The sequence below is a fragment of the Phyllostomus hastatus genome, unplaced genomic scaffold (genome assembly GCF_019186645.2).
Source record: "Phyllostomus hastatus isolate PE091 unplaced genomic scaffold, TTU_PhHast_1.1 phas_contig_58, whole genome shotgun sequence".
NCBI lineage: Eukaryota > Metazoa > Chordata > Mammalia > Chiroptera > Phyllostomidae > Phyllostomus > Phyllostomus hastatus.
The window spans coordinates 56,028,429-56,272,221 of NW_025333916.1; the positions used below are offsets into that span (position 1 = coordinate 56,028,429).

At 34.7% G+C, this 243,793-nt stretch overlaps 1 protein-coding gene and 2 pseudogenes across 3 annotated transcripts; 2 read left to right on the forward strand and 1 right to left on the reverse strand.

Moving 5' to 3' along the window:
• The first annotated feature begins 53,388 nt into the window (after positions 1-53,388).
• Positions 53,389-240,631, forward strand: NIPBL (NIPBL cohesin loading factor). Of its 3 annotated transcripts, none has more exons than XM_045848349.1 (47): positions 53,389-53,694; positions 132,342-132,484; positions 134,392-134,557; positions 136,557-136,684; positions 139,562-139,661; positions 140,223-140,374; positions 146,062-146,222; positions 147,164-147,260; positions 150,304-150,930; positions 156,773-158,398; positions 172,161-172,343; positions 176,634-176,831; positions 177,077-177,148; positions 177,251-177,340; positions 179,922-180,025; positions 183,014-183,100; positions 185,588-185,819; positions 186,601-186,752; positions 187,390-187,470; positions 188,223-188,323; positions 189,685-189,823; positions 194,658-194,740; positions 195,315-195,447; positions 196,331-196,474; positions 198,887-198,976; positions 200,290-200,504; positions 200,610-200,712; positions 200,980-201,078; positions 201,174-201,320; positions 203,486-203,620; positions 204,448-204,546; positions 205,658-205,711; positions 215,926-216,034; positions 217,516-217,652; positions 222,920-223,060; positions 223,178-223,271; positions 223,665-223,819; positions 224,329-224,419; positions 226,732-226,905; positions 227,327-227,517; positions 229,442-229,549; positions 230,172-230,372; positions 233,393-233,539; positions 235,245-235,519; positions 236,831-237,005; positions 238,912-239,141; positions 239,654-239,796. In XM_045848349.1, exons 2-47 carry the CDS (start codon positions 132,421-132,423, stop codon positions 239,658-239,660), a joined length of 8,097 nt encoding a protein of 2,698 aa, XP_045704305.1. In that variant the 5' UTR covers positions 53,389-53,694; positions 132,342-132,420; the 3' UTR covers positions 239,661-239,796. The 3 variants fall into 3 exon arrangements, with proteins under 3 accessions (XP_045704305.1, XP_045704304.1, XP_045704306.1); XM_045848348.1 differs by having other exon boundaries at positions 53,390-53,694; positions 238,912-239,100; positions 239,654-240,631; XM_045848350.1 differs by lacking the exon at positions 156,773-158,398 and having other exon boundaries at positions 53,391-53,694; positions 238,912-239,100; positions 239,654-240,631.
• LOC123824579 lies at positions 117,169-117,441 on the reverse strand (annotated as a pseudogene).
• On the forward strand, positions 187,044-187,131 carry LOC123825059 (annotated as a pseudogene).
• Positions 240,632-243,793: the final 3,162 nt, after the last annotated feature.

Here is a 243,793-nt window from a genome sequence, read left to right on the forward strand (position 1 = left end):
GGAAGAAAAGGAAGGGCAAATAGCAAAAGGCACATGGTAGTTAATTCTGAGCTCTGTTAGAGAGTTGTAGCAAATGATCCACCCAGGAACTTCTACTGCTATATCTCCTGGACCAGGTTGCTGAGGCAGGGCCACCCACGGTTGCAAGGGAACTACAGCAGGGGGCGGGGGGGGAGCAGTTTTTTGTCTCCCACTTATGTTAGTTTGCTAGGGCTGCCGTAGCAAAGTACCACAATCTGGAGGCTTAAACAACCAGACTCGACTTTCTCCCAGTTCTTGAGGCCAGAAGTCTGAGATCAAGGAGTCAGCAAGATTGGTTTCTTCTGAGGTCTCTGCTCAGTTTGTGGATAGCTGTCTTCTCTCTGCGCCTGTGGGTGGTCTTTCATTTGTGTGTATCTGTATCAGAATTTCCTCTCAGAAGGACACTGGTCATGTTGCATTAGGGCCCACTCAAGTGACCTCATTTAACCTTGATTGCCTCTTTAATTATTCTATCTCCAAGCAAAGTGACATTAAGAGGCATTGGGCATTGGGACTTTAAAATTTTAAAGGGACACAATTCAGCCTATAACACCCCTCCAAACATAATTAGGGTGCCCTTTGGAAGAAAAAAGAAGGACATTGTTTATAAAGGGTAGGCACTGCCATACCTGCCAAACTTATGATATTACTTGATTTTTTTAAACAAACAAAAATCTTGAAAATTGCCTCAAATCAGTTTAGATATTAATAAGCATGATACATGATGAGGACTACCGAGATAGAGCAAAAGACCTGCTTGTTTATTTAAGACATTTCATTTTTCTTATAATGAAAGACTTTGTCTCCAGTCGCCATGAACTACTTCAGTAACGCTCTGGAAGACACCAGCAGGTTCCATTAGGTTGAATAGCAACTACCACAAATAAAGGAGAATCTACTTTTTTGAGGATCGCCATGCCCAATGTTTGCCGAGGTCTTTATGATTTAAATTATAATTTAGCAGGACCAAGTCTTTCTCCCTAGTGTTTTAGTGTCAGAAGACTTTTCTCTCTCAGTCATTAAATGAATTAAGTACAAATCCTTGATTTTGTTGGTATTTTTCCTTTTATTTTTTGTAAGATTACCCATCATATCAATTAACTAAATGAGAACAATCTACCTGTAATGTTACTACTTATGCCAGTGCTTTAATGCCTTGGAGAATTGCTGCATCTTATGAAAAGTTTAAGAGATAACTTGTTAGGCAGAACTCTTTTGATATTTTGCACATATATATATATACTATTGAAAGATAATTTCGAAAAGCATTCTTTGGAAGCATAGACTCAGTGGTGTTTAGTATATTCAGAGTTGTGCACCATGACCACTGTCTAATTCCAGAACATGTCTATCCATCACCATGAAAGAAGCTCCATTCCCACTGGTGATCACCCCCTGTTCCCCTCCTCCAGCCTTGGTGACCACTAGTCTACTTTCTGTCCCTGCCTGTTCTGGAAATCTCACATGGATGGAATCATACATTATGTGGTCTTTTGTGTCTAGATTTTTGCACTTAACATAGTGCTTTAAGTTCCACCCATCTTGTCACATATATCAGTGCTTGATTCCTTTTTCACTATTTACGTCGACAGTTTTCATCTAGCCTGCCTGGCTCTTTCTACATTTTCTACGCTGCAACCAAGGTGATATTTCTCAAATGCATTTCTTTTTCTTCTTCCACTGTTTTTTTTTCTTTAACCTTTAAATGTATTTCATCCATTTGTCTTACCCCTGACCTTCTACCTCTGGCAACCACCAATCTGTTCTCTGTATTTACGATCTTGGTTTTTAAAAAAATTTTGTTTAGTTTTTAGATTCCATACACAAGAGAGATCATACAGTATCTGTCTTTCTCCATTTGATTTATTTCACTTAACATAATGCCCTCGAGGTCCATCCATGTTGATCCAAATGGCAAGGTTTCATTCTTTTTTGTATATATACTACAATTTTTTTACCCATTCATTCATCAATGGACACTTAGGCTGTTTTCATATCTTGGCTAATGTAAATAATGCTGTAATGAACACAGAGGTGCATATATCTAAGTTAGTGTTTTTGTTTTCTTTGGATAGAACATTCCTTTTTATGTCTGAATAATATTCCATTGTACAAATCTTACTTTGACTTTAAGATTTTGTTACCTTTAATGATTTTGTATTACATCTCTCATTCCCTGAACAGGCAAAGAAATCCATCTTGGAATTCTCACCCCAGCTCTGTTGAGTCCTTATGGACCTCAGTGGTACCATTCACAAAATGAAATCTTTTTCCCTACAGCCTTAAAAGGACCCTGCTTCTGAGAGTCTCCTTTGAGCCCTATGATTATTTTTTCCTGCATTAAAAGGAAATCTGCAGACATGTGCTTCAATTTTACTTAAACTTGATTTTTTACCCTACAAGATGTAGAAATTTTATTGAATGTTCTCTTATTTTTCCATTGTTTTCAAAGAGCTAAGCTTTCAGAAGCATTTAAATTCACATATGGACAGATTTGTAAATAACCAGGCTTGGAAACAAAGACATAAAACCAGAAGAGCTGTGAAAAATTTGAGTTCCCCTGGAAATTATCCATTGAGGGATAAATACTCACATTACCTAGTTGTGCCTGTCAAATGAAAAAAGAGGATACTGCTTTGATATTCCAATCCTCAGCTTTTAATGAGGGAGGAATTTATTCATGTAAACATCCACGTAGCAATGCGAGCCCCTTCTACTTGTGAGCACATCTGGCTCGGAAACAGAAGAACCTAGTAGTCAGAACCACCTGCAAATTCCCCAGTCTATACAAAAAAAGACAAACCACACCCATCATGCCTCATAACAAATTCTTTTTTGCATCTGGTTTAACAGAGCTTGAAAAGGGATGCTTGTTATCATATTGTGCGTTCTCATTCCAAAATATCTCCCTTTCATTCAACTCACAGGGGAGTCTGTGGGTGGGAGTGGAGAATGTGAATGTCAGACTTCGTGAAGCCACCATTGTGTATTTTATAGTGAGCAAAAAATGAGGAGCAGCTGGGTGAGAAGTAAATAAGTGTGGAACATATGTGCATACATAAATGAAAAGAAAGGGGCTTGAAAGAATATAGAACAAATGGTTAATAGGTCTGGAATGCTTTAGTAAGACACACATGTGGCAGATAAATTCAGGGACGTGCTACTTCAATGAAGTTTCTGGGAGTCCGGTAGATGGAACATATCAGAATATCTCCTGAAAAAAAGCAAAAGGAAAGGTGCTGGACTTTGGAGCGTTTTCCACCAAGAAATGCCTAATGGACTTCGGGTCATGCAGAGATATAATATAGCCCACACTGAACTTCATGGGTTCCCATCCCTTGACTCAGTGACCCTCAAGGAGCAGAGAGGAAGAGGAGCTCCCCCGCTGCTCTGGGCTAACACGTGTTCCTTACAAGAATACATTCAATGAAGTCTGAAATGTTTATGGCAGATATGAAGAGCCACGCTTGAAAAGTCACTGCCCAGTCTCCTAGGGTTCCAAAGGAAAGCCATGCCCTCCTTGAAAATAATGACTCTCCTGCTGAGAAAGAGCTTTGGCTTGCTGGTCTACCTACTGGAGACTTAATACATACCTGTACTAGTTACCACTGTAACAAAGCACTAGAAATTTAGGAGCTGTAGTAGGTTGACCATTGGCTACCTCCCCCAAGATATCAAGTCCAAATTCAGGAACCTGTAAATGTTACCTTAGAAAGAAAAAGGGTCTTCGTAGATGTGACCAAGTTAAAGATTTTAAGATGGTTCAATTATCCTGGGTTATCCGGTGCCCTAAATGCAATGACAAATGTCCTCATCAGAGGAGACAGAGGGAGATTTGACAGGAGAGGAGACACACAGAGAAGGCAAGGTGAAGACAAAAACCGAGATCAGAGCGATTCAGCCACAGATGTAAGGAAGGCCAGCAGCCACCAGAAGTTGGAAGAGGCAAGATCCTCCTGGATCCTCCCTGGATCCTCCAGAGGGCAGGCAGCCCTACCAACACCTTGATGTAGCACAGTAATGACACTGTGAGACCTCTAGCCTCCAGAATAAATGTCTGCTGCTTCAAGCCATCAAGTTTGTGCTAGTTTGTTATAGTAAAGCCACAGTGGCTTAAAACAATGCAAATTAATTCTCTTACAGTTCTGGAGGTCAGAAGTCTGAAATCAATTTCACTGATTTAAAGTCAGGGTGTTGGCAGGAGTGGTTGCAGCTCACACATTAAATATGCATGTTGATTTCTTCAAAAAATGTACAGGCCTACTATGTGCCAATCACTGTGCTAGGTGATGGGGCAGAAAGGAAAATAAGAAGGTAAGACTGAACCCCTCACTGCAAAGGAATTTACAAGCATACAAGGGGAAAAACAAGGGAGGAAGAAAGCATGGTGGGATAGGGTAGGGGGTTTGCATTGTCCTCTCTGTTGCTCTTTAAATATATTTTTTTATTCAAAAACACATATTTGATTTTTCAAACAAGTAGTTCTACAAGGCTTTCTCCATCTTCTTTCGCTTTCCATTTAATGAAAGCAAATGTTGTTCTTCCAGAAGGCTCATGAAAGAGGCAGCACAGATTTCGAACAGGAGGCTGGTAAGAAAAGAGATGGGGTGTTTACAGACGTCCTAAAGAGGAGAGCTTGCTTGGGAATCACCATCTGGTCTAGATTTCACTAATAGGAAAAAAAAACACATTAATTCACACAATACCAAATAGTAGAATCTTTTCTTGTTTTCTGCACATCATCTGGAAGGCACTGATAATCAAACATGCAGAAAATCCCAGTGTGGATCATCAAGAATAAGCTGCAAATGTATCAACATGTTTCCTACAGATGACTGTGATTTCTCCTGATTCTCCCAGCTCACCTACAAAGATCATAATTTAGGAAATAAATTAGGCATCCATCTTTAGTTAATGGCCTAACAAGCGTGACACTTGTTCGGAATGTTTGAACTGATAATGTGCCCTTTTCAGTAATAAAAGTATTAGTGTTTTTAAGCACTAGAAATATGGACATATCTTGAGGTGATTTATAAGCGATGCATTTCACATTTTATGTTAGATATAAAGATGCTACTATAATTATTCTATTATTTTAGTTTTCTAACTTTATTGGGAACCATTCTGAATGATTGGTATGGTGCTTCTCCGTCGCCTCTGCCCTCATCTGGTGAATCACTGAAGCTTTAGTACAGAAAACTAAACCTGTCTAATTTTTTCATTTTTAAATTATTTGTAATTGTGGTAAACTACACGTAACATAAAATTTACCATCTTAATCTATTCTAAGTGTACAGTTTAGCGGTAGTAAGTACTTTTGCATTGTCATTTAACCACCACCACCACCACCACGCCCAGAACTCTTTTCATTCTGCAGAACTGAAACTCTGTACCCATTAAACAGTGATTCTCCATCCTCCCTCTCTCCAGTCCCTGGCAAACACCATTCTACTTTCTGCCTGTGTGAATTTCATTACTCTAGGTACCTGCATAAATCATATAATAACAACTATTTACTTTGTTCAGGACCTTGTGCTTGGCTGACCGTGGCTGACATGGGCCACTCAGCTGAGGCCACTGCTCCATGTGTCTCCCAGCCACCCCCTGGGGCCAGCAGGACTGTGGAGCACATTCAGCTCTTGGTGATGTTAGAAGAGGGAGTGAAACAGAAACAAAAAAAGTGACAGATCTTGACAACAAGGCAATGCAAAGCAATAAATACCAGTACACAGCACCTCTTATGGTTAAAGGGTCCAGCAGGACCGATTTAAAAACATATTTTGTTTTATTTTAAAGCATTTAACTATAAGAAGCATACAATGCCTGCATTTTTAAGAAAGATTTTCTGGTACTAATTTTACATTGTATTATTTAAGCACTCAATAGAAAGCTAAATTATTAATACATTAATTTATCAAAATCAGGTTTCATAAGAGTTGTTTCTATAAATGACCCTTTGTAGAAGTATGAGTCTATAAAAGGGACAAAGAATCAGGTCAAGAAATTTTCTAATAATAACTAATGGTTTCTGCTAACATAAAAGATAACATTCTGTATCTTAATTTGAATATTTGATTTTAGAACAGCAGTAAAACATGCATAACATATAAATGATTATTAGCATCATTAATATCGTCTAACGTTTGGAGTGGGGAGAAACTCCTGTGCTTTCTCATGTGGGCTATGTGATCTCTAAGGTCAATGCCAGCTCAAATTGTATGGTTGAAGATGCTTAGATGTATGACTGTCTGTGACCAACAAGTTGCCCTTCAACAGCCAATGGATTTACATAATCAGCTAAAACCCACCGTAGCACATACAAAAATTGTGTCCAGAAAATATACTTTGTATTGAAAGCAACAACTTCTAGCCAAATTCCAGCTATTAGTGAAGTTGATCAAAATCTTTGAAAACTTTGTAAGGGGGACTTTCCTCTGGCAGCACATTTCACATCTCCATCCAAGTCCCTTCTTGGCTATATTCCACATTAAATTCTTTTTAAAAAGCACAGATTCCAGTCTAGTTTAGTTGTAACCAATTGGTCAACACAGGAATGGTGTCCATCTCAGCAGCAAGATTCTTCTGGGCAGGAAACAAATACCAAGCGCCTAATAGCAAGACAAACCAACACAGAAAAATTGTGTTATATCTGGTAGTTAAGATCTATGAGGCCGGGCTCTGAGTTTCAAAAACACATCTTCTGGAAATTGTTACAAATAGGATAATATCCGGAGAGAGCCCTCCTTTACTGTTTACCGTAACTTCTTCCCAGCCCGATTTTACAGGAACCCGGTGACATCACCTTCAGAGCATGGAGGACACGTGTTGCTTGTCATTCTAGTTTTTAATACATTTTAACATAAAGATCCCTGCTGCTCTGTTTTGAATGTTATAATTATGCTATTTTAAAGTAGGCTTCAGAGAACACCAGCATTATTAACTAATTGCATCGAGTAAAAGCTATAAAATTCCAACTGTGTTTAACTTAAAAACAGTTTCACCTGAGACATCTTGATAAGCTCTAGGTTAGTTAAAACAAGCAGAAGAGCCGAAGAGATCAGTCTCATATTTCTCATCGGCAAACTTTTGCTCATACCGTGTATCCTAAACAGAATTCCATATAATTGTCTCCTTTCCCAATCACAAGCTAAACATTTTTAAAAGCAGCTCAAAGTCGGAAGAAATGTGTATGGGTCCTGCACTGGCCATTGGCCTGGCTCTCCTCACGTGGGAACTTGATGTCTTAGCTGGGGCTGACATAACAAAATGCCATAAACCAGGCCACTTAAACAACTTCTGGAGGCTAGGAAGTCCAAGATCAAGGTGCCAGCGTGGAAAGGATTCTCTTTCGGGCTTGTAAAAAGCTGCCTTTTTGCCGAGTCCTCGCACTGGGTACAAAGAGAGATCTCTCTTCTTCTTATAAGGCCACAGTGGACTAGGGCCTTATGAGTTTATGAACTCCTCCTCCTTATGAATTTATTTAACCTGAATTGCCTCCTAAAGACCCTCTGTCTAGATACAGTCTTCTTGGAGGGTGAGGAGCTTCAAGATTTAATGAATGGTGGGACACCATTCAGTCCACAGCCCTGGGAAATGCAGCGGCTTGTCATCCCCACTCAGCTGTGCAACAGAAAGGGCAGGACATGGATCTGAGGGCAACAGGACAAGGACAGGCACCCTCTCCACAATGCCACAACGCAGGTGTCATTGTCCTTACGTTACAAATTAAAAGGCAGAGGCCAGTTAAATAAACTTGTTCACCATCCAGTGGTGAAGGACAGCACCAGGCTCTACTCTAATCCAGGGCCTCTCATTTCAGACCCAGCTGACAGTGACTTCCACCGAGCCTCCACCATGTTCAGCTGCCCCGGCTCGCCTTTCTCTGAATTTCCATGCCATTTTTATTCTTCACATGGCAATCTGCCAATGATTACTATCATGTGTCATTTCCACCATTCTTGTGAGAAATATTCCATTATTTGACATCTCTCTAAATGAACCAAAAGTGTTATACCTTAAGGTCAGGAATTACATAGCTCTTCAATTGGCACCATTCCATTGCCTAGGTACACAGTAGGTGCTGAGTAATTATTAATTGATTAATTTTCACCCGCAGCATTTGCGACAGTATGAGAGGAAGGCTCTATTATTTTATGGTAATAAAGCCCTTCATCCACTTTCCAAAATGTCATAGTTCTCTAGTCACCAAGAAAAATGATCTGTGACTCAAGAAAATCATCTATATAAATAGTTTATTATTTTAGATGTAATCCCTTAGAATGGCCTATTGGTATAACTCAAGATCTTTAAATACTTTTCAGTTTCCCTTTTAACCGAGTTATCTGTCAAGGTTATCTTTTATCTTCTTCGTTTTTCATCCTTATTGTGAAACTGCCATCGTCTTCTGTCATAACTGCCCTGCAAATATCCAGCGTGGTCACCATGGATCAGGAAGATGCCATAGCATCTTTTGCAGATAAAAGTTATAGAAAAATCCAAAATTCCTTTGCAGAAGTTCCCGAGGGAAAATTATAAAGATTTCTTTCATCATCACCATCTATGTTTTGAAATATGCCATGTATTTTGAAATCACTGAGAATATTATAAGCATAATGAGACATAAAACAAGACCAAATCTTACAGTACTCACATTAAAATATTAAAATCATGCTACCTTTTACTTTACCCTACCGCAGCCACCAGTTCCTGGACTCAGTCATAATGAGCACATCTTTTCTCCAAGAACCTAACTCCCTGGTGACCAGCAATTACTCCTCCACATCATTCTTCTGGCCCCACCGCATAAACTCCTCACCTCCCACCCTCCAGGGCAGTGGCCCGCCATTTCCGCCCACCCTTGGCCACATGCCCCACTCCCTGCTCTCTTTACTGCCCTCCTTGCCCCAAAAGTTCTTTTTCTGCATCCTTTTTCAAGCTGCTGGACTTTCTTCGAGGAAATAACATACTCAGGCTAAATGATTTCTGTGCTTTTGTCTTTTTCCAGAGGCAGGAGGTTGCTTTGTCTTTTTTTTTAATTTTATTTATTTATTTTTAGAGAGGGAAGGGAGGGAGAGAGAGAGAGAGAGAGAGAAACATCAATGTGCGGTTGCTGGGGGCCGTGGCCTGCAACCCAGGCATGTATCCTGACTGGGAATCGAACCTGTGAGACTTTGGTTCGCAGCCCACACTCAATCCACTGAGCTACGCCAGCCAGGGCTGCTTTGTCTTCTATTGAATTCTTTTTTTTGAGGGGCATGAAGGCTGCAGCTTCTCCTAAGCTTTGGGGGAGATCGATGGGTCCTGTTAGACCCAAACTATTCTTAGTCTTTTAAAAATTTTACACACTCGTAGTTTAAAAATTCAAGCAACAGAAAAGGTATAGGGGGCCAAATAAGTCTCCTCCGACCCCTGACCCTTGGCCCCCAGGCTGCCCTCTCCAGGAGCAACTACCTTTTTCGTTTTCTCGTCTCCTTCATGGAATTATGTTATACTAGTCAAGATAGGCTGGGTTATGCTGAGGTAGCAAAGGAAACCCCAAATCTAAGTGGCTAAATACAGCAAGGGTTTTGTTTCTGCATCGGACTGCCTGTTGAAGCTGCATCCGCCTGAGCAGCTGCCACCGCAGCATGTGGCTTCCAGGGAAGAGAGAGCTGGAAGGCGGACAGGGGCTTTTCTCTCCTACTGGGTCTCTCACTAGCCAGAGCTAACACCATGGTCCCCCTACCCGCAAAGAGCAATCTGCGCATGCCTGGAAAGCAGAGGGGAACCAGCGACGGGGAAGCACATGCTCCTCGTCTCCATGGCATCCGTGCTTACCCACGCAGCGTCCACCAATGGGAGCATACTAACACACTTTTCTCCATTTTGCTTTGCTTTTCCCACTTTACAATGTACGTGGCATATGATAGTTCCTTGTGTATGGCCATGGTATAAGTTCTTTATCTAGTATTTAATTAGTGGCTATTTAGGTTGTGTCTCATCTTTTGTCACTACAAACAGTAGCTTTAATGTATGTCCTTGAAAGAGCAATATTAATAACCGACAAACATTGAGACCTAACCATGTGCAAGGCACTGTTCAAAGCCAAACGCGTGTTTGAACTCACGTAATACACTGTGTGAGGCACGACTTCCTTTGCAGGTGTCTCTTTTATGGTGGCAGAGCCTTGTCTTACACCCAGGCAGGTGGCCCCAGAGCCTATCAAATTCACGTAGATATTTGGACCTAGAAGAACAAATATCTGCAGTAGAAATTCCTGTAAGGAAATTTGTGGTTTGCAAAGTGTTTACATTTTAAATTCTGCCAGATATTTTCAGAAGTACTAGATACCTTTCATGGACCCTTTCTATCCCACTCTGCTCTGTCTTCTACAAGCTTCAGGCATGTATGCAACCCCACAGCACCTGCTCGTGGCATTCCTAGGACTCACGCATGGAAAACACAACACCGGCAAGTTTAACATCCGTGGCTCCACCCTTGGTCAATAGGAGTCAAATAATAAGTCTTTCCTTCTTTTTTCCCCAGGAGGAAACTTCTGTGGTACATTTCCTAAGACTTCTCAGAAGAGCTCACAGAAGCAAGCATCAGTCTTCCAAAGCAACCACCCACTGCAGAGCCCATTTTTGTACCGGCTTTGCTTCCTCCTTTTCCAGGGTCCTCTCCCTACTCTTGCTCCCTGGGATCACTTCCCACGCTGAGTATCTGCAGCACAGGATTTGTCTCGACTCTGCTTTCTCTTCAAATGTAGTAAATAGCGTGGTGTGCCATCCGGATCCCCGCTTCAGGCCCATAGCACCAACCTGTGTCCTCTGCCACTGGGACTGCTGCCTGCCCCTGGTTCACTGCTGAGTTCCTCTCAGGATGTCACCCTGGCAAAGGGAGCTGTTTCACCCAGGCTGACAGCCCCTCCCACAGCCTACCCCAATGACTAATAAATTGGTGGGGGTAAAGTATGGTGTAGTCTTGCCTCAATTTGAGACCCCTCTGAAGGGCAAGAGATTTCCGTGGGATCCGCCAAACCGCTTGTTGCAGCTGCACCACAGTTCAACTCCTCCCTCTGCTCCATCCTGCTTTCCTCACTCCCTGATGGGTGTTGTTTTCTAAAACGCCCCCAGCAAACTTCCTGCATGCAAATATCCATCTCAGAGTACATTTCCTACAAAACGTAACCTGAGACGCTACACCAAGACAACTGGTACCAGGAGTAGCCCTTAGAAATGGTCCTTTTGGTTGAAATTTTGGAACCAGATTACTCATAAATAATAAGAAGACCCTGTTCAATTCCTTTGACTCTGTTGGGAGAGACTGAGATAAGTTGCAGGTGGAAAATGAAGTTCTGGGATAGGCGGTAGCTATGGTACTAAATGGTTGTGATGTTAACTCTAGTAACTGTAGTAGAGCCTGAAGTGGTTTTTATTTGAAAGGTTTCATAGGGACTCAACAGGCAAAATTCACAGGGATCTGAAGGGGATCTATACCCCTGAATTCTTTAAGTATAGATGGAGGCACTCGCTAGTCACTTACTGCGTTTTCTCTGGGTTGCAGTATTTCTGACTACCTTGGCTGGAAACAAGGGGATAGATTCAGAGACTTATAGAATGACTGGTCTATTGGCACAGCAACCAACACATTACCTCTAACGAGGGAACACATTTTATGGCAAAGGTTTATGTCAGTGTGCAGAGGAGCACCAAATAAACTAGTTTTGTGTTTTTTTTTTCACATACCTCTTTACTCCGAAGCATCTAGCTCATTAGATGATTAAATGACCTTTTATAGGCTCAGATAACTCTCCCACTCAAGGATACCATTCCGGAGGGGTAGGGAAGAACACAGTCCCAAGATTGTAATGAAAGCTTTAATCAGTGACTTATGGTGCTATGCACCCAATGGTTGCAACATACATATTCAGAAAACAGGAAGTAGAAGTGAGATTCATCCTTTTCACCATAATTACCAGATACATATTTTCAGATTTGGTACTTCCCATCTCTGAAACTTTAGTTTTTGTCAGATTAGATTTTTATTCTCAAGAGAACACAATAAGAATTTTGCTGAACTTGAAGCTACGACTACTGCCTGGTCACTTGGGGTGTCTCATGCCAGTAGTCAAAGAGGTTAATTTACTGTTAGAGAAAATAGCCCCTGATTGTCATGGGAAGCTAGGCAGGACTACATCTACAACTCAGGATTCTCGAGAGCGCCTCTTGGTGTTCCCATGCCTAGTGATAATTATGAGCAGGTGGTGGCAGCAGCCACAGTCCACCGTGGCCTGATGATGGCTCAGACCCCTCAGAGTGAAGACCTGAGCGACCTCCATCCCCCAACCCACTCAAGCAAACTGGACTGCCTGCAGATGCACAAGTGGCCAATAACCACACCAAAACATGTTCAGCATCACTAATCATTAGGCCACTAATCAAAGCCATAATGAGATACCATTCACACCCATTAAGAGGGCTATTATTTTAAAGATTTTATTTGCTTATTTTTAGAGAGAGGGGAAAGGAGGGAGAAAGACAGGGAGAGAACCATCAGTGTGTGGTTGCTTCTCACATGCCCCCAAGAAAGGACCTGGCCCACATCCCAGGCATGTGGCCAGACAGGGAATCCAATCAGTAACCCCCTGGTTCACAGGCCAGCACTCAATCTATTGAGCCACACCAGCCAGGGCAAGAGGACTATTATTTCAAAAAGTAGAAAACAGTAAGTGTTGGCGAGAGTGCGGAGAAATTGGAACAGTGTGTTGTTGGTGGGAATGTAAAGTGGTACAGCCACTTTACAAGGTATATAAAGAAAAGAATTGAAAGGAGGGACTCAAACAGATACTGGTATACTAATGTTGTTCACAGTAGTAGTATTCACAATAGTGAATAGGTGAAAAGAACCCAAATGTTCATCAACAGATGAATGAAAAAACAAAAATTTGCATATCTCTACATAAATATATACAATCTAGAAAAGATTATGCCAAGTGAAATAAGCCAGACACAAAAGGACAAATAGTGTATGATTTCATTTAAAAGAGGTATTTAAAATAGGCAAGTTCATAGAGACAGAAAGTATAATAGAGGTTACCAGGGACTACGTGTGGGGGAAATTGGGAGTTTTTGCTTTAATGTATATAACATGTCTGTTTGGGAAGATGGAAAAGTTCTGAAAATGGATAGCAGACTTGGTTGACCACACCTTGCATATTCCAAACGCCACTGAATTGTGCACTTCAAAATAGTTAAAACAGTGACTTTTGTGTTATCTATATTTTACCACAAAAAACGTGCAAAAAAGTAAATACAGTAACACATCTAGATGAAAATTCCACTATACTCAAGCTTAATCTCCTTGTTATTGGGGATACAATCAGATAGAAAATTAGGCAAAACATGAAGACAATTTACTAAAGTTTTTTTTCATTTTTGTTCAATTTTTGAGTGGTGTAGTCTTTTAGATATCAGTTAAAATATACATAAAATTACTCTGCTTACCTTGCTTTATCTCTGCATGAGGATATGCTCCATGCCATCAGAATAAGTACAGTTGATCCTTGAATAAAATGGGGGTTAGGGACATTGACCCCCTGAGGTTTATGTACAATTTTTGACTCCCCCAAAACTCAGTCATCCCTTGGTATCCATTGGGAATTGGTTTAAGGGCCCCCACTGATTCCCAAATCCATGGATGCTGAAGTCCCTCATACAAAATGGCACAGAACAAGGCATATGGTCAACCCTTCAAATCTTGAATTCAGACAACCAGAGATCATTTCAATTTTCGATTCATAAAATCCACAGTTGCAAAACCTGGGGATAGGGAGGGCCAACTATATGATTACTGAAGAAAACAACCCACGTATAAGTGGACCTGCACAGTTCAAACCCATGTTGTTCAAGGGTCAACTGTAATTGTACAATTCAGGTAAAAAGTGATAGCTGCATGATTCACTGAACCACTGTATACTTTCTTACTCACTAATCCAGCTACGGAAATCATACAAGCAGCTAAATATGTATTTTACCATTTTTGCACCTTTTCGGGCATAGGCAGTCTTCCAAGAAATTTCCACGAGTAGTCAGCTCCCTTCTGCAATCATATGCAATACAGCAGATTCCTAGGCTAAGTGCATCATTATATTTCCTGAGAATCCCCTCAGAGAATGATAAAAATGATAAATGAGCTGTTGATGCGAAAACCATTGTTTTTGTTTTCTGTAATTTCACAGGAAATTTCAAAGCTAAGACGCTGCCATGTACATTGGAATCGTTGAAAATATCCAGATACAGACATAAGTTGGTGCGGAGGATGCTGCAATTAGTACTTGACCGAAATATTCACAGGGAACACAGTCCGTGCTCCTGCCACACAGGCAAGCTACTGTTCCCGTATGCAGAATTAGCAACCTAGGGCCTCAAATACGGATTACTATTTCCCCTGAGGTCATATAAACCATTTTAACGTGCTGGTGTGGTTAATATTTCAGTAACGTGATACTTGTTGCTTTCACAATTATAACTCAAATAACTCTTTTCAGCACGTTGCGTTGTCATCTTACTCGGTGCAATTTTCCTTTAAAATTACTGCCATACTTTTTTCTGTGATTACACTATGTTTTCTTTTTACTTTCCCTTTTTACATAAAATACATAGAGTATAAAATTAAAGTGTTTCACATGAATTCTGTAGAAGTAAAACATCCTGACTGAGGCCCACAAGGCTCTGAGAGCTCAAGGCTAGAAAACTTGGGAACTTCTGTTTTCACATTTGAATTTTACGCTAATCAAGATTCAGTTTCTATCCCCAAGTCTGCAGATGCCAGTTTTACTAGTTATTAGGATTATATAAGTTGATTAAATATTACATAAAATTAGAAATATGAGTGAAAATAAATTAGGATTTTATTCTGTGAAAACTAAGTCAAATGCTCACAAATGCTTGAAAGGTGAGTTGCAAAAAAAAAAATCAAATTACATGCAGGTGAGGCAATTGTAAAAAAATAGTTTAATTGTAAAAACCTGTAAAGATTCTGCACTCAGCCTGCTCTGCAATGTCTTTATATTCTCTTTTCACACTAATGAAACGGAAACCATAAAAGTGAAGATGATATAAATGAGAGTGTGATTTATGCCAAAATTTTTTTTTCAAAAATTTAATCAGGAGCCAAAACTCAAAGGAGAGAACTTGGCACCACTGAAGATTTGGTGAATGAATGTGCAATATACAAGCTTTAATTTTAAAAGGTTATATAGTTTTTATTATCTCCCCCGGTCAACCCGCTTTTTAAAACTGAAATATATTTGACGTATAACATATAACATTGTATAAATGTAAGGTATACAACATGTTAATTAGGTACATTTACACATTTATAACAATTGTCATTGTAGTGATAATTAGCACCTCTACACATCACATAATTACCATTTCTCTTTAGTGGTTGAAATAATTAAAACCTAGTCTCTTAGCAAGTTCAATGTACTTGATTATAAGTGTATGAAAACATGCTTAGTAAAAAAAATCAAAACAGGGTCATAAGGTGAGGCCCTTAAGTGCTCAGTGAGAGAGAAAAAGGAGTGAGGCAATATGTTAGCTTCTTCTAGGAATACTTCTAGGAGTACTAGGAGTACTCCTAGGAGTACTAGGAGAAATAAGTATCCTCTTATTTGTACGCTCCCTCGAAGCATGTGACAAATTATTTCACTTCTGTCATTGCCTGTTTCCTGTTATCTTTCCTCAAAAACGGAATGAGCATTTGCTAATAGTAGGTGCCCAACCTAGACAAAAAAGGACATTTATCAGCCTGTGTAACTTGGAAGTTCAAAGAGTGAACTTTAGGCATAAGCAAATCTAAGAACTCAAGATGATATTGTTACCATTTTTCCTCTCCCCCTTTTTGAGTTCTACTTTCCCCCATGTTGAATTCATTTCCCGCAACCTCGGGAGACAGAGCATACCATTTTCTAAGAGCAACAAAAGTCCCAAGTAACATTCTCAGATGTTCAGATTGGCCCATGTTGGCTCATGGAGTCACCCCAATAACTCAGCATAGAACAGTGATTTCCAGCCCATGTGCCACAAGAATTTTTAAAACATGCAATCCCTGACGACTAAGTCGGGGGCCCTGACCTCTTTTCCCTTAGACTGTCAAATTGAAGATGACAGCAGCCAGCAGTCATCTGGTGTGAATGAATCAAAAGTACACCTATTTTTTTTTTTGTCAGATTGGCAAAAGATGCAGTTTTGGTATGTCACAGAATTTTAGTAATTATCCTATATGTGCCATGAGATGAAAAAGGTTGAAAATCGCTGGCATAGGAAAGTGCAACACTCTGTGTCAGCCCCCAGTGTAAGCGACCGCACATGGATCAAAATCAAGGTAATGTTACCAAAAGAAGGAGAACAAAATTCCGGGCAGCCCACAATTGTAAATGTCCGCTATTAAATTTCTTTTTTCCCATTACTCCTTTTTTTCTCTTCAGTCACTTTTTTTTTCTGGGAAGGGACTTGAACCAAGTCCTCCTTGAGCTTTTTCAAGTGGCTCGCTGTTAACTCGATAGTAATAAATAAAAAAGCAAGCTCTGTATTGTTATGGGTTGAAGTGTGTCCCCTCAAAATTCATGTGTTAAGTCCCAGCCTCCGGCACCACGGAATATGACTTTATTTGGAGATAGTCCTTATAGGTGATCATGTTAAAATGGGGTCACTAGAGTGGGCCCTAATCCAGTGAGACTGATGTCCTTATAAAAAGAAATTTGGAGATGCACCCGTTCAAGGAGAAGGCAATGATATATACATGAGGGAAGGGGACAGGCAGCGAGATGGGAAGGATGTATAGGTAGATGTACATTATGGATAGTGTTTTGGTTCTTGGCTTGGATGGGTATTCACCATACCTTTTTTCTGGGGGGTGGTAAATAAAAATAAATTTTAAAAATAAAGAGTAAAAGGATCATTTGTGGACCAATGATGATAATCTATTATGATCAATTCAAGTCTGTTTACCTGTGATCCAAATAAAGTATATTATGTAGACAAAAATCAGTAAAAAAATAGGATCAGTAACTTCCAAACTACCAGAATAAAAAAAGATAAGAAAGTAAAAGTTAAGAGGAAAAGGGATAAAGCACCCCCCAAAATTCATTACTTTTTTGTTTCTGTTTTTTAGTATACTTTCTTCATTGCGGACTAAAGACAATTTCTTCATACACCAGTTACTGGAAACCTGTGACCTAGACTGAGCCCCCCAGTGTCCCCAGGGGGTTAGTCTCACCACCCAACTTCACATACTGTCTTTGGAATTGGGGCAAAGGGCTCTTATGTGTCTTGTCTGAGTCTGTATTCTTGAAAGTAAACATCTCACTGACCATAAGTATTGATGCTATTGCACCTTAGAAACACATGGCTTAAGATGTATGTTAGCAGAAACCAGTCTGACGATGTCACTCAGCAAAAACATTTCCAGAAGCTTAGCACTTAATTGGCCTTATTAGCACCATCTGCTCATCAGTCTTCCTTGTGGAAAAGTGTTTTCGCTGGAGAGCAACAAGTTGAAAACAAGGCAGATCACCACACTTTCTTTTGAATTGGGCACCACGTTTTGCCTGCCTCTTATCACAGTTTTAAATCATCAAATTAAATAAGGTAGCTGAATCATAGCACTCGCATGACACGTTAGACCCTGGTTTTCTCTGATCCCTCGGGCACGTGCTTATGTCCAGAAGTCTGTTTCGGCCCAGACCCGCCCCGTCAGATTACTTAGCCAGACATTTGGAGAAATTTTCTTTTACTGGTAATATTTGAGCAAATTTGTTCAGACACTCAGTTTTTTTATTCTACAAGTCTGGTAGTTCTAACACATTAGGTGTAAAGGATCACGCAGAAATTAAAATCAGATGCTGGGTGAAGATCTGAATTAAGTATCACTCTGATTATAAACGCATTTGACAGCTAAGCACTAAGAATATGTGAGTTTACTGCATGCGCTTCTTCCCTTCACTGTTTACTTTAATTCTGTGAATTTAACCATGTTTATTTGGAAGATATTTATAAAATAAACCAAAGAAATATTATTGTTAATCATGACATTCATTTCAGAATTTGAGTTAACATTTATGTTAAAACTGTTGCCACTCCTTTACGCTCATACATCACTTTCTACAATGAAAAATCTAACAAAAAAAATGGTAATGTGCCAAAGCAGCAGTGTAGCCAAAGCAAACATAACACTTATCAAGAAAGAGAATGTAAACAGCAGCTTTCTTTTTTAGCCATCTTGGCTGTGGGTATAACTGTTTATATTACACCAAATTAATACTTTTTATTGAAAAAATAAATAAAATTATAAACAAGAAAAATAAGACTATGTTCAGAGCTCTATGTAGAACATAAAAGTCTCTCCCAGGAGAAAACAGCAAAAAAGTAGATTTACAAAAATGTAAATTTAAGTTAATTCTTCTGTTTTTTTTTTTTCATTGGAAAAGCGCACACATACATACAAGCCTTGAGTTTAGTTAGAATACACTACAGCAACAACCATGGCTATGAAATACAGTGTTTAAATTTTTTGAAATTTTAATTTATTTTAACCCTAACCCTAAAAAATACAGCAATTTTGTAGACTGATAAAACCAAAGAGATTCAGTATAATGGCTAAAACCTACTTTGTTCTCAATCTAAAAGAATGTTAACGATTATAATCCCCTCTTAAGCTTGCTTTGCTAATGACAGGAGATAGAGGCAGATATTCAGACAAGAGCAACCATTTGTATCGTAAAGCATGCGTTAAAATTTGTACATACCTGGCTGGCATAGCTCAGTGGATTGAGCACGGGCTGTGAACCAGGCATCACAGGTTCGATGCCCAGTCAGGGCACATGCCTAGGTTGCAGGCCATGGCCCCCAGCAACCGCACATTGATGTCTCTCTCTCTCTCTCTCTCTCTCTCTCTCTCTCTCTCTCTCTCTCTCCCCCTTCCCTCTCTAAAAATAAATAAATAAAATCTTAAAAAAAAAAAAACTATGGTAATTGCCCTGGCTGGCATAGCTCAGTGGATTGAGCACGGGCTGGGAACCAAAGTGTCCCAGGTTCAATTCCCAGCCAGGGTACATTCCTGGGTTGCAGGCCATAACCCCCAGCAACCACACATTGATGTTTCTCTCTCTCTCTTTCTATCTATCTATCTCTATCTCTCTATCTCCCTCCCTTCCCTCTCTAAAATAAATAAATAAATAAATAAAATATTTTTAAAAATTGTACATAAACATTGTGGAGCAGAGTTGTGCTATTTCAGGTTTTCTCTTTACCTGTTTCTATAACTAACAATTTGGCATTTCTCACCAAATGTCTTGTTAGCTTTATTCCGCTTGGTAGCAAACACTTATGAAGACAACACAAAAATAATATAGTGTGGTTATAAGTCTTACACAAAAATACATATTTTAAAATTTAAAGTACATAGTTAAATACTTTTAACTATGTACTTTATGGTACATAGTTAAAGTACATAGTAATTTAAAGTACATAGTTAAATACTTTTAACTATGTACTTTATGGTTTTAAAATATGTATTTTAAATACATATTTAAAAGTATTTTAAATATGTATTTTAAACCAAAAAATACATATTTTACACATTTTACATATGTGTAAATATATTCACACATTTTAGGTTGCATCATTCTTAATTTTAACATTCTGTGGCCATACATACGAACTCTCACAGGGGAAAGACCATGTGAAGATATGGGGAGAAGATAAATCTTTGGCCAACTCCAAGCCAAAGAAGAACGGCCTTCAGTGAAATCATCCCTGCCCACACCTTGATCTTGGACTTCTGGTCCTCAGGATTGTGACCAAACTTCTGTTGTTTAACTACCACCCCCCCAAACAAAAGAAAGGAAAATATGAACTCTGCTAATTCTCCAAGGATTTCTTTTTTATGACCATTAGAACAGAACAACATTTTACCTCATATAGCTGCTTTGGGCAAAATTGAATTATCAGCAAAGAAAACAAGTATTTAAAATGTACATGTAAATACCAAAGTGAACATAGTTATGGTAATACATTTATTAAGAAAATCTAATCTGGCCCTGGCTGGCGTAGCTCAGTGGATTGAGCTTGGGCTGCGAACAGGGCATCTCAGTTTCGATTCCCAGTCAGGGCGCATGCCTGGGTTGTAGGCCACGGCCCCCAGCAACCTCACATTGATGTTCCCCTCTCTTTCTTTCTCCTTCCCTTCCCTTCCCTTTCTAAAAATAAATAAATAAAATCTTAAAACAAAAGAAAAAGAAAAAGAAAATCTAATCTGTGTTAAAATTAATCCTAACATCATTTATGTGGTAAAATATTCAATGTGAGTCTAATCGTGGGAGAAAAATATTATAGTAATCCAAACTGAGGGTCAGTCTATCAACTGACCTAGATGCTTCTATGAGATCAATGGTAGGAGGGGCAAAAAAGGCTGGGGAAGTTCTAGATTAGGTTCTGGATTAATCTAGAAAGGTTCTAGATTAAAGGAGACCAAAGAGACTTGACCGCTACATGCAAGGCAGGGTCTGGGACTGGGTTCTAAAGCAGCGTTTAACGTGATTTACATTGGATACTGTTAGAGCAATTGAGGTCATTTGAAAGTAGACTGCATATTAGATAATGGTGAATTAATGTTAAATTTGTTAAGTGTAATCATTGAATTGTTATTATGTAGAATGTCCTTGTTCTCAAGAGATACATGCTTAGCCATCAGGACATGTGCAACTATTAAAATGAAGAAAAAATACATAAATCTATAGAGAGATGCAAATATGGTAAAATGTTAACAATTTCGAACCTACATGAATAGTATGTGATTGCTCATTGTTCTATTTTTTCAACTTTTCTCTAGGATAAAAAAATTTTTAATACAAAATTGGGAGTTAAAAAAGCCAAACTACCTATTGTGAAAAGTCCACTGTAGCTAACAAAAAGTGGGTGCTCCCTCCTCCTTTCCCACCCATCCCCTCCCACCTCATGTCCTCTAACGGTACCATCTGTCTGTTGGCTAAACTGCCCTGTCGTTGCCCAGGAGCCCTGGGGTCGTGCAGAAACCACTCACACAATGTACCCACCGCAGCCATTGACCTGTCCTCTTCCACGATGCTGCTCACTCTCGTGCGCACACACACAGTTTATTCAGTTCAGATCCTCTGCGTGCATACTTTGTCTTTGACTAGTCAAGCAAGAATTTGTATGTTATCCTAATTAAAATGGAAATGTCATGGAACTCATAGGGAGGGCCTTTATGAAAAATAAAAAATTCTATCTTTCTCAGTTCTCTATCAGTAAGTTGAGGGAACACTACCTGCCTCATAGGATGGCTGTGAGCATTATGTGAACAAATGTACGAAAACCCTCAGCCGGGAGTCTGGCGTTTGGTAAATGTGTCCAAATTAAACACATCATAGCAACTGTTTTAACCCTAACTTTAATTTAGGTAGCAGGGTGTTATCTGCTGTTTGTAAGGAAAATAGGCTGGTCTATGCATGAGAATTCACAATTACATTTAAGTGTATCATTTCTGGTGACAGAGAGTGAGGAAAGCCTCATCAAATATTTCACCCAAATGACCCGCCCTATAGATGGATGTTACCTCGTCAAGAGAAAGACGGTGTTACGGAAATTCATAGGTAATATTAAAGGACTGTGACTCGTTACACCTATGGTCTTTAATTCTAAAGTTTTTCACAGGAAAGCTCTGCCTCTTTGCTGTAGAATAGTGTTCAATGGTTCTTGTTCCTTTTCATGCCTAGCACTAGTAGATGCAAATAATAGGTGTTCGATAAATGTTTCCAGGTAGAAGTAAAGATGAGAGAACAAAACAGAATGTGTGCTAACGGAAATGTCCACGGTGAGAGGGAAGACTGCTGGGCACGTACTTTAATAGACCAGAGAAGATGAGATTGGTCTTCAAAAGAAGCACATTCTGTTCAACAAAATGTAACACTTCACTGGAATCTGGGTATGGGAGGAGACAATCACGTTAGATCATGAATTTCCCAGACCTTTGTTCCCTTTCCAAAATATAACTTCTTATAAAATACTTATCTTTCACTACTATGACTAAGAAAAATGATAAATACGTTGCACATAAAGTAAATTTTCAAAGAAAACAAGTATTTTTTATTTTAAGTAATAATTGACTCTCAACGGTCACTGCCTAATTTAACCTTCATTTGCTCAAACTTGGCTAGAATGCTCCTTTTTAAAGATTTTATTTATTTATTTTTAGAAAGAGGGGAAGGGAGGGAGAAAGAGAGGGAGAGAAACATCAATGTGCAAGAGAAAGATGCATCAATTGATTGCCTCTCGCATACCTCCAACTGGGGACCTGGCCCGCAACCCAGGCAAGTGCCCTGACTGGTAATCGAACTGGTGACCCTTTGGTTTGCAGGCCAGCACTCAATCCACTGAGACACACTAGCCAGGGCAGAATGTTACGTTTTAACTTGGCCTCTGTAGGTTAAATTTTTTATGCTACTTGATCTATGTGCTTTGGTTTGCAAATCATTAGCCTAATCATTTTAAAACTCTTGAATAAATGAGAATTAATCTGATAAGTATTTTAATGAATTCACCTTTTAGTTCTTCAAAATTATGTTTTAAATAATTATGGATATTTTGTTCACTCACACATAAATTAATACACATATACGTATACACATACACAGATCACACACACACAAATTTATACACATGTACATACACACATACATATATCATTGGCAAAAAAACCCTATAATTTTGGTTGAGCCTGTTTTCTATTACAAAGTCTACTATGAATAATTTTATATTCTAACTATTTCAGCTTAAGGTTAAAATTTTAAAGCCATTAACACAGATATAATTTTTTTTTGTTTCTGAGAGGAAAGGAGATTAAAATATTTACTATTGTTTAGCTGGAAAAAAAATCCAAGCGAATTCCTATTATTGGGCCATTTTCCAGGATTTATTTTCCAAAGGTAAGGCTTTAGTTTGAAAAGACAATATTTCACCATTGTCTGTTTCTTTCATATGTCTAGAAAGGATGACATTTTTAAAACAGGTATTTTGAAGCAACAGCAATTTCGATTTACTTAAATAAAATTAAACTTCCTCATAAAATGTTAACATGCATCTGTTAGAATATTACAATGTCAGATGAATCAATGCCTATTTCTTCAATAATGTTAAAAGGCTCATATCAATAGATCCCTTAAATGTTTAAAATGACATATAGTTATGAGGCATAAACCCTACTTCTGATATAGAAATCCAAATTTTATAAATTAAAATTTTAAATAACCATTAAGTGTACCGACATGTACATTCATGTTCAAGCCCATTGTTCTGGAATCATGTTATAAAAGAAACAAATTCCTTTCTTTGAAACAAAGCCTTCCCAATTACAATAATTTAGATTTTAATTTTGAAATGATAATACTCAAAAGTCTAACATTAGTCTCAGAAGAGATTGAGTTCATTGTTCATCATTTTGTATCACACAAAACTGAACAACGGTCACTGTCCTACTCAGGTATTGGGCTGGCATTTCCATTTATTATTATCTGTATGTATTAAGTGCATTCTTTCAAGCCACTTCAACTATTTTTGGAACAAAGAGAAGCATAAAATAAACAAATGAATTACATATATGGCTGACATTTCTCCTTCTGACATGTCTAAATATGTCGTGTGATCTCCAAAGTTGAAGATAAAAGCAAACACTATAGTGTACTATTCACCAAAGTCTTTCATGTAAGTTGTAAGAAGATGAAAGAATACTTCATTTTCTGTTAAGTAACAGGTGGTAAGATACTAAATTAGGTTCTGGAAATAACCAAAGGTTATTAGCTTACAGAAGGTGTTACAAGCTGATTGTCGCTTTTATTTTATTATTCCTTGTGGCAAGCCTTCCAAACACTTACGCCAAGGCATCCTCAACTCAGGCATGGCTAACCAAAATATCCAAAAAGAAAGCCAACTGTTTCTCCAGTTCATCTCCCACAAACCTGCTCCCACCCCTCTCCACTCCCATCCCTAGAAGCAATTCTAACCATAGCCTCTCCTTTCCACCCCACTCACAATGCGTTTCCAGGATTCTACAACCACTAAGATCCAAAGGATAGTATCAAAATCAGGGCGGATACAACTGGTTCCCTATCTGTCGCCACTTCCCCAATTTAGTATAGTTTATACATCAGTGTAAAGGGCCTTCAGTGTTCTCCAGCGGCAGCACTTTCAGAGAAGGTGGCTCCTCCTTCCCTGACACAATTAGGGTATCAACCAAGACTGTCATCTCGTTCTCCTCTGTTGATGTTCGATGTGACCCAGTTTTGGCTACTTCTGGTCAATCGGATATGAGGGGAGTTTCCTGGGTGCACTTTTGAGAAGGATTTTGCTCACAGTCAGACGATCCTTTCATTTCTCCTCAAATGTCTGAGGATGCAGTCACCCTGGGACCGGGAGGTGCAGGCCTGGGACAACAGGCCGGCATTCTGAGGGCGGCGGCAGCGAAGGATGAGCCTGGCTCACTGAGCTCCATACCTGCAGCCCCTATCTTCAGCCTTCTTGTTCGAGGAGATGCTTTAATGTCTTTACGGAGTATGTAATTAATGGTTGGGTGATCTGTTACTTGCAGCAAAAGTCTTTGTAGCTGATTTTCTGAAAATTAAAAGATGATACCTTGCCTGTCCCACCTAACTTCAAGCACTACTTTAAAGCCTTTTAATGACACCTCTTTTGAAGAGAAGTGTTTCATCTTCTATTTTTCTCGCTTATGCTGTGTACCTATTCTTATTTTGGACAAGAGTGTATGACTAGAAAGTAAGCTTTATGAAATTATAAAGAATTAAGCTATCTGTCCCCATTTCAAGTACCGTTTCCCTCGCATTGTGATGTGCCAACTTTTAAAGCATTCGCTCCCTTCCCAAACCCCACCATCAACGTGAGACAGTTTCCGGGAAAGTCTATTAAATAGTTCTATACTTCGTATAATTTTAAAATCAAGATGAAAGAGGCCCTTGTGCAGTGACTTTTCCAGTGTGTAGACACAGATCACCTGCATCAGAGTTACCTGGAGGGTTCGTAAAAAGGCAGACTCCTCAGCCCCATCCCAGAGCTGGTGAAACTGAAGTCTTGAAAGGTCAGATCCAGGAATGTACATTGTAACAAACTCCCCCATGAAAGACTGAGCGCCAAAGGCTTTAGGGAACTTATTTTGGTTTAGAGGTAAAGGACATTTTGAGACAGGATGCTTGACCCTCTTAAGTAATCCTGAAGAAATGGGCCACCTGGGAGCTTTCTCGGCCATTTGCCACATCGCAATGCTGCCTTGCCAGTGGACATGTGAACTTCTGAACTTTCATCAGGAGAGCACAACCCAAGAAGGCTTCCCCCTTCTATTGAAATTATTTACATAAACCTAACAAGGAAATAACCTAGTCCACGGGCTGCTAGTTTCTTTTGGCTTACACTGAGCCATCTCTGAGAGACAAATCTCAGATAGAAGCTCCTTTTCAATGCTCCACATCAGAAAGCAAAATTATGCACTGAAGGCGCTCAGGAAGGAAGCCACAGCCAGTTGTGGGTATAGTGTTCCACGGAACAAATCTCTCTTCTCTCTGCCTCCCCTAGGCAACACGGTTGGGGCAGGAAAGGGAGAACAGGGTCTCTAATTCCTGTTTGCGCCCTTGAAGGAGCTCAGTCATTAAGGAAAGAGACTTCACCACCAGAGGGCTGAGTAACTGGTATAAGTAATATTGCATTATTTATTAACATTACTTTGACGACACAATGAAGAGACTTTGCTGAAGAATAATTCTGACTGAAACCTGAAACTTTCACACACCGGTTTATAGAACGACCTATTATTGCCACGGAGCTAACAAGAAAAAAAGGAAATTTCCCCAGATCATTGGCCAAAAAGTCCCCTAAAACACACGGCAATCGCAGAATTTGGTCGGGATGCCCCTGAGATTTACAGGTACACAAATGACTTATCCGGCTTTTCTCTGTTGTTCCACCCCACCTAAATCTTCAGAAGATGCAGGAGCTAAACAGGAGGACTCTCAAGAACAAGAGACAGCCTGGGCCCTGGAGGATAGTGGGAGACAAAGGGCGGAGAAGTATGATGAGAGATGAGGTTGCTATCTCATCTCAAGGGCTCCAGATGAGGACAGATACATCAATTACAGGAAAGAAATGGACTGGGGGTAACTGACCCTGTCAAAACAGAAGGCGCGTAGACCCTCTAAAATGTGGCCCAGACAAAGGTACCACGTGGAAGCATCGCTGAAGGTGGACGAGTCTTCCAGTTTTTCAGAGGAAGCTAGAAAACTGAATGTTTACACGGAAGTTCCTAATTTCTAAATGTTGGCTCAAAACAATTTTTAAACACTGTGTGAGCCAATAAAAACACCTCTTTAGGGCTGAATTTGACTTGTGAGCCTACCTACGTGGCAACCACAGAGTCTGGCCTTCAAAGGTGAAATAGGAGAGTAAAATACAATTGAGATTCCCAAATAAACCGGGAAGGGGAGGGTTAGGTATCTTTTCAAAATTATTAATGTGCTTCCCCCGCCCCGCCTTTCGGAGCACATGACATTGGCCCCAATCTACTTGAAACATTGAATCATCCCTTGGCTTGGAGCAAAGATTAGGAATTTTTCACAGGAAAAAACAAATTGAAAGAGGCCCTAGGTGAAAGAGCTGAAGGGTTATGTTCACAACTGTTAAGCTTCTAGAGTGATGCTTCTTGGAAACATCTTGGAGCATTGTGCCTGGCTCAGCTCAGGTGTTTTAAATGAGCTCACCAAACCCGTGATTCAACAGTTACCCATAATCTGTTCAGACACTAGCAGTCACATAGGAGATATGTTTTAGAAAGTCCTGGAGTTCAGACTCCACAGGCCTTGCTCAGTTGTCATGTTTATTCATATTTGCCCAAATCCTGGGGTGGAGGGCAGGAGGAGGAGCACACAGATTGAGAGGTTTTCTCACTGCCGGCCTAATACAGTCATGAACCAGCTAAAAGCTCTGTCTCTGGAGGTGATCTCAATGACATTCTCGGTTCTTTTTCTTCCTGGCTGGTTGACCCTTGGTCTAGGTGCTTAACCTCTCCGAAGCTTAATTTCCTTCCCTGTGTAGTGGAGAAAATGGTAACAATTATCTCATGGGTTTTAAGGAGTGAGATAGTACATGTAAAGCATTTAATTTAGTACATGGCATATTCTAAGTACAGGGAGCATAGCAGTCACTGTGGTCGTCTCATCAATTCCCCATTGTGATCAGCCCTTGACTAGTTTCTCTTTCTGGTGACGACAGCTCATTTTAGGGCTCTGCCATCTCCTGAGCGAATCTAGGGCCCAATGCCCTTGCCTCTCCAGCCCTGGTTGCAGCTCAGACGTGTGAGGTGAAGAAAATGTCACACTTGTGGTTGGCCGGCATGCCTGAGTTGCCGCTCTCTTCTGTTTAGTTATGTTACAGGAGGTGGCAAAGTGTAGCTGTTTAAGATCTCAGGATTTGTTTCTGCTGCTATGTAACCTCTTTTTTCTTCAGTTTCCTCATCTGTAAAATGGTAGCAATTAGAGGACTTACCACATTACTACCAGTCTTAGTTTGGGAGGGTTCAGTGACTAATTCAGAAAACATCCTTAGGACAGCGCTGGGTACGTAGAACACTCAATAAATGATAGGTACTGCTATTATTTTCCATTTCAATGAACAACCTGAGATTCAGAATTACATACCTGGTAGGTGTGAGGGCTGTGATTTGAATCAAAGTCAGTATAATGCTCAAGTCTATGCTCCTCACCATTACTAGCCATACCCACCGAGAGAGGTAAACAATATATTTACTTATTATTTAACAAATGCATAACAATAAAAAGTTTATAAATAAATACATTCACGAACAATATTGTATATACATATTTGCATTATGCTCATTTTAAACAGCACTTTTCCCGAAATAAATCTCATGGAATTCCAATAACATAAAGCAGATGAGAAGTTATGTGGTCAGAGGGACCAGTTCTGCAAGCAGGAAATGGGAAGGTCATGGGTGGGCCTGTGGCCTTCCCCAGCCTTCTCCATTGTGATTGGGTAGGCACCTTGTCCAATCCTTGGGCTGCATTATTTGTTTTCTGTTGCTGCTGTAACAAGTTACCACACATGTAGTGACAACACAAATTGTCACCTTACAGTGCTGAAGGTCAGAAGTGTGGTACCCGTCTCACTGGGTCAAAATCAAGGAGGCAGAACCGCCTCCCTTTCTGCAGGTTCTAGGGGAGAGTCTGTTTCCTTTCAGCTTCCAGCTTCTAGAGGCCTTCTGCATTCCTCAGCTCACAGCTCCCTTATTCCATTTTGAAAGCCAGCACCAGTGGGTCCAGTCCTTCTCACATCATGTCTCTTTGACCCTTCTTCTGGTGTGGACTCTCTCTGATCACAGCCAGTAAGTAAAGGTTCCCTGATTTTAAGGCCTCATGGGATGAGCCAGGGCCTGTCAGCATAACCCAGGGCGATCTCTTCATCTCGAATTCACACTGTCACTCATTTCTTCAAAGTCTGGGGTTAGGGCGTGAACATCTTTGGGAGGGTACGGGCAGTGTTTACCACAGCTACACAGGACATATTTTTTTAAACCATTATTTCAGGGTAAACATTGATCCATTTTTTTCTCGTTAGTGAAAGTTGGGGACATTTTAATGAAATACAGAAAAATACCCACGCCGAATTTTTTCACATCAAAACAGTTTTAGAAAGATGTCACACAGTAAAAAGGAAACAAAAATAGGAATGCAGTGAAGTCCAGGTTATTGAGCTAAAATACAAAAATGTTTATTTTGACTTGCTAATTACAAAGGTTATGAAGCCAATTGCAAGTTACATTTAGTATAATTTTATTTATAGTTACTTACACCCTACCTCATCCTACAAATATCTAAGGCAGAAATGGGATTTAGGTTTTAAAAGTTTACCATTTGGCTATGCACAACAAATTTAGCCCAGAGGAGAGAAAACTGTAATATTTATGAATTGGTATTTCTACAGATAAAAGAAGACATTTATGCTTGCTTGCTTTCACTAAAAAAGCAGGGCACAAATAATTATTCAGAAAACATTAAACTACTGACTACTTAGCATTTCTCATCAACAGAACAAAAACAAGGGGGAAAAAAGCATGGCTCTCTTTCAGGTTAGCTCAAAAGAAATTTACTTCTCTGCATTTTACAGATACGAAACACACGCCCTTAGGAAGGTTACGCCTACGTGGCAATTGTCTCCTTCAAATAGTCCCGTGAAGGCACCGTCTCATACTTTCAAGAGCTCCAGAGCAGGGGGGCTGCAGAGCTGACCACCCCTGTGCACTCCTCAAAGACGGTCTGTTGCCGCCACGCCCCCAGCTGCTTCTCACCGCTGCGGCCCTTTCTAGCCCCGCCACTTCTGCGCGTACTCCCTTCACGCTCCCCTCTCCCCTCTCCTTTATTCTTCGGTTATTTCTTCCTTTAATTCTCCATGAATCCCCTGCCTCATGACTTTAACAAACAAAAGTTAGCAAGATGGCTTTTATGAGAAGACTAATCAACCAAAGTGCTCTGGTGGTTTTTTTTCTTTTCTTTTCTTTTTTTGTTTTGATTTGTTTGTCGTCGGTTGGTGCGGTCAAGCCGACCATCGTGGTGAAGAAGGCGTAAGCCTTGCTTTGACACTTTTCTTTGCGATGTTTATTTTGTTTAATTATGGGTTCAGAGTTGTTTCTGAAGGTCCAGAGTTGCTGAAGGGTGGCTGTCGGACAGGCAAAGATTTACAGTAATTACGTCACAATAGCAAAATAATTCCAGATTAACTATTGTACTAAAAAGAAAGAATGGTAGAAGTCCTAATGAAAAGTTAGTGATTTGAACATTTCCATCGATGTTAATTGGCCCTAAAATATAAAAATAGGGCACAAAGTTTCAATCAGAAGCATGACAGGCATATATTATAAGCCTAAATTCATCTTTTTCTCCCTGAGTCAATGTCAGAAAACAATCCTTCTCTTATTAGTGCAGACTACCAACAAGAATAAAGAGCACTGCCTTGGCTGGTGTGGCTCAGTGGATTGAATGCTGGCCTGCAAACCAAAGGTCATTGGTTCAATTCCCAGTCAGGGCACACGCCTGGGTTGCAGGCCACGTCCCCAGATAGAGGCATCGAGAGGCAACCAATTAATGTATCTCTCTCTTGCACAAGATGTTTCTCTCCCTCTCTTTCTCTCTCCCTTCTCCTCTCTCTAAAATTAAATAAATAAAATCTTTTTTTTAAAGAATAATGGGCAGTTTAGTTTTCTAAGTCAATTCACTAAAAAACATAGGTTAACTTATCTCTGTAATTTGATAAAATAAACTAAAATTTAACTTGAGCTTATAATGACAGTTAGCTAGGTGGCACTAACAGAAGCATTCACTGCAGTACCATACAATTCTTAGAAAAAGATACAGTAATGATAGTCCAGACACAATAAAAAGAATGAAAGTGAGGAAATATTTTTTTAAAAACACTATAACATGCTCTTAAAGAGATAGAGTTCTAAAAGGTAGTGTAACATTCACTGGATAAATTAAGAATATTTCCAAAATGGTCAGATAACAATTCTGGCTACATATTAAAATAAAAATTATATAGCAATAGATTCTTTCATATATTTCTGTCTGGTCACTGAAGAAGAAATCAAAATCATGCAACATTAACTTGAATCAAAGATACACAAAAACTTTACCTCATGGTTCATTATTACCTTGCATGAATTTTAATTCAAACTCCATTCCAAGAAAATTAAAACCATTTACAAATAAAGGTTATAACAACTAAGTCAGTCTATAAGGAAGTTCTATTTCCCTATCAGCTTTATTATAGGAAACATTTTAATTTTTTTAAAGTACATTGTGATATTATAGAACACGATGTCATAGGCACTAGCATCAATATTAATGTCTGAGTACCTACCTAAAAATCATAATTTTGAAGATGAAATATGATTCCAAATAAGTAACTTGCCCTGGCTGGTGTGGCTCAGTGGATTGAACGCCAGCCTATGAACCCAAGTGTTGCCAGCTTGATTCCTAGTCAAGGCACATGCGTGGGTTGTGGGCCAGGTGCCCAGTAGGGGGCACACAAGAGGCAACCTGTCCATGTACCTCTTGCACATCGATGTTTCTCTTCCTCTCTTTCTCCTTCCCTTCCCCTCTTTAAAAATAAACAAACAAATAAACAAATAAGTAAATAAAATATTTTTTAAAAAACAAACAGATCAGTTACTTATTGACCATGTTTACTCAATGCCCACTACAATGCCAAGCTCAACAATTTATTGCCAAGCAGTTTAGCTATGAGTGTTACCCTATGGCCAGGTGCTAAATAAAAGCCAAAATAAGAGAATTCTTTTTTGCATTTCAATTAAACCTTCACATTTAAAATTACTTAGTTGAATGGATTCATCAGATTGAGATTAGTGTTCGTAACATCTTTGAATAGTTAAAATGTAAGCATTTCAAACTGTATTTACATTTATAAATACATAATTCTGCCTGGATTTTTGCAAGTGCTATCATCCAGTGGTAATTATCTTCTTGCACCTATAGCTAACACATTTTTAAAACCTGTCAGCTTTCAAAAATACATCCTGTCGCCCCACCTCCACCAACCCAAACTCCTCAGGCTCTCACCTAACTGTCCAAATAACTTCCTAACTGGTCTGTCTTCCTACTTCCACCCTTGTCTCCTAAACACAGCAAACAGCGATTCTTATAAAGTGTGTCACAGCATGTACTCCTCTGCTCATACCTGTCCACCGGCACCCCGCCTCGCTGAGAGTGACACTAAAGCTCACAAGCCCCAAACAGTTCTGCCTGCTGCTGGCTGTGAATCCAACCTCAGCTCCTACCACTTTCCTCCTTGCAAACTTCTCCACACTCTCTAAGCATCTTTTTGCTTTACTCTAAGCATCTCGGGGCCTCGGCAAGTACTCTTCTCCTGCCTGGATCATTCTTCCTGAAGATCTGTGTGGTTCCCTCCCTGTCCCCACTGACACTTCTGCTCAAAAGGTGTCCCTCTGAGGAGACTTCTGTCACCACTCTGTCTAAAGCAGCCCTTGTTTCTTTCTCTGGCCCTTTCTCCAGGTCTGCTTTCTTACCACCGACCCACATGTGCTTACGCGATGGTTTATTCATTTTGTTTGTCTCTCTCCCCACGGTATGATGTAAGTTCCAGGAGAACGGGGATTTGTCATTTGGCTCACTCTCTCAGAAACTCCACTCTTCCAGAAACAAAATATCCTTCTCGCTCTCTTGGAACATGCCAAGCTCTTACTCATCTTGCACATCGTACTGTTCTTTACTCTTGTTTTGTTTCGGCTTAGAAAACTGTTCCCCAGACACTCACTCACGTGGCTTACCTCTCATTTCATTCACGTCTCTTGCACGTGGTCTCCACAGAGAGGCCTCGCTCCAGCCTTCTACCACCATTCTCCATCCTCTTTATTTTCCTTAGCAGTGCTTATCACACTAGCATAGTCAATATTTATTTGTTCTTTTCCTCGTTGACTGTTTTCACCCCCTGGAATACAAACTCCTTCTTGATCATCACTGCATCCCTAGCGTTTAAAATGGCTCCTCAGTAAATATTGGGTAGGCATTCAATAAATATTTATTAAATGAGTGAATGAGTAACTATAAGAGATACTTTGAATGACAAGAAATTTGTCCTACCATGGGGACAAGATAACTCTCTTCATATCTAATCATTTAACTACTTTTATTGGAGGATGGCACAGGCTCATCAAAATAAGTGTTTTTAAATGTAACTAACGGCCTTAAGGAAAAATGTATTGATTCAAGCCGAATGTACTGGTGTGGCCAAATTGTGTGCAGTATAGATTGGCTAGCACCCCCTATAGAGTGGTCCGTAAATTAAATGAACAAATGACTAGGTTTGTCAACCTAGGTGAAATTTGTCAACTTATTGAGACTCAACCTTTATTGTTGCTGTAATCATAAAAAGAAAAATATCAAGAAAAGTAATAACCATTAGGTTTTGCTTTAAATTTCACTTTGTCTCCAAATATGTTATCTCTTCAGATCCTCAGGACCCTGAAATAGAGGTAAGGCAAGGGATTATGCCCAGAGGGTGGATATACTGTGAAAGGTAAATTTCAGGACCCCTCATTTGCATGATGCATCTAAGGATAGGCCCTAGCTACACACGTTTGTATTGTTTTTCTTAATATGATCTCCACGTGTTGTTTTTTAGAGAGATTTTTTTTGATCACCTACACCCAATGACACGATGTTCCAAGAGCACCCTGAAGAATGAAAATATGTTGGGTACAGAGCATGCAGGAGCTTAGCTCCTGGGAAGAAGGAACTGTGTACTGGGGACTAAGGACAAGCGATTTCCTGAACTAACCAAGTGAGGGTCGCATGCTGAGACGGAAAGTATGGATGGAGGTCAGATCATGGAGGGGCTGGAAAGCAATGTTTAGGATTTCGGACTTTTATTGAAGTGATTTTAGGCTTGTATTTTTAAAAGAATGTTCTAGCTGCAGTGTGGAAAATAGTACATTTTTATGGCCAACTCCAAATTTGATTACACCTGTGAAATGACTTTAAAGAGTGAGAGAAAGCGAATCCAGGCACTGAGAATAGAATGTGTTGTTTTGTATTTTTATTTTTCTTCTCAAAAAGGTACATTTTCTTTACAATTTTTAAAAGAAACTCAATGATTCCAGTTTTTCCTATCTATTTTAAACCTCTAGAGAAATAGAGCAAATTTTATCATGATTATGAAAAATTAACACAAAAGAAACACAAAGAAAATGAAAGCATAAGGCATGTGGTAAAAGCAAATAAATATAAACCAAAACTAAAATACATTTCTCTTTTATGCTTAGTAAACTAACAAAGATTATTAATAACACTAAAAACTATTAAAGCTGAAATGGAATGAAAACACAAACAGTTTTACTGGTATTCTCCATTTGGAGAAAAATATAGTGCTAGGTAACAAGTGTTATATAAATGTTTATACCATTTGATCTAATAATCCCAATTTGGGATTTTTTCCCCCAAAGGTGACTTAAGGAAAAAGCTTTCCATAAAATAATGTCCATGGAGGCTTTAGCTAAAAACAATGGCAGTTAATAGTGACTTATGTCCTAAGGCAATGAGACACAGACCTGGTGATGTTTACCAGAGTATAAAAGTTTGAGAGATTAAAGCTGGGTACACTTTTCTGATGCTGGAGGCTTCAAAGTGGGATGCTTTCCATGGGCAGATTAGAGTCTGTGTGAAGACTAGATCTGGAAAAGATGATGAGATGGTGTGCCAAAGATGAGATGGTGTGCAAAAGAATTGTCCCTGAGTTTAGGGTGATTTTCTGGTTACAGTATTGTTAGGCTGTGACATTCTAGTGAAACTTTTATGGGCAGACTTTTGTAAAACTACTTTTGGGAGGGCAGAGGATAAATCACTCAAATGAAGCAACATCACATACCTCAGAAATTGGTGAAGCTGACAACCTGAGAAAAGGTATCAACTCCATACAAAGGTATCTTTGAATTTTTACACTTCATAACACAATTCTATAACCAAGTAGTGATGTACAGATTTAATAATTTTAAATAAATATGTGTCTAAAATATATTTTGGGTAAAATTACAAGGCAAATAATTCAGAAAAACATGTTTGTTTTTGTTAATATAAACAAAAAATTAATATAATATGAAAGAGTTGTTGCAAATAATTAAAGCAAATGGCTGCTGCCATAGAAAAATGTGTAAATGACATAAAAATGCCAGAAGATAAAATGCAAATAGACAATAAACAGCTTAATTAATAATAAACATGCAAAAAAAAAGAAAAACTTTCTGGATAGTCAAAATTTAAAAAGATTTATAATAATATGCCCTGGCTGGTGTGGCTCAGTGGATTGAGTGCCAGCCTACAAACCAAAGGGTCGCTGGTTCAATTCCCAGTCAGGGCACATGCCTGGATTGTGGGCCAGATCCCCAGTAGGGGGCGCATGAGAGGCAACCACACATTGATGTTTCACTTGCTCTTTCTCCCTCTCTTACCCTCTCTAAAAGTAAATAAATAAAATCTTTTTAAAAAAGATTTATAATAGTGATGTTGAGAGTGTTGAGAAAAGAAATTCTCTCATACTTGATGGGATTATAAATTGATTCCATATTTTTGGAAGGCAGTTTGAAAATATATACCAAACTTTTAAACAGGTATAATTTTTGCTCCTGCAATACTGCTTCTAGAAATGTATCCTAAGGAGATAACCCAGCAAATACTCAAAGATTATATAATAAGGATATTTTTCTCTAGTATTATTTATGTTATTAAAAAATTGAAAACACTTTAATTGTCCTTGAGTAAGAGTTGGTTGATCAAACAGCTTATCATTCAACCATACACCCAGTCACATGGAGTCATGGCATAGAAAGTTGTACACAGCATAATGTTTCATCAGATTGCACTATACAAAGTAGTGTGCATATAGATCGAGTTGTGTAAAATCATAGGTAAATGTGTACATATGTGTGCCTGTGGGTGGCTGTGTACTATAAGATGGCTAAGAAATTGTTTAACAAAATTTTAGTGGTGCTTGTCTCTGAATGGTGAGATTTCAGGTGATTTTACTCTTTTCACTCATGCCTTTGTGTATTGTTTTGATTTTTTAAAATTTTATCATTTTTTAAAGATTTTATTTATTCATTTTTAGGGGGGAGGGAGAGAGAAGGAGAGGGAGAGAAACATCAATGTGTGATGGTGTCTCTCCTGGCCCCCACTGGGGACCTGGCCTGCAACTCAGGCATGTGCCCTGACTGGGAATCGAACCAGTGACCCTTAGGTTCACAGGCGACGCTCAGTCCTCTGAGCCACACCAGCCAGGGCTGTTGTGACTTTTTAAACTGTAATCATGCATTACCATGAAAGTCAGAGACACATAAAACTCTTCTCATTTGAAAAAAAAAAAACACACTGCACGTTTTATTTCTCACTTTAAACTCCCCAGTGAGCGCTTTTTATTTAGAAAATTATTCATGGAAATCCACTTAATTCAAATCATTGTCAATTCTGTAAAAAGTGAAAGTAAAATTGGTTCATTGCAGTTTGAGCATCATAATGTCACTACGATTTCCTTTTTCAATATTTTCTCTTTTTTCCCCTTCTTTAAAGAAAATCTATTTGGACGAGCCAACTCTTTAAAGGAGAAAATTGTTTCCGTTTTACTATGATTTACAGCCCCTGCCCCCCTTCTCCGCGGCGCGCACACACGCACACACACGCGCACACACGCGCACACACAGACCCCCACGCAGCCGCACGCAAGGCCAGGAGCCCAGCGCAGCGCCGCTCGCGGAGCCGAGCGCGGACCGCAGGGACTTCCAGTGGACGCTTCCATTTTTCAGAGCGGCGGGGGGGGGGCTTCCTTAGAAATATAACTTACTTAGCCCACTCATTCATAAAAGAACTTCACGACCACCAATGAAACACATAAGACAAATTACAGTAAACCAGGGTGTGCCATCAAACGGCTGCCTCTGAGGTGAAAACTTGACGTTGAGGGTCCTCCGGCTCTCTCCTAGGGGAACTCGCCAGCAGGGATGGTTTAACCCGAGGCTTCCCGCTCAGGTGAGAGGCTCCGCAGTTTTCTCCTGCTCGTCCCGAGTCGGGCGGTTCTCCGTTAGCCCCGCGACCCCGTTAGTGTGTCCCCTTCCAGAAGTACAAGCACCCGCCCTGCCCTCCTCACGAACTCCCCCCAAAGTTAAACAGCCGGTAGAGGTGCTTCGTCCTGGACCTCGTCCCTCAGGTGTGCAGGAGGTCGGGGCTGGGCGGGCACGTGGGACGGGCTCGAGAACTAGAAGTAGAATCTGCCTTTGAACTTGAACGCGAAAGAGTGTGGACTCCTGAGACGGTGGCTGTGGGCGGGAGGAGGAGGAGGAGGGAAACCAAACGTCTCGGGTTTCCCAGGGCAGCCCTGGTTTCGTGTAAATGTGATTTTCAACTAAGGTGATTCCTGACATGTAAGTTTTGTTCTGCCTTCTAACGTGTCCAACACATAGAAAACTGCCCGCGTGCCCAGATGTCTGGTTCCTCGCCGAAGCCTGGCCGAGGAAAGAAGCCGAGGCTCCCCCAGAAACGAGAGCCGTGGAGGTGCGGGGAGGGGGTGCTACCTTGCACTCAGCGCCGCCCGTGCGCTCCCCTGGGACTGGGCGCGCGGGATCTCGCGGACTCCCCACCGGAGAAAAAATAAAAATAAAATTTGGTTTTCACCTGGGGCAGGTGGTTTGCTGGAAGGCACAGACCGAGTGGACTCAGAGTGTTAAGAGCAGGGTCCAGGCCGCACTCCCACTCCCGCGCTGGCCCCACCGCAGACAGAGGCCGCGCGCGGGGGGCGGGGCGGGGGGGGCAGGCCCTGCGGCTGCGCGGGACGCCCTGGCCGCGCGCCCCCCGGAGGCGGCTCGTGCAGCCGGAGCGCCGACGCGGGGTCCCGGGCCCGGGGTCCGCTGCTCCCCCAGCCCCGCGGTGCGCGCGGGCCCCACCGGGGGTCCTCTGCTTTGAACCAAAGCAGAATGGAACATGCGAAAAGGACTTTTTAAAAATTTTTTAAATCCTTTCTATAAAATGAACTAAAATCTTAGGGACGTTGGTGACGTATTCGCAGCCTGTTCTCTCGAGCATGGGATAAGCAGCAGCCAGTGATGCTGCAGCGCGCTCGCGGCTCCCGGGGTGGCCTGGGTGTCCGCCGCGGCGTGTGGCCCGGGCTTTTACTTTATGTGACAGTGAGCTTAGATATAAAAGAGGGCGCAGCTTGGTTTTGCCTTCTCCATAAATTCTCTTTGCCCGAGCCAATCATTTTCGAATAGGTTATTCTTTAGTGAAATTGGTACAATCTTGTATTACCTGAGCCACAGCACATTCATTTCTTAATAAAGCAGATGATGTTTCTCGGTTTGTAAGTTTGGTAACATGGGAAGTTCCATAGAAATCTGTGAAAATTTAACTGGTAGTTTTTATTTTGAGGAGGAGGAGAGAAATTAAAGAGGGAAAGCACTTTTTTAAAAATCTAAAGTGGAATCTAAGGATTTTTAAAAAAATACTTTTAGGGCCCTGGCTGGAGTAGCTCCGTGGATTGAGCGCGGGCTGCGAACCAAAGTGTCGCAGGTTGGATTCCCAGTCAGGGCACATGCCTGGGTTGCAGGCCATAACCCGCAGCAACTGCACATTGATGTTTCTCTCTTTCTCCCTCCCTTTGCTCTCTAAAAATAAATAAAATCTTTAAAAATATATTTTTAATTGCAAAATATTTGTATCAGTACCATGAGCTAGATATTTTAAAAGTACAAACTGCATAATTTCCCTGATATCAGAGTTAGAATTAAAACTTGAGCTAGTCCAAAAATCACAAACATTTATTAATTATGTGCCAGACATTGTGCTAAAACTTTAATTGTATTATTGCCTCTAATTTTGACCCTTAGCTGTAAGAGTTAGCCACAACCATAATTTCTAATTTATAAATGAGGGGACGGGTTTAGAGAGTTAAGTGACATTTATAAAAATTAAGTGATTATCCTAAGTTCTAGCAATTACTTACTTGAATCTAATTTTTTAGAAGATTTTATTTATTTACTTTTAGAGGAAAGAAAGGAAGAAAGGGAGAGAAACATCTGCATGCAAGAGATACATGATCGGTTGCCTCTTGTACACCCCCAACTGGGGCCCTGGTAGGCAACCCAGGCATGTGCTCTGACTGGGAATTGAACCGGTGACCTTTCTGTTTGCAGGCCAGCACTCAATCCACTGAGCCACACCAGCCAGGGCCACTTAAATCTAAATTTTTAAGGTGTGTGCTTGATGAAATTCTCTATTTCACATAGAAATAAAATTTCAAATTAATAACAGCAAAGATTAGAAAAAACTATAACATTTTAGGGTATAACATTTGCTTTTAGTTTATGAAAATAGGCTAAAAATTGACCCATTCTTGCAATATTGTATTTTCTTTCATGTAAATACTAACACTTCAAATTTTTAAACATTTTTATTGATTTTACCTGAACTAATGACTTGTATCTGCACAAGCTTCTTTTCAAACTTAAAATTTAAATTATTAAAAGTATTGAAAAGACAAATGTGAATGTTACATGTGTTGACTTATATGGCAAACTTATTTATAAAACAAAAACCCATTAGCTTTAAAGGTATCTAACAGGAATGGGCCTGTTTTAACTATGTGGGCCTATTTGGTGTAGTTAGAAAAAAAATCTTGAACAATGTCTATTCACAGCATGCTGAAAACATTTGCACACTTAATATAACATTCAACTTGGAATTAGGTAATGTGGTTTCCTACAGAAAATGTCTGTTTTCATCTATTCCATATGAATTTTAGAATAATTTTTCAAGTTCTACAAGAAGAATACCTATAAATTAGGGGACAATTCTCTTCTTCTAGATTTTTCTATTGCTCTCAGTAAAAAGTGCTATACATTTTTATATAGACTCTACACACTTCTCATTAGGATTATCTGAAGTTTTTTGTTATTGTCATTGTGCTATTTATTCTAAATCAATTTAGTTTATTTTAATGCAGTAAAATGGCTAGATTGTGGCAACTTGTCAAAGAGTTACACTGATGCTACTTTAGATCTAAAACTTGGTAATTAAAGAGATGCAACTTTGATCCTGTCTTGGCCATCTTGGGCTGCGATAACAAAATACCATAGACTGAGGGGATTAAAAAACAGACATTTATTTCTCACACTTCTGAGGCTGAGAAAGCCAAGATGGGGTGCTAGCAGATTTGGTTCTTGGTAAATGCTCTGTCTGTCTTGCAGATGGCTACCTTCCTGCTGTATGGCCATGTGGTGGAGAGAGGAAGCTCTAGTGCCTCTTCCTCTTCCTATAAGGGTACTAACCCCTTCGCAGGGGCACTATCCACATGACCTCGTCTAAACCTAGTTAAGTCTCAGAGCCCCTATCTCCTAATGTCATCACAATGGTGGGTTAGGGCCTCAACATATGAATTTGGGGAGAGGAACCAATATTCAGTCCGTAACAAAGCCCAGAAAGCTAACATGACTGTATTTCATGTTTGGTGTTGCAAGCAAGATACCTGAATACACTGAACTTGAAACTGCTGAGGAAGAAAAAAAAATAAAGAACTGATGAGTTGGTGAAAGAACTATAGTTATTAATGTTCAAATCAGAACATGGGGAGTAAATGTTACTTGGAGTGTCACTCATGTCCCTTTATCAGACTGCCTTGTGCTAAATAGAAGCACAGAATCTGAGGAGCTGCTGAGCTATTTGGCAGAAATAAAATCAGGATTTCTAAAGAAATTTACATTAGCTGAATAATGCTTTTAAGTTTCTACAGCTGACTTTAGAGTGATATATTTGAATTTTTTAAGCACATGCCTTGTCAACATGGCTTTACCTCAAGAGGAACCGACTGAAGTGAAAGCTGACTATGTCCACCGAGAATCAATAGTATCCCTAGGATATTGAGGATGATTATATACATCACACATTACTATTCTGAAATTTCTGGCTCTGTGGTCAAATTCTTGCAATATAGGAGTCTTCCAACTCTTGTTAATTTGTATTATATTCTTTGCTGAAACAGTGGAAGTTAAATCTGAGAGCCACTTTCAGTAATGTAAACCTGAGGTGGACACTGAGATGTTCCCTGTCTATATACGTATGGTCTTTGTTTATTTAACAGATTTATTGAGACAGAATTCACATACCATAGAATTCTCCCATTTAAAGTATACAATTAAGTGGTTTTTAGTATATTCACAGATATGTTCAACCATCATCACAGTTAATTTTAGAACATTTTTATCACTGCAGAAAAGAACCCCTGTACCCTTTAGGTATCATCCCTTTCATCCACTCACTATGCTCCCTGCCGCCCCTCCCCTCTCCCCCTCTGCTCTCCCGGCCCAGCAGCTTTAAGCAACTGCTAGTTTACTTAACCTATTGATTTCTCTATTCTGGATTTTCATGTGAATAGAATCATATAGCATACGGGCTTTTGTGACCGACATAACAATTTCAGTATTTATTCATCTACAGCATGTATGTCTACTTCATTCCTTCTTAAGACCAGGTAATACAGGGTGGAGCAAAAGTAGGTTTACAATTATGAGTGTGAGTTTCTTCTTGTATTATTTGTTGCATTATTTTTTGCCCCACCCTGTATATCCCAAAATGGATATACTGCATTTCATTTATACATTTTTCAGTTGATGGACATTTAGGTTGGCTCCGCCTTTGGTAGATTCTGAATAATGTTATTATAAACATTTGTGTATATATTTCTGTGTGGACATGTTATCATTTCTCTTGGGTATATCATAGGAGTAAAACTGCTGGGTCAGTAGTAACAAAATGTTTAATCACTTGAGGAACTGCTCGCTTCCCAAAGTGACTGCACTACTTTGCATTCCCACCGCAGCGTATGATGAGGGTTCTGATATTTCCACATCTTTGCGAACACTTGTTGTTATCTGACTTTTTTATTTTTACCATCCTAGCTGGATGGAGTGTTAACTCATTGTGATTTGGATTTGTTTTGCCCTGATGACTAATGATGATGAGTACCTTTTCATGTGCTTAGTGATAATTCGCATTTCTTCTTAAGAGAAATATCTGTTCAGATCTTTTATGCATTTTTAATTGGGCTATTGTTATTATTGAATTGTAAGAGTTTATATATTCTAGATGCAGATTCTTTATCAGATGAGATTGGCAAACATTTTTCCCATTCTGTGTGCTTTTTTTTTTCCATTTTCTTGTGTTCTTTCAAGCAGTTTTTAATTTTGGATTCCAATATATCTTTTTTGTTGTTGTTGCACATGCTTTTGTTGTCCTATCTAATAATCCTCTGCCAAATCCAAGGAAATAAAGATTTCCCTTATGTTTCCCTCCAATAGTTTTATAGTTTTTGCCCTTACATTTAGGTCATTGATCCAGTTTGAGTTAATATTTGCATATAGTATGAAGGATCCAATTTCATTCTTTTGCAGTTGTCCCAGTAACATTTGTTAAACAGCCCTTGGTTTTTGAGCAAAATTTGGTTTGTTAACAATATTCTCACTGATTTATCAAAATTTATTGAAGACTAGTACTTGGCCAATAATCATGCCCTTTCCTTTGAATAAAGCTGATTAGACTATTTGAACAGTATATACTAAATATTTTTGAAGTTAATAGACTACAGTTATATTATTATGACTTAAAATGTATGTGACCCATAGACATATGGATTTGATTGTGGGTTACTAGTGAAAAACATCTCTGGAATATATGTTTTGCATAATCTTCACTTCTACCGTTATGCTATTTTGTCCTATTACTAGATGACTGGAACAATGAAGACTGTGATATTACCTTTGACTTGAAAGAATCAAAATATGTGGGGACAGTAGAAACCAGTGACTGGATAGATGTGAGAGGGATAGTAGTAAGAGAAACAAGGATTAAGAAGGAATGATTTAAATGAAACAGTCAGAATAGTCAGAAATGTGTACTGGATTGGAGTGGCATCTTAGGGCCAGTACAGTCAGAAACTACTTAGAAAGTTTGGAGCTATAACTAAACTTTCTAGATCTGAGATATAAGTATTATATAATGTTAAGAATTTGCTGCTTAAAAATAAAATGTCATTAAACTTTTCTATTCTTTTCAGAAACCAACCCCTGTTCTCCTATTCTCGCATTTCAAGTAAAATGTAAGAGAAAGACGCAGTAATTGAATAACTTCCAGGATTAGTTAGTATAAGATGTTATAGGTTATTGATTTAGAATCAATAATCTATTATAATATTTAGCTAAATGTCATAAGTAAAAAGGGTTCTTTTCAAAGTATTGGATTATAAAACCATAGCAATCTTTGGTAGCTTGCTTTTTCATTAACAGTCCTTGTAATTGTTTGGCTTTCTCATTTTATAAATTCTCCCTAGGTTCAACTCTGTGGCTTCAACCATCACTTTTATAATTATGTTCCTCATGCCTTTAGCTTTGTCTCCTGAGTAGCCACACATATTTCCAACTGTCCACTAGATATTTCTAAGTGGAAGTCTAATAGGCAACTCAATTTTAATTCACCCCAAATTTATTCTTACTCCTCTCTGCTCTCAGCCTACACGTTCTCCTACATGTCTGTCTCGTTTAATGACACTGGAATCCACCTAAAGAACTAAACCTAAATTGTCAGTAATGCTTGAGTTCTCCCCTTTTTCATACTTTATATGTTCATTGGCGAGAGTTCTCAACTCTACTTTCTTTTAAATCTACCTCCTCCTCTCTAGCCCTGTTCCCATAGCCAAGCCCTCATGTCTCATCTGAGATTAGCTTTCTTACTGATTCACATTTTTCTAGCCTCTCTCACATTCTACCTTCTTCATTCAGTTGCCTAAACTGCTGTTTTAATCGAAATAACAAAGGTAATATGGCCTCACCAAGAGTCCAGATGAGAAAGTACTATTTTAAAGAGTATGAATACTCAGCTGGGCACATATTTCTAAATTGTATGAAACTTCTAGGTTCCCCCAAATTTCACTATTTTCTAATGCAATATGTACTATTTAATGTTAATTTGCAGTTATTCTAACATGCAAATTTCATCATATTATGTTGGGTGTAAAATCCAAACACTTTGTACTGGAGTAGCAGGTCTCAGTCTCCTTACACCAAAGCAATTTTCAGATCATGAAATACAAGGAACTTTCTCATGCTCATACACACACACACACACACACACACACACACACACACACAATGTATACTAAGTAATATATACAATATATATGTATTTTTTCATCTCCCTCTTTTGATTGATTTCCTCCCTTCCTTTCTCTGCCTGGAAAATTATCTTTCACTAATGTTCAGATTTGACCTCACCTATGAAGCTTTCCCAAAACCTCCAGGTATCTTTGGTACTTTCATAACACTTTTGATGCAGTTCACTGTGTCATTTATCTCACTTTTATATTTGATCTATTCTTCTGCTGTGCTTTGTGTTACATGAGGAAAAGGACAAAGGTTATTCATTCGTATTTACTGATTCTAGCACATAGGTGCTGGGCACAGGCTTATGGAATGAAGAATCTATAATAAAAATGTGCATTCACAAGAACAATTTATCCCCCACCTTTGGATGTACAAATTCAAAATTTCTTTAAGAAGCATGCTCTCTTCTGATACTCTTAGAATATAACAACATTCCTAAAAATTTAGAAAATAGGAGACTGATTTATTCAGAGGTCATATTTAACTCATAACATATGGGATATGATAGTTATATTCTAGTCAGAATAGTTGCAAACCAGTTTTGGGGTATTTTTAAAGAGCCAGTTTTCACAGCTACGATGTTTTTACAGCAATACCATAGTAGAATTAAAGTTAAAAATGTTTAATGTAAGCACAAGATTAAACATTAAATCATGATCAATTCTAAGTTCTTAGTTCAAAATAGATACTAAAAAATCTTTACAGAAGGCCTGTAAGACATGCACTAAGTTCTTCAAATTAAAAATACTTTAGCATACATGAAGTATTGTCAAGGACTATTCATAATGTAAGCTATTTTTCCATACATCAAGCAAAAGTTACATAGTTTGCCTGGTTTGGCTCACAAGGAATCATCTATATATATTGGAGAAAGCTAATGGATGTTGATGGTAGAATTAGGAAGATACTGAAAAAGCTACATCAGATAGGTGTTTTAGAAAAGGTACAGAAATCAACAATGTAACAGAAAAAAGCTGAAAAATTATAAACATGACTACAAAAGCAGTTTGTGTTTTGGTGCTGTTTTTTTAAAAAGGAAAATACTAAACACCTGAAGAACAGTGTTAAAAACAGTATTTATGTGTGGGTGTAAATTCCTAACTAAAATTTTGTACTTAATTTTTTTAGCGAGAGCAAAATTCATTATTCAGACCTCCTGATTTTGTTCACTGGAAGTCACATCCTTGGTGCTTTTCCTAATGTCATCATTCCCTACTCAGAAGTAAGGTATGAGCTATTTTCTTTCCTCCCTTTGTTTGGTTTTGGGTTCATCATACTGTCTTAGGTGTAAGTTTCTTTACCTGTTGAGTATGAGGTAAAACCCAAACACTCTGTACTGGAATAGCAGGTCAAACTTAAGAGTATTAAATACAAATTAGATAAAACAAAAAACTTTTATAACATATTTACTAGGATCTTAAAATTTTGATTTTGGTTACAAATTTAATGGTTTTTATAGGACTTTTATATGAGTTAACCTATTATTATGCTTATCAATAAATAAATGGTTCATGGCAAAGCTATTGCTACCTTATTAACGGAATTTTAAAAAGATTATATTTTTGAATGGGTGGAAACATTAACAAAATTTAAAATATAATTAAAAATGTCAGACTGTTTATACAATTCTAATAGCCCACATCAATCACAAATTGTGTGTAAAAGCAGCACATTAATCGCAGTAATACAGGTTGAACTGCTTTTTTTGGCACAAAAATGTTTCTAGGACTAATATCGGATCAATTTTACTTCTTAGATATCATTGTAGTGATAAACTAACTTGACACCAAATGCCAATATACTGTCCAATAGATAATAACAACAGTATAAAGTTAGCATTATAAAAGAATGGAGCTACACAGTTTACAATCTACCTTTTATCATTCAGTATTGAATGATTTGCTTCTAAGTATCACCTACTTGGATTCAGTGAGTTGCATATCAAATTTCTATGACTGTTCACAAAGTATTAATAAAATTAAGTCATTCAATGAGATTTAATAATTTTGTCTAGTTTATAACAAATAACAAAGATATGCTCTGAGTCCTATGGAGATGTTAAGTGTTCAAAAGTACATTTTTGGAATGAATAAACACATAAGCAAATGCACCTGTAGCTAAAACTCGCCTGAATCCATTGTCCTTCTATGCTTTGGACAGTATATTTTCACAAATGGCATGAGTAAGTGGCTAGACTAGCAGAACTGAATTTATTTGTTGAACTAAAATTGTTTGGGCCTTTAAACATTTATTTTGATGCAGTTAGCTAAATCCCAGCTGTTACGATTTTACTTCAAATAATAATTTTAGCAGGCATTTTGATGTTCTTGGAATATACTAAATAAGCTGCCAGTACAGTTATCATTTAGTCACTATATTCCTCCAAACATGTCACAAAATAGGTATGACTTTTTGTTGTGTTAATAAAGGGTAGTGAAAACAATTCCACTTTCTACTTTTAAAGTGAAAAATCTCACATTATTTTACCATAATCATTCCTATTAAAATTTATCCCTTGTTTCTTAGGTTGTTAGAGTGCATATAAATTTAATGAAAGGTCAATCTACTTATTTGTGTAAACTTTGTAATTTTAAAATGTGCCTATTTAGAGTCTAATTTCACTTTAAATAAAAATGGGATTAAGAAATGGTTCGCTGTTGTATCTAGCTAGTAATTCTTCATGGCTCTCAGGTATTGTTTAGTATGGTTTTCCATCTTAGGCTATAATACTGAAATATTTCTACTTGTATATTTCTCCTTGAATTTCCTTTGCTTAATGGTTGATAGCTTATCACTGTTTTGCTCTGACCCACCTAAGTTTTAGTACTTGTAGTAGAAAGGAAATCAATATAACGGCATATTTTCATTCCATTTTTAACATCTGGTTTTAAAGAATTCTTTTATGCCAAATATTCTATCTCTAGACTGTCCTTAACAGAAGTGTTTCCTTTCAGTTTGCTTCCTGCAAGGATTTTGACAGTTAAAATTGTCACCCTATCTACATCTGATACATTTTTAGCCTTTCTATACTTTAGTTGGCTTTTTGGTAAACTAAACTTAAGAACAGCTGCCAAAACAGTCAAACTCAAAACAGGAAGTCATGTGGTCTTCCTTTGTACCCTACCTTTCAGGACTGACTGGGCTCCCTCTGCTGGTTAGTAATATAATTTCTTTAATTCAACAGGGTATGTATTATGTTGGTAGAATATTTGGGAATAATTGACTAGAAGATTCTTATTTTAGTTTTCTAGAAAATTTTGTGTTTCACTAAGATTTTAATTAAACCAGGTGTTAAATATCTATAACTGAAAGGGAGCTAGCATCATATGTGAAAGATTTGAATGTTCTTAAATAGATGTGCACCACATTACAATACTAAAATCCATTCTGAAAAAATGAAATGTTTTAAATCTTATTAAAACATTTCAGTATAACATATTCCCTACCTTATTTTCTGTGTGATATTTTTCACCACTTACACAGTACATTGCCTTCCTCTCAAATTCTGTAATTTTCTTTTTCATTTAAAAAATTCTGTACAAAATTTTAAGTACTTAATTAAATATATGAGTTGGATGGCAAATGAAAGTTAACTATTTACTTTAAGAAGTGATTATTTACTTCGACTAGAGAGAAAACTCGTACTGAAAATTTGTTAACTTTTTGGAGGAAGAAAAAGTTTCAATTGTTTTCAGGGAATAAATTCTTACTCTGTGAATGGAAGATGGGAAGAAGTACAAACAGATTTTTTTTGCCTTATATTTATTATTTTGCTGTATTGGGCATTTGAAATTAGATGTGCTACAACAAATCAATAAGAAAAGTCATAAATCTAAACACAAGTTTAGCTCCACAAGGGAAATAATTCCTCACAAATTCAATACTTGACATTTCTACATAGTTTACCTACTTTTTACCTTAAAATCATCTTTTTGAAACCAATTATCAAATCTCCTAATGCCTCCTCTAAAATTTCTATTTCACAGGCAATCAGAACTTCCTAGTGTTTTTTTTCAATTTTCTAATGGAGGAAGTAAATGAAAAACTAAACTGCAGATTTAAAAAAACAGACACCAATTTTTTCAGCCTATAATCCATAGTACAAAATATACAGGGATGGGCAAAAGTAGGTTTTTGGTTATATGGAAAGAAATGCAGGTTGTGATTATTACAATGGTTTTATTAATTCAAAAGAATGTCACAATGGCACTGTGAACCTACGTTTGCCTACCCCTGTATGTTACAAAATAATCTAACACATGCACACCCGTAAATGAAATGTTCATGTAAAAGTAATAGACTTTACCATCTGCAATGTACTTCGGTTTTCTATTCTATTCTATATTTTAAAAGAAATATACTACTCACAACCCACTAAATTTATTTCATGACTCATAATGGCACATGACCCAGTTTTAAACCAATGGTCTAGAGAAGAAACTCAGAAATGAGTATCATAACTACTCCCTTCCTACCTATTTTAGATGTTTTTAATCGATTTTGTATTCTTCCTTCATAGATAAAAACATTTTAAAATCAATGTTGTTCCAGATTACTTTAGTTGTATAGTTTAATTCTCTGGTTCACATTCAGCATATGTGTAGGCTCCATTAAGATTACACGTTTGTAGCCCTGGCTGGCGTAGATCAGTGGATTGAGCGCGGGCTGCGAACCAAAGTGTCACAGGTTCAATTCCCAGCCAGGGTACATTCCTGGGTTGCAGGACATAACCCCCAGCAACCGCACATTGATGTTTCTCTCTCTCTCTCTATCTCCCTCCCTTCCCTCTCTAAAAATAAGTAAATAAAATCTTTAAAAAAAAAGATTACACGTTTGTGAAGATTTAATGACTAAATAATTTTATACTGAAATTATATTTCAGAAATGCATTTTTTGAGTATCCTACCCTAGACAATGCACAATGAAGCTTGTAATGTAGTGTAACATATAACTGGTCACTTTGATTTAGGAACATAAAGCACATACATGCAAAAATATAAACAATAATATAGGAAGTCATGAGACGGTAAATGGATGGCATGGATAATAAAATCTATGAATTTAGAGGGGAGAAGGATTAAAGAAAGGACAAAGCTTGTTCTTCAAGGACAAGAAAGTCATCCAGGGAAAAATTATTCATTTCTACCATCCTAACATAAAATATGTTGAATAACCTTCATAGATACTATCACAAATATGATTAAGTTGGCTTAATCAGATGAAGGGGAGGAAGGGGTATTTACTTTAAAAACTTGAAGTAGGAACTTATTTACAGACCATTAAATAGTTTGATATTTTTGTAGCCCACCCTCAAATCAACATCTATAATCAACTCTTCATCAAAGTTTCTTAAGATAAAAATCACCCCCAAAGTAACTTAATTATCCTAAATATGAAATAACTTTGAAATAATGTATAGAACATACAAACACTATACGCCTTTACTTTTTTAGTATATTTCAAAAAATCTGTTCCTGTGAGAGTTAATTTTGCCCTGGCTGGTGTGGCTCAGTAGACTGAGTGTCTGCCTGTGGACCGAAAGGTTGCCTGTTTGATTCCCAGTCAGGGCATGTGCCTGGGTTGTGGGCCAGGTCCCCATTTGGGGGTGTGCGAGAGGTAGCTGGTGGATGTTTCTCTCCTGTCTCCTCCCCTTCTCTAAAAATAAATAAATAAAACATTTCTTTAAAAAAGAGTTAATTTTATCACTAACAAAGTATAGAACTGTGGGCATGAAATATTAAGAAAATGATTTTCTAAAATTTTTCATTGCTATCATTTTATGACAAATTGTATTTCTCTTAAAGATAAGTATTATCAGTAAAAATAATTCATAATCTGTCAATTGCACCAATTCCTCCTGATGAATCAATAGTTAATATTTAAAATCCACTTAGAATATTTTATTAAATCTCCAATTTATTGATCAACTATAAATCAACTCATATTTGACAAAGTCTCAAAAATGGAAGAGCAAAACAAATGGATAATGTTGAGAAAAATAATTATTAGGCAAAACCCCCCAAAAACAAAATAAGAAATGAGACAATAAAATCAAGAAAACACTGATATTAAATTAATAGCTTCTATACAAGATCTCAACTTGGATACTTAAATTTAGGCAAATGAAACACATTTACTTAATAGAGAGATATTCTAATATGCACTGAAGCAATTTCTTTAACTCTATGATCTAGCAGAAGTTGATATAAACTATATATAAGTTAAAACCTTAAAGGCAGAGACCTTGTCTGTTTTCATTCACTAATATACAGGAAGTATCTATCATAAAGCTAATGAGCACTTAGTAAGTCTCTAATAAGTAAGTCAGAGAAGAAACTGAAAAATAAAATATACAATATTTGAAAATAAATGCTACAATAATGCCAAGACTTCAGTTACCCAGACATCCAAAATTATAGTTTATCAGGAACATTTTAAGTATAGATATATAGGAAGATAATTATGTTTCCTTGAGTGAATTGAAATTTTAAGTATTTTGAAACAGTGAAAAACATATTCCAACCCTCTGTATAACACTAAAGCTGTTCTTAAAGATTAATGGATAAATTTATACTTAACAGACTGCTGGGTTTATTAAACAATGGCTAATTAATTGTTAATGGTTATAAAATAACTATCAAGACTGTCTTTTCTTGTCTAAAAATTCCATAAATGAAATGATTATTTATATCATAGCCAAAGCTTTACTGCAGTTTCTAGTTTGCAGGTATACTTACTTATTTTAAAAGGTGTTTTTCGATTGAGCGCGGGCTGAGAACCAAAGCATCGCAGGTTCGATTCCCAGTCAGGGTAGGTACATGCCAGAGTTGCAGATCGCGCCCCCCAGCAACCGCACACTGATGTTTCTCTCTCTCTTTCTCCCTCCCTTCCCTCTCTAAAAAATAAATAAATAAAATCTTTAAAAAAAAAGTGTTTTTCCAGCCACCAGGAAATAAAAATTCTCAATTTTTTTATAGTTTTAAAAATTAATTTATTGACATACCTAGAGCTATTATAAAGTAAATGTATCTAAATGAACAGCAAGCTAAAAGGTGAAGTAAAATCTCCATACTAATCCTGCCCTAAGCTTCACTGAACCTTTTCTTCTGAAGGAAACTAAAAATAAATCTCACTAGCATTTGCTTTTGCCTAACAGCATAATTGAGTAGTAACCAGAGTAGCCAGATGTGCTCCTTTACATATGGCCTCAGAAACACGCACCTTTTGAATCACTGACTGGCACACCTTTTGTGCCCAGTAAATACTTGGTGAACGAACTTTTCCAGTAGCGCTGCATTTGGGGTAGGCCAACCAATTCTTAACTTTAATTCAGTGAAAATAGCATGTATTTTGCAAGAAAAAGGGCAGTGGGGTGAACAAGTCGGTTTGTAATTCAGGAACAGAGCAAAACTAATGGGCCCAGTACCAGCATGATCACGTGATAGATCCACTGTCCGATAGCAAGCCCATTTATGGAAACCTAAAAAAAAATTATCATCACTAGTTTGTGGCCTTCTGGTACTGTGGAAGGTTTTATCAAATATCTAGAATGTGCCTTTTTCTAGAACTCTGTAATAAATTCACACTTTTTCCCTTAGGTTTTTACCCCCCGTTTTCCCATCTCTTTCATAAAGTTATCTGTCGCATATGTAAGTATAAATGAAGGAACAGAGTTCAGGAATTGGTGTGTGTGCAGGGAAGTAATGGGGTTATGGCTCTCATTCACTCATTAACCAAATACTACGCATCCACTCCGTGTCAGCCATCATTCTCCACATATTTCCTCCGAACACCAACGGAGGAAAACAAACCCCCTTGGCCTCCTGGAATTTGTTTCACTGAGTTAAGACAGATAATACATACATACGTATGATATGTAGAATGCCTGAGTGATAAAATGGAAAAGAGAACTTGCAGTTTAAAGAGTGGCCACCGGAGCCCCGAGGTGGCATTTGAGCAAACACTTGAAGGCGAGGGCACAATCCTTATGGTTACCTGGGGAAAGAGCCTGACAGAGGGAAGAGGGGGGGCAGAGGTGCCGTTTGCTAGGACGCCAGCGCAGCTTCTCCCCTCCCAGCGTGCCAGGCCTTCACACTGCCAGCACGGCTTTGGCTTGTACCCTCAGCTAGATGCAAAGCCATTGGAGGGTCAGAGTAAAGGAGTGACAAGATCTGACTTAGTCCCTCCAGTGATTTTTTTTTTTTTTGAGACAAAAGGAATAACCTGTAGGCAGAAATTCCCATTTATAATTAATATTTAACCAAATTCATGAAAATATAACACAAATATCGTCCCGTTTACTAAAATTCGCTTACCTACTGCATTTTTTAACCTACAGAATAGTGCCCCTTTAATTTACACAAGTAAACTTAATAAAGAACCCTAGAAGGATAGTTATTTCACGTGTTACAATAAGACTACAAGAAGCATGGTACTCTACGCGTAATCACATTTGCGCCCAGAATCTCACTGTTTCAAATATATCAAGGAAAGGGATGTCTGAAATCGGCCCACCCGTGTCCCGCGGTCCCCAGTGGCCGGGGTCGCGCGGGCACCTCTCCAGCGCGCTCGGCTCCACCCACACTGAAGGGGGACGCCACCCGCGCGCTCCGGACCGCCGCGGGCCAGCCACTCGCTCCAACAGCGTCGCCTACAGGCCTTTATTCCGACAGTTAGGGAACAGCCAGACCCACCACCAACAAAAAGGAGGTTCAGAAAAGACCACTTATTTCCAGAAATAAATGCATCACAAACACGATTCCAGTTCGATTCAGCTGGCAATCTTCTTCACCTCCCGGGGCTGCGTTCTTACCCCGCAGAAATAATGCAGAGACAGGCGTAAAGTCCGGCCTCTCAAAAGGAGAGAAGGTGTACGATACATCCACCAGGCTGCAGGGATACCATTTAAAAAATGCACCTTCGCCGTCGAATCTCGGGCATCCTGTACGTGTGCGCCCGGCGCTCCGCTCCGGCTCCCTAAAGCTAATGACGACCCGCTGGGGCAGCGGGCGCGGCCTGCGAGCCGGGCCGGGCCGGGCCAGAGGGCCCCCCACGCACTCCACCTCCACCGAAGGCGGACAGCCATCCGGTCGGCCTCCACCAAAATAAAGACCCGAGGGGGCCGGCCCGCCCGCGCCGCAGCGAAAACGCCGCTCCGCAGGATCAGTAAAAAGCAACATCCACAGCCGCCCTGAGGAGGAGAAGGGCGCGGAGCAAGCCGCCGCCGCCCCGCCGCCGACCCCGGCCAGGCCTCGGAGGCCGAGCGGAACGAAGCGGCTCGGCCGAGGACGCGAGCCGAAGTGGCGGCGGCGGCGGCGGTGGCGGAAGTGGAGTGGGGAAGAGGGGGTGGTTGTTAGTGTTTGGCGCCGGTGGAGGGAGTCATTCCTGCAGCTGCACTTCCGGTCGGCATTTTGTTCTGAGAGGGAGAGACGGAACGAGAGAGAGAGACACACAGGGCTCCTTCCCCCCCCGCCCTCCCCCCCCTCCCTCCGTCGGTACCGACTCACCCGACACCACCAAGCCGCAGGGAGGGACGCCCCCGCCGACAGGAGGATTGGTTCCCGGGCCGGCGGCGATGCCCCCCCGGTAGCTCGGGCCCCTGGCCGGGTGTTTGTGAGTGTTTCTATGTGGGAGAAGGAGGAGGAGGAGGAAGAAGAAGCAGCGATTTGTCTTCTCGGCTGGTCTCCCCCCGGCTCTACATGTTCCCCGCACTGAGGAGACGGAAGAGGAGCCGTAGCCACCCCCCCTCCCGGCCCGGATTATAGTCTCTCGCCACCGCGGCCTCGGCCTCCCCTCGGATTCAGACGCCGATTCGCCCAGGTAAATTCCTGCTCTTTATTTCGGCGGCGGCGGCGGCGGCGGCGGCGCCAGGTCCTAAGCGTCTCTCCTCCTCGCTCCCCTCCCCGCCGCTTCCTCGGCGGCCCCAGGTCTCCTCCGCGGGCGAGTCTGGAGTTCGCTCCTCTCTGGTGGCAGCCGCCCTGGTCGGCGGGCTTTCGTACCCTCTCCCGGCCGCCTCCGCCGGCGGGCACGGCTCCTGCCGGGCGGCCGGGGAGGCGTAGGCCCGGCGGAGAGTGCAGGCCGCGGGCCAGCGGAATCTACTTGAGCTCGGGGATTAGGAGAGCTCCGGGCTGAGCGGGGCTGCGGCTGGTCGGTGACAGGCCTCGCCCGGGAGAGGAGCCGCGGCTGGCGAGGAGGCGGAAACAATACAACTACCAGCGAGTGTGCCCTGCTCGTCCCCATATTTACAACTTTCCTGGTCCGGGAGTGGGGAACGTCCCGGTGAAACAAACAACCCCCCTTCTTCCCCCTGTGACCCCATGAAGGGAGGAAGTAGTTTCAGTTAGTGAGAGAAATGTAAATACTCCGCCACGGATCCCGTGGTAATTCTCTCCCCGGGTGAAACTTGTTTGGACGTCGGAAAGTTCATAAAGACTCATTTTCTTTTTTTGAAGAATTAAGTCGCTCGCATGAATATTTAATGCAGAAAACCATAGTATTGTAGACACCGCATTATGTCCCCCCTCCACGCCACAAAAAAGAGCTTTTATGTTGTTGTTTGACAGTGTTTGTTGCACATGGACATTTTATTCAAAGACAAGTATAAAGTACTTGACAGGTTTGCCCTGCCACTTTACATTTCTGTGTGTTATGTAAGGACAGTTTTAAAGGACTACATAAAATACTCAGGTACTTCCTGCTTTAGCCGTGTAGAAGCATATAAAAAGAATTTTAAACGTTTTGAGAATAGTGCTGAGATACAGGTAAAACCAATTTTCTTTAAAAGTATACAAAATAAGTTTTGCTTAAAATCCCTGGAAGGTTAAAAAAATGTAGAAGGTGCCATCCTTTCATGTCAGGGCAGATCATCTTGAGGTCCCAGGATTGTCATTGGCTGTTTGTGCCCATGATGTTTGACTGTGTAATGAGAGAGGTGTCATTTTAATAGGTCAAATTATCTGTAAATGCTGGAGAAAAACATAAGTCTTATCTTAAATTCTAGTTGAAGTGTGAGTTAAAGTGTTTTGAGCTTGTTTATGGAGGCATAGATGGGTAGAAAGGAAAACAGCCAATTTAAAAGTTTTCAGCGATACGAATTGCATAGCAAAATAAATGTACCTGCGTTGGACTGTTTTGATACTTTGTATCATATTCAGTGTAGGGAAGCTTTTATTGGTTAAAATGAAGCAACACTGATCAACAAAGTCCCTTGTTTTACAAACTGGTGGTGGTACATTGGTTAGAATTTTTTTGTCTGGTAAAATTGTCACTGTAGACTAGAGTAACTTTTCTGAAGGTTATTTTTGAGTTTAGTATTGTGCTTAAAATAAATTGTACCACATTTACTGTAAACGTATGGGAAAATGTTAAAAAGACTGAAGTTAATATAGCTGTCACGTACTAGGTATGTTTTTAATGCCATAAATCCGTGTAGTAGTCAGTAGCGTGTCCGTGATTTGTATTGGTCAGGGAGCAGTTTGAATTTTAAAAAGCCTGAAGCTCCTGCTGAGCCCCAATCCCGGCCTCCCTCCCTCCCACTAATCTCCCATTCCTGTCTTTGTGCTGCCTGCTCCTGTTAGACACTGTTTGCGGCTGGGCCTCAGGCCTACCCTGTTGGGGGGCATGCGAATGGGGGCCTGCTGGGGGGCGAGAATATGGAAGGAAGAAACACTTAACATCTTGAGCAGAGGGTTTGGTGTTTGGGGAGGCAGATAAGGGCCTCAGTATAAATGTTTAAAAGGCCCTTACATGGACCTGTAATTGTCATTACTACTTAAAATACAGAGACATGTCAAGGGCTGAACCTATTTCTGTTAAAGGTAATGGGAAGAAGTTCCGCTTGCTTAGCTTTCACCAACAGAAGGAACTTTCAGAATTTTTACTTAAAGACAGCTTGCTTACATAGATGTTTAAATCTGTGTGTTAGGTATCAGTTTATGTGACTGATTTTTTTTTCTCTAGTGACTTTGGAATTAAATGAAAGTGAATTAGTTATTATCAGATCTTATTTCCCCAATTGTATATAGTTAGCAATCTCAAAGTAATAGATTTTGTAATGCCTTTTATTAAATGTTTAACAGCATAAACACTTCTTTAAAGTAGATTGAAAATATTTTTATTTAATCAACTAATTAAATAGGTTATTTTTAAAGGAGAAAACATTATAAAACTCGAGTAAAACCTAAACTTGAACTTGAAATTTTTGATAATTTAGTTGGAATGAATAATTTGTATTTCCCTAGGGATTATGAATAGCCTGCTTTACCTCCCCTGAGTTGGTTGGAATAGTCACTAGTGGTTAATCTTGTATTCCCATTATTAGTTTGTTAATTCAGTGAATGGAGACAGCTGTAGTGTTTCAGTACTCTTACATTGCTAGTTACTATATTATTTGGAGAAATATTTCCTAATATGCCTAAAGGAAATTTCAACATTATGGTTTACTGTTTCTCTTTAGTCCGCAGACTAAAAGACCATTCAACATTTGTTTACTAGTTATTTAAAAGCATTTTGAACCTATGCTAGGGGTCATGATGATACTGTCTATCTTTAGAGAAGAAAAAAAACTGTCTTTGAAAGAAAGACAGACTTTGAGAGTCTCTTTGGGGAGGAAAAGTGAAAGTTTTCAGTATGGTAGTAAATGTACTTGGGTTTTCTGCATAGTGATCATTATTAAATTTCAAAAATATTATTAGCAAAGCTATACCCATTCAAACATGAAATTTTCTTTATTTGGAGCTGGTCTACCCAGCTCAAATATGGATTTTTTTAAGGCTCCCTAAACTAACTTTGTATTTAATTTTTTTTAGTACCAATCCATCATCAAACTGCTATGCTAGAAACATTTGAACTTGTCTGTATTATATTTTGACATACTGTAATGTGGTATTTTTACCTTGTCAAAATAAGATTTAAAAATTAGTAATACAGGAGTAAATAAAAACTAAAGAATGAGTTTTATATAATTTCATTTAACTTTCCCTACCCCATTGCTTATTAGGAAAACCATAATTTTTAAGTAATTCTGAAATTTAAAAAAAAAAAGATTTCAGCTCCATATGAAGTGAATGGGAAGACTGAAGTATTGTAAGTAAAAATTCCTTTTGAAGAAATGTCACTTCATTTCTGTTATCACTCTTATTTGCCATAAAATGACTAGGAAATTACTAACCAGGAACTTCATAGAAGTCTGGTAATTAACTGTTTTGGTTCAAGGTATTTATTTTAATATTTTGAACATACTAAGTTGGCTTTGGTGGTAATTTGTAGTTTTATATAGCTTTTCAAAATCATTTAATCCATACTCCAGGATATATTTATTTTAGAGAGAGAGAGAATATCGAATGGTTGTATGTGCTCTGATTGGGATTGAACCCACAAGCTAGGTGTGTGCCCTGACCAGGGATTGAACATGCAACCTTTTGGTGCATGGGATGATGCTCCAACCAAGTGAGGCACGAGGCTTTAAAATGTACTTTCTAAGTAGAGGTTTCTCTGTTTTTAGTAGTCATTCATTATTACTCTTTGTAGTTTTTTGTTTTTTTTTAAGATTTTATTTATTTTTAGAGAGTGGGAGGGAGGGAGAGAGAGACAGAAACATCAGATTCTTGCATGCCCCAACTAGGGGCCTGGCTTGCAACCCAGGCATGTGCCCTGACTGGGAATTGAACTGGAAACCTTTCAGTTTGCAGGCCATCACTCAATACACTGAGCCACACCAGCCAGGGCCTTTTGTAGTTTTAAATTGGTCCTTTTTCAAGGTGATCTGAGTTCCTTTAAAAGTATTCTCATTTCCCTGTGGAACAAGGGACCAGTATGATTGCCATTTTTTGATGAAAAACTTGAGATCAGAGGCCACACATGATTGGTATAGATTCAAGTAGTGAGTCAGTGGGAGAATAAGGGATTCCCTGACTCTTAATAGTTTTTTATTAGATTATGTTGCTTTAAGAAATAGCTGAGGTCTGGTCATGCTGCTATGCATTGCTCAGTGTTGACACTGATACTGTTTGTAACTTTTTCAGTTATCTGAGTCCAAGGTGCTTTTCCTTCTTTTAGAGAGATTTGTTCTCTCTCTCAGTTACATTTTCCTGGTATGAGAATAGTACTTTTACATTAGAAATTACATTAGAGTGGACTTTTAGTGTTTCTAGTTGATTTAAAAAGTTTTAAACACAAGGTCTTTTAATTTAAGGGCATAATTATAATTTTAAAGAGTATTTTATGTGGTCAGAATTTTTTGTCCGCGTAAGTAAAGTAATAAAATGATTTTAGATATTTATTTTATATATCATTGTGTTTGGTGTAAATCTGGAGTCAGTGTTGATGAATTGAGTTATTTCATTATGTCTTAAGGCATATTCCTTTCTATTCCCAAAGTGGTATTATTAGGAGAGGTTATTTTTGTTTTATCCAGCATTGCCAGCTAGTTAATATTTTAAGGGCTTATTATTTGTCAGGAGTTGTGTTAAATATTTCCCCACAATATTATCTCATTTAATTCCTCTAAACAGCTCATGAATTAGAGACAGTTAACCATGCACAATTTACAGATGAAGAAAATGAGGGTGGAAAGGTTAGAAAATTGCTGGTTGTCTTATAGTTTTATTAATAGTAAATGATCAACTGGGCGTGTGGGGTACAAGGGGACTAAATGGTAATGGAAAAAATACAATAAAGATTAAATAAAAATAAATAATTAAAAATAGTAAATTATCTGATTTATCAACATATGTGTTGCTAAGGATTTAGGATTCCACATTTCTAGTTTTAGTAAAATGTTAATATTATCCTTTGGTTGCTCATTTGATTAAATACCTGCAAGTAATGTAGTCAAGGAAATTGTTTACTTTAGGCAAAGAACTATAAGTAGAATTCAGGCTATATGTCATATATATGTATATATAATGTTTTTGAAATTTGCAAATCTTTGCTATCTTATATTTTAAATTTAGTTGTTAAACAATCCGTGATATTTTTAATTGTAGTTTTTTTTTTTTATATTAACTTGAAGTGGTCAAAGTATCTACATTCAGAAAGGGAAAATTCATCTTTAGGCAGAGATTTCATTCGTAGAAATCACTGTCCAGACCAGTTATCATATAGTAGATAATGAATCTATAAAGTAATACGACTGATCATTTTTTAAAGTTCCAATATTTATATAACCAAAGAATTTGATCCTTTGAAAGTCATTCCCTTGAAAAGTTGTACACTTATTCCAGAGCTGTTGCTGTTGTATACAGCCTTATGGGGATTCCCTTAGCTAATACCTTTAGAACCTTTGAGATAGTCTTTTTTCTTATCCTTACTGGTAAATTTTCATTTTTCGGAGGTGAATTTGAATTTTTGAGAAAGTAAAAAATAATTTAGAACCTAGTTTAAGAAAACTAAGATTTAATAAGATCTTTTTGTGTGTGGCAGGCTCTGTATTAAGTGCTTTACATTTGTAATATGTAATATTATTGAGTGATTTTCGTGTGCCAGAAACTGTGCCAAGGGCTTTATATGGATTTTCTCAATTCTTTAAGGTATAGTGTGAGTTTGGTTGTATTTATTACCCTAAGATATGTGAGAAAATTGAGGTATAGAATGATGAAGCAACTAACCCAACTGTGGAAGTGGAGCAAGGACTCCAGAGTTAATGCTTCACCCATCAACCTTAACCAATAACTGTATATTGTAATTTGAACCACCCAGCCACCCAGTGAGGTTAGTGATTGTGTTCTTATTTTACAGACAAGGAAATTGAGGTTCATCATGTTTAAGAAACTTGTCCAGGGTGGCAAAGACAGCAAGTAATAGAAAGGAGATTCCAACCTAAATATTTCTAATTTGAAACTTCTTTCCATTTTGCCACACAGGGTAGGCTTGATTATAGAGATGTGAGACTGTTATTCTTGTGTAGCTTATAAAGAGATCCTGAAGATAATTTAAAAACAGGAATTCTGACATGTTTTGGTCAGTTATCACCAATACATCATTGGGTTACAGTCTTAAAAAAATGTTATTTTACACCACATATAATGTACAAAATGTATGTATAATATGCATTTAAATAGGACATTATTTTTAAATACAGGGTGGGGCAAAAGTAGGTCTATAGTTCATATGGAAAATAATACCATAATTAATAAATAATATGAGAATAAACTGTTTTGCATACTCAAAACTGTAAACCTACTTTTGTCCCACCCTATATGTATGCATGCTTTATCTGTGGAATAGATAGCTTTTGCAAATATAGAAAAGCCAATTTATTTTCATAATATGATTCTTGAATTATTTTTAATAAAATTGTTGAACATTAAAAAATATTCCCCCAAATACATTAAATTATCAACATAAGTTATGTAGGTAAATTGTTTTGCCATTTTACATCTGTGTAACATATCATTTAACACAAATATGCCAAACTTAAAGTTTTCTGTGGTATGTATTTGCCCATGGGCAGAAAGGAAAAATTTTTTCAGTATGCAGAAACATGGAATTAGCAACATTAATTAATTAATTTATTAAAATAATTTCTTATGCTTTTACATCTGAGAAATTCAGGAACTTTGACATTATTTTTAAATAGTGGATTTCTTTTTGTTAGAATTAATGTATTTGGGTCACTTACACTTCTCAGTCCTTTAGTCTTGTGCTGATAAAATGCAAACTTGTTTTTGATATGAGTACTGTTTTTTAAAAGTAATTATTCTAGATACCTTAAAAACTAACAGTGTTTGAAACACTAATGAATTATTAAAACTCAAACATAATTTACTCTACAAATATTAATCTTTATGGCCATATATTTAATTTTTTATTTGCAAAACAAAAATGTCTTTGACATTAATCCTAGCAAGGTAAATGCATCACTGAGTTTTCTCAGCACTGCTCCTTGACAACCCTTTGAGAATTTAAAATCACTTTTACTTATCTTTATCTAATAGGATTGTGGGTTGCCAATTTTCATCTAAAGAAATTGATCATCTAAACATAGGCTATATGTAATTTAGTTTTTCCTTGGTAATGACCAAGTGGAAAAATGTAATGGCCTAAGAGCTACTGTTACCATTCTTTCCATTTTGAGACAAGAATTAGGAATACAGTATTTATGCGGTAACCTGCCTTCAGGTTACCTTCAAAGACATATTGACATATATTTTTATTTAACTCTTCTAATCTTTGTACCCTTTTTTCTTCCCCTTTTTCACATGTGTGTCTTCCTTTCTCTGTCAGTGACCATACAATCTTTATCTCCTCCTAAGCAAATTTTTACATAGCGTGGTAATTTGTATGGTCCTGTAATGTATTGTTGATCTTGAACAACACAGTTTTGAACTGAGTGGATTCACTTATACAGTACATAATGTTTTCAATAAATACACTTTTCTTGATGAAACCTAGAATAGTTTGAATCTCAAATTCTGAGATCTTCCTAAGTTCAAAATGTTGCTGGTGAAAAAACATTGACATAATTTGTATAGCATTTCTACTTTCTTCTATAATCCTGTGTTACATCTCAAAATATCAAGTCAAGGACCAGAAATTTTTTTTTTAAGAGAAAGAGAAAGCATGGCCTTTTTTGTGAAAGTTTTTCTGGTCATTTCATTTTGTAGTATTTGTCAGTGTATTACTTGTATCTCTTGATAAAATAAATTATTCCTATGTCTATCAGCCATACTAAATCACCAGTGCTGTAGGAGTGCTTGTCCTGGGTTGTAGTTATTCAGTACATTTTTGCTGAATTGATTAATTGGAATTGAGCTATATATCTTAAGGATATATTTCTAAATCTATGATTCGTGAGGGGCAATTATATTTTTGTGTTAATTTCAGAATACAATTTTTGGGGGTATAGATTATGACCTTGAGGCTTATTTTTGGGTGAGAACATTTTATTTGAGTACATCCTTAACAGTATATACATAATATAACTTGTGTATCAAAATAAATCAAAGTAAAGTTTAAAACAGAGTTCCTTTAGCTGTTGGTAAGGATTGTATTCTTTTGGTCCCTTGGGCAATAGAATTGGAACTAAGATATTGGGGTTTTTTTGCAAGAGGGAAGTTATCTACTTTCTTGTTTTTAGCTTGAGATTGATTTATTACAGTTTTTAAAATGATTTTATTTATTATAAAGGGAAAGAGAAAGAGGGAGGGGAATACAGTGTGTGGTTGCCTTTTGTGCGCCCGTTACTGGGAACCTGACCTGCAACCCAGGCTTGTGCCCTGACTGGGAATCCAACTGGCAACCCTTTGGTTCATAGGCCGGCCAGCACTCAGTCCACTGAACCATACCAGCCAGGTGACTTATTATAGTTTTTATTTTCTTTGCTAATTTAAGTAGTATGTATAATACTGTAGATAAGCTAGCTGTAGTGAGAAACAAATTATAGCACATTAAAAATGCTGTTCAGCCCTGGCTAGTGTGGCTCAGTGGATTGAGTGCTGGCCTGCAAAGCAGGGGGTCACTGGTTGGATTCCTGATTGGGGCTTATGCCTGGATTTGCTGGCCAGGTCCCCAGGGGCAGGCATGTGAGAGGCAACCACACACAAGTGTTTCTCTGCCTCTTTTCCTCCCTCCCTTCCCCTCTAAAAATAAATAAAATCTTTTAAAAAAATGCTGTTCAACTAAAATAGTGATATAATGTCTTAATTTTGTTTTTAATTTAAGTAAGGCTTATTGAGGTGTAATTTACACAGTAAAATTCACTGTTTTAGGTTTACAGTTTGATGAGTTTTGACAAACATACAGTCTTGCAACCACCACCACCACAGTCAAGACATAGAATATTTCCATCACCCACAAAAGGTCCCTTATATTCTTTTGTAATCAGTGTCCTATACCTATCCCAGCCCCTGGCAACCAAATCTAATTTCTGTACTAGCAGTTTTGTCTTCTCTAGACTGTCATATAAATGGAATCATATAGTATGTAGGCTTCTGTGTCAGATTTGATGCACTTAGAGTACGGGTTTTTGAGATTTATCCACGTTGTTACATGTATTAGTAGTTTATTGGTGACAGTTTTGAAATGAATGTACTCTTGAACTTTGATATTACTGTTTGTCAAAAATACTTTCAACAGCTTTAGATATTTCTCTGTGGCTCCTTTATTTGTGGACATAATTTTACTTACTCATTTTACCCTTCATTCCAATAATCCTATAATTGACATTATATGGCATTAATTTGTATTAGTTAATTCTGTTGGGTTAGATGCTCTACAAAGCAGGTAAAACAGACATTTCCCTCTTTTCCATCATAATTAAAGCAGGTAGCATCATATATTTGGAACATATAGCACATAGAAACTGGAGTAAGAAATGAGGGACAGTACAATAATAACTTACCAAAAATTGTATTTACATTTTGCTTTAAGTTTAATGTTTGTTTTTTATACTAAAAATAGAACATGGGTTATTTTGAATAACAGTTACTGCCTCTCTTCTCATGCTTCAAGTTAGAGAAGCAGTGCTCTCTAAAGGATGGGGCAGATAACAAGAAAGGGGCCATTTTCTGGTCAGTTTATTTGACTTCCCAGCCCCCATGCCACCCCTTAACACCCTTTTGAAACAGCTTTCTGTCTTAAATTCAGGGATATATCAATCTCTTGTTCTTCCTCTATGTATTTGGCCTCATTTGTAGACTCTTGCCATTATTCCCTTTGCCTGCCCTTAAATATTGGTATTCCTGAGGTGGTTTTTCAACCTTTGTTCTTTTCTCTCTTCCTGTTGATTTCATCTATTCACATGGCTTTTTACTTGCTTACCACCTGTGTGCTAATGACTCACAAATTTATGTCCAGAGTATATTTTCTCTTTTGAGACAGATCCAACAGTCTACCAGGCACCTCCTGATGCTCCATAAATACTATAAATTTGAAAATATGTAAATCTGAACTCATCCTTCACTTCTTCCCTACTCTTAACCCCTCTCCACACCAAAAGAAAGAAGACTATTGTAAGAACTATGTGAAGTAGGTTAATGATTCCATTATCATCAGCTGAGTTGCCTAAGCTAGAAACTTGGTGATAATGCTTGACCCTTCTCCTATACTATACCGCCAATCCAGTTGTTCACCAGTTCTGACATTCGTAACAGCTCTCTGAAAATCCAGGGAGGACTTGAATCCAGTCCTTGTCTACTGTTTGATTCTGAGAGTGGGCATGTACATAAAATTTGTCAGATGAAATTATTCCTGGCATTTTAAGAAAGATGTAGAGGTAATTGTAAAAAATGTATTTACTGGTAGGATACTTTTTGCTCATGTACTTGGGCTCTGGTATTTAAAATTAAAGTATAATCTTCTGTAACATTAATCTAAATGTGATGGACTGTCTTCTGTACTCATCTTCATTATTTCTAAAATCTGGGGCTTCTGACTTACTGCCTAGTATATCAACTAGAACAGTTTGAACTCAGACTTTATCTTTCCATACCTTACTTTTAGAGTACTACATTTCATGGATGTGTACATTCATTTCAATATTGTGTGCTTATATGTTCAGGAACAGAGTCTGAGTTGAGAAGAAAATGGGAATGTGGAGGGGATAAGGGATAGGAAGAGCCTTTAAATTGACTTTCCTATTCTGTGAAAACAAGTTCACTTCAGTAACATTTTCACTTTTCTTGCAGGTAACAAAAAGCTAAAGGAACAAATGCCGTGGAATATGATACCATTAAGTTGCTAGGAATGCATATTCTTTTAATGGCAAGAGCCAGATATGTTGTAACTGTATTACTTGTTTGTGAATTTGGAAGTTGTTAGTTATGGCTTTGTATAACCTTACAGTGCTTCTTCCTTAGCGTAAGTAGTTATTCTCTTTATTCCCCAGTTCGAACAAAAGTCTACTGGTGTAAATAACCTGAATATCTCTTGTGCATAGGGCATCTTAAAATGTGATGCTATCTTGAAAAACAAAGTAAATATTTTCTTCACTGTATCTAGAGTTCATAACTAAAGAAATAATAGGTGCTATATTTTGCTCTGGTGCTAATTACCGTGTTTTTGAGAAAATGACATCAATGGAAAGGCGTTTTTCAAAGGCCGATGGAAGAATCCTGCCTGGTTATTGAGTCTCTATGATGACTTGCACATAAGTAGGCACTGAACAAGCAATTGTTGAATACATAAATTTGTATTTCAGTTTTGGCATATAGGGCTAATTGGAGTGACAGAAAATGGGTGGGGCTTGCAAAATATGGAGCAACTTACAGAAGAAGGAAAACATGAAGCTTAGAAAAGGTAAGATAATACAGCATTTTAAGCCAAGAATTGGTGTAATTTAGTTAATTACTTGTATCTGGACAAGTAGATGAGCTTAGGTGGATAAGAGAAAGATCTATCTATACACTCTTTTATTCCCACTCCAGCTTTGTTGGGCTTCCATTCACTGCTAAGGGACAAATTTGTAGGATCAAGGCTAATGTGACCTGCACAATCCAGAAATGGGAGGAGCTGATGAGAAAGGGGGAGAGGTATTACAGTTCCTTGATCTTTTCCAGTTATTCATGGTTTGTAGTGTATGTCATAGTGCTATTGCATGTCCTCATGGTTCAGATGAGGGAGCCTAAAAACTAGAATTTAAAGTGACTTATAATTTATAAGTTGGTGACTGTTTTATTTAGCATGAACTGTTTGAGTCTGTAATGTTTTACCTAGCTGTTGAGCCATGTTGCCACCTACACTAATTATTGTGGTTTTATTGATTCTGATGTTTTCAACTAGAAGACAGCCACAAAAATTTTAGTGTTTTTAATAAAATTTTATAGTTCAGCAACTCCATTCCCATAGTTTTCTTGAAAACTACTTATAGTTTTCTGGAATGTTAAGTAAAGCTAAATTGTATAATTTAGAACTTAAAATTTTTAAGAACCTCAAAGTTAAATACTTTTTTTTCAATTATAAAATGTGAAGAAAAACTGCATGCTTTTTGGAAAAGAAAAAAAAATCAGATAAATGAAAGAAGGAAGTAGTTCCTAGTGATACAGTTGTAGTTAAGGGATCATCGGTCTGCAGGGAAGAAAAAGCGATAGGTAGATTCTAGATTGGGACATACTAAAAAGAAACATCAATTTTTACATAGATGCTATTACTCAATCTTAATATTTGAAATATGAAACATCTAGCTGGATATGGACATGGCTGTGATCTCATATTCAGTCTCTCATTCATCAGACATTGAATGCTCTCTACATGTTGGGACCTGTAAGACATTAGAAGTGGCAAAATAAAAGACTTCAATCATGCTTTCAAGGCTCTTATAGCCTAATGTAGACAAATAAACAAAGATAGTATTACATTATCCAGATTAACAGAGTACAGTAGCAGTACTGGGGGCAGGGAACACCTAATTTAGAGTAGAGATAGTATGTAAACTAAGTGTTTTAATTCATTAGTTAGACTTAGGAACTTGGGGCAATAGTTCAGTATTGGAAACTGCAGATACTTAGATTATTGGAGCACAGGGCTGGAAAAGGAGTGTACTAAAAGATTTGAAACCACAGAGAGGGACAGAGTTCAAATTATGAAGGAATGTATATGCTTTTAAGCAGTCTGCATTTTATTTTAACAGCATTGGGGAACCAAGAAATGAGTTGTTTAGTAATGAAGTACATTTTGAATTTGAGAAATATTTTTTGGCAGCAAAATAGACATTAGAGACTAGGCAGAAAGAAAGGAGACTAGGGAGGCCATTTAAGGAATTGATGAGGTCCTCGATTAAGACAATGTGAATGTGGAGGAGAAGCTCATAACATATTAAGGAACTAGCCTGGATGCAGTTTGGTGTTTATATGTAGGTAGGTTGGGTAATGGAGATGAAAAGAGTCAAGGATGCTTCCTTGATTCTCAAGTTTCATACCTCTGGGACTTGGAGTATGGAAGTTCCATTCTTTAAGATAGAGGAGGAGAAGGTTATAAGAATTGGACAGCAGGGATGTGGAAGGAGGGAGGGAAGTTACAGTACAGTTTTAGGCATGTTGAGTTTAAGCAAACTATGGGACATTGAGGTGTACGGTGAACACGGGATTTAAATACTTTAGGTTTTCAGAGCTCAGAAGACATTAGGCTTTTCTTTGGCAACACATATAATTATGAAATGACTTATTAGAGGATTATTTTCATGAGAAGATGTTTATAAATCTATGTTAACTTTTTAAAAGGCTATATAGCCCTGGCTGGTGTGGCTCAGTGGATTGAGTGCCAGCCTGTGAACCAAAGGGTCACGGGTTCAATTCCCAGTCAGGGCACATGTCTGGGTTGCGGGCCAGGTCCTCAGTGGGGGCCACGTGAAAGGCAGCCATACATTGGTGTTTCTCTCCCTCTCTTTCTCCCTCCCTTCCCCTCTTCTCTAAAAATAAAGAAATAAAATCTTATAAAAATAAATAAAAATAAAAGGCTATATAAAGTTTAACTTTAAAACCATGTTGAAATCCCAGGATTCCCTTATTACCTCAACTAAGAAAGTCCAAGATAATATTCTACTTATTATTATTGTTCTGGTATATAGATACATGAATTAGAATTAGCACATAGCTTTTAAAGCCAAAATAAGTAAAATTAATTTGTCTACAAACAAGAATACAACCTATCAAAAACTATCACTGCACATTTTGGATAGACTGGATATTGAATATTTAGTGGCTCAGTGAAACAGTTGTAAATAACTAGTGGTTATTTGAAAATTACTTTCAAGTCTGACTTAGAAGTTCTCTTCAAATAGTCTTAAATCAGGGTTAAAAATGGTGTGATAGATACTGTGTGTTTAAAAAAATCTCACGATTTAAATTTTAACAGAAGATAACAATACCAATATTCCCCCCTTGAGGCTTTGTTTTCCAGTATATTGGCTATAGTGGTGTGAATTTAGAATAACAAAATGAATGTTCTTGTACGGCTATTTTCTATTGTGTATTGCTTTTCCTAAAGTCTTCCTAGTGTATCTGTTTATCTAGCTTAATCTGAAGACTACCTTTTTAGTTAGTTTTATGTGAAATTCATAAACATAATACAGTCTTTAGTGAGAATTATGTTACTTTGCTCATGAAGGATTATCTACAAATATAATTAAAGGTCTTTTAACTTTTAAAGATTTTTAAAATTTTATTTTTTTATTTATAGTTTTACATTGAATATTTTGTGTTAGTTTCAGATATACAGCATAGTGGTTAGACAGGTCATATACTTTACAAAGTGATCCCTCGGGTAGTTCAAGTTCCCACCTGGCACCATATATAATTACTACAATATTATTGACTGTATATATTTTCTGTACTGTACTTTACTTCCCTGTGACTGTTTTGTAGTTACCAATTGGTACTTCTCAATTCCTTCACATTTTTCAGTCAGTCTCCCAAACCCACTCTCTTCTGGCAACCATCAGTCTGTTCTCTGTATCTATGAGTCTGTTTCTATTTTGTTTGTTTATATTGTTCTTTAGATCTCACATATAAGTGAAATCATATGGTATTTATGGCTCTGACTTATTTCACTTTGTGTAATACCCTCTAGGTCTATGCATGTTGTCACAAGTAGTAAGATTTCATTCTTTTTTATGGCTGAGTAATATTCCATTGTGTGTGTGTGTGTGTGTGTGTGTGTGTGTGTGTGTCTTAGTCTCACTGCTTTTTTATCCATTCATTGATGGGCACTTGGGTTGCTTCCATATCTTGGCTATTATAAATAATGCTGCAGTGAACATAGGGGTACATGTATTCTTTCAAATTAGTATTTTAGGGGTTTTTGTATATATGTACACAGAAGTGGAATTGCTGGGTCCTAAGGCAGTTTCATTTTTAATTTGTTGAGGAACCTCCCTACTGTTTTTCATAGTGGCTGCACCAGTCTGCATTCCCACCACCAGGGTTCTCTTTTTTCCATGTCCCCATCAACACTTGTTTGTTGATTTATTGATAACAGCCATTCTGACAGGTGTGTGGTGATGTCTCATGGTTTTAATTTGTATTTATCAGATGATTAGTGATGTTGAGCATTTTTTCATATGTGTGTTGGATATCTGTAAGTCTTCTTTGGAGAAATGTCTATTCTGGTCCTTTGGCCACTTTTTAATTGAATGTTTTGTTTTTTGGGTGTTGAATTGTATGAGTTCTTTAAGTTTTGGATTTTGACCCATTATCAGATGTATCATTGGCAAATATATTCTTCCATTCAGTGAGCTGTCTTTTTGTTTCGTTGATAGTCTCTTTTGCTGTCTAATAACTTTTTTGTTTGAAATAGTCACACTTATTTTTTGTTTCCGTTCACTGAGGAGATAAGTCAGAAAAAAATATTGCTAAGAGAAATATCAGAGATTTCACTACCCATACTTCTAGGATTTTTATGGTTTTGAGTCTTACATTTAAGTCTTTAATATATTTTGAGTTTATTTTTGTATATGGTATAAGAAGGTGGTCTGGTTTTATTTTTTTGCATGTATCTAATCAATTCTCCCAATGCCATGTATTGAATAGACTGTCTTTACCCCATTGTATGTTTTTGCCTCCTTTGTCATATATTAATTGACCATATAGGTGTGGGTTTATTTCTGGGCTCTCTATTCCGTTCCACTGATCTCTGTATCTGTTTTTATGCCAGTACCACACTGTTTTGATTACTATAGCCTTATAGTATAGTTTGATATTAAATTGTGTAATACAAGGTTTACTTTTAGAATAATTAAAATTAAAATGGCAATAGTTTTTCAAAAGCTGCTATGCCTAAGATTATAAAGGAATCAAAATAATTTATCAAAAATAATTGATCAGATGTCAGTGTCAAAATGAAAATTCATGCTTTCCTAGGATCTATGTACATCTAAGCAAATGTACTTTTTTTTTTTTTTTTTTTGGTTTTTTTTCTGTTTGAGAGCTGGCACATTGTAATTACCTATGGAATTGTTTCTAGCTGTAATCCTTTTCTGGAGATGTAAGGTTAGTTTATAAGTTTCTGTTGTGGCCAGTTTCTTGGACTTTTTAATCATTCTACAAGAGTTACATGCTGCCTAAAAAATTCCTCTATTTTTTTTTCTATTCCATAGAGATGTCATCTGTGAGAAATAAAGGAGCAAGGAAGCACTGTGAGTGGAGTTACTAGTGTACTGGAGTTAAAAATAGAGAGAATGGAGAGATGTGTTGAGTTCTGAAGAATGGAGGGTAGTTGCTGGATACTGGAGAGGACCTAGTAGATTTGAGGAAAGAAGTTAGAGTAGCAGATACCATAAATTTAACAAAGAATTGGTAAAAAAAAAAATTGAAGTAAAAATAAGCAAATACCAATTTGCACAGTACTTAGAATAAAATAAAAAATTAGGAAATGACCAGTCTGTTCCTAAGGATGGTTTATGTTTAAAAAGTCGAATTGAATTACCTTGTGTATTTTGAATACACACTGCTTAAAAGTAACATGTAAAATGCTTGGAAGTATGCTATACACTTAGAGTAAGTCCTCAGCAAATATTTGTTATTTTTATTAGTTGACAGTTACCTTTCTAATTGTGATTTGATGATAAAGATACCCTTTAACTTCTAAATTAAAATCTAGTTTGTGACATTTATATTGAATTATTACAAAAATACAAAAGAAAAAGTAATCAAGTCAGTTCAGGTTCATCTGGTATTGAATTATACATATTTCTTCATAGGATAACTTGACTATATACCCCAGACCATTGAAGTATGCAAATGACTTTATACAAGGAGCTTGATTTAACTAATCTCTAATATTTAAAATTAATTATTCCTCCAAAGCTGTATTGTACCATTACATATGATAGCACACACACTTTGTATATAAGTATATACATATATATCTACTATAAAATAACTCCTCTTGTATTTTCTGCTTCACACATTTTAATCAAAACCCTTGCCTCCTTTTTTCTCCTTCTCTCCAAATTCTATCTTCTTTGATTTTGTTTTTTGGTGGTGATGGAAAGAAAGTTAGCATATCAGAGTCACCTAGCTTTTTTATTTTTTAAGCTTGTAATTCTTTCCCCCTTTGTTCCTGCCTCAATGCATGTGATCTCTTCCTCTTCTAATACATACCTGTGTGGAGGAGTTAGTTATGTAAGTTATATGTTGACTTACCGCATTTTCTTATTATATATCAAGCTGTGTTTTATTTTGTTTCGTTTTCACATTATTCCTGTTGTCTCTCCAATTAGATTATAAACTCTTTGAGGGCAGGGTCTGCCTGTGGTCCCTGGTAAAATATTTTGCCTAGAGCAGGCTCTTAGCAAGTGTTTGCTAATAACTTACGTGGCTCATCTGACCTAGTTTAAAAAATAGCTCACATTTTCACAAACCATAAAATTCACTCTTTTAAAGTGGAAATGGTAAAATGTAATGGTTTTTTAGTATAGTTGCAAGTTATACAATCATCATCACTATGTAGTTGCAGAATGTTTTCATCACCCAAAAAAGGAACACCCCAGGCTCATTAGCCGGCATTCCCCATTCTTCCTCTCCCCGGCCCTTGGCAGTCACTAATCTACCTTCTGTTGCTATGAATTTTTTTAGAAATTCATGTAAGCACAATTATACAGTGTGGCTTTTTTGTGTCTGGCTTCTTTCACTTGGTCATCCATGTCATAGCATGTATCAGTACTTCATTGCTTTTTATGATCAAATAATACCCCACTGTATTGCGGTACCACACTGTACCTTACTTTTGCCAGTTGATGGACATTTGGGTTGTTTTCACTTTTGGCTATTGTGGGTAATGCTGCTATAAACATTTGTGCACAAGTTTTAGTGTGGACATATGTTTTCATTTCCTCTGGGTAGATACACAGGAGTGAAATTTTTAGGTCATTTGCTTCTGTTTAACTCTTTGAGGACCTGCCAAACTGTTTTCCAAAGAGGCTACATGATTTTTACATTTTCATTAACAACATTAGAGATTTACAGTTTCTTCACATCCTTGCCAGTACATGTTATTGTCAGAAGAGTATAGCCATCCTAGTGGACGTCCAGTATCTCATTGTAGCTTTGATTTGCGTTTCTCTAATGACTAATGATACTGAGCATCACGTGCTTATTAGTCATTTATATATTTTCTTTGGGAAAATGTTTATTCTAATCTTACAGTTCTTTAATTGTAAGTTTTTAATCTATGCTAAACACAAGTCCCTTACCAGATATATTTCACAAATATTTTCTCTTTTCTATGAGTTTTTCATTTTCTTGATAGTGTCCTATGAGGCACAAAACTTGTCATTTTGATGTCTTACTATTCCCCTTGGGTTGCTTGTGCTTTCGATGTGATGTTTAAGATACCATTGCCTAACCCAGGGTCATGAAGATGTATACCTGTGTCTAATTTTTGCTCTTACATTTCAGGTTAAATTTTTATATATGATTTGTGGTAGGGATTCAACTTCATTCTTCTACATGTGACTGTCCAGTTGTGACATCACCATTTGTTGAAAAGACTATTCTTTTCTCATTGAATGGTCTTGACACCCTTGTTAAATGTCAGTTGAATGTAAATATAAGAGTTTACTTCAGGACTCTCAATTTTATTCCACCTATCTCTATGTGTCTGACCTTATGCCAGTATCACATTGTTTTGATTACTGTAGCTTTGTAGTAAGGTTTGAAAATGAGAAGTGCTAGTCCTCCAATTTGTTCTTTTTCAAGATTGTTTTGGTGTTCTAGATCTCTTGAATTATCCTGTGAACTTTAGGATCAACTTGCCCATTTATGCAAAATAGGCAGCTATAATTTTGATAGGGATTATGTTGAATCTGTAGATTAATTTGGGGGGTATTGCTGTCTTAAGTCTTCCAGTCCACAAGCATGGGGTGCCATTTCATTTTTAGGCCTTAATTTCTTTCACTGAAAATACTTTGTAGTATACAAGTTTTGCACTTCTTTTGTTAAATTTGTTCCTAAGCATTTTATTCTTTTTGATGTTATTAAAAATGGAATTGTTTTCTTAATTTAATTTGCAGATTGTTCATTGCTTCTATATGTGAGCACAATTGATTGTTTTAAATTTTTTGCCCTTGACTGGTTTGGATCAGTGGATTGAGTGCCAGCCTGCAAACTGAGAGGTCACTGGTTTGATTTCCAGTTAGGGCACATGCCACAGTTGTGGGTGAGGTCCCCATTTGAGGGTGTGTGAGAGGCAGCGGATAGATGCCTCTCTATCTGTTGAATTAAAAACCCTCAAAAATAAATAAAAATGTTAAAATTTTTAGTAATTTATTTTTAGAGAGGAGAAGGGAGGGAGAAGGAGAGAGAAACATTGATGTGTGAGAGACACGTTGAACAGTCAGTCAATTGCCCTGGCATGTGCCCTGACTAGGAATCAAACTGGCCACCTTCTAGATTGCAGTATGATGCCCAACCCACTGAGCCACACCAGTCAGGGCACATTTGATTTTTATATATTGATTTTATATCCTGCAGACTTGCTTTGTTACTTCTAATTTATACTCCTTTTTCCTAAGGACAGTTTATGCTTGTTCTTCAATAAGATTCAGGCTGCCTTTCTCCAGACTTTGAAGTATTTACTACATGCAAACAGTAGTTACAAGATAGAATTTTTCCTATTTGTCCAATCCTTTGTGACTTAAGAAAACTTGTGCACATTTGAAAAGTAAGATTATATAGCTCAAAAGAAAAGTTGTGGCCACATTATGTCAAATTTTCATTTAGTGCTATCTGGCCATAGCATTGGATTAAACATTGAGGGATTGTGGTTTAATATGAAAAGCAGTGTGCTTTACCTGCAGTAAGGGCCATCTCAATTGTTTATTGCAGGAATAAATAAATGCTTATGCTAACAATGTATATATGGATGCAACATGAATTCTGTTGATCAGCAATTTCTAAAGTCATCTTGCACTAGGCAGTAACTGATTTTCAGTGGTTCACTTGGAAAGCTTTAATTGTCCAGGGGGGAATAAAAAATGATTAGTGGAGGAAGGTAAGAGGGAATTGGAAACAGAGGAAAGAGAGGCAAGGAGTCAAAATTAATAGCTTGAATTTTAGTAATACATGATTTAAATAGATGTATCTGCTGATTAGGACCAAAAGAGGAAACAGTGATAATGGGTTATTATTCCTCACGTTTAACTTCTATTTTTTAATCTAAGTCAGAATTGAACCTAAAATTGAACCAGTCCCACTGGCAATTAGGAAAATAAAGAGGTATACTGTAGTTGGCTTTTGATATGTTCTCTTGATAATCAAAGATTAAATAAGTGCAAGACTACCCTAAAATATGCTTATTTAATAAGTTTTAGCTTTCATTCTCATTAATGTTGTTTTTACCACTAACCTTCATGTATTATAATACATATAAAAATAGGTAGGGTAGTTCTCCCTGCTCCCCTTTTAATTTTTTTAATCCTCACCTGAGGACATGTTTATTGATTTGAGAGAGAGAGAGAGAGAGAGAGAAACATCGATTGGCTCTCTCCAGTATATGCTTTGACGGGGAATGGAGCCTGCAACCTTTGGGTTCACTGATGTTGCTCCATCCAACTTGAGCACCTGGCCAGGGTCCTGCCTCCCTTAAAAAAAAAAAAAAATTATCAAAAGCTTTCTGTATAACGTGGGGCAAAAATAGTTTTACAATTGTTCATATGGAAAATAATACAGTAATTAATAAATAATAATGCAAGAATAAACTGTTTTGCAAACTCACAACTGTAAATCTACTTTTGTCCCACCCTGTATGTTTTCTATTTAACACTAAAAAAAAAAATGATGGCTCCTGGCTGGCGTAGCTCAGTGGATTGAGCGCGGGCTGCAAACCAAAGTGTCGCAGGTTCCATTCCCAGTCAGGGCACATGCCTGGGTTGCAGGCCCCGGCCCCCAGCAACTGCACATTGATGTTTCTCTCTCTCTTTCTCCCTCCCTTCCCTCTCTAAAAATAAATAAATAAAATCTTTTAAAAAATGATGGCGTAGATAGTATCTGCATTTCACAGGTGAGGAAGTTGAAATTTAGGAAGTCAAGGTTACATAGCTTAAAAATGGAGGAAGGAGAATTTGAACCCATGTGTTTTTGATTCTAAAATACTGGTCTGCAGCTCTTTATTTATTTTTTTTTAAGATTTTATTTATTTATGTTTAGAGAGAGGAGAAAGGAGGGAGAAAGAGAAGGAGAGAAATACTGATTGTTTCTCCCAGCCCCATCTGGTGGGCTGCAACCCACTCACATGCCTTGACCAGGAAATTGAACCCTTGACCTTTTGCTTTGCCAGACAGCTACCAAACAACGGAGCCAGCCACACTGATCAGGGCTGAACTCTTAATTGCTTTATTAGTACTGCTGCTCCATTCCAAAGAGCTTACACACAGATTGATACTATTATATATAGTATTCCTTGGATCCTTAAACTATAAGTAAGTGTGATATAAAATTTAAAGGAGAATTTTAAAATTGAAATTTTATTTTACTTCAGAAAAATCTCAAGTCTTTGCTTTTAAAAATCAAATAAAGTATTTGCCCCTTCTTTTAATGTTGCTGCGTTACCCAGTTGTCATGGTTTCAAACATTTCCTTGGTGTCCTCACTTTGGAAAGTTGGCTCTTGAAACTCAGTGGAGTCAGGCTTTGGGTCCAGAACCTAATAGACACAATAAAACAGAGTCCTGGGAGAGCTCCTTGATTAATTTTAGGACAAGAAGTTATAGCTTAAAGAGAAAGTTGGTAAAAAGTTGAGAGGAGTAAAATAACTCTGAAGATGTGTGTTGAACACTTCTGTTTTACCTTAGATTTTACCAGCATAAAAAAATAACAAGTGTAATATAATTGCCTTTATAGGTACTTAAAAAAGTAGTAAGTATTGTATTTCTTTTCAGTTGATTCTCTATGGAAGTTTTACATATATCATTTGCTTGTTCTGTATTATACCTTTCTTGGGGAATAATCTCTTTCAGTGAAAACATTTGTATTGAGTTTTGAACAGTAGGATTCTGTAGGAATAAATTTAGCTGAAAGAAATCATCCAGCACTTTGATGGTGTTGTGCCCTTTTAAAAATTATAGGTTTAAAACAGCTGATAATGAACTACCTCCAAATGATTGTTTTCTAAAACTTGGATCAGAGACATGTTTGACTCTTGATTCTGTGAACTTTTTTTCATTTTTAAGCTTAAGTTACCCTTTCTTTGATTGTTTATTTTTTCATTTCAGGATACCTCTGTTTTTCTTTTCTTCTTTCATCAATAATTGCAAGTCTCTTCATGCCCTTGAGAAACTCCTTCCAGTGTATTTTAATTCTTGTTTTTTATATTTTAGTGCCAAAGTGAATTAGGCTTTCTACCTGAATTATTTAGTATTACTTCTTAAGTATACATACACACAGTTTAAAATCCTGGTAGTACTCAAATAAGATCAATTCTAGATTGTATCATCAGAGACTTTGCTGATACAACAGGTGTAGTTTTTCACTACTTTTTTGGTGGGGTATTACAACACACTAGTTCTTAATGCCTTAGTTGACGAATAACATTATCATTTCTTATACTTTGTTTATAGGATCTAGAAGGAGCTAAGCAGAAGGGAGTTCTTTCTGTTCCTTTTTTGTGGTTTAGAAAACAGAAAAATTGTTTACTGATACCTTTAATTGACTTACTCTTAACGATGATGATAGTAATAACAATATTGGCTAGTACAGGGTGGGGCAAAAGTACATTTGCAGTTTTTCATATGGAAAATAATACAATAATTAATGAATAGTAATACAAGAATAAACTGTTTCGCATACTGACAACTGTAACCCTACTTTTGCCCACCATGTATTTATTGAGCTATTTCAAATCTTGGGTTATTTAATCCTCACTGCAGTCCTTTGACTTATACATATGTTATTCCCAATTTACAAATGCTCAAAATGAATGTGACTCACCCAAGAGATAAAAGAGAGAAATACTGTAAGCAATTCAAGGTTGGCAAAACTAAAATGAACACATGCTCCCTCTAAATTCAATTAGATTCTGAGCTCCTTGAGGTCAGGAACTTATATCATACTTAGATTTATTGCTTTATTTCTATTTTCTAATGTAGGATTTGAGCATTACACAAGTGCCAGGCATATGGTATATGCTTAGTTTTCTTAAGTGAATAAATGTGGTTGTCAGAGACTGGTTCATTAGTTTTAACCATGAACCTTGTACTGGGAATCCATACAAATCTCATTCAGAGTGCATAACTTACTCCTTTTTGGGGGGACTACTATTTTCCCCATCTCTGTCAGGGTAGCTGGCAAGTTACTTTTTAGTCTTCAAGTTCCAACATAATCCCATTTTCTGTGATACATTTTTATCTTGTTTAGGCAAGATTTGTTGTTCCCTTCTGTCTTCCCACTTTTTTTCCCCTTTAATCTTTATTATAATACCTATCATGATTATCTTCTTCCCTTAGCTTGGGAATCTTTGATAGGTCAGGATAGGGGGCAGTGGTATACTGCATCTTACTTATCTCAATTAAACTCAACATTAGGTACAGTTTCTGGCATTTTAGGTGCTCACTAAATGAGTGAATAAATTCATACAGACAAGCTAAAAATAGACTTTTAGGTGAGTGTTGAGGCACTAGTTCAATGTTGCCATTTCTTAATTACTGACATTTGCTTTGTGATTTTAGGCTACTCTTTAAATTATAACAGATCATTAGTCTGCTTTCTTTCACTAGTACTAATAATTGAGGAATTACTAAAGCATCTCAAGATTGTTACTAGGGTGTTTCGTTGTTGTTTTTCAAGTTTTTGGACATTTTTATCCTTTGGGGAATTTTTTTTTAAGAAAAGAGGATGTATTATAGATAAGCCACATATCCAGGAATGATTAAGAATTTGAGTATAGAAAAGAGCATATTGGTTTAAATTTTAGGATCCTTAATACAGGGTATAAGTTGGAATTATACCAGCTTTTATACCACTTGGGATTGTTTATGAGGTTCAGTAGAAATAATATAGGAGTGCTTATAAATAGTAGTATATTTGTGCAAAAAGAATTTTATTAAACTATTAATAAACAGGAGTCCCCCATTATCTACGGTTTTGCTTTCTGTGGTTTCAGTTACCCATGATCAACCACCATCCTAAAATGTTATTTAGAAAATTCTGGAAATAAACAATTTAAAAATTTTAAATTGCAAACTGTTCTAAGTAGTGTGATGAAATCATGCACTGTCCAGCCCATGGCATGAATCTACCCTTTGTCTAGCTTTTCCATGAGGTACATACTATTTTCCCATACTTTACATAAAAATGACCTTAAAAAGCTCAAAAGTAGAGATGCTGGCATTTCAGATATGCCAAAGAGAAGCCATAAAAATGCTTGCTTTGTTTACGTGAAAAGGTGAAAGTTCTTACTAAGGGAAGAAAAAAAAAATGTATGCCAAGGTTGCTAAGATCTACGGTAAAAATGAATCTTCTATCCATGAAATTGTGAAGAAGGAAAAGAAATTTGTGCTAGTTTTGACCTTCTGTCAGAACGTCAATAGTAACCCAATGCTATGTCACAGTAACCTACATCATTCACCTCACTTTATCTCATCACATAGGCATTTCATCATCTTATGTCATCACAGAAGAGTGAGTATAGTCCAATAAGATATATTCATATAATGTTTATTACAGTATATTGTTATAATTGTTCCATTTCATTATTAGTTATTGTTAATCTTTTACTGTGTCTGATTTACAAATTTAACTTAATCATAGGTATGCATGTTTAGGAAAAAACATAATGTATATATAGGGTTTGATACTATCTGCAATTTCAGGCATCTACTAGGGAGTCTAGGAGTGTAATTTACTATACTGTAAGTTAAATTTTTCTTAGAAATTGTTTCAAAATCTACTAGTTGTTATTGCTATGTAACAAATTACTCCAAAATTTACATCTTAGAACAGTAAACATTTTTATTGCACAATTCTTGTGGACTAGAAATCTGTACAGAATAGCTGGGTGCCTGCTAAATTACAGTCAAGATATCAGTGGGGGCTGCATTCATCACAAGGTTTAACTAGCAAAGGATCTGCTTCTAGACTTTACTTGGCTGTTGGTGGGCTACAGGCTTTCACTGGTTGTTGGCTGGAGTCATTCATATAGATGCTATTAGCACAGCTCAAAACGTGGCAGCGGACTTTCCTTAGAGTGAGAAGGTACTCATGACAGAAGCAGTAACCTCAGAACTGACATACCATCCCTTAATCTCAGAAATGAGTTAACATTAGAAGTGACACATAATCACTTTTGTGGTATTCTGTTTGTTTGAAGCCAATCACTAGCTCCATCTTACACTCAGGAGGAGGGGGTTATACAAGGGCCCAGGTACCAGGAGGATGGCATCACTGGGGCCCATCTTAGAGGCTGTCTACCACAACGCCGATTAGTATGAGGAGTTGAGCATTGCAAAATTTAAAATTTAACAAAAGTAAAAGCAGAGGGCAGGGTTTTTTGTTTTTTTTTTAAATTACTGTTAATTCATAAGGGTAAATTGTCAGCCAAGAACAGAAATACCTAGTTTGTCGAAAGGTTATTAAGAAGTGAATTGAATAATATATTAAGAAAAATATTGCTTCAAAGTGTTCTTCATGGAATAAATTCACCTCTTGCTATATACTTTTTATTTCTATGTTGGTTCTGATATCAAAATCTTTTCCTGTTTAAGGGAGATTCACTAATGGAAGATTCTTGTTTGAAGATTTAGGGCTTAATAATAATGGGTGATTGAACAGAAAAGCCTGCAGTTTGCTTATTAAGGTCAGGGTTGGACTTGACTATGGAATACTTTCTTTGATTTTGTTTTTTTATGTGTGAAGAGCAATTTTTTAATGCTTTTCTCTTAATCATTCTTAATGAGGAGTGTATGTGACATATAAAGAAAACTTTAAAACTTTAAGAAAGGCAAATAGGGAAACTTTTGAAGACGACTATTCCCAAATTATTTATTGATCTAATATATTTTCAATCAAAATTCAGTGAAATGTTGGGGAAACTTGAAATAATGTTTCTGTAATTTTTCAAAAAATAAATAGTAAAATTCTGAAAACTTAGTTAATGGGAAAGGGAGAACAGACATGCTTTACCATATGTTAAAACATACAATCAAGCTACAATAGCTACATCATTATACAATATATTATAATAGATAAGTCATTGAAACAGAGCAACCCTAAAATAAATGGTAACAATCTATTTCTGCAAGTTAAATATATGATCAGTATTAGAATACATGTAATATATTTTATATAATATCTAACAAATATAGATAAAATATGTAAAGGAACTGCATCTTTAGACCTCCCAAAATAATTTTTAAAAATGAAAGTGATACAGATACTAATTTTGTAACTCTGTTTCCAGACTAACTTTAACCAGAATGTATTTTATATTAAACATAATCTTGGGAGATGTTTACATAATTCTTCATCTTGTTAAAATCATTGTGTTGCATTTATTAGTTTTTTTTTTCATTAAGAATGAGTTTTTCTGTCAAACTATTAATGCAATAGCTTTTTAAAAATTATTTTTGCCTGTGTTCATTGAATGAATCAATGAAAATAATCAGAGTCTTGGTGGCTGCAAAGTTTTTAGTGTGCTATCCACTGTGATTTCATCTCCACTAACAACTCGAAAAGTTATTCAGTAAATAACTTTCCTGGCAAAATGAGATATCAGGGAAACAAGGTTCTCCCTGATTCTGTTCCATGAAGCTCCAGGTTATGTTCCAACAAGAGATCTGCTTATACTGGCAAAGTGATTTAGGGCTTAAGTCTTCCAAGTCTCATAACCTGGCTCACAGCACAGAAGGATGCTCTGCATACACAATAAGGCCTACATAGCTTCATCAGTGGTCTTAAAATTGTCTTAGAAGCTGAAGTCAATAGCCCTCCTAGTTAATCTTTTTTTTTTTAATGTAGTCTCAGATCCAGTGTTTCCTCATTTCCTCTTTAAAAATAGATTTTGGTTTACTTACTAGTGGCTTAAAATTGTTGATTTACTGAAAGAAGTGGGGTAAAAATTTTATCACAATGTGTATGGACTTTTTTCCTAATAATTTTCCTTGAAGTTAACCACATACAAGTGTTTTAAATTATTTAATTAAAAATAATTAATTAACTTTGTTGCAACCTGAGTTTTTATTTTGTCAAAATGTAGTTATCTTTCTCACTAAATCTTCAGTAGAAAATACAATTAATACTTAGTGATTTCTAAATCTAAGTATTGGAGAACAGGGCACATTGAAGTATGCTAGATATATTCTACAACCTTAACCCTCATGTTCTTTGAAGGAATGGTAGCTTTTATAAGCACTATCTTGGTATGGAAAAATTGATTCAGAAGAGACAGGAATGAGTCTCAAAGTAGTGATAAAAATGCTATGGTATATTTCTTTGCATGGTGGTCACTGGTAGGATGTGGATTCCACCTATCTGCGGATTCTAAAGTGGCAATATCCAGTTTGCTACATGTTAAAATCCTCTAGAGGGTGACTTTAAAAATCTTAATTTCCAGCCTTTTAAGTCCTTACAGAATCACTATTTTCAGGATGGCACCCAAGGTTAAGTACTTGTTTAAAGTTTTCCAGGTGGTTAAGGTATATAGCCAAATTTAAGAAGTAGTGCTGAGAGATGCTTACTGAGCATCTTTTTTTTTTAAAGCAAATATATATTTTTAAGATTTTATTTATTTATTTTTAGAGAGGGGAGGGAGAGAGAAAGAGAGAGAAACATCAATGTGCGGTTGCTGAGGGCCATGGCCTGCAACCCAGGCATGTGCCCTGACTGGGAATCAAACCTGCGACACTTTGGTTCGCAGCCCGTGCTCAATCCACTGAGCTATGCCAGCCAGGGCTCTGAGCATCTTTTTTAATGCAGAATGTGATCCAGTACATCTGGAAGTAGGGCCTGAGAGTCTTCATTTCTAACAAACTTCCGGGTGGTGTGATACTCCTGGTCTGTGTTCCATGTTTAAAGTATCAAGGTTCTAGAATACTAAATTGCTAGACAGACTTTAGTTGTTGTGATGTCTTTATTCAAAAAGAACTTTATTCTATTCTGGGTCTCATAAGTGCAAGATATTTTGTTAGGTGAATCCCATAAACTTTTTTACCCTCACAACATCACTACAAAGTGTAATCCATGTTTAGTGTGAAAAATTCAGTTAAGTGATAAGAAAAATAAAATTAGGTAGCTACCTGAAATTATAATAATATTTATAGCTTTGTCTAAACACTTTTGAAAGTTAAAGCCTTCGGAAGTGTTTTATCATATGCATTCTTCCACCTTAGGTAAAGAAAATAAAATATTGTGAAATATTGTGGGAGCAACATGACTAAAACTAAAATGCATTTGCTCAGAAAAGACCATAAGAAAATCTGCCCAAACATACTGTAGTTACATTAGGGTGACAAGATTATGGGTAATTTCCCCTTTTATCTGTCTGAAATATTGTTCATATATTACTTTAGCAATAAAAAGAAAAAGCCTTAGAGTTCTCAATAATGCATTTGAAGAGCAAGCCTCAAAAGTAATAACTAAATAAATACTTGACAATTCATATGAAAATCATCAAGATTTCAGTGAAAAGATAAAAAAAGAATTGCTTACACAAATGAAAGTACAAATTGTAAGTGAACAGCTGAAAATGTTTTTAGAAATCTAAACCAGCTTTGACAAGGCATTTTACGTGTAGCCTAGTAGGTACCTGCTTTTCCTCAAAAGAAGTGTTTTCCAGCTAATATCCAATGCTAACAACGCACAGCAAAACCATCATGCAACCTTTTGAAAGGCAATATGAGTAGCACAAAGAAAGATTGTATTTAATATAGTTGCAATAGAATACCAAAATGTTATACACACTTCAACAGCCACTATGTTACATGTTTGCATGCTGAAAGAAAATTTTTTAAAGTCCTTACTTGAGTATAAAGAGATGAGAGTACAGAATACTTTAGTATTTGCTTTAAAATTCTTTAACCTTGCAGATTGTCTTTTCAACTGAAAAATAATCAAGTATGTTTGAATTAACATATGATAGTCCTTTGGCTATAGGGTAAGAGAACCACATTTTATATATTACAGATGTTTACGTTTTATTTTTGTGTCTTGGTCCTCTTCAGGCTATTTTCTGTAGTTTTCTAAGTCAGAAACCAATCTTCATTGAGATTTGCTTCTAAATTTTCTGGTATTAAAGCGATCCTTTTTAATTCAAAATTTAATTGAGCTAACCTTGTATGTGGTACAGTTATTGTACCTACTAAATAGGGAACATAGCATTAGAACCACAAGGAAATTATGATTTAAGAAATAGAAAGGTATTAAAGGTATTACTTCAGAAGTGACTAAATAACTTTGGACGTCTTTTAGAAAATAATCTGTAAATTCTGGTTTCAGTTTCTTTTCAGTATCCAGGGGTGCATCCAGAATAGCACAGCCTCTGCCAAACATGTGCATTAAATCTTGGAGAGCAAAAAGAAACAGTCTGTACCACCAGTGAGCCACAATAGTAAAAACTTGAAGCAGAGAATTTCAGAAGTAGTTAATCAGATGCAGGTTCCTTAGAAACTTGAAGCCTTACCTAAGGAAAGAAAGTAAAGGAAAAGAACATATACTATTGCAAATACTTTACAGAGTAGTTATTTTATTCAGATCCCACCCTGCAGTTGTTACTGTTTCCTCACTTAAAACTTGTTGACTGTCTTTACAGACTTCTTAAAACTGAAATTGAGCAGCATACCCCAATTATCTACTCTATTTCCCAGCCAGAGGTGGGTGAGTGCTGTTGGCATTTTGGGCAAGACATTCATGGTGCTGGACTGCTCAGTGGTTTAGTGTCCCACTTTGCCTGTTGCAAACCATAGTATTATGAATACCAAAAATGTCCTCACAGTTTTCTGCATTTGTTGATGAGTACCACCTTCCATTAAGAATGCCTTGGTCTGGTGTCTAGAAGAATGTCAGTTAACTCTTTTAAAAATAGAAATATGTTTTATTCTGCCCTGACTGGTGTGGCTCAGTTGCTTGGATGTTGTCCCAGTCAGGGCACTTGTCTTGGTTATGGGCCTGGTCCCCTATGGGGGCTCCAGGCAACCAATGTCTCTCTCCCCCTCTTTCTTCCTCCCTTCATCTCTCCCTAAAAATGAATAAATAAAATATTTAAAAAAATAAAAATATATTTGATTCTTTTGATGCTTATTTTATATTATAGTGTTTAGATTGACATTTCACATTGGACATGAATGGTAAGGGTCAGGATTTAGTGCATTAAAACAAATATGAGGGGTTTGCGTCTTCTTTTTTCATTCCAACAGTTGATGGCTTAGAGTAATGCAAAAGAGTACTTGCTACAATCTTGCTAGAGGGTAATTTGCACTACTATGTCAATCAGAATTTAAAGTGTACATGACTATTTCTTACAATGACCCCACTTCAGGAGTTAATCTATCTTATAGAAATCTTGACATAAAACTCACATTTTAGGATGTGCATTTGCAGTATTATTGCTAATAAACTACAGATAAACAGAAGCTAAATAAAACAATTAACAAAAAAAATTACCATCTACCTAAGTGACTGTAAGTAGTGATTAGTTTATGGTACATACTGTATACCTACTTTAAAAAAGAAGTAGGAATAAACAATATGTTATTACAGGGAAAAAAGCAAATGAGAGCAATATGATTAGTATGATCCCAGTTTTGCAAATAAAGTGTGTGTGGGCATGCATGTGCGTATGTGTGAGGCATGGAAGGTGTTTTTTATGTTGTTTAGACAAATACATTAAAAAGGTAGAACCAAGGTTTTAGAAGGTTGAGAAAGACACAATACTTTGTTATCCCAGAACACAGTTTGTTCTTCCATCATTTACCTTCATTTCTTCTGTTTCCTCTTTTAGACAATCCAATTGCACTTAATAGGAAAGGCTTTCTCTTCAATCTCTACACAGAAAGTCTCTGAAAAAGATCTAGCAACTAATGGGGCAATAGGTAGCACTATCTTCATGGGCACTCACTCAAAATTTGTCATGTTTTGACTGTTTCGCTCTTTACTCACATGTTATCACTTCAGTTGTTGGGTCAACCTGGAAAGCATATATCCCATATATTTTTCCTTTGTTGTTCTTACTGTTTTTACCATAGCTCATATCCTCATTACTTTATAGTACTTTACAGCAGCCTATGAAACTGGTCTCATTCTTTCAGCTTCAGCCCATTCCATTTCCATACCAGACAATGTCTTCTAAGCATGTGACAGTCAGGTTTAGTACTATATTCTTAAATGTGTTTGCAGTAGCAGTTTTGTGTTATGTAATTCCAGCTGTGAATAGTATATCCCAATAAAAATGTTGCTTTTGCTATTTGTACCTCTCTATAAAGAAATAAACTTTTCCAGGAGGAGAGGACATTACTATAGTCAGGATTTAAAACTGATATATTTATGGGAAGAGCTTGCATGGTGAGTTGTATTTTAGGATTAGAATTTCTATGATGAAAAAGTATGTCTGCGCTTTAAATATCTGTAAGCTCCTGGTGTATTTTACTCTTTTGATGCCATTCATCTTCCCTTTAAGAAATTGTCAGCTAACTAAGAAAAAAAATTTTGTTATTTTGAATGGTGTCTGAGACTAGCATTGGGTGAAGACTGGAATCATGGTGAAGCTTGCTCAAAATTGGTCAGGTGTCTTCTTGAGAGCCAGGATTCCCATTTAGAGAAAGTAGCAAAGATGGCAAAACTCTTTGAGAGAGATTTACAAAACAACACTCATCAGATTCTAAGATGTATCTCACTTATTATTGATTCTCCCTTTGAGGGTCAGTTTTAATGAGCTATTGTTACTAAAATAATGTCATTCCTCATGTGTGTTAGGGCAGAAATTAATTTAGAATAGTTGCCTTAGAGAAAATAGTTGGCAGTAAACTATGATTGTGTCGTTCACACTCGTGCCCAAACCTTTCATTTCTTAAAGGCTTCCACCTGCTACCTACCTCCTCTAGGAATCTTCCCTGATTTCTTTCCAGCCTTTCCCACTTAGAAATAATTTCTCCCTCTCCTGAACTTTCTTGGATCTTGTTTATGATCCTGTGCTTTTCTACTTACTTATAATTATATGTGTAGCTTTTTGAAAAACTACAGTTCTACACTGGAAACTCTTCCTTGAGCAGAATGTATATAATTTTTTTTTCTTGTATTTCTCACAGTACTTAGCACAACTTCTTGTGCATGGTGTAGAGACCAAGCAAATATTTCCTGATCAAACTACTTGTTTAATTTACATTGGAAAAAGTTAATGAACTTTAGGTATCATTATTCTTCTACGGGCTGTGAAATGTTTTTGCTCCAGGGGAAAAAGGCAAAAATCGTAAGGATGATATTCAGTGACTAAAGTTAGGAAAGTAATGTAACTGAAAAAAGCATCAAGTGCAAGTCTAAAAGTGACCAGATATGGATCACAGTTAATTTTGTAAATTCTGTAAGTGATTCTGGGTTTGAATTGTATTCTGTTCCTGAAAGGGAACCATGCAAGTATTTTAAGAGGTGAGTTGTTCAATCAAATTTATATTTTAAAGACATTAGTGTGATACAATTAGGAAGTTCTATCTAAAGATAGTAAGACTGGAAGATGGGGCCCAATTAGGCTATTTAATCTGTTATAGGAAAGGAAAAAATCTTAAAGCTCTAGAACCAAAGGCAGTATAGTATGATAGGGTAGAAGAGGACAGATTTAAGAAATACAGATTAAATTGATGTCTTTGGTTCTTGATGTGGGGTAAGGCAGAGATAAGTGTCTTGACAAGGCTTTAGAGATTGAATGAAGTGCTGATATTTAAGTTAGAGGAGGAATATGGGAGGAAGGAAAGTAGCATTAAGTTTTGTGGTGGGATACATTTTGAGCCTGTTACATTTGAATTGTTTGTAGGACAGCTTGTTGAAGATATCCAGCAATTAGTTTGTTACAGAAGCCTCAGGAGAGAGGATAAGGGAGAGGTCAGGACTGAGACATTGGCCTGCAGGTCCAAATTAAAAGTGGTTAATATTTGCCCTGGGAGGTTTTGTAATGTAGATTTTTTAAAGCCCATTCCTTTTTCAGTGATTTCTGTGATACCCTTATTAGCCAAGGTTTGTTATGGTTTACTTTCTGTAATTTTTTTCATTATGAAAACAATCTCTTATTTTTTAAAGAATGTTTATTTATTGATTTGAGAGAGAGAGAGGAGTGCTACCCAGCCAAGGCCTAAAAACAATCTTTTAACCTGAATCTAATCATGAGGGGGAAAAGCAATTCAAAGTGCAGAGAAAAAAGCAATTCAAAGTGCGGAAGGCTGCGAAACAGTTGGCATTAACTCTTCAAAGATACCATTGTCTTAAAAGATTAAAAACAGGTTAGGGAACTGTCCTAGGTTAAAAGGGACTAAAAGAGACGTGATAACCAAATACAGTGTGATCTTCAGTTCATGAAGATCCTAAATTGCCCCTGTAGAAGACATTATTGGGATAATTGGGAAAATTGAGTATGGATTGTATGTTAGATAATTGTATCAATTTTAAATCTAACTGTGACAATTTATGTAGGAGAATGCCCTTTTTCTTATGGTGAAGTGTCATAATGCAGCTAAGGTAGTCCAACACAAACCAAGTATTTGTGTAGAGAGAAAGGGATAAAAAAGGCATGAAAGAAATGTGGGTTTGTATTATGAGAGTTTTTTAGTTATGTAAAAATTTATTTTTATAAAAGTGTCTACTTAAGTTTTTTAGTGTGGTTGAATATTAAAAGTTGAATAAGGTTGTATTTATTATGTGTTTTTGCTTTTCTCCATTGATTATGGGAGATAGTTAAAACAGTAAAGCAACTGGTTTATCACGGCATTCTTCTATTTGAAATGGATTTGAATTATTACGATCTGTGATTAATAAACCCTTGTTAGAATAGGGTGGGTTAACACTACAGTCTTAACCACAAACAAGATTTATTTTCATTCACATTACCTATCCAACAGTTTGTCAGGGAGGAGATCTGTCCTACTTCATAGGTCAAGAAGCCAGACTGATGGAGTTTCTAACAATATATAAACTGTATGCCTGGAACTTTTAGGCTTCCACAGTGACCGTTACAGGGAAAGAAAGAGCTGGAGGGTCTTCCAGTGGCTCTTAAGTATTTTAGCCATGAAATGACACATTTTTTTTCACTCTTAGCTTGTCAGCCAGAACAAGTTACATGGCCCTATTGGTAATGGACATGTGGAGAGCACATGGATGTTTGGTGAACAGTAAATGTCTGTCACCTTTTGTAGTTGATCTTAAGAAATATTGAGTGTAGACAGATAGTTTTGAAACGTATGGGTGACGGCCATTGTTGCCATAATTTTGCTTGTTAAAAACTGGGAAAATTTATCACTTTTAGTGTTGGGATTGGCTTATTATTTATTTTTTTAAGATTTTGTTTGTTTGTTTGTTTATTTATTTTTAGGGAGGTAAGGGGGTGAGGGAGAGAGACAGACAGACAGGCAGGCAGGCAGACAGACACACATCAGTGTGCGGTTGCTGGGGGTCATGGCTTGCAACCCAGGCATTACCCTGACTGGGAATCGAACCTGCGATGCTTTGGTTCACAGCTGGTGCTCAATCCACTGAGCTACGCCAGCCAGGGCTGGCTTATTATTTTTATGTTAACTATTTCTCACATAACCCATTTTTTATTTACCACCTTCAAAACTATATAATAAATGTAAACTGAATTTGAGGGAAATTTAGTAAATTGCTCAGTTAATAGAGTTTATTATTTAGAGAGTTTGTAGGCTTTTGAGATTTTGCTTTGCCATTTTAATTTTAATCATAGCTACTTTTAAATGCTAGTTTACCTTAAAACTTTATTGAGATTTTTTAAAAGGGGTTTTCCTCAGTAAGTTTTTATTTTTCTTTTTAAAACTTACATCATTTATATTTAAAGTATACTTCATAGTATTTTTCACAGTATGATCTGTCAGCCACTTCTATATAACCCTATTTACAATCATTCTCTTATTCTTTGGCATTTAGTTTGACATTTTTCAGAGATATAAATTCTAATGTATTTCTGAACAAATAGCCAGTGTTTTGTTTGTCTTAAACATATTTAAAATGTCTACATAGATTAATTAAATTTATATAGTTAGCCTTTGGTACAATTTATATTTGTGAGTTGTGGCTTGAAATTAATTTTTAATATTAAAATTTTAGAACTACAGGCAATAGAAAACTTCATTTTGAATAATTCATTCTAGGATGTTTGTTCTAAATCTATTATAGGCAAAATCAGTTAACTAGACTCCTTACTTGATCCCTTTTCCAACTCTTTCTACATACTTCTCTTTATCAAATTAGATAAATTATAGGTCACAGCTCTTATTAGAAGAAGTTTGAGTACAGGTACAATATAGTCTTTTTTGCCCCAATAATTCTTTTTTTTTTTTTAAGATTTTATTTATTTATTTTTAGAGAGGGAAGGGAGGGAGAAAGAGAGAGAAAAACATCAATGTGCAGTTGCTGGGGGTCATGGCCTGCAACCCAGGCATGTACCCTGACTGGGAATCGAACCTGTGACATTTGCCCCAATAATTCTTGATGGGAGTTTTATTTTAAAAATGATACCTTATGAAAAAAACACTAAAGCTCTATTGTAACTTTAGAATCAAAGGAAGAGAACTGACATTTTAATATTAAGAATGCATAAAGGTTTACAAGCTTGGAGCAGTTTATTTTCTCAATAACTTCCTTTAACTTTCGTTCAATTATAGTCCAAAGAGGATTTAAAAAAAAAAAAATAGCCACTCCTAGCATCTCTCTTAAGTGGTTTCTGACCTTTGTTTTGACACACAAAGAATGATACAAAACTTATCACATAAGTAGTGTGTGGTAACACATGGCCTAAGGATCTCCAGAGCTGCCTTTATCTTTTGCTACACTGAACTCAACAGAAATTCTTTGCATTTGTATCAGATTCCCTAAGGATCCATCTGTTAGCTTATAAGTCAATGAAATCATATTTCATCATTTATTATTGTGAGCACGCAAAATAAAAGGAAATGCATCTGCTATCCATTTCTTTACCACATCATTATCTCCAGTGGAAAAATATATGTGGAATATATGCACTCAGTTGTTGCAAGTGAATTGTCACTGTCATTTCATTTGTGGTAATTTTCCTTTCTTTTTTTCCCCAAACCATCTATTTCCTGAAGAAAAGGGAAGTTAGTGAGATGTCTTTTCTAAATACACTTTATACAAATTTGAAGCTTCCAATAAAAAGTAGATAATTGCTTACTGGGAGTTTTCTTCTTTATTACAAGTTCATTTAGATGTTTTTCTGGTGAGTTAAAAGATAGCCTGTGTTTTCTTTCTTTAAATTTTTTTTTAATTGGTTTGAGAGACAGACAAACACATTGATTTCTTGTTTCACTGAACTTATCTTGCATTCATTGGTTGAGTATTGTATGTGCCCTGACCAGAGATCGAACCCACAACCTTGGTGTATCGGGATGACACGAAAACCACTGTGCTACTTTGCCAGAGCATGACCTGTGTTTTCAAAATTATTTACTAAATTACTGCTTTAGTGAGAAAGAAACTGATAGCTTTCTCTGAAACTTTCAAAAATACAAGTAAACACCTGGCCAAAGTAAAGCCATCCATTCACTTTTGTATTGGAAATGCCAGGGTATTTATTTAATACCAGTATTTCACTAAAAGCCCTAAAAATTATGGGCACAATTGCATTCCACAATGGGTAAAGTAAAAATAGGAAAGCTATAACTTCAGAATAAAGTACCACATTCATATATTTATGTCTTGCATTATCTTTATTTCTTGTTTCACCATGTGCTTTTATAAACTTTATTTTTACCCATATTTGAAAAGTATATTAGGGTTTTTTAATATATCCAGTGATGAAGTTTATAGTACTTATAGCAATAGGAAAGGAGCTTTTGATTTAGTAGGCAGAGTTGTTATGTGTCAAGTACATGCCTGGGAAACTAGATATTTTCATTTGAAGTACATTTGTTTATGTAAGCAGAGCATCCTTAACTTTATTTCTAACATAGCTGTGGATCCATATATGTGATGAAAAAGCCTCTGATGCCATTGACATACAAGTCTTATTGTTAGGTATTCCAGTTTATCTTATGAATTCTAAAATATATTGTGCCAGGGAGTTCATCTAGTGTCATGGTAAATGACTCGGATCCCGAAGCCAGCTTTCCTGGGTTTGAATCCCAGCTCTGCCACTTACTAATTGTGAAACTTGGGGTAAAGTGGATTGTTACATTTGAAACTCACTGAGGTTTGTTTTTTGCATTTAATATTAGTACCATTTTGCCATTTCCAGGATACAAGCTGTCATTTTTTTAGCTATTACTTCAGGCAGCTTTTGGCTGGGGGTAGGGGGAATACAGATATTTTTTCCAATATAACTATTGTACATTATACCCCTGACTTCATAGATAAAAGGAAGTTTGCTCTATCCAGCAAAGCTTTTATTTAGAATGGAAGGGCAGATAAAGTGCTTCTCAGATAAGGTCAAGTTAAAGGAGTTCACTATCACCAGGTTCTTATTTTATGAAATGTTAAAGGGACTTATCTAAGGAAAAGAAGATAAAAAACATGGATAGTAAAATGACAGCAAACTCACAATTATTAACAACCACACCTAAAACAAAAACAAAAAGAAACTAGGCAAACAACTAGAACAGGAACAGACCCACAAAAATGGAGAACACATGGAGGGTTAGCAACAGGGGAGTGGGAGGGGGAGAGAGGGGGAAGAGGTACAAAGAATAAGTAGCATAGGTGGTAGGTAGAAAATAGACAGGGGGAGGGTAAGAATAGTCTGGGAAATGTGGAAGCCAAAGAACTTATGACACGTGGACATGAACTAAATGGGGGGACTATGGGGGGGGAGAGGGTGTTCAGGGTGGAGGGGAATGAAGGGGAGAGGGTAATGGGACAGCTGTAATAGCATAATCAATAAAATATATTAAAAAAAGAAAAAAGAAAGTAAAGCTTCTCAAGTGGCACAAATGTGTATGTTTTCAGAGACTAAGGAAAGGCATAAATGAATGGCAATTTATAAGTGGTCTATCAATTTTTCCAAGCATTTCAACAAATAACTGTTCTAAAGAAAAACATTAATAATTCACAGATGATACTCAGATATGGTGAAATCATACAAGTAGACCTTGAATGAGTAGTGAGCAAATTGTTTTAGGATACATGTAACTCTCAGCTTTTCACACTTGACTGTGTAAGTTTAGAGTTACTGCTTTAATTTTTTATTAGGTTGAACTTAAGAATCTGTGTTGACGGATATTCTTTTTTCTGATAAAACACATTAATGTAGAACAGGAAACAATGTTCTCAAGTGGAAATTACAAGACTATTTCATATCTGTTCTGAAAAATGGACACAGCAGTACTGTTGTGTGCCACAAAGCATTTTGGTCAATGATGGACCAGATATATGATGATGGTTTACCATGTAGCCTAGGTACGTAGTAGGCTATACCATCTAGGTGTACGTTAAGTACACTCTGTGACGTTCACATAACAATGAAAGCATCTAATGACATATTTCTCAGAACACAGCCCCTGTCATTACATGATACATGGCTGTCTTACATGTTCTTTGCTGTGAGTAGCTATTTATTCAGTGGTATCTTTAATCGGTGACTGGGGCTTTACATCTCTTTTTGTTTTCTTATACTTTTTTTTTTTCTTAGACTGAGCTTATTCTATCATTTTAAAGTACTTTGACTAGCTTTTATAGCACCTTTGGGGAAAGCTTCAATCATAGTGTTTAATAATAAGGTTTAACCATAATGTTATAATCAAACTTTGAAGATGTTTAAGCCATACCTAGACTCAAATAGAGGTTTGTATTCTCCAAACTCTTCTCTGAATGCTTCCGTAGTCACTTTGCTCTCCACTCATTTTTTGCTTTGCTGCAGTTATTTTTTGCTCTTCCTATTTTGATCCTGCCATTCAGGGTCTGTAAGTTACATTTTATCATATGTCAGGTTTAACTAATCTTTAAAAACACTCAGACTCTTATTCATTCCTTAACATCAAATAGTATACTTGAATTCTCTTAGCTGATTTTTTAGTGAGTTCCTACCCCTTCACACCTACGAGAAACTCATTTCCATAAGTATATATTGCTTCTGGTTTGAATACTATTTTGAAAATGGAGTGAGATGTGTAAAAATCTAGGCTAAAATCTTAAAACTAGCAAAATTATCATTAACACCGTAATAGCCTGATAACAGTTTTGTTATAGTGGTCCCACCAAAGCAAAGTAAAAAAAGATAGCTCACTTGGAACTGTCTTGTAATACTATGCCTGCCTTCTTCCTTACCATTCCATGCAAATGTTCATTCTTCTGGGGATCATTTTCTTTATGTTCTTTCCACAGAAGAATAAAAAGTGATGATTTAGGAATTGGGATAAATCCGTATTGTCACTTTTCCAATTTTGTAGTCTCACAAAAAATGTAGCCAGGATTTGTTTGCTTCAATTAGGTGGACAGCTAGTTTACCACTCAGTTAAATCCCATAGTTTATAAAGGTATTTTAATAAAAATTCCAGGTTTCCAAAATGAATGTGACCAGTACAGAATTGATTAATTCTTAAAAACTTTTAAATTTTATATTGTTTTGAAAAATTGTATTTAATATAAGGAAACAGGAAATGATTAATCTTCTATTGTTGAAATACAATATTTTCCTCAATATGGTTCTTTAAACACAGGGTGGGACAAAAGTATGTTTACAGTTGTGAGTACATAAAACACAGTTTATTCCTGTATTATTTATTTATTATTATTTTTTATCCTCACCCGAGGACATTTTTTTCATTGTCTTCAGAGAGAGGAAGGGAGAGAGGAAGGGAGAGAGAGAAACATCGATGCAAGAGAGAAGCATCATTTGGTTGCCTCCTGTATGTGCCTGGACCGGGATCAAACCCGCAACCTAGGTATGTGTCCTAAATGGGAATTGAACTTGCAACCTTTTGGTTGCCAGATGATGCTCCGACCCACTGAGCCACACCAGTGAGGTCATATTGTTATTTATTAATTGTTGTATTATTTTCCATACAAACAACTATAAATGTACTTTTACTCCACCTTATATGTAACCAGTTTCTATTACTGCCCATTTTTTACCCCTTTGTTTTTTATGTAATGACCTTGGATTTTTGACCTATTTCTTAGAAATTGGGTCTTTATTTTAATTTCTGCACTCGTCTCTTACCCTAAACTTATCTCTTAGTTTGATTTTTGAATAAAGAAAATCATACTATTCTATTCACAGTGCAAGTTATAAAGCTCATTTTGAGGTTACCCAATTTCAGAGAATATTCATAGAAAATTTTGAATCCACAAGAGCTACATGTGAAACAAAACTCGAGTTTAATTTTCCTTTGGCCATTAACAAATACTATACTTTTAACCTAGAATGAACTGTTGGAAATATCAAGTACACTGCTGACTTCTCTGAGCTTACCCTGACTTTTTAACTATGGTATTTGGGATTATTGCACAGTAATATAAAACGTATATTCAGTTTTATTTCAGAAATTCTTGGATTTGACTTTCCTACTTATTTTATGAAGTTGGGAAGGCAACAGCCTCTCTGAGGTTGATTTTACCCATGTATATCACCTAATTTATATGATAGAGTTGTTATGCCTAAACTTGATAATTTATGTACCATGGCAATTTTGTTGAGAGGATAAATGAAACGTAAAATGCAAACCCCTGGAAATTTGCTTACCTTTCCTTTACCTTACCTTTGCTAAAGGGAATTTTAAAGTGTGAGTGATAATAGGACAGGCAGTATGTTTGTAGATTTGGACTACAGTTTTCTTTTCCACTACCTCTAAGTACTTCGGGGTACTTTCCATTAATATCACTACATACAGTTACTGAAAAATACATTTTAAAATAAAGATTTGTTGTAACTGAAACAACTAAAGCTTGCTTTTGAGGGCCAGTGATGCTGTTATCTGAGGTAGAAATTTTAGTTCCCTTCATGAGTAAGTTGGGATGTTTTCTTTCCTGATAACCTCTTAATGTCATAACTAGGCTAGTCTTTAATTTTTTTTGGTAAGTAGTTATTAAAAACTGCTTATCAAGATTGATTTTAGAAACTTAAAAATATCTCACTTTTATGTTTATTGTTTGTTACTTGAAACCTACAGTATTTGATTACATTACTTTACAGTTTGAATATTCTAATAAATACTCTTGCAAAATTTCATATCCAGGAGAAGCTTTTCATTACGTACAACTTAGTATTTAGTCTTAATCTTAGATACCAAGTTTTTGGCTTGGATACTAGCCTAAGGGGATCTATATTAATTAATAAGATCCAGTTAAGACCAGTGCGTAGCTGTGAGTGTTCACTACTGTTTGTAAAAACTTTGAATATAGTAGTACATAACACTTACAAATTGAGTCCTGCCAGTTTTTAGTTTTATAATGTGTAGGGTAAGATCCAGTTTTGAGTGTTTTAGTGATGATTAATTTTCATTCTGGAAATTCCTAATGAAGGTGATTACGAATTATGTTTCCAAGTTCCAAGTTAGTTGTCTGCATTCTACTAATTGTCCTATAGATGGCATTGTTATAATTTGTCTGCTCACATTTTAACTTTGGATAACAGGTATTTTTCTCCTTAACTAATATTCAGATTTTTCATGTTAAATGTTACAACTACAGTTACCATGAATATTATTGAATTAAGTTAATTTTTTAGTTATTTTTAAATTATTAAAATGATTAAATAATGTGATTGTTTTTAAAGTTTCTTGAAACATTGGTACATTCATACCATTTCATAGATTGTCAGCATTATACAATTTATTTTTTGATTGTGTTGAGGCAATAAGTGTAGTGATTAAGAGCATTGGTTTTAAATTTCAGTTCATATCCTTACTCTGTCCCCTATTAGCTGTGTGAATTTAGGCAATTTTGCTTAATTAATTAATTAACTGTTGTTGTTGTTCAAGTACAGTTGTCTGCATTTCCCCCCCAGCCATTCCCACCTCCCTCCCCTGATTCCACCATCCCTTGGTTTTGTCAGTTTTGTCCGTTTTGTCCATGTGTCTTTTATAGGAACAACTGTTCCTGAAATCCCTTCCCTCCTTTCCCCCCATTATCCGCGCCCCCCTCCCCCCCCGCACCTCCCCTCTAGTTACTGTCAGATTGTTCTTGTTCTTAATTTCAATGTCTCTGGTTATATTTTGCTTGCTTGTTTGTTTTGTTGATTAGGTTCCACTTTAAGGTGAGATCATATGGTATTTGTCTTTCACCACGTGGCTTATTTCACTTAGCATAATGCTCTCCAGTTCCATCCATGCTGTCACCTCTTTGAAAGATGTTCAGTTCTACAATAGTCTGCAAGCTGGTTAGGGCAGGGACACTATTGTCTTGTATACAGTTGTATTTACAATGTCTGGCACCTAGTAGGTACTCAGTAAATTTGGAATTAAACTTACTGGAGTAACATTGGTTAGTAACATAAAATTCAGGTGTGCAACTTTGCAGTACAGATGTTTATAATATAACATCTGTATACACTATTGTTTGCTCATATCCGAATCAAATTTTTGATGAGTGAATAATACCTATGTTGCAAGATTGCTATGAAAATTAAATAGTAACATAAATATAAAGCAGCTAGTAACGTGCGTAGCAGGCATTAGCTGCTGCTGTTATCAACAATAACAGAAAGTCTCTGGTTCAGCTAATAGATTTTTTCCTTGACTCTCATCTCTCATATTCCCTTTCAAGGTTTTCATTCCCCATCCCCACCCCAGATGTTTTCATTTTGCTTCAGTTTTCTATGATTTTTCCTGGGCCCTCTGCCAAAGGCCTTTTCCTTTGACTGCTTACCTCCAGTATATCAGTATCTTTGTTAATGTAATTTTATTTATATCTTAATATCATCCGGTTAAGAGACAATAATTGCATTTTTTACAGGGAAATATTTTACAGTGTTATTAAGCAGTTATGTTGATACCTATCTGGCAAGAATCTAGTAAAGATTAAAATTTGTGTAAACTAGCAAATTCCTGGCATCTAGAAAGCATCCAATAAATGGTGCTATATATCAATTGTTCTGATATTAACATTTGAAAACATACTCTTTTCTACTGTATAAATGGTGCATCTCAACCTATTAATAATGTTTGTTTACTGAAGTCTCCTACATTGATTTCGTATGCATTATTTCATTCATCTTTAAAATAACTCCACCAGGTACTATTATCCTCACTTTGTATTTGCAGAAATCTTTAAAGAGGCTAAATAAATAACCCAAAGTCATCCACTAGTAAGTGGTAGAATTGAAACCTGTGTTCCATGTAATATTGTGTGCCAATATTCCATGTTGCTTGAATGTTCTTTCTGTTTGAGGCTGAGCTAAGAGAAAGTATATAACTTTTATATCTTGTTGTCTGTTCATTTTTCCATGTTTCACTCAAATTTCCTGTTTTTTTTTTTTTCTCCTTCTGTTCATATAGAACAGAAACACAGTATTTCATACTCTGTCTCCAACTTTTAGGTCATAAATTTGTTTTAATCTCCAGCTTTGCTCACTTTGCTAGGTATCATTTATGAGTATCTTATCATTCTCATACCCATTCCTAAATCCAATTCATTGATGATTTAGTTACTTCAGTTAGCTTCCTCATCCCCTTGACCTTAACCTTCCTGATCATGAGAATAAACATCTCATTTGACTTAATCCCTTTGGTTAACTCCATAAATACTTTATCACTTTCAAACACTTGTTAAATGCATCTTTGCTGACTTTTTAGTTCTAAATTTTGCAGATGAGAGATGATTCTTTTGATTAAAATTATTTGGATTTTATGTTGCTTTTAGTTAACCACACTTTTTTTTGAAGATTCCACTTTTGTCAATGTAAAAAGAGTCACTTCTATAATCATCTATTATATTCCTTAATATTTTATACTAAAATTGAGTTTAGCCTTAAAAATGCTTCTGTCAGTTTATGTCTTTTTAATGGTAGCGTTGTACCTACCTGGGAATTACAGTAGGTGTTCAATACTAATTAAATGAATGTGACAGTAATTACAGCATTTTATGTTAGTTACACTTTAGAGAAAATTAATTTGGTTGCCTTGTAGCTTTATCATTTTATTGCTGTAAGTCTTTCAGTTATTTTTTTGCCCTTGTCTCATAGTAACAGTAATTATTTTAAAGCTGTCCTTACTAAACTGATATCCACCGCTGATGGCCCATGCTGTGCAAGGTGTTCTGCATATGTTGTCTGCAAAACTCAGGGACCGTGCAAGGTTGTAGAAATTGGCTCCATTTTGCAGATAAAGACAAGAACCTAAAAAGAGTTAGTGACTTTCATAATTAATAAGTGTATGTGTATTGTGTTTGTATTCTTTGGTCTCTGTCACTTCCCATTCACCAGTGTAATGTCATTTTTAATTCCTATATTTGGTTGTTAAATCAAGCAATCTCTTAAAGACTCTTTTATAGAGTACTTTTAGGTTTAAAACAAAATTGAGATGAAGATACAAAGATATGTCATATACCCATGGTCCCCACACATTATAGTCTCTCTTATTATCAAAATCACTCACCAGAATGCTACATTTTTTACCGGGGTGAACCTATATAGACATGTCATAACGACTCAAAGTACATAATTTAACTTACTACAGTTTACTCTTGCTCTTGTGCATTCTGTGGGTTTAGATAAATGTGTGATAACATATATACTTTATTATAATATCATACAGAGTATTTTTACTGCTCTAAAAGTTTTCTGTGCTCGGACCATTCATCTCTCCTCCCTCTCCCCACCCCTGGCAACCGCTGGTCCTTATATTTACTCCATAATTTTGCCTTTTACAGAATATCTTGTATTTGGAATCATATTGTATGTAGCCTCTTTAGATTGACTTGTTTCACTTAGTAACATACAGTTAAGATTCCTCCTTGTCTTTTGATGGCTTAATAGCTTCTTTCTTTTTAGTGCCAAATAATATTCCATTGTCTGGTTATATCACATTTTATCCTTTCACCTATGGGAGGATGTCTTGGTTGCTTCCCATTGTTGGCAATTTTGAATAAAGCTGCTATAAACATCCATGTTTAGGGTTTTTGTGTGGGCATAAGTTTTCAACTTCTTTGGGTAAATACCAAGAAGTGTGATTGCTGAGTAGTATCTTAAGAGTATGTTCAGTTTTATAAGAAACCACCAACTGTCTTCCAAATTGTCTGTACTATTTTGTATTCCTACCAGCAGTGAATAATAGTTCCTGTTGTTTCACATCCTCACCAACGTTTGATGTTTTCAGTGTCCTGGATTTTGGTCAGTTTATTAGGTATTATGTATCAAGTAAATTTTTAAAACCAGTTGGTCTCTGTCCCTTGGATTATGAATTTTTTTCATTTCAACATTCTTTTTTCTTTTCTTGTATATCACTCCCTTCCCTACTTCCCAGGGCAATACTGCTGTTTCCTTTTAATCACATATAAATAGTTTGTTTTCTAGATGGAAAGAAGTCTTTTCTTTATGCTTCAATTCATTAACTATTTTTAAATGTTTAGCGAGAAGTTGCCTGTTGTGATTTATAATCTGTTAAGAGTATGACATTTTCACAGAATGAAATTATGATTCAAAAACTTTAAAATAGTTTTATTACATATTGAAGCTTGCTGTCATAATCACAGAAAGATAAAGCTAAAGTAGTTATATGTTGTCATTTAAGTTATAAGGAATAAAATGGGACGTAGGATTAAAATAATAGATTTGATTTCTGGAAGAAAAGGAAAATACAAGTAGTATTAAATCTGAAATGAAAATTTCCTTGTTGCCAATTTAATACAAATGTCCTAAATATTCTAGTTACTTGTTGCTGTGGAACAAACTAACCCACAACTTATTGTGACTTAAATTTACAACCATTTTCTTATGTCTCTTGGGTTCATGGGTAAGGAATTTCAAATAGGACTCAGATGTGGTGTTGATGAAAATTGCTTGGAGGTAATAAGCTAGCCAGTCTGGTGTAAGATGGCTTCACCCAATGAGTGCCAGCCACCTTAGTGGAGATGGCCAGGAGGCTGGGCTCAGTTGGGACATCAACCAGAGCAAAGAATCATAGAACACAGACTCACCACCATGGCTGTGGTGGTCTGACACTTGACATGGTGGATCAATGCTCCCAGAGAGTACAATAATATGTTAAGTGAAAGCTCCAAAGGTTTCTTATGACTTAGACTTGGGAATCCCAGGTCATTTCTGCCAAGTTTTATTTGACACGAAAGTCACTGAGGTCAGCCCAGATTCAAAGTGAGGAAAATTAGACTTCACCTCATTGTGAGGACTAGGAAAGAATTTGTGGCCAATTTTAATCTCCCATAGCTTATCATACCAATTATCTTAGATTGTGTCAATTCAAGTGCAAAATGAATTAGTGGTAGAGAGGGCAAATGGTTTCATGTATTTTCTACTAATTTAAACAATTATTGTTAGAATCAGAGCAGCTGTAACTGAAGTTGATCTTTTCTGGTAATACCTTTATTGATTTGATTGAAAAGGAGAGGTTGGTTTTGTTAATATTAGAACTATAAATCTTTCTGTATATGTACATTCTCTATTTAATATTTGTTTCATGATTGACAATGTAAAATTATGTTCTTTATTTCACAAGTTCAAGAATTATAGACATGAGATCTGAGGAAAGATAAAGAATCCTCGGCTTAATTTTTTAGCTTCTGAGCCAACATTATATCTTTTTGCACCAACTTATATAACACTAAATATTATAAGTTATGTTTCCTAAAATACAGGCTAGTTTTAAGGGTAGAAAAAACCAGTTAGGAGACAATGAGGAAGATGACTTGGGAATGGTTGAATTCAAGATGTATTTTGAAGGTAGAGACTCATGATCCAAAAGTGAAGAAAGAAGTCAAGGATAATACCAAGATTTTTGGCCAAAGCAACTAGAAGAATAAGTTGTCCTTAATCAAAATAGGAAATGTTCCCGAAGCAGCTGGTGTGAAAAACAATGTAAGGAACTCATTTTGAAAATACTCACATTTGAGGTGGCTATTAGACATCCAAATGGAAATGTCACGTAGGCAGTTGAATATACCAATCTAGAGTTCAGGAGAGAGGTCCAGGCTAGAATCAGCACATACGATGTTTAAAATCCTTGAGACAGGGAAATCACCAAGGAAGAGTAAAGAATGAAGTGGTTGAGGAGTTGAAAATGAGAGTTTGGGCTAAGAATGTGAAAGAAAGGAAGAAAAAGAAGACAGGAATGACTGTCAATGCCTGATAGGGTAGAACTTAAACTAGTAAATCATTAAGTGAAAAGACATTAGGCTAATGGATAAATAAAAGGAAAGTTTGTCAAAAAAAAATACAGCGAGCAAAACTTTTATGAACCCAACAAATAGCTAAATATATAAAGCCAAAAAAAATGAAATGTAAAGACAACTTGACAAAATACTGTGTGTACATATGTATGTATGTGTGTGTATATAGATTTAATGCACCTTTTTAGTCCTAGACACCTAGTAGACACAGTTGAAGAGGTATTGAAAAGAGTAGTTAACAAGCTGAATAAAGAGATACATAGAGAAGCTCAAATAAACAATATAGTTTTTAAAAGTGAAAATCTCCCTTTTGGTCTCAGGGAAAAATGTAAACTTTGCTCTCTTTTATTTAATTCTTTCTTTTTATGTGATAGTAAGAAATGACCCCCTTTTCCTGGTTTCATCAAATGTTTATTGATGCCTATCACATGCATGCTTGGTTACAATGTAGTAATATACAAGATACGCCCATTTTCTGCCTTATTAGAACTTAATGTTCAGGGAGAGAATTAGTTTTAAAATGGCTAGTTATTTCATTATAGTTTTGACAAATGCTTTTTGGAAGAGCACAAAGTATTTGAAGATATGTTGACCAGAGGGCATACTCTAGTCTAGGAAAGATCATAGAATGCTTCTCTCAAAGAGCAGAGTGGGAATTAGACCCCATGAGTGATTGAGGAATGGGTACTTTATAGTTTAGGAAGTGGATAGCTTTTCAGGCTGAGCACAAGATGTCTGCAATTGAAAGAAAGTCAGTGTGGTTGCATTATATTGAAAGATGGAAAGGGTTGCATGGATACGAACCTGAGGAAGGATGCAAGAAGTAAATAAAGTGTGTTCGAATTCCTTGAATCAAACCAGATAATCTGTCATTATAGTTGTCATTATAGTTGAAGAAGTTAACACTACATTCTTTTAGAGGTCACAAACTGATGCCCTGTAGGCCAAATACCTCCTACAGATTTTTTTGTTTGTTTTTTTTAAAATAAAAGAAAGTGGCCAAGATTTATTACAGGAATCCATATTAAAAAGTAAAAAAAGAGGGAGGAGGAGGCGAAGGAGCAGGTAGCTAACTTATCTTGAATACTAAAAGATCTGGCCATTTGACCTGAATGCCCAAGTGGCTACAAGCAAGTAGAGTGGCTGCTTTGGGCATTCAGTCTCCAGATTGCTACTTCCTTCTCTTGTTTTATATATCCATCTTTGTTTTCACTTATTTAGAATGACTTCGTGGTCACTGTGGGCATTGGAGTTTCCAACCCCTTCCGACCCTGCTGTGTTATGCTTAACTGCTGACCCTGCTAGCAGGTCAGCAGTTAAGCATAACATTTATTTAGTATGTAAAATGGTCTGGTACTGTAATAGGCACTAGAAATATAAAGGTAAATGATAATGTCCATGCCATCAAGTAGTTCATAATTTAACATGAGACTCAATTCATAATTATAGTGTAGGATAAATGCAAAAACAGAAGTATGCATTAATATGTAAGTAGCATGAGATTATACAAATACGGAGTTTTAGAAGAATAACTCATGTATTTGAAGATAGAGTAGATAGAGCAGGATGATCACTTTAACATTGCTGTAATTGGAATTGACTGTGAAGATTTCTTTGGAGATATCTAATAAGTAAGTATATATATAGCAATAACCCAAATAAAAATGATCAGGAATAGAATAAAACTATATTATTAACAATGCTATTTCCTGTCTGCTATAAAAATGAGTATAGTACAAACAGAAATAATAATAGTGGAATCAGGTGGTCAGGCCAGTTAGAGAATCATCTAAAAATCAGTGTTTTTGGCTTTTAGAACTTCCTCAGCAGTGTCTTTCATTCTTTCTTTTCATTTTTGAGAAAATGAAAGAAACAGCAATTTGTTGTTCCACTTATTTATGCATTCATTGGGTGATTCTTCTATGTATGGACTGGGGATTGAACCCACAACCTTGGCATATTGGGACAATGCTCCAACCAACTGAGCTGTCCAGCTAGGTCCTCTCTTCCTTTCCCTCTCTACTTTTCTTTCCTTTTCTTCCCTCCTTTTTTCACTTCCTTTCTTCCTTTTTTTTTTTTTTTTTTACTCTAGTTGTGTGTTTTCCATGTGGACACAGTTCATAGTCAAATTCTGTGTGAAGTTAGCACCAAACGTTGCTACAATCACTGAGTCCTTTGCAGTTTTCAGCCTTTCTTTGGATGACTATCCTGACCAACTCCAAGTCTTTCCAACTTTGCTTTTGTCTCTTTTATGTTTTTAAAATATTGTAGGGATTCATTCAGGAAGATAGACTTTTAAGCAATAGAAATACACTTTCTTTATCTTCAGTTTTTCAAGTTATTAAAAAAAATTGGTCTCTGTAACTTCATAATACAAAGTTTTGTGAAACATATTTTAAAACGTGTGTTCTCAGAAGGGATGATATCACCCCCAAAGGGGTTACATTCATTGAGGAGAAATCTTAAACAATTTATAAACACTGGTTTATATTGAAGTAACTATGCATCAGTTTGTAAGAAAACAAGTGTGATTAAGTAGAGGAAAGATTCTAACACCTGGAAGGAACTGGACAGTAAAAGCTGAATTTGAGAAGCTAGATTTTACTATATTTTGAATTGTACTTTGTATTGGTAAAAGGTCATTCAAAACTAGATATACTTAAGCATTTTAAGCTAGATAGAAATATTTTATACCACACTCTTAACGAAGCATATTGTAGAGTCATTGAATTCCAACGAAGCATGCACTGCAACCTGATTGCTACCTTCTTGGTTTGGTATAACACTGAACAACTGTTGTCTCAGTGATTTTTTTATTTAGCTCAAACACACATTTTATACTTGCTGTGGGGTTCAGAGATTACTTGCTGCTTTTATTAAAAGCCAACATTAGTTTTATAGAAATACTTTCTTCATTTTTACATAGGTTTTCCTCCCATCTGAACACTGTAAACCTTTTGACAGAAAACATTTAGTCTATCAGAAATATTACAGTTTTCAGTGTTTTGTAGTTTTTTCATAGTCATGTGATTTTAGGTGATAATGTCTACTGCTATTGGTGTACTGTTACAGATTTTTAAATGGGTATATTTCCAATTTCAAGAGCCTAAAAATAGAAGAGGGTAAGAATAGAAAAACACAAGTTTAATAGAGGAAATAATGGAATTAGAAATACAGGAATTGAAGCTTTTAAGTGTCAACAGAATAAAATTTCAAAGGAGCATGTTATTCAATTCTGGAGTAGTAGCTGAAATAGTGGTTTCCAAATTCATGTGTGTATACTAGAAAAGATGCAGTAAGGTGGGACTGGAGTTGTGCAAGATTTAGCTCATTGTGCAAATTAGAACCTGTAAACATTATTATTATTTGTATTTTATCTTTTTAAAATCTATTTTGTGATTTTCCTAATAAACATTATTTTTATGTATTGGGGATGTAAGCACAACAATATTTATTGAAAATGATTGTTTTGGAGGTTGTTGCTTTGAAGTGTTTGAAAGAAATGTAAACAAATGGGCATGAGCTATGAAATCAGATAAATTCAGTTTTTAAAATTCTGATATTACTATTTATAAGGTTTCTATTTTGAACCTCAATTTCTCTAATTATTAAATAAGGTAATTCTTTTCATGAGGATGTTTTAAATACCAAATGAGTAAATAAATGTGTAAAGGCTCTGAAGTTTTCTTCCCTTTTTGCAGAATATGAAAGGAATCAACAATTTGGGGCTACAAGAAATATGTTCATATGGTGAAAAATTAATCATCTGCGTAGCTGTTGCCTGGATATTTCCTCTGTGATTATTTTTATGATCTTGTACGATTTTCTTCTTTCAATAAAACCACAGAGCACAGAAAGAGCAGGAAAGTCAGGAAACTGGCAAAGACTGGGAAGCTTTGCAGTTAACTTTCAAAATGTGCTCTTGAACACATCCTTTTTCATGATTGCTGCTTCTCATGTAAAACAAAGGGATTAGGCCCTGACCCTTGTGACTCAGTTGGTTGGACGAGCCCCACAGAGCCCCACAGAGCAGAAGGTCGCCAGTTGATTTCCAGTCAGGGCACTTGCCTGGGTTGCAGGTGGTCCCCAGTTGACATGTGTAAAGAGGCGACCAATTGATGATGTATCTGTCACACTTGGGTATTTCTCTCTCTCTCTCTCTCCCTTCCCCTCTCTCTGAAAATAGGTAAATGAAATCTTTTTTTTTTTTAAATAGAAAAACAAAGGGACTAGACTAGATTGTTTATAAGATGCCTTCATACTCTTATGTATCATTGATTCTATTCAAAACAAGGTAAATCTATTGACTGTAACTGCCATCCTAGGGTAAATGAAATAGTCTTTAACTACATGCAGGTAACAGTGTGGGAGCTTGCTTAAATTACATGATTGCTTTCCTCATTCTTCACAAGAAATTTTTGTCAAGTACAGTTTAGAAGTAATTAATACTATCAAATCATAGTATTTGTATTTGAATTCCTAGTATACAGCCAATATGTACAGTAAGTTTATTACATATGATTGTCTTTTTAAGAAAAAACATTAAACTAGGAAAATGTTTATAGTTACCAAAAGGAACATATCTCTAATTGCTTTTTCATAACTTTATTAAGGTATAATTTGCATAATATAAAGTCCACCTAGTATAAGTATACAATTCAGTGGTTTTTAGTGTATGTATAGAGTTGTGCAGCCATCAACCCAATCCAGTTTTAGAACTTTTGTATCACTCCCAAAATTTCTCTTAAGCCTCTTTGTGGTCAGTTCTCAACTCCCACACCCCTTTTCCTGCCTTAAGCAACGCCTGATCTACTTTCTGTTTCTATACATTTTTTGGGACATTGCATCTAAAAGGAATCATGCTACATGTAGTCTTTTGCATATAACTTCTTTCACTTAACATAATGTTTTTGAGGTTCATTCTTCGCATAGCATGTATGAGTATTTTGTTCCTTTTTATTGCTGAACATTTTATTGATATACCATATTTTATTTATTCTTTAACTAGTTGTAAGACACTTTGATCGTTTCCAGTTTTTGACTATTATGAATAATGTTTCTTTGAATATTCATGGACATGTCTTTGTGTGAGCATATGTTTTCATTTCTCGTAGGTAGGTTCCTAAGAATGGAATTGCTAGGACTTAACAAATATAATTAACTTTTTAAGAAACTGCCAAACTGTGTTCCAAAGTGGCTGTTCCATTTGACTTTCCCATCAGTAGTGTATGTAAGGGTTCCAATTTCTTCACATCTCACCAACGCTTGATATTATTTTTTTGATTATAGCCAGTTTAGTGGGTGTGTTGTGGTATCGCATTATGGTTTTAACTAGCATATTCCTAATGACTAATGGCGTTGAGCACATTTTGTACTTATGAGCCTTTCATGTATCTTCTGTAGTAAAATGTCCATTCAAGCAAGTCTTAGTTATGAGAGTTTGTCTATATTTTGACTATAAGGGTGTAGTAAAATGTTGTCAGATACATGGTTTGCTAATATTTTTAATATTCATGGACATGTCTTTGCTAATATTTTCCTCCCCGTCTGTGACTTGTCTTTTTATTGTCCGGTTGCTGTTTTTTGTGTTTTTTTTGTTTGGTTGGTTGGAGAGTTTTTTTGTTTTGTTTTTTAATCAATTTTATCTTTTATGGCTCATGCTTTTGTTGTCTCAGAGCTCTGCCTAACACAAGGCCACAAAGATTTTCTTCCCTATATTCTTTCAGGAGTGTCCAACATGCGGCCCAACACAAAATTGTAAATTTACTTAAAACATTACGAGATTTTTTTGTGGTTACATTCACAGTGTATTTAATGTGTGGCCCAAGAAAACTCTTCTTCCAGTGTGGCCAGTGATGCCAAAAGGTTGCATATCCCTGTACATGGTTTATCACTTTAGCTCACAATTTAGGTCTTTGATCCATTTGAATTAATTTTTGTGTATAGTATAAGGGTCTAAGTTTTTATGCATATGATACCCAGTTGTCCCAAAACCATTTGTTGTTATCCTTTGTGAAAAATCAATCTAACATAAATATAAGGATTTATTTCTAGAATCTCAGTTCTCTTCATAATCCATTCTTACACTAATAACAAAAATTCTTTTGATTACTATACCTTCATACAGTATTTTAAAATTGGTTGTAAATCCTCTGACTTGGTCCTTTTTCATATTGTTTTGGCTCTTCTAGATCCTTTGATTTCTACATAAAATTAAGATCACCTTATTTCTTTTTTCTTCTTCTTTTTAAACCAGTTGGGATTTTAAAAAGATTGTGTTAGACCTATAGATGAATTTGAGGAAAATTGCTGTATTAACTATCAGTATTGAGCCTGCCAGTCCATGAGCATAGAATGTTTCTCCATTTATATTTTTCTCTTAAGCAGTATTTTATAACATTATAAGACTTGTACTTCTTAAATTTTTTTTGTAATTATTTTTGTGGTGTTATTTTCAATGGAATTGTTTTATTAATTCTGTTTTCATATTTTTGCTAGAATATAGAAATGCAATTGATTTTTGTATATTGATCTTATATCTTGTGACCTTGCTAATAAGCTTGTTTATTAGGCCTTGTAGTTTTTTAGGGGTTCCTTTAGGATTTTCCACGTATATGATAATGTCATCTGGTGATAAACAGGTTCACTTCTTTTTACTCTGAATGCAAGTAATACTTTTTTAATTTAAATTTTATTTTAGGTTTATTGTTTTGTTTTGTTTTTTTTGGCATTACAGCACTGGCTAGATCCTACAGTACAGCATTCAGTAGAAGTAGTAAGAACAGACATCCATCCTATTCTTCAGATATTTGGAGGGAAGCTTTCACTATTTAAATATGTTAGCTGTAGACTTGTCATAGGTGCCCTTTTAGTAAGTTGAAGTTCTTTTGTATTTTGAGCTTTTTGAGCATTTTTATAGTGAATAGGTGTTGGATTTTGTCGTGTGCTTTTTCGGCATCTATTGAAATGATCATGTGGTTTTTGTGTTTTATTCCATGCATGTAGTGTTTTGGATTAATTGATGTTTGAATGGTAAACCTGCCTTGCATTCTCAGGAAAAATCTCACTTGATCATAATGTATAATGCTTTTTTACATGTTGCTGCATTCAGTTTGCTAATCTTTTTAAAGGATTTTTATATTTATGTTCACAAGAGATACTGAGCTCTGGTTTTCTTGTATCTTCTCTGTCTCGCTTCAGTGTCAGGGTAATACTGACCTCATACAATGAGTTGTTTTTTACATACATCTTAGGCTTCATTGGTGAAACCATCATTCCTAGGCTTTTTTAGTGTGAAAATTTTTAATATGTGTAGTTCGATGTCCTTACTTGTTAGATTTTCTCAGATTTTCTAATTTTTGTAGTCATTTCATGTAATTTGTCTTTTTAGGATTTTCTCCTTTTTAATATAAGTTCTGAAATTTGTTATTTTTAAAGTTGTTCATAATATTCCCTTATGATTTTAATTTTTAAAGGGTCAGTATTATTTTTCCTCTTTTCCATTCCAAATTTGGTAATTTGTGTCTGCTTTCCTCATTTTCTTGGTCATTCTAGCTAAAGGTTTGTCGGTTTTATTGACTTTTTTTTCTAGAGAGACAATTTATGAAGTCATTCACATTTCTCTTTTCCTTTTTTAGGGTTTTATTTCATTCATTTTTACTCCAGTCTTTTATTTCTTGTTTTGGATTTAATCTTTTTTTTTCTAGTTTCTTAAGATGTGGAAATTTAGGTTACTGATTTGAGCCCTCCCCCCATATAAGCATTTAAATCTATATATTTTCCAATAAATGGTACTTTAGTTGTATCTCATATTTTGGTATGTTGTGTTTTCATTTTTATTCCTATTCAATTTTCTTTTTAATCTTCTTTGACCTATGGATTTTCTCAGATTTCTTTCTGTTACAAATTTTTAAGTTTTATTATTCAGGCAGCATCACTTTATGATTCTAAATTTACTTCGATTTGTTCGTAGCCCATCATGTGGTCAGTTTTGGAGAATGTCCTATGTGTGCTTTAAAGGAGTTTGAATTCTGAACAGTGGAGTGTTCTAAAAATGTAAGTTAGGTCAAATTGGTTGATAGTGTTGTTAAGGTCTTTTACATCCTTGCTGGGTTTCTCTCTAGATGTACTTTATTCAGTTCTGTTTTTGCTTTATATGTTTGGCAGCTTTGTTGCTAGGTGTGGATGATACTTTTATGAATGTTATCTCTTCTTGATGTGTTATTGACTCGTGAAATAATCCCTCTTTGTTTTTTGGTACCATTTATCTCAGTCTATTTCATCTGTTTCTTACCTAGCCACTTCAGCCTTCTTACTGTAATTGTTTGTATAGAATATCTTTTCCATTGTTTTACTTTCAACCTATTTGTATCTTTGAATCTAAAATGTGTCTTTTGTAGAAGGTCCTGAGTGTAATAATTAATCTCTGCCATTTGAGTGACATGTTTAGTGTATTCCCATTTAATGTGGTTATCGATGATTGGATTTATGCCTGCCATTCTTTTTCTGTGTGTGTGTGTGTGTGTGTGTGTGTGTGTGTGTGTGTGTGTGAAATGTTGTTTTACTGCACATTTAATTTTCTCGTTGATTTTTTTAACATTTGTAAGTTTTATTTTTTTAGAGGTTGCTATAGGGATTACCGTATACATCTCAATTTATCACAAGCTACTTCTGTAGTTGAATTTTTATCTCAATATAGTACTTACTGGTAAAGAAAAGTTAAACTAGATTTGTCTAGAATGGTAGTACTCAGTTTAAAAAGAAGTACTGTTTTCTAAAGAATCATAAATGTTTATGCATTGATAATTCTGTTTATTCTGTGTTTCTAAGCTATGCTGTTGTCAGTTCTAGTGTGTTTTAATGGTAGTTAACTATCCATGTCAGTATTTAGAATTTATATCTAACTAACTATGGTTTCAGAACCTATATTGAGTTCTGTTACTATGTGAGTTGCACAGTTATTATAAATTCCCAGTTTTCCGGTTACATCAGCTGTAGTCATGATATTTCTCCCCACTACTGATCCCCAAAACTTCACAAATATACAGCATTCCTATTTCTTATGTAAAATAGCCTAGTCTAGAAGTTGGACTAGTAACCTTAAATTTTCTTCCATCAAAATCCAGTGATTCTATTTGATTAACAGTGTCTATAGGCATTGTAATATTAATTTTGATACATTTGCATAATGATAACTCAAAACATATTCACCTATAGTTGGTTGACATCTGACTAGATGGTGGAGACATTTTTCATTTCTGGGCTTTGGTCTTAGAGGGATGAGGATTTAATCTCATTATAAGAACTAAAAGTAGGCTCGTAAGTTACAGAGCCATACATAACATGCTGAAAGTAGAAAGTTTGTTTTTAATATCAACATGGTGGTAATTTTTGATAAAGAATTTAATTTTTTAATGTAATAAGCAGAGTTATGGTTTCAGAAATCAATAGTGAAAATTATCCAATTCCATTCACTTCAGCACAGAAAAGATACCAACTGGATTTTATTACTTAACTTGCCTTGTTTCCTCATCAGCTGTCAGCATTTATGTTTGATAAGAAATTAGTAATATTACAAGTTTTTTATGGATCTCTGTTGGATTTTATTCTAGAGTTTTCCAATGATTTAAATTACTAATCAGTGTAAAAGTTCAACTTTAATTTTTGTACTCTTCCTTTTAATTATTTTTATTTTGTTAATCCTCATCCAAGGTTATGTTTATTGATTTTGAGGGGGATGGTAATGATGTGAAAGAGAAACGTGGATGTGAGATAGGATTCCAAGACTGTACATTTGAATGGCTGTATATTCGCCACTGCCAATATAAAACACACTAGGTAAATTTCAAGATTTAAACCTTTCTGTCCTTAGAATATATCCCAGTATATTATTAGTTACCTAGAGCTTCTGTAATAAATTACTACAAATTTGGTGGCTTATAATAACAGAAATTTATTCTCTCAATACTAAAGCCCAGAAGTATAAAATCAAGGTGTCAGCAGGCCTATCCTCTCTGCTGAGGCTCTAGGGATAGTCCTTCCTTGTCTCTTCTAGTTTCTGGTGGCTCCGGGCATTCCTTGAGTTGTGACTGAGTATCTCTGATGTGTGCCTCCATTTTCACATGGCCTTCTCTGAGTCTGTCTCCATCTCCCATTTCTATATTTTGTAAATGGACATGTTGATTGGATTTAGGGCCCACCCTAAATTTAGGGTGATTTGGTCTTGCGATCCTTAATTACATTTACAAAGACCCTTTTTTAAAATTAAGATCACATTCTTAGGTCTGGGTGGATCTTTTTGGAGGGGGTCACAATTCCTCTCACTACCTCCAGTTATGATGGTATGCAGTCACAGTGTGTGTTCATGGATTAAATTATGTGTGAGACTATGTTATTATTTGATAATAATGGTTAGGTTCATTTGTTGCTGTTTGTATTCAGTTTTAAGATTTGCTTTTTTGTCCATTCTGATTTATTGTTGATTTCTGAGTATGTAATAACCTATACATGGTTCAAAGTCAAAACTATATTAGGAAGTTAGTGACTACCATACCATTCCTGTCTTCCTTGTGCCATTCCTACCTTCTGTATGGATAACTATTTCATTAGTTTCAAATTTATCTCTCTGGATTTCTTTTTGTGCTCAAGCAATACATATATACTATTTCTCTTTTTTCAGAGAAAGATTGTACTCTGCATACACTTTATTTTGCACCTTGCTTTTTTCACTTAGTATGTCCTGGGAATTACTCCATATCAGTTCATAGTATTACTCTTTTTTTTTTTTTTAACTGCTGCATAATATGTTATGATGTAGATGTACCTTGGTTTATTCAGTTAGTGTCCTATGCTTCGGCATTACATTGTTTATAAAAACATTTTAAATTGCAGGCAGTGTTGTAATGAATAATATTCTGCATATGTTCTTCATATTTGTGGAAGGTAAATCACTAGGAATGGGAAAATTTGTTTGTTAGGTATTGTAAGTTACTGCTAAACTCAACCCATTTTGCATTCTAACCAGCAGTGTATGAAACAGCAGTGTCTGTTTCTTCACAGCCTCAACAACAGAATGTCTTAACATTTCTCATTTATCAGGTTGGCCAGAATTTGAGGGCTGGCTGTCTCAATGTAGTTTTAATTCACTTTTTACATATTATGACTATGGTTGAGCCTCTTTTTATGTTCAAGACCCATTTTTTAATTTTTGTCCTGGAATGACGACAAATTAATTTTAAATTCTGATTTCACATCTTAACTGATTATTATTCTTTGGTCAATTCATTTCAGCTTGTTGTCTTCCCATCTTTTAATAAAGATAGACTTATTCATTGGGTTATTATGAAGATTAAATGAAAAAAGGGGGGGTGGAGAGAAGAATAATAGATTATGCAAGTAGCACAGTACTTAGCACATAGCTGGCACATAGTAGGTAAAAAAAAAACCTTTTTCTCCCCCTTTACCTTAGTATAAGCCACATACTACCTACGGTTAGATAGCCTAGAAAATTTATATCTACACAGTCTTTTCTATGAAGGAGAATTTGTGGTGTGATCATAGAACCATGATCTATTCATTTATCCATGTGTTGGAGCAGAATTCAAGTTTGGTTTTTTTGTTTTTTTGTTTTTGAAGAAAGATTCTGAGCTGCCTGAGGCTTCTCTGTAGAAATAGAACATATTTGGGGTAGACTTGTTAAACTTAATAAAATTATCTTCTCTTCACTTTTCTTGCCTTAATTAATTGACAAAGCATATCAAATACAAAATCCTTCTAAGGCTGCCTGTAGCATTGTCATATTTGGATTCCTTAACTTAAGCACATAAAGTTTTTCATGATGTGGCATCTATTTAACTCCTTGCTGTCCACATCTTTTATCCTGAAATACTTGAGATTTCTTAAACCTGTCATGTAGTTTTATATCTTTCTATCTGTGCATCTGCTTTTCCCTCTGTCAGGTTACCTTTTCCACTCTTTTTCATCTTATAATTCTTATCAGGCTTTCAAAATTTATTGCAGGTGCTATCTTCTCAGAAGCCTTTCTCTATCTTCTAGCACAGTAATTATCAGTAAGATTCCTAAGTCAGTAGCATTAGCATCACCTAAAACCATTGTTAGAAATGCCAGAATTCTTACTTGTTAATCAACCTTGGGGATGATGCCCTGCAATCTCCAGAGCCTAGTGGTTTCCAGATTTCAGCATGTATTAGAGTCATCTGGAGGGCTTGTTAAAATGCCAGCTCCCATTCCTGAAAACCTTGGGTTGGGTGGGTGTAATGGTTGCATTGATAGCCCTAGTTCTTTGCCCCTCCTTGTATCCAAGTCCTTTTGGCAAGTAGTACTTCCCCCCACTCCTAAAGAGGCAGAAAATATTTCCCTTCCCCTTGATTTTGTATTTGGACATACATGTATTTTGGACATGCTTTGACTATTGGAGTTAGTGGGTGTGGCATGACCAAACACTTGAAAAGCATTTGCACGGTTGGTCTTGCACTTGGGTACCTCTGCCATCTCCACAGGACCAGCATGTTCAGTCATCATGGCTCACTGAATCTAGCAGAAGGTTGAGAGACTATTTTTTTAAACCACTGAGTTTTTCTATTGGACATATACCCTAGGAGTGAAATTACAGGGCCACAGGAGAGTCACTTGTAGCAGATATCAGTTATCCAAAGTGGTTGTACCAATTTTGTATACTCTCACCAACATTATATGAGACTTGTTTTGTTTACCATGCTTTCATTCCCACAGTTGAACTGATTAGTATTTTTTAATTTTAATGTAGTGGCGTCTCACTGTGATTGTAATTTGCATTTCCCTATAAACTGATGAAGTGAAGCACCTATTTATGTGGAAAATTGAATCAATTTGATTAATTGATCCTAAGTTCTATGAAGACACAGGGATTGTCATGTTTTGTTCACTGCTGTACAACAATGCATTGCATATTATAGACATTCAATAAATGTTTGTTGAATGAATAGTATAAGAGCAGAACTTGATGAATGTTCAATTGAGAATTTTCTGACTTTACCTAATAATGGATTCTGTGACCTCTGTCAAGATATATAACATCTCTAGGTCTTGATTTTCTTGTCTGTAAAAAAAGAGAGTTTAACTGTTTATTCCTAAGCTATTTTTCAACTATGAAATTATGTGATTCTGAAATTTATAAATTGCTTTTCACATTGTTTCTATTGTTTTGGGACTCAAGCCATGCTTATTTTCTCTTGATTGTCTATTTTTCATTTTATATCTTCATTTCATTTTCACTTACTTAAAAGTTAAATGAATGAGTGAAACAGCCTGCAATGGCATACCAGTGGCAGAAAGCACAATGGACACTGTATTTAAATAGTGTTTTCTAATAAATAGAACCAGAGCTCTTCCCTGACGAAGGCTGATTTCCACTGCTGCAGTAGGGAATGTTTGAGATGAGGTTGGAACATCTTATTCCACTGGAAAATAAAGAATTGCTTATGGAATAATAGGACATAATACAAGGATATAAAAGTCAGCTTAAAGGAGCTGCCACTGTCCAAATGTGGAACAATTCGATGACACTTCCATTGAATAAAAAAGAAACTCCTGACTCCATACTGGAAGGAAGGAAGGGAGGGAGGAGAGAAATGCTCCATCATAGTAGAATGCCAACTAATAAATATAACAGATGGATAGAAAATCATTAATGGTGTTAAAAATAATGAGTAAAAAGTCTGATGGGATCAGTTATTTACATAGTCTCAAAGTATCTCTCGACAGATTACTAACTACAGAGGGTTATTTTATAGGGGAGAACATGGCCCACACCACCATAAATCAAGTGATCAAAGTTAAAAACTAATATCAGATACTTCCTGTTATAATGCACTGAGAAGGATATAACACTTACCTCTGTAGTATTCCTACCAAAAATCTATCACCTGAATCTGATAACATCTGATAAACCCAAATTGATGAATTTTATAGAAGTTTGCCTATACTCTTAAAAGATATCAAAATCAATAGAAAGTCAAAGGAAGTATTCCATATCCAAAAAAACCTAGAGAGGCATGACAACTAAATGCAATATGTAGTCATTGATTGGTTACTGAACCAAGAAAAAGCAATAGCCATAAAAGGATATTATTGCAATAAGTAACAAAATAGGGATCAGGGATTAGATATTACCAGTGTTTTATAAATGTTAAATTTCCTGATTTTGTTCATTGTACTGTGATTATTTTAGAGAATGTTATTGTTCTTGGGAGTATTTATAGAAATGGACCATGATACCTCCACTTGTTCTCAAAGAGTTCTGGGCAATGAACTATGAACACACAGTGGGACAGGGAGGAGGGATCTAATGTGAATGTGAATGTTAAAGCAAATGGGGCAAAACCTAAAAAAAATTGGTGAATATGGAAAAAGTTATGGCAGTTTCCTGTACTTGTATGGCAATTTTGTGTAACTTTATAGTTCTTTTGCTAAGTTTGAAATTATCTCCTCAACCTAAGAATATTTGAAAATTTAAATCCTTCAGAAAAAAACTTTTAAAAACTGTTAATAACTTTTAAAAGTTTTTAAAAATTAAATTCTAAGAAAAATCTGTCTATAAATTGCTCTGGAATTTCTAAATCAGCTAGTTTGAACCTTTAAATTTGTTTAATAATAAAAGCCTCTAATGCAAATGAACTAGGTACTATATAGAGTGTACTATACAGACTAACTACTTTTTAAATTTTTTAATTTTTAAATAAAAAGTAGATTCATAGAAAGTTAAAAACATTATAGGGATATCAGGTACACCCTTAATGTACCCTCCTCCAAAGGTCACTGCATTTTTCAGACTTTAAGATGCACCCTCCAAAATTTGGGAGGAAATGGGGGTGCATTTTATAGTCCGAATGTAGCTTATCTGTCTCTCTGTGAGAGGGTGGCCTATGTTATTTATGTTATTAAATATTTTACCATATTTTTTGCTTCAAAATTTTTTTTCTTATTTTCCTCCTCTAAAACCTAGGTGCATCTTATGGTCAGGTGCATCTTATGGTCTGGTGTGTCTTACGGTCCAAAAAATTCAGTATATGGTATATAACTTTACAGTTTCAAAACCAGGAAATTGACATTTGTACAGTCCGAGAATTTATTTAGATTTAGTGCATTCTGTGTATTTGTCTCTATAAAGTTTTATCATGCGTGTAGCTATGTATAACCACACTCAACAAACAGAACTGTTTTAGCAACACAAGCACCAGTCCCTTCTACTTTCACTTCATAGCACACACCTGCACTCCTCATCTCTAATCTCTGGCAACCACTGATCTGCCCTTCATCTCTATAATGTTGGTATTTCAAGAAGAATGTTATGTAAATAGAATCATACAGTATGTAGCCTTTTGAGATTGGCATTTTTCACTATAATTTTCTTGAGATCTATCCACAGTTGTTATATGTGCCAATTGTTTGTTTCTTCGTGTTGTTGAGTACCATTCCAGGGTATGTAGATCTCCCACAGTTGTTGAACCACTCACAGGTTGAAGGACATTTGGGGGTTTTTCCCTCCAGTTGGGGCTATTACCAGTAAAACTGCTATGAACGTTATGTGCAAGGTTTTACATGAACCTAAGTTTTCATTCCATAAACAACTGTGTGTACTTTTTTTCTTATTTAGATTTAGGATTTTCTTTAATTTTTATTTTTTGAGAGAGAGAATGAGAAAGAGAAGGAACATAGATTTGTTGTTCTACTTATTATGCATTCATTGGTTGATTCTTTTGTGTGCCCTGATCAGGGAATGAACCTGCAGCCTAAGAACCCTGAGCTACCCAACCAAGGCTCTTAGGTTAATTTTTTAAAGTTTATTCGGAGCCAGTTAATTTTATACTTTATTTGTGAAAAATCATTGTTCCTTCTAGTATTTTTTTAACCTGAAATCTGTTTATTGAGATGGTTCCCCACTCATCTTGACTCAAGATGCTTTTGGCGCTGCTTTCTTCTGAAGGGGCATCCTTCTGTAAGCCTTGCTTTTCCTCCTGTAGGCTGACAGAGGACAGTGGAGCAGCTAAGACACAAAACTACTGTTGGTGCATGGCTCAAGATGGTGGTGATTTTATAGCGTCCTGGGCATTTCTCATCCATGAATTAGGAGGTGGGGCCCTGCACCAGGCGCTTTTTGTGTTTTCTCTTCTCTTCTCTTGGAGAGGGATAAAGGAGGTCCTTAGCAAGAGGCATGTGGTTGTGGGGAGGTCATCACTGCTGGAAAGGCTTCTTCTAGTATTGTAAAGCTATGCCTAAGTCTGTAAACATGGTGAATTTAAAGACTATATACAGTCTTTGTGAAAATGGATAGATTCAAAATTAAACAACTCTAGTTGGCTCTGTTCAGTAACTAAAATATGTATGTAAATGGTCTCTTGACCTGGCCTGCCAAACTAAGTATAGTCTAACTTGTATGTACCTTTTCTCCCTAATCTTGTATCAGTCCATTATTAATGTACCAGTCACATAAACAACTTCTACTTTGTGCTAGGCTGTGTTCTTTAGGTACTTGAAATGCTACTCCCATCCCCTTGTTTCCCTTCTGCAACTCTTATTCACGAGATTTTCTTAGTTATCATCTCTTCTTCCCCTCAGATGCTCTATTCTTTTCATTTAGAAAAGAACAAGCACTCAGAATGTTGAGAGCAAGAACTCTGGAATCAGAACTTAGGCAAGTTACTTAACCTTTATATTTGTCAGTTTTTATATTAAAATGAAGATAATAGTAAAATAGAATAAGGATTAAAGGAATTCATGTGTAAATATAAATTAAAGGAACAAAATATAAGTTAATATGAGATTTAACATGTAAATTCCTTGGAACAATTCCAGACATATATTAGGTGTTAAGTATCATCCCTTATTATTTTTCTTATGAAATACATCATAATATGTAATCATGTCGCATGGTGATTATTCAAAATATCTCTCCTGCTGGACTCTAAGCTCCATGAGGATATTACCATGTCTGGGGGGGTTTTTTGGTTTTTGGAGGTTTTTGTTTTTTGTTGTCCCCCCTGCTATTCAACACTATATCTGTCAGGTCCTATTCTAGGTGTTGGGTGCTAAGTGTATAATAGTGAATATATAAAAACTGACTTTTAAAAACCAGAAAATTAGATAAGCAAGAAAAAAGGAAATTAGTCATACACAAATTTCATCTGCCAGTGATAAGCATACTTATTACCAGGTACTGATAATGAGAAACTAACCTACTTCTTCAAGTCTAGGCAATTCAGTATTCTGATTCAAATTGAAAGTGTTTAATATCCATCTTAAGTCTAATTTGTGTTTGTGTTTATATATAATTGTGTTAAAAATTTGAGAAGCTTTCTTTTTACATCCCTGTTTTCTGCAAAATCCCACTCCCATCCTACTTAGATTTCTTAAACAAGAATAAAAGTCCCTTGTAAGATGAGATAAAGTTTCTATTTTTAGTCCCTTATTTTAGGTACTTTTAAAATGAGTCAGGCATTATATAGTCTGGTCACAGAAAATCACTAGTTAATATCCCAAGATTTTCTAAACCAAGAAACAAAATAAAGAAAACAGTAAAAACACTGTTTTGGGAATTTAAGATTTAATTAAAGAGCTTGTTCAGGTCCCTTTGCTGTTTAATAGCATTATCTTGGAGATCTGTTGTAGCACACAGAGTCATTTGATTCTGTGTGTTCATTAACCTACCTCAGGCTCTAGTTGCTATTACAGTTTCTTTTTCAAAATGTATGTTTCGTAGAAAGTTTACTTTTAGGTAACTCTGATCATTGGTTTCATCAGATCCCCTACTTAAAATTTAAAAATCCTTGTGTCTTGATGAAAGATGGATTGATAATGACAGACTTTTTTCATTCTATATATAGAAAAGATACAGCACTTGATGTTTTGAAATCTGTATTTTATGATTAGTTCATTGAACATGAGCTTATTAATTTAGAAAAATATACATCCTAACTTATATGATCCTTACTTTATATATTTATGGCCTATAAAATGGCATAGTGATAGGGACAGGATCCGTCATAAATCATAAAAAGGTTACTGTACACAGTGTGAATCAGAAATCACTTTTCTTTATTTATTACTTCTTCCCCTGTAAATAATTTTGAAATTTAGGTCTTAGTAAGGAGCTGTTTGTTATTGGTTTAAATTGACTTTTAAAAAGTTTATCTTCCCTGAAAAGCTATCCCACTATTTTTTTTTTCACATTCATTAGTCATATTATTTAATGGTGATATTTGGTTCTCTTGCATTCCTTTGTGGGTTTTTTAAACAATTACAGAACTAAAGCCTGAGGAAAGCATGGTATGTTAGTCCATGTAGGCTGCTATAACAGAATATAATAGATTGGTTGGCTTACAAACAACAGAAATTTATTCCTCACTGTTTGGAAGGCTGGGAAGTAAATAAGGGTGCCAACAGATTTAGTGTCTTTGAGGATGCCCTTCCTGGTTTGTAGATTGACATCTTACTGTGTCCTCACATTGTGAAAGGGGCAAAGGAGCTCTCTGGAGTTTCTTTTATGAGGGCTTTAATCCCATTTATGAGGGCTCCACTCTTATGATCTAATTATCTGCCAAAGACCTCACTTCCAAATACCATCACATTGGTAATTAGGTTTTAACAGATGAATTTGTGGGGGGCAGTGATGGGACATTCGGCCCTTTAATATATGGTTTAGAGCAGGATTGTCAAACTCATTTTCACTGGGGGCCACATCAGCCTCCTGGTTGCCTTCAGCAGGCCAAAATAGTTTTAGGACTGTACAAATGTAACTACTCCTTAACTGTTAAGGAGTTGAAATTACATTCGACCCTTTGAAGGCAACCATGAGGCTAATGTGGCCCTTGGTGAAAATGAGTTTGACACCCCTGGTTTAGAGGGAATAGATCTGGAAAAAAAAAAAGAGAAGGCTTTTAATTAATGCTGACTTTAGTATGAGATAATATTTTCACCCCACAGAAAAGTTTCCATATTTTTTAAAAACCTGTTTACTATGAAAAGCTTAAAGTACATGCAAAGTCAACAAAAGAGTATAATGAATTCCTAATGCCCATCACCTATCTCCAGCAGTAATCAACATGCTGTCATTGTAATTTCACCTGTGCCTCCACTCATTCTCCAACCACTTTCACGTTATTTTGGGGGGAGGGGGTTGGTAACATATACTGGGAAAAAAAAACCAGAGATCTTAGCTTTGCAATTTTGAGAAATGTGTACGCTTGTGTTAAATAACACGAGGTCTGTCCAGAAAGTATCCAGCCATGTAATGTGAAAATTAGAGACATTTATTGAAGAAGATACTAAATACAAGAAACATTGTACATAGGACAGTGATACCTCAGTTCCTTTCAATGCAGGCACCTTGGGACCTCACACAGTTTTCCAAATCACCATCAGCTGCCCTGTCTTATTTTTCTGAGTCATTAACAGTCTGAAATCTCTTCCCTTTCAGCGGTGATTTTACTTTCAGGAATAGCCAGAAGTCACAGGGCACCAAAATGGGCTGTAGGGGGGCTGAGTCACCCTAGAGATTTGATGTTTCACCAAAAAACTTTGCCCGAGACATGATGCCTGAGCAGGTGCTTTATCATGATAAAGCTGCAAATCACCATTTGCCCTCAGCAGCTGCTTTGTGAATCATGGGCATAGTTACCGTGGAGGAATACTCAAGTTTAATGCAAAATTTAATGCAGTTTCATTGCTCTGCTCGCTCTCATTTTGAATGTGATGGCCACACAGTACACATGCTCACTCAACAATGTCTACTGCCCCCACTGACTAGTACAGTGAAGTTGTCCTTGTTCACATATGTACATTCCAGCCCATTCTTCTTGGCTGCCAGGTGACATCAATGTTGCGCAAGCCGTTCTCGTTATATTAACAGTGGTTGGACTTTTTCTGGACAGACCTCATACCCCATCATGATATAGAACATTTTGTTCACACCAGAAAGTTTCTACCCCCCCACCACTATTGAACAAGTTGATATTGGACCTCAGATGCTGCTAAGAAAATGAAAAGACTGGGATAAAATATTTGCACAATACATATCTAGTACAGGACTTTTATCTAAAGCATATAAACCATACTTTCAGAAGTCAACAGGAAGTTTGCCAACTTCTGCTCTAGACCTGTACTTACTGGGATGTCAAAGCAAAGAGGTGTTCAGTAGTCAGTTGGGTATATGACTCTAGTGTACTGGGAGATGTCAATTTGGAGTCATCATCACACAGGCTCTATTGTAAAATCATGGCATTGAATAGGATCAACAACAGATGAGGACAGGAGGATGAGAAAGATCCAAAATAGGAATCAGGAATGGCGAGTATTGTGTGAGGAAAAACTAGGAGAATGTGTGGTTCTAGAAAAGAAAGATTTGTTCAAACATTAGGAAGTGATCAACTGTGCTGAGTGCTAGGTCAAATCATATGAGATCTGAGGCTTGTGCATTGGCATTTAACAGTGTAGATGCCATTACTAACCATGGCAAGACATCTGGTGGAATGATAAGAATAAAAACACATACAGTGTAGTTTCAAAGAAGATAGAATTAGAGGTGAATATGGACAACTGAAGAAATTTTGCTGTGAGAGGAAGCAGAAAAATTAAGTAATTGAAGAGGGTCAAGGTAAGGTTTTTGGCAGAGTTTTGGTTTTCATGGGAGTAGGGGAGTTATCAGCATGTAGATGTGTGTATGCTGATTGTAATGATTCAGTAAGAGGTAAAATTGATGACGCTGGAGAGAGATGAGAGGAGTTAAAACTATATTTTGGGGGAATTAATCAGAAAAAGGATCGGTAATGCAGATTATGCATAAGTGATCTTGATTTTTTTGTATGTCTTCTGTGTGTACTCTTTTCCTTCTCAGCTGCCCTTTTAGATATTTTAATTATGATCTTAACCTGTTGAACTGGTAGAATTTTCTAGTATCTGAAACATACTCTTTGTTCTACTAAGTTGTCTTGAAGAATTCATTGTTCCTAGGGTCAGTGTCACATAATGAGGATCAAGAAAAAAGTAGCCAGTTTCTTGAAAAGATTGTTAGGGCAGCCAAATTCCAAATAGCTAACAGAACCAAGCTGGCTGATAAGACTGTTACATACTTTTGTAATTTAATATTAATGTAGAAGTCTTGGTGTATCCAAGCTTTTCTTATATTTTATATGTATCCAAAATAAATTTCCCTGTGGTCAAGCAAAAAATGACAGACTTCAGGATCTGTTGCTTTCTGATGGTGTTGAATAATCAGTTGAGAAGAATTTGTCCAAACTTTGATAGACCAGTATAAAAATGGGGACTTAAAATTTTTACATTAATTGAAAGTGTGCCCTCTTGTGGACTATTCAGTAATTTTACATAAGTGTTTTATATGTCAAATTTAATTAATTATGTATCATCAGATATGGTCAAAAGTCGAAACTATATGTTATTGTTCTTTAAGACCTAACCCTTCACAGTGGAAAGAAATAAAATCCCCACTGATTTTTCATTTCTGATACCATTGCATGAGAAATAGTCTAATGGTATAAAATATAGTCCTAACCTTTATTAGGGGACAGAGATAGGCTGTTTCTTTTGCAGTGGAAAGGTGAAAACATGTTTGGTGTGGGGAGTTTTGTAGGAACCCAAATAATTCATATCAGCACCTGGAAATATCCTCCATGATCTCTCTGTAAAAAAGATTTTAATCAAATTTTAGGGTGCAGAATTTTTTTTTCCTGATGCAGCACTTATGTTTCCATATTTTGATTAGACATCATATAGCTATTCTGCAGGCCTTTGCAAGTCATTTTCACTAGTAACCAGCTGGGACCTTTTCAAATGATGAGAAGTTTTATTAAGGTTACTTTGTATAGAAATGCATGCATGTGAAAGAAGTTGATTAACCCTAGCCAGTTGGTTAGAGCATCACCCTGATACTCCAAGGTTGCATATTCAATCCCCAGTCAGGATACATACAAGAATTAACCAGTGAATGCATTAATAAGTGGGATGACAAATTGGTATCGCTCCCCCCTACCTTTCCTCTCTGTCTAAAATCATAAATAAACAAATACATACATAAATTGATAAGAACAAAGAAAGCTGATTATACAATATAACATTTTATTAGTTGTTTTATTTCTTAATGAACATAAACATATTCTCTTAACCGGTTTTTAGGCACCCTAATTCTAAACTTCATTTACTTACTGGCTCTTTTTCTCTTCATAACATTACTCAGTAATGCAACTGTGGCCTTCTGTTACATATTAAATAATATGGTATAGCCACAGTTTTGGAACACACACACAGCACTCACACATTGATATCCAACAGGGAGGTCAGGGTTCCAAAAGCAAAGCATGTGTCCAAAGAGAGCTTTTGTCCAACCTGAGGCCCAGGATGGCTGGGAATACAGCTCAAAACAAAATTGTAAATTTACTTAAAACCTTTTTTCTGCTCATTGGTTTTTATTAGTGTTTGTGTATTTAATGTGTGGCCCAAGACAACTCTTCTTCCAGTGTGGTCCAGAGACGCCAAAACGTTGAACACCTTGTTTTATTTTGCATTTTTCTTATTTAATGGAAATAATTTAGAACTATAGAAAAGCAGAGATGTTTTAAAGAAGTGAGAATTTTTACAGTGCAGCTGATTGGGAACTCTTTGCTTTTGAGCTACGATTTTGAGGAAGATCTTCTTGAAGTGTCCTAAAGAGAATTTGCTGTTGAATACTAGGCAACAAAAAGGAATCTGAAGGTGGCTTGACCTAAAGTGAAAGGAATTTGTGGGAGAAGGGCCAGTTTTTAGAAAGTCACTGTTTCCTATTTAAAATGGTATTTAAATAGTACGACATAGTTCCTGATCTAGCCTCTTAGAATGTATATTCTGCCTATTTCCCAAAAGAATTTGAGGTAGTTTATACTATTAAATATAATATAAACTGAGATAATAAAAGAAAATACCAGTTTTATACCTTCCATCCCTCCTCCCCACAGAATAACATTACCAAGGAAGAAAAGTGTTAATTAGGTAAATAGTCCACATGTATACAATTTCAGTTTATTCAAAATAATGTTATAATCATACAAGATAACAACATAGTATAAAAAATACTGACCTACAAATCAAATATTTGCATTCTAGTCTTGAATAGTTCAATCACTAGCTGTGAGACCTTGAGCAAACATTTAGTTTATCTGAGGAACAGTTTCTTTTACCTTTTATTGGTGTATCTTTCTGTCATAGCAGTATAGATATTTCCCAGTTTTATGTCCTTCAGATAGATATGCATGAGAATGTAAGATCTGATTAGAAATGTCTGAGTTCAAATCCCCAGTTCTGCTGAGTACTATCTGTGTAGCCATTGGCAAAGCATTTAGACTCTGATCCTTCATTTTTGCACCTGAGGCAGAGATAATCTTTACAACTCTCTTAGTTTGGTATGATAAGGAAAGGATGGGTTAATGTTTGGTACATAAGAAATGCTAAAAAAAAAAAAATCCTTTATAACCATGTCTCATCTCATCTATTATTATAATTTAACCATCATTAATCCTCATTGGACCATTTCCATATCTATAGCTTTAGTTCCGAGCACTTTTGTCAGTTCCAGAACATCTGACTTCCCACTTCAGACATCTCCAACCAGGCAATACATTGGCATTTTCACCTGAATGAGTCCATAATCAAACTACAATTACATGTCAATACTGTAGTATTCTTCCAACAACTTTCTGCCTCCATTCTCTTTACTACCCTATTCTCCCTGTCACTCTATTAGTCTTACTAAAAGTTTAAGTTCACTTATATCAAAGATATGGAACAAAAGATCACCATTTCCCAACAAACTCCTTTGTGGGCTCCAGTTCACCTTTCTGGCCTTATGTGCTGGCAAAAGTATTTATAAATTCACCCTGCATGTCTGCTAGTCTTTATTAGCATCTAGTATAGTACCTTCATACAGTAGATTCTTAATATAGGTCTCATAGGTAACTATTTGACTATCCCAGAGAAATTTATGTACAAATAGCAGCGACTGTTAGAAGACTCATTTAATGCTTTTTACTTTTATACAGTTTATATGATCACTTTTATGAATTATAAATTAATATTCAATAGGTTTTTAAAATTCCAAAGTAACAAAAATGAGAATTTCCCTCAAACCCCAGAATACATTCTCTCAACCATTCTTACTGGCTCAAAAATATATTCTTAAAGAACCTTCTGTCTTGTTAAAACATTTGTATAAATGATATAAATACATTTGTATGAAAATTATTTTAAATAAAATTGGACTTCAACTTTACACATTGATATTCTTTTTTTTTTTAGATTTATTTATTTTTAGACGGGAAGGAAGGGAGAAAGAGAGACAGAAACATCAATGTGTGGTTGCCTATCATGTTGGCCCCCACTGGGGACCTGGCCCACAGCTCAGGCATGCGTCCTGACCGGGAATTGAACTGGTGACCGTTTGGTTCACAGCCTGCGCTCAATCCACTGAGCCACACCAGCCAGGGCTACACATTGATATTCTTTTAATTAGCAGTAAAGCTTTATTTTTTCATGCATTTTTTTAAGAGTCTTTGGCATTTTAAAAATAAATTTTGATGCAGGTTGTGAAGGGATTAAAATATATAGTTTCAGTAAAATTGGTTAGGGTTTTAAGTCAATGAATCTTTTCCTTTTCTCTCCCTGGGAGGTGTACCCTCTTTACATTTCCATGGCCACACTCAGATTTCAAAGGGTAGAAACTATTTCCATCTTAACTACTGCACTTTGCTTTCCTAGCATAGTATCTGACACAGTGACACAAAATGAATATTGAATGCATCATCCTAAAGGGCTACATACTATAAAAACATAGTGTGCACTTTTGGATAACATTTATAACTCAAGGAATACCTGTATAGGATTGGATGAACTTAGCAACATTTAAAAACTATTTTCACTACGAGATGAAAGGAAAATGCTTTAGTTATATCAAAAAAACTGAAGCAGATTTTTCTGGAGAAAAACACAAAGTAGAATCTTAAAGAAATTCCATTTATTAAATTAAGGCAGACTGAATAGTTGTTATGGGGAAAGTTACCAAATTGACACCTTACATTTATTGTACACTTACCTCATCATTGATATACTTGAAGGAAATAAAGGGTTTGTTCTTAATCAGAATTATTTATTAAAATGTCATGATGTCACCCTGGCTGGCATAGCTCAGTGGATTGAGCGTGGGCTGCGAACCAAAATGTCGCAGGTTCGATTCCCAGTCAGGGTACACACCTGGGTTGCAGGCCATGACCCCCAGCAACCGCACATTGATGTTTCTCTCTCTATCTCCCTCCCTTCCCTCTCTAAAAATAAATAAATAAAAACTTTTTAAAACTGTCATGATGTCAATTTTAAGAATTTATGAACGTAATATAAACATACCAGGGTATTTACTTATTCAAGATTGATTTTCTTCAGGAGTTTTTGCTTACTGCTGTGTAGTCCAGGTCAGGAAGAAAGTTGAGGAGTTCTTGAGGTACCATAGAAATTTGAACCAAGATTTGATGTTTCACTAAAGCTGTAAAGTAATATTAGAAAAAGAATTAGATATATCTACATATATGAAATATTTCTGAGATAACATAGGTAACAAGAGCAAGATGCAGAAAGTGTACAATAAATATCAGCTCACATTTATTGAATCTTACTACATGCCCAGCTCAGTTTTAATTACTTTACATGTATTAATTCATTTCATCCTTACAACATAGTATCAGATGAGGAAACAGGGTGCAGAGGGATTCAGTAACTTTTCTAAGGTTACACAGTAAGTAAAGGTGCTTATATTCAAATCCAGACAGCCTGTCCTCTTTCTTCCTTGACTATATATTGTGACTGCCTCCTTTCCTCTCATCTATATTGATTGTAAAATGTGACTTTTAGTTGGTACATAGTTATCATTCATGGATGTAACATTTAAGATACTGATAATGTTAAGCTAGTAGTATTTTAGTTGTTACATAAAGTGTCCATGTGCCAAACAGCCTGAGTTTGACTCCTGTTCTAGGTGCATGTAAGACCATAGTCAAGTTACTTATTCTCTCTGTATGTCAGTTTCCTCATAAATAAAACTGCATTATTAGTGAGTACCTCTGTGTCACATAAAGATTAAATGAGAGCACATCTAAAGTGTTTAACTGATTTTTATTACATTGGAGGTGCTCAATAAATGTCAGTTATCATTTTTACCAGTTTTCCATTACTAAAAAAAGCAAAATTGTTAAGACTATACACATTTTTTGGTTATAGAATACAAAGTGGCTGTCTAGGAAAGTTTATCTACCATTAGATTATGAGCATGCCTTTTATTCCAAACCCATCCCCGTTTGAGTATTATAAGTTCTATCAATACTGTTTTATATGCATTTCTTTTGTTTGCCTGAAGGAATCATAAAATTTGAAGTGAAATTAAGTGAACAAAGAGCTAGGGTCTTTAAAAATCTTGGCAGGTGCTTAGAAGTTCCTTTCAGACTCATAATAGTTGGCGTACTATCTTCCACTAATTAACCATTATTCAGTAAACCATCAAGCTTTCTAAAATTAGTCTATAAATGATTTCCTCCACATTTGTATGTATTTGATTTTACAAGTTAGTTTTTGTGGGTTTTTTTGCCTTTTATTGCTGGTATTTATTTTAGCTAACTTATTTAAGTAATCATGGGTGGGCGTATCTAGGACTAGTATACATATCAATATTTATAATACTATGGTGAAATATACTGGAATTTCAAATAAAAAATTATAATAGATTTTTCAGAAGTAGTGATTATTTGTACTCAAAAGACCCCTTTTCCCCTGATTCACCTGTATTTCTCTTCTGTTCCTCTCAAAAGTGTGGTATTTTTTTTAAAAAGATTTTATTTGTTCTGGCTGGTGTGGCTCAGTGGATTGAGTGTCATCCTGTGAATGAAAGGGTCACCAGTTCAATTCCCAGTCAGAGCACATGCCTGGGTTGTGGGCCAGCTCAAGAGGCAACCACACGTTGACATTTCCCCCCTCTCTCCCTCCTTTTCCCACTCTAAAAAAAAATAAGTCTTTTAAAAATGCAAAAAGATTTTATTTCTATTTATTTTTAGAGAGAAGGAAAGGGAGGGAGAAAAATGAAGGAGGGAAACATCCAACCAGGGACCTGGCCCACAACTCAAGCATGTGCCATGACCAGGAATCAAATTGGCAACCTTTTGGTTTTCGGGATCATGCCCAACCCACTGAGCTAACACCAGTCAGGGCTTACACATGTGTTTTTTAGTTAGCAGTAACACTGTTAATTTTCTGGATCACTTACTACGTCAGATAGTAAGTGATTTACATGCATTTATTTCATTTTCTTCCTCACTTAAGAAGTGGGCTACTTCCTTCACTCTTCCATTTCTTTAAATCTGCAACTTTCAAACTGCTTTGCCTTAGTGACTAACGAAGACATTTTTACCTCGACTCACAAAGCAGTGTGCAGTGTACCCTTATATTTTTTTTATTCCTTTCATCATTCTCAGCGTCGATCTCAACCCTCTAAATTTATTATATAATCCACTAATCGGTCACCATTCACAGATTTTAAGTAAAAAACTGCCTTAACGGACAGTTCTAAAGCACTCATAATCTTCTTTCCCATTTGGTTACCATTTCATTCTGGACACATTATTCCCCAGAGATAATGACTTTCAGCTTTAGTTTCAGCAGTTTCATCAAAGTGTACTTTCACAGAGCCAGGTAGACCAAACATTACCTGATACAGAGCCAGAAATGTCATGTCTAATTAGTTAGGGATGTGTATATTCATTTTTAGAATTCTAGGAATGCTGGTTTTTGATGGACCCTGGTCACCTTCCAGCATAAGGTAGTAATATTTCCACGGTTTACTCATATTTTTCCAAATCTGTGCCTTTTAGCAAAAATTGTAAGTCCACTTCTACCAGAGTCTTCTGCTGTTCTTCAAAATCTTGGATTCCAATGAAAACAGCATAGCTCAGTATGAAATCTAAAGATTTGTGTCATCTACTCAGTCCATACTTAAAGCATTTTAAATCAAACAAACATTGTTGCTTCCCTTCCTTTCTCCCAGTTTTGAGCTGACAGCAGAGTATTTGAAAGATACTGTTACGTTACTAAGAAAAGCACAGTTGTCTTATGGTTTAAGTTTATTAATCTTTTAATTCATATGTGGTAACTAAATGTAAATTATTAGTCTAAAAATCTCCAGCCTAGGGTTGGGTCTGCTTTAGATATCACCTGGGATTTAGGAAAACAGAATAAAGTTGAGTAGCCTATGATAGAACCCTCTTGCATATGTTCTCTATGGCTTCCAATCATCTGAATTAAAAAATTAAGCATAGTCACTTGTTACTTAATCTGCTTGTATATGGCAATTTACATGTACAACAGTGAGTCATGTGTTGTAACAAGATGTTTTTGTGCTATTCTGCATATAATTTTCTTTCAACAATTTTTTTCTACCAATTACTAAGCATAAACTGGAACTTTCTTATTAGCCTTACTTAGAAAAAACTTATTGTATTTTGGTGACCTCTCTCAGGTTTTACATTCTGATTTTATTTTTTAGTGCATGATGCAATTGCTAAATATGTAGTGTTTCTTTAAAGTTTCTTTAGTGATGGTTAAACAACCAATAACTACAAAGTGTAAAGTCCACAGTGAAACAAAAGGACAATGTAAGATAGCCAAGGAAATCTTTACTATTTACTGTCCCATTTCCTTTCACTGGGCTTCTACTAGCATATTTTATGTCAGTCATTCATCAAAGGAAAGCAGTATTTTTTCTTTGACCAGCTGCTAGAAAAAGTTTACATATAAAGGTCATTCAATTATAAAAGAAAAAATAATTACCAAAAAGACGGGATAGTTGTTACCTCTAGAAGGGACTGCGGTCCTCGCCTTCTGAATGGTGGTTCTGTGGGTGCTGACTTTGCAGCTCTGTTTAACCACTCTCATGTTCTGTGAACGTTTGTCATCATATCTTATATTTATAATAAAAGTGTTTGAGGAAAAAGAAAATTCTTGATTTTAACTACCTGTAGACCTCTAGTTTTAAGCTTACTTTCGAAGTTCTATTAAAATGTATAAGTAAGTGGAGTTAGCAGTGTTATTTCACTGTTTTGAAGTTTACAACCCCAGAAGCTTAGAGGTTCTCTCAAAAGTGACTGACAGAAAGTACAACCTCAAAAAAAAGGGAACATTTAAACTGCAAATTACAATTCAGCTTTTTATTTTAGCATTATGTTTTAGTTGATGTGACAGGAATCTCTATTTACTGATTAGTTTATAGTCATTTAATTCAGGCATATTTTGATAAATGTGCACTTATTAAAATGTCTTTATTTTTTAAAAAAAAAGTTCTTATACAAGTACTGTTTAAGAAAAGATAAATGTTCCAAAGTCACATATTGAAATTAAGATGATAAAAGTTTGGGAACATTGCTGGTATAACCACTATGGAAAGCAGTATGGAACTTCCTCAGAAAACTAAAAATGGATCTTCCTTTTGACCCTGCAATTCCACTGCTGGGACTAGATCCTAAGAATACTAAAACACCAGTTCAAAAGAACCTCTGCACCCCAATGTTCATACAAGCACAATTTACAATAGCTAGGTGCTGGAAGCAACCTAGATGCCCATCAGTAAATGAATGGATCAAAAAACTATGGTCCATTTACACAATGGAATTCTATGCAGCAGAAAGAAAGAAGGAGTTCCTACCCTTTGCAACAGCGTGGATGGAGCTGGAAAAGCATTATGCTAAGCAAAACAAGCCAGGCAGTGAAAGACAAATATCATATGATCTCACCTTTAACAGGAACCTAAACAACAAAACAAAGAAACAAGCAAAAATACAACCAAGGACACTTAAATAGAGGACAGGCTGACAGTGAACAGAGGGGAGAGAAGAGGGAATTTCAGAGGAAATGGGAAGGATTTACAGGAACAAATTTAAAGGACACATGGACAAAAACTAGGGGTGGGTGATAATGGGAGGGAGGTGGGGAGGGTTAGATGGATGGGCTAGGTTGGGAGTAAAAGGGAGAAAACTGTACTTGAACAATGAGTTTTTAAAAAGTTTGGGAACATTGGACATATTAATGGAAAAGATGTTCAGGAATTTTATAAAATGTCTATATACACACATCAATATACATCATGATAAAAACTGAATATCTAAGTCAATTAAATCATCGTATGGAACATTAACCTTTTAGCAACTCAAGCCTTTCTCTGCTCTGTATATGATTTTATGTTATGTGATTGATTGATAAGAATCATACAGTGATGGGATGATAAGCACATGAACATTAAGTAATTATCCAAGAATGAAACATGTTTCAAAAAAAGTCACAAAGGAGTGTATAATTATTTACAAAAAATGTTATGCAGTAAATACGTTAAGTTCAGGATGGATTTAAGATAGCATGGCTTTTAGCTGAATTTGTATGGGGTTTCATGAAATAGCGGAAGCTTGCTGTGGATCTTGAAAAATTACAGAAATTGGACTAAAGTGTAAATGACCCACCTTGGTAGGGTGATGTATTAGGAAATAAACAATGCAGAAACACAGGGTAGATTCAAAAGCATTTGATCAGCTTAATTGGAGAGGATGATTTATGTAGGAAAGTAATGAGAGACAAAGCTAGAAAGGCAAGTTGAAGCTAGATTTTAATGTGTTTGTGATGTGGAAGAGAATTATAATGCTTGTCAAAATTGAGTATCCCTATCTAGTAATACAGCCTTCTGGTAACACATACTCTTGGGCCAGATTGCTTTGGTTCTAATCTTTGCTCCACATGTTACTTTAAATTCCCTGTAAATTAATTTTCTCGTAAAAGGCAAAAAATAATGGTACTTACCTTACTTTGTTGTGAGAACTAAATGAGTTAATATATGCAAAGCACTTTGCAGTGCCTGACATACACTAAGTAGTTTATGAATGTTGGCTATTATTGTTACAAAGATTGAACATAGAAGAAAAGCAGAAAAAACTTTTTAGAAGCCTTTCCTTAATAGTAAGGTATTTGACATATTACAAATAATTGTATCTTTTTCATTGCAGTGTTTGGGAAATGGGAAGTAATGACAGCTGGCACCTGAACTAAGTACTTTTATAGGCAACACCATTCTAGAACTTCAGGATGAATGGGGATATGCCCCATGTCCCCATCACTACTCTTGCGGGGATTGCTAGTCTCACAGACCGTAAGTTTGGTTAATTTATATAAGTTATGTTCCACTGTGTGTTAAAATGATTATAGAGAAATGTAGCATAAATTGTTTGTAACAAAATAACAAAAATTTTAAGAGTTTATATTTTGAAAGAGAGACATCATTATTTCCTTTGATTCATTGGCATGCGTGCGAAAGTAACAAAACTAGTCTAGTCAGCTACCAGTAGGTAAGACCTTACTTTGTGTTTCATCCTAAGGACCCATTAAATAAATGGTAGTGTGTGTTTGTGGTTTTATGTGATAAAAGAATAAGTGCAAAAGTAAGGACCAAATAAAATGAGATCAAACATTAAGACAAATCAAAACGAAATAGCATTGGTTTGCATATAGAAACTAATAATAGACTTTTTAAAAAGCATTTATAGAAATTAACTGAAACTGCCCTTCAAAGAAGAAAATTTGACAGCCGAACAATCTAATTTCTTGGTGATAGTTATTTTGGATGTTATGTTCAATATCTGTTGGAGTTTGTCATAGATATCAACAGCCTATTTTACTCTGAACAGTTAAGTTTAAAAGAATACTGTCAGTCTTTTGAGATTTACATAGTGTAACACCTTTTTTTTTAGGGACTTACTCTTTTGGTGGGCAACTCTAATTCTTTGTCCATAATGGTGCAAAAAGCTACCCACAATATTAGTCCCTATGTCATCCTACTTGAATACATAAAAAGAAAAAAATGTAAGAGGAGAATAGAAGGTGAAGAGATGGTATACTTTTTTTGTGGGTGGCATTATGCAGGACTTAGGGCTTTAAAATAAAGGAGCTATGAGAAAATAACCTCAAGAAATGTTTTTATTTATGTTCAATATTCCCCAAATAGTATTTTTCTGTGAATTTACACTTGGTTCTTGCAGGGGTAAAATAGATGACCATAGCTTTGAGGTTTGGAAAGTAGCAAGCTAATTTATGTAGTCTGAGATAACAAGTAGCTGGTAAGGTTAGGATAACTGAGGTAAGAACACTTTTAAAACTGTGTTTAGTTTTATCACATCGTTAAGATAGGTGAAGCATGAACTCCTATAACCTATAGGAGTGCAAAATCAGATACAGTACCAGGGGTTTCTTTTTATTTGTCCTCCCATTGTCTCTGCAAGTAGTAATTTGTTTCCAGGACTTTTATTAATAAAAAACTTATTACCAATTGGGGCTGAGTAGCACAATAGTAATATTTGTAGGGGATTAGAAATTAAACCAAAACCAAAGACATTTTAGTTAACTTTCTTAACTTTTACTTTAGGCAAATGATCAAATTTACATTTTGTGAAGAGACATTAAATAGTTGAATTTAAACTACTGTAAAACATTTACTATGTGTTCTTTTGTTTTCTGTTTAGAATAGAGTGAAGAAAGGCGAGAACTATTTAGGAATTTATAACTTAAAGCAAAAAACCTTAGATATTTTTCCTCCAGAGTCCTATTCTATGAATCTTTTCCTGCTAAAGTGAGCTATATATGTTTGTATATACTTCAGTTTTTAAGAAACATGGTACTTGTCTGTCTGGTGGAGAGTCAGGTATTATTTATTTAAGTGAGTGTATTAGTGATTCTGATGAATCTTATAAGCAAAAATAAATGAGATTAACTAATGTAGTCTCAATTTTTGGAAGTTACTTAGTTTTAGCCTTACCTTTTTGGCCATTAATTTTATTTATTAAATTAATAAAAACTTAAGACATGAAAAATCAATATGAATATGAAGGGAACTGAGTTTTATTCTCAAAGAGTAGTATAATCTATTGTGGTCTGAGTGATGATTTGGAAGTTTTGTAGAGTTAATTGATATTGGTAACTTATTTTTAATTCCAAAACATATAAAGCACTAAGAGACTTACTACAGTCACTCAATTTCTAATAATCTGATTTTATTTCAAATAGTCCTGAACCAGCTGCCTCTTCCATCCCCTTTACCTGCTACAACTACAAAGAGCCTCCTTTTTAATGCACGAATAGCAGAAGAGGTGAATTGCCTTTTGGCCTGTAGGGATGAAAATTTGGTTTCACAGCTTGTCCATAGCCTCAACCAGGTATCAACAGATCACATGTAAGTACAATATAAAATAAAGTAAAAAGTTTCGTTCTTACAAAGAGAATCAGTATTCCTGGTTTTACTTTTTATTTCAAAAAAATTAGATGTGTGGTTTATTTTTAAAGTATATTAATATCCAAGTGAGAATATGGCCTCCTGGGATGAAATATTAATGAGATTTAAATAGGCTATAGTTACTTTGAGACAACAGTTTTGACTCATGTTCTGTGAAGATTTTTTTCGATAGTTTTGGAATAATCTTGAGATATCCATCATGATGGATCTGTGCAGAGGTCTTGAAGGTATCTTTCTTTTTCCTGGTATTTAGTTAGAGTGGTTAGAATTCCCAGCCATTAGGGATGGTGCTGCTGCTAGCTTTATTTGGACATGCTATTCATGGGAAGTATAAAACAACTCAAAAGACTTAACTCCATGGAAGGCTACTACAGATATAAACCTAAATTATATAGTTTATTTATAAATTTTTTGCACATAAGTATACTTTTTAATTTTTTACTTTTTTACTGCAAAAGAAGTACATACAATATCTTAACAGCACAAAGTAATCCTAAATTATTTTTTAAAAAGTTAGATCTCTCACCCTGTCTCTCTACATTCCACTATACAGTAGTACTCATGTGTCTTCCTATCATTTAATTTTTTTTAGATTTAAATATTCATTATTTACAGAAATGAGGAAGACTCATTATAATGGAGAAGTCCCTGCCATTAGATGCAGTACATACTTTTGAGCCATTTATAATGCTGATGGCTGATGTGAAATACTGAATGTGAATTTGCTGATGGGAAAACTGAGATATTAGTTAAAATCAAAAGGAAGTATAATACTAATATTTTGTCACTCCAGAAATTCAATAATGTCTAAATATTGCATCATTTGTTATGCCCATGCAAGCTTAACAGTTTTTATCAAACATTTTAAGAGATTAACAGAATGGTACATACACAGTTATGATTTATAGTATGGAGAGTTACTTTAAGGTTTCATTCAGAAATTGAATCTTATCATTGGACACCATCTTTATAAGTCTTTCTTATATTTATTGAGTTGAACAGTGACATGTAGTATGTACATTTTAAGTACTGCCTGTATTTAATTTTATCATTGATCTTCTATAGTTATGAATTTAATTTACTTCTTACTCTCAGGTTTATTGGAAATTGTGACTATGGCCCTGGCCATGTAGCTTAGAACATTGTCCTTATCTGCCAAGGCCACAGGTTCAGTCCCCAGTCAGGGCACATACAAGAATCAGCCAATGAATGCAGTTGCATAAACAAGTGGAACAAATTGATCATTGTTTTTCTCTCCCTTCCCCCCATCTTTCCCACTTCCTTCCCATCCCTCTCCCCTCCCTCCCCTCTCTTTCACTTCCTCTCTCTCTCTCTTAAAAAAATGTGACTATTCTTAACCACTTTCTTTGGATTTTTTTCTTCCTCATGACTTTATTCAAGGAAAAATATAAGATGGTAAATTACATAACCTCTGGGTCTCATCTTAACTAATGTGGCATTAGTATTTCATTCAAAGGACATTCTCATATTCAGATGTAAAGGAGAAAATATATTCCAAGCCCAAACATCAGCTTCTATGCATAATTATCACTTCTGTACCCTTCTATTATTTTGAATAATTTAGAGTAGGCTCTGCTTTCTACTTTGACACTGATGTGAACATTCTTAAATAAGCTCATAGTATCATAAAATATGTTTTGGGCTTTTTTTGTGTGTGTTTAAAATAAAATGGGGGGAAAAGTTGTTCTTGGAAAAATTCTCCTGTTGTTTTTCATAAGTCTGTTTCTTCTAGGATAGCACCTTTGAAAATCCATCAAATTGTTAAACACACTTGTATGATTTGTTTTTATACCATGTCTTCTTGTTTCTCTGCCTCAGCCTTTTCTGAAATTTACTGGTGAATTACTATCTAATGTAGAGTAGGAGATTCTTAACCAATCACTGTTTTAATTTTTGATATTTATTTTTTCAATGTCAGAGAATTGAAAGATAATCTTGGCAGTGATGATCCAGAAGGCGACATACCAGTCTTGTTGCAGGCCGTCCTGGCAAGGAGTCCTAATGTTTTCAGGGAGAAAAGTATGCAGAACAAATATGTACAAAGTGGTGAGATTTACAATAATTGAATTTTGTATAATATTTATATGAATTCATATCAGAACTTGTTTAACATGTATTAATTAAATTGAAGGGTCTCCTTTAACAAGCTAACCTATCATATATGAATACTGCATTGATACCCTGAATCGAGCCAAGAACAGGAATGAAACTAAATGGATACTAATATATTTGCAGTTTATTTTTTTGTATTTACAGTTTGATATGAAACTAAATTTTTTGAAAATCAGGCAAAGTTTAAAGTGTATTTTGTTAGATATTTCAGAATGTGTTAGTTTACTCAATCAAAGAGCTTTAGGAATTTTTCAATTTTAAAAAATTATATAATTGATATGGAAGAAGTGTTTTCATTAATCAAACAATAAGAATATTTGCAGAGCTTTTTAACATGCAGTACATGTATAAATAATTATATCAGATATTAGTTTCGTTATTGATGGTGACTACATTTATGGCTATATAATAAGTAAATGGGTTATTGCTTCTGTTGCCGTAGCAATAGAAAAATGGGTTTATAATAAATTATTAAGGATAAACTTACTCATAATATGTATTATAAAAGTCATAGAAATACGGTGTCCAACAAAGGTAGCATTTTTGTGTGGTGTAGGAGCATCTATGAGTTAGGAGCATTGTTCAACCTAAAGCTTACTGAATTTTTCAAGCCCGAATCCTTTGCAAGGCTCTCAAGATTAAAATAGAGGACAACTTCTGAAGGTTTAATTTACTGCATTGATTAATCATATTAAAAATATTGCCAGATTTATTGGAAACACCTCCATGAAGCTCCTCATTCCATCTCCCAGTTTTGTGTTGTTTTTTAATAATATTTTTTGTTGTTGATTTTGTGAATTGTATGTGGATTGTTTTTTTAAAACAATTGCATGTTTTACTATTCATTACTCAAAAGAGAATCACCTCTGCCCAACCCACCTTTAAGCAGATTCAGGGCAAGACTATGTCTTCACTAGAACTAATAAGCTAGATTGCAGTAATAGGAGACATCTGAATTTTGAAAGGGAAACAAGAATTATACTTGTTTTGAAAGAAGGTTGGAATGAAAGACAATATGGGGAGATTGTTGGATTGAAGATAGACTGATAGGTTAGGAGTATGTAGTATAGGATAATGTGAATAAGTGATTGGATAAAGGAAGTCTTCCAAAGCTATTTATACTACATTTTGGTAACTTGTATTTTTTAAACATTTAATTTGGGTAGTAAATCACTGTACTAAAAAAGTTTTTAGTAGAGTAATTTACCTTTCAGTCACATATTTTGTGTTCTGTACTACACATATAGTTTAATCCAAAATGTTGTTAGATTCATTTTTTATTTTTTATTGTTATTCTATTACAGTTGTCCTTTATCCTACTTTGTAAAAACATAAACTAGCATTTAAAACTTAATAGCATGTTGTGATTTTTTTCTAACCATTTTTCAAGTGATAATCGACTTTAAAATTTTAAAAGGTGATTCTTTTAAGTGTAAATGTGAGTTGCATGGAGAAATTTTAGTAATACACAAATCATTTTATTTATACTTCTTTGTAATTTTGAGATAATCAGAAAGAACTATGAGAATTTCATTGTTTCTTTTATGTATAAAATTATTGCTTTCAAACTAGTAATTCCAGCTTGTCCCAGTGATGACTGTTAATTCAGGATTTTTTTAAGCTCCCACCTTATGGAATATTGCCATCTCTGTTTTAAAAAGTTCATTAACAATATTCATAGTAATTTAATTATTAAGCTATGGAAGACATAATTTAGTATTGAACTTGAGTTGGAATAGAAAGCTCAAAAGTTGAAATTTAGACTGTATGCAAAGGAAAACACGTTAGTATTACTGGTAACTTTGAGGTGATTTTGAGCCCTCATCTCATTCAACTGCTATCAGAGAGCTAGAATCCCTCCTGTAGTATTCTTGGCAAATGATCATGTAGTTTTCTGTTCGAATGTTTCTGGTGAAAGGCACTTTTCATGTCAATAGCAGAATATGAAATTTGGGAATATAATATGATGCTTGAAGTTCCCAAAAAGATTGGCTTATGCATATCATAGGAAAGTTCAGGGTTAATCATAGGTTTTATCTTTGATTTTAAAATGCCTAAATAAATGAATTTTTCTTATCTCCTATATAACAAAATGCCATCTGTATAACAGTTGAGGGAACAATGTGTAGCTTGAAAAAGAAATGTGAGAATCTGAAATCTACCCCCAGATTTTCTCTCATGAATCAAATATTTATTTAATCCTTAATATTTTGCAAAGAATTATTGTGGAAGAAAGAATAGGAGCATTCTATTTTGCATAAAAAGACTTTCAGATGGGTTGCAGCTGCTTAAACTTTTGGCCCCTAAATAAAGAACTTTTAAAAAACATAGGTCTGAAGTAAAAAATAATGATTTAAAAAAAGAAAACTACTTTTGAATCACAATGAAATGAATAGTATTGTGAAATAAAGCTCCTAAAGATGCGAGATGTATGTAATAAAGTATTCCACTTAATTGAAAACCACGCAGAGGCCTACTATAGAAGGAAGAGTGAGTAGTACTTGATCGGGGGTAAAGCAAGTTCTGAAAGTTCTTTTATAAGTCTAAATGTTAGGACTTTAAAGAAAGCAAGTAAAATTTTTTAAAAATTTTGATCTCTATATCTGCTCCTAGATTAGTTATGTAGTAAAAGGATATTTTAATCAAATTGGTTGAACTTGAACTTTACAGTTTCTGCATTTTGCTCTTCAAACAGGTTAAAAAAAACAAAAAACAGAGCTTTTGAATGTTTATGAAAGAACAGTTGATTTAAATAATTGAAAAAAAACAAAAGAAATTAATATGTTTACCATTTTTGTGTGTGGTTTTTAGGAATGATGATGTCTCAATATAAACTTTCTCAGAATTCCATGCACAGTAGTCCTGCATCTTCCAATTATCAACAAACCACTATCTCACATAGCCCCTCCAGGTAATACATTTATTATTTGATTAAGTGTTCTTTTCTGTGGTTCATATACTTGTGAATATACAGAGTGTACGTACATATAGGTAATGGTGAATTATATGTAGTTAAGAAGTGACAGTGCTTACTTTAGTCTTAAATAGTAACCCGTGTGAACATTTACCTTATATGTGTAAATGCTCCAATGTATGGATTGAAGTATCTATCATTTTAGTAACTTAATTTCATTTCATACAGACAGAAGAATGTGTTAATATAACCAGTGTGTTTGAGATAAGAAAATGTATAGAGTAGAATTTGGGCAACATGGTTTTATATAACTTAAACAGATGGATACTTCCCTGCAAGTAAAATAGATGAATTATCCCAGTTTTTATAAACCGTTTAGTGTAACTCTTAGATTATGATTTGTGAATGATTTTATATATCTGACTTTTTCAGATTTTTTCTGTTTACGTAGATTTTAATTTAAATAAATTAGAATTTGTAGAATTTTATGGCAGTGAAATTTTAAGGAATAGCCTATTTATTTTATTTCCTAATATTTATTTTGATTTTGCCTTTTAGCCGGTTTGTGCCACCACAGACAAGCTCTGGGAACAGATTTATGCCACAACAAAATAGCCCAGTGCCTAGTCCATATGCCCCACAAAGCCCTGCAGGATACATGCCATACTCCCATCCATCAAGTTATACGACACATCCACAGATGCAGCAAGGTAAGAAAGTTGGTTGTTTACTTAAAGGGAATACCTAGTATTCTAAGCAAATTCATTTCTTTCTTTTAGAATTTTTAAAACACAAGGTAAAATACTATACTGTATACTTGTCAACAAACATTTCTTTTAAGACATGGCTTAAGTTATTTAAAAAACATGTTACATTTATCATTTGGCAGGTAAAAGTATCAGTGTGATTTTGACTCTTTGGATTAGGTTTCTATACAACTGACTATCTAGTTCTGAAATAAGGAACTGCTTTTTAATTGTGCTTTCTTCCTACGGTGGCACTAAGTCAAAAGAAATTACATTTTAATTGGTAAATATATATAGTATGAAGATTTTACTATAAAGTAGATACAGTATAAATAGAAGAAAATTAATCTTAGATGTAAAAATTTCTGGGATTAGGTTACTAGTTCTCAGTTGAAGGCAAATGTTGATAGTTGATTTTTAAGGTTACATTTTGCTTGGGATGCTTTAAATGGCTACTAAATGATTTATTATTAATATAAATTTATTTATAAATTTATAAATAAATGTACTTTATGGGGGAAATTTTAAAAAGTGTGAAATATAATACAACAAATATCTGTGTTTTTGTCTCCCATCATTAACAGCAAATTTTTATCATTTGCAGTCAGGCATTAGTTTCTACGTATATTTTTATTTTTTATTAAACCTGAAGTCAAAACTTCATTTATAAACTTTCTAACTATAAGCTTTTAACTTAGTCATCTCTCAAGACAGGCAACTTCTGTCTTCCCAAAGTCAGCGAATGACATTACTAGGTTGAAACTGTTTCATACATTAACACAAAGAAAAACTAGTAGGCAGATCACACATTTGGAGTGGATACCTTCAAAATTATAAAATTTAATGGGAGTGCTAAACACAAGTATGTACGTATGTGTAGATTCTAATACTAGTGAAATAGTACATTATGGCACACATAGTTACAAGGAACATTTTAAATATAATTAATAGGGGGACACATTTGTTGCTTATGGAAATGTCCACATATACATCAGTATGTGTAGGAAAGAACATAGGTTTTTATTCTAAATACTATTGTTTTTTAACAAAATAAAACCAGCTTTTTCAGAAAAATACATTGAATTCACAAAATCAAAGGAGAAATGTAGTTTGGGGGCCTGTTCAATATTGTATCATTTCTTGGAAATTCTCAGACACCTGAACTAAAAATGTAACTCAGTGATTAGCCCCACTCCGATATAAAAATTATTATAAATAGGAAAATTTATTGTGGTAAGGAGCAAATGGATGGGTATATAGGACAGAAAAGAATCCAGAATGAGGCAAATATATATATGGGAATTTAGGGTATGTGAAAGGTAACATGTAAAACACTTTTTCAACTTTATATTACAAAAAATTTAACCATGCCGAAAAGTTGAAAGATGAGCACAATAAATCTCTTCACCAACAAACATCATAACTCTGCCCTTAAGTACATCTGCTAAAAAGAAGGAAATTATCCTATGTAAACACCAACTGTCATTATTTACCCTAAAATTATTAAGAATATCTGTAGTATTATCTAATATCTAGTCTGCATTCAGTTTTCACCCATTGTCCCAACTATGTCATTCATAACCTTTCCTCTTTTCAAAGCATGGTCTAATTTAGTTTCTCACACATTGGGTTTGACTCGTACATCTTTTTTCCTCACAACAGTGATTTTTGGGGGGTTTTTTGAGTTTGTGCTCCTTTTGTTGTAGAATATCTCATGTTCTAGACTTCACTCTTTCCTCATAGTGTTACTTAATTTGCTCATATATTCCTTATATTTCCTATGGACTAGAAGTTATCTTTAAAAGCTTTATTAGTTTCTAGTTACATATTTTTGGCAAGACTACTAGATAAGTAAATAAATAATGTGCACTTCATATTGCATCACATCAGAAGGCACATAATATCGTGTGGTCCCGGTATTAATGGTGTTTAGGTGGTGACCACTTTGTTTAAGTACATTATTTTTACTCTTTGCAGTTAGCAAGTAATCTGAAGGGGAATATTTTGAGATCGTGTAAATATCCTGTCCCTATTACTCTTTTACCTAAAGAGTTTAATGTCCAATGATTCTCATCAGTTCTCAAACCGGTCATAGGAAAATGGTGATTTTTTTTTTAATTGTCGTTCTCAGGATGGCATTTTTAAATCAGTATATAAGAAGAGATTGTTTAGTAAATCATGTTGGATTGATTGGCTAGGCATTTGGAAATTTTTAGTTGGATTCCTAGGTCATCTTGAGTATAAATGTTCTAGATAGGGGAAGTATTCACCTGTTTGTATTTTAAGTAGTGAAATTATAAGACAAAAGCATGGGTGAGTTTTTGATAATTACTTAAGAGTTGAGAAGGCCTTATTTATAAACAGACTTAAAACCTGGATTCTAAAAATGGAAAATAAAACGATTTAATTATAAATTTGTGTGTAAGAGGAGAGAACATAAATAAGGACAAGTAAATATGGAGAAAAGCATTTTTAAAATGTATTACAATCACAAAGTATTGATTTTTAATATATCAGCATCTTAAAAAGATTGATAAAAAATAGACAAAAGTAAACTAAAGAAGTAAACACATAATTTGCTATAAAAGAAAAGCAAATTGGATACAGAAAGGTTACATACATGATCATTTGGTCAACCTGTCTCACAATTAAAGAGGTGTGGATGAAAGTTAAAATGGAATACCATTTTGTATCTTATCAGATTAGTAAATACCTTATAGATTTATGATACCTAGAATCAACAAGTGTACAGGGAAAATTGAACTCACAGTCTTCATAGAAGTATAAATTGGTATAACCTTTTTTAGAGAACAGTTTGACAATATCTACATAATTTAAAATGTATGTACCTCCTTCTGTAGTTCAAAATCCAACTCCTTTAAAAGGAGGCCGGGGGGGATAAAACTATGCCCAGGCAGTTTTATCACAAGTTCTAGCAAGTATTTAAGGAAGAGATGTTCTAATCATAAAACATTCCAGCCATCATCTAGGAACATGGAAACAAAATTTCTAACTATTACCAAACCAAATGAATACTGTTATCAACATGTGTGATAAAATTGGATGTATATGAGAAATACATGGATTGGTTAATATTAGAAAATTAATTCAGATTAAGGAGATGGGGATCCTGTGAGCCTCTTACTAAGTGCTAAAAGAGCATTAAAAAAAAATTGAACTTCCAGCCCTGGCTGGGTTGCTCACTTAGTTAGAGTACCATCCCAACATGCCAGGGTTGTGTGTTCTTTCCTCTGTCAAGGCACATACAAGAATCAAGCAATGAATGCGTAAGTGAGTGGTGTAAGAAATCGATGTTTTTGTCTCTCATCACTCCATCAATCAGTAAAATTTAACTTCCATTTATGGTTTTTAAAAGTTTTTCACTGAATAGACTAGGACAGCCTTATTCTGGCAGCCTTTTTCCTGATAAGGGCTATTTTACTAATGATGAAAAATTAGACACATTTTTCTTGAAATCCAGGATAGAATATGAGTGCTTATAATCATCACTTTTATTTAGTGTGTGACTTACTTTACTAGTTAGTGAGTGTCTTAGTCAATATAAAAAGATGAGCATAAAAATATATATACAATTATTGGTAAAGAAGAGATGAAAAGTATTATTTTCAGTTGATACAGTTATCTTCATAGAAAAATCTAAGAGAAGCTACAAACAAGATAATAGAATTAATAAAAGCACTCCACACAGTTACTGGATACAAGATCATAATAATGAACTGAATTGCATTTTTATAAGCCTAAAATAAGTGGTTTTAAATATACTCTTAAAATATTAACAGTTTCAAAGAAAAGCATAAGAAACCTAGGAGTATTTTTTTGTGTGTGGAGAAAATCATAAAACTTTAAATAGAGATATTTTTAAAAACCTAAGAAAGGAAAGAGTTATGCCACTTCACAGGTAGAGGGGGACAGATGGGAATTTTTTTCAAATCTATAAACTTAATACCATATTAATAAAAGTTCCTAGCAGGGTTTTTATGCAGTTTAAGCTTCTTCTAGGAATTCATGTGAAAAAATAAAAATTCGAGAATAGGCAAGATACGTTTGAAATGTAATGGGATGTACCTCAATCTAATAGGAATCAAGATTTATTATAATACTGCTCCAGGCATGGAAAAGAAGAATATGGTGAAGTGGAAATTCATAAAGAGGTCTTGGAACATAACCATGAACAAATGGAACTTGATCCATATGGTATTATATCTTAATGGAGAAAGGGTGGTTTCTGAGACAGTTACCTATATGGAAAAAAGGAAAATTGGGATTCCTGTCTCATACTACTCTTAAAAATAAATTTTATGTGCATTAAAGATCAAATATGAAAAAACAAAACTTTAAAACTTTAAAAGAAAATATAGGAAACTACCTTTTTGTGATTTTCTCTTGATGAGGGAATCCAAATGGCCAATACATATGAAAAGATGCTTGGTTTAGCTTTTAATCCAGGTCACAAATATAAGTAACAGTCAAGAGACATTTCCGATTCTCAGATACAAAAATTGTTGGCAAGGATACAGGACAGTAAGAACTGGTAGTATAAGACAAAACTGTCCTATACTATCTGTCCTGTACTACCAGTGGAGTACAAATAGACATAAGTAATTTGGCAAGCTATTTGTTAATATTTGGCAGGGTTTCAAAATTGACATATCCAACAGTTTCACTTCTTAATACATTCGTAACCCAAAAAAAAATCTTATGCAAGAATATGCATTACAGCAAAAAGCTATCTAAACATGTAACATAAGAATAGATAAATTGTGTGCATTTATTCAGCAGAATATGTTTTTCAAATAAATGAATTTATCACTACATGTATAAAAATAGATAAATTTCAAAATAATATTGGATTTAAATGCAAGCTAGAGAAGACTATACACCATTTACATAAAGTCAATGCACAAAACAACACCAAGTATTTAGGAATATATTCACAGCAAAGGTGTAAAGATACAGGTAGAGTGAACTCTAAAATACAGTGTTAATTTTAGGGAGTAACTGAAAGGAAATAGAGGAGAAGAATGTGCTAATGTATGGAAAGCTTCAATCATATCTAATGTTTTACTTCATTTTTCGGAGTAATGCACCGTTAGGCCATTTATCCATTGTGTGAACATCAAGAGTATGTTATAGGAACCTAGGTGATGTAGCCTACTATATATACCTAAGCTTTGTGGTATAACCTATTGCTCTAGGCTACAGACTGGTACAGCATGTTACTGTACTGAATACTGTTGGCAACTGTAACATGGTAGTAAATAGGGTTTGTTTATACCAATATCACCACAAACAAGTAAATAATGCTTTGCACCATAACATTATGGTGTCCACAACATTACGATGTCACTAGGTGATAGGAATTTTTCAGCTCCATTATCTTATGAGACCATCATCATATATGCTGTTCATTGTTTACTAAAACGTCATTATGCCACATGACTGTGATCCGAATGACATGTAACACAGTGTTAAGATTTGATCAAGCTCTGGATAGTTAGTACATGAGTGCTAGTTATATTATTCTCTTAATTTTTGTATGCTTAAAATATTTCTTGTGAATAATTATTGTCCTCTAAGAATTTTAACAGTTTATTTTTATAAAGCTTTTTTTTAATTCTTATTAATTTCAGCATCGGTATCAAGTCCCATTGTTGCAGGTGGTTTGAGAAACCTACATGATAATAAAGTTTCTGGTCCGTTGTCTGGCAGTTCAGCTAATCATCATGCTGATAATCCTAGACATGGCTCAAGTGATGACTACCTACACATGGTGCACAGGCTAAGTAGTGACGTATGTAATATATTAGTTGTCATTAAGGTAATAAAATAGTTCTAATATTTGTCTCATAACCTAGTATTTTAATTCCATAAAGGATATCTGTTTGTCAAGAATTATACTGGGTCTGAGAAAATAGATATGAGAAATATGGTTTCTGTACCCACAAAGCTTAGTCTAGATCAGGGTTGGTAAACTGACCAGTAGGCTGAACCACAAACTAAGAATGGTTTTCACATTTTCAAAGAGTTTAAAAACAACCACAGCAAAGAACATCATGTAACAGAAACTGTATGGGGCCTAGAAAACCTAAAATATGTATTGTCTGTTTCTTTACCAAAAAAGTTTGCCAACCCCTGGTCTAGAGGTTTACATTCTTAATAAAATATAATTTCATTTTTAAATATATGCTCACATAAAAATGTTCTCTTAAATAATGAACCTGTACTTATTAGTACTTAGCTCTTTTTCCCTCTAAATCCTGTATAAAACTTTTCCCCTGAAATTTAATGTTGCTTTGATGTTGTTAAAATATTTCATGTTATGGAAATTTTGTCTTGTTATTGGCTTAGTGGTATTGTCACATACCACCAAAGTTACATGTATCTAAGGAAATACCAGAGATGACAGTGGAGTCTGCCCTCAAGACATTCACGGCTTGGTAGGGTAGGGTGTTCACAGCTCCTTTTGTAGAAAATAGCAAACAAAATTGGAGCGTACTAGTAATACCAGTTTTCTTATTCATTGCCATGCGTAGGCTGTTGATTCTTTTGGATACAGTTTCAATTCTTCTAAGATATACCATGAAGAAAACAGGAAAGTGCAGAAGAATTATGCTATTGAATTGGTACCAACACTTTACCTGTCAGTAGTTTATGTCTTTTATTGGTTCTCTTTAAGATTTCTATAAAGCCTCTCCTATCATTCAAGATACAAATTTTATACTCTATTCTTAGGATGGAGACTCTTCAACATTGAGGAATGCTACATCTTTTCCATTGAGGTCTCCACAGCCAGTGTGCTCCCCTGCTGGAAGTGATGGAACTCCTAAAGGTATTCCTGTAACTGAAATTTCTTTCAGCATTTCATATTTCAAGTTGAGTAAAGAACTCAGACTTCTTAATGCAGATATCAAAAAGAATTGTCCGTTGTTTTCATTTATTGGAGGAAGAAAACCAAATCTGTACTTATCCTTATAAACTACTGATAGTGTTTTTAGATATATACAATATAGTCCTCACTGAGAAATCCAGCGCTCTTTACAAACCACAAATGTCTTACCTTACTTAGACATTTGAAAGTATTGATCAGCTTTCTCTATCGTCCATACCCCTCCCAATAAAACTTATTTGACATTCAGTCTACCTGTTTTCCTCCTACTTCTTTCATAGATTTTTTTTCTTAAAAAAAAAAAGATTTTAAGAAAATCTTTTTCTTAAAAAATTACCTCTTCTCTCTACTCACTCATTTTTCAAGATTTCCATTATTAAGCTTATCTTTCATTGTACTTTTTTCTTGGTTATTTTACTCACTTTTGGTAACAACATTTATTACTTTTATGAACACATTTCCCACATTTGTATCTTTGACTCTAGTTATTTCCAGTCATTTCCAGGCAAAACTTTCTCATGTGTAGCTGGTATTTCACATTCATGTTCAAAATTGTTCTCACTTTTTTCCTGCCGTTCTTGTTTCTTGTAATGCTATCCCAGTCCTGAATCATCTTAAAGTCTTCTTACCTCTTAGGTAGTCATTTATCAAAATATGGCCGATTTAGTGTTACTTCCCTAGATCTCTTACATCTATCTTCACTTCTAATTAGAATCCTGTATTTTCTCTGTGTTCTAAGTTAATGGGTGATTTTCCATGGACCCTCCACTAATCTCTTCAAGCTATTAGTTTATACTTTTTCTGACAATTTATCTGGTGCTGTCATATTGACATGAATTTTATATTGTTTACCTTTGAATTACCAAAGAACCTGGTGTAGTGTTCTGTGTATAATAGATTCACAAAATTGTGAATTTAAATTCAGGTTTGGGCTATTTTTTGACATACTTAAAATTAAAGTGTGATTATTTGAATTACCAGTTTGTTGGTGGAGAAACTGTACTCCACTGTAAAGAATTAGCTAGTAATTAATTGTAATATAGCTGACAATAAGTTTTCTCTATTCGTGAGAATTCCTAATTATAGCCATCTAAAACATGGACTAGCTTACCTCTTATTAATGTAAAGATATATTTTTTTCACAGATTCTGTTCCAACTCTTTGATCAGGACATTTTTCATGAGATGAAAGTTGAACTTTTATGAGCCATTCAAATTTTATAATTCTGTAAATTTTCAGGAATGAAAATAACCGTCTTCTGAAAGGGAGAGCAACTTCCCAAGTACCTCTGTTTGTAGGTTAGCTCACAAATGTTGTTAGGGTAAGAAGTTATTCAGACTGCCAGGGAGAAATAACAATGGGGATAGCTGGTTGATCTAGTTAACCAGCCCTTTTTTCCTTTAACTCTTGAGAATGGATGGGTGGGTGGGTAGCTGGATAACTCTAGATTAAAGAAAGAAAACTTTAGAACAACTCCTTGAGCACAATTATTTATCAGAAACCTACTTTTGTTAAAGAGGTGTGTTTCAGCTAGTTTTAAAGGTTGAATGAATCATCAGTCTAATTTGATTTTTAAGTGAATTATTGGAATTTGAAGTTTGTTTAAAATATTATATATATCACTTGCCACATCAATTTTAAATACAAAGGCAATATGGTGTATTATAATCCAAACATTAGACAAATCTAGGTTTAGAATTTGTTTTTGTTTTTGTTTTTTTCAGGTTTGTTAGCTATATAACCTTGGGAAAATTTTTTAACCTCTATAAGCTTCATGTTCTTTTTTGCAAAAAGTATTGATAAAATATTCAAGATTTTTGTGAATTAGTTAAATGAATTGATGCGCAAAGTACCTTGTGCAAGCTCTAACACAAAATAAATGGTCCAAAACTCTTAGTTTTATTTTTTTATTGTCCTATATAAGCTTGATCTAAAAATACTATTTATTAATAAAATTTCAAACTAACATTTGTAGTAAATTGTTCCAATAACATGTTTGTCACACTTTACACAATAGTTATGTCCTCTAAAAAGTTATTTGTATATATCACACTTCAAATATATTAACATTGCTAATTGAAATGATGTTAAGTGGAGAGAAAAAGACCACATAAAGGTATAAAAATCAGTACTTTACCACCAGTTTGTGAAGTATATAAAGACTAATAATTGTAATTTTTACACTTTCTTTTTTATACAAGTCATTCTTCATATGAGTGTAGTCAGTAGGATTAATTTATTATTTTTTTAGTTGGACAGACTTACTTTTACTTCAGATAATATTTTTCTAGATGGTCACTGAAAGAATAGAGATCATCATGCCCAGAATATTTGTGTTGTATCACCTTTAGAAACTGAACTATTTTGCTGTTTTCAAGCTTAGTATTTATATTTTATTGGCACAAAAATAGAAATAATACCGGTCTGGAAAATGATACTCATAGTTCATTATAAACCTGGATCATTGGCCCTAGCTGGCGTAGCTCAGTGGATTGAGCATGGGCTGTGAACCAAAGTGTCACAGGTTCGATTCCCAGTCAGGGTACATACCTGAGTTGCAGGCCATGACCCCTAGCAACCGCACATTGATGTTTCTCTCTCTCTCTCTCTCTCTCCCTCTCTCTCCCCCCTCTCTCCCTCTCTCCCTCTCTCCCTCTCCCCCCCCTTCCCTCTCTAAAAATAAATAAATAAAAAACCTTAAAAAACACACACACACACACAAAAAAAACCTGGATCATCTTCCAGCAAGTTAACAGGCCATGAGGGCCAAGTCTTCAGGATTTCTTTTTGTCTTTTCTAAATAAGCAGCTTGGATTAGATAATTCTCTAATATTTTTTTCTAGCATTGCTATATTTTCACTTCTTATTTCTGTCACAATATATAAATGAGCACAAGTGTTCATTCCTGTCTGTTGAATTTTGTTTCTAGGGTCAAGAATATGTAAAACACAAGTGTTCATTCCTGTCTGTTGAATTTTGTTTCTAGGGTCAAGACCACCATTAATCCTACCATCTCAGCCTCTACCTTGTTCATCACCTCGAGATGTTCCACCAGATATCTTGCTAGATTCTCCAGAAAGAAAACAAAAGAAGCAAAAGAAAATGAAATTAGGCAAGGATGAAAAAGACCAGAGTGAGAAAGCTGCAATGTATGATATCATTAGCTCTCCATCTAAGGACTCTACTAAACTTACATTAAGACTTTCTCGTGTAAGGTCTTCGGACATGGACCAGCAAGAGGATATGCTTCCTGGTATGGAAAATAGCAATGTTTCAGAAAATGATATTCCTTTTAATGTGCAGTACCCAGGACAGACTTCAAAAACACCCATTACTCCACAGGATGTAAACCGCCCACTAAATGCTGCACAGTGTTTGTCGCAGCAAGAACAAACAGCATTCCTTCCAGCAAATCAAGTGCCTGTTTTACAACAGAACACTTCAGTTGCTACAAAACAGCCCCAGACTCCTGTAGTACAGAATCAGCAACAGGTATCACAGCAGGGACCTATATATGATGAAGTGGAATTGGACGCATGGGCTGAAATTGAGCGAATAGAGAGAGAATCAGCTATTGAAAGGGAACGCTTTTCAAAAGAAGTTCAAGATAAAGGTAAAATAATCTCATTACTACTACTTCTTACTCTGGGCAAATATATAATTATAATGTAAAAATAGTTTTTTTAAGTTTCTCTTTTTCTAATTGTATTTTATAATTCTTTATGTCTCTCTTTAATTATATATTTATTACTAATGCTCATACCTCAGATTCTTAATTTCATTTTTTATCTGAAACAACTGAGATTTGGTAGTTCTATATGACAGATCCATCTTTTATATACCAAGTGATTTTTCCTGTGCTTGTCTACTAAAGTGAGCATTAGCATTTTTATATCACATGCATTTTTCACAAGTTGTGTTAATACAGTTTCGCATCTTCAGCTTTTTTCTGCCAAAACATGGTTAACTACTATAGAATTAATTTGAATCAGTACATTTAAGAAAAGTTTTTCTGTATGCATATTATGCAATTAGATTTTTCCCTTGGTTTCTACTCCTACCACTTCTTAATAATGTGACTTCTTTTTTAGTAAAAAAAATTATGAAAATAATTTTAAATTAATATTAAATAGCAAACCTTAAGGATCAAATATCTTTTGTCTGTGATTACAGTCAAGTGTTCCCTTTTGTCTGACTAATATATTAGTATGGAGATTCAAGACACATGTTCTGTAGATTTATGGGCTTTTTTCATGCTTTATAAATAATTATAATCAAATGAAAGTAGCTTTGTATTAAATTTTTGATTATTTAAGAGGAACTGATGAATTAGTGATTGAAATTAGTAATATTATTTATTACTGTTTATTATTTATATGAATTTGCTATCTTTACAGATGCATATATAGATATATATATATATACTTGACTATCCAAACCAAAGCATACTTTATGATTTAACTTTACAAATATTCTAGATTGATTTACAGTCTTTATCATTTTTTGGTAATTATAAAATAAAACTTAATGTTAAGAGAACTCATTTTTATATATGATTTTTTTTATATGTGACAGGATCATTTCTAGATAACTGTTTCTATGCTAAGAAATATACTGAAGATTTGTACTTTATTTCCTGTCATGATGGCTTTTTTAAAAATGTTCTTTGTTTTTAAGACTATATTTACTCATTGTTGCATTACAATGTTTACTAAATATATAAATCACAGATAGATGCAAGTAAAGAAATTGATATTTTATTGAATGGGGAACTGGGATTTTTTTTAAATGGTAAATCATTGACATTAAGGATGAAATAAAGTGTTGCTTGTTCTTTCTCTTTTCATAGTAGTGTGGGGTTCAGAAAATAAATATACCATGTGGGTTCTAAAGTGTATCTCCTCTTCTAATCTCTTATAAAAGTATATGTATGTCAAATGAAGAAAGCGATATTACTCAGCTTCTCTTGATAGTATTAACACATTCCAAATTCCTAAATTCTATGATAGTTTTGCAAGAAACATAAAATTGTAATTTCTTGACCAAGAATTATTAGATGCCTTGACAGCTGCATTTTTTCATGGCATTTTAATCTTTATTTTGGAAAATTGTGTTCTTAGAAAGGAGTATACTTTTTTAAATGATTTTTTACTTGGTGGTGATTACAAACAGAGGAAATGATGAACTGGGGTGTGTTGTTTTGTTTTGTTTTTTTTTTTTTAACTTTCCTGGACTTCTATTATATCATATTTGTTGAAACCAAAGTTTTTACCTTTAAAACTTGAATTAAAATAAGGATAGTAAATAAGGCTAATTGTCCGTTAGCAAACATTTTAGACCTCTAACTTGGCTTTGAGAGAGTAACAAAGTCAAAAAACAGCATACTGATCTTTCAGAAACTTGTAGTATATATTTTACCTTTAATTATCTAATCAATTTTCTCTGTGACCTGTGATGGGATGGCTATAGCAAATATAATTAAAAGTTTAACGAACAGAGCTAATAGAATTTTGAGCTCTGTAAGTTGACTTACAGAGATATCTGGTGCTATAGCATTAAAAAAAGAGCTATCTTACTTTTGGTTTGCTTTAGATGAATTTAGTATGTATATCAATTATGCTGATTTTGCTGACCTGACGTAACTCGTTTTCTGAAAGCCATGTTCCCATGGCTTTACTTGAAAACCTTTGGAATGTAGGTACCATCTAATTCCTTTGATTTGATCCTTGTAATTTTGTATTCTGTTTCTGCATTGTGTGATGGGATAGTCTTTTATATATAAGCAATTATCTTGGAGATTTTGGAAAGATTAAATGTTTGGTACATTGTTACAAGGTTGTAGGTGAGACCATAAATAAAAACAAAATTTTCTGAAGTGGTGGTTTTTAGTCAGCTCTTGAGAGATGAAATACTTTTTGAAATGAATTTATCATTAGTAACCACTGCGTTTTAGGAGTAAATAGTAAATTGATATTTACTGTATTCTAAGATTTGGCACTGCTTTTTAGTAACCATTGCATTGGTGGCGGTAAGGACCAAACAAGACTACTTTGTTCTACTGAGAGCTTTATTCTAGGGTCTGAGCTTATTTCCTGTTATATCCTTTTGTCATGGGAGAAGCATTCCCTTCAATAGACCAGGAATTAAAAATCTTACTTTGTAAGATTAGAAATATGGTTGTTTGATAATTGTAGAATTCGAGCAAGGGGATAGAGTACTCTTGAGAAATATTTTACCTAGGCTGTGGTAGAACCTAACGTACCTCTGTGTTCCACACATAGAAGACACTTTTTTGGCTGCTGGATAATTATTTCCCTTTGTCCTCTTCTTCCTTCTTTGGACAGTTTTATATATACTGATAGATTAATTCTCTGTAACTTAATATTTTATAATATTCCTGAAGAACTTTTCTCAGTCTTTTGCTTATATTTTAACATCTGTAATATGTAAATTAATTTTTAAAGGCTATTCATCTTTGCTTCTGGAATAACCTATCATAGACATTAATATCTCCTTCATGTGCTGAAAATTCCTGCTTTCTTTTGTCAAAGAGGGATCTCTTTGTTTACCTTTGCCTGATTTCACCTTTTCCCAAGGTCCACTTTCCATGTTAGCAAGTATAAGGAATGGCCTAGCTACACTAATGTTTTTTATAACGTTATAATATTCTTGCACTGCAACCTGTGTATGAAGAAAATTATTACCTACTGTCATTTGGAATAAGAGATAGGGATTTTGAACAGGAATAGAACAATTTTCAGGGGTGGGATTTTTTTTTTTCATAATTGGCTATTATGTGTACAGTTGTGCTTTCTACTTCTAAGTATTTCCACTTATCACTTGTAGTAGTTTTAAGCAAATGATATACTCTGTTTCTTATAAGTATAATCAAGTTCAGAATCTCTCTAAGGGCTGGATCTTATTTTCAGAATATTAGCATCTGGATTGGCAAGTGTTATTGGTTTTTAAATTATATCTTTTTGTAAGCATTATGGTCAGGAAGATACGCATTCTGATAGCTAATCTTATGGTTCCCAATGCTAAACAGGGCTTAAAGATAATGTGTCTAAAATATTAAAATTTCTTCATAGAGATGGCTTTCCATAACTAGTTGAAGGTTATGATGTAATGAAGACTGATAAAAGAAGTGGGTAGACAAAAGTGACCTATGCAGATTCAGAGCCACTTTATAGGAGTAAATTCATGTTGGAACTGAATTAGATCAACTGAATCAGAACCTGCCTTCTCTTAATGTGTACAAGAATCCTTGTAGCAGTAATGGAATTTTTCCTGGTTTTACAGAAGAAGTGAAGTACTTTTCAATAGGTGAAAAATTAAAACTTTTTTTAGCAATACTTTATGCACAGTGCTGCAAATTATAAGATCTTTCCCAATCTTAATGCATTACTCTTGTGCAGTACTTTCAGAAGTTTTTATTATAAATAATTATAGCATTTATAGTTTAAGGTAACTGAATCAGACATAATTTCTTTGAAATTAAACTATTTGCTAAATAGGTAAATGATATGTCAACACTTAAATCCTTTAAAATTTACCTTTTAAGATACTTCAGTGTTTTCCTGAAAGCTTATATTAATAAAAGGGTGAGCCACGGATTTCTTAAATTTTGTCAGATGCTGGAGAACATTGCCATTATAGCTCTTACGTGTGCTTAGGTTACCGTTTTATAGCTTTCGCAAAGCATAATTTTTGAAAAATATAAAAAACTTAAATTATACTATTTAAATTTCTAAATTCTTGTCATAAAGGTTTAAGGAATAAGTATAATGTGATAAAGTACCCTATTTATGAGGTAATAATTATTGGGTGTGCCCTGTGGCAAAACATACAAAAATAAAATTTTGTAAACGTAAATTTATTATTCTGCATGCTTATGTTTTGAGGTATTGATGCAAAAAGTTTCATATAAGATTCTACCATGTTTTAACTAGGGAAAACAGCCTAACCATAATATACTTTATTGCTGCTGCTACGACAATGATGACATCATCAGGTAGTTGTTTTGCAAAACCAGTATATGTGATGATAGATCTGATTTTTGAATAACTAAAGAAGAATGACTCAGTTCTATAAAATTACTGACAAATACCTGAAGTAATATTTAGTAATATTTTATTAGATTTAAAGCTGGATGAACTGCTACTTCTTTCTCTGAAAACAAAATAATGGACCTTTGGCATATAAAAGCAGCATTGCCATTAAAAATTTTTTAAAAAATTGATTTCCTCACAAGAAGAGGCTGTTTGTTTAGTGGTCAGTTTGACTTTTATCCTTGTCATACTGTTTTGCTTAAAAGATAACATATTAATGATATATAAAAGAATCTAGAGGTTCTCCTGTAAAGATGATTTAAAATGACTCTTAGAACATAGCCAGGAAATGTAGCAAGTAAATATTAAAGCAGGAAAACTTAAAGATGCTGTAATATAACCATTTCCAAGAACGGTTTAGAGATTTAATTTATAGAAATCGACCTAGCAGCCTCATAAGTCACATGAAATCATGCACAGAAATCATACACAACTGTTCAGAGTTCCTTGACATTTTATTGTGGTGGTGGATTTGTGTGTGTGTGTGTGTGTGTGTGTGTGTGTGTGTGTATTTTTATCTTTACATTTCAGATTACTGTAAATAATTTGTTACTGAGGCCAAGATATAGACCCCTAGAAGTTTACATTGAAAAGCTAAAGCATTTTTCCTCACTGGAAGTTGCTTAAAGCAGGATTTATCTAAAAAGTTCTTATATGCTTTTATTTTTATACTTACAGTGTTACCTTATTTTAAATATACTTCTGTGTGTTAGCTTTAAATTCCATTTGTGCTGTTGACACCTTAAGAATTTGAATCCTGGATCAAAGGTTAATAATAAACTTTTTTTTTACTACTTTTATTTGTGTTTTTATCCATTGACATGGTTTCTATTTTCTCTTGGGTGTTACTCTTTTCCATACTTATGTATTGTTAACACTTTCTATTTAGTTTGTTAGAAGATTTATAGCTCTTCATAGTTTCTGGTTAACTGTTTTAATGATCACAAATGAGAATACATGATTTATAACTGGTTGCTGTATTGATACAGAGAATCTGGTTTATATTTAACATATACAAACAAAAATATATGTTTGTATTTAATGTATTAGGTTCCATTTATTTTATATTCTTAGGCTTATTTATATGCTCAACAAGTATACTGTTAAATTCTTTATACTGTAGTCACTAATATTTACTGAGGTAGAGCAAACATGGATATTTTTTTAAACCTTGTTTTAAAAATGCTGTCATTCCTGCAGACTATTTTATATATGTATATTGACATTTGCATTCACCACATTTAAAAAAATGACTTTAAAAAATAGTCAAAGTCCATATGGTTTTTTAATAAGATAAGAATATATGTCTATTACTGATACTGAATATTTATCTTTAAATTTCAGATAAGCCTTTGAAAAAAAGAAAACAAGATTCTTACCCACAGGAGGCTGGGGGTGCTACAGGAGGTAATAGACCAGCTTCTCAGGAGACGGGTTCTACGGGAAATGGGTCAAGGCCAGCATTAATGGTTAGCATTGATCTTCATCAGGCAGGAAGAGTGGACTCTCAGGCTTCTGTAACTCAGGATTCAGACTCCATAAAAAAACCTGAAGAAATCAAACAATTTAATGATGCACCTATTTCTGTTCTTCAGGAAGATATTATTGGAAATCTTAAATCTACACCAGAAAACCATCCTGACACTCCTAAAAAAAAGTCTGATCCTGAGCTTTCAAAGAGTGAATTAAAGGAAAATGAAAGTAGATTGGCAGAATCTAAACCAAATGAAAACAGATTGGTGGAGACAAAATCAAGTGAAAGTAAGTTAGAAACTAAAACTGAGACACAAACAGAAGAACCTAAACAGAATGAGAGCAGAACTATGGAATCCAAACAAAATGAGAGCAACACAACCGAGCCTAAACAGAATGAAAATAGACTGTCTGACACAAAACCAAATGACAACAAACAAAATAATGGCAGATCAGAGACAACAAAGTCAAGACCCGAAACCCCAAAGCAAAAGGGTGAAAGTCGACCTGAAACTCCAAAACAAAAGAGTGATGGGCGTCCTGAAACCCCAAAGCAAAAGGGCGATGGGCGTCCTGAAACTCCAAAGCAGAGAGGTGAGGGTCGACCGGAAACTCCAAAGCAAAAAAGTGAAGGTCGGCCTGAAACACCAAAACATAAGCATGAAAATAGGAGGGATTCTGGAAAGCCATCAACAGAGAAAAAACCTGAAGTGTCTAAACATAAACAGGATATAAAATCTGATTCACCTCGGTTAAAATCAGAACGAGCTGAAGCCTTAAAGCAGAGACCCGATGGACGATCTATTTCTGAGTCACTAAGACGAGACCATGATAGTAAACAAAAATCAGACGACAGGAGTGAATCAGACCGACATCGGGGAGATCAGTCTAGGGTTCGAAGACCAGAAACATTGAGATCTTCTAGTAGAAATGAACATGGCATTAAATCTGATGGTTCAAAACCTGATAAACTAGAAAGAAAACACAGGCATGAATCAGGGGACTTGAGGGAAAGACCATCTTCTGGGGAGCAAAAATCGAGGCCTGACAGTCCTCGTGTTAAACAAGGAGATTCTAATAAGTCAAGACCTGATAAGCCTGGTTTCAAATCACCAAACAGTAAAGATGACAGAAGGACAGAGGGTAACAAGAGTAAAGTAGACAGTAATAAAGCACACCCTGATAATAAGGCAGACTTTCCAAGTTATTTGTTGGGGGGCAGGTCTGGTGCGTTGAAAAATTTTGTCATTCCAAAAATCAAGAGGGATAAAGATGGCAATATTACTCAGGAGACAAAGAAAATGGAAATGAAAGGAGAACAGAAAGACAAAGTAGAAAAAATGGGATTAGTTGAAGACCTAAATAAAGGAGCTAAGCCTGTAGTTGTCCTACAAAAACTGTCTTTGGATGACGTTCAGAAACTTATTAAAGATAGAGAGGATAAATCAAGAAGTTCCCTTAAATCTATCAAGAATAAACCATCAAAGTCAAATAAAGGTAAGAATAATTATACTGATGTCATTTGTATTTTAATCAGTTTTACTTTAAGTTTTAGGGTTACTAAGGATTTAAAAAAGGAAACAACAAAAATTCAGGCACTGCTACATGAAAAGATAATAGTTATAAAATAATAATGAATTGTTTTTCAGTAATAGAGATAAAAAGTTCTTGATAAAAAAATTTTTCCTTCTACTCTTACTTGAACTATTCACTGTAGTCATAATTTTTTCTGTTTGGTACACAGAGATAAGTTCCTCTGCTATTTAGTTATTTTAGGTATTTTTTTGAAAATTGCTTGTTAATCGAGTGAATGATTAGAATGGTTGTATTTTAACAACTTTTAAAAAGTTGTTTTGACTGTAGAGATATTCCATTCTATGAGGTAATAAATTGAATTTTAATTTCTAACATGTCATTTGAGCTATATGGTATACAAAAATCAGTGTTAAAAATTTTTAAAGAATATACAATGTCCCAGTACTATTTTCTTACTGACCTCTCTCTGAGTTCACTAACGATGAATAGTTTGAATTTATATAGTTTAATAAGTTTAAGTTATATAAAAGGTTTATTTTTGCAGGGGAGGTGGTTAGTTATAAATGTTTTATTTTAAAAATATATAGTTTTGCTCTTTTCTGTGGAAAAGTAATAGGGAATAGTGTTTACCTCAGATTGGGTTAAATAATTGTGAGGGTTGTGGGGTTTTTTGGTTTTGTTTTTGGCATGGTTGCTGAGTTAATTCTCCAATTACTTAAGTAGGTGGTATTGTTTCGGGAAGGGGAGAGTGGGATAAAAAGGTCTTGAGTGCTGAAAATAAAGTAGCAGTTTGTGCAGATATTATAATTTTGTGTTCCTTTGTATACTACCGTGTGTGTGTATACAATATGTATATATACATATATACACATACGCATGTATACATATACATATATATGTATATATACATACACACACACACATATTTTTTTCTTTTTGATGCTATGTGGCAAAACCTAGTTAGCCCATGCAGTGTAAATAGATTGAGATATAGTTCTTAAGGCAATAGAAGAGTATATTTGATTTTTAAGTTCTAATTCTGTGAAAGAAATTCATTAAGAACTTAGATTTATACTTACAAATATGTGAAACTTTAAAATTGTGCTGTCCAAACAATAGTCATTAGCTTCATTAGTCTTTTAAATTGAAATTAGTTTAAACTAAAATTTAAAATTCACATTCTCAGTAGCTACATGTGGCAAGTGACTACCTTATTACTGCAGATAGAGAACATTTTCATCCTCACAGAAAGTGGCATTATATAGCATTGCAGTGTATTAGGAGACATAGAAGGTGTAATGGTTATTTTTGTAAAATACTGTGTGTCTTATCTATCAAAAAAAGCTTATTGAAAACATAGTGTTACTACTAAGAACTCTTTATTCAAAAAAGTGACTTGTCATGACTAATCTATTTTTACTCTTACTTGGTCTTCATTAAACATTTACTATTCATAATTTGTTTTTTTTTTGTTTTGAGTTGCTAATATTTGTACTCTTTTAGTGAAACTTTCAGATTTTAAATTATGGCAATCAGACCTATAAAAATAATTGACTTCAGTTTTAATAGTTTTTATCTAACTTGAGTGCATCTTTTTGTAAAAAAGGTTGTTAGAATGTAGTGGCTATTGCTATAACTATTTTCTTTTAGGTAAAGATTGTTTTTAAAATTTTTCATTTGAAAGTTTGGGAGTGGTACATATGTATATATATAGTAAAGAGTATAGTTACACAATTTTAGAAAGGTGAGATGGAAAGTGGTACCCTCTTGTCCTTTGATCTGGACCATCTTTTTCTCCCCTGCCCTCTGTCAGCTTATGCTAGCCTTGCTTTCTAAGCTCTGTTTTAACAAAGAATCTTTACAACTGAACATCAACAAATGAATATAGCTCCTAATTAGTAACTGCTGTTTTATTTCCCATGTTTATTTTTTTACATGTAATTTCACTGCCTGTGAATGTAAACTTTTTAGTACTAATCCTCGTTTCTCCTAAGTGTACTTTTAACACAAATATATATATATATATATACTTGATATGTTCTTTTAGTAAGTAAGTAGGCAATCTGGGTGTGTCTGCCTGTGAGAATAGTATGTGCATGTACATGTATGTGTGCATACATCTACATATTAATATATCTGCAACTATAAGTGGACCTTTTATGAAAAACATTTCAATACTTAGATTTATTTCATTATAGCATATAGATGTTTTTTGGCTTTATAACCTTAGAATTGGTATCTATTATTTTTAGTAATGTATTATTTTGGGTTTATTTCAGATCTCTGCTGCTGAGTTAGCAATTGCAGTGTTACATATTGTGGATTTTTTAAAGTTAACATGCACTGTTGTAGACTAATGGCACTTTGTAATACATTTTACTTGGGATTTATTTTGGAGAGTCACAGAAAATCACCTATTCTGACATATTGGTGTTTTTCTAAGTAAAGGAATTAGACTGAATACTGCTGGGATACTTTTGTAGTTAATTCCTAGAGTCAGAATTCTTGGTAGGTTTGTTTTTCTTTTTTAGAAGAGCCATAAATTTTCATCCTTCAAGTATTTTACTTAACACTCATTCTCTAGAGTAACTTGAAATTCATTTTAAGCTTGGAAATTGTGAATGGTAGGGCATAGATATGAGACTCCTGGTGTAGATTACTAGTTTTTTATCTTCTGTGAACATATTAAATGTAAAGTGACATTGTTACATTTGAGTTTTGTGGGTATATGTGTGTATCCCTAGTACCTAGCATAATACCTAATATAGAATAAGAGCATATTAAATGCCTACTTAATGAATAGAGACTGTATTGCCACCATGTTCAGAAAAGGCTTTTGTGTGTAAATTAAAGTTGTGTTTTCATCCTTTACGTTTCCATCAGTGGACCCCGTAGCTCAAGAGCTACATAATTTTCAAATTCCTATTCCCTAAATTTTGTAAAAACTTTTACCTGTCAACTATTTAGTTTGTATTAAGGTCCACAGGAAACTTACTCATATTCATGTCTGTTTAATTTACTCTTTACTTTTATTTTGCTCTATAATTATTGTGAAATTGGCTCAGTATCAGTTCTAATCTCTTGCTTCTGTCATCTTCCCAAGTCTTTAACCATCACCTTGTTTCTTCCTTTCCAAGTGGAAGAATGAAGTTGTGGAACCAACATAACCTTTGTAAAACTTTTAACATTTTAAAAGTATATGTTAAAATATGTTCAATGCAAAAATGATATCTTTATTGTTAAAATATTTTTACCAAGAATATTATCCTAATATATCCTAATGTACAATATGTTCTAAGTCATGAGATCTTTAGGACTGTCATGATCATCAATTAACATGTCTTAAAACTGTTGTTAACAGCTTAGTGTCAGTAATTACACATTAACAGTTTGGTTTTGATAGTTTATATTCCAGTGGCTCAAAATAGCTTAGTTTAATATCCAAGGAAATCATGTTTATTTCTTCCTTCCCCTACTTCTTTCCAACTAGTATATTGTTTTTCAATGATTTGCCCTCACTACTTTCAAGAAATACCCCATACCACCAGCTATTTGCGATCATGGTTTTTTAACTGTAGTGCTTATTTGATTAGCTATTGATTTTAGTCATTATTAGGGACATTTATTTCACCTCAGTTATTACTGTGGCAGTTACACTGCCAAATGTTGATCACTAAAATACATTAACTAGTTGACTTTTATGTAGCACTGAACAATCTAGTTGGATTACATTTAGGACTCTAGTTTTCTGTAAAATTTGAGAGAAAGTACTGGTTCTGAGAGTGAATTTTTGGCGTCATTTATGAATTCCTAAGTTGAGGAATTCTTGGTAAAGTAGATGTGATTGAAATACTCAGAATCTTTAGTAATGCTTCCATGGAAATTTATTTCGGTTTGTTTGATTAGTTTTATAAAATACTTTTCTGAAAAAGCTGAAGTTTTTAGTTTTGTAAAGACTTTACTAGCAATGATATCTTTAGGAAATGTTTAGAGAATATTTATTACAAAAGTTGGCTTAATATATACTTAGCCATTGTTGATTGTGATTTCCCAGCAGTATTTTGAAAATTTTTGTCCATGATTTCCATTATAATTTTTGATCCAAAATTTGCTTAGTAGGTAATTGATATTACTATTAAAGAGGTTTATTAAATAGAGGTTTTTTCATAAAAATTAAATGTATTAAAGTATGCTAGTGGTGTTCTCTCTCCTTTCCATTCCATATCTCAAGCCAGTCTGAGGACATAGCTTCTATAAGGTTTTCCTGTCTGTAGATTGAGGGGTAAGAAGATAGCAAAAAATTCTGAGAGAACCTGCTCCTGATTATGAAGAAATAGTCATTACTCAAATGTACCGAATTCTTTTTTCTAAAATAACTTATAAAAACCTTCCTCTGTAAGATCCTGATACAGATATTAAAACAATAAATACCTACTTGATATTATAGTATAACATAGTATATAAGTAGTTAATATATTACTAGAGTAACAACTATATAGTATATCATAGTATATATAATATAATACATAGTATGGTATATCATGGTATAGTATATCAAGTAGTATTCATTATCTCACTATCTGTATCAAGTTCTTGTGGGAGCAGGTTTCAGTAACATTTTTAGACTAAGAAGTTATTGTGTTAGAGTAATAGTATACAGTATATAATATACAATATACAGTATTATAGTAGTATATAATATAATATGATACAATATGCAGTTGGTCTTTGAACAAAGTTGAAGTTAGGGGTGCCCACCACTGTGCAGTTGAAAATCTGCGTATAACTACAGCCTGCCCCTTCACATACATAGATTCCCAAACATAGGGTTGACCCTTGAGTACACGAGTTTGAACTGTATCAGTCAGGTGAATTACGCTGGTCAATTGAAAAATAATAATTGTGTATAAGTAGACCCATACAGTTCATACCTGTGTTATTTAAGGATCAACTGTACTGTGGATCCCCTACCCTACCCACAAGATTCGGCGTTCTCTGACTTCTATTGGACTTTTGAAAATTCTTTATTAAGCCTGATGTACACTGCAGTACAGAGAGCACTGGAATCAGATCCTTGAACAAATCATAACCTTTCAAAGCCTTGGTTCATTTACCCTTAAAGTGGAGAAACCAGTTTTCTTTCTATTTCATATAGTACATACATATATGTATGTATTGTTAAATTTATTGTTAATAAATTTAGCTAATATTCAGTACATTTTACATAACTATAATTTTTCTTGTGACAGTAACTTTTAAGATTTGTTTTCTTAACAATTTTAAATATGCTATACAGTACTGTTAACAATAGTCACCATGCTGTATTTTACATCCCCAGAACTTACTTATCTTATAACTGGAAGTGAATACCTTGTGTTGACTGATTTCACCCACCACCCACCCCTTACCTCTGCCAACCACCTATCTGTTTTCTGTTTCTATGAATCTGGCTTTTTTATATTCCACATGTGAGATCATACAGCATTTGTTTTTCTCTAACTTACTTCTCTTAGCATAATGCCTTCAAGGTCCATTCGTGTTGCAAATGGCAGGATTCCTCCTTTTTTTGAACTGAGTAATATTTTATTGTATACATACCACATTCCTTTATCGATTCGATCATCAATGGACTAAATAACTTTGGTTATTTCTACATCTTGGCTATTGTAAACAATGCTGCAATGACCATGTTAGTGCAGGTATCTTTTAGTCGTTTTGTTCAGATATATATACCCTGTAGTCAACTTACATGATCATATTGTAGTTTTTATTTTATTTTACTAATTTTTTGAGAAATTTTTATTTTTTTATAGCGGCAGCACCAGTTTACATTCCCACAAATAAGTGCACTGGGGTTTCTTTTTTCCCACATCCTGGCCAATACTTGTTATGTATTGTCTTTTTTTTAATAATAGCCATTGTAACCGTGTGAGGTGATAACTCATGGTTTCTATTTGCATTTCCCTGAATGTTTAGCATCTTCTCATATAGCTGTTGGCCATCTGTATCATCTTTGCAAAAAATGTCTATTCAGATTCTCTGCCCATTTTTAATTGGATTGTTTTTGTTTTGTTGTTACTGTTGAGTTGCATGAATTCCTTATATATTTTAGATATTAACCTCTTACCAGATACGGTATGTAGTATTTTATCCCAGTCGGTAGGTTCCCTTCTATTTTGTTGATGATTTTCTTTGTTCTGCAAAAGATTTTTAGTTTGAAGTAGTCCCACTTGTTTATTTCTGCGTTAGTTGCCTTTGCTTTTGGTGTCACATCTAAAAAATCATTGCCAAGACCATTGCCAAATAGCTTACCACCTGTTTTCTTTTAGGAGTTTTTTGGTGTCAGATCTTATGTTCAAGTCTTCAGTCCAGTTTGTTATTTTTTGTGACCAGTGTAAGATAGTGGTACCAGTTTTATTCTTTTACATATGGCTGGCTGTTTTTCTCAGCACCATTTATTGAAGTGACTGTCCTTTCCCCATTGAATATTCTTGGCTCCTTTTGGGGGAAATTAACTGATCATATATGTGTGGGTTTATTTCTGGGCTTAATCTGGTCTATGTGACTGTTTTGATGCCACTACCATACTGTTTGATAACCACAACTTTGTAATGTAATTTGATGCTCCCAGATTTATTCTTACTGCTCAAGATTGCGTTGGTTATTTGGCTATTTTGTGATTCTGTGTAAATTTTAGGATTATTTGATTACTCCTGTGGAAAAAAATGCCTTGAATTTTGGTTGGGATAGCATTGAATCTGTAGATTGCTCTGGGTAGCACAGACATTTTAATAATATTAATGCTTCCAATCCATGAGCGTGACAAATCTATTTTTTTGTGTGTCTTCAGTTTCTTTTATCAATGTCTTACAGTTTTTAGTGTACAGTTTTTTCACCTCCTTGGTTAAATTTATTTCTGTTTTATTCTTTTTGATGCAATTGTAAATGTGATTGTTTTCTCAATCTCTCCAATAATTCATTCTTAGTATATCAAAACACAACTGATTTTTGGTGGAGTCTTTAGGATTTTTCTATATATGTAATGTGTCATCTGCATATAGAGACAGTTTACTTCTTTCTAATTTGGATGCCTTTATATCTATCTTTTGCTTAATTGCTTTGACTAGGACTTCAAGTACTACGTTGAACAGAAGTGGCGAGAGTGGCATCCTTATCTTGTTTCTGATCTTGGAGGAAAAGCTTCCAGCTTTTCATCATTGAGTGTGATGTTAACTGTGTGCTTGTCATAGGTAGTCTTTACTATGAAGAGGCTTGTTTCCTCTCTACCCAGTTTGTTGAGAGTTTTCATCATGAATATAGATTGAATTTTGTCAAATACTTTTTCTTCATTTATTGATATGATTTGATTTCTTCATTTTGTAATGTGATGTATTACACTGATTGATTTGCAGATATTGAATGATTCTTGCATCCCTTGAATAAATCCCATTTAAATCATGGTGTACAATCCTTTTAACGTATTATTAAACTCAGTTTGCTGATACTTTGTTAAGGGTTTCTGGATCTATGTTCATCGGTGATATTGGCCTGTAATTTTCTTTTCTTGTATTGTCTTTGCCTGATTTTGCTATCAGGATATTGCTGCCTTTGTAAATGGGCATGTTCCATCCTCTTTTTGGGGGAAGAATGTGAGAAGGATTGGTATTAAATCTTTTTTTAAATGTTTGGTAGAGTTTATGAATGAAAACACTTTATCTTGGACTTTGTTAAAAGGTTTTAGTTGTTGCTATTTTTTTTTCCATTTTTAAATTTTATTGTTGTTCAGGTACAGTTGTCTGCCTTTTCACCCTGTCTCTCCCCCAACCCCTGTTAAGAGGTTTTTTAAAATTACTAATCCAATCTCCTAGTAATTTGTTCAGATTTTTAAAATTTCTTCATGATTCAGTCTTGGTAAGTTGCATATTTTTAAGAATATATCCATTTTCTCTAGGTTGTCCCATTTGTTGATACGTAACTGCTGCTAGTAGTCACTTATGATCCTTTGTGTTGTGTGATATCAATTTTAATGTGTTCTCTTTCGTTTATAGTTTTACCTAAGTTCTTATTCTCTTTCTCTCTCTCTTTGGTAAATCTAGCTAAAGGTTTGTCTGTTTTGTTTTGTTTTTTTAAACAGTGTAGTTTCATTGACCTGTTCTCTTTTTTTTGTCTATTTCATTTATGCTCTGATCTTTGTTTTTTTTTCTCACTACTGTTAACTCTGGGCTTAGTTCTTTTCTTTTTTTTTTAATTCCTTCAGATATAAAATTAGGTTGTGCTTTCTACCTTTGATTTTTCTCTCTGTGTACATATATCAAGGAAAGGATCATTTGATCCCTGCTTTCTACTTTCTGGGTTAAGTATTAGTAAATTGTCATTTACATAATTGACTTCCTAGAAAGCATGTTTCTTATAGTTCTTTCTCGTAGTAACTTGGTAGCTGCATAGAAACTACTGTTAATATCAAAACTGTGGTACTTAAAACCAAGTAGTTATTAAAATCTTTCCTTTTGCCTGCTTCATCTGTAGTAGTGTTTTTTCAGTTGTTGTAAACCAACACCTTGTTATTTTGTCTTCATTAAACAAACCAATTTGCAATAACCTGAACTGCACAGGATATAACCATATAGGTTATATAGTTATGTATAGGTGGGTGGCACTGTGTTCTGTTTTGAGTAAAGTGTGACATGATATAAAGAGTCAGCAAAATTTTTCTGTAAAGGCCCAAATATTTTAGGCTTTATAGGCCATTTGTCTGTAACATTGTACATTAGTACAAAAGCAGCCATCTACATAGTGTAAATGATTGCGTCACTGTATTCTAATAAAATTTTATATACAAAACAAGTGGAGCCCTGGCTGGTGTGGCTCAGTGGATTGAGCACCAGCCTTCTAACCAAAGGGTCGCAGGTTCAATTCTCAGGGCACATACCTGTCAGCTTCCCTGGGCAGGCCAAGTCAGCTTCCCTGTAGGGGGCACATGAGAGACAACCACACATCGATGTTTCTTTCCCTTTCTTTCTCCCTCCCTTCCTCTCTGTTTAAAATAAATAAGTAAAATCTTAAACAGACAAACAAGTGGAGGGGCAGATTTGATCCTGTAGTCTGTAGTTTGCTGAGCCTGATAATAGATACAGTTGAAGTTTTATATAGGTGAATATGATATTTTTCTAGCTCTTATCCAGTATTTATTAATGTCATATGAAGTTAGCCAAGTATAATATTTTAACAGGATAAATATTTAATATTTGTGTGGACTTATTTACACATATTGGGACTATATATTAATATGTAATTAATAAATATTGGTATGTAATAGATATCCTGATTTAAATTGCCTTTTAAATATTTTATACTTCTCACAAGTATATAATTTAATACTTGATCAGATTGATTAAAATACTTAAATAACAAATCTCAGCATGTGAATTTTGTTGTTCTTGATTGCTTTTGTTTGTTTCTACATGACCTTAACATGTTAAATAATTAATAGTATTTTAAACTGAAGATTTCTCCCTTAAGTTTGATAGGACAAGCACATAATAGTGACATTAACACTTTGCAAAAATGAGTAAATTCATAATTGTTCTCTCATACCTTTCATATAAACATACTGAATAGTTCTTAGATGATTTCCCTTCTAATGTCTTCCCCTTTCAGCCCATCTCACAAATTATTGCTAAAGGAACATTTCTAAAGCACACTCTGATTCTGTCATTCCTCAGAAGGACTATTATATGAGCCTTACCTACTTTTCCAGGATTACATATTTTGTACCCTATTGAATGTCTCGTTCTGTCCAGAGCAGACCACTCAGACATTCCCAAATTTATTTCTCCTAGGTACTAACTTCTAATTCTTTGCCCCTGTCCTACATCCTCTACTCCTCCACCCACTAGTTCTTTACATAAAATCATTGACTTTTTTCTTGTTTCCCTAAAATTTCTCTCTTACGTTAGTAAAACATAAACATTTCTTTCACCTCCTTACAAATACACAGATGCAACATGGTATACCTATCATTTTGCATTCTGTTCCCTTTACATTTACTGTCTCTCTTACCAACACAGTTCATAATTACCCTTAATGTCATCTACTCTTCTGTGTTCCCCTGCTGTTGGATATTTTGATGTTACTTATAGCACATAAAATTGATCTGAACATCATTCTTCATGGAGCTTTTTGTGTTTTGTTCTATAAATGTCCTTTGATAAATTTCCACTAATGGTATAAAGGGTTAAATGGTTTGACCACCATTTGCTGTGTGATTTTTCTACATTGTCCCTGATTGAAATTAAAGATTTATTTGATGCTGCTCCTCTAATATGGGTAGGTTATTGAAAGAATTGTCACTGAACTACATTATGCTTGCCTAATTTTATGGCTTATAAAATTGAGGTTTATGTGACTTTTCTTGATTCATTTCTGAACGTGACTGGTTTCCATTGTCTGAAGCTGTGTCCTAAAGAGTTCATGAACTGAGGTGGTTTATTTTTAATCTCAGGGTTGTTTTCCCATTTAAAACAAAACACATTGTTATCAAGTCAGTGACTTTGGGACTTTTTAAGTCTTTTGATGACTTTCGGTTTCAATAATCTTGTAAATGTGCTAGTATGAGTAACTCACACTGCAAATTCAATATGATTGCTAAAATGTAGCACTTCTAGAATTAGTGTATTCTGTAGCCTTATTAGAGCCAGAAAATAGAGGTACACTATATCTTATGGAAGATATATCTGCATAAGCTGGAAGAGTGGTACCTCATAAAATTGTGACTAAATGGCATTATTCCTCAAGCCAGTAACTTAAAATTTTATGGACTTCAAATACCTGATTTAAAGAATAAAATGGTAATAATGGGAGAAATTAGGTAAGAAAGAGAATCACAAAGTATTAGCAGTCTCAAGTTTTTAAGAATAAAATAGCTCAGCGCACAATAATCTCTATAACCGTCAACCTAGTAAACAATAGTGAGATGAATAATGAAATGCTTTCATTTAAAGGATTATTTCCTAATTTGGGGAAAAGAACACAACCATATATGTCATAGGGATCATTTGAAGCACTTGCTGTTTATTCATTTCTGTTGAAACTGAATCAGTTATCTGATCCTTAATGATGTAGTAAAGATCCTCTGTGTGAGTTAAGGAAAGTCAAGCATTTTATTTCTTATCCTTTGTAATCAAGGGACCTGGCTGAGTCAATTTATAGTGTTTTATAAAAAGGAAGAAATGATGTTGTTAATTCAGAAAATGCATAAACTTGTGGATTGACATTTCTATTCAAAATGAAACAGGGTTTACTTTTGGAAGACAGTCCCCTTGAGAGACATTAACCATTGCTATATTTTAAAAAATTGGGTCATCATCAGAAATGAAATATTTGGTCTTTGATTTACATTGCTGTAATGTTCAGAGTTATACAGAGGTTAAAATGATTTGCAGAGTAGTATAGCCCTTAAATCTGATAGTATTCTTTTTAATTTAGGGAATAAGGGACAGTACACTATAATGAATAAACTGAATAAAGTTTGATGCCTGCATTATCTAATAAGAGACACAGGTTTTCTGTGTTTGCCTATTATGAGGATTTTTTTTTTTTTTTGAGAGATAAAGAAGAGAGCAGAGGCTTTGCTCTGGGTATATAATAAACCACTGTAAAGAGAGTACAAGTACCAATATATATATCTTAAACCTTGATTACCTATTGTATATTTATCTTCAGGATTGTTTGAATTCTGGGATATTAGTATCAAATCAGTATGACTTTGTGAATGGGATTTTAAGCAGAATATAACCAGTTAGGTAAATCTGCTTTAAAAAAAAAATGTCATGATGAACTAAAGGCCAAATATGTGGGTTACCCAAATTTGTAAACCAAAGAGATTATAATGTTTCAGGCAATACAAAAAAATAAGTTTCATTTTTTAAAAAATTTGAAAATGTCTTCATTTTTCTATAAAATACAGCAATTCAGAAACTAGCCAGGGTGTATCTCTCTAAGTGAACATAGGAAATTGAACCACAAAGTTAGGTAATCAGAGAGCATTTATTGACCGTCTAAATATACATACTTATAGATCATGTGGAAAGGGAAGATAAATACTAGGAGACATAATTCTTCCATTAAAAAACTACTTAATAGAGGTATTCAGAGCATTAAAGATTTTAAAATGAGATGCAGAGTATGTTTACGTTGGTGCTGAAGAAACTGACAACCCAAAGCTAAAGATTTTTTTTTACTTCTACCAGTGTTCTAAAAAGTATACCTCACTGATAAATGACAGTTAAATTAAGAAATCCAATACAAAGAGGTGTTGCATGATTTGAAAATTACACAGATAATTTATATTGAACATTAGTAATATCAGGATTTTCAGGAATGAAATCTTTGAAATATTACCAGCCATGATTATTACCTCTTTGTTGGGTAAAATTATTGCTGTGCATGTCCTTAAAGGACTTGAAGACTAAAAGTTACTGAAATAACTTCTTTATGATGTTGAGTAAAAGTTTTATGAAAAATAAGAAAGGATTATTTTTCCATTGAGATTAATAATGTTTTATATTCTGAAATTATTAATATTGTATATTTCTGAGGCTTTGAAATTGTCTTAATTGGTATCCATTTATTTTTGTCATGACTTATTTTTATTTTTACATTTTCATTTGAATGTTGCAGTGTTAATGTTGATTATAGTCACTAATATTCCCTGCCATAAACCAGTATGGCACTCTTTGCTTCCAGTTCCTAAAATTTAGCAGGTAAAACCTCATTTTTATACTTGCATTTAAAGATTTACATGGGTAGGTAAAGTTAAAATTGTCTTCTTCAGTAGTCATCAAGAATATGTTGTCCTCAAAAACAGATTTCGCTAGTTCTACTTTATTTTTTAGTTCTCAACAGGATGTTATAATTATTTCTTTGTAACAATTGTTTTTGTGTGTATGTGTGTAGGATTAGGTAGTATTATGTTAATAGTTTTTATTGTATTGATATATATTCATCCTGTCTTTACTGTTTCATGGGACAATATGAACTTATTTCATAACAGACTTGCATCTACTATTTTTAGTTGTACATACTTATATTTTTAAATATTTTTGTTCTTTTTATCCTACCTTTCATGTTTCTGTTATTTTCAATTAAATGCATATTTGTTATCTGTTTAAGGAAATTCTCTGTAACGCTAAAGGCATTATTTTGCTTCTCAAATAGACATTAATAGGTAAAAGCGTATAAAACTCTTATTTCATCCACTATATACAGCCACCAGGATCATACAGGAAGACCAGGACATGATAAATGTCCTCAAATTCTTCTCATTTATACTGAGGGATAGCATTGCTTTCAAAATAATGGCTTCAGTTCTCTATAAATTAAATCTAGGTGCTATCAAGAAGGTGAGATGTACCCCCTATCACAAACACACGTGATATAATGGCAGTGGATCTCTAGTTTCAGAAAGGCTTTTCAGAAAATATTATATCAAAAATTGTTGATATAACTACCTATTATCATATTTTTAAAGTTGTTATGTAATGAAATATATATATAACCTGCATTATCAGACTATTATAGTTATAAATATGACTGTTTTATTAAAATACAAAAGTGACTTGGCAAACTTTTGTAAATATTTCCATTTTGTTTTCATAATGGTAATTTAGTTAAAAACTCCATTTTATCTTTAGATTGACATTGTCTTCTTGCCTTTCATTAATAGGTAGTATAGATCAATCAGTGTTAAAAGAATTACCCCCCGAACTCCTGGCAGAAATTGAATCCACCATGCCACTTTGTGAACGTGTGAAAATGAATAAACGCAAGCGTAGTACAGTTAATGAAAAGCCAAAATATGCTGAAATCAGTTCAGATGAAGATAATGATAGTGAAGAAACTTTTGAATGTAAGTATCACATAACTTCATTATTACTTTAGAATTAAAAGGCAGATTAATGTGTTTGTCTCATTTATAATTATTTGGGTTAGCAAGAGTGCAATGATCTTAATTTGTAATAATATAGCAAGATTTTTTCTTTATACGTAAAACATGTATAAAAGATGAGATCAGTTGGCACCAAGAAAAAAAATTTAAAGATGTACAATTAGTGTCAAATAACACGTATGTGTCTATATGCATTTAGCAAACATTTATTGAGCTCCTCCTATGGTATATGCTAAGCACAGAGAATAAAAATGCAAATAAGATGTGACCCATCTTTGAAGAACTTTTCATTCTAATGGGGAAAAATGTAAACGATTGTAGTACAGTGATAATAATAGTAAATCGAGGGTACTGTGGGAGCAAATTGGGTTTCAGGAAATGCTTACTAGAGGAGGTGACACTTGAGTCTTAATGGACACGTAGGAGATAGCCAGGTGAAAAATAATTTAAAACCATACTATTCCTAAATTATGAATGGATTAGCACATTGCTGATTATCTGTGTGGTTTGCACCTGGCTTCTCTTTTTTGCCCAGCTGTGTCCTGGAATTCCTCCCTTGTTTCACTGTTTTCCAGAGCTGGCTTCTTCACTACACAGCTACCTCTCTACAACACTGTGATCACCTGTCTTTGCACTAGACTTGCTATACCTCGCCTGTCTTCCTACTGGTCCACTGAAAAAGTTCTTCTCTTTTATCCCTATCTTCCTTCTTCTGGAGCAAGAGAATTGAGCCTAGCCAAGAGGGGTCAGCAACCTTGTTTGACTTAAACGGCATTCAGTGGAAACAGACTATGGGAGATCTTCACTTGTGTGCCAACTGACTTAGTCATTATGACCAAAAGAAGTGGGAAGACCACCAGTGTGTACTACCTTTTCCACCTAGTGTCCATAGATTGAGGTGTGACAAGCAAGGGCAGGAAGGACAGATGCATGCTGCCATTTTTAAATGTATATTGCTGATGGAAGCGCTTCACCTCCTCCAAAGTTTTTAATCAATGTTCATTTACTCTGATCGTCTTAAAATTGTGAGCTCTTGAGCTATGAGTAGTAGATTATGAATACTGAACAAATCTGAACAAAGTTTTAAAATTGAAATAAAATATATAGCAAAGTTAATCTGACATTTAATTACATGTATGCTTGTTATCATTTGTATTATGAGATGTATTTACATATAGTATATTTCAATGGCTAAAGTTAATAATTTTAGTATAATCAAACATTTTGTTCATTTGGGAATATATGCTCTGGAAAGGGAGAAGAGAAAGGGGATCAGATGGCTCAGAAACTTACTCTCTTTTATATGCATGCTTCTCCTCCCTCTTCTCTATCCCCCAATACATCACCCATTTCTAAAGGAAATGGCTAAAAAGAAGTTAGTTAATTACAGATTGATTTCAAATCACACTTCGACTCTAGTTCATTGAGAGTGACTACCTGCATTACTAAGCTGATGAAAATTCTGAAGCTACCTTACAATTAAGTAGAAATGCCCAAGTGTAAAATAGGGGAGGGAGCCACACATGCCTCATGTTTGTCATCAATGCAGCCACTATTCTTTTTCTTGTTTCTATTATGAGAGCTGTTGTCTTGTCTTAGGGGAGCACAGAGTTTCATATTAAAGCCTTGGATCCCCTTATATCTATGTCCAAATATATTGAAAACTAATATTAGAGACCCTTATCTTTAACCCCTGCTAGGAATAAGAGAAGTTTCTCTGGGTTTTGCTAGAGATCTCAGAACAGATTCCTATTTTTCTTGGTTTATTTCTGTACAGTAACATAGAAAGGTCAGCTCTGGAACCACTGATTTTAGTGATGAAAAGATTCCAGTTAATAATTGACAAACAACTACATTGTCATTATACCTCAGAAAAACAATATAAAGGAAATACAGTGCAATATAAAATATAGAACTAGTATGAACATACATAGGAAGTTTATGCTGCTTTGACAGAGACTTTTAGAAATACAAAGTTTCACTGTAGTTTCATCAAATTGGTTTCCCCAAAATCTAAAACTAAGGAAATAGTTTAGTTGAAGGAGAAGGGGGAAGGATTGAAGGGTAATTTTGAAAGTTAGGTCACACAGATTGGGAAGCCATAGCACAAATACAAGATCTGGGGAAGGAGAGGGGAAGATATAAGAAGCTAAAGAGGGATATAGGAGAAATTTGTATATGAGAATAAATTCTGTTTTGTGTACTCACAACCATAAACCTACTTTTGTCCCATCTTTTGTGGTAAGTCCCTCCCTGCTTCCAGGGTAATGAGGCAAACTGAAGGAACAAGCCAGTTATAATGCATTAGGGTCCTGATAGCCTATTGCAACACTTACTGTCTCATAGAGGTTGGTTTTTTTTTTCTAATTTCCATTCCATTTTCATCCAAACTGCCTAAAGTTTAATGAATTTTAACAAAAGTTTTCAGTGCTTAAAAATTACCACCAATACAGCATATTATATATACTTGCTAAAAACTGTAAGATTTTTCAAGCATTTCTCATAGACTCGACTGCTTGAAATATATTTCTTATGAAATTAGTTAAAATTCAGAAAGACTGAGTAGGTCATATTTGAGATCATAGACCAAGCAGTGAATGGTATCCATAAAGGACCTGTTTCTCTGACACAAACACACATACACACCCCTATTTACATTTTTATATAAGGCAAGCTGTCATTAAGAGTATATATTAGGGCATATCCTAATAATAAAGGGAAGAAATTTTACCTCTTCCTAATGTTTTATAGTCAAATTTATGCCTAATCATGAAGAAAATCACTGAAGGTTTAAGTATACCCATTTACATTTCACCTTTTTTTTAAATGAATCATCTTGCCCTGTCAAGCCTATGACCACAAAGAAAAGGAAACAAAATTATCTTTTTCTGTCATACTGTCAGTAGATTGGACAGAAGGGTCAAGAACTAGAAACTGAATTAGATTGTTGAATAGGAATAGCTGGGGTGGCATGTAAGGGTAAATTAACCAGGGTATAGACATTGATTATCCACACAGGGACATGGGTACAAGAATACGTAGAGTGCATGGGCCAAAGTTTGGCTTCCTTAAATCTAAACCAAGTAGGGGACTCAAGTAAGAATTTTGTCTTAAGTATTTGGGTATTGATCTTAGTTAGGGAGTCTGAAATAGAAGCCAGTTATAAGAAAGCAAGGGAGTCCAATTTAGATGAACAGACTAGAAAGTATTTCATTGTCAACAAGTGGTCACAACAACAACCAGTGTATGATCCCAAGATGTAGGACACATCAGTTCTCTATCTTAGTTTCAACTTGGTGGTACTGCACCCTAGAGCAGGTATGATAAATATTTGTCACTTCTACTGCCCTCCATCTCTCAGTGAACAGACATTTCTAATGAGTCTTTCTTACTGAAATATGATGCTTTGTCTCAGAATTATTCTCAACATAATGCTCTAGAAGGCTATCACCAGTTGATCAGAGTTGATGTGTCAGTGAAATCCGTTTGCCAGTTCTGCCTAAAGGCTTCTGTCAGTACTGGTGATTTTAGCAGATGTTTAGACCTCTAGAAGGATGGAGAAAGGATTCAAGGGTAACATATATGAACATGCTTATGTAGCATGCATAAGCTGAAAAGCTTTTCTTTTTGGATTTAAGCAAGCATACTGTTGGAGAACTTAAATCAGTGTATATGAGTATTTACAACTATATGGGTTTATTCTATCTCTGTAGGCTTGTGATGTTAGGTTATCAAAGTCTATTGAATTTATAGCTCAGTTGTGGGCCTAATTTGGCTGCTAATTGATTGTATACATGGTTACTCATATTCTGTAATATTTTCAGTAGTTTACTTTTTCCTTTATACCCTGCTCACCATCAAGAATCCACATGCTTTAAGATGTTTCTGTTTTCATCCAAACCCTAGATGAAGATTGCTTTACATGCCTTAATTAATCCAAAAGTTTAGATATTATCTTTACTGACACTGAATGCCTCTTTGAAATGAGCACTGTGGTTTAATTCAGACAACATTCATATCTGTATGTATTATAGTAAACCAAATTCATGTAAAAATCTTTAACTCTAGATAGCTAAAATAAGTGATAACATTTCTATACCCTAATTTATATTTCTGGTTAAACAGAATGACTCAGAATTTCCTCGTTCCATACATGTAGATTTTTTCCCCCAGGTGGTTCATTTTTAAAGTACAAGTTTGAATACTATTTTTAAATGAGGTAAATTATTTGTCATGGGGATTTGCTTCTAGCCTCTAGGAAGCGACATAAAAAAGATGATGATAAAGCTTGGGAATATGAAGAGCGTGACAGAAGAAGCTCTGGGGATCATAGGAGAAGTGGCCACTCTCATGAAGGAAGAAGGAGTTCTGGTGGTGGTCGTTACCGAAACCGAAGTCCATCCGATTCTGACATGGAAGATTATTCTCCTCCTCCCAGCCTTAGTGAGGGTAATTCATCAGTATCAACAGATACGTTACATAAGCCTATTTAAATTTAGGGCTTTAACTCTGAAGAATAATTGATATTTTTATGACTTAGTTAACAATAATTTTTAATCAAGACAAAAGTGTATATTTAGTTTGGACTGGCAATGATATGTTTAAGTATTTGATTAATGGAAGAAACCAGAAACAAATGGAGACATTTTAAGTTGTCATTCCTGCATTTCAGTATTTCTTTTTGTTCCTTTTAGTTGCTAGAAAAATGAAGAAAAAGGAAAAACAAAAGAAGAGAAAAGCTTATGAACCAAAATTAACACCTGAAGGTAACATTTTAGTTCATTAGTTTTTATTCATATTCTTCAACTTCCATTTTCTATTTGGAATGTGGATATATATAATAAGCTTTTTCTTTTCCTGTGTTGCAGAAATGATGGATTCTTCAACTTTTAAGAGATTCACAGCCTCAATAGAGAATATTTTGGATAATTTAGAAGATATGGATTTTACTGCATTTGGTAAAATAATTTTTAAATATATTTGTTTATCTCTATCTTTAAATCAGTTTAAAATACTATATTTATTTACCTATGTGCCAGTTACTAACTCTAGTGGATTCAAAGGCATGGTCTGTGTTTTCAAGAAACTTAAAATCTAACTGTGGAGTCAAGTCCAGTCCATGTTATTATGCAACTGAAAACTTGAGTATAAAAATCAAGTATTAAATTAGTTAAGTATTTTTCTGACTGCTATAGCTCAGTGGATTGAGCACAGGCCCACAAACCAAAGGGTCGCTGGTTCAATTCCTAGTCAGGTCACATGCATGGGTTGCAGGCCAGGTCCCCAGTGAGGGGCACGTGAGAGGCAATCACACACCGATGTTTCTCTCTTTCTCCTTCCCTTCCCCTCTCTCTAAAAATAAATAAATATCTTTAAAAAATTAGTTAAGTATTAATAGCTTCTCAAGAACCCTGAGAGTATAGCTTCCACGAGTTAGAGTAATTAAGGAAGTCTTTGTGCAGATGAGACTTGAACAGGCCCTACACAAAGAGGGAAGCTATAATAATATGAACAAAGATGTAAAAATAGGAACCCATTCCTCTATTAATTTATTCTAATACCCAATGTTTATTGAATAGTGTTTGTCAAAAGTATGTTAAGTGCTGGAAATGCAAAAATAAATACCTCAGCCCCTGGCTTTAACTACAGTAAGTCCTCACTTAATGTCCTCAATAGGTTCTTGGAAACTGCAACTTCCGGCAAAATAGTGTGTAATGAAACCAATTTTACCGTAGGCTAGTTGATAGAAAAAGAGTTAACATCCGGTGGCAAATTTTTGGTCACAAAAATGTCACCAAATTTCTAAATAAAGACCCAAAATGCTTCCACCATTAAACATTGAAATAAATGTGAGCTATATACAGATTTAAGAAAGATTAATAAAAACAAGTATTTTCCAGTCAGCTCATTCCAGTTTAGGAATGCAGGTGGTTGGAGTCTGTCCCAGCAGCTCAAGGCACAAAGTGGGACCAGCCCTAGATAGGATGCCCTTCCATTGCTGGGCATATTCACACACACCCACACTCACTCAGACTGGGACATACAGGCATGCCGATTAACCTAATACGCACATCTTTGCAATGTGGTAGGAAACCCTAGTGCCCAGAGAAAACCCACATAGATATGGGGAGGACATGCAAACTCCACGCAGACAGTGGACCCAGCTGGAAATCAGTTGTCTTTTTTTCCTCATTAATGTTATACAAAACAACGAAGAACAAAATGAAGTTATTCAAGGACCTGCTATAATACATAGCTAATCTAGAAAACAAAATAGTAAACCAATTAGAATACAATAGAATTAATGTAATAGTCATATATTTTATAATATGTGGAGATCATAGCTATTAAAATGTTAAATTGAAAATATTAAATTTATATAAAAATACGGCTCACAGTGTTTAGAGCTACTCAACAATTTTATACCACCTTCAGCTGGTACAAACACTAGTGCCTAATTTATACATAAGCCACATGGCATACAAGCAATTTTTATATGAGTTTATCTGTTTGAAAAATTCATAGAAAGTACATTACTCTTTATCTTGAAAGTATTTGTATTGTGACAGTTACTTGCCTAAGTATCATGAATGTTTTTTTCCATTAAACTGACTGAAGTGTCAGTTCATTTCTAAAACTTCCCATTGTGTGCTGAGAAACCTTTGTCTTCCATGTCATTTGAGATCTCAACAGGAAGACATGTGGCACTATCAAGTGAGGATAATTTGAGGAGGAGTTATTTACAGAGAGATCAATTACAAAAGTGGGGGCAGAATAGTGTTGGAACCCAGGGTTTATAGACATGGAACTGTTATCATCTCTACACCCAGAGGTACATGGCTAAAGAGAACTTACTCAGTAGGGAAAAGGAGTAGAGTAAGCTGCCTTGATAAAAGCAGTAACCTTTTGGTCAGAGGACCAGGGCAACTTAAGGAAACCTTTCAAGGAAGGAGTCAGGGATATAAACACCCTAACCTTTACTCACCTTCTCTTTGATCTTCTGACAGGGCATCTCACTGCCTATAAACCTAAGCAGAAGCCGGTGGGCATGGGAGACTGTTGATGTCTGTACAGATTAGTCTCCTAGGGAAAAGAGTTTGGCTGAGGGTATATTCAAAGTTACTAAAGATAAGATAACTTATCTCCTCTTCCCATCTTAGTCACTGTCCTTTCATTCAGGGTTTGCTTGAGATCTACAGAGTCCTCTTAGGTTATTGTTTAGTTGTTTTGTTTTGTTTTAAGATTTTATTTATTTTTAGAGGGGAGGGGTGGGAGAAAGAAAGGGAAACATCAATGTGTGGTTGCCCATCATGCACTCCTTACTGTGGACCTGGCCCGCAACCCAGGCATGTGCCCTACCTGGGAATTGTACCAGTGACCCCTTGCTTCGCAGGCAAGCACTCAGTCCTCTGAACCACACCATCCAGGGCTGTTTAGTTTGTTTTAGAAGTGTTTGTTCAGAAATTTTATTAAAAAGTTAAGCTTACAATTTTTAGCTATTTCTTTTACCTAAACTGTTTGTTTGATTTGGTTTTTCAGGTGACGATGATGAAATTCCTCAGGAACTACTCTTAGGAAAACATCAACTTAATGAACTCGGCAGTGAATCTGCTAAAATTAAAGCAATGGGTATAATGGATAAGGTATCTCACTAAAGTAGAATTTATGAATTTACTTAATATCTAATGTTTAAAGTGTACAGAGTAAATTGCAAAGTTACATAAAGTAAATACTAATGCAAAGAAAATTCATGGTTGCTTCTGAAAGTCTAACTGAATTCTTTCTTTTTTTTTAAAAAACCTTGAATCAAAGAAATATTCTGCACATTATTCTAAAGAAAGTCCTTTCATTGAAAGCCATGGATCTCTTCGTGTTTTTATTTTTTTTATTGTCTCAAAAATTTAGATTATTTACATGCATTTATAAACTAAATTTTTCTCTGGCATTTGCTTTAATCACTTACAGTTGTGAAAGAGTAAAGCTACGGTTTCAACACATTAAGTCCATAGGCTCCTTGCTGTAGGCTTTATAATCTGTGAATTGTCTTTCCTAGGAGCTCTCTGTTGCTCAGTAGTTTCATTGCACTGATGGAATAGCAGGATATTTTTTTATTGTTAATAATTTGAAACAATAGTGACAGCATCAAGGAATTGCTTCCTATAATCTTTATGAGCCACCATTCACCCCCTAAACTATTGCATGATTGCTATGCAAATAAAATTTCTAGATGAATCATCTCTTTTCCTCTTCTAATTAGTCTCCCTCTTGCAGAAAATTATCTACTCTAGGTCTTAAGTTTCCTAGTCTGCAATTTAGAGGTAATGATTTGTTCTTCAAGAATAGTAAAAGAATTAATCAAAAATTGTGTTTGCCTGTAGAGTTTATTCTAAACAATTTAAACTTAGTTTTCAATTTATCATTTTAAAGTAGTCTGTAAAATATTTTGATATTTCACAAGGTTAAGATAATCAGTTATTTATTTTATATTCATTTATGTATTGCCTATTACCAAATAATAAATGTGCCATAAATTTGATGTTTTTCACTAAGCTGTAATTGACATTTAACATTATATTATTTTCAGTTATACAACATGATTTGATATTTGTATGTATTGGAAAATGATCACAATATATGTAAATCCAGTTAACCTTCATCATCACAATACAGCTTATTTTTCTTGTGATGAGAACTTTTAAGTTCTACATAGCAACTTTCAAATACACAGTTGACCCTTGAACAAAACTGGTGTGAACCGTACAAGTTCTCTTATACATGGATTTTTTTTACATAAACACATTTCCTTGGTATATTCAGGTTTCACATCCTTGAATCAAAAACAGTATTTTAACACTCCCAACCTTGGGTCAGAAATACTCTTTTCAACCACAGTTTGTTTAATTCACAGATGTGAAAGACGGACTGTAGTTAAGTTTGGGGGGAGTCAAAGTTATACACAGATTTGGGACTGCACTGTTGTGGGTAGGCACCCTTAACACTCACGTTGTTCAGGGGTCAGTTATACAATATGATATTACTAAGTACAGTTACCATGCTATATATATTACATTTCCAGGACTTATTTTTTATCCTAAAGATGAAAATTTGTACCTCTTGACCACCTTCACCCAATTTGTCCACTCCCACCTGTGACATCCATCAGTCTCTTCTCTGTTATCTATGACTTCAGTTGCTCGTTGTTGGTTTTTAGATTCCAGATGTAAATGAGATCATACATTATCTGTCTTTCTCTGTCTGACTTGTTTCTGTTAGCATGCCTTCACAGTCTATCCATATTGTCACAAATGGCAAAATTTCCTTATCTTAGGGCTAAATCATATTTCGTTGTACATGTATGCTACATTTTTTTATCCATTCATTGTTGGACACTGATTGCTTCCATGTCTTGGCTACTATAAATAATTCTGCAATGAACATGGGATGTAGATATCTTTTCTGAATTAGCGTCGTCATTTCTTTCAGATACATTGCTGGATCATATGGTAGCTCTATTTTTACTGTTTTGAGGAACATCCATATTGTTTTGTATAGTGGCTACACCAATTTACATTCGCACCAGTAGTGTAAAAGGGTCCCCATGAGTTTGATTTTTAAAGACAGCCATCACATAGTTAACTGAGAATTAATGTGCTATTAGTTTTCATTGCTATTACTATGTGTAGTGAGGGTATATTGATATATTTTGTACATAGGAATATGGCATCAGATTTCTGAGGGGCCATTGCCAATTTTAGGTTTTAATTCATAAGTTCCACAATTACATGTAGCTAAGAATATTCTTTTTCAAAATTGAATTTGCTGAGTATTTTCAAAGCATCGAAGGTTTACCAAAAGTCACACTAGTTTAATCTGTTGTTGAATATCTAAAGCAGTATGCCAACATAAATAGTGAGAATATATTTGTGTTAATTACTCTGTTTGATCCTCCCATTTGACTCTTCTGGCTGATTTGGTTGTGAGTCCTAGCTGTGTGCTAGTAGTCTAAGAGACCTGTTCAATCAAAAGAATGTAAATATCAGTTGCTTCCTATCTGAACTTCTAAATCAACTAATTTTTTTTAAATAGAGGAAGAATCTTTGTAATAAATAAAATAGGAGATATTAAAATAATAAGATTTCTACTAAATAAAGCAGTGTTATTTTACATTTGTAACTCTTAAAATTGTATGCTTCTGTTATTAAAAATAACAGAATTTTGGGGTTGTAAGACATTTGCTGAATAATATTTTAATATGGGAACTATGCTATAATGAAAATGACAAATCTTGTGTATGTGTGTTTCACATGCATGTTCACTGTCACTGGCACAAAAATGGGGTGCCAAGCATTAGAGCAAACTTAATCTTGACTAGCTGTGTAGTTAAGGGTTGAGTTAGAAACATGCATGTACCCATTCTGTATTTGTTCTCCCATCATTCAGAACAAATGATTGATTCTCTACGTAGTTCAGACTTGAGGATTTAAGTAGGAAAGTTTCCTTTCTGTTCTTTAAGAGGGTGGTAATATTATATGCTCCATAGCCTAACAGGGATAATTGTACAGAATGTTTCTTGAATAATTAGTACTTTTACCAATGATGGATAAAAGCATTTATAAATGTTGCTGTTTCAGCTTTCTACTGACAAAACTGTGAAAGTCCTAAATATCTTGGAGAAGAATATTCAAGATGGGTCAAAGCTTTCTACTTTGTTAAACCATGTAAGTGTAAGATCCATACTGTTTTTATCCTTAACTGTTGTTAAGATATATATTTTTTTATGGGAACTTTGATTTATAGGGAAAATTCCAAACTTCATTTCAGCTTGTTACCACCATTTACTAGTTAGTCATTAGCATTGCTGCCAGAGTTGCACTTTTAAAAATTCAAATTTGATTGTACACATTATTAGTTCACAGCTTTGACATAAAGTATGAAAAATAATGACGGATATAAATTCATTTAATTTAAAGGACTGTTCTTTTGTATTATGCTCTTCCTTGTGTAAGTGTATGAGTGTGTTTACAATGTCTTTTCATTTAAGAAGTAAATGATAGAGGGCAGTAATTCTATTGACCTTCCCTGGAAAATTAGTTAGAAATTTTACGCTGATTTCCTAATGTATCCTAAAACATTAATTCTTATATGCCATTTTTATACTTAGCTCAAATGGTTGTCGAAAGGTTTAAATAAGTCAATTCATGTAAAGTGCTTAACAATGTCAGGCATGTTGTAAGTTCTCAGTAAATGGTAACTGGAACTGTTACTACATTTTAGTTTGTTTATATCAAAAGCACTTGCAACATGGTGCAGTGGTTTATGAACCAATTTAAACTACATTGCCTGGGATCTGCCTTCTTAGCACTATAGCAGACATTCAAAGTCATATGTGCACTCAAATTGATCTTGATATCTCTTTTGTTAATGAATAGAAACATTGATGTTTGTAAGCATTTAATATAAGAGGTAAAAGAATTGGGAAAAGTTTTGAATTAATGAATATTCATTTTAAAAGCCTGATTTCAAAAAACAGTATATTTATTTTAAAAATTTTCCAAAACAACTTGGGCCCTGGCTGGTGTAGCTCAGTAGATTGAGCGCAGGCTGTGAACCAAAGTGTCGCAGGTTCGATTCCCAGCCAGGGTACATTCCTGGGTTGCAGGCCATAACCCCCAGCAACCACACATTGATGTTTCTCTCTCTCTATCTCCCTCCCTTCCCTCTCTAAAAACAAACAAACAAACAAACAAACAAACAAATAAATAAATTTCCAAAACATAGAAAGCCCAAAAAGCCCATACTCCCATCCATCAATAACTACTGTCAACATTTTGGTACATATACTTCCATTCTCATATGTAAATACATACTATGTATATTTTGTACATGTACTGGTATTTATCTTATGAGGGACATGTTCTTGATGTTTTCAGAAGCCACAGGATTGCTAAGTGATGTACATGGAATAAAAAATTATAGAAAAAAATCTGAGGTTGTATTTCACTGGCTTATTAAATATATCCATATTTTCCAATTCCTCCTCTCAATTAGTTTTTGAATGATAGAAACAAAAAGTTTAGACAAACCTATAGTGGTAGTATGCTCCATCTTTACAAGTTTTTTTAAAAAGTTTAACAAGAAGTTGTGATAAATATCATCAAGAATCTAGAGTTCTGGAGAGCTAGCTGATTCAGTCTTAATAAAATTATTTTTATTTCTGAAAACCTTAGCACTATTTAATTTGCTTAATGTTTGGCATGAATGATAAACCTCTTTAACAGACTCTTCCAAACAGCAATTTTAATATCAAAAAAAGCTGCTACCTTATCTTACTTTAAAGTGGGCATGTAAGCAATAAAATGAGAGAAAGCTGGAGAGTTAGGAAAAAGGTAATCAAGTTTTTAGGCATTAAAGATTAGAAAGCCCTTCTCGGCTTTACTTTATTTATAAAGTAAAGCTCTTCACTACAAGTAAGATTAAAAGTACCCCATCCCAATTGCTATACAGGCCACTGATGTATAAATTAAAGTGTGGTCTTCAGTCAGTTGTTGAATTATTCATTTAAGAAAATAAATTATGTTTTCAGTAGTATGCATAATCATTGCTTTTAATCTCAGTTTCAAAAATGCAGTGTTGTTGGAAGAGAGGTATTGGAATGATAGTAACGTTTTACTACTTTTGAGTAAGGCTCTATCTTTTGTTATTGTTAATTTTTGCTTTGTTCTCACAACCGCAATCAGAGTTTATAAAGTTCTTTTGACTATCATAATGTTTATACCCCAAACACAAAATTAATGTATATAATTACAGTCTTTAGCTAAAATCTTAGATGTAGATACAGTATACAGATAAAGGTAACTATAACTTTATCATTGGAATATCATCTAGTGGTGAAATTAAGAAACAGTATAATGTTGAAACATAGCAATATTAGTATTTATACTTCATTCCTAATGTTTTTAAAGAATATACACACATCAAAACTTACCATGTTTTCCACCTGTGAAAATCAGTTATATCATAATGGGTTTTTTTTTATATTTTGTTATAAATATGTTTAATTTCATTAACAGTGTGCTATTTTATAGGATAACGATTTACCAGGTTTATTTACCAAGTTTTATGTACAAAAAAAGTTTGGTATTTTATATTTTTATATTTTAAGTTGTAAATATGTTTAATTTCATTAATAATATGCTGTTTTATAGAATAATGATACTGAAGACGAAGAAAGGTTATGGAGAGACCTTATTATGGAGAGAGTTACAAAATCAGCGGATGCCTGTCTTACAACCATCAACATTATGACATCCCCTAACATGCCAAAAGCTGTATATATTGAGGATGTAATTGAAAGAGTTATACAGTACACTAAATTTCATTTGCAGAATACACTTTATCCTCAGTATGATCCTGTTTACAGATTAGATCCTCATGGAGGTTAGTTTTCCCTTTTATATTGATAGTTTTTTAGAATAATATCAAAATTACCTATTGTATAATTTTACCCTGTTGGATGGATCAGAATGCAGTGACTTAACATGGCATAAAAATTAGATTACATAGAATGTAATAAACACTGCCTTTGATTTGACTATAATATAAAGCTTAGTTAACTCAGTGTTTGTTCAGTTATTTCTTTAGCACCTATTCATGCATAATAAAGGAGTTTCTACTGGTCAGGGAAGAATCCCAGATAACACAGCTTCTGGTTCCATTTATCAGTTTCCCTTAATTTTACCCAACATATTAGTCTACAAAAAGGATTGATTCAGGATACTTATTCTTTCTTTTATTTCTAACCTTTTATAAATGAGCAGTGAAATGGTTAACATGTATATGGTTGAAGAGAGGAGGACAAACTTGGTTTCTGAATAACCTACATTTAGTTACCCATTTAATAATTACAAATTAACTTAAAGGGAAATAGGAACTTACTATCTCATAATCTTAATGATTAATAAAATAAAAATAAAGATGAAGTAATATTTTAAATCAAGAATTTAATAGCCACTGAAATGTGCCATACAGTGCTGTTAAAATAATGTTTACTATCTAACTAAACATACCTAGAGTAATTTTCTCTTTTAATAAATATCCAGCTTTATTTACCAGATTGCTATGTACAAAAAAGTGTATTATTTTAATTCAGAAAACAATTGTATTGCTATTTATTAAAAGTTATTAAAAGTTTATATATTTCTTGTTTTGAATTTTTTAGGAGGCATATTAAGTTCAAAGGCAAAACGGGCAAAGTGTTCTACTCATAAGCAGAGAGTAATAGTAATGCTTTATAATAAAGTTTGTGACATTGTTAGCAGCTTATCAGAATTGTTAGAAATCCAGCTTCTGACAGATACAACAATTCTTCAGGTAAGTTATTTTGAAGCATTTTTATATTCATAGACCAAATGGTTTGAAGCATTTTTATATTTATAGACCAAATGGTTTAATTAAGTTCAGTGTAACCTTTAATTCATTTGATAATACTACCAACACTGTGTTAATTATTTTTTATGCAAAGTATATATCTTAAATTGAAATAAATTGCAGGGAAGTTGTAAATAGAAACATTTTGTGTAGAAGATAGGCGAATGGATGTAGTATAAATTCAAAACCCTAATTCTTTGAAAGATACCATTTTCTTTAAAATATGTCAGGACAAAGACTAAACTTTCAGGGATCATTTCTATAGTTTGTTACTAAAATATGTCAGGACATTTTTATCTAGAATGGCAGCAATGTTTTTTGTCTCTTTATATTTCTGTGACATTTGTCAATCTAAAAGGTGGAAATTAGAGGAATTGCAGCTGTGAAGTTAGGTATAGGCTAATATGTTTGAAGATGAAAGGGATCAGAGAAAGAACTAGGTGCAGATTAATGAGGGGAAGTAAATGCCCTCTCAGTGTTTTGTAGTAAGTTTGAGAATGTTTTAGAATGTAGTGAGGTGGGCTGTTACTGAAATCAACTAGAGATGTATACTAATTACTCTTTATGTGTGTGTGTGCAGGTATCATCAATGGGAATAACACCATTTTTTGTGGAAAATGTCAGTGAACTACAATTGTGTGCCATTAAGTTAGTCACTGCAGTAAGTATAATTAATTCATATTTTTAGTTTATCCCCCAAGAAGAATATTGATAACATTTAATCCAAACTTATAAAAATTAATGCAGATTTGAGTTTTCCATAGACTCATTTCAACATAAAAACTGTTTTAGTTTTAGTGCTTAGGTTTTAAGCACTTCTAAATACTTAAAAATATTTTAGTTAGCGTCCTGGCTAGTGTGGCTCAGTCAGTCGGAGAGTTGTCCTGTAGACCAAAAGGTTGCAGGTTTGATTCCCAGTCAGAGCACACATCCAGGTTGTGGGTTTGATCAGTCGTCCAGGCACATAGGAGAAAGCAACCAGTTGATGTTTTCCTCTCACATCGATGCTTCTCTCTCTCTCTCTCTCTCTCTCTCCCCCCTGTTGCCCTCTTTCTAACAGCGATAGAAAAAAATGTCCTTTGTGAGGATAAGAAATAAAATATATATATTTTTTAGTTGGTAATCTATAATATTTTCTATAAAATCATAATTGTTTAAAATCATTTAAATCTTTCTGTACTCTGACTCCTATGAGAATGTTATTAATCATAGAAAAGTAGGTTATTTCAGTCACTGCTATTGAAAATGTTGAGAACATTTTCATTTTAAATGAAATGTTTTATATTTCATTTTTAATATTTTATATTTTATCTATTATATTTTTGTATATTTTTATCACATTGTAGTATCATTTTTATTTTATTTCCAAATAATTATAAAAACCTTAATTTGGAATCTTATAACACTAAACAGGTATTCTCAAGATATGAAAAACATAGGCAGTTAATTTTGGAAGAAATTTTTACTTCACTTGCAAGATTACCAACCAGCAAGAGGAGTTTAAGGAACTTCAGGTAATTATAGCAAAGGTCAAGTATAATTGAGAGCTTCATTATATTGTAGCCTTTATATATTTTTCATTATTTCTGTCTAATTTTTTATTTTAATATTCAAATAAAAGAGAGTTCAGTGAAAAGAGAGTAAGAATAGCTTAGATGTGTGAAATAACAATACATATTTGGGTGAGTTAAAGAAATTCACTGATTCTCAAATGTAAAGATCTATGGCAAGGTTTTTCAGTCTTGGTGCTATTGACGTTTTGGGCCAGATAATACTTCATTGTGCAGGGCTGTCCTGTACTTGGTAACGTGCTTAGCAACATCCCTGACATCTCTGCCTACCAAATGCCAAGAGCAACACCCGTCCTCCCAGTAAGTGACAACCAACATTTTCTCCAGACACTGATAAATGTCTCCTGAGAAGCAAAATCATCCCTAGTTAAGAATCACTCAGCTATGAGAAGAGCAATGAGAAATTGTCTCAAAAGAGTCAGAGACAGTTTAAGGATTTTACACTAAGGAACTTGCACTTAATACTTTCTATAACATGAAGTCACTAAGTACTGTTTTTAAAGGAGCCAAAAGATTGCTCTAACAGCAGTGTAGAAAGTAAACATGAAGATTAAATGCTTTAAATCACTAAGCACCAAGTAACTAAGGAATGTTACCCATTGCTGTGGTCAGCATTATTGCATTTGTTGTCATAGGTAATCATCATCATTATCATAACTATCACTATAATATTCCTGAGTGATTAAATGTGTCGGTCTGGTATATAGAATTTTATTGCTTTCAATTATTATTGCCTTAATTTTTGAGACTAATTGTGTATTGATAAGCATCTTGTCTATTATACCTGAAGAAAAGCTATCAACATGTAAAAGAATTCCTGTTTTTATTCTCTATAACAAAAGATTGAGAATTTGATTTTTTATATTGTATCCAATAGACCTTACACCATAGCACAGATGATCAAGAGCTGACCGTAGCAGATATTAGTAAAAATAAATACCACAATGCAGGGGCGTTTGGAAATCTGGAAGACTTTTCTCATTTAAAAAAGTTATTTTGAGAAGTATTTTATATTTTTCATTATAAATGTTTTATCTGTAGTGCACATGGAATGTGGAAGGAAATATTATTAAATATTTCATTTTCCTTTGTTTTAATTATGTATAGGGATTTAATTGGCATTTTTCTAATTTATTAAAAATAATTAGACATGATACTAGACATGATACTACTGTAAGCACTAAAGCTAATGCCCAAAAGTATTGGTAATAAAAGGATCCTGAAACTTAAAGGTAACAGATGACATACAAAATGAGATTGTCTTTATACTCTGTATGATTTAAATATTTTCCTTTTCATTAAAGGTTAAACAGTAGTGATATGGATGGAGAGCCTATGTATATTCAGATGGTTACAGCATTGGTTTTACAATTAATTCAGTGTGTAGTACATTTGCCATCATCAGAAAAGGACTCGAATTCAGAAGAGGACTCAAATAAAAAAGTAAGAAATTTTTATAAGTTTTATAATTTCGTACTTTTGTAGGAAAAAGTACATGTATGAGGGTGGACCTCTTGTAGTACGTGCTTCCCACTCTAGGTGAGAGTTCTCAGAACCCATCTGTATCAGTGTACCAGGTGTTGTGAGAGGTTGCATTCAGCTTTGGTGAATATTTTTTTAAGGTCTTTAGTGCATTTGCCCATTTCATTATGGATGATTTATAAGTGTACCTGCCCACACCACACTGAATGTTTGGCAGTTTGTGACCATAAACATCATTACCCCCTTACCCCTACTCTTCCATTCACCGGATCCTGCCCCAAGCAACTTTTTTTTTTGTTTGTTTCCCTGAGTGGGGGAAAAAACCCTCAAAGGGTAACATTTTGCTGATGTGGAAGAGTTGAAACGAAAAACAAGAGAAGTGTTAAAAGTCATCAAAATTGGCAAGTTCAAAAAACTTTTGAACAGTGCGAGAATCGTTGTCTCATAAGGTGTATTGCATCAAATGGAGAGTACTTTAAAGGTCACTGAATTTTAAACATGCAGGAATAAGTACATAATTTTTTATAAATAATTTGGTTCTTTTGGGGTCCCCCTTATATTCTCTGCCATTCTTTTTTTTTTTTTTTAGGGTTTTATTTATTTATTTTTAGAGAAAGGTGAAAAGAGAAACATCAGTGTGTGGTTGCCTCTCATGTGGCCCCCACTGGGGGCCTGGCCCACAACCCAGGCATGTGCCCTGACTGGGAATCAGACCAGTGTCACCCCCTTTGGTTCTCAGCTTGTGCTCAGTCCATTGAGCTACACTAGCCAGGGCTTGTCTGCCATTCTCATAGAACCGAAGTTCTTATTTAGGACTTCATGACTGGGCTTTAAGACTTGAGTTCTGGTTTAGACTGTTAATATCTATCAGTGGTGAAACAAACAAATCATTTTGATCTGAGATTGCTTCTTCCTCTATGAAATGGTGATGATAATACCTAACAAGCCTACCATACCAATTCATAAGACTCAAGTAAGATATTGAATATGAAAGTGAATATTATAATATGTAATATCTATATTAATATATAATTATAATAAAATTAATTTATGCATAAAATGAGTTCATGACCTCACAGTTAAGTAAGTCATAACTAAGATTTGTTTTTTGGTTTGTAGATTTTATACCCTAACATTTATAATTTTTACAGGTTTTATAGTATTGCTTCAAAAAAGTCCAAAAGAAATAGGAATAATTAATTAAGTAAAAAATGCATATCGAAAAAGTTAGGTCCCTCTTGTTTCTCCTTCCCTTCCTAATCCAGTTATTTTCTCTCCATTCTTCCCTTCCTTAACCATCTGCAACAAGTATTACAACAGTGTTTAATCCTTCTGTTTATATATTTATCTGCCTATATTTGATACAGAATTATTTTTCAAATTACATAAGTGATATCCTGACATATTTACAGCTAGTTTTTTTTCTCAACATTGTTTTAGTAGATATAACTTACTAAAAGCAGATTTCTCTTTTTTTGACTTGAGGTAAATACATATAACTATATCACAACTTTGAACAAGAGCATCTCTAGATATACTTAGAAGTGAAATATTAAATCATAGTGTACATACAGCTTTACTGAAACTTGTCAGTTTGCACACAAAGTAGTGTTCCAGTTTACAGTCTTACCTTTTGATTTTATCTACTCTGGTCAGTGTGAAAGATACCATGTTATATTTTGCATTTTCCTGGTTAATCATGAGCTTTTTCATATATTTATTTGCCCTTTGGTTTTCAAAACTTTGAATGACTGGTTTATATCCTAGCCTTTAAATTTCTAATGAAGGAGTTGAATTTTTTTTTGTATTATATTCCAGTGTTTCATAAACTTAGAGCTTGTAATGATTTTGTATTTTCAATCAGTTTCTTGTTCTGGCCTAGATCATGATAAGCAACTATTAATATTGCATTTGTTAACCACATTTGTCACTCTTACGTATTTTAAAAAACTAATATGAACTCAGTATTTTATTTTGTTTTTATAAAGTATTAAAATATGTTTAATATGGTCATTGTAGCTTTTCTCTTTATACGTAAAACAATAGTTAGCATTTTAGTATTTAAATGTATTACCAGGCTTCTAGTTACAGTGTTGGTGTAGGTAAACACAGGTCACCTCCTCACACAACTACATCAAAATTACAACTAAACTGTAGATCAGTCATCACTCAGAACCATCATAAATGAAGCTGAATGGAAGTCCTACTACTATGGAATTAAAGAAGAAATCATATTGAGACTGGTAGGCGGGATAGAGATGCGGAACAGGCTAGTCCCACAAATGTATGGCAGATGAAAATCGGAGGGATATCTCAGGAGCGAGGGGTCCCATGCCCTCCCAGCCCAGGGTTCCAGTTCCAGGAAGATAAGTCTCCATAACATCTGGCTGTAAATCCAGCAGGCGTTGAGGCTATCAAAGACAGAAGTTTCTACAGTCCCGGGCTAAAGGACTCATGCACAGGCTTACTTTGGAATCACTGCCTCTGAGTTCCATTGGCAGGGCAGCAGCTTGAAAGGCGCCAGAGCCATATGAGGAGGATCTGAATTGTCCAACATTGAAGTGAGAGCTGGGAGGGAGTTTTCCCCCAGGTAGAAGTGCTGGCAGAGGCCATTATGCCTTTTACAGCCCTACCCCTCACCCCACCCCAACCCCAACCCCCACCCCCACCCCCAAGCAGGCAGTCACTGTATCTGATACTTCATTAACCTGGCTCACTCTGTTTGGCTTCCAGGCCCACTCAAGCTGTTTACGGTGGCTTTTCCATACAACTGACTTGTCTTTACCCACTAACTTGTCTTTACCCATGCTTCAGATTTTACTAAATTTTCTCAAACAAGCAGCAGCTGGCTTCAGTGAGCCCCATACCTCTCACTGAGTTGCCTCAGGTTGGGCACTAGTAGCAGCTGGCCGTGGTTCACAGCTTGGCCTCTCCTGGGCACCTCCACACCCAGCACAAGTATCAGCCATCTGCAGATTGCTTTGTAGCTTATGCTGTATGACTATGGACAAAACACAGTTGGTGGCTGACCTCAGACATGGCAACAACAATCAAGGCTCAACCGCAAGAGGAGGGTGTACACAGCCCACATAGTGGGAGCACTTTGAGTACCCGGCTTGGGTTATAGCAGAGGCTGTGTCACTGGAACATACAGGACACCTACTACACTTGGCCACTTTTCCAAGCCTGGGAGACATAGCAGCCCTACCTGATACATAGACGCAAACACAGGGAAGCTGCCCAAGTGAGGAGACAAAGAAACAGGGCCCAAATGGGAAAAAAAAAAATAGAGAGCAATACTCCAGAAGAAGAACTAAGTAAAATGGAGACAAACAACCTTCTAGGTGCAGAGTTCAAAACACTGGTTATGAGGATGCTCAAAGAATTTAGTGAGAACCTCAACAGCATAAAAAAGACCCAGTCAGAAACAAAGGATACATTAATTGAAATAAAGGACAATTTACTTCATCAACAATAGAGTGGATGAAGCTGAGGATCAGATCAGCAATTTGGAATATAAGGAAGCAAAAAACAACCAATTAGCACAGCAAGAAGAAAAAAATCCATAAAGATTTTTTTCCCAGAGGTGTAAGGAGCCTCTTGGAAACTTCAAGTATACCAACATTTGCGTCATGGGGGTACAGGAAGGAGAGAGCAAGAAATTGGAAACATATGAAAAAAATAACGACAGAAAACTTCCCTAACTTGGTGAAAGAAATAGACATACAAGTCCAGGAGGCACAGAAAGTCCCAAACAAGATGGATGCAAAGAGGTCCACACCAAGACACATCATAATTAAAATGGCAAAGGTTTATACAAAGAGAGAATCTTAATAGCAGCAAGGAAAAAGCAGTTAGTGCCCTGGCTGGTGTGGCTTAGTGGATTGAACACTGACTTGCAAACCAAAGGGTTGCTGGTTCAATTCTCAATCGGGGCCCATCCCTGGGTTGTAGGCCAGGTCCCCAGTAGGGGGTCCACGAGGGGCAACCACACATTGATGCTTCTCTCCCTCTTTCTCCCTCCATTCCCTTCTGTCTAAAAACAAGTAAAGTCTTTTTTAAAAAGAAAAAAGCAGTTAGTTACCTCCAGGGAAGCTCCCATAAGATTGTTGGCTGATTTCTCAAAAGAAACTTTGCAGGCTAGAAGGGATTGGCAAGAAATATTCAGTGATGAAAACCAAGGCTCTAACAACCAAGATTACTCAACCTAGCAAAGCCATCATTTAGCATTGAAGGACAGATAAAGAGCTTCCCAGATAAGAAAAAGCTAAAGGAGTTCATCATCACCAAACCAGTACTACATGAAATGTTAAAGGGTCTTCTTTAAGAAGAAGAAGGTTAAAAATATGAACAATAAAATGGCAATAAATACATATCTGTCAACAACTGAATCTAAAAATATAAACAAGCATAACAGAAACAGAATCATACAGAGAATGTTTTGATGGTTGCCAAATGGGAGAGGGGTCAGAGGTGTGGGTGGAAAAAGTGAAGGGATTAAGAAGTACAAATTGGTAATTACAGAATAGTCATGGGGATGTAAAGTACAAAATAGGGAATAGAGTAGCCAAAGAACATACATGCATGACCTGTGGACATGGACAACAGTGTGGGGATTGCATGAGGGAGTAGGGTGGCAAAGGGGAAAAAATTGAAACAACTATAATAGTATAAACAAAATATAATTAAAAAATAAATATATTACCTGTATTCAGTAATAACATAACATTAGCAACTTTGCTGTTTTATTTGTTGGTTATTTCTTAGCTCTATAAACTTATTTTTCTCAATCTAGGTTGACCAAGATGTTGTCATTACCAACTCTTATGAAACGGCCATGCGAACAGCCCAAAACTTCCTTTCCATCTTCCTTAAAAAGTGAGTGTTGTAATCTTAACTGATTTTTATTTTGTCTAGTGTAGAGAATAGTTTAAGTAAAAAATTAATCCAATTTTCTACCATAATCTGAACCTTGTTTATATCTCTCTAGCTCTTGATTTTTTTTTCTCTTTAAAATGAGGTACTTGGAATATTAAAAATCTAAAATTTTATGAACTTGCTTATATGTTGGACTCCAAAAGTTAAAGTACTAGATTGGAATTCTGTACTTTTTTTAGTAAATTTTGGGGCATGCTAATTGAATAGGAAAGTTGTGGAAAGAGGCTGTTTAGTCTCCATAAAAATGTATGATAATGTCATAGAAAAACAGTGGTCGTGTTTCAAAATGTGTTCTACTTACCGGAAAGTAATGTTAATAAATTAATTCCCTATAGTGGGGGAACGGGGGGGAGTGATGAAGTTTGAGAAATCATTTATTTTAAACCATGTTTTTATGTACTCTCCTAATACCTTGTTATTAGATATATAGAAGAGAAAACTTAGCAAAATTTCAGTCATATTGGTCGACAAGTCACCTAAATTCACAGCCTTTTCATTATTTATCTTTGAACAGATGTGGTAGTAAACAAGGTGAAGAAGATTACAGACCACTATTTGAAAATTTTGTTCAAGATCTTCTCTCAACAGTCAATAAGCCTGAATGGCCAGCTGCTGAACTACTCCTTAGTTTGTTAGGGAGACTGTTGGTAAGAGTATAGCATTTACAGATTATTAGATTACTAGAAGACAACATAATGAGGATGTACTCTGATTCACAGATGATGAATTCTTTAAAAATGTGTAAGGAAATACGACCATTGCATCTCTATTTTTGCATGTGCATAATTGTACACAATATTGTCAGTACCTTGTAGAAAACCAAAATGTTGTGACTTTGGTGCTTTCATTTCATTACATAAAATAATAGTGCTTCAGAATCAGTTGGGGTTTTTTGTTGTTGTTCTGTTTGTTTTTTATTTTGGGGGCGTTTTTTTGTTTGTTTGGAACTTTTATATTATTAAAAGCATCTCAACACTGAGTCATAAGTTATTGTAGCTAATTCATTTCAAAGCATGAAACTGATTGACGTGACTCTGTAGTTTTTTAGAGTATTTATAAAGACATGACACTTTTTAGTCCTCATGTAACACAGTAGGGAAATGCAAAAAACACATGGTGATTTTTTTTTTTTAATTTTTAAACTATATTTGGACTTGTGCGATACAAATTTTTACAAAGCTGTTGGGACCTTACTTTCTGTCAACTGGAAAATAATAGTATTCTGGAACCAAAGTAATGTTTCATAGGCATCAGAATTGCAGGCTAACAAATCCCATTTTTCACAAATAAACAACTGAGCCGTTATTTAAAGAAAGTGACTGTGTTCTTAGGTTTAAGCTATAATTTTTTTTTAATGAAAATTTCAGAATGCAGAAACTCACAAGGCAATTACATTGTGGAACAATATCACAAAAATTTCTATTTCAGATGATATGGCATAGATTTTGAATTTATATACTAAATTGTTGTAGAAAATACACTTATAAACTGATTAAATTATACCAAAATTTGCTTTATTTTGATGTCTAGGTTCATCAATTCAGTAACAAGTCAACAGAAATGGCTTTGAGAGTGGCATCTCTTGATTACCTTGGAACTGTTGCTGCCCGATTAAGGAAAGATGCTGTCACAAGCAAAATGGATCAAGGATCTATAGAGAGAATTTTAAAACAGGTATTCAGATAAAGGATTAAAATTATGGAGATAAATAACATTTAAGTACTGTCTCTTTTAGGTATGTCATTTTGCATGTCATTTTGTAGATTCAAAATCTACTTCTAAAAGTGGGCTTTTCAAAAGCCCTGTTGGTAAAGAAAGTTGACACTTAGGGTGAAATATGTCTAACATGAACATGTAAATGATTTACATAAATCTTTAGTTTGCTTTCTTTTTACAAACCATGGTTACAAGTGTATGATGCTATTTTCCTTTTGGTTTAACATGTTTCTTTTAAATCTTTAGTTTAATGTGATGCTGATTTTCACACTCAAATTGTTTTGTGCCTTTGAATGTTGTGTATCTTTTTATACTGGGGAAGAGTGAGGAGGACTTCTTTTGATTTCTTTTTCATACTAAAGATTGTATTTATTTATTTTTAGAGAGAAGGAAAGGGAGAGAAGCATTGATGTGGGAGAGATATATCAGTTGATTTCCTCTTGCATGCCCCAGGCAGGCACCTGGCCTGCACCCCAGGCATTTGCTCTGACTCGGGGATTGATCTTGCAGCTTTTCAGTTCGGATGCTGGTGTTCAGTCCACTAAGCCACACCAGACAGGGCAAGGACTTTTTTTGATTTTATTACATGAGAGAGCTTTCATGTTTGCAGGCAAAAAAAAAGTGTTTTTTGCAGCACTTACTCTTTTTAAGTATTGATGAGGTGGTAGTAATACCATGTTACTTAAGAGAAGTGGTAGGTAGATCTCTAATCCAACCACATACAACTGTTTTTATTTTTTCTACTCTTTTTTTTAATTGTTCATAACTTTGTCTATGCTGGCCATTGAAAACACCTGATTTTTTTTTTCACTATACTTTATATTTCAAAATAATTTTAAACTTAACCAGAAAAGTTTTAAGATTAGTACAAAGAGGTTCCATACACTTTTTACTGAAATTTCTTACTTTTTGACACTTATATTTGCTTTATGATTCTTTTTCAAAATATACCTTTATGGGTATCTAAAGTGTGATTACTTAAACAGGTAGCACCAACATTACCATCACCTAAGAACTTGTTAAAATGCAAATCCTTAGGACTCTCCTTGGACCTACTGATTCTAGGGGTGGGGCCCAGCAGTCTTTGGTTTAGCATACTCTTCTTGTGTTTCTAACGAATGCTGAAGTTTGAGAACCATTACTTGATGTATATTTTTTACAAACAAGAACTCTCCCTTAAAAATCCACAGTATAATTATCAAAAGCAAGACATTACCATTAGTACAATATTGCCGTTCCTTTTTAATAGGTTATAATTTGTTGCTATCATTATTTTAATGCTCAAATTGTCTAGGATTTGACCAGTTAGAGCACCTTTAAATTGGCTTTTGTGTCTTTTTGATATATTCCTATCTTCCTTTGAGGATTTTCTTGCTTTGTGGCACAGTGAAACGTATCAGGCTCATCTTTTACTTTACTTTCCACAGCCCTGGAATCAGCCATTTCTCCAAGTACTATTGGTTCCTTTAATTGGAAAATGGTAATTTAGAAACCAAGGTCTAGGCACTTAGGTGACTTTCATTATTTCTTAGAGTGGACCTGGGACCTCTTATTTGTCACATGACTAGGTAGATAGTACACTATAAAACTAGAAAGCAGGAGTCATTCATATTTTTATAGCTCTTGACATACATCCAAGTTGCTTTTGGAAGTTTACAGTGTACTGGTTCACAGTGCTGTGATGAATTTCTGAATGCATCCATTTTACCACTCTGCTAGAACATGGGTTATTCTCATCCTTGTTTTCTGCTTGTATATGTTTTAAACCACGTATTTGTCATTTCACTTGGCCAAATCAACAGTATAAGCTGGAGACATGAATGTCAACTCACAGTTAATTTCTTCTCTATATTATTCTTGACAGGACCTAAACACATAGCTCAACCAACTGTATATTTAATATCCTGTGTGAACTAAAGTACTATTTTTATATTAATTACAGATAAAAATTATGCCTTCCAGAATTTTTAAAAAAATAATATCCCAAAGAAACCCATAACACATAATAATACAGATAATAACAGTTTCCATTTACTAGATCAAAAGTTTGGATTTGTCTTTTCCCAAACAGAAAAATAGTGCTAGGACCTTTCTACCTCTGAAGATTAAAAACATTGTTCTGATCATTTTTGTCAGCTACTTATGAGCTCCCTCAAAGAAAGATAACATGTAATTCATAGAAATAAAGGACAGCTTCAGCTATCAATATATTTTTCAAAAATTGTATTTTTTGGTGACTTCATTTAGTTGCTGTACTTATATTTTCATTTTTATCATTAGTTAGTTTTCCTCATATTTGTGTTTATAACTAAAGAATTTATTAAAGTACATTAATAATTTTATTTTGTTCTTACTTGGCTTATTTTATAGGTTTCTGGTGGAGAGGATGAAATCCAACAATTGCAAAAAGCATTACTTGACTACTTGGATGAAAACACTGAGACTGATCCTTCGCTAGTGGTAGGATTTTTTTTTTCTTTTCAATTTTTGGAAATATCACATGTTTATTCAAATTGGGTCTGAAAGAAAATTATATCATGAAGAGGAAGATTTTTTGGAATATCAGTTTTTGAAACAAAAGAATAGTTGATCTAAACAGAAAGTAATGGTATGAATTGATAAGTCTTTATGGAATTCTGGTGCAGGTATTACAGTGTAGTAAAAATGTATGACATGGGAAACATTTGGAAATCTTTCCATAGGTTATCTTTAAAACTAGGCCAGATCATTGGTCCTCGCAGGGAGCCCGGCCCAGGTGGTGCAAGAGGTAATCTGTTAGCATATAAAAAGAAACTATTAGAATTTTATATGTGTATTTATTTTTAATATAATTCTTAAATCTACTTTTGTGTATGTTATAGTAAACATCAAAAATATTAGTGTAATGGGTTCCTATGTAAATTTTTTTTAATTTGTTGATTTTAGAGAGGAAAGGAGGAAGGTGGTGGTGAGAAAGAGAAACATCAATTTGTTGTTCCACTTATTTATGCATTTATTGGTTGATTCTTGTATGTGTTTTGCCCAAGGATCAAACTCTCAACCTTGGCATGTCTGGACAAAACTAACCAACTGAGCCCCAACAGGGCTCCTATGTAAAATTTATAAACTGTATTAGGGGACAGTGTACATTTATTGGGATACGTTTTAATTTTTTTTATTGTATTTTATTGATTATGCTCTTAGTTGTCCCAATTTTTACCTCTTTGCCCCTCTCCACACAGCATCCCCTACTGCCTCAGGCAATCCCCACACTATTTTTTTTTTAACTAATGGGGTATACAGTCTAAAAAGATTGGAGATAGCTAAGCTATTTAGCCAACTACTGAAGGTTTTCAATCATTATTGAAATGAACAGATTATAAGTATGACTCAGCATTAAAATATTTCAATAATAATTAGCTGTGTATTTCTTGAAGTCAAGATTTGTAGAATAACTAGGGTCTTCTACTTGCAGCATTTCATCCATTTGTTCTAAACTCTTCTAGTTGAACCATTAGCAGTCTAATTTTACTGACTCATGTGATACTATCCTTAGTTAAGTTGTCTACAGTATTATCCTAGATTTAATATAGTGGTATTTCAAATTATTTTTTGACATTATTACATTGGGATAAAGAAATAATGTTTTTTATCATTTAGAAATTCTAAACATTCCTCTATCCTTAAAATCTGGTTTTAGCTGATGGAAGTTGTTTTAAAATAAACCTTAATATTTGTATTCCTGATCGTGTAGTAATTTCATCAAACTCATGTCTTGTCTTACTTCTTTTCAGTTTTCTCGTAAATTCTATATAGCCCAGTGGTTCCGTGACACAACTCTGGAAACAGAAAAAGCAATGAAATCACAAAAAGATGAGGAATCATCTGATGGAACACATCACTCAAAGGAGGTTGAGACAACTGGTCAAATTATGCATCGAGCTGAAAACCGGAAAAAGTTTCTTAGAAGCATTATCAAAACCACACCTTCTCAGTTCAGCACATTAAAGTAAGATCCAGAGAGAAAACATTTTTACTCCCTCAGTTATCTCTTTGAATCTATTTACCTACTTTACAAATAAATAAATAAAAATTTAATGACTTCTTGTTGCAGGATGAACTCTGATACTGTGGACTATGATGATGCTTGTTTGATTGTTCGATACTTGGCCTCTATGAGGCCGTTTGCCCAGAGCTTTGATATTTATTTGACACAGGTAAACTGGACCAAAATTCCTTATACAATGATACTGACTTTTCTAATTCTGGATACTTGTAGGTAGTATATGATGTTTCATTATTGAGAAGAGGTAATGATTGTGAAAGTAGGATTTGTTTCTGTGTTGACATTAGGTACTTAACTCATAAAAAACTTAAAGGGGGATAAATATGTTTATTTTTATTCTTTTGCTTGTTTGCATGCTGTATTTTGTTTAAAATTATGTGTTCTAAAATTTATGAAAATGTCAATGTTTGCTTGGCAGATCCTTCGAGTTCTTGGTGAAAATGCAATTGCCGTTCGAACAAAAGCCATGAAGTGTTTATCTGAGGTTGTTGCTGTAGATCCCAGTATCCTAGCAAGGGTAAAGAGGAGCACAGATGATTCTTTGTTGAGCTTTCTATTCAAATTAAAATATTAGCTCTAAGTGTCAATTATATCTTCTTTATTTTTCTTTAGCTTGATATGCAGCGTGGAGTCCATGGGCGATTAATGGATAACTCCACTAGTGTCCGAGAAGCAGCAGTAGAATTACTAGGTCGATTTGTCCTTTGTCGACCTCAGCTTGCTGAGCAGTATTATGATATGCTGATTGAAAGAATATTGGTTTGTTTGTTTTCTCACCTTTATTATGATTCATAAATACAATTTTGTTTTCCTAGTACAGTCTGTGAATTATACGTTTATATTTATATTTCCTAATCTGTGAACTATAGCAGCTTTCTAAAGAAGGGGATACTTTGCCTTGGCCAGGTTCGAACATCATGCCATACACCAAAAGGTTGTGAGTTCAATTCCCAATAAGGCCACATATCTAGGTTGCGAGTTCCATCCCCAGTCGGGGCATGCATAGGAGGCAAATCAATCAGTGTTTCTCTTTCCTCTGTCTAAGTGTATCCTAGAGTAAGGATTTTAAAAAAAGGACTGCTCAATACTGTAAAACAAATCATTGGTGAAAATTGGATTCCTTTTTTTAGTTACTATTTGCTTTTGACTATGTCAGTTTATAATGAGTAAACAGTAGGAACTACATGGCATAGTTAAGTATAAACAGGAGAAATTATTTCAATGAGAGCTAAGTACAGAACTTGGATATCTAATAATATTTTTTAATTCTTTATGTGTATCTGCATGATTCCTTAGAGCAGAATTACAACAAACAAGTTAAACCAGAAAGTCATTTGTATCCTAAGAAAGTCATTTGCAAACTTAAGAAATACTGTTCTATAAGATACTTAATTTTCTTGTATGTCATGGATTTCTCTGGCCCTGAAGCATTTTCCTGGAATATAAAAGGAAGCATTGGCATTACTAGATAACTCTGGAATCTGCACACCACCCACTGCAGGCATTTTGACTTCTGTAACTCCACAGAGATGCATTAAGCACAGGTGTTGATCACCTTTAAACTAGTATCAGAATACTGTGATTGAAAGTTATAGATAATTTCAGCTTCAACTAACATAAAGTCTTGATTGAAACAAAGAATTTAAGGAAAAAATGGAAGAATTTTTTTCCCTTTTTAGTGCTTCAGTCTTTTCAAAAGTGAAGGGCATAATCAACAGGATTCTCAAAGCTAATTAACTGATAGCATATGCCCTCACAATATATCCTACAATATTTTCGCAATTGCTAAACTGTATAATGGAAATAAATTTGTACAATTAGTGTTTGATGTTTTTTATTTATTTTAAAAACTTTTGTAATTATGAAAATTTGTAAAAGTAGAAATAGTATAGTGAACACCCATGTATCCACCACCATATGTCATCTATATTTTTTGCTTAGTTTAAATTAAAACATTTTGCTACTTCTCTCATAGATATTTCAGCTGAAGTCTCCAGAAAACAAGAAACAAGAGTACTGCCCTCACCTAATATCTCACTCAACCAAAATATCTAATAATCAGTTCATATTCAGATTCTCCAGTTTTCCCAAAATTTCACAAAAATTTCTTTGAGCTTTTTTTTTTTAAACAATCTAATCAAGATCTTGCTTTTGCTGATCATGTTTTAAAATTTAGGGTATTCTGCCCTGGCTGTTGTGGCTCAATGGGTTGAGTGCTGGCCTGTGAACCAAAGGGTCACTGGTTTGATTCCCAGTCAGGGCGCATGCCTGGGTTGCAGGCCAGGTCCCCAGTGTGGGGTGTGCTAGAGGCAACCACGCATTGCTGTTTGTCTCCCGCTCTTTCTCCCATCCTTCCCCTCTGTCTAAAAGTAAATAAATAAAGTCTTTGAAAAAAAATAGAATAAAATTTAGGGTATTCTCTAACTCTTTTTACACACTTCCTCTGACATTGGCCAGGTTGGTCTTGTTATTCCTCATTGTTTTATTTAATTAGTTCTTTTGTTTCTTATATTTTCTATAAACCATAAGATAGTGACAATGGTTTGATTAGACTTAGGTTAGACATTTTTGTTAGAGTGTTTCATATGCTGTTTAAATGCCAGGCACTATTCTAAAAGCGTCATGTCAGTTATCCCATTTAATTTTAGCACGCTTATACTCTAGTATTGTGTTCAGTGCTATTTAGTATTTTTTCATGTATTGAATATTGTATTTTAAAATAATGACAAGATAATAAAATAACCCACATTTATAGTAATATCAGTAAGAAAGCATATAAAGAAGAAATATGTAGACCATGCTTATTATGTTAATATATAGTGACTATACTGCTTGTTAGTCTTTTCTAATTTAATTCTATCAAATTTCATACACCTAGACATACCGATGTTTTTTGACATTTAAAAATATCTTTCTGTTCTTAGGATACTGGTATCAGTGTCAGGAAAAGAGTAATAAAGATTCTAAGAGACATCTGTATTGAACAACCAACATTTCCAAAAATTACAGAAATGTGTGTAAAAATGATTCGCAGAGTTAATGATGAAGAGGGCATTAAGGTAAAATAAAACATTGACTACTTTAAAATTCATTTTTCATTAATGTTTTAAATAATTCAGATGTTTATTATATCTAAATTTTGTTGATTTAAATATATAGGGGTTGACAAAAGTAGGTTGATGTTTGTATGGAAAATATTGCAATAATTAATAAATAATACAAGAATAAACTGTATTTCACATACAACTGTAAATCTACTTTCGCACATCCCTGTGTATAAAAATTTACAAGTGAATCAATATTTTTAGATTATAAATTCAAGAAAGAGGCTTACTTTGATGCATATTTATTTCTAGATCTTGTATTAATACTGTGATCTTTTCCAACAAATTCAGCAATTATAATATTTAATATCAATGTAGGGATTGCATTATACATAGGAAATTTATTATCAAATTAAAGTTATTTTGATTTGCACATGGTATATGCTTGGTTTTCTAAATTAGTAGTTTGTTGAAACTTTAATCCTCAGTTTATTAGTGAATTTACATGTATATGATTATCTGAATATTTGTTTTTTAAAATAACTTCTCCTGCAAAAGTAGTAAGCATTTTTCAGTTTGATCAAAAATATTAAGTGTATACTAAGCAGAAGTTCTAGACTAGGCATAGTATCACCCATATAAAATATTTACCAAATAAAAAATGATAATTTTAGGGACTTGGTGATTTGGTGATTTTTTAAAAACTGAAAAATTCACACCAAAAATTCCCAGTAGTTGTTTTGATCAGTTATTTATAGCCTTCTTTTACACTTTAATAAGAATTTGAGATTGAGAATTTTCATGTTTGTTATAAATACTTAGTTTAATTTTTTTCCTTCTAGAAATTAGTAAATGAAACATTCCAAAAACTCTGGTTTACTCCAACTCCACACAATGACAAAGAAGCAATGACAAGGAAAATTTTAAATATCACTGATGTGGTAAGAAGGGCTGCAACAAGGGAATGGTCCTTGTGGGTACAAAACTAGTTGTGGTCTGGTTTATGTGGTCCTTTTATGAAGGAGGGGCAGTAATGAGACACTTGGTTAACCTTGACATTTTGTACTACTTCTCATTTTATATTTCTGGAGATACTCAAGGGGTGCAAGGAAGATGAGGATGGTGTTTCTTCATAGCCCTGTTTTTTGGCATTCATTGATTTAAGCACCAATATTGAAAGTCTTCACATCCTCTAATGAGGATGTGAAGGACCTCAGAGGGAAAGAAGTGGGTGATGAGTAGATATAATAATAGCCCAAGGATGGCAGCCTAAAATGAGATAATAATTCCTACGTATCCCTGGCTGGTGTAGTTCAGTGGAGTGAGCACAGCCCTGTAAACCCAAGGGTAGCGGTTCCATTCCCAGTCTGGGCATATGTGCCTGAGTTTCAGGCCAATAGCCAGCAGGGCGTGCACGAGAGGCAACCACACATTGGTGTTTCTCTCCCTCTCTCCTTCCCTTCCCTTCTCTTCCCTTCCTTTCTACAGGTAAATAAACAAAATCTTTTTTAAAAAGAGAGAAACTTAAAAAATAATAATTACTACCTTTTTCAGGACACACGAATTAAGATTAGTTTCATTGTGTTTAATTCTGCAAATAAGCTATAAATTTTTTGACAGCATGATACTTTTTATATTTTGAACATGAGAAGTTTTATATTATCAATTACATGATTATTTCTGTTTCACTGATATCTTTAGATTTGCTATCAAGAAGGAAAATATAAAGCAAACATTTCCACTCTTTTTGTTTTAGAATTTACAGATTTCTGAGAATGTGTGATTCAAGTTACTATTCAAAGTGTAAAACCCCATTTAATATCTATACATTGTACTAATTTTTAATATATTCTAAAGTATTTTAAAATAAAATTCTTAAACAATAGTCAATTACTAGCTTACTGAAAATAATACTTTACTTTAAAAATGAATTTTTTAATTGAGGGCATTGATGAGGCATTTATATAATTAAGGCTAAACCATAACAAAAGTATATTTTATTTAGAATAAGTAAGTTTCTAATTTTGAGTTTTACCATATTTTTTTCTGTAGGTTGCAGCATGCAGAGATACTGGATATGACTGGTTTGAGCAACTCCTTCAAAATGTGAGTGTTGTTTTGATTCCTCATAACAGATAACATGAAATTTAATAGAAGTTCTTTGTAGACTCTATGATATAATAGAACCTTTTCAGTTATTTTTTTTTAAGTATTTGCTTTTTGGTAGGGACAGTTTATTTCAATATATTAGACTGAATGTTTTGGTTAATACCCCTATTTAATCTGTTAGTTAATTATTATGAGTAAATTTTCTAAATCAGTAATTGAAATTCTGTCTTCCCTTCCAGATAATTATTTTTTTCTTATCCCTTTAATCTAGGTGATAGACATGAGATGTATAAATAGATGTACAGATTGCATTAAATATAACTTTGCATAATTTGGCATATTCTAAAACATGTAAAACTTCCTATAGTAGTGCAAATTTAAACCACATTTCATGTTCTTTTAAAATTTCATAAATAGAAATGTTCATTTCCCTATAAATTTTTTTATTCAGAAATTTTCAAATACAAGTACCCATCATCCAGCTTCTGAAATTATCAGCAATTTTTTCAGTCTTCTTTTATCTTTATCCCTCTCCCATCTTTTTTTTTTTTGCTGTAATAGTTTTAAAGCAATTCCCATACTTTGTATCATTTCACTCATGAATACATTAGTATCTGTCTCTAATAGAAATTACTTCAAAAAACAGTATCATTGTTCTCTGTATCAAAATTAATATTAATAAATTATTCCCTAATACCTAATACCTAGTCACTCTTAGCATTTCCCTGATTGTCTCAAAAATATATTTTTATAGTTGGTTTGCAGTTGTTTTGGTAAGTCTCATAATCTGTAATAGTCAACACCCCACGCCTCCCTTTTTCATACCACTTACATGTTTTTCTGTAGAACTACCCATCTTCTGGATTTCATACATCTCTTCCTTCTGGTGTCATTTAAGTTGTTCTTCTATCCATCATTTTTTCCTGTAACTCCTTACATCTAGAGGCTTAGTAATAATTGAAATTCAGTTTTGAGAGTAAGGCACAAGGATACTTCATAGGTGATTCTGAATATTACTGCATCACATCACAGGCACATAATATTTGGTTGTCCCATTGTCAGTAATCTCTGAGTTGGGGTGTTGTCAGCCTGATGCAAATATTATAGTCTTTCCAAATTGGTTTTAAATGATCATTACCTATATTCATTATTTCCATTAGAAGGTGCAAAATACTGATTTTTTCCTAATTTATTTGTTTCATATTACTTAGCTGGAACTCTTCTTAAAAGAGGAATTTTGTTGTGATTAATTATTTATTACCAAGAAATACAGTTCATACAGGAAAGACAGAGGAAATGCTTGAGTCTTTTCTGTTACTTAGCAGTTTTCAGAATAATGAGCTTTTTTGTTATCCTGCAAAGATGACTAATCAGTTTTTTATTTTTTTAAATATCAGTATGAACTAACAGATTTTTGTGTCTTTTATATATCTTAATTTATTGTAATCATAATTATTTTTCAGGCTCAGATTTTCCTATCTTTGCCCATTGTTAGTCCCTTCAAGTTGGTCTTGCCTCCTTTTGATGCACCCTTTTTTGTAACCTGAATAACTTCTGCTTCTTACAAGGTGCCTCACACTCATCTTGGACATTATATGCACCAAACCTGAAATCACATTTTTTCCATAAGCCTTAAATCCCTTCATTGGGTGTGCTGTGGATGTTTGCTGCTAAGGGTTATCTTAGCTTTGGGCCTTTTAAAAATATGTATTTTTTAGAAAGAGAAAAGTAAATCAAGAATTTCTATTGATATTTTTAATTCAAACTTAAGATTATGAGATTGTTCTTTGATTTTATTCTTTCCTTTAAGGCTAAAAATAAAAGTCTTGGTTTCCAAGAAAACCAATGCTATTTGCTTTGCCCTACTATATTAAGAGTAAGGTTTCTGGCCCTGGCTGGTGTAGCTCAGTGGATTGAACTGAGAGCCTGCAAAGCAAAGGATCATGGGTTCGATTCCCAGTCAGGGCACATGCTTGGGTTGCAGGCCAGGTCCCTACTAGGGGGGCGTGTAGGAGGCAGCCACACATTGATGTTGTTGCTCTCCCTCTCTTTCTTCCCTTCCCCTCTCTCAAAAAATAAATAAATATAATCTTTGAAAAATTCTTTTTAAAGAGTGAGATTTCTGAATACAGCTTAAGATTTTTTTTGCATTTCTTTTTTATCTATAGATCACTAAAGATACACCATTAGAAGTCTATCTTGAAATAACTTTTTCCATTTGATTATGTCAACAATTTACTGTCTAGTGAAGTCCATTTGTTTCTGTTTATTTTAAAATTTTTAGCAGTACTTTTAGTAATAAAACAAAATTTCTTATTGAGGCCTAATTTACATGCAGAAGATACACAGTTTGATTAATTTTAATAATTATATACAAAGATGGAACCTACAGCACAATCAAGATATAATAGAATGTATCACCTTTAAAATTTTCCATATGCTTCTGATCCCCTAATCCTAGGAAACCACTGGTCTACTTTTTGTCACTATAATCATATTGAAGGATTTCATTTTAGTGGAATCATACAGCTTGTAGTATTTTGTGTTTGACTTCTAATTAAGAGGAGAATGCTGCTGGTGTATTAATATTTTATTCCTTTTTATTGCTAAGTGCTATCAATAGTATCATAATTTCTTTATTCACAAATTTATGGACTCTTGGGTTGTTTCTGGTTTGGACTGTTATGAATAATGCTGCCATGAATATTTGTGTGCAAGTTGTGTAGATGGGAGTTTTCGTATCTCTTGTGTAAATTCCTGTGAGTGGCATTGCTGGGTCATGATGTCAGTGAGAAACTGCCAGAATTGCTTTCCCAAAGTGGCTGAACCGTTTGCATTTACATCAGCAATGTTTCTGTTGCTTCACATCCTCATGAGCACTTGGTCTTGTCGGTCTTTTTAACTTTAGCCATTCTGGTGGTGTGTAGCAGCAGTATGTTGCTTTTTAAAAAATTTTAAGTTGCGTTTTTAAACACCTTCGTGGTGTTTGCTTGTGTTATTCAGTCTATAACATCTTGGACTCTCTTCATAAATCATCTTCCATTTCATGATTATTACATGTATATTTGTCATCAATACCCTTCTAAATCAAATAAGTATGTTATAAACCCTTATGGCCATCTTTAGTATGTCTGCCATTCCAAAGGGGATATTGTAATTTCTAGAAGGCTGTATAACCATGTTTTATCTGATAATTAAAATAAACAATTAAGAATTTAGTTGTCAGAATGTTACTGTATTCCTGAAAAGAATCTAAGATAATATTCCTATATATTATTGGCAACTTAGAAGCAGAAAGGAGATGACTAGATTTGTAGTCTCTAAGCAGTAGTTTTATATTCTTTATATCTTGTCTCTCTAGTCCTCTTCTATATTTAGTTACGCATTCAACTTTTCCTCCCTGTTCTATGCTTTCCTACTTTATTTTCTGCCAACAATTTAGTTTACTAGTGGCATTGTGACTTTGTGAAACAGTAATTAGATAAGAGCAGAAGCTCAAAATACTTAAATACACGTGAAAGAGACATAACCACTCAGCAGTTATAACAACATGTATACATAAATTTTAAGAGAAGCTAGGAAGGATATGGAAAATGGACTGGATATACTGTAATTGAGTCAGAAATAATTAACATATTTACTATCTCTACATGAGCTTATGCACACACATTCCATTCCATCCAATTTCAGATATTTCTTATTTTTATTATTTTCATCTTGGGTCGGTTTCTTATAGATCACTGGTTCCCAATTTATGGAATGTGGTTTCCTAAGGAAACTTCAAGTACTACATGAAATACCTTCAAATTCATACACACATGCATACATGCATGCATACATACACATAACAGGTGGAGAGTTTGGCAGAAGCATTGCTTGTAAGGAAGGCAGATCTGTTTCCAGAATAAGTGTCTATTCCAACAAGAACAGAATGCTTTCTTTCTATGACAGAAGCAGTCCAATGTGATCAACCTGCCAGCAGGTAGCTAACTGATCACCCAGGGAATGGTTTCGTATCAGGGACTTGGTGTTGGTCTCCACTGCTGGCAGATTGGACACCTCAGCGGTGGCCATAGCCAGGTCAGTCTTGATGAATAGAAGTCCAGTTCACTGCACCCATGCATAACTTCCATCCCTATCACCATCGAGAGTTTGTTCAGGAGCCCATTAGGTGATGAAAGGAGTAGCTGGAGAAAGAGGCTGATATCCTCAGAGAAGTTATCTACAGAATGGGTCATTCTATGCACTTGATTATTAAAATCCTCCTCTGCTGAAGTCACCCTTTCATGAACAATCAACATTCAAGTGGAAAATGAGTATCATCACGTTTTTACCCATTCAGGCATATGTATCCACATGCCTCCTCCCATTATTGTTCTTTATTAGTCCCTGACCATCTAGTCAAATCATTGGCCGCAGTCCATGAATTGGCTTATAATTACATATCTGATCACTTCTTCTTCCAAGGAAAGTAAACAACCAGATGTACTGCTCAGAGTACTGCCCAGTGGAAGAATTTCCCTTCACCAGTGTCCTTTAGGGAAGTCCCAGAAAGTGGCAGAATTGCTGCAGCTGTCCTCTTTTTAAGAGACACCTGCATATTGTGCAGGACCCTCTGTAAATCAGGCTCATCTTCTCTTCCTCTGTGAACTGATTGTAAGGAACTCCCTGTGAAGCCATAGGTGCATCAAGTCTTCAATGATAACAGTAATTTCAGCAGTCTCTCCAGTAATGCAGTATTGCTTTTGATTTACTCTTCTAGGTAGAAGCAATCATAGTGGCTTCCACATGGCCTTTTCCACTGCAATAGCCCTTGTCCACAAATCAAAGGCCAAGCTGGGGATTCTGTCACTCTGCTGAGTACATTTATTCCAATTACATATTTTAGAACTGGGAAACAAAACCATAGGATGGGTTTGGGACCTATGGCCTCACTGTGAAACAGACCTGACCTGAGCTGTACCTTTGGATCACCTGATTTTCATAGGCGCCTGCTCTAGTAGGTCAGAGTGATGGTTTGGATCTCCTGGAATTAGTTTCTTTTCAGAGCTAGTGTTCAGTGATCCCTAAAAGGTCTGATAATTTCCTTCTCTCTAAGGGACAATTTACCTAGTAAAATGCTGTAGGTCCCTTTGGGGAAGATTGGGGTTGGGGGCAGGAATTAGCAGTATGAATTTTCAGAAGTCTGTGGGACCCTTTCCTCAAGATGATTCCTCAAAGAATGCTGTGGATTGAATATTTGCTTCTCTTCAAACTGACTATGTTGAAGCCTACCTAATAATGTGATAGTATTAGGAGATGGGACCCTTGGGAGCTAATTAAGTCACGAAGGTAAAGCCCTCATGAATCAGATCAGAAGTGCTCTTCTAAGAAGAGACATGGGAAAGATGATCTCTGCCGTCAGCCATGCGAGGACACAGTAAGAACATAACCACCTGCAAACTGGCTGCAAGACTCTCTTCTCCAGAAACCAACTGCACTAACACCTTGATGTAGGACTTCCCAACCTCCAAAACTATGAGAGATAAACTTGTGTTGTTTAAAGACACCTAGTATATGGCATTTATTATAGCAGCCTAAACTAAGACAGGAATTGATACCAAGAAATGGGTTGCTGCTGAAACAAATACGTAAAAGTGTGGAAGTGGCTTTGGAATTGGGTAAACAGTAGAGACTGGAAGATTTTGAGGCACATACTAGATAAAGTTGATATTATTGTGGAAAGACACTTAAAAGCATTTCTGGTGAGATCTTAGAAGGAAAAGAGGAGAGCTGTAGAGAAAGCTTTTGTCTTGGAGAGTACACATACTCATATACAGAATGTTGGTAGAACTGTAGGTGGTCAAGGCCATTCTGATGAGGTCTCAAATGGAAATGAGGAAGATGCTATTGGACAACAGAGAAAGGGCAGTCCTTGTTATAAAGTGGCAAAGAACTTGGCTAAATCGTATTCTTGTAATGTTTTGTGGGACACAGAACTTTAGGTACAGTAATGAAATTATGTGTTTAGCTGAGAATTGTAAGCAAAGTATGGAAGGAGTAGCTTGGTTTCTTCTTCCTGATTTTATAGTCATACCAGGGGAAATCTCCAAAACCAGAATTTATTTATTAAAAATTATGTATTCATTCTTACATGTTTAAACCTCAGTCACCTTCAAAGTACAGTCCATTTAACGCAATACACCTATCAAGACTTTTTTCTGCTGCTCAAAACACTTTTTAAACTCATTGATTTTGTTGCCTTTTAGTGCTTACGCTGTTTTTTGTCTCACCTCGTCCACATTGGCAAAATGTTTCCCTTTGAGGACTTTTTTCATCTGGGAAACAAAAAAAAGTCACTGGGGGTGAGACTGGGTGAATAGGGAGAGTGAAGCATAGGGGTCATGCCGTTTTTGGACAAAAACTGCTGAATATTCAGCGCTGTGTGGGTAGGTGTGCTTATAAATCACCCATCATGAAATGGGCAAACATATTGAAAGAGTCTTCCAGAAAAATTCACTGAAGCAAAACTCAGCTTCTCACAACAATACCAGCTGGTACACTGATATAGATGGCTTCCTGGGACACTCATCTAATGGGGGAAGCCTGTACTACAACAGATCTGCCCTCCAGGAGACCATTCTGGGGGGGGGTTTGAGTTCCCATTCGTACTTCTCATTTCCATCAACCAGTGAATGGATTTAAAAAACAAAAAATAACCTGAAACTGATATATCCATAGAATTTAATAGTACTCCATATCATAAAGGAATAAACTGTTGCTATCTACAGCAGCATAGATGAACAATGAACACATTTATGCAGAGTAAAGAAAGCCTTACACAGAACAGTACATAGTCCAATTCCATTTACAAGAAGTTTTAGGAGAGGCTAACTAATCTATATTGGAAAAAATCAGAAGAGTGGTTGCAGGGAGTCAGGGATTGACTTGGAAGAAATATGAGGGAAGTTTTGCTCTAGTGGTAGTAGTTTATCAGTGTTAACAACAGTTATCAAGATTACCTGCAATTTGTTAGAAATATAAGTTCTGAGGCTTTACCCCAGACTTCATTAGTCAGAAACTCTGACAGTGCAGCCCATCATTCTGTATTTTAATGGTATCTCCAGATAATTCTGATAAGCTAAAGAAACCACTGTTTCTTGGTTGGAGTCTGAGTTATAATGGTGAATGCATTTAATAAAACTGAACAAACGTGCACTGAAGATTTAAACATTTCCTGTACATTTTATCTCAAAAGGGAAAAGGGGTGGTATATTGATATCTGTAATTTCCTTTGAAATGCATCAAAAATAAGATCTGTTTATGTACACATATTTATAACCATACATATTTACATGTGGTATAACATCAATGTGTGTGTGATTTGACATTAAAGAAGAAATAAGTAATTTCAGAGGGCACAGGACATTTTATAACTTTTAAAAAACTTAGTATCTGACAAAGTACAAAACAAAAGTTATACTAAATGGGAGAATGTTAAAAACATCTCATCAAAATAAAAAACAAAATATTTACCAAATACTTCAAAGTGATTATAAAATGTGTATGGAAAAGTAAAGACCTAAAAGTAATTGTTACTTCTGGAAAGTGCAGGAGTGCTATTTGCCTTACCAAACAGCAGGACTAATTTTTTTAACATAGTAATTAAGATTGTGTGGTATTAAAGAAGAACTAACACCTTTCGTTCTCACACTATTCTACAAAATTCAAGAGGAGGGAAGACTCCCAAGCTCGTTTTAAGATTGTATGGTACTAGGTAGATGAGTGGAACAGGATAGAGAGCTCAGGAGTAATCCTTCACACGTGTACAATATAATTACTATAAAACAAAACGGGTACTGCAGTTTATGGGGAAAGGATTTTCAGCAAATGGGGCTGGGACAATGGCTTATCTATAAGAAAGTTTTTGATTCCTACTTCAACTCAACAGTCCTTGCCATGTAGATGAAAAAAAATCTTTAAAACTTTTAGAAGAAAATAATATCTGAATATATTTTTAATTTTGAGTCACAAAAGCCATTAATCTTAAAAAAGGGATTGATAAATTTTACTACATTAATATGAAGAACATTTAGGAATCAAAACACATCTTAAAGAAGGTAAAAACATAAGTAACAAACTGAGAAAAGATACTTGACATATGTACATATAACTAAAAAATGATCATTAGTAAGAAGATTTAAAGAATTCCTCACCTACAAAACAATGTGAGGCCAGAGTCCTGGTAGGAAAATGAATAAAAGTCACAAATAGGCATCTTGTGGCAGAAATATGGTGTTCGGCCTCATTAGTAATAGGGGAAATACAAATCAAGACCACATTTTACACTCACTTGATTGGCAAAAATCTAGAAGTCAGATGATGGAGAAGAGATGGACTAAGTAGTATCTCTTAAAAACAGCTACTAGTAGAGAAAATATTACTACCAGTTTTTAAAAATAGCATCATCTCATAAAATTGAACATTCATATGTCCTGTGACCCAGCAATTCTGCTATGAGATTTATACTCAATAGCATTCTTGCATGTGTGTGCTAGAAGATAAATGAGTGTTCATTATACCACTAAAATTATAGTTAACCTATCTCCTAAAGAATGAATAAATGAATTACTGTATGTGCACACAATGCTTGTTACATAATAGTGAAAATAAAATTGTTACATGCAACAGCCTGGATTATAATTGCTGACATAATGTTGAATGAAAAAGGCAAAAAAATGTAGAACACTACATCCAGTATGATTCCTTTTACAAAGTTGAAAATGAGTCAAGAGTATAAACAGTATACAACTTAGACCATGTTTTAAAGCAAAGAAATGATCAAGTTCCTCATAGTGGTTACCTTGAAAGTGAAACAGGAAGATGGCATAAGAGGAGCAGCATACTGGTAAATATAAATTATTGGAAATACTGTTCTTGAGTCAGTATTGTTATAAGTACATAAAAGGGCACATACCAGTATTGATGGTGTGTCATGAACCAAAATTTATTATTAATACTTTTGTGTGTATTTGATGTCTTAGGAAAGAAAAAAGAGAAACAGGAATGCAGGGATTGTTTATGCTCCTGCCTGAGAAAGATGAGGCCAGCATGTGATTTTAATAGCTATTTAAGGAATTAAGTTACAGAGTAGGACAAAGAAAATTTGCTGTTCTGATTTGAAACTGGGTAAATTGAAGACTTCTGCTTTGACTTACTTCTTTAAGTTTGAGGTGGGGGCAATGTATGTGTTATGTTATTCTGATTGCTATTAATTGATTTAAGTCATCCATGGATCTTGCAAGTGAAAGTTTGTGTGTTTCCAGCTAGCCACGTGTGCTTTTTTAAGTTAAATTAATTTATATTTTTACTTCATTTTAATTCCAAAGTTATAATAATCATATTTCAAGTGTTAAGTAGTTGCATATGGCTCAAGGCAACCATATTGGACAGTAAAGATACAGAACATTTCCATCATTGCAGAAACTCTTCACAGAAATCAAACGCACATTTCAGTTTCTTTAATATCCCCAGAATTGTATTAGCTGATCTTTATTAACAAAATAATCTTTATTATGCCTCAGACGACTTTATCATTGCATTGACGTATGATTATGAAAGATTGGTTTGGTTTGGTTGGAGTTTTGGGGATGGTTTGGCTACAGTTGGACTGATCTTTTCCTTATCTCTTTATTTTCCTAACTTCCCCAACATTGTTTTTTGATCATTTGACAAAGGATAGCACAGAAGAAATCTAGCTTTATGTTTTATAATTCCAAGATTTAAGGTATAATTTGGACATAATTACATGAAAATATGTAATTAAACCATAATACAGTGTTTTAAGATATTAAAAGACTTGGAATAATGAGGAATGGAATTCTGATTCTTTAAAATATGTCAGCTAGCATTGAGTGGTACTCTTAAAAGAAGGTCACCTTTCTTCTTTCTCTCATATCCTACCTCAGGACCTACATACAGCACTTTAAATACTTCATGCTAAAATTCTTTGAAAGTATTTATAAATTATTGGTTTATAAGTTATTTTAAAACATTTGTTTTATTTTTTGTTATTAATTTGCATTTAGTATTACATTGTTAATAAATTGAAAAGCTTAGTACTTTATGAACACATTTAATGCATTATTATTATTATTATTATTATTATTATTATTATTGTCGAATGAATAATAATACTGGGATCTTTTTTTTTTATATATATACATATATAGTTGTTGAAGTCCGAAGAGGATTCCTCATATAAACCTGTGAAGAAAGCTTGTACTCAACTTGTTGATAACCTAGTTGAGCACATTCTTAAATATGAGGAATCTCTAGCTGGTAAGATGATTTATATATTGGTCATTAAGTTGATTTATATTTTAAAATACTTTGAGCACATTTTTCATTTTTGCCTCTGGCTCTGCTTAGTCTAATAATGAACCACTTCACTCTTAAATGAAATGTTTTTTGTTTGATGTTGTAGCCTTGATTATATTGTTAAGGTTGACTAAGATTATCTAGAGCAGTATAATAAAAACATAGGCCTCATCTCTTTCACGTATTTTTCAATAGCATGTAATTTTAGATGTCATATTGAACAGGAGTAAAAGGAAGTCCAGGGGCTAGTACATATTCAGCTAATTGCACTTATCTAGAAATTGTTTGATATCTTTTAAATCCTATAAAATTTTCTCTCAAAATGAAATTGTTTTAACTATTATAAAATTGTTTTTAAAAGACTAGTAGTACATTCTTAATAGCATTTATAATTGTTATATAAAAATGTGCTTAATCTTGCTTGAGCTAGGAAGCTATTAATATTTGTAACTAAAAATTTCTTAAGTTCTTAATATTTTCTATTTATCACATTTATCAGTGACAAATCTGAAATTCTTAACCAAAGCATAAATAATTATATAAAACTATAAAAGTCATAATTGATATGTATTGCTTAAAGCACACAGGACTAACATTACTTCCCATTTGCCTGATGTATATTAATGAGGAATAATAGTCAGCCTCAGTCATTCTCCAGTATTGAGGGCCAGTTGCCTCTTACAGAGAGAGAGGTACATTATGGCACCTAAGGAAATTGTTGATACCATTTATATTTTTATGCAGTTTTTTCTTTAATTTTGTTTTAATTTTCCATGTGTACCTCTTTTTCTTTTTATTTCCTTGTTTTGTTTTCCCTATTCTAGATTTAAAGGGTGATACTGTTGTCTCAATATTAAAAAATTGCTCAACTCCTCTAAAAACTAATTAGCTACCCAAGAACCATTGTTACCTCCTAACTAGCAACAGCACTTAGTTTTCCTTTTCTAATGTAGCACTGATTCAACTTAATTTCTCACTCCCATCTTTTAACATTCTTCTACATCAGCATCTCTCTTTTCCAGTATCTTTAAACACAGTATCACCTCAGCGAAATTGGTTTTGTCCCTCTTTGCTAACTTTCTTTCCCATACTCACTTTCATCCATTTTTTAGATATAACCAATATCATGTTTATTTCCAAAAACCCATCCCTAAACTTCTCAACTTCCATTCTACTTTTTAACATCAACCCTCCTCCCCTTAGGGAAAAACTTGCCTTCTGTAATGTAGCTTTTTTGTCCTTTATTCTTAGTATATGTAATTATATAACAAAGACAGAAATAAAATGCAGAAAATCTAGTATCATAAGAAATGTTAATCAGTTATATCGAGGCATGTATTGAATTTATTTAGGGAATGGTATTTCATAATTTAAATAATAGACTGTTTAATTTTCACTGCCTTGTTATATTTTAGTGTCTTATTTCTTGTTTATTTTTCCAGACTCTGACAATAAAGGTGTGAACTCTGGAAGATTGGTAGCTTGCATAACCACTTTGTTCTTGTTCAGCAAGATAAGACCCCAGCTCATGGTTAAACATGCCATGACTATGCAGCCATACCTTACCACTAAATGTAGTGTAAGTATACAGCTATCCTGTATTTCTGTTTAGTATAAACCATGTACTGAGTATTTTAAATTTAGAACTTAATGTGTGTCATTCGCATTCTCACCTGACACATTTTCACTGACAGGGCAACTGTGTCATGTATTCAAATTTTTGTTCTGATATTTGTGGCAGGTTATCTACAAACATTATTTTTCCAATATATGATAAATACATTTCAGGCACCATTTCTCTTTAAGCTTCTCAAGCCAAATCCTTAGTATATGCTTACTAAATGTTGTAACTATTGCTGAGACCTCAAAGGTGAAAGAGGCAGAACTCCTGCCATTAAGAAACTTACTGTCTTTTTGGGTTCTGAATTTGTTTTTCATTTGTCAGTTTTAGTATAATTTAAGCATTTATTTTTATAACACACCAGTATACTGAATATGGAAAATCTAGTATTATGTCAGAAGTATTAGGCTGTTGTTTTAAATATTATACATATGGTTTCCTAAAATCCAATGTGAAAATTTAATAAAACATTGCTTAAGTAATATATTCCAGCAATTTCTATGACAGCATGGTTAGTTAAGTGGCTTATTCAGACACCAAATTTTAAAATACTTTGAAAACTTTAAAATAGAAATAGTTTTGCCCTGACTAGTATGCCTCACTTGCTTGGACGTTGTCCTGCAAAGCAAAAGTTCGCTGGTTCAAAATCCAGTCAGGGCACATGTTTGGGTTGTGGTTCCTTCCCAGTCAGGGTGCACGTGAGAGGCAACCAACCGATGGATGTTTCTGACATCCATGTTTTTTTCCCTCTCTTTCTCCCCCCCTTCTCCTCTCTAAAAACAAATAAAGTCTTTTTAAAAAGTAAAATGTAAATAGTTTTTCACTTACTGTTTTTTTAGTGTTCCTAATGAGCTAATTTTAACTATTTTCTCTAGTAAATTTGTTCTGCTGCTGTCGTTGGAGGCTTGTTTGTTTGTTTGTTTGTTTGTTTTAGCTCTAAATTAAATTAGTAAATTCTAAGTGAAAAATCTCAGGATGCCCTGAGAAATGTTAAGAATTGAACTGAGGAAAGTAGAAGATGATAAATATATAAAACAACATATATATAATACTTCTGAGACCCTAATTTTATCTTTAGGGCTTGTATTACATGCAGAAATAAATAATGGCTAGTGATAATAGCCAATGTTTATTGAGCATAATGCCAAGCACTGTGAAGAATGTTGCATACATTCTCATTTACTTTGTGAAATAAGTACCATTATTATATCTTTTATAGATAAAGTAACTTAATCGTTGAGAATATAAATAACTTGCCTGGTATTACACAGCTAACCAGTCCCAAAGCTAGAATTCAGCTGTGTGTCTGTTTGCCTCTAGAGTGTGGACTGTAATGTAACTTGTACAAATAGACTTCATTTACACTGACATTTTTTAAAAATCTGTATTAATTTTTAGAGAGGAAAAAGAGGGAGGGAGAGAGGGAGATTGATTCATTGTTTCAATTGTTTATATGTTTATTGGTTGGTTCTTGTATATGACCTGCCTGGGGATGGAACCCACAACTTTAGCATATTGGGATGACACTGTAAGCAACTGAGCTACCTGCCCATGGCGCACCAATATTTTTGAAAGCAAGATTACTCTGAAAACACGTTGTACAAGTTTTTATGTATATGTATACACACACACACACACACACAAATAAAGCTTTATATAAAGTAGTTCCCTGTATTTGCAGAGGATATGTTTCAAGACACACACACATACCCATATCTGAAACCACAGATGGTAGCAAACTCTATGTATACTGTACTTTTTCCTATGCATACAGACCTTCCCATGTAAAGGAAACACTTTATGGCTTTTCTTTGGCATTTCTGAATTGTCAGCATCACTACTCTTGCACTTTAAGGCCATTACTAAGTAAAATAAGGGTTACTTGAACATAAGCACTGCAACCCTGGGAGAGTCGATCTGATTAATCAAGATGTCTAAGTGACTAATAGACAGGACGTGTATGTTGGACAAAGGAATGATCCATGTCCTGGACAGGATGGAGCAGGACGGCACAAGATTTCATCACACTACTTGAGCAGCATGCTATTTAAAACTTTTGTATTGTTTGTTTCTAGAATTTTCTATTCAATGTTTTTGGGTTACAGTTGACCCCAGCTGACTAAAACCATGGAAAGCAAAACCACAGTTAAGGGGGACTACTATAAGCCTATCTTACATATGAAAAATGCCTTTCTCAATTTGTTTTTTTATATCCTACCACCATCTAATTCCTACTAGTTTCAGGATAAGCAACCCATAGTAACCTACATACTTTATTCATGTTTCTATAATTGTGAACACACATAAATAAATGACCAGGTTTTTAAAAAGTGCAGGTCATGTTATCTACATTTCTATTAAGCATATTTACTGTCTCAAGTTACCGGATAAATATGAGGTCTGTCCAGAAAGTATCCAGCCACACCCTGTGAAAAATAGAGAAATTTACTGAAGAAGAAACAAGAAACATTGTACACAGGGCAATGACTTCTCAGTCCCCTTCAAAGCAAGCACTTTGAGACAGCACACAGTTCTTCCAGCATCTCCTCTATTGTTCAAAACACTCTGCAAAATCCTTTGTTGCAATCACCATCAGCAACTCTGTCATATTTTCCTGAATCTCATGGACAGTCCGAAATCTATTCCCTTTCAAAGGTGACTTTAGTTTTGGGAAAAGGCAGAAGTCTCAGGGCACCAAATCTGGGCTGTAGAGGGGCTGAGTCACCTAGGTAACTTGATGTTTCGCCAAAAAAGTCTGCATTGGCTGAATTAACAGTGGCTGGCCTTTTTCTGGACAGACCTTAAATATGTAATTCATTTTTTTGAGTGACTACATATTAGCCATTTTATGGACGTCCTATGATTTATTTAACCATTTCTTATTTTTGCAGGTATTTAAAATGATTCCTACTGATAGCTACTACAAATAATTCCTTAATAAACATTTCTATTCATAGACAGTTGACCCTTGAGCATCAGTTTGAACTGCATGGGTCTACTTATACACGGATTTTCTTCAGTGAATAAAAGAGCCAGCCCTTAGTTTCTGCAGATTTTGCATCTGTCTATTCAAGCATCCACGGATTAAAAACGGTCTTTTCTCATTCCCACCCACTGTTGGTTGAACTCACAGATGTAAGGAGCCAACTGTAGTTAAGTTTGTGGGGAGTCAAAACCTATATGCAGACCTGACAGCACAGGGTTTGGTGTCCCTAACTCCTCAGTTGTTAAAAGGATCAACTGTGCTTTTAAATACTGGTGGCTGTTTTGGGGGTGGCCAATAGATTCTGAGGAATGGACTTGCTAAATTATAAGAGAATTGTTTTGGTTTTAAATGGATGTTGCCAGATTGCTGGTGGACATGTTGTATAGCCTCTTTGGAAATGACAATCTGTATCATTTTTGTTCTTTTTGCCAGCCTAACAGGTATAAAGATATAGTTTATTGTTGCTTCAGTTTCCCTTCCCTGATTTCCAAGAAGGTTGAGAATAGTTTTTATGGTATTAACCAGTTATCATTTGCCCATTTTACCTTAGAATTGTGAGCCTTATTAAAAAAATACTCTTCAGCCCTGACAGGTGTGGCTCAGTAGATTGAGCACCAGCCTGCAAACAAAAGGGTCCCTGGCTCGATTCCCAGGCAGGGCACGTGCCTGGGTTGCCAACCAGGTCCCCAGAAGAGGGTACTCAAGTGACAAACACACATTGATGTTTCTCCCTCCCTTCCCCTCTGTCTAAAAAAATAAATAAAATCTTTTTTTTAATAGGCTGCTTGAAAAGGAAACATTCTCAGCATTAAAAAAATAATGTTCTTTGATCTAAATGTTTTAAATATTGAACCATTTTATGCTATATTCATTTTAAATATTCTTAGTATTATGTTCTCCTGTTCTTTTCCTTTACGATTTCTATCTCTCTTTAATTTTTTCTTCTAGATTTTAATATACTTCTCTTAATTGATTTTCCAGGCCACTAATGTTGAGAGTAGTTTCAAAAAATGTTACTATATTGTTTTTAAAAGTAAAGTTTTAGCAGTGATTCTCAAATGAATTTATCCTATTTGACAAAACCTCTTCCATCCCTAAACCCACTTTAACTCATTCCCTATTGATTAAAGGCAGTAGGAGTGTGAGATGACGGGACAACGGGACTTCTGTGTTATTTAGAAGTATTCATCTTACCTATTTTTTTTTTTTTACTTAATCCTGTGGGTATGCTGAAAGCGAGGATGAATGTAAGGTGGAAAAGTTTTTAACCAAAACAAAAAAGGTTTTTAACCAGTGAGGTAATAAGCTCAAAGAGTCCAAAATATGTATCTTTAGGCTGCGGCTATTTTTATTGATAGATTAAAATGTATGTTGAAAGCCTTACTCCATACTAAAAAAATAATAATAAATAAAAATGAAACAAGTGACTTTGGCTGATTTAGGGTGGGGGATTGGGTGACTAGAGGATGGAGGTGGGAGATTTTTTATTGTAAATCCTACAATGCCTGTATATTTTTTAAAAATGCTTTACTTATTTTTTTAAACATTAGCTTTTTAATCAAAGCTTTAAAACTTTTAAAAATTAAAAAATTATTTTAATACAGTATTTTAAATTTTAAAATAAAGACGTCTGTACCTGTTTTGGGAGACTACATTTTCATCTATCATAAAAAGGATTGACACAGGGCTTCTCGGCCTACTGACATTTAGGGCCGGATCACTCTGTGCTGTCAAGAACTATCCTGGGCATTATAGGACGTTAGGCAATGTGCCCTATTCATACCCCTTCTTACACCCTTTTTGTGACAACAAAAAATGTGTCCAGATACTGCCAAATATCCCATGGGGGACAAACTCACACTCCCAATTGAGGACTAGTAGGTTAACATTACCCCAGTTTGAAAAATTCTAATCTTAAAAAGCGTACCAGTCTTGGTAAAATTCTCTATTAATATTTAAATACCTTTGTTCAGAATTGACTTACATTGCATTTTGGGGGAAAAACAATAACTGTAACATTGTGATTAAGTGACCAAAGGTCACATGGTATGTTAGTGGCATAGCTAAAATCCAGGTTCCTGACACTGAGGCTTTTTCCTCCATACCTTAAAGCTCTTTTCCAGTGATTTGTTTAACTGGAATTTTACATATCAAATACTTTAATCCCCAACTACATAAAACAGTATATAATTTCTTTTTAGATTTTGATATTCATAAAGCACTAATTTTATCCTTGTAGACTCAAAATGATTTCATGGTTATCTGCAATGTCGCAAAAATCCTAGAGCTGGTGGTACCACTAATGGAACATCCAAGTGAAACTTTCCTTGCTACTATTGAAGAAGATCTAATGAAGCTGATCATCAAATATGGCATGACTGTAAGCATCTCTGTATTGATTATATTGAAGTACATAGTTCACAAATGATAACTTAATCGCATGTTTTGATTTGTCTGTAACTTTCGTCTAAACAATAATCTTTTGTGTATCTTTTAGGTAGTACAACATTGTGTGAGCTGTCTTGGGGCAGTTGTAAATAAAGTGACACAAAATTTTAAATTTGTATGGGCCTGTTTCAACAGATACTATGGTAAGTTCAGTGCCTAGGCTTTAAAATTATTCTGCCAGATTCTGCAGTGTGTCCAACTCCTTTTTAATTCACCTAATAAAGGTAGCATCTGGGGAATTGGAAGAGGTGTGATTGTCCTCTATGGTCCACTCTACCATTTTCTAGTATCTTCTATAATCTCTTAATAACATGATATGATTACTTCAGAAATGTATCTTCTTATAAGTAAATGTTGATAACTTTTCTGCCTTCTATGTAAAATAAAGTTTAAATTTTAACTTTTTAGATTCTAAAGAGTGTCCTCGTAATTCTAAACATATTTAATACTTAGAACCATTAGTAAAATTAAACTGTAACTTGAACATACTAATTCAAGGATTAAGTGCTAATTATAAATAAATATTGCTTTATCAGGTGCCATTTCAAAATTAAAAAGTCAGCACCAAGAAGATCCAAATAATACTTCACTTCTAACAAACAAACCAGCACTTCTTAGATCACTTTTCACTGTTGGAGCACTATGTCGGCATTTTGATTTTGATCTGGAAGATTTTAAGGGTAACAGTAAGGTAAAGATCTTAATTTTAATTACTTAGTATGTTGTAATAAAATAGAACTGGATGACCCTGTGAACAGAAAACGACTGTCACAATCCAGGATGAAGGCAGTATTAATGTGGTTTGATGAACATTCTGACAGTGCTACTCAAAATATGGTTGTCAGACTGGCTTCTGATCTTTGAATTCTTTGTTATTGGTCTATAAGAAGACAAGTAAGCACAAACTTCTATCAGCTTTATAAGAGTAGGCACACTGTTTAAGTCAGCAGCCGAATATATTTTTAAATTTCTTAATGAGGGAGCAATATGTTATTTACATTCTGGTACAAGCTTCTTTGTCACAGACCTTTATTTTGAATGCCACTATTCTAAAATTTATTGTTTTATTATCTTATTGGTGACTCATTCTTCAGAAAAGTTTGCATATAGAAGTTCTCACTGTTTGCTTTAGGTTTCTTTTCCCTTTATATTTGAAAACTGAGCTAAGTTACTCTTCTTTATAAAATACTTTCTTCTTAGGTTAACATAAAGGATAAAGTACTTGAACTATTGATGTATTTTACAAAACATTCAGATGAAGAAGTACAAACAAAAGCCATCATTGGTCTAGGTAAGTTAAGTCTAAATTTCATTATAGTTTTAGTTGTTTGAGAGGTTGAGCATATTTTAAAACATTGAGAGTCTAAGCAGTTGATTTATTTAAGTATATTTCTAATCACAGTAGGGTCTGATATATAGAATAGAGGGGGTTAAAACAACTGGATTCCATTTCTGGCTCTGCCAGTAACTTCCTAGGTGACCTTGAGCTAGTCACGTAACTCCCTCTGTTGATCAGTTTCTTCATTAACAAAATAAAGATGACAATAATGTCTTCTTCCTCTACTTTATAGGATTTCATAAGAATATTCATTACAGCATTTTGATAAGGAAAAATGATTCAGAAGAATTTTATGTTGCATATTTTTTAATTATTTTTTTTTGAAAGCTTTGTCATTATATGTGCCTACCATTTCTAGTTAAGAGAGTGGGCATTCTGCACAGACTTTTATTCATATAGAAGCACATGGTAACCAACCGAAAAGAAACAGTTTGAATGTGTATCTGTCCCATTTTATTTTTCCAGGAACATTGATTTAGTAAATGTGTACCCTTGAAGAAGGTTAGGGCTTATAACTTACCTAAAAAGATAGTGGAATATTGAAGAAATATGAAAAAGATAGTATTAAAGTACCTGAATTGAATGCATTTTAAAACAATACAAGAAGAGTATTCTGTCCAAGTTTTTGTTTTTTATTGTTTGTTTTGTTTTGTGCAAATACATGTAAAGCTACTCAATAAAGTCAATAACTTACTTTGAAACTTTATTTTGGTAGCATTAACAAGGTTTATAATTTAATATGCACGGACAATCATTTACATTAGTCTTTTGAACTAAAATGAGTAATAAAAGTTTCTGAGTTACTCATCTCATTAAATATTTCTTTAAATAAATTTAAATTTTGTTATTGCATTCCTCCTTTTCTTTCAGAAAATTATATAATAGCAAATAGAGTAAAAATTCAGATATCACTTACTTGTAAGTTATATTGATGCAATATTACCTTCATGCCAGATATGTACCTCTGAATATTTGGTGTGAACATAAGCTACATAAAGTGATAAAACTAATAGTGTTACATCTAATTCAGAGAACAAATACACTTGACCCTTGAACAGCATGGAAGTTAGGGGCATCTGCCCCCACACGGTTGAAAAGCTACATATAACTTTTGACTCCCCATGGGGGATTGATTGCACGACTCCTCACAGATACCAAAATCCGTGGATGCCCAAGTCCCTTATATGAAATGGCATGCCATAGAACAATGCATACAGTCAGCCCTCCGCAGCCACAGATTCCCAACCGCAGGTCAAAATACTGTTGGTTGAATTCAGGGATATGAAACCCAGGAATACAGAGGGCCTGCTGTATATTTATTGGGGAGGGTGGAGTGGAAGTGGACCCAAGTAGTTTAAACCCATGTTATTCAAGGGTCAACGCTATGTAAACTTTAACTTAAAGAAGCAGTACTGTCGGGAAAATAATGCCTCTAGATCAGTTAATGAAAGACATCTTGCCTGGGCCATAGTTATCCTGTGTGACCTTGGGCTAGTTATTTGATCACTCTATGCTTTGAGTTTAGTGTTATTTGGCATCAGTAATAGTTGGTATCATCAAGGATCTTCATTTTATCTTACATAAATAAGCATTTTATACAAGTAAACATAATAGTATTTTGCTACTTATTAACTTGTTATAGAATTCAGCTTTATGGCTTCATTATAATGCCATATGAGAAATAAATGGAAGATATTTTTCGCCTTGGTTTATTTTAGAATTACTGTTTCATCAAATGGATGTATTTCAATATATTTTTTAAAATAATGCCAATATAGTACCTTCTGCTAGAGATCTAAAAAATGTTTGCAGACATTACCTCTTAAATCCTGAAAACATCCCTTTGAGGTAGGTGGGTGGTAAATATTATTGTCCCCATTTTACAGATGGAGAATTGAGGCACAGAGAGATTATGTGACTCACCCAAGGTCACACTACAAGTCAGTGGTGGAGCCAGGAATAGAATCCAAGACTCCTGTCTCCTAATCCACTCCCCTAGCCACTAGGCCCTGCTCCCTCCTCAAGGTTTCCTCTTGTGTGAAATTCTCCTTTGAAATGCAATTTCTTGTTTTTAATTCATGGGGAAAGAAGTGCCTGCTCTAATACTTCTCTAGGTAAGGCCACTAGCATATTCTTCCAGTCATTTTAAGTTTTAATTTTTGAAATAAGGAGTTCTTTATGTAATTTATCAACATTTTCATTAAATGCTATATTTAACTTTAATATGAATATATCAAGAGGGGTTTTTTTTCTCTCTTCTTTAGGATTTGCCTTTATTCAGCATCCAAGTCTAATGTTTGAGCAAGAGGTGAAAAATCTATATAATAATATCTTGTCTGATAAGAACTGCTCAGTAAATTTAAAAATACAAGTGTTAAAAAACCTCCAGACCTACCTACAAGAAGAGGATACACGTATGCAGCAGGCAGATAGAGACTGTAAGTGAAATATATTTTTTAATGTCACAATGTTGCTATACTTAGAGTACTTCGACTCATTTTTAATTCAGATATCTAAATTTTGTTGTCTGTTAGATGAAAGAATTCAGTTCAGAAGGAGTCTTTATGTCTATAGCTAGGCTTAAGGGTATTCATAAATTCCTAAAATAGTTTGTAAAACTTAATATATGTGTATGCATTACATTTTGAGCGAGGGGAGGGATTTAGTTCTCATTAGGTTTACCAAGGGACATCTGACAGACGTCCCTTTTTGAGGCCCCCTCAAAAAGAAGAAAAAAAAAGATTTAAGAGCCATTAAGCCAGAGCACTAACTATAACATTTGTGCTTTTGGTTGTGGTCTGATCTGGTGTATTTAAGTAAAGTTTAATGTACATGTTCTTAATATGTTTACTTTTGTAGGGAAGAAAGTTGCAAAACAGGAAGATTTAAAAGAAATGGGTGATGTTTCCTCAGGGATGAGTAGTTCCATCATGCAGCTTTACCTCAAACAGGTGCTCGAGGCGTTTTTTCACACCCAGTCAAGTGTACGCCACTTTGCCCTAAATGTCATTGCATTGACTCTAAACCAGGGTCTTATTCATCCAGTTCAGGTGAGTATGTTTTAGTAAGCAGAACTTACCAAAAGAACCAGTTTGTTGTCATTTGACGACATTATGATTAGAGAATAAGTAGTTCTTTATTCCTCTTAGTTATTTTTTTTTCTTTTTGGTCCTAAACTCTTGAGTATAAGTTTTAGTCCTTCTTGTAGGTTGTCATTACTGCAAAATACTCAGATATTTATAATGTCTCTATTAAACAAACTTCCTATTTATATTGGCAGAATATATGTACTTGGAATGATTTTCTATGTAGGGATGAGATAGATTTGTTTTAATATATATTAACTCTTATCCCAAAGAACCAACAACATGTAATGTCAGGAGAGTTAACTGTGATAAGAGTATAAATCTAACTCAAACAGGGTGGATTTTAATCCACAGAAAATAAATTATGTAATCTGAGCCCAATTACTTCATCTTATAAATTAGAGGTAATATCATATGCCCACACCTCAAAGCATTGATCCGAGGACTAAATGATGTAATAAAGACATGTTAGTATACTAAGGACTGACTGTTAATGCTGATATGGTAGTGTATATCTGATAGGTTCAGGAATGTGCCATATGCTACAAAAGTGAAATTATTAGATAACCAAAGCCTGTTACCCTTCCAATTTTTTATTTTGGCTGTTTTCTGTGGAACTTTTAAAAAATACATTATGTGTAAATATGCTTTGTTCTTCCCTGTGTCCTGAAACAAGGCGCAGTAATGAAGCGTGCTAAACGATGTTTAGGCTGTTTTGCATGACTCAGGGTTATCATCAAGATCACCTAATAAAATGTACAGTGGTATGTTGAGACTCGAATTTTTGAGGTACTTACAACTTTACTGATATTCTGAATGGCCTCAGGTGGTTGGTGCTTTTATTATCATATCTGCTTTTTAAAAAAAAATTTTTTAAGTTCACGCTTATAAAAAAAGTATAGGAGTGATACAATGAAATCTTCTATACTCGTCACCTATTATTTACCATTTGTTAGACTTTTGCCACGTTTGCTTTGTCTCTTGCTCTTCATACATATTTTTTCTGAATAATTTGATGGTAAGTTTTACATATCACTATTCTCTATTTCTAAATACCTTAATATATATTTTATAAGAATAAGGACATTCTCTTATAAAACCATAATGCAATAATCAAATTCAGGAAATTTAACATTGATACATTATTATCTAATATGTAGTTTTGTTTTCAGATTTGTCCAGTTTACCCAATAGTCTTCAGTGGCCTTTTTTTCTCATTGATTTGGAATTTAATTCATGATCACCCATTTGAGTTAGTGTCATGTCTACTTTTTTAACGGTTTGTTTGTTTGTTTGTTTGTTTATTGTTCTTTTTCTTTCTCACTGCTATCTGATTCATATTCACCTAACTTACTAGTGGTGTTTTGTGACTTTAGATGTATAATAGACTTTGAGTTACCAAATCTGTTACCAGAGTACTAGCTATCCAGTCATTGAAGCTATATCTAAAATCAGCTTTGTAGAGAAATTTATATCTTCCTAGTTTTGAGTATGGAAGACAAATTACTTTCTGCCCTATTTTATCTTTACATAGCTAATTGAGTCGAGCTTGAAAAATTATTGAATAACACATTTGTAGTATATATCACAGTCTTAAATGGATATTCTTAGTGTTGAGGCCCTTCATGTTTAAAGCACCCTAAAGTCACACTGAAATTATTTAAATTTCACCACATCAGTATTTTACTTATGTACCAGTGCTTTTTTGCTTTAAGCTAAATTTAAGGAAGATTAATCATTTTTTAAAGAACACTAAAGCGTGGCATTTAAAGGCCTATAAAACTATATATATATCTCCCAGATACACATCAAGTTTTAACATATGTAAAGATACACATAGAACTTTTACTACTGTGATCCCTTATAACTCCTGTGTTTTTATTTCCAGTGTGTACCATATTTAATTGCTATGGGCACAGACCCAGAACCAGCTATGCGGAACAAGGCTGATCAGCAGCTTGTGGAAATAGACAAAAAATATGCTGGATTTATTCATGTACGTATATTTAAATTGTATAACCTAAATTTAAACCTCTTTCTTTAGTAAAAACCATTTATTTGGTAACCGTCCTGCCCATATTCCTATTAGAATAAAATATTTTGCTTAGTACCTACTTAGACGTGCAACTAAGTTTGTCCCCCAAGGTATTTATTCTTGTTTAAAATTAACTCTTAAGATTGAGCTAGAGGTGATGGATAGTCCAGCAAGTACAATGGCATGCGTGGGTTCTAGTCCCTACTATTGGACCTTGGAGTAGTAGCTCTTTTGGGCCTCGATTTCTTTCTTCTCTAAAATGAGGAGATTTTTTTTTTAATATTTATTTATTTTTAGAGAGGGAAGGGAGGGAGAGAGAGAGAAACATCAGTGTGCGGTTGCTGGCAGTCATAGCCTACAACCCAAGCATGTACCCTGACTGGGAATCGAACCTGTGACACTTTGGAAATGAGGAGATTTTAATAGATGATTTCTAATGTTCTCACAGCATTTGCATTCTATGATCTTATTATTTATATAAGAAAATCAAATAATGAGTTAGCCTCAGACTATAATGCTCAAAGTACATTTTTAATCTGACTTTTAATTTCCATGGCAAAAATGAGGCTTTTATTGATTTCAGATGAAAGCAGTGGCTGGTATGAAGATGTCTTACCAGGTACAACAGGCAATCAACACATGCCTAAAAGACCCCGTAAGGGGTTTCAGGCAAGATGAGTCCTCCAGTGCTTTGTGTTCACACCTTTACTCCATGATCCGTGGAAACCGCCAGCACAGACGAGCCTTTCTAATCTCCTTACTCAACCTCTTTGATGACACAGCAGTAAGCACAAAAACTTACTATTTTAAGGAAATAAATGTTTTGTAAATTTTATGCCTAAAGCAGTCACAGGTTTTTTAATATTGCCAGTTTAGTAAATAATAGTGACCATATTAAATGTGTTTCTTTGAGCCTTCTGTGTTAATTATATAGTCACAATTGAGCAGGAAATTTTACATGGGAGTACATACAGTGAGGGGTAAAGTATAATAATTGTGTCTTCATACTGAGTATCCTATAAACTTTGGTAACAGTTCCTTCAAGCATACCTTTAAATAAACTGTATCACTAACCTATCACTCTGAGGGATAAATTAGATATGTAGATGATAGATAGATAGACAGACAGACAGACAGACAGATAGATAGATGGATGGATGATAGGAAGAAACAAAGATGAGATGAAATTTTACTTGTTTCTGTTAGACTCAGATATTGTTAGAATAACTCTTCTAGGATTTTGGCTGCTGACATTCCCTTCTTGTTCAACTTCACTTCCTTAATGAAGAGCACACATTCATTTATGTAATCACCTATTGCTTCTTTGGGCTATCGCACAAGGGGCATTGTATGGCAAAGAAAACAGGTCATCCTTAACTTTAAGCTTACCTCTTAATTTATTCATTCATTATACCCAAATATTTATTCATCACCTGCTATATTGGTAGCCATTGTACTAGGGGATGAACTGAAAATAGTAAATTAGGACAGGTGAGATGTGTGCCCACGTAGAGCTTAGAAAATATATTATACACATCTGCTTCAGAAATAATTGAGTATAATTTAATCACCACCACAACCATTATATCATCAGCATTAAGCTTTCATTTCGTGTGAGATACTGTACTAGGGTACAAAATGGCATGATAATAGTGCTCTTGCCCTTAATGGGTCGTCCCTCCAGTTGGGGAGAGAGACACAAAATAAAGGAAATAAATAATAGTTAAGGTTAGCATATCCTGAGTGCCACGTGATGAGTCAGTGAAACTGCTGTAGCTTTTTATCTCTCCTGAGCTGCATCCCCATGTGGTTTCATTGCCTGCTGTATGTCATGGGCGTGTGTTCTGTCACCTCGGCATGTAAAATGCTAAATCCAGCTCTCATCACGCAGTGCTTGCTGCTTCCTCCAATGAAGGATGTCAGAGGAAAAGCAAATTACTGAAATCTTAGGGAGATTAGATGAGACGGATCTACTGTTTGAGGCAAGGATAAAAACATGAATAAAGGTACAAAGATAAGAGTATGTGGGAAATAATGAACAGGTTGTTATTTGGAACACACAGGTCATAGTGAGGCGTGTTTATGGGAGCTCTTATAGACAGTGGAATTGCCAAAGAGCACTTTAACATTGTGTTCACATTGAAGGTAATACTAATTAATCTATTATGGTGACAGTAGAAAAAGATAAAAGAAATTTTGTGAGGAACACAAATGTTTTAGCATTGGGGTCACATTGGAGGTAATGAATTAATCTATTGTGAGGACAATAGGGAAGAAAAGAATGGACAGTAGGAAAGGAAAGAAATGTGAGGGAGGAATAAATATAACTGAGAAGAAGAACAGTCAAAAGATAACTGGATATTTTTGTGCTAAGCACTTGAAAGAATAATACAATTGTTGCTAGAAGCAATTTCAAAAGGAGTTGGCTTGAGAAGAGCATAGAAGAGGAATAGTCAAAGAACTTAGAAGAGAAAACTGAGGAGTGAAGATTTCAGGAAGGAAAGGGTGAGGTAATAGTGTTCATGCTGTTAAGTCAAGGGCAGTGCAAAGTTAAATAGGGTGGGATACTTGTGGATAGAAATGCTCAGGCAGGGAGGCACAAAAGGTTATTTTAATTAAAGAACAGTAGGGAGGACCTAGAAGGAACAGCTCTAGATTATTTTTTTAAGAAATTTGTTTTTTGGAAGGAAGGAGCAGTGTGGACCTTTTTTATGGTCAAAGTTGAAGAATATTCAGAGTGTTTTTTTAAAGGCTTACTCAGAATAAGTCTGAACATTCATTTTCAGTTTTAGGAGGGGGGAAATAAATATATGTATATAAGGAATATGTATGTATAAAAGTTACAGTGTTAAAACCAATATATGATGTAGGGTTCTATGAATCTCCCTAACTTGAACATTTAAGTGTTATACACATTTAAAAATAAAAAAATAGAGTAAGAGTCTCATGAATATCATACCAAATTTATTCTGTCTGTCCTGTGGGATTACTCTTGTACCTCTGCTGCTACATTGGGTTTTCTGTAGAAGGGAAGGGGTTTTTGTTGCTATTTTTTTCTTTTTTTTAAGGTATAAATGTTTTAAAGGAATTTAAATGTTAATAATATATCTTTCGGTGTATATTCGGTATGATCATGACATGCTGAAAGTCTCTGTTGCTTCTTTTTAAAACAAACTAGTAGTAACCATATTTTTTTTCTTTAAATTTTGCCTACCTGAGAGTTTTTATAGTGTAAAACTATGATAGCACTGTCAAAAGGATTCTGATATTCTAAATTAAATATACGTAGGAAACTGACAGCTGTTTTATGAGTACATGAATTTTGTGGGGTTTTTTAACCCCCATATTAGTACTGTAATTACCACGTGTTTTCGAGGGAAGTATAGTAACTGTATAACTGATCTTCATATGGTTTAAGCTCTTAGAAACACAATGACAAATAATTATGAATTTGTGTGTATATTTTCTGGCGTGATATGGATTCATCATGAAGATTCCATATACTGTATAAGAATGTAAAGGGAATTCCACTTGGGTGCACTAAAAAATTTCACCTCTTCATTTCTTGAGGTACTATGGCATAAGTCATTATGAAATCTCTTAAAATGGGTATAAAATTATTTTATAACATCCTTATCTATTCCACCTCCCTTTTTCTTACTGCCCTCTGTCTTTACTCCCCCTTTCTCTGAAACATTAACTGAGGTGAAAGTGTCCAGTAATATTTTTTCTAAGAAGGCATTTTGGTTAGGTTTCGAGATTATCCACTAAACGTGTACCTATTTTTTTTTTTTTAATTTACAGAAAACAGAAGTAAATATGCTCTTGTATATAGCAGACAATCTAGCCTGTTTTCCATACCAGACACAGGAAGAGCCGTTGTTTATAATGCATCATATAGACATTACACTTTCAGTTTCTGGTAGTAACCTACTGCAGTCATTTAAGGAGGTAAGTTACACACATTACTATTCTTCATGTATCTGTATCTTTCAAAGTGCAGACATGTAATTTTCACTGTTTTGTTTCTCATTGTTCTCTTTATTCTTTTCACAGGCATATAAAATCTTTCTAAATGAACTTACTGAAATCTGGGCAGTGCTTTAATTGGGGAGAGGAAGTGGGTTGCTATTTCATATCTACTAAGAAACACCTAAAACCATTTTATTTCGGTTCATTTGGGTGGACTATACACACCCACATATACTTACATATATATACACTTACACATATATGGATTGTTCAATTGCTAAACCTCCCCACTTTATTTCTCTCACTTTTTTAAAAAATTTATTTATTTTTAGAGAGAGGGAGAGGGAGAGAAACATCAACGGATGACAGACATATCAATAGGTTGCCTCTCACACACCCCCAACCAGGGACCTGGCCTGAAACCCAGGCATGTGCCACGACTGGGAATTGAACCGGTGACATTTCAGTTTGCAGGCCAATATTCAGTCCACTGAGCCACACCAGCCAGGGCTATTTCTCTCTTCGAGCACTGACTTTTAAGTGTTTGGTGTCTATTCATATGTTCATTTAAACCCTACTTTAAAGTAACTTGCAATTCTACAAATCTGGTAATGCTGTAGACCTTAATAGTATACTTGAAGAGCTCTAGTTAGAGATATAGCTAGCTTCCTAAGAAACACAGGAAGTACATAAAGCCATTGATTTCTTTATCCTTGTATACCAGCATCATAATTAAGTTGGTGTATTTTATGCTGAAAACTTAGTTCGCCATGAACTTAATGTCTTTCCTTCATGGTTTTTTAGGAGGAAATGTAATTGATTTCATTATAAAAGCACCTGGTATAGCACTGGGCACATAGTTGGCACCCAGTGAAGTTTTTATATTAATTGGAATATTTTCATGTACCTCACAATACAAGTAGATCTCATTTTACACAGTCACGTTGCTCAAAACTTAGCTTCTTCAAACTAGTAAATGAGGAATATATTTTAATACCTAAGGGGTGGAACTACATGTAGAAATTTAGGCCCCACTGTAGACCTGCTGAAACAGAGCACTTTCTTAACAAAATTCTTAGGTGTTTAATATACACAGTGAAGTTTAAGAAGTTAATAATTCCCCAGGAACTTTAGCCATTGTATTATCTTATTTTACTTATTATTGTGCATATACTTGTATATGTTTTTCCTGTTGTTTAACAGTTGCATGTAATCTAGTCTTTCCCCTCTTAAACCCAGCTGACTTTGCTTCTTTTTAAGAGATAATAGTTTCATAGAATACAAAGAAACAGAATTTAAGTATTTTAAAAAATTACCTATTGTAGTCTCCCAGTTAAATTATAATTATTCCTTTTCCTCTATATTGGCTTATTTATATACCAAATTAATACTTTTATAGTTAATTTATTTCATTACTTTTCTATAAGAAAACTGTTTCCCTTTGAATGATGTTTCAGAAGGGGTTGGGGTGGTTATGGAGAGGATATTATATATGATTTTACTTAGTCTTGGAACCTAGGATTTCCCCCAAGGGTTAGACTTCCAGTCATTTATGGAAAGACAAAAGGTTTCATTACATAAAACATTGACATGAGGATGCTTTTGGAAACTATTGAATGGAGCATGTGTGTATTTGTGGCATTGTTATTGTTTTCTTAAACAGAATAATTTCCCTTTTTTGCAGTCTATGGTAAAAGACAAACGGAAAGAGAGAAAATCATCACCTAGTAAGGAAAATGAGTCAAGTGAGAGTGAAGAAGAAGTTTCCAGGCCTCGGAAGTCACGAAAACGTGTAGATTCAGATTCAGACTCAGATTCAGAAGATGATATAAATTCGGTGATGAAATGTTTGCCAGAAAATTCAGCTCCCTTAATTGAGTTTGCAAATGTCTCCCAGGGTATTTTATTGCTTCTAATGTTAAAACAACATTTGAAGAATCTCTGTGGATTTTCTGATAGGTAAGGTTACATAAGCAGGGAGAGAATAAATTTTGTTCAAATAATTAAGAAATATGAAACCCTGTTTTGATTGAATGCTTACTTTAATATTAAAAATACTCATTTTTTAAAAAGGAGTTTCTTTTTATTGCTATATAATATTTTGTTGTATAATACTGAGTTGGCCAAAAAGTTTCTTGGATTTCTTTTTCCATAAGATGACTCTAGTAGCACTTAGTTTAACTTCATTTGAAATAATTTTGTTACTTTGTATTGTTGTTGTATTAGCATGCATTATAAAAACATTCATCGAAATGGATGAATTTTTGTGTAGCCATTTCAATATTGAAGATGGAAGAAAATAAACATTTTTGGTATATTATGCTTCATTTCAAGAAAGGTGAAAACTCAACTGAAATGCAAAAAAAAATGTGGGCAGTATGTGGAGACGGTGCCATGACTAAATGAATGTGTTAAAAGTTGTTGGCTAAGTTTTGTGCTATAGATTTCTCACTGGACAATGCCCCATAGTCGGGTAGACCAGTTGGAATTGATCGTGATCAGATCGAGACATTGAGAACAATCAATGTTCTACCAGGTGGAAGAGAGCTGGCATACATAAAATATCTAAATCAGTAAAGTTATTGGTGAAAATGACAAATATGTCTTTTATGGAAAAAACTATATGAACTTTTTGGCCAACCCAGTAGAGCATGTTTCATCTAAAGGGCTCAGGTATTATTCAGATGGTCATCAGCCTGTTGCCACAGAAGAGAGTGGACACAATGTGGCCCACAGCTTCCACTTGCTCAAGAAAAGCTATATAACCCAACTTTTTATGAGAAATATTTTGATGTTAAATGTTGGCAAAGTAATTTAACAATAAGGTCTTGGGGCACTGCTAAGGAATTTTTAAGCAGAGTTGTTAATGGCTATGAAACAGATTCGTAAATCATTCTGGCTGCTGTGTAGGGAATAAATAGTTGGAGGGAGTGGGCAAAAAGGGAGAAGGAGGTAAACTAGCTAGGTGGTACTGAGTAATTATACTAAAACTGTCTTATAATCACAATCATCGTATTAAAAAGTAGGTACGAGAAACTCATTTAAATGATGCTTCTATTCAAGTAAATACTGAGGGAAATGAGAACATTATTCTTTTTAATCTTCACCCTTACACCTTCACTTTTGTTTGTTAAATTATATTTATTTCGTGTACAAGTTTACTGATTAAAATTTGTATGAAAAAATTTTATTAGTAAATAAATTTTAGAAGCAGTTTAAATGTAAAAGCCTGAAAATATTTTAGTTAATGGTTTTGTTTTCCCAAAACAGTAAAATTCAGAAATACTCTCCATCTGAATCTGCAAAAGTATATGATAAAGCGATAAACCGAAAAACAGGAGTTCATTTTCATCCCAAACAAACACTGGACTTCCTGCGGAGTGATATGGCTAATTCCAAAATCACTGAAGACGTGAAAAGGAGTATAGTAAAACAGTATCTAGACGTGAGTAGTAAAACCAAAATATATTTTCTTCTAATCTGGCTTTTTTATAAAACATTTTGGGAGGGAGTTAGCTATCCTTCTTGACCTTGACGGTAAGCTTCATAAACCATCAAGATTATTTTTTTCTCTTTTGGTCTGGTTTTAAGGAATTACTTTAAGCTTGCTTTCCCATTTAATCCATATAATTATTGCATCCTAATTATTTTTTCTTAAAAAATGCCAGCTCACCACTAATTTATTGCAGCAAAAATTAAAGTTTTTAAGGCAAGTTTTAGGAAAAAGCCATGCCCATTTATATATATTTTTAAATTCAGTGGATTACTACATGGTATAATTTTCATAAGAAGAAAAACCATGAAAAGTCATCCTCCTACCCCCTTTAGCCATTCTGTTTTTCTCCTCTCTGGCAACCAATATCACTATGTTTTCCTGTCTAGTTACAGAAGTCTGAGTGTGTGTGTATTTTTGTATTTCTCTTAATGTATATTCACTTAACAAGTATGTGAGTGAGTGAGTGTGTGTGTGTGTGTGTAATGTGCTTTAAAAATGTATTTAAGAATAGCCCTGGCTAGTGTGACTCAGTGGATTGAGTGCTGGCCCGCAAACCAAAGGATTGTGGTTCGATTCCTGGTCAGGCCACATGCCTAGGTTGCGGGCCAAGACACAGCCTACCAATGTTTCTCTCATACACTGATATTTCTCTACTTCTCCTTCTTCCTTCCTTCTGCTCTCTCTAAAAATAAATAAAATCTTTGAAATTCATAGAATAGACAAATTTATAGAGACGCAAAAATAGAGTAGAGGCCCAAGCTAACTAGTGTGGCTTAGTGGGTTGGGCATCATTCCGCAAACCGAAAGGTCACCGGTTCAATTCCCAGTGGTTGCACATGCCTGGGTTGCCACTCACCCTGGTTGGTGGGGTGTGAGAGGCAACCAATCAGTGTCTCTCTCACATATCGTATTTCTCTCCCTCTCCTCCCTCCTTTACTCTCTCTACAAAAATAAATAAAATCTTTTAAAAATAAAATTGGAAAGACAAAATCAAATAAAGTGTACCAGGGCTTACGGGAAGGCAGAATGGGGAGTTATTGAACGGATACAGAATGAAAAAGTTATGGAAAAAGTTTTGGAAATGATGATGTAATGGTTGCACAACATTGTGAATATACTTAATGCCAATGAATCGAACACTTCAAATGGTAAATTTTCTATTCTGTATATTTCTCCACAATAAAAATTTTTAATGTTTAAAAATGTTTTTAGAGACTATTTTTAAAAATAAAGTTTGTATTTGAATCTACTTGAAGCAAGTAGCTGAACATAACTAATAATGATTTTCTTTACCCAGAATGAAACCTACACAATGGTTTTCATGTTATTCATAGACTGTAATTCCTAAGCTCTAAAGTTGAAAATCACTTTAGTTCTCATTTAAAATTCTTAAACATTTTTTGCTTACTCCGGTATTATCTTGGCAGAAAACAAAGAGGGCAGAAAATTTTTAAATGTTGTTATTTATTAATCACTTGGTTGCTTGATCGCTTAGACCAGGATCAGCAACCTCTGACTTACGGGGCAAATCTGGCCTGCTGCTTGTTTTTGTAAATAGTTTTGTTGAAACATCCATGCCCGTTCATTTGTGTATTCTCTACTTTCACAGTACGATGGCTGAATCATATAGCTGTGAGAGAGACTTTTTAGCCTCCAAAGCCAAAAATATTTACTCCCTGGCTGTTTACAGAATATGTTTACTAGCCCCTGACTTGGATAATAGCTAAAGTGTATTTCACCCACGCCAAATTAAATTTAGGAAAGAAAATTTAAAAGAAAATAATGTACTTAGGGATTTAACAATCTTATTTGAAATATTTACTTAAAATTCTAAATTAGTGTCTATTCTTTGTAGTTCAAACTTCTTATGGAACATCTGGACCCTGATGAAGAAGAAGAAGAAGGGGAGGTGTCAGCTAGCACAAATGCTCGGAACAAAGCAATTACCTCGCTGCTTGGAGGAGGCAGCCCTAAAAATAATGCAGCAGCAGAGACAGAAGATGATGAAAGTGATGGGGAGGATAGAGGAGGAGGCACTTCAGGGGTGAGGCGGAGGAGGAGTCAACGTATTTCGCAGCGTATTACGTAAAATGATTTTTATGTGCTTATATATGTCAGTCTTTTAAATGTACATCAAGTAATGTAATACTTATGAGAGAAAACATTTTGTAGATAGAGATTCTCTACTTAACCATTTATACATCCTTTTGTAGAAAGTTTAAAAGACAATAAAAAAGAACAAACAAATGAGATTTATTCAGCATAAAGGGGTATTAATTTTTCTTTGGATTGTATTAATGTGTGTTATTCTTTTTATTGTTGCTAAGGTTTATGTAGCTTTATGGTTCATATGTATATATAATTTTATATATCAATAAGAGTAAAGACACGGGTACAAATTAAGAGTTTTATGGTTTTACAAGTATATGTTAACCCCTTGGCGCTGGCGGTCACAGTGCGCCTCATTGCCGGCAATGGAAGTGTGCTGGGAAATCCCAACTCCCGGCGTCAAGGGATTAAAAGCAATAAAAACAATAATTTCACTAAAATTATTTTGTATAACACTTGGTCTTTTTTCCCCCCTCCCAATGTTTTAGTCATTGAGAAGGTCAAAACGAAATTCAGACTCTACGGAGTTGGCAGCACAGATGAATGAAAGTGTTGACGTCATGGATGTCATCGCTATTTGCTGTCCAAAGTACAAAGATCGACCACAAATTGCAAGAGTAGTACAGAAAACCAGCAGTGGCTTCAGTGTTCAGTGGATGGCAGGCTCCTACAGTGGCTCCTGGACTGAGGCTAAGCGCCGTGATGGCCGCAAACTGGTGCCTTGGGTAGACACTATTAAAGAGTCAGACATTATTTACAAAAAAATTGCTCTAACGAGTGCTAATAAGCTGACTAATAAAGTTGTTCAGACTTTACGATCCCTGTATGCCGCCAAGGATGGGACTTCCAGCTAATGAATTTGTATATGCAGCCAAATTTACAGGAATTTTTTTAAGGCAGAAAAACTTGAAATATCAACCTTCTGGCAAAAAAAAAAAAATCAGTTTTATGAAGAGAGTAAGAATGGAACCTGGGATGCAGGAACAAAAGAAGGAAATGTTGGGCAAACATTTTTGTGGGAGCTCCCTTCGCTGTTGTGCAGCAGAAACAGATTCTCAGTTCATTTTTACTCCCACTGTATTATAGTTTAACAAAAATTGTTTATATCTTGGAAGAAACTTTCTGTTTAAAAAATAAACAAGTGAATGTTGGAAATTAGTCTGTTAATGTTCTTAATAAAGTGTTCTTGGAGTTTAACCTAGCAGCGGATGGCTTTCTTTAGCTTAGCCCAGTTTCCAGGGAAGCATTGTTTTTTCCAGGCTGTAAAATGGCAGAATCTCCTGGATATATAATTTATTCTGTTGAAAAAAAAAAGCATGCAGTATCTATGACCTATCTGCAGAAGGAGTTTTTGTAAATGTAGATTTTGATGTATTAGGTCACCCTGAAAACAATACAAGAAAAGGGATCCCCAGGCAATCTGGTGGAGCGAATACTGCAATAAATTTTTTTACTTCTCTTTGTTACTTGTCTGTTTCCATTTGAATTTCTTATTGTAAAGATCTGTTTAAATCCATTTATATTATTTTTCAGTTTTTTATGTAAAATTTATTATATCACTGGTTTTCAAAGCAAAACATAAAATATTGTTTATACAGTTTGTATAGGCTGACTTCTGAATAATTGGTATCTATTATTTTCATTCCCATAAGAGGGTGTAAACAGTTAACTCCAGGGTTTTATTGTATCCTGCAATATTTAGTATTAACTATATATGATTTAGCACTGTGCCAAACACATTTTCAAGAGTACATTTTGATATAAAAAGAAACTATAGTTTATTCCTTGTATGCTTCAATTTCTTTCTAGTGATGTCAATAATGGTAATACTTTTTTTTTAACTGTGAATTTTGTGGGACAAAACTAGATTGGGTTTTCCCCCCTTGGAGTTTGTTTTATCAGCAAATGATTTGAGGTGGCTGTGAAAACAATATGATTTATTAAAAAGTAAAATACCAGTTAGCATATAGAATACTAAAGAATAAAGAATGTGGGTAAAAAAGCCAATTTTGAATGCCATGAGCCTAACATGAAATGATGCTTGTCGTAATTTAATTCTCACAAAAACTCTGCTGATTAAATATTTTATACCTGTTTTGTAGATAAAGAAAACTGAGGCTCAGAAGGGTTCAGTAATTTGCTTGTAAATGTTATAATAGAGATTTAAGTTTAGAGTTGGAGTAAATGCATCCTATTACTCAAAGCAAATTGAACATCAGGCATAAAGAAGGTGGTCTTTATAGAAAGCAAGCATGTTCCTAGGGAACCTTGAAGTGTAAATATTTGGGGATCCTATTTCGAGTGAGCATTAGGAGGTAGACACACAATAATAGTAAGGCTGTGTCACAGATGATGGTTGCAGATGAATTGCCGTGTTTAAGAATTTTCCATATATTCTAAGTTTCAATATTTTAGTTAATATAAGCCAAATGTTGATATAACTCATAAGCCTTAACCTTTAGATATACAAACCAAAGTATTCAAAAAGTAGATTTCTCAAATATGACTTTTGGGGTCTTAACACAAAATTGAGTTAAAGCTTTGGCTGTCAAATATACAGAATTGAATTTTTTTAGTATATTGGAGATTTACAAAGTTCTCTCTTGATCTATAGTTTGTTAATACTGTGGTAAGCCATATCATCTTTATTGACTTGTATTGAAAAGTTGTTATATTTGATATAAAAATTTCCGAGTACTTCTTTAATATATTGATATGAAAGCCTAGTATTTTCTTACTTAAATTATTATTTTGACAAAAAAAATGGGTAGTTTAAAAATCCATATCAAAATACAAATGCAGAAAACAATTTCATCTCTAATAGAAGAAATTATGAAGTTTTAGAGACAAGTAATATGTAGCTTACTCTGTTCGATTGTTGAGTATTTCGATTGTTGGCAGGTAACTGAAGCACACAGTTTTTGATGACTAGTCTATCATGAATACAGGTAAGTCAAATTTTTTGTGCACTGTAGATTTTTATGAACAACAAGCAAATTTATCATATGTTCATTTAGGAAATAAACTTAACTAGGAGGTATGGTTATCCCTTCCCCACATACCACTTCTAGTTACACAAAGAATTCATTCTGGTTACTGTCCCAATGTCCAGATGGTCTGCATCTTCAGAAGTATTAATATAAGCTGGAAAAAACATTACTTTTGTGAACATAAAACCCATCAGATCATCGGTTTGAAATAATAATGTAATTTAAATACTTGATAGTAACTTTTACTCTACAAAATTCTTGTTTGAGCCTTTCACTCTTTGCCTTGCCCATTTTAAAAGTAAAGTTTAATTCCTTAGCAGATTTTGGTCATAGGAAGTATATTACTTATTACACAAATATACATTATTTTTATTGATTTGAAGCTTTTCCTAAATGCATTTCTGGTCCTATTGGTCCCATCTGAGAAACAGTTGAGTGTAAATTTGATACGATAGAAAGGTCACTGACCAAAGAAATTTCAGTTTGCATAGTTTATGGACCAAGTGGTTATAAAATCCCCATGTGCTTTGCATAACATCCACCACCTTCCTTTGAAAGACTCCCTTTGTATGTGGCTTTATTGCCGAAAGTAATGTAGTACACACAAAATTATTTTTTTCATTAGAATTATTTGAACTATCTTCATTTTTTTTTATGGAACCACCACATATCTCACTGAGTTTCCGTCATTCTAAATTTGGCCAAGTTTATTTGAGCTATACCTTACACACTTTTCTCCCTCGTGTTCTCCTAAAACAAATCCTGGACATTATGTTATTTCACCTATAAATACATCATTAAATATTAATTCTTGACATCAAATAGTGTTTTCAATTTTCTCAAAATGTCTATTTTTAGGTCTTAATCCATAGGTTTCTTCATCTTTTATTATTTGCGGATTTTTCATGAAGAAACTGAATTGTTTATGCTTGGATTCTTAAGAAAATTGTTGATTTTAGACAGAGATACAACAGTTATTTTCTGGCTTATAACCCTTTCCCTTACCTCAATTTATTGTGGGTATTGAGAGAGGCACTGTCTCTCTTCCAAAGTCATGTATTTTTCTGGAGCCGGCATAACCAGAAAAGAGGTACCACTGTGGACATAATGAAGTGAGGTAGGTCCAGTTTTCAGAAAGATTGTGATAAACATTTAATCCTTTGAATCTTAGTTGGCAAATGCCAAGCAGGCAATTAGAGATGAGCTGAAGTAGGGAAACAAGTTTAAATAACAGATTGCTGTGGTTAAAGATCTGTTAGAAATTTCTGTTAACTACTGCATGAAAGAAGTGGACTGCAGGCTGTGATTATTTTTATTTTATAGTTGATAGGCATTATAGCTTTTTAATGGAATTTTGTCTTTGTGACTTTTTTGTTTAATTTCAGTCACTTAGAGCCTTAGAAATGAAGTTATTTTTTTGTTACTTTGTCAAATAGTTCTAGTGTGTTGGTCATTAACAATAGCCTTCTGTGTAAGTTTGTCTTGATCATAACTTATAATCTAGGGCTTAACCTTAGTAGATTTAGATCCTGGAACAAAGAATAGGAAAAAGTAATTATAATATGTTTGTCATAAAAGCTTAACTCATTGTGGATCTCAACATTCCATAGTTTCAAAAAGTACAGGGTGGACAAAAGT

Excerpts from the sequence above, each read along its gene's own strand:
- NIPBL (XM_045848348.1), top strand. The coding sequence starts at position 132,421 with ATGAATGGGGATATGCCCCATGTCCCCATCACTACTCTTGCGGGGATT. Across the intron at positions 140,375-146,061 it reads ACATCCACAGATGCAGCAAG|CATCGGTATCAAGTCCCATT; the intron begins GTAAGAAAGTTG and ends TATTAATTTCAG. Across the intron at positions 223,820-224,328 it reads ATTTTAAGGGTAACAGTAAG|GTTAACATAAAGGATAAAGT; the intron begins GTAAAGATCTTA and ends CTTTCTTCTTAG.